Raw genomic sequence first — 288,358 nt, forward strand, 5'->3', positions numbered from 1 at the left:
ATGGAGACTTTGCTTTGCCCTGGGACCCAGTGCATGTGGAAGTCCATGTGTGCCTTTTAAGAATGGGGCCTCTGTTTCCCCCAGTCCCGCAGAGCTCCTGTGCACAAGCCCCACTGGCCTTCAATGCCAGATGTTCCAGGGGCTCTTTCTCCCAGTGCCAGATCCCCACACGTGGGAGTCAGATGTGGGGCTCAGAACTCTCACTCCTGTAGGTGAGTCTCTGTGAACCAGTTAGTTTTCAGTCTGTGGGGCTTCCCACCCAGGAGGTATGGGGTTGTTTATATAATGAAATTGCCCCTCCTGCCTCTTGATGTATCCTCCTCTTTTTCTTCTGGAGTAGGATATCTTTTTTAAGGTTTCCGGTCCATTTGGGTGAAGAAAGCTCAGTCTTTAGTTGTGAATTTTTTTGTTTTTAGAAGAGAAGTTGAGCTCCAGTCCTTCTATTCCACCGTCTTAATTGACAAGAATTTCTGATGGACCGGATATGAGAGGTAAGGGAGAGAGAGTAACTGAGAATTATGGGAGATGGGGAAGGGAGTTAGTTTAAGGAAGCCGTGAGAAATTTCATTTGAGGTATATTATTTGTGTCAGATCTCTCATACACTCCACTAGAGATTCAAGTAGTCACTTGTACACATAAATCTGGAGCACAGTGAAGGAGTTTGGACTAAGTAAGTACAAATTTGGAATTCATCATATACATGGCCCTAAAAATGGAAGATGGGGAATATAGTTAGAGAAATGGACCCAGAAGGAGTCTGAGGGACTGCTCCACCTAGAGATTGAAAAATGAAGAAGGCAGCCATGAGCTGAGGTGTATGTAGGTCACAGATGTGCTTCTGATCTGGCGTTGCTGTGGCTCTGGCGTAGGCTGGCGGCTACAGCTCTGATTAGACCCCTACCCCTAGCTCTAAAGCAGCCTTCAGTGACAAGTAATCCTGATTGGAACTAGAGGATGGAGAACCTTAGAAGTTCCTAGGAAAAATGACAGCATCCAGAGAGTTGATGAAATTCCTAGATTTAAGGTGGATGAATGACCTAAAGAATGAAATAAATGCTGACAGTACAAGAAGCAAAGGCAATAAGACACTCCATGATAAATAAAAAAGGTACACCAGATAGTTACGCTGCATTAACTCAATTGGAAATAAATGACTGACGTTGTTAAACCATGAAGTTTGTTTCATTGACTTATAACTTCTAGAATTAACTTATAGACATAAAATTTAGTTATAAACTACCCAAATGTAAAGCTTACCAAGCTTGATTCTCCTCAAGTTCAAGTTTATTTATTTATTATTTATTTATTTATTTTGTCTTTTTGCTATTTCTTGGGCTGCTCCCGCGCATATGGAGGTTCCCAGGCTAGGGGTCCAATCGGAGCTGTAGCCACTGGCCTATGCCAGAGCCACAGCAACGCAGTATCCGAGCCGCGTCTGCGACCTACACCACAGCTCACGGCAACGGCGGATCGTTAACCCACTGAACAAGGGCAGAGACCGAACCCGCAACCTCATGGTTCCTAGTCGGATTCGTTAACCACTGCGCCATGACGGGAACTCCTATTTATTTATTTTTTGTCATCTTTTTTTTGTTAGGGCCACACCCACAGCATATAGAGGTTCCCAGGCTAGGGGACCAACTGGAGCTGGAGCTGCTGGCCTACACCACAGCCACAGCAACACCAGATCAGAACCGCATCTGCGACCTACATACACCACAGCTCATGGCAATGTTCATGGTTCCTAGTTGGACTCATTTCCACTGCGCCAATAACGGGAACTCCAAGTTTAAGTTTAGATTACAATGGTGGGTTCGGTGAGTAGAGGGTGGCACCGTCAGCAGATGGAAAGCACTCGGGTATCAGCATCCTCCTATTACAAAATGAGGAGTGAAGAAAACATCATCTCTAGTTGCCAGCGTTCGTCAAGGCTGTCCCATGCAGGCAATGGAAGGTGACGCTGACTTTACTAAGCAGAAAAAAATATGACTGCAATTATATTGGGAAGCTAACAATAAGAGTCTAGCTTTAAGAGAACTGAAAAAAAAAAAGAAACCCATAAAACAGGCTCAGGGCTCGTTCTAAAAGTAACACGCAACAGCATGTTGCAAAGCAGCTCTGATGATAAAACCCTTGATGCTCCTACTGAACATTGGAAGAAACTACCTCTGTCCCCAACTACATTTCTGTCCCAGAACTCAGTGAACCCTGGGACATTTCTCTCTCTGTTTCTTGATCTCTCTCTCACACACACGCACACGCACACGCGCGCACACACACGCACGCACGCGCACACACACCAGACGGAGCTCAGAAGAACCTGTTCCTTTTCCCTCCTGTGGTTCACCTGCAACCCGGACTTGGAATAAGAGCATCTGATTGGCTGAAACCAGGTCACGTGATTCTGCCACAAGGGAGACGGCCCTTGGATTTTAACTCAGTGTGGAGAGGAAGGAATCGCAACATTGGTTTTCCCCCAATATGGTACTTTAAATGTTGCTGGAGGCGATGACAGATGTCTACTACACGATGAAACAGCACATAAAAGTATAACTAGGTTAACGCATGAGAATCATTTAAAGAGAGACTAAAATTATCGCATTATCATGCATTCATATTTTTTTTTCCCTGACAGCCTGAATCCAATTTATTAGGGAATGCTGTTGGCTCTCCTTTCAAGATATGCGCTGAAAACGACTCCTTCCTAATGCCTTGCCTGCTCCCCTCTCCATCCCAGCCCGCGCAGTCTCTGCCCTAAATTACTAAAATAGCTTCTCAGCTGGTTTCCCTGCTCCATTCTTTGTCCCTTTACAGGATATTCAAATTCCTGCAGCCAGGAGATTTCCTTTTAAGATGGAAGGAAGGTCCTGTTGTGTCTCTGCCCAAAGCTGTGCAGAGACTTTGAAGATGACTCAAAGTAATGTCCCAGGCCCTTGAGGGTGGGCTGCTCTCCCGCACCCGGCTGTGACCGCGTTGTCTCCTACTCCTGCCATCACTCACCGGTTTTTTGTCTTCCATCCAACAGGAGCCACCAGCCTTGGCTCTGAGCCCTGGCTGGCACCTCTGCCTGCAGCTCTCTTCCCCCAGGGTCTATGCAACCAACTCTGTCCCACCTTCGAGACCAGTCTGCCCTCAGAACTCCCAGTCTCACCCTGTCTGCTTTTTCCTATAGCTGTGATCACCTTCCAACATACTCTGTATAACTTAATTACGGTGCTTATTTTCTGTCTCAAGAAAGGCAGTTATTTTGTCTCTCTTATTAGCTGATGTATTCAGGCACTTAAAAAAGCTCCCTGGGAAAGGAAAAGAATTAGCAATTGTGGCGTGAAGGAATGGCTGGATGAATATGTCATTGGCATACAACTCTGTAGGAAGGAGTTGGGAGGGGGCGGTTAATGGACCTAAATTCTTGTTTGTCAGTGCAGAAAGTTGATTGATAGATGCTGAAACTGATCAATCAAGAAATATCAGCATGTATTGTTTAGAATTATGGTAGTCACTACCTGAAGAGCTAAAAGTAGAAACATTTAAAAATTGGTTGTGTCTGCAGAACAGGATGGGGGGAAGAAAGAAGTGGGGCAGAGCTCTTTTTAAAATTTTATTTTATTTTATTTTTACAGCCATGCCTGCAGCACATGGAAGTTCCGGGCTAGGGGTCAAGTTGGAGCTGCAGCTGCCAGCCTATGCCACAGCCACAGCAGCATCAGATCTGAGCCACATCTGCAAGCCTATGCTGCAGCTCATGGCAATACTCCTTAAACCACTGAGTATGGTCAGGGATCGAACCTGCATCCTCATGGATACTATGTCAATTTCTTAACCTGCTGAGTCACATTGGGAATGCTTGTGTCTCTTTATTTTAAAATAAAATATTTTAAAATAAAACTTAAGAATTCTTTGATTTTTAAAAAATCATGTGCATGTAACACTTTGACAAAAACTTAGGTGTTTTAGTATCGTCAAGTAAAAGGAAAATATAATGGAGCATTAAAATGTTTAAAGATGTATGAAAAATTCATTGTATTTTCCTTTTTAGCAGAAGATGGAGTTTACAATGAGAAGTTGCTATGGGCTGAAAGCTTGTGTGCCCTCAACACTCACATGCTGAAGCCTCACCCCCAGTGGGACGGTGTTTAGAGGCGGGGTCTTTGGGAGGTAGTGAGTTTGGAGGGGTTCCTGGGACAATGGCCATGATGAGCTTGGTACCCTTCTAACAGGATGAAGACCCCAGCATCTCTCTTTCTAGTTGATGGGAGGATACAAACACAAAGTTGTCTGTCTGCCACCTGGAAGAGGGGTCTCACCAGAACCTGACCAGGCTGGCACCCTGATCTGACTCTAAGCCTCCAGAACTGTGAGTAGAAATTTCTGTGATTTATAAGGTACCCAGCCTATGGTACTTTGTTATAGCACCCAGAACTGCCAAACACAGAAGTAACAATCCTAGCTAAGAAAAATAGTGAAGTAACTTTTTTTTTTTCTTTTTAGGGTACCTGCAGCATATGCAAGTTCCTAGGCTAGGGGTCAAATTGGAGCTACAGCTGCCAGCCTACACCACAGCCAAAGCCTCAGAGGTCTAAGCCTCATCTGCGACTTACACCACAGCTCACGGCAGCGCCAGATCCTTAACCCACTGAGCAAGGCCAAGGATTGAACCTGCATCTTCATGGATACTATTTGGGTTCGTAACCCGTTGAGCCACAATAGGAACTCCTTAACTTCAATATCCTTTTGGTCAAAATACCTTCCTCAAATTTTTATTTTTATTATGACAGGTTTTAAGCAAAGAATGAACATGCAGGTGCCCACCTCTTAGCTGTGTCACATTTTAACATTGCACTTATTTTTATGTTCTATTCTTTGATTTGCCCAATGTGCTTCCCAAATATAGGTACAGGTGATTCATGAGCTCAGAGATTTGCTTACCTTTGAAATTCCCATCGTGGTGCAGCAGAAACGAATCTGACTAGGAACCACGAGGTTGCGGGTTCAATCCCTTTGAAATATTGACAGGCTGCTCTTGCAGGTTCTTCATAGTGAAGGTCAGCACAGATGCTGCTCTAAAGGGAGTGTTATAATTTACTAGTGGAATAATGCTGCTGAATTTGGCGAGGCAAAATAATGGTTCAGAATTGCATGTCTAGATATTTTTATTAGTAGGACATATTGGTCAAATCCTAAAGGTTTTGTTTTGTTTTTTTTTTCTTTTTCCTTAGCAACTCAGGAAAATGCATGGGGGAGTTCTCAGTGTGGCTCAGTGGGATAAGGACCTGATGCTGTCTCTGTGAGGATGCGGGTTTGATCCCTGGCTTTGCTCAGTGGGTTAAGGATCTGGTGTTGCCACAAGCTGAAGCATAGTCAAAGATGCAGCTTAGATCCGGCATGGCTGTGGCTGTGGCTGTGGTGTAGGCCTGCAGCTGCAGCTCTGATTCAACCCCCAGCCCAGGAACTTCCACAGGCTGCAGGTGCAGCTGTAGGAAAAACAAAAAAACAAACAAACAAAAAAAACCAAAAAAAAAATCCTGCTGTGCTGCCTAGTCACTTATGGTGGAGCAGAATAATGTGCGAAAATAGAATGTGTACATGTATGTGTAACTGGGTCACCATGCTGTATAGTCGGAAAAAAAATATATTGGGGAAATAACTATTAAAAAAATAATAAAAAATAACACACACACAAACAAACAAACCCCATGGGATTTATCAGACATTCCTGTAAATGGGAAAGCAAGATCTGAAATTGAGTCTACCAAGATGTGCATAACTGAAACAGTTTATGATTCTAGAAATCTAATTGTTGATTGTCGAGTTCGTCCTTTAAACAATAATAGCAGTTAATTTCCATTGTTTCCATTGAACTTTGCCCCCATCTCCTATTGTTGGGTAGGATGCCTTTTTGATAAGAAATGTGGAAGCATGCCATTCCCGGTATGCAATACTGCTTTGAGTGGCTCTTTTAATGACTTTGTGAGGCAGGTCTTTTCCCTGCTTATACTCTGACACTCAGGGAAGACAGTGGACGTAGGCTGACTGACTTGGGGACAAGGACGCCACATCACTCTCCAGTCTGTCCTGCTTGCCAAATTAATGAGCAGTGTTACCACCTGCCTCGGGGGAGTGTGTGATCAGTCTTTCCACTTCTGATAATGCTGTCATGAGCATGCATGGCTGGGAGAGAGGTTTTGGAGAAAGACACCTAGTTTTAAGTTTAAAAAGAGAAAATAGCAGAGCTTCTTTTAATAAGAGCAAAAGTATTGCTGGCTCTCTTAAATCATTCGGACCTAGTGCAATTCTCGAAACTATTAAAAGGCAGACCTCCCCACGTTAACTCTTTCTACTTGTTTGCAGGTTTTCCTAATGAATGATTCAGAGGGACAGCCTAGGTTTTAAGCCACCTGTCAAATACAGAATTTACACAGAGAAAGTAGTTACTAAGCATAGTATCCTCTGATGAATTCTCAGGAGAAAAAAATACTAATATAAAATCCGTGGGAGTTAAAATATTTGACTCACGACTTTACTACACTCACCAAACATTTGGTTAGAGATATGAGAAAGTGTTTACCTTCTTCTTGTGGAAACCTTAGTGCTAAATAATGATCTTAATGTGACTTTAACATTTTGAAGGACTTCCTTTGTTTTTGCCGATTTTAAAATACAAACTGCACTATTTTAATTCTCGTGTTTGAGATAAAGACTCCACAGATAAGGAGCTCTAAAAATGCGTTTTCTTTTGGATGGAACCTGTGCCACAGCAATGACAGCACCAGATCCTTAACCTGCTGAGCCACAAGGGAACTCCTAAAAATGCTTTTCTTCCACCAGAGTATCTTGTTTTCATGGGGGAAAACCACCCAAACCAATCAGACCATGTGAACTAGGGCATGTTGTGCAAATATAAATCCAGAGAAAGTTATGAAATTAAAAAAAGAGCTATCGGAGTTCACTATAAAATTTAACTAGGCATAGGTAAAAAGGCCAGCTTAGGCTCAGATTTAATGACTACCCTTCAATGCAAATTGGCCATATCTCAAAAAACACTGCACTTGTTAAATGATTTGAGAAAAGCCCATACCACTGCAACTTCCAGAACACTATTGTTTCACAGAGTTTTTACAAAAGGCACTTAGAATAATTATTATGGTCCTGCGAAATTCTATTCCGCATTCTTCTCAGTGAAGAAAGAGATGTTTTTGTAATAACTCTTAAATAACCATGCTTCATTTTGGTTCCTTAAGAAAGAAAACCAAATCTCTCCTATTTTTTTAAGGCTTCCACAACAGACTAAAAAATGATTCAATAATAGTGGATGATCTCAAATAGACCCCCCCCTCCTCCCCCCGACATTCTAAGATGCCACATTAGCTTGCTAGGGCTGCTGAAATAAAATACTACAGACAGGATGAATTAAGTGACAGAAATGCATTTCCAGTTCTGGAGGCTGGAAGTCTAAGACCAAGACGTCGGCAGGATAGGTTTCTTCTGAGGCCTCTCTCTTGGACTGTAGATGGCTGGCTTCTTGCAGTCTCTTCACATGTTCTTTTCTCTCTGTGCCCCCCCCTTCCCCCCACTGTCTCCCTTTGTGTGTCTATGTTTCCTCTTCCATAAATCAGATTGGATTAAGGCTCACCCTCACAGCCTTATTTTAAAAATGCCTTCTTTTTAGGGCTGCACCTGCTGCATATTGGAAGTTCCCAGGCTAGGGGTCGAATAGGACTACGGCTGCCGGTCTGCACCTCAGCCACAGCAATGAAGGATCCAAGTTGCATCTGCAACCTATACCACAGCTTGTAACAATGTTGGATCCGTAACCCACTGAGTGAGACCAGGGATCAAACTTGCATCCTCATGGATACTAGTCGGGTTCTTAACCCACTGAGCCACGTAGGATCACCTCTTTAAAGGGCCCATGTCTAACTACACTTACATGTTTCTCTTCCTCTTCCTCCTCTTCTTCTCCATCTGCCCCACCCCCTCTTTCCTCTCCTCCTCTTCCTCTTCCTTCTCTTTTTTTTCCCCTCTCCCTTCTCCTCCTTTTGCCATCTTCTTGATAATTCAGTAAGTCAAAGTCTAATTAGGGAAGAGTGGAGAACAGAGGACAGAATGTTTAAATTTTATTTTTTTCATGTTCTTCTTCTAAGTCCAGATCTGCTTCATTGAAAGAAATCATAAAAAATTTGGGACTCGGGCAGAACTTCCAGCAAGGAACTTGGTCCTGTTTGAGGGTCTGAATGGCTTCAGTGCCCCCTTGGCATGCCTTGGCAGTAGTGTTGTATTTCCAGTGATGAGGTAAACTATATAATAATTCTTCAGATCATCACTTTAGAATTTTCTGGTATTAAATGCCCATCACTTTTCTCCGGTCCTTGTAGTCTCCTTGTTTAAAAATACTAGTATTTTTCGGTTTAAAAAAAAAAAAAAAAAAAGAGGAGTTCCCACTGTGGCTCAGAAGTAACAAACCCGACCAGTCTCCAGGAGAATGTGGGTTTGATCCCTGGCCTCACTCAGTGGATTAAGGATCTGGTGTTGACATGGCTGTGGTGTAGGTCGAAGATGTGGCTCGGATCCCGTGTTGCTGTGGCTGTGGTGTAGGTCAGCAACTGCAGCTCTGATTTGACCCCTAGTCTGGGAACTTTCATATGCTACAGGTGCAGCCCTAAAAAGCAAAAAAAAAAAAAAAAAAAAAAAAACCTCAAACAACAACAACAAAAAACTAGTAGCACTTTCCCAAGACTGTTTATCCCATGGGATGAGATGAATTCTGAAGTGAAAATTCTCCTTCCTGGCTTCCTAGCCCATCCAGTGGGGTCTGTCTGAAAGATGACGGCAGGCACTCCAGGCACTCGTGTTAGTGAAGAGTAAGCCGCCTTCTGTTCCTCTGCACAGAAGTCATCTTGCTTCTGTCTAAAGCAACTGCTAATTGTCTAGTACATCATGCAGGAAGTTTTCTTGAATTATTGATAAATCTGCATAATTGGGGGAAGTAGACAATGGTAGCATGCTAGAATTAATTGTTGGTCTCCTTTCTTCAGGGATGTGGTATTTTTACAGATGTTGCACAGAAAGAAGCTCTTAGAAGGAAAGGGTTCATTTGGTGAGACATATATTTGTGCAGGGAGACGTAACAGCTCCTTGAAAGGGAAGTCGTGAACCATTCATAACTGTATGCCTTTGGGCACTTTGTACTTTATAGTGAGTTTTTGGGACATATTGGCTGAACAAATAGCTGAATTTACCTGGAAATGAAGCAAATTCAAGCATTTTAAAATCCAGATGGACAAGAACAGTAATTCTCAGCTCTGATGCTATAATTCATGCTATGCTGCAATTGGAGATAAGCAGAGATTTCCAAACTTTCACAGTTCTTGGTGCTCTTAAGTGTGTCCACTTTTTTTTTTTTTTGTCTTTTTAGGGCTGCACTTGCAGCATATGGAGGTTTCCAGGTAGGGATCCAATCGGAGCTGTAGCTGCTTGCCTACACCACAGCCACAGCAATGCCGGATCCTTAACCCACTGAGTGAGGCCAGGGATCAAACCTGTGTCCTCATGGATACTAGTCGGTTTCGTTTCTGATGAGCCATGATGGGAACTCCTGTATCTGTATTTCTTTCCAAGCCCCCTCAAAACCCAAAGGTCTCTCAAACCCCAAAACCCAACAAAAATCAGACACTATCTACCAATTCATTTCCAGAAGTAATTAAATCTTCATGGTTTAGTATTTATGTCCTAACAACCTAGAACCCATTTGAGAAAGATTATACATATCATTTGAAAGAGCATTTCATATTTTTATTTCATTCTTCAGTAGTCGTGCTTACTTACTAATAAGATACATGTCTGTTGGACACTGCACAGCTTCTTAAACTCAGAATCTGACGGGACAACTCCACATTCAGTTTGGTTCTACATTGATTCTTCCCATGATACTTGCTTTTTTTTTGGCTTTTTAGGGCCGCACCTGCGGCGTATGGAGGTTCCCCGGCTAGGGTCCTAATCGGAGCTGTAGCCGCTGGCCACAGCCACAGCCACAGCCACAGCAGCATCAGATCCAAACGGTGCATCTGTGACCAACACCAGAGCCACAGCAACGCTGGATCCTTAACCCACTCAGCGAGGCCAGGGATCGAACCCACAACCTCATGGATTCGTTTCCACTGTGGCACTACGGGAACGCCTGATACTTGCTTTTTAATCTCAGCAATCTCTCTAAACTCAGCTTCACAAAGATAGAATGTCATCAAAAAGAATGGCTCTCAATTTAATATTCAAGCAGTGAACTACCTCTAGGTAGTAGTTCGTAAGGTGTCCGACAAAGGTGGGGTGTTACTGTGCTTCGGGGGAATGAGTAAAATATCCCTAATTATTTCCATGTGAGTTCACTGTAGTGAACACAGTTTGAGCACATAAAGCGTTATCAATGAGTCAGGAGATGGAAGGTACCAAACTAAGAGTGCACTTGTAGTTGTTTTTATAATAATACCACTCATGGGTAAACTTTCTGATACTTTGTTTCTGTAACTGGAGGGAAGCAGGTGCATGGAAGAGCAAGGGATGCGGGGAATTTACGAGACTAGCTCATTTAATCTGTGTCTCTCCCTGACCATGACTGTTACTGAGGTATCGTTGATACAATGGGTGGTAATGATTTAGGCAATGTTTTTGATTTTAGGCAAAATTTATTTCAGTATTTACATACATCGCTTCCCACCCCAACCCCCATGATCATGTTCACTCAGGTGGACAGTATCCCCAGAAGGAAAAAATAGGCTGGTTTACGCAGTGGATTGGAACTTTTCTGTGAATTAGAGTAACTGGGGAGCTGATTAAAAGGCAGATTCTGCTAATATATGGCACAAATGAACCTTTCCACAGAAAAGAAAAATCATGGACATGGATAGCAGACTTGTGGTTGCCAAGAGGGAAGGGGAGGGAGGGGGAGGGACTGGGAATTAGGGGTTAATAGATGCAAACTTTGGAATGGATAAGCAATGAGATCCTACTGTGTAGCACTGGAAACTATGTCTGGTCACTTGTGATGGAGCATGATAATGTGAGAAAAGGGTCACCTTGCTATGCAGTGGAAAATCGACAGAACACTGTAAATCAGCAATAATGGAAAAAATAAAAATCGTTATAAAAAATGCAGATTCCGGAGCTCCCATTGTGGCTCAGTGGACACAAATCTGACTAGTAACCATGAGGATGCAGGTTTGATCCCTGACCTCGCTCAGTGGGTTAAGAATCTGGCTTTGCCTTAAGCTGTGGTGTAGGTTGCAGATGAGGCTTGGAACTGGTGTTGCTGTGGCTGTGGTGTAGGTCAGTGGCTACAGCTCCGATTCAACCCCTAGCCTGGGAACCTCCGCATGCCGTGGGCATGGTCTTAAAAAGACAAAAAAAAAAAAAAGTGCAGATTCCTTTTTTTAGATTCCAGATAGACGTGATAGTGTATGATGTTTGTATCTCAGTGATTGACTGACTTCACTTAGCATGGTAATTTCCAGGCCCATCCATGTTGCTGCAAATGCCATTATTTCATTCCTTTTTATGGCTGAGTAATCTAAGAAAAAGGATACAATGAACTTATTTGCAGAATAGAAACGGACTCAGGGACTTTGAAACACTTAAAATTATCAAAGGAGACAGGTTGGGGGTGCTGGGATGGGCTGGGGGTTTAGGATGAAAAAGCTCTAAAATCAGGTTGTGATGAAGGTTGTACAACTATAAATATAATAAAATTCATCGAATTAAAAAAACGAAGATTCCTGGAGTTCCCGCTGTGGCAAAGTGGCTTAAAAATCTGACTGCAGCGGCTTGGGTCACTGTGGAGGCCTGGGTTCAATCCCTGGCCCCGCACAGTGGGTCAAAGGATCCAGCATTGTGGCTGCTGTCCAGTAGTTCGAAGCTGTGGCTCAGATTCAGTCCCTGGCCCGAGAACATTCATATGCTGTGGGTGTGACCATCAAAAAAAATTTTTTTTTAAATGCAGATTCCTAGAATCCTTAGGCCCACGCTCTGAGGTTCTGCAGTCCTGGGGAAGCTCAGTGATGGTTCTAAAAAGATCTGCAGGTGATTCTAATGCTGACCTCCTTTTGAGAAATGCTGGCCAAGGGTACGGCTTGCATGGCACAAAAAAGCAAATCATGAGACAAATGAGTCTTTTATCTGTATCTTATCGCTGTGACATTTGTGGATGCACTGTGTACCCCGCAAAGGCACACAGACAACCTGCCAATCCCTAGAGATGGTACTACTGATCCGATACCTTTTCCGCAGGCACTGAGCACGATGGAGAGTTTAGGGGGGTTCAAGATCATGGCATTGTGAGTTCTTATTAGACCTTCTTCTTCTTTATAGCTCCCGAGTACTTAACTTTATTTTCCTTAACCCTTCAGAGTACTTAATATGAAGCTTTAGCCATAGTAGGAACTCAAGCATCAGCAATTACTAGTGGTCCTTAACCTAGGCTGACATTAAGATCACTTGGAGCCCGGGAGCTCCTGTGGTGACTCAGTGGTTAACGAATCCTACTAAGAACCATGAGGTTGCAGGTTTGATCCCTGGCCTTGCTCAGTGGGTTAAGGATCCGGCATTGCCATGAACTGTGGTGTGGGTTGCAGACGCAGCTCAGATCCCACATTGCTGTGTTTCTGGTGTAGGCGGGTGGCTATAGCTTCGATTAGACCCCTGGCCTGGGAACCTCCATATCCTATGGCAGCGGCCCTCGAAAAGGCAAAAAGACAAAAAAAAAAAAAAAAAAAAAAAAAGATCACTTGGAGCCCTTTCCCCAGCTGCCCCTAAGGTGCTCCGTCCTTCCAAGGAAGCTAAAGCTGCATTGGGATGAGGCCCTCACTTCATCCGGAGACAAACATAGCGCCCAGCAGCGTCCTCCTAGCCTTCATCCTTGCCATGGCCTCCTTCTGGGAGCTGCCTGCATCTCCTCTGCCCTCCTCCTTCACGTTGAAGTGACAGTGACAGAGGATAAGCTCAACGTGCCCTCATTAAAGCAGCAGGCGTGGATGTTGAGCCTTTCTGGCCAGGCTTATTTGCAAAGGCTCTGGCCAGTGTCCACATTGGGAGCTTCATCTGCAGTGTGGGGCTAGTGGACCTGCCCGAGCAGCAGGTGCTGCACCAGCAGGAGGTCCTGCCCCAGCTGAGAAGAAGAAAGTAGAAGCAAAGAAAGAAGAATCTGAGGAGTCTGATGATGATAAGGGCTTTGGTCTTTTTGACTAAACTTCTATAACATGGTCAATAATAAAAAGCTGAACTCTTTAAAAAAAACAAAAAAACAAAAACAGGAATTCCTTTCACGGCTCTCTCAGCAGAAACTAATCTGACTAGCATCCCTGAGGACTCAGGTTCCATCCCTGGCCTCGCTCAGTGGGTTAAGGATCTGGCGTTACCATGAGCTTTGGCATAGGTTGCAGATTCGGCTCAGATCTGGCATTGTTGTGGCTGTGTCGTTGGCCTGCGGCTACAGCTCTGATTTGACCCCTTAGCCTGGGAACCTCTGTATGACTTGGGTGTGGCCCTAAAATGATGAAAAAAAAAAGGAAAAAGAAAAAAATGACTTGGAAATCTTTTTAAAAATATCCATTATCAAGGACTCTTCTCAAACCAATTGAATGAGAATATCTGCCACTGGAGCTTGGTATTGGCAGGCTTGAGAGCCACTGAGCTGCACGTTTCCCTGGGTCTCTATGGTTACCAGTGTATGTATTTCAAATCCACCTGATTGGGTTTATGAGTGTGTGTGTGTGTTTATGGGGCTTTGCCTAAGACAATAAAATGGCAAATACATAAAGCACTACTTTCTTTTTCTTGAATGCTTAAGGCATTTTGTTCCAAGGTAGCTATTTATTTATGCATTGTTTTTTACGGCCACACTGGTGGCATATGGTGGTTTCCAGGCTAAGAATGGGATCCGAGCTGCTGTTCCGGAGGCCTCCACCACAGCCACAGCAACTTGGGATCCGAGCCTCATCTGTGACCTATGCTGCAGCTTAGGCAATGCTGGATCCTTAATCCACTGAGCTAGGCCAGGCTCCAATGTAGCATCGTCATGGAAACTACGTTGGGTTCTTAACCTGCTGAGCCACAGTGGGACCCATGACTTAGTTTACGGCCCCCCAAATGTCCTTCCTGAAATGGCTTACCTTGAGCATATTGTTTAAGATGAAGTAGTTACCACTGAATTTAAAAATCGAAAAACTAAGATTAGAACTCATGGTTTTAATAACTGATAACTGGATGGGATGAGTTTAATGATAAAACATGATAACTTGAGGAATAAAAAGAAACGTTAAATTAAAAACTCAGCGAAGGATCACTACACAACCATGCAAGTGGCCAAAGATAAAAAGACTGAAAACATCAGGAGTTCCCATCGTGGTGCAGTGGTTAACAAATCCGACTAGGAACCATGAGGTTTCCGGTTCGATCCCTGGCCTCACTCAGTGGGTTTAGGATCCAGCGTTGCCGTGAGCTGTGGTGTAGGTTGCAGACTCGGCTCGGATCCTGCATTGCTGTGGCTCTGGCGTAGGCCGGTGGCTACAGCTCCGATTCAACCCCTAGCCTGGGAACCTCCATATGCCGTGGGAGCAGCCCTAGAAAAGGCAAAGACCAAAAAAAAAAAAAAAAAAAAAAAAAAAGACTGAAAATATCAAATGCTGGTTTGGATGTGGAGCAATTGGAATTCCTACCCATTGCTGTTGAGAGACACAAGAGAAAAATCTAGAACAGGTAACACTAATCTAGGGTGACAGAGATCATCTGAAGTGAGGGGGATTTACTGCAAAGGGACAGGAAATAACCTTCTGGGGTGATGAAAGGTATACTTTGGTTACACAGTGTGTGTATTGGTCAAAAATAATCTAATTGGAGTTCCCGTCACGGCGCAGTGGTTTACGAATCCGACTAGGAACCATGAGGTCGCGGGTTCGATCCCTGGCCTTGCTCATGGGTTAACGATCCGGCGTTGCCGTGAGCTGTGGTGTAGGTTGCAAATGCAGCTGGGATCCCACATTGCTGTGGCTCTGGCGTAGGCCAGTGGCTACAGCTCCAATTAGACCCCTAGCCTGGGAACCTCCATATGCTGCAGGAGTGGCCCAAGAAATGGCAAAAAGACAAAAAAAAAAAAAAAAAGTAATAATCTAATTAATATGTGCACATTTCAATGTCTATTCTCATACTCAAAAAAAGAAATAGTACATACATCAATTCATGACTATTTCACAAAGTTAAAAGTCATACTCCATGATTTTAAAACTGGAGAAGAAGTTCCCACGTGGCTCAGCAGTAACGAGACTGACTGGGATCCATGAGGACACAGGTTCAATCCCTGGCCTTGCTCAGTGGATTAAGGATCCGGCATTGCTGTGAGATGTGGTATAGGTCGAACATGAGGCTTGGATCTGGCGTTGCTGTGGCTGTGGTGTAAGCCAGCAGCTGTAGCTCCCATTCGACCCCTAGCCTGGGAAAGCCCATATGCCATGGGTGAGACCCTACAAAGCAAAAAAGGGAAAAACCCAATATGTGTGTTTTCTCTTTTAGTGTAATAATAATATGAATTGGGCTTTCCCTCTTTCAATACTCTGAAGAGCTATTTGTGTGAAGTACCATTAGGTCTGTTGCAGTGATGAGGAGGCTAAGATTGGGATGACCTTGAATTGGCTACAAGGATTGAGACGTGGATCTCTGACTCCCTTCTTACGGTGTTTAGCAGTGAAGGCAGATGATACACGGAACCTTCAGGGAAGAACCTGAACATGCTGGAATCATTCAGGCACCTTTCCGCTTGGGTCTGCTGACCCGGCCAGATGTCCAGTATCTCTGTAGGGTTGTAGGTTTCTCTACGGCTTCTGGATTTCAGGAGGACTAAACACAGTCTGGAACTCCCCAGGTCCTGTTACCAAAGGCTTAAGTCTTGGAGGTGATTCCAACTCATAGGAATGCACAATTGCTCCTGCAGAAGGATCAGCTCTCCATTCATCCTGAAACTACCTGTTGCCATCAGCACTGACACGGAGGCTCTGAAAGCAGAGATGTGCCGTGAAGACAGAAGGGGCAGGTGGCACAGTCTGCTGCCTGCAGCTCCTCTTTCACTTTCCTCTCTTTTGGGGAAGGAGATTTTCATGACCCAGGTGTCAGTCTTCCCCGGGATGGATTTATGGTGTGATGCAACACTGGTTAGCACTCTTTAGATTACAGAGATAGGAACTTTATTCTGAAAACCAGTGCATGGCCTTGTGCAATGGAGAAATCCACTGGGCTCTGACTTCAGGCGTGGCTGAGTCAAGGGTCAGGAACTTGTCTTCCTCTGCTTCTCTGCTCTGCTTTCCTGCCTATTGACTTCAGGTTCAGGCAGGCTCCCCACTTCCTAGGGCTGGGAAGGCACTTGGGAGCTCTGGGATTCTAGTCTTAGGGTTTGGGCAGAAGTCCTGGGATCCACATTTATTGAGCAAGTTGGAGTCACAAGTATTTGGTACTCTCACCTGTTCTGGGCATTTGCTATTCTTTCTGAATTCCCTATTGGAAACATGGAGGTGATAATTAGCCTCAGTATCCCTATTATGTCTCACCTAGAAGAGTCTGCTTGGCAACTCCTTCCTCCCTCCCTCCCTCCCTCCCTTCCTTCCTTCCTTCGTTTTCCTTCCTGCAATTAACCTACAAAGCCACTTGGTGGTGATGCTTTATTCATAATGGCCAATTACCAGGCACGCTTTCCAAGGTCTGGTTAAAATTATTTATCCATTATTTTCAGCTTTCTAAAACTCCTAAAACAATGGAAATAGCAAGCATTGAGTTGTAAAGTAAATAATTCTGAACAGAACTTGTCAAGGAACCAGTAGAAAGATGTGATTTGGTGCCTTCTTCACTAATCCTTGCATACAGTTTGCTTTTAATTTGCATTTTAGACTCAGAGCTTGATGAAAGTATTTCATGTTTTTGAAAACAGATTCACCGTTCTGCACCTTTGTATCATAGTTCATTGACTCTAAGACACCACTGAAGATGAGATGCATTCCAACCTCATAGATGTTAAATGTTTATAAAAGTGTCTGAAAAGCAATGGAATGCTGTATTTGCAATTTCAGAAGAGTCTTAATTCACGAGGGGCCCTCAGGAAATATATCTGGGGAAGAAACGAAGGATGGCATAAGAAAGAAAGAAAATGACATACCCTTACTAAAGGATGGGCATAACTCTGAGGCTTCCTTGGTGGGAGACTTTCCCAATTTTTCTCTTCACGGATGGAAACGTTCTGTATTTATCAATAGCAATTTGATGCTTCTGAGTAATAAAAATGTCGCCAGATGGAGTTCCCATCGTGGCACCGCGGAAATGAATCTGACTAGGAACCATGAGGCCTCACTCAGTGGGTTGAGGATCTGGCGTTGCATGAGCTGTGGTGTAGGTCGAAGATGTGGCTTGGATCCTGTGTTGCTGTGGCTGTGGTGTAGGCCAGCAGCTACAGGTCTGATTGGACCCCTAGCCTGGGAACCTCCATATGCCTCAGGTGCGGCCCTCAAAAGACAACCCCCCCCAAAAAAAACCCCTAACTAATCATTGACATGACCTGGTTAATTTTCACGTTTTGTTTTCAGTCACCTCTACTTACATTCTGATATTCCTATAAACTTCTTATTTTAAAATAGTAAAACTTACCTATTGAGATTGTAGTCATAGGATATAGACCTGATGGAAATATTAATTTCACATAATTTAGAACATGAAGAAAGAATATATTATTTACTGTCTTCAGAACAAGGTGATCATCTGTACCTTTCAGTTTGATCAAGGAAAAGACAAATAAAAAACAAAACAATTTTTACAATTGCATACTTTAGGGAGAGCTCCCGGTTGTGTCTTAGGGGGTTAAGAATCCAACTAGTATCCATGAAGATGCGGGTTTGCGCCCTGGCCTCGCTCATTGGGTTAAGGGTCTGGGGTTGTCCGTGAGCTGTGGTGCAGATGTGCCTCGGATCTGGTGTTGCCGTGGCTGTGGCATATGTAGGCCAGCAGCTGCAGCTTCAATTTGACCTCTAGCCCAGGAGCTTCCATAAGCTACAGGGGTGGCCCTAAAAGAAAAAAAAAAGTTGCATACTTTAGTAGCCCAAACTATACGTTATGTGTGTGTATATTTATATATTCTTAAATAATATTTAAAAGTTACTTACGCCTAAGTAACTTTAAAAGTAGTTTGTATTTTAAAAATAAATACTAAAAATTATATAAAAGTAGTATCTATTTGATAAATAATTGAAAAGTTCTATAGATTAAATAAACCTATTCATTGAATAGCAGTAAATAATTCTGATGGGCAAATGTAACAAATCGGTCCAATTATGATTGTGTGTAGTTTCCATGGGTGACAGTCTGCTGCTTGTTTTCTCCCACTTTTTCAAAGAATGAATTGTGTCATAAGCCTATAGACAAATATTGGCTAGCCTCTCTGAGGACTTGAATGGCTTATGAATATAAAGTCTCTTGCCCTCAGTTTTAAAGACCAGCATGTCCCCGAGTTTTTAAGCGCATTTCTGATTTTTACCCCAAATTCTCAAGCTTTGGAAATTAAGATTTTATTCTGGGAAAGGATATGCCAGGTACCCCTTACTCTATATAATGCTAACGTCTGCTTGGAAGAGCTGATATGACGGAGTGGTTAAGGAAATAAATGTCTCCATTATTTGAATTTTACCCGACAGTGAATTCAATGGCAGGATTATGGAGGATGTTGAGACTGTTTATGATTAACTAGGCTTGTTGTCATAAAGACAAGGAGAGCCTGCTTTTGGTCTATCTTTGAGTTTGATGTGGCATGATTCCCAACTGGTTTTCCTCACATCCTGCATTTCCAAACAGAGTGAACATTAACTGGGCAATTGAACTGCTGAAGACATCATGACTGAGGTATTTTTAAAATGCATTTCTGTCCTTAACTAGGTCAGCTGCAAACAAAAGATCAAAGCAAGGTATGTTTTAAGCAATAAAGGCTTAAGGCGGAACAAAGAGGGATAGGACAGATGGAAACAGTGCTGGGTTCAACTCTTCATTTGCTAGGGATGGATTTTGCTAGGGATGGGCTTTGCTAGGGATGGGCTTTGCTAGGGATGGGCTTTGCTAGGGATGGATTTTGCTAGGGATGGGCTTTGCTAGGGATGGACTTTCGGATCTTTAGTCTAAGGGCAGCCTCTCAGTTGAACAGGGTGAAATCCTAGCAGTAAGAAGAAAGACCTTAGTTTTTACTTTCTTTCCTCTGTAGGAAAAAGGCAATTGCTTTGACTGCTCTGACATGTGTGAATGTGGTACATCCGAGGACAGAAATGCAGAGCGCCAAAGAGGGAGAGGGTGACCGAAATTGGACAGGACTCTTCAAGCCCTTCCCATTCCTCTTTGGGAAACCGCAGGGTATTTGCAGCATGCTTCTTTCAGGGGTGATCACACGCACACAAACTATTCCAGAGAAACTTGCACGCCTTACAGTTATTTTTAGGATTGGATTGTTCGATGACCAGGGCTGCCAGTTAGCAGAGATCAATGAAATTACCACCCGACGTGGAGTAAAGGGTGTCCTGGGAAATGGCCTCAGTTTGGCTCCGCATCAAGGACAGGGTGTACGAGTGTGAAAAGGGAAATCATTCCTGAGCATATTTCCTTCATTGCTTTGACTCATTGCCCACTGCATATTGACCCTTTGGCTTTTGTCCTTAGGGTCAAAAAGCAGAGACTCAGCTGAATTCTGCTGACCAGATGAAATCATGATATAAATGTAAACTGCGAGTTTTGCTCTTTCTTGTTTTGCAACCAGTATAAAATAGTAGAGTTCCCTGCATTAAAATATCTGAATATATATTGTATTGACATGTTTTAAAAGTACTGTAAAAACAGCCAGGACAAAGCCTCTGCCATATGCTGCTATTTTTAACCACGAACTGTAGTCTCGAACTACAGAACTAGATGACGGGGACATTGCAGAGCTGTCTTTCTGTGATTTTGAATTCTAGGGATTGGATGGGAGGATAATATTAAGGCTGCTTTTATTGTTTGAAAGGAAAGTTCATCTACATGAACCATTACGAATTACCAGCAAGGGGCCAAGAGAGTGAAAAGGTCACTTTCGTATATTTTTCGTGAGGACCTGCACAGCATGAGAGAGATTTATTTTCTGCATTGTACAGTGACCACAGCCAGGCTAGAGGAAAGTAAGCTCCCTGCACTTGTCTGCAGTCTGCACTTTGACCGGCTCCTCTTGGCCCAGGTTAGTCCAGACATTTCAACAGCTTGACTAAGCCTCATCGCCATTCAGCTGTCAAATTTGGTGGCTGCCAGTATCACTAGTAGCTTTTCAAGTACACCTGTTGCCAGTGCTATGTATGAGTCAAGAAGACTGGACCCTTCTGGTCTATCCCACTGGCTAGGATCTCTTTCACAGGACATTTTTTTTTTTTTTGATTTTTTTTTAGGGCTGCACCTGTGGCATAGGAAAGTTCCCGGGCTGGGGGTCAAATCGCAGCTGCAGCTGCTGGCCTACCCCACAGGCACAGCAACGCCAGATTTGAGCTCCATCTGTGACCTACACCATAGCTCATGGCAATGCTCAAATCCTTAACCCACTGAGTGAGGCCAGGGATCGAACCCACATCCTCATGGATACTCTTTGGATTCATTACTGCTGAGCCACAATGGGAATGCCTGAGAATTCCTTTTAATAGGACTTCATTATCCTTCATCAGGAAAACATTTTTTCTTTCTAGCAAGCTTCTCTCCTGACAGAGAAGTTGCACTGACACTGAACTGGGTCTGGGACATCTGGCCTGGATTAATCTACAGTCCAAAAGTGGTTTTGAGTATGAGCACCACCTCTAATTTGTATTTTTAATTGTGTGGGGCCAGCAGAGCTATATGAATAACAAAACATGCTGACTTTTGTAAACTGCAAGTGTCATCGTCAAATACCACTTGCAGCGAAGTTAATCTGATAGTTAATGGTATGTATTGCATGGTAATTAGGTATAAACACCAAGTAGCATGTACAAAAACTATAATTAGTGCATTTCAAGGAGCAAGCCAGCATTTTTGGAGCAAGCTTGGTGGGGAGATGAATAAACAGAAAAGCAGTTAAAGCTGGATTCTTCTCTGACGACCCCTGGACCAGAGGACGCTTTTTGGCCAGAGCACTTGACCCAGGTCAGGAGCCCAGGGCAGGTGGACAACTTTCCCCATCAGCATGGAGGCAAAGAGGAAAAGCCCTAGAGAGACACAATGTTGTAAATCAACTATACTTCAATGAAAAAAATGTCCTAAGAGAAAGTGCATTGGATTTGGACAGCCTTCACGACTTCTGCAATGCTGTGTATGATTTAGCTATAGCTTTGTAATCTTTTTGTCTTTTTGTCTTTTCTAGGGACGCACCTGCAGCATATGGAGGTTGCCAGGCTAGAGGTCGAATGGCAGCTGCAGCTGCCAGCCTAGGCCACAGCCATGGCAATGCCAGATCTGAGCTATCTTCCAACTATATCACAACTCATGGAAACTCCTGATCCTTAATCCACTGAGCAAGGCCAGGTATTGAACCTGTGTCCTCATGGCTGCTAGTCAGATTTGTTTCCACTGAACCATGATAGGAACTCCTGTAATCTTTTAATGTGAAGAAACGGGACACACAGGGATGATTTCAATACTCTGGACATCACATAGCCACTGATAGGGTACTCTGAGGGCTTCCTGCGTGCCTTTTTTTTTTTTTTTGCTTTTTGCTTTTTAGGTTCACACCCTTGGCATATACAAGTTCCCAGGTTAGAGGTCGAATTGGAGCTGCAGTGGCTGGCCTACACCACAGCCACAGCCACAGCCACAGCAATGCAGGATCCCTAACCCAGTGATGAGGCCAGGGATTCAACCCACATCCTTATGGATACTAGTCGGATTTGTTTCCACAATGGGCACTCCCAGAGTGCATTTTGATCCATTTCCCTATCCGTCAGTGTTCATAAGGGATATATGTTTTCCTTCTACCAACGAAATATCTGGTCTGTTTAGAAATCTGTAGTTTATTGAAATAGCACTGTTTTATTGATTGGATCTATATGCATTTCTAAAAGGTGGTACAAAAGTTGGTTAAAAAATTTAACCGGGATGAAATGTCTTTATCCTGGGAATATCTGGTTATTTTTCCTGCCAGGTGTGCCTGTGTAGGACTCAAGTGACATGGTTCTTATTTGACTGCTTTTGATTTGGTGTGACCTGACAGAGCGACCTGGTTCAAATGACAACTTCATTGGTTTCATCCTTGTCTACTTTCTTACCCCCATATTCAATCTATTGGCTGTATCTTAGAAATCTATCTGGCACCTGACCGTTCTTACCACCTCTGCTGTTAGCACCACGGTCGAAATCATCAATATCTTTTACTTGGCTGTTACAATGGTCTTTTAACTGTTTTAGTAGTTCCTACCTTGTGGTCTGTTCTCCACAGCGGAGTTATTCTCCACAAAACCAAGTCGGATTTGGTCACCTCGCCCATGGCTCTCCCTTCATACCCTGCTTTATTTTTGAGTGAATCACCATTTGACATAATATGCCTTCATTGGCTTGTTATCATTATTATTTTCTACAATATGAGGTTCATGAGAGCAGGGACTTTGTATCTTGGTACCTGTTTTATCTTTGTTCCTTAGAACAGTGCCTAGCAAATTTATGAATACTTTATTAGTCACTGAAATCAACAGCTGCTATTGACATCTTGAATTATCGTCTTTCGAAAATAAACCTTTGAAATCTTAATTCCATAGCTTGAATAGTTTAAGCATTTGAGCTATAATCTACTCATTCTTGGCTCCCATCCCTTGGACAGGAGAGCCAAACTAGTGAACTGAACCTAGGACTAACAGCAACTACTCAATAAGCACTTACTTAAGGATGTTGTCCTTAAGCATTTTGCTTTATCTAATTTGATGCTAGCATAGTCTGAGAGACAGGTATTATTACTGTTCTCCTTTTACAGCTAAAGGGACTGAGGCTTGGGAGAGATGAATGTAAAAATAACCCCTAAACTGAGATTAGAATCAAGGTGTGGTTGACTCCATACTACCTCCTAGCCCTGTCCTCTGGTAGCGCGTCTCCGGATATTAAAAGAGTGAAGCATTCCTTTTGCAGGGCGGTGTACTAGAGTTCTGGGATATAATTCCTGCCCCCCTCCCAAGAATCCTATGACCAAACCAGGTAGCTCTCCTTTCAGAATGGCCCTAAAAGCTACTCCTCTAGGCTGCGTCTCTTACTTTAACGCAAGTTTTTCTTAGCACGGACGTAGTTTCACCGCCTAGGAAAAGACGGAATCAAAACGCTGTGATCCAGGAGAAAGCGAGGTTGCCAATTCCGCTCATTGCTTGCAGAAGGGGGCATTTAAACATAGTTTTCAAAAAAGCAACAGACCCCCAGTTGGGAGGGAAGTTGGCCCGAAAGAGGGGAATAGGGCTGGACGCGCCCTGCAAGGCACTGGCCAGACGATAGGAGGGGCTCCCCCAGAGCCGCCTGGGCTCCAGCCGGGAAGCGGGGGGCTCATTCCGCAGAGGCCAGCGGGCAGCGGGAGCGCAGCGGCGGCCAGAGCCGGGCTGGGGGGCGGGGCCCAGGGAAGGGCGTGGCTGGCGCGTGCCCCGCCCCCTCCTCGGGGATGCCGGGATGTTTACACTCCTGACAGCGGCGGCCCGCGGAGGAGGAGCGGGAGTCGTGGGAGGATGGGCCGCCGCTAGGCTCGCGCTCAGGACGCACCTCGCCGTGCGCAGGGTGGGTGCCCGCGCCTGCAGCGTCCGCGGGGGCGGCGCGGCGGGAGGTGGCCAGCGCTCCGGGCCTCGCAGCCACAGCCCCCGGCCCAGCGGGCCTGTCCGCGGCGCCGCCCGGCCGAGCCGCCCGGCCGCCCGGGGTCCCTCGCGGGCGGGAGAACGGAAAGCTCTCCTCTTCCTGGTGAGTCGCTGCTGGGGTCTTGGGCGCGCCGGCCGGGGCCCCGCCCGGTGGGGTCGCCTGCGGGAGCCGGGCGGGGAAGGGAGGTCGGGCCCGCGCACTGCGGCCTGGGGACCCCGCCGGGGTGGAGGAGGGCTCTGCGGGGCGCGCGGCCGAGCCGGTGGGGGCTTCGGTCCGGTCGTGGGCGGCGGCGGGAGCCTCGTGCGCAGTACGGCTCTGGCCGCTGAGGCCGCCACGGTAACTAAGAAACTCCGCGGCCGCGGCGGCGGCGGCGCAACAGGTCTCGGTTTCAGGACCCGAGGAACTTGGCGAAGTCCCGCCTCGCGCCTCCAGGCGCACGCTCATTGGCCGCCTCGGTTACTTATTCGGCGCGGATTGGTTGTGTCCAGATGTCAGGTTTCAGTCGAGCCGGACTGGGCAGAGCCAAGGTCTGGGGAGAAGTGGGTGGTGGGAGCCCTGCAGACAGGGTTTGAGAAGTGCGGGGAGTGTAACCGACCTGTTGGGAGAAGGAGCTTTAGTGGGCCTCTGTTAAGATTAGGAAACGCCAGAGAGAAGGATTTGCAAGGCAATAGTGAACATGGGTGGTGATAGTGGCAATGGAAAAGAAAAAACTTGAACCTTGAGGCCAAAGCCAGGGAGATGAAGGGGAGCGTCAAGAAAAAAGAAAAGTGTGGAGACCATATGGCCTCGGGTCAGCGCCAGGAAGAAAACACGATCTAGAAGAGAGATGCTGCAGTGAGGTCCCAAGAAACCCTGTTACCTCTTTCCTTTACCCTGTAGGCCTTGGGAGATGATGTGTTAAACAGATGAATCTTGTTCCCGCACAGCTGTAGTCTTTGTTAGGGATGGATACTAAAAATATACCTATTTTACGGTAAGCTACGCTTTCTTCCTGAAGCAGTGTTGGTGATGGAACTGAAAGTTAGAAATATATTGCAGAAATGAAATCGTTTTTCCCCATCTTTGAGGCTATTGATCATAAGGATGCAGTTGAAGCAAGCAAATACCCACAGTTGGTAGAGCTCTGTGTTCTTGTCGTAATTACAACCACTGTTTCTAATCCCTCCAAGGAATTTGCAGTTTCAAAAAGTAAGCACACTCTCTGCAGGATACAGCAAAGTGTCTCGCCAGGTCGCATAATAAAGAATACAGAATAAAGTACAGGATGTGCTTGTGTTCAGTCTGTTCCGTTCAGGAGCAAGAGCTGCTGCGGGTGTGGTCAAAGAATGGCATAGTACTTTCACTCAAAAACTTGGTGGTACGTTTGGGACAAGCAAACACGGAAAACGGTGAAGCAAGAGATAACACTTAACTGTAATGCTTTGTGGCAGTTCTTGCCGAATAGATGCCAGGTATTCTTGGCTGTAACACTTGATGAAGGCCAGTGCACCCAAAATGGTTAACATAAAACGTAAGCGATTTCATTTCCAGAGGAAGGAATCCTTTGCTACCCTCGAGAAGATCCAGTCCACAGCTTGCATCGCTCCTTAAAACCGCAGCATCCCCAGTTTGGCCTTGGACCGGGTCGGAGTTTGCTGGAGTGGGGGAGAGATGTTGGAACTTGGAAAAATTTTACCTCTCGGAGGAGTGAAAGGGGCAGAAACTGTATGGGGACGGCGAGAGGAGGGCGCGAAATTAGAAGGCAAAGGCACCCCTAGTGAAGGGCTAGTTGCTTTCCCAGGGTCTGGAGCGGCCTGGGACCCTCTGGGACTCTCGGCTGGAGATACCGCCCTCGAGCGGGAGGCCACGCCCCCGAAGACTGACGGCCTCCACAGCCAGTGGGCGGCGAGGACGGCACGGCTCCTGCTGGGGGGCGGGCACTTCCTCTGGCGCCCCGGGCTCGCGGGAGGGTGCTGAGGTTCTGGAGGTGGAGTGGGCTGGGGTGGGTGAGAGGTGGATGGGCAGAATAAGGAGGGGGTCTTGTGAGATAAACACGCACAGTGAGCGGGGAGCTTGTGAGAGCAACACGTAAAGTGAGGAGTGGGCTTGTGAGATAAGCGGGCAAAGTGAGGGGGGCTTGTGGGATGAACACGCAAAATGAGGGGAGCATGTGAGATAAAATGAGGGGGAGCTTATGGGATAAACACATAAAATGGAGGGGCGGGTCCCTCGGACCCCTCGTGCTCCTCTCCTTTCAAGGTTCAGCCGAACCTCTGTGCTCACTCGATACCTGTGTGGCTGATGGGGGTTTTTCTCTAAAACTATCTGAAAATGAAAACTAAGAAATAGCAGGATCCAAATCGTTAATCGTTTTTACAGTTACTTGAGACTCTTTCACTGTGATTATTATTTTTTTTTTGTAATTAAGAAAGTCAAGACCGTCCCTTGGGTGCAGACCGACTCATTTCATGCTCTTAAGTGCCCCTGCGGGTTTATGTATTTGGATCATACCTGCAGCGCCCTCCACTCCTCTTCCCACTTACACATTTTCCTGGCTGGACAATTTCAAGAGCTCTTTTCCAGCCCAATAAAACAGCACGTACTCCAAGAATGAGGAAAGCACGTCTGGTATGATGGCAGCGGACTAGAGGAGTGGGGGAGGGGAGAGCTGAGGCCCCGGTGTTAACACCCGAATAATAAATCTCAGTATTGTAGTTTGACACGACCAGAGTGCAGTTGCAGTTTGTGGACCGAAGTATTTAACCTCAGACTCCTCTCCCTTCATCTTTCTGATGGTTGCAATTGTCAGTTTGGGTTTATTGCAGACATTTAAATGTTTTCTTCTTGACCTTTGCGCATTTATTGAAGTGTAGATTTCTCTCGTAGATTTCTTTCTTTCTTACTTATTTTTCCACTTAACTACGTGGTTTGAGATGTCATTAGACTTGGACTTCTGCTCTGTTTGGAGGACAGAAAACTGTTTTCCTAGGAACTGTCTGATGTTTTAAAATGTATCTTTCTGGTATTACTAATGTAGCCACCATTCAGGGTATCTGGAGAGAAGAGAATAATGATTACTTAATGCAGTTTTGGAAAAGAAGTTGCTTAATTAGATGTTAAGTGCCAAAGTTCCTTTCAGGTTTTGTTCCCTTTGATTTTTTTTTTTTTAAAGTAGACTTTGGTATTTAAAAAAATGTGCAGTGCAGCTGCACAAAGCAGTTCTCTGTTCACATTCCTGGTTTCATTCAAATTAAAATATTTGTCCCTTCAAATATTTGCCCAAGAGTTCTGTTGAGTAGGCATTTCAGTACATCATATATAAAACGTGGCAGCAAACTTAGTATATAAACTAAAGGTGTTTTGGAAATGACATTTATGATTACTGTTTGCTCTGAATTGCCTTATCAGCAATTTTTCTCAGCCTTTCTATAAATGTATGGCAAAATGTTTTAAAAAGAATTTCTTCATACTTTTGAATGTTTCAATTTAATTCCTTCTGCCTTCATTTTTGTAGGAAACATAATGGCAATCAAATGTATTTATTTGCAGGACATAATGGCTGTTGACATTTTAAAACATACACGGAACTAATGTAGAACCATATTATTCTTAGAGTTAAAAAACTTCTAAACTGCTGATTCCTCTTGGTGATTAATAGTTGGATATCCCTTTGTAGCCTTTGTATTATATATCTTTACAAATTTTTTTTTTTTTTGGTAAGGAAAACAGAGAATGTATTTCATGGTTTTTGGTGAGCAGTGGGAATGAGAAAGATGGTTAGATGGTCTTGAAGCATTCTTTCGCTTTTGTGGCGCAGGATAACCTCTTTATTTAACCTTTGTGAAAATAACACCTCTGTCATACTTTTTATATAATGAGCTTATACAGTGAGCTATGTTGTCATAGCTGTCCAGAGTGTTAATCGGCATAGTTAATCGGCATAATTATACATAAATGAATGGAACTTAATTGGTCTGTCAAGTTTTAGAAATACATGTTTTTTGTTAGTGGAAATAGACTTTTCTATACATCTTGCCACTGATAATAGATTATCTTCTATTGATAGTCAGTGTAAGTAATTAAAGGAAACTTTTTCATTGTAGGTTGCTTTTGTATAGAACAGGGGTTTACAGACTTTCTCTCCAAAGGACCAGAGTATGTATTTCTGGCTTTGGGAACCATATGGTCTCTGTCACAGCTGCCTTGTAGCCATGGATATACCTGAACAGGTGGGTGGTGGGTGTGGCTGTGCTTTAGTAAAACTTTATTTATACAGTCAGGCTGGGGGGCCCATCCTGCTCTGTCTGGAAGGTCCTTCCAAAGATCTGAATATGATTCTAGCATTGCTGTTTGGGTCGATATGGACTTTGCACAGCAGAGTTTTATATAGCCTTTTCTGGTCCTTTGGTCCCTGTGACAATAAGGCCTAGTTATTCATGGCCAAATTTTGTGTTTAGAGACCTTATAAAAATAATAACAGCCTCTTTTAGATTTAGTCACCTTTTCGGGGCTATCATTCTTCGCCTTTTGGGGGTTCCCATGCCCATCCAGTGATGTCGAATGAACAAGCCCCTCTCTCTGGCTTCCTTCTGGTTACTAAACCAAGATGGACTCTGATGTCAGACATTTATCTTTGCTTGACTGACTGATAACACCGGTAGGAATGTGTTTTAAATGTGTTTCTTTAGCAGTTTTTATTCTAAGTCGACCGAAATGACTGCCGTTGTTGCTTTTAGAAAGAATTTCTGGTATGAACAAGAGGGTGCACAGATTTTTTTTTCCTTTTAGAACTGTTGAGTCTTTTATAAAAGACTTTGTTTCCAGTAAAGAGAAAAAAAAATTGTCTAGAAAGGGTGGTGCTTGTGAGGTACCTCACTCTTCTTGACTTTCAGTAGAATGAGCTGACTTGGGTGCAGCTACCGCGAAGCCGAACGATGGAGTGGAAAATGCAACAGTTTTGAGCCAACCCAGTGGGATTTGCCCAGCCCCACCCCGCCCAGGAGTGGGTCCTGGGTGGGCGAAATATTGAGTCCTCAGGGCTCCGGAGCTTCCGGGTTAGTTGTCATCAGCCTTTTCTCTTCATGTGACCTTGTTGCACAAACATGACCATTTTCTTTAGGTCCCATGCCATGAGAAGGACCAGGGCGCAGCTTTCTCTCCTGCTCTGGGACCTGGGTTGAGTTCCTGCATTTGTTTGGACCATGGTTTTCTTAGAAGCTCAGGTCACATTGCTTTGTGGAGTGAATGAAAATATCTTTGGAGAAGTATGGTGGGAGGCTCAGTGAGCGTTAGTTTCATTTCATCTATTTCTCTATTCTTAGGACTGGCGGTGGTGGGAAGCAAATCTCTTCTCAGTTTCTTCTGATGACAGGCCCTGCTGCCCGCCTTCCTCAGCCCAGCTTGGTCTGAGCAGGCTCCTGCCCAGCTCCAGCTCTGCTGTCCTTTCTCCTTTCTCTGCCTTAATTCTCCTTGCCTTTTGCCCTGTGATTTCCATATTCATGGTTTAGTGATTCCCAATCTGTGTTAATATTTGTATTACCTTTTTTTTGGGGGGGGGTGTCAGTAATTCCTGGTTCCTCAGGTAGAAAAAGCCACAAGAGACGTAGGGGTTATATTTTGGACAACCACAGAAGGAGAGAGTTGCAGAAATATTCTCAAATACTGACTCAAAAAATGGAAAAATTTAGAATATTCTTTCTAGTGTGTTTCCAATTCTGTTTTTTTTTTTTTTTAAATTCTCATATTTACCTGGCTGATTACTGTAATTTCTGTTGTGGTTGCAACTGTAACAAAGGCACATATTCTCTATCATATTATAATTGGGAAAATTGAAAAGGTAGACATGTGTTTGAAAAATTGTTAGGCATCTAAAAGGAAAGGAGTTGGAAATCTGCCTTTGCCTTGTTTACCTAACTGCGGGACCTTATGGTAAAATGATGTGATCTGTTTGCATGTGGGCATAAAGACACCAGAACTGGATGATAGGTAGTTTATTTTAAGCAGAGAGCATGTCATTATTTCACATAGTTTACGTCTAGGCATGGTTTACTATTCAACGAATACAGATACATTGAAAGCTATTTATACAAGAAGAATGCTTATTAATGGATTGATTTTATAGCAATAAATTAATATTTCATTCTCATTTCTTGGTAATCTACAAACTCACTTTTTTTTTTTAGAGTCTTTGGTATTAAAACACATTTAGAATAGCATAGTGACAGGTGAGGCATTCAGTGAAAACTGGCTTTTTTTTTTTTTAACATTTTCAGTATGTGAAGTCAAGTTTTAATGAAGTTTTTACATTTAGTTTTTGGTTATTGAATGGCATATTGTTTTCCACTTCACTTTGTCATTTTATGACTAAGTGTTTAACATATCAGCTGTTGGAGTTCCCATTGTGGCTCAGCGGTAATGAACCCAACTAGTATCTAAGATGATGTGGGTTCAATCCCTGGTCTTGCTCAGTGGGTTAAGGATCCATTGTTGCCATCAGCTGTGGTGTAGGTTGCAGACACGGCTCTGATCCTGCATGGCTCTGGCCATGGCCAGCAGCTGTAGCTCTAATTCCACCCCTAGCCTGGGAACTTCCATATGACACACCTGGGGCCCTAAAAAGACCAAAAAAAAAAAAAAAAAAAAAATCAACTGTTGATACTGAGTGGTAGTTTATCAGGCAGTTCTCCCACTACTCTTCTAATCATTCCTTCTCCTTTTTAAGCGGGAAGGACTTTATTCAACTGCATTTAATAGTATTTGATAGTTGGGAGGAAGTCTGAGCTTCTAGCAAAGTGTCCCAGTAGCCAGCCACCAAGGGAGTTGCTGTCTCTTTCGTGATCAGAGAGCCGCCAGCCTGGGACCACACAGCACTGCCCTGACCACAGCACAGCCCATGGAGGAAGATGCTGCTGTTCTGGGTGCCCCAGAACCATACCTGGACTGCTGTGGGCCCAGGTGGTGGGTACTTGGGCTCTGGCACATTACATCTTCTGGATGAGTTTCCTAGGGTTGCCTCAGCAAATCACCATACAGCAGGAGGCTTAAAACAACAGAAGTGTACTCTTTCACAGCATCACGTTGTCCCCAGGGCTGTGCTCTCTGCAGGCTCTAGGGTGAGTGTGCCCTGCCTTCTCCGAGCTTCTGTGTTGGCACCATCCTTGACGTTCCTTGGCTGGCAGACCCATCACTTGGGTCTTTGCTCTGTCACGTGGGTCCCCTTCTTCCTGTGTCTCCTTCACTTCTAAGGACACCTCTTACAGTCAGGGTCACCTGATGACCTCATCGGTACCTCTAATCACTCTCACACTTAAAATTTAACAAGTAAAGCCTATACTCTTCCCCCCCCAGATTCTTTACTGCACAAAAACTTTGATTTTTTAATTCGAGCAGAATATTTCAAGGTCGTGCAGAGATGGTACCTAAGAGACGAAGGCACCCTAGTTAGGCTGTACATCTGTAATCTACCATTCATATTCTACTGCTGCCACCAAACGGCTGTTCCGCATGCAAGTTTTCCATTCACCGTGAGCTTGTGGTTTCCCTTAGGAGACCTTAAATGCGTGATGCGCTACATCAGGTACTTTCAGACCTGGAAGGAAACTTACACATTGTGTAAGGTGGCCTTTTCATTTAATATGAGAATAAACCGAAACCAAGGATGTGAGTTCGCTGGTCCACCTTCCGCTGGATTCTAAACAGCCCGTATTGCCTTGTGTGTTACCTCCACCCCCCCTCTTGGTAGGAGGCATGCTGTTTTGTTTTCACTTCTCCTGAATCAGCAGAACTTGCTGTGTTCGTTGTGTGTGCTCTAAAGACTCGCTGATAGAGTGACATCGCTCCTCCGAGGGCCCATGGCAGGGCCTTGATTCAGGTCAGCAGGTATTGGAGTGGGGAGGCATTTCTCTTGCCTCCAAAATGAGGGATGTTAGGAGTTGCCTTCCTGGCTCAGCGGAAACGAATCTGACTACTATCCATGAGGGCCTGGGTTTGATCCCTGGCTTCACTCAGTGGGTTAAGGATGCGGTGTTGCTGTGAGCTGTGGTGTGGGTCACAGACACAGCTCGGATCTGGCGTTGCTGTGGCTGTGGTGTAGGCCGGCAGCTGCAGCTCTGATTGTACCCCTAGCCTGGGAACCTCCATATGCTGCAGGCGCAGCCTTAAAAATAAAATAAAATTAAAATGAGGGACGTTAGGTGTGTTCCCATGTAGGATGGAAGGAGAAGAAATTCCCCCTGTGACGGCTGGTCCTAGGGAGGAGACCTTAGTTAGACAGTAGGTTGCAAAGGCCAGAAAGCTCATGGGTGATCACAGGGTTGTCTGGTGAGTATTTCATGAACACGTATTTCAGTATATCATGTATTTTATACCTTGATTCATAAGAGCCAGCCTTCATTGTTGTTTGTCATTTTGAGAGTAGCTTATATGCCTGAAATATTTGGCAACTCCACTGACTAGTTTCTCTCTCTAATTTCCTCTCCTCTTGCCCTGATTCAGAGATCACTATTGGCTGTTTTATTTTTTTTTTCCCTCTGCAGCCACGCCTCCCTCTTTAGAAGTTGGTTTTCATTTATTTATTGTGTATGTTCCTTGTTTCAGCAAAAATCCTGTCTTACACAGCAAAATGATTAAAGATTAGGCAAATCAATTCCAAAGGATTTATGTCATGATTCCTTGAAACAGTGATAACTATTTATACATTGAAAATAATTCTTTCGAAACTTGTAGAGCTGTTCAAGAATACACGCTGATCTTTTTGCCATCACCAGGATAAGTTGCATTTTCCAAACATTTTCCCATGACTGTGTTTCACAAACTATGGTCTTCAGAATGCCTGTGTCAGAGATTCTGGTTTGTCATGTACAGGCACTGGTGTTTAAAAACAAGGACTCCAGCTGATTTTTTCCACAGATTTGGGAAGCTGCTAGTCTGTGATGTATTGCAAGAACTATTCCTCAGGCAGCAATAAGAAACGCCACACATCTTTTTAAAAAAGGCTTTTTAATTTAAACAATTATTTATTTGTGGTGGAAGTCCGTTCTGCTGCTACCACCCTTTCTCACTGGGAGTGTGCTGTCCGTACGCTTAATAATCAGACCCTTGTAGCACATGTAACCAGTGCCTCAGCTCACGTGGTGGCTAGGTGTTATGGCAATCAATGTTATACATCAGTTAAGATGAATTTTATATATGTATATTATATATATGAATTTATAAATAATTTAAATTTATATATAATTATATAGAACATATATATGTACATATAGTTATACATAATAATTGAGTAGTAATTGAAGAGAAAAATCCCACTTCAAACAAGTGAAAGAAAATAGTACATCTAAGTGTTAGCTTTAGTTCTGTTCCAACCAAACGGCCTCCTCTGAGCATACTGCCTCTGCTGTGTGCTTGTTCTGACCATTTTTGGCATTTTTAGGGTATTTTTCTCAGCTGGGTGTGAAAGCGTCCCACTTCCCTTGCCCCTGAGATGGTTTGCTATTTGCTTAAGGCAGAAGGCCTTTGCTTTGCAGTGGGGATTTTGCCTCCCGTCCCCACGGCCAAGTTCCACCTGCAGTTCCCTCTTGCCCCCGGCTTGGCCGCACCAGGCTGTTCTGTCTTGCGAATCGGGCCCTGCTGGAAAGTGTTCAGCAGCGTCATGATGACTAACCTGTGCCTTTTTCCATGACTGTCTTATTTCCATTGATAACAAGTGGCTGGTACTCGAGTCTCTTCTCACTTTCCTCCTTGTCATTAGATACAAGCCTTCACATGTAAGAATGTTCTTTGTTTAAGAACGCCTACTTGGCCATTCGAAAACTACTTTCCATCAGTGATTTTTTTTTTTAATAATGATTTTTATTTTTTCTATTATAGTTGGTTTACAGTGTTCTGTCAATTTTCTACTATACAGCAAAGTGACCAGGTCACACACACACACACACACACGCATATATACGCACATTCTTTTTCTCATATTTTCCTCCATCATGCTCCATCACAAGTGACTAGACGTGATTGTTTATTTTTTTACCTTTTTCTTTAATTTGGAACTTATTAATAAGTCCATGCCCCTTTTATTTATAACCATTTCTACCCCCACCTTAATATATATATATATATAAACATATAAAAATATATATGTAAATGTGTAAAATAATGTATGAAGGTGCAGCAGAACCATGAAGGTTTTGCAGTCCTGGATTGAGTCCAGGTTCTTTTTATATATTTTCAAATGCCAAGCACAGGGTCTTATGGGGAACTAAATTAAAGTCCACAGAACTCAGTTTAAGAGTTGAGTGTCTGGCTAAGGAGAGCATTGATGGGGGTGATTAATGGCTCTGTTCATAAAAGGAGCCGGGGCTGTAATGATTACTAAAGGTACCTGGGCACCCTTGTCTCCACGAATGTGGTCCACGTAGGGCGTGCTGCCGTTCCTTTTTGCTCACAAGACGGGTTGTCAACCTCTGAGTGACGATATTTCCAGGGTAAGACTTGGATGCCCATTTTTTCATTGTGACCTTGGTGGGGCATTTGCAGATGCATTTCGAGACCGTTGGAAGGATGATCCAGCGGGTTGCACAGCATTTGGTGTCAAACTTCGTCTCAAGTGGGCTGTCTCCGCATTTGGAAGGCTTACCCGCCTGCAAGCAGAGGGGCAGCCCGGGTGCTCGCTGGAGACCGCGGAAGCTGTAAGGGGGACGATCCGGTGATTCTGCTCACCCTTTGGCCTCCTCTTCCCTTGTTCCTTTATTGTTCTCCTCACCTCCCTGCAGGTTCCTGTGACTTCATGGCCTGAAGAAAGAGGAATTGGAGGGGTCGGCAGGTAGCTGAACACCAGTGGACAGATAATTTAAGGAAAGATCTGTATTTAAGCTTTTAAAGCTCTTTCAGTTTTGATTAATTGCAGAAGGCGGGAGGTGGGGAGGAGCAAATGTATCATCGGCCTGGCTCACCCGTTGTTTTTAATGGCTCTGTACTGGGACTTGTGTTGTCAGCTTGGACCCAGACCTGCCTTTCCAGGTTCACTTCTTTATATTCCGCTAGATGTTAGCCACATCTGACAACTTACTTTTTTTTTTTTTTTTTTTTTTTTTTTTTTTTTTTGATATATTGTGTGCTCTCTCTGGCTTCTCTGCCTTATCTTTATGCTTCTCTCACTGTTCTTAATGCCCATTTTCTGTGCTTCAGCTCTTCGGTCTCCGTGTATAAAAATCATCTTACCCTTGAAAGCTCTACTCACATATCATACAAAAAATACAAGAGAGCTCTTTTCTGCTTCTTTAGGCCTTTAGTACTTAGCGACTCTCCCCGTAGTTGTACTTGTTGTAGCTTCCTTCCTGGAATATAAGCTTCTGGAAGGTGTGAATCATGTCCTGTACATATTTGTGTTTCCCGCAGAGCCTGGGACCATTCTTATTAGAACTGGCCCTTCAGGGGCTGGCAGGTGATGGCATCCCATTGACTGTTTGGGGCAGAGGGTCTGGGCGGATCCCTGAAGCAAGAGGCTGTCCAGGACAGTTGATCAGTTGATTTCAGGGCAGTCTAGGGTGAATGGCAGACACTCGTCCCTGCAAGGGCCACAGGGTGTTAGATGCAGGCCTCCACATGTGAGTTCTGTTCTTTTTTTTTTTTCTTTTTAGGGCCGCACCTGTGGCATGTGGAGGTTCCCAGGCCAAGGGGCGAATAGGAGCTGTAGCTGCCAGCCTTTGCCACAGCCACAGCCACACAGATCCGAGCTGCATCTTCGACCTACACCACAGCTCATGGCAACACCGGATCCTTAACCCAGTGAACGAGGCCAGGGATTGATTCTGCGTCCTCACGGATGCTAGTCAGACTTGTTTCTACTGAATCATGTCAGGAACTCTGAGTTCTTTATTTCAGAAGGATGCGAGCGAGGATTTCCTCTCCGAAATGGGTGAAGGTCTGATCCGTAGGGGGTCACTGTCAGGTGAGAGTCTGGGCTTGGTGTTCGAACTCTGAATTCTAAGTTCCGAAAGATCTCAGAGTGGGGTGAGATGGCGACCAGGAGTGGGAAAAACACGGTGGTGGTGGGAAAGGGTGCAGACTGAGGCAGGGATGAGCTGGCTGCTTAGGTGTAGGTCAGAGGCTTGGGCAGCAAGGAACCAATAATTAGGACATGAGGTTAAAGCAGGACCAGGAGTCAGAATAAACTGATTTGAATCTGATGTAGCAAGATGTCCACTGAGTATCCTTATGTTTCCCTGCCTTAGCCCATTCCAGGTTCAAGGTCAGTGGTCTGGCTTTTCTGTAAAGAGGAAGGAACCTCTCTCTCTCTCTCCTTCTCTCTCTCTCTCTCTCGCCATATAATGTGTTTACTGTACATTTGCCACATTTTGATGTCCTAATAATCCCCTCATGGAGAAAATGTTGAACTAAGTTAATGAAGAAATAACTAGCAAAATACTTGAAACTGTTCCCTTCTTGGGAAGAATTACTAATTTGAATTGATGGAGGATTATTTGATTTTGTGGCCATCAAATGCTGATATAAAGTTGTTTCACTTCAAAATGCTTTTTTTAAAGCATTTTTTTCATTGTTTTCTTTGCTAGAAGTTTAAAAGAACAACCCCAATGTCAATAATTATTTAAAAAAAACATTTAAAGTACTTATAAAAGGTTAAGCCACATGGGCCAAAGATACACTGTCTGTTCATGAAGTCAGGGAAAAAGCACATCGGAAATTAACCTGGGAAGGTACCCAGAGATGGTGTCTTCCAGGGCCTTAAATACTATGCTCAGAGGATTGGTCCTTTGCTCTCCTGTGATACGACTGTAAAGCGGTACTTTGCAACTTTATGCTTTCACATTCTGTTTTTAATAGCAATAAAAGCTCTAGTGCTTTGATACCTGTGTATTAGGTTCTTAATTAATGACAGGTCAGGAACTAGCATCACAATAAAACCAAGGTTATTATAAAGGGGAACGCAGGTATATTTATTCAGTAATGTATTAAGATGCATTTGGTTTATGAGATGTATGAAGAAATTTAGTTTATATTTGCAAATCTAGACTTCAGGGATAGTATACCTTAAAATTACCAAGAAAAAGGACTATTTCTTTTTTTTTTTTTTTTAAAGCCCCCCCCCCCAGTATCTTCTAACTCTTCTCCCCTTTTAAAATTTAGGATTGAGTTAAATTTTTTTGTCTGGATACCTATGGATACGTTTCTTAAAGAAACACCCCCAACACCTTCTCCGTGTTTCTAGGTAGGTTTTCCCTTGTTTGAAATCCTTCAGTTCTCATCTAGGATAAATAACTCAGGCCCCTAGTCTCCTAACAGTGTGCTTTGGGTGTTGGTTTGTGCTCCTGTCTTCCTGCCCTGCTTCGGTGGGGACATCCCCTTTCCCTGAGCTTGCCTGGTCCCACCATTCTTTCAGGCTCACCTCCCATCTTCTTTGCAAGGCCTGGCCTGGGCATCCTTCGCCAGCCTGCCTGGGCATCCTTCGCCAGCTGCCGTGTGTCGGTCAGAAGGACACTTGCTTCCTGACACCGTAAAGTCCCTTTTCTCATGTCTCCCCAGGAATCACTGAGGGATCAGAATTGCCTCAGTCCGTTCTGTATCCCCAGCAGCTGCAGTAAACACATTAGCTTGGCTCAAAAAGTGGCTGAATGAGTTGGAGAGAATAAGAAAGTAAGAGAGCTGGGCATCTCGGATGGCCCCCGCTTTGGCGGGAGTCCGAGTAGGTGATAGCGGCCTTTACCTCTAGTTCTAGAATCTTTCCTCCCTTTCCCTGACCCCCCTTCCCCCCCACCTTTGAGCAGCTGTGGCTCCTTATTGAAAGGAGATGAAATAAAGAAATGGAGACTTAACTTACCTGCAGATCTTAGGACATTTTATCCGTGTCAGTCTGTAGCATGCACTTGCTAAGCATTAAGAGGCATCATCGCTCTGTTTATGGGGACAATTTCTGATTCTTTGGCAGTTTAGACGTCCTCTCTTGTCTTTCATCAGCAGGAAGAGTGTGATCATGGGAGTTAGGAGGAACACAGTTTGTCTCATTTGGTTTTAAATGTCTTCTTGTATTTCTGCACAAAATGTACTTATGGCTGGTCTTACATGTCATTGCGGTGCTAAGATTGTCCTGTAGGTCCTTCCGTGCACAGCGCCTAGAGGTCAAATGAATATTAAAATGGTAAAAATACCTACTGTTGGTTAGAGAAGGGAGAGGCGAAATACTCCAAGATTCAGGAAATACAAGTTTTGCCTTAGTTTGGTTTTGTTTTGTTTTTCCCCACACCTGCAGCATGTAGAAGTTCCCAGGCCAGGGATCAAACCTGAACCCGAGCCACAGCAGGGCCAATGCCTGAGTCTTAACCCACCAAGCCACCGGGGAACTCCGTGCCTTAGTTTCAGATAAAGTTATCGTAGTGCCTAATGCTAAAGAACAAAGAAGAGATATTAACCAGATCAGTTGAGGGTTCACCATCTACTGTTAAGCAGAATAGCTTCCTCTGTTCTCATTAAATCTACACCCATCCAAACCAAGCAGGTTAAGAACAAATGATGGCTTCTTTGTGTGGCCGAGGCGGGGGCTGCCTCTGTCTTGTCACAAGTGCAAGGCATTTGTGGAAGGTACAGTGACACTGCCTATCAGGCCGCTGATTATATGTGGCTGGGACACTGCAGAGAAGTCTGGCCTCGGCTGCAGCTCTGGAGTCTACACTGTGGAAGGGGGCGAGGAGCCTGACTAGGGTGGGGAGGTGTGTCAGGCCTCATTCGCTGTGGCTCACTTAAAAGGGCAGTGTCACCAAAAGGTAAGAAAATACTCAGTGCATCCTGGGAGAAATTAAAAGTTCATTTGTGTGTTGCTGCCTGACTTTAGCTGTAAGTATAGCATACAAGGTCTTTGGGTCTTGTGAAGACCCAAATAATGCTGTTTCCATCCTTAATAAGTCTGTGATTTTAAAGCCTCATATTCTCTGCCATCTTTCTAAGATTCTATCATTTCTTTAGTCAGAGGAATGGATTTTGGTAAAGTCAGAAGGTTTCTGAAAACAAAACTGAAGTGTTATCAATTATGTAATTCCATTTTGAGTCTTTAAGTCTATAATCAGTGTTAGATTCTCAGCTTTTTTTTTTTTTTTTTTTGTATTTTCTAGGAGCACACCCGTGGCATATGGAGGTTCCCAGGCTAGGGGTCTGATCAGAGCTGTAGCCACCAGCCTACACCACAGCCACAGCAACTTGGGATCCGATCCGAGTCTGCGACCTACACCACAGCTCACAGCAATACCAGATCCTTAACCCACTGAGCGAGGCCAGGGACTGAACCTGCAACCTCATGGTTCCTAGTCGGATTCGTTAACCACTGTGCCACGATGGGACCTCCGTAGATTCTCAGCTATTTTCTGAGTCCTTCATATTTAAAGTCTCATCTAAAATCCTAGGCAGCTTCCTCGGCATGACATGTTTGTTATTCCTACTATTGCTTTAAAAGAGTAATCCTTAGTCTTTGGGTAGTGTCCTCAGAATGTCATGGTTTCACATGATACATGTGCCAGAGAAAGTCCATTTGTTTCTAGCGAGTGTAAGCGTTCAGATGGTCTTGTCGTCTGAGCAGAAGGGGAGGAGAGGGCGGCCTGGCGGTGACGGCCCGCCGGGAGGGGACCTGGCAGAGTCTGGTGAGCACGTTTGCTCACCGCACCTGCCTTAGTTACCTTGGCAGAATCTGTTCCAAGACTGGTTCGGTTCTGTGATATCAAGAAGAATGTAACAGAGCCATTGAATTCCGTTTCTTAGAAGGTAAAATGTAAAACATGAAGTATAACCTTGATGGACTTTATAAGTAAGTACATTGAGAAATCTTTTTATTAAAAGCTAGGACAGGAGTTCCCATCATGGCGCAGTGGTTAACGAATCCAACTAGGAACCGTGAGGTTGCGGGTTTGATCCCTGGCCTCGCTCAGTGGGTTAAGGATCTGGTATTGCTGTGAGCTGTGGTGTAGGTTGCAGATGCGGCTCAGATCTGGCGTTTCTGTGGCTGTGGTGTAGGCTGGTGGCTACAGCTCCGATTAGACCCCTAGCCTGGGAAACCTCCATGTGCCATGGGAGTGTCCCTAGAAAAGGCAAAAAGACAAAAAAAAAAAAAAAAAACAACAAAAAAACAAACAAACAAACAAACAAAAAAAAGCTAGGACAGTCCCGTGTAACTGTGAGTCTGTGACTTTCACCTACTCTCTTGTCTCCTGCCGTTCTTAATTTTCTCTTAATTTTCATGTGCACCCAAAGTCTGTGCATAGTAAAAAGGAGATGGAGCCAACCCACAAGTCCAATCCTTCTTCTTTCTTTCTTTCTTTCTTTCTTTCTTTCTTTCTTTCTTTCTTTCTTTCTTTGAGGGGAAGGGTGGATGGGAGCCGGGCAAGGCAGGAGCGTTCATGGAAGCAGAGCGACACGGCCGATGTGTCTTGTTAGGCTGTGATGAGGTCCAACTAACCTAGTTATCCATTCTGTAGACTCTGTTGTGAGGACTGTCCCAGGTCTCAAGAGTGAGGGCCTGGGTGCTGGTCAGTGGGCAGGGTCCCTGGCAGGCAGGTGGGAAGACAGGGCTCCTGGGCTCCTTTCCTTGTCCTGCGTTTCAGAGGATCAAAGGAAGGACGGGATAGGAGATCTTCTAAAACCACTTTCTAGTCTCCCATAAACTGTAGTTGGAAGAGATGAGAGGGTGTTAGAGGTTCAGGAATTCTCAGTGCCTCCCGCAGCGACTGAAGTGAAGTACATGTGCTAAACAAATGCAGAAGCCACAGTTAATAAGCCCTGTAAAAGAAGGATAAAAGGTAAAATCATGTGTTAATTCAGAAAAACCTGTTACATTTTTCCCTTTATTTAGATGATTAGTGTTTTTCATTTTTCCATGTTTTTTTTTCTTTTTTTTTTTTTTTTTTTGGTAAGCGAATACTTGTTAATAGACCAAAGGCTGTTAAAACAAATGACCTTACAATACATAATTCATCCTCATTAAAGTATTTCCAAGTTCTCGCTTGTATTCCGTGGGGGCTTATCAGCTTTGTTATCACAGAATTCACTGCTATGAATTATTTAGTACAAGGAATTCAGTAGACTGTATTTTATAATCAGGTTTGGAAGATGGGTCAGAGCTATTTATCTTCGCGCTCGATGTTTGCCTGTCTTTTGCCGCGGATGGTTGGAGTTTGGTTGCTGTGACTTTTCCGAGGATCCAGCTGAATGGCTGGCCTAGTCCTCATGTCCTTCGGCCAGGCTTTTGTTGTCACTGTGAGTAACTGAATGACGTGGCAGAGCCATAAGGGCAGTTTATACCGTTGGTAACAGCATCCTAGGTCCACAGTGAATCTGAACAGAGAGAAGGTCTGTCAACAGCTTTTTGGACAGACTTCTTTGAAAGGGCTGGGTAGGGACCGCTTGTCTCTCGTATCCTTATCGGGAAATTCTTTGGGAAGATAAGCAGAAGAAAGCATACCCTCTTGTATTTGTGTACCACTTTAACACTTTTGAGATGTGTTACTACCTCATTCTTCTAGGCATCAGTTTACGGTAGAAAGCTCCCTGTATTTGTCGCCCAGGGAGAAGGGTTGGAGGCCCTGCTCTGTCACTGCAGGCTCACCAGCTTTCCTTGAGAGGGAAGCCATGGCTTGTCTTCTGTCATTCCAAAATAGATGCTCCCGGGAATTTGACCTATTTCAGTCCTGACTGTTAGACCTGTGTTTCTAACAACTTCTCCTTTTCTAAACTTGGTTATTTAACAAGTATTTATTGGACTTTAATATGTGCTGGAAGTAAAAAAAAAAAAAAAAAAAAAAATGAGAGACAGATTCGGCCCTTCAGCTAGGAGTTGCTAGTGTAGTTATTGGGTCTAGTATTGGAGGTATCAGCTCTCAGATGCACAGATCTCTGATTCATTAGAATACCCTGGCACAAATTACCTGTTGTATAAAGGTGCACCTGCATATGGAGCAGGGTTGGCCGGGCAGCCCACTGGGAAGGGTATTTCAGCTGAGATGGCACTCTGTATCTGAAGCAGTTGGGCATGAAAGAGCCTGGCATGTGGAAGGGTCAGTGATTAAGGCCAGAGCACATGATTTTTAAGGGGGAGTGTGCCAGCCAGTAAGGAACAAGGCCAAGAAAAGAGCTTCATTCCTTAAAGGGTTTTAAGCAGCAATAGATGTAATTAGATGTTCATTTTTGATTGATCATTATTATTATTATTATTATTATTTTTGTTGTCTTGTTAGGGCTGCACCTGTAGCATATGGAGGTTCCCAGGCTAGGGGTCGAAATTGGAGCTGTAGCTGCCGGCCTACACCACAGCCGGATCTGAGCCGCATCTGCAACCTACACCACAGCTTATGGCCACGCCAGATCCTTAACCCACTGAACAAGGCCAGGGATCCGACCCGCGTCCTCATGCTTGCTAGCTGGGTTCATTAACCACTGAGCCATGGCAGGGAGTCCTGATTGATTATTCTGGTGAATGTATGGAGTAGGCATGATGCTGCCAAAGTCGGGAAGAACAGTTCATAGGTTGTAATAGTAGAGAGGACCTTGAGGGTCTGGGAGAAACAGGGATGTTTGGCAGGTAGAATGAACAGGAGGTGGGGACCTGTGGAGGTGAGGGGCCTGGGAACCATCTGGGATGACTGGGTGGCAGAGCCGTTCACTAAGCGAGGAGACACAGAGCAGGATGGATTTGAGGTGCTCACGATGTTAGACCCTTCTGGTTTGGCTGATCAGGGAGAGAGCTCCATCCAGCAGGTTTGGAAATGAGATCCAGAAGCTACTGGCTCATAAATCATCAGTATGTAAGAGGCAGGTTATGTGCAGCTGAAAACACACGATTATTGACTTAAATAATCAAGGGACTTACCATTAAAGGAAACCTGAGCAAGCAAATCAGCAGAATTGCTCATTGATCATAGAGCAAAAGATATATTTTGTGTGGAAATGAAAAAAGCAGACAAAATCCTTTCCCTTATCATGCCCTTTATGGCGGTGATTCCATTGCCAACCTAATTTATTTCAAGCAGGTACTAGATGAAGCAGTAGTAAATACATATGCAGTTCTCAACCGATAATCGATAAAAGTAAGTCACTGGAACTCGGATCTTCAGCCAAGAAATTGTAAGGGATCAAAGTCTTCTCTTTACTCTCACAAAACATTGGAAGTAACAGACCAGTTACCGCAGAGGACAAAACCAGGTGTTGTGGCTAAAACTTTGCATACCCAGCTAGATTATTGTTCACGTGTGATGGGAATGGAACGATGGCCTTAGACTTTTCAAGGGTCAGAGGAAATGTATTGCACGTGTTCCCCTTAGAAAAAATATTCAGGAAAACGGTCAAAACTAAGAGTTTGGGAATAGGGCATCTTTGTGCAAAAGCAATGGGACTGAGCATTGAAGCAAGTTAGCTGTAAAAGCAAGATGAAACAGGTGTTATTTAAGGTGGGAACTGGTACACATGCCAGGAGTAACTTAGCTAGGCTCTGGTTATAAAACCTGTAATGTAGGGATTCGGGGGAAAGTAAGCACATGATATGTCCTTTGCTAACCTGGTTTGGACTGTATATCCTAAGGTGGATTTCATCTTCCCTTTGATAGTCAGCCAAAAACTGGGTAAAGGGGGGCTTAAAAAAACCTGGAAGTCCCCATTAGTAGAATTGAAAGTAGAAGGGGAATGTATGTTTGTTTTTGAAGTAGCTGGCACGATAAAAGCAAGCAGACATGATCCGTGTGGCAAGAGATGAATAAATGAACAGGAAGGAAACAAAACAAGACTATCAAAGACAGATACCAGTAAAGCAGTTTACATTAGATGGATTTAATGTATGAAATACATTAAACATACTAAGTGTCTCTTTTAAAAGATGGACTCAGCCTGAAAAGTAATCCTCACCTGCTTTCAAAAGAAATATTTATTTAGCAAGCAAGCCAGCAAACTCATTATTACAGGGAAGCAAATAGCTCCCAGGATGGGTGGGAGGGGGAAGAAGATCCCCCCCTACTCCCCGCATTGTCCGTTGGGGGTTTTTTATCCCTTAAAGATGGGGGTGGTTACCAGCGTAGGGTCCAGAAAGATGTGGATCTACTTAGAACAAAGACATCTAGAAAAGGTAAAAGTAAGAAGGTAGGCCAAGGTAGGAAAACACAACAGAAGAGACAGAAGCGTAACAAGAATTCCAAAGGAGAACTGAATGAGGAAAAAAAGCACTAAATACGATAAAGGACAGTTTTTAAAAATTGACTCGTTGTGACAGTTAAGACTAGTAACTATGGAAGAATCGAAGTTATGCAAGTTGCCTTCCCAACAGACTTTGAGGCCCAGTTTTTATATTTTTTCTTCATAAAATGAAGTGAATGAATTAAATGAATTAAATTACATGAATGGGAGTCATTCATTCGAATTCAGGCTCTTGAGTGAGTATATTCTTGATACCAAAAATTGGACCAAAGGAGAACACATACGTAAAATACGGACTGAGCTGTGTTCAGCAGGTTACCAGACTTCTCCCAGGTGTTCATGGAAGTTCAGGGGGAAGAATTTCATTGTTTGTTAATCAGTTTTGGAAAAAGCCACACAGGGTGCTGTTTTGGAGAATCACAGTATTCCTTTGCTGATGGACACCCCCACCCCCCCATGTATTTCGATTATGGAATACCAGTCAACAACTTAAGGGATTCTGGTGTTTTAAAGAACAGAGTTTGGAAAAACCCTTGGGAATATGAGTGTACACTTTGTAGTAAAATTAAGGATGTGGAGCAGTTGAAGAGTCCTTCATTCATCCCAAAAGGTTTATCTGACCAAGGAAGGTTTATTTGAGCCTATAAAGATGATTCAATAGAAGAGATTAGTTATATGACTTATCGCCTCATTTGGTTCAGTAAAAAGGCATTTAGGGTATGCTTACTGGAACAGAAAAGCATTTGCTATCAGTTGATACCTTCCCCCTCTTTTTTAATTAAAAAAAATCTCTTGGAAAATTGGAAATATCATTTGATATGGAATATAGTCAGTATCATAATTTATTGCAATTCCATGGATGTTTGTCCTATCATCTGCTGTATTTTAAGCTCTTTGAGGGGAGGAAATGTTAATTTTTACATTTTTTAAATCACTCATTCTAATGTAAGACCTTGCATTTTATGCATTCAACAGCTTTCTGTTAAGTGAAAACATGAAGTATATCCTTATGTAATTTTTTAGATTAAAATGGATTTTAGAAAAAAACAATGTTTTTCTTTTTTTTTCTCTCTCTTTTTTTTGGTCTTTTTAGGGCTACACCTGTGGCATATGGAGATTCCCAGGCTAGGGGTCCATCGGAGCTGTAGCCATCAGCCTACACCACAACAACAGCTAGGTGGGATCCAAGCCACATCGTGACCTACACCACTGCTCACGGCAACACGGGATCCTTAACCTACTGAGCGAGGCCATGGATCGAACCCGTATCCTCATGGATGCTAGTTGGGTTCGTTAACCCCTGAGCCACAGCAGGAACTCCTGATTTTTTTCTTTATGTAAAATACTTTAAAGTGTGAAACACAAGATTTTTCAAAACTGAAATAGATACTCTTCAAGATGAGCCTTTATGTTTGTTTTATTCCTTTATCCAGAAAGCCCTGAATTCTGAAGAGGAATTTAAATTTTGTCTAACACTTAAGTGACAGGGAATTTATAAAGGTTCCTGAACAGTAATGGGGTATTTTAAATACCATTTTTAAGAAGGAGTATCCTGGCCAGAAGGATTATCCTTGGTGAAAAGCAAGATGCTTGAGGAAGACTCTTCTGAAGGCAGAAGTGATCATTTAGGAAAATGAAGGAACTTGCGGGCCTGAGATTGGCTCTGACCTCTTCTAGGATGTGGTTGGGTTTTGAGCTAATCAATTTCTCTGTGGTCGAGAGGACTGTCTTCCAGCCCATGAAGCCCTAGCTGGGAACTGTGGCTTTACTAATCCGGAAATTATTTCCCCCTCACTCCACTGTGGTGTTTTGAGAAGATACCCGTGGAAACTCTGAAAATTACAAAACCATAAGTGTAAGTTGTCCATAAAGCATATTGGCACCCATTGGAAGAAGACATATAAACATAGAATTTGGAAACCCTAAAAGTCATGGCAATTAGGAAGCATGCAGGTTTTCTTTCTTTCTTTCTTTTTTTTACTTTTTTGGGTTTTCAGTTAAAAATTAAGCATCAGTTTTAGCTAGTGTTTAAAAGCCTTTGTATTACAGAGCAGATATAATGTAGTGTGTAATACTTATAATATATCGTGTAATAATTATTGTGTAACAATTCAGAATCTCTACACTGCTAACATTTTGTTACTTACTGTAATTTATTCACAGAAATAATACACTGAAACCTGTTATTTTAACTGTTTAGCTAGATGGAAATATGCCAGAAGAGGTTCGAATAAGGTTTCTTTTCTTCGGTAGCTGTTTGCTTTCGGAATGAGCAGGCTTTTCCTCACTTGACTGAAGGTAAAGGAATAATGTTCAGAAGGCAAGTAGATTTTCCTAAGCTTGCATTTGGATGGTGCCAGGCAGGTCTAGAATTCATAGTTTTTGTTGTTACCTAGCACTTTTCCCTCCTTTGGGTACACCTTTTTTTTTTTTTTTTTTGTGGAAAATTATGACTTTGATAATTATAATCTTTTAGGAAGAGAGTCTAATGATGTGGGGCTTTTTTGCTTATTGATTTGAAGCATCACAGTAAGCTCACATGGAGTATCTTCCCAAAGGGGATGTGTAATTTTTTGTTTGCAAAAACAAATTCTCAGGCCTCTTAAATTACATTCATATAGTCATTTACTAAAAATGAAAGTGTGAGTATGTAATAGGCTTAGAGCTCACACCTTTTTCAATGTTGATTTGTTATCGGAAAAAACTGTATAAAATACTTCATGGAATGACGCGCCAAAGATGCAGTCATCAAATGATCGTCTTCTTTTCTAATATAAGAGAAATAGCTTTGTGGGAAAGCTTCAAAGGGGATAAGTTAGGGAACTGAGACTGTCGCCTATATTATATGGTTTTCTGTTAACTTTAAACACATGCTAATTCCCATGCTACTTTGATGAGATACATAGTTATAAATTGGAATCTTAGGAGTTCCTGTCATGGCTCAGTGGTTAACCAGCCCGACTAGCATCCATGAGGACATGGGTTTGCTCCCTGGCCTCCTTGCTCAGTGGGTTAAGGATCTGGTGTTGCTGTGGATGTGGTGTAGGCTGGCTGGTGGCTATAGCTCCTATTCGAACCTCTAGCCTAGGAACCTTCATATGTCACGGGTGTGGCCCTGAAAAGACGAAAGACAAAATAAATAAATTGGAATCTTAGAGCATCACGTTATCTTTAAATAGTTCAGAAAACAATAACAAACCCAGCAAACCCAGTAGCATTAACTTGGTGTTTTGTGTGTGTGTGTGTGTGTGTGTGTGTGTGTGTGTGTGTGTGTGTGTGTAGTCACCCATGTACTTGATACATCATTCTAAACAGATCAAAACTTTTTCCTTCTTGGTGTCTTAGATTTCATAGTAATTGATTGTTGACAATAGTTGTTCAATAGTCATTGTTCAGTAGTGTTTTCTTCTGTGAAGACTTGGATTAAGGGATCTCGTAGGAGTGGCTCAGGCATTCCCAGTGAGGCTCTGCCACGGGGCAGCTGATGATCAGTGGCAGCCCAGGGTCCCTTGCTCAGAGATGCTCCACCAGAGTCAAGATGTCAGGAAACTCTGAATGTTCAGAGTGGCATATTTATTTATTTCAGAAGGAATCAGGATTTGGTCAACTTTTGAGACCGGAAGAGACCTTAGCGGTCATGTAACCCAGTACCTTCATTTAATGTTGGAGGTAATTGCGGTTCAGAGGTTTAGTCAGGTATCATCACAAAGAAGGTTCCTGGTAAAAGTGGGTTGACTTGCATCCTCTGTGTCATAGTCAGATGCTTTTCTCCCCTCGTTCGTATTTGTGTTGGTGAGAATCTCCTTAATAACATCACTGAAGAAGTAAACAGTAACAAAGTTCTAAAGCTGTAGGGTGGTGTGACTCTTAGATTTCAGGCTACAGGAGAAGAAGTCATTATTTGAAAAATGTCACCTAGATGGTGGGCCCATCCGAAAATTGAATTTGAAGTATATTTTGTTAACATTTAACAGGATACTGTAAAGCAAATTAGTTTCTTAAAAATGACAAATGCTTAAATTGAAGTAAAGACCTCATTAAACTGGGACAATTAATGAAATCAGGACATTTGATAGGACACTGGATTTTACGTTAAAGTATCTTTGACACTAAACAAAATTGACAGTGAAATCGTGACATTTGATAGGACACTGGGGCTTTGTGTTAAAGTATCTTTGACACACTAAACGAAATATGAGTAGGTCTTCTTCAGGCTTACCTCTCTTGGCTGGGAGTAGAGAGTGAGCTAATCAAAAGATAGGCAACAGGGGAAGTCTGGGTCAGGGCATCAGAATAGTCCACTTCTGCATAATTGACCATAGCGCACATTTTTGATGGCACAACTGTAGATCCCAGAGAGTTGGAGATGTGCATAATCTCATCGCCACCTTTTTGTTAGAAAGGTTTTCTTGGACACACACTCACAGTGGTTTCTCCAATCTTGATTTTCTCTCTTGGTTAGATGACATGTTAAATAATAAGTCGGCCTTTTGGCCTCCGTGGCCAAGTGGACATGGCCGTTTTAATCTCCTGAGCTTTGAACTGGAGAAAGAGAACAGTTGTGGCTAAGTATGTGGGTGAGAGAGAGAGAGAGAGACAGACAGACAGACAGACAGAGACAGAGAGACAGAGAGAGACAGAGAGACAGAGAGAGAGGAGAGAGGAGAGAGGGAGGGAGAGAGGAGAGAGGGACGGAGGGGGAGAGAGAGATAGAGAGAGAGAGGGGTTGACTTGTGTTTGCCTGTTTTCTCATTACCGCCCTGATTCTACTGGTGGGTTAGGACTTGCGGTTGGTTTTCTGTTGGTGTTCATGCCTCCAGGCCTGCGGCTTTGATTTCTGTATGTATTACAAGTAATTACGTAAATGTGGGAGAGACATGCAAGGATTTTAGGGTTACTTGGTGGGACCGTTACTTCTGTTTTTAGATTTTAGAAACTGTTAGCTTTAATCCCTCTGTTCTTTGTTCCATGCCATCTACGTGGGACTTTCACACACTTCGGTGTTTAAATAAAATCTAACCCAGCTGATAAGCAGCAACATGCACCGTGCTGGCACAGGCGTTTTGTAGCAGCAAGGTGCTGGGCCTGGTGGGGGATTCAGAGGAATCTGCTCCAGCCTCTCCTATCGTGGATCACAGATTTTATCATCCTGACCGATCGGGTCCTTGACAATGTAAGGAAGGCCCTTGGTGCCTGCGTAGAATAAATACCATGGTGTCGGCTGCAGCGGGGCCTCTCTGGTTTGAAGGGACCCCCAAGGTCCCTGGGGAGCAGAGAGGTGTGTGCTGGGCTCTGACTGGAAGCCAGGGCGGGAGGTGAAATTAGGATTTCTAAAGCTCGAAAACGGGCCAGTTTGGCGAAAATAGTGGGACATGAGGCTCTGATTCATTCTCTTGAGAGCTGCCAAAGTGGTATTTGTAAAATGGAAAACCAACTCTGACTTCCTGTCTGAGACCAACCAGTCTTCAGAGGCTGTGCTGAGTGGCCTGAAACCTGAGCTGTGCCTTCTTGCTTTCCCTCGGCTGGCCGCGTGTCTCAGCAGATGCTTCTGAAGCTCCTTCTCCGGATGTGAGCTCTGTAAGGGTGTCCTTTTTATCGCCAGTACCTGCCTGCTTCAAAGAAGAATTCAGGGTTTCTGCCGAATAAACAGAGGCTGCAGTTCCATGCTAAGGAATTTGGACTTTATTCTCAAAGTGATGGCAGACAATTGGGAACCTTTAAACAAAAGATTAATACAGGGAAGGTATTCTAGAATGGTTAATTTAATTGATTATGATGCATGTCAGCCTTTTAAACATTATACTCTGAAATGCTTCTGACTTACACTAGATAAACATTTATCGTCCTAAACATTTGTAGTAGTTAATTGATGGGATCAATCCCTGCTGCTTTTCTTTTTTTAACTCTGAATTAGCATTTAGAGTCAGTTGTAACTCCAGTTTTAAGTTCCCTAAGGCAGGATTTGGTGGCTTTATTTTTTCATTCATGCGGCAGATACCTGAGTACCTGCTTTGCGCACACCGGGCTCTAGGCGTTGGGGACACAGTGATAAGACACAGAGCGTGTGACTCCAGGGAGCCCTCTTAGTGGTTTAATGACATTGAGATGTCTAGAGCATTCAGGAATCATGTGAAGAAAATGGAAGATATCTCTGTCCCATATTTTTCTAAGGAACATCCCAAGTGGAAATGGAAGTCTGGGCGTGCAAGGCCCCCTCTGGGCTTCCTCGCACGTGGTGTGTGTTGGTGGTACCTGCATCATCCAGCAGGTAATGCCTGCCAATAACTTTCCTTAAAATGATGTGCTAGTGAGATATGCACATGCCAGATCTTAGGTTTTAGGAAATGTATCAATGTCATTGGTGTTTTTTACTCACTGACTCTTCAGTTTACTAGGTGTTCTGGCAGAATGCAAGGTTTTGACTTTTCTTCACCAGGCAGTTTTCACAGATGGTAAATACATTATAAATAAATGTGCCTACTGTTTCACCTGGGTGTTGGGAAAGTACTTAGTCTCTGGCCTTGACTAGGTGCCCCTCTTTGAAGGAGTAGATGAATAAGTCTTGTATGGTTCCGAACGTTATTTCTTCCACTGATAAGCTTGACCTACTTCTTGTCTGCCTGTATGACTGGGGGACCATTTTTTACATGGCTTTGTTGGAAAAATCAGAATATATTTTTGATTTGAAATAGTCACACTGCTTTTATGTTCGTAGAACTCTTTCATTATTTTTCTAGATCATTCGAACATCTATAAGATTTGTGACTAATGGTTGACCTAAGGATTCTTAAATGAAATTTGAGGGTTTAAAGTAGGTTTACCAACTTTAAAACACATATACACACAGCAGAACACAGTGGCAACGGTAGTAACAGGATTATCCTCATCGCCACTAGTGAAATGACAGGATATTCTAAGCCAAAATAGAACATTATTGGTGCTTCTGAAAAAGCCCAGTCACAATACACTTTTGAGAGGTGCTAGGAAAATTTGTAGTAAAAACCATTCTGTTTCCGTGGAGTTCCCGTCCATGGCTCAGTGGTTAACGAATCTGACTAGGAACCATGAGGTTGCAGGTTTGATCCCTGGCCCTATTCAGTGGGTTAAGGATCTGGATTGCTGTGAGCTGTGGTGTAGGTCACAGATGCAGCTTGGATCTGGTGTTGCTGTGGCTCTGGTGTAGGCTGACGGCTACAGATCTGATTGTACCCTAGCCTGGGAACCTCCATATGCCTCAGATGCTGCCCTAGAAAAGACAAAAAGACAAAAAACAAAAACAAAACAAAACACCGTTCTGTTTCCAACATGCAAACACGCACGCCTGTGAAGAACAGGGAGCATCAGTGTGGATGTCCATTTTTCTCTCTGAGGTTCTTTTACTTAGCAGTTACTGTCCATGTTGTATATTTTTTCTTTTCTCAACAGAGAAGCTTTTTGCCTAGTGATTCTGTATTTGACCTTAGTTCTGTCACAAGTGGGAATTATGTCCATCAGTTGAGATAAGCCATGTGGTCTGGCAGATATTTTGTTCTGAGAAAGAATTATGACTGCCTCCTTTTATGTGTAGTTCAGCTTTGTGAAACTGCCTAAGATGTAAAGCTTTCACTTTATACTCTTCCTGGAAGGAGGATATGAATTTCTGATTCAGAATGTTCCTCCATGAAGCTTTCTTTCTTTCTTTCTTTTTTTTCGTCTTTTGTCTTTTTAGGGCCGCACCTGCAGCATATGGGGGGTTTAATCTGAGCTGTAGCTGCTGGCCTACACCACAGGCACAGCAATGCAGGATCTGAGCCCCATCCCCAACCTACTCCACAGTTCACAGCAATGCCAGATCCTTAACCTACTGAGCGAGGCCAGGGATCGAACCCATGTCCTCTTGGACCCTAGTCGGGCTCGTTAACCACTGAGCCACAATGAGAACTCTGAAGCTTTTTTGATAGATCTATGAAAGTCTTGTTCTGACTTTTAAGAATCTCATTTCTTAAATTATAGTACTCTATCAGAAACACAGGAGAAGCTTAAGACAGACTGTGTTTTGGCATATTGACAGTTGCGACCCCCTCTGAGCACCCATGAAGTAGAACTTTCTGTCCGTAAGGAGTGTGAGGAACAGATAGACCCGCCCGTCCAGAGGGCACTGCCTGGATGCCCCTCGCCCACTTCCTACTCCTCCCCTATTCAGTGAACTCCCGCTGATCCCTGAGGCCTCAGCCCCAAGTCACTTCAGTGGGACACCCCCTTCCTCCCAGTGTTCCCCAAACTCCGTTCAGTGCCCCCTTGTCACTGTGCATTTTCCACTGATCAGACTTACCTGTTACTGCCCCTCGCTGTCGCCGTTCTAACGAGATGGCAGGCTCTGCGAGGGCAGAGCCCATGTCAGTTTCGTGCAGAATGTGCGCCTGTTGCCTGGTACAGTCCCCGGCAAATGACAGGCCCTGCATAAGTCATGTTACTATGGTAACGATGGGCATATAAAAATACTCAAAAGTGCTGAAGTTCATCTGCATCAGTGAGGAGATCGGTGTCAGTGAAACTGGGGGAAACAGAAATCAAGTCAGTCTGAAGATAGCAGGAGACAAAGGAGGTGTGATTGTGATTTGCCATCAGGTGAAAAAGACATGTTGTGTTAGCAGGTTAGGTGTGTAGTCGTACTGTCTTGCATCCCATCAGGATTTCAAGGAACCTGAGAATAAATTGATCAGGGTCTTCCTCCTAATCCGTCAGCTGCAACTCCTTTTTTTTTTTTTTTAATTTTTTTTTTTTAAAAATGATTTCTATTTGTTCCATTATAGCTGGTTTACAGTGTTCTATCAATTTTCTACAGTACAGCAAGGTGACCCGGTCACACATACATGTGTACATTCCTTCTCACATTATCCTCCATCACGCTCCATCCTAAGTGACTAGATAGAGTTCCCAGGGCCGTACAGCCGGATCTCATTGCTTGTCCATCCCAAAGGCGATAGTTTGCCACTGCTTTTTATTTCTCTCCATCCTAACCCGGCGGCTTCTGCGTATGCATCCTGGGTGCTGAGCTGACAGCTGCACTCTCTATTCTCTTCCCAGCAGCTCATCTTGGGTTTGTAGCACAGGTGAACTTGGCCCTCCTGATCATTTTCTCCTCAAAACTTTCACATTGTGGCTGATTTCTGTGTTTTCTTCCTCGGAAAACTTCACTCTCCTCTTCCCAGGGCCTCGTGGATTTCGAAACTGTTTTTGGGACTGCTTTCTGCCTTGTGGGTGACCTTTCGGTCTCTCCTGGGGGTGAGGATGGGACTGATGGTATAGATTAGAACAGGAGCATGTTGCAAAGAGGTTTTTTTTTTTTCCTTTGTTTTTAAAATGTTCTTTTTCTTATGCCCAAACTGATTTAACCATGACAAACAGTTATTCTGAATTTTTCTCACACTACTCAGAGTGTTGGGCTAAGTACAGAATATACGTATGAGCAGTGTACTCTGAAGTAGAAGGTAATGTATGTGTGTGATTTTTCTTGTCATCTTAGAAATTGAGACCAATGCATTTATGCTGTTAGTTGTGAAGTGTCACCCAGGGAACCATCCCTAGAAAGCTGTAAATTGTTGAATATGCTAAGGAAACAGATGTCTTCTTCTTCTTCTATTTTTTTTTTTTGTTTGTTTGTTTTTAGGGCTGCATCTGCAAACATACGGAGGTTCCCAGGCTAGGGGTTGAATCAGAGCTGTAGCCACCAGCCTACACCATAGCACAGCAACACCAGATCGAGCTGCATCTGCAACCTACACCACAGCTCATGGCAACCCCAGATCCTTAACCCACTGAGTGAGGCCAGGGATCAAACCTGCATCCTCATGGATGCTAGTCAGATTTGTTTCCGCTGAGCCACGATGGGAACTCCAGAAATCTTCTTCATGTCCTCTGAACTGCAGTTATTTTTCTGCACATTGTATGATAGATGCTTAAGTCTTAACTACAATGGTGAGGGCATAAAACAATGGATGAAAGGGACCAGAGTGGGGAGAAAGGGAGTCTGGTTCTTTGTTTCAGCAGCAACTGTGTTTGCATAAAAATTAGATAGGACTATATAAAGCTGGGGTTTATGAAAAGAAAGGACTTATTCATTTGGGTTGGTGGTTAGTTGCTGGTCTCCTTCCAGATACGTCGTCATTTCTATTTCAATTTCCTGAGCCCGTAGCTTTGGGTGCATACTGAGATATTGAATGTGAAAGTGAAAATCTATAAATCATTTTCTTTGTTAAAACATGTATACAGAATCTTGGCCCTAGAAAATGACCTTATCTCAGAGGAGTTATGCAAGTTCAGGAAAGAGGTAATTTATGCTACGATTCTTTAGCTGGAAGATTTGTCACCAGATCACCTTTCTAATGGTCATTTTATTTAAACCTATGGTAAATATGCTTTGAACAGCAAACTGATTAGTGGAAATTATTTTACATGTGAAAGGATGTCTTTGAAGTTATTTTCGTAGTTATTGCCATATTTTTCTACTTCCTTAATCTTCTGTTTAGTAATGAACTCACATGATGTTAGGTATGTCGGTTGTGCGTTTTGTGAAATAGAATATTAAATCCATTGAAGTAAATATTCTGATTTGTGGAACTTCCCCTAACCTCTGAAGTTTCCTGAAAGGTTTGAAATGACAGGATATTGTGTGAGGAACAGGTGGTTTATTTTGTTTTCAGTATTGTTAGTCACCAGCTATCACACAGGCTGGAAAGGAGTCAGTACTTTTAGAGACTCTAAATGACAAAGCGAGCAAGCTTTGATTGGCTTCACGGCTCCAGAGGTGCAGAGAGGGACAGTGAGACCCAGAGATGAGAGCGGAAGCGCTGGCTAAGCTCAGCCGACAGCAGGGGCACCCACACCGGGTGCAGGGCTTCTGCCTGCAGCCCCCACCGAGCGGTGGGCGGGCTGGATGGCAGGGCGCCTGCGCCCAGGAGCCCAGGTCTGTCATCTGAAATAGACACTGGAAAGTGTGTTGGTTTTGGTTAATTATGATGTAATAAAGCACTGATTGAATAAATCAACACCATAGCACTTGATCAGTTATATTTAACGCACCACTGAGAGGAAAAGATATTTGTGTCTTTCAAGTTAAAAGGACTGAGCATTCCTTTTGGCCCTGAGCAGTTGCAGGACAGGACTGAGCGGGACACGATGGCTGTCAGGGTGCTGGGCATCGGGGACTGAGTGGGACACCGTGGCTGTCAGGGTGCTGGGGTCCTGGATGGCAACTCTGACAGTACTGGGGGCGGGCGTCGGGGACTGAATGGGACACTGTGGCCGTCAGGGTTCTGGGGTCGGGGACTGAGTGGAACATCGTGGCTGTCAGGGTGCTGGGGGTCAAGGACTGAGTGGGACACGGTGGCTCTCAGAATGCCCGAAGCCGGGACCGAGTGGGACACCATAGCGCTAGGCTGGGCCTTGCGTTGTTAGTCCTTGTTTTGGTTTTCATAACCTTGGGTTGGAAATTCTTTCCAGGGACCAATTTGTATATAGATTTTCAGTCTGGGAACAAATAATCTCATGACCCACTTACAGGCCTTGTTAAACATTCAGAGTAATGTTAAAAGACTTTTAAGATGAAGGCAACTTTTACGTTTTAAAATATTTCAAAATATTTATTCTTTTGGGACTAACAACTTCAAATTATTTTATTCATTCCTTTGAGGGGCTGCATTATTTTTAGTATTATACTCAAAATAGCTACGAACTTTGGATGATATACTTTAAAAGATTAGAAAAGGTAACTACCAAGTTAAACAGCATTTAGTTGGTTTTAAGAAGTTGTTAAAATGAACAAGTAATTTGTAGATTAACTGATTTAAAAGTTAAATTTAACTTTGGGTTCCAGTGAGTTAAAACATGAGAGAGAGGGTATTACTCTTTTGTGTTTACTTGAATTATTTGATTTGTATTGCTGTGTAAACCAATATGTTAATTTAAGCATACAGCACTGTAATAGGCAGGGTTCTCTAGAGAAACAGAACCAGTAGGATACCTATCCAAACACTCACACCTATACCTCTCTGTATGTGTGGTTACCTTACCCTGTGCAACTAGCTATATACCTAGCTGTATACGTCCATAACACATACACACACAGTGTACATACATAACACACACAGAGACACATATACAAACATGCACACACACATACACACAGGTACAAGGAGATTTGTTGAAGGAATCTGCTCACGTGATTGTGGAGGTTTGGGAGTCCCTGCATCTGCCATCTACAAAGTGGCGATGCAGAAGAGCTGGTGATGCAGTTCTAGTCTCAGCCCAAAGACCGGGGACCCAGGAGAGCTGGTGGTGTGAGCTTAGTGCACGTGTGAAGGCCCAGGACCCAGGAGAGCTGGTGGTGTAAGCTTAGTGCACGTGTGAAGGCCCAGGACCCAGGAGAGCTGGTGGTGTAAGCTTAGTGCACGTGTGAAGGCCCAGGACCCAGGAGAGCTGGTGGTGTGAGCTTAGTGCACGTGTGAAGGCCCAGGGCCCAGGAGAGCTGGTGGTGTGAGCTTAGTGCACGTGTGAAGGCCCAGGACCCAGGAGAGCTGGTGGTGTGAGTTTAGTGCACGTCTGAAGGCCTGAGAAAACCTGTGTTCCAGCTCAGCAGCCTTAGAGAGAGAGTTCTTCCCTTCTCTGCCTTTCTGTTTTATTCGGGCCTTCACCAGAGTGGATGATGCTGCCCGCATTGGGGAAGGCGATCTCCTTAACTCGGTTCACCAGCTCAAATGCTCTCTCATCTGGAAACACTCTTGCACTCACAGAAATCATGTTTAACCCTGTATCCATGCGCCCCATGAGCCAGTTAACTTGACACATAAAATGCACCAGTCCAAACCCTACAGGGTAATTCTTTCCTATGCTCCTAATCGTATTGTTTCCAAAAGTGCTTGTACTGTATTTGAAACAATGAAACAGGAGAAACTGTTCTGATGAAAATATTACTTTAACATGAAGTTTCCTTTTCCTGAAAAAAATATCCGTGATTCCCCCCACCCCCACCCCCAAGTACTGGCAGAGTTGCCATCCAGGTCCACTGTGAAACCCCATTTTTGGGTAGTCACCTGGGAACATGTCCGTTCTTGATCAGTTGCAACCAAGGGGACAGACTGTTAAGACTCCTCCGAGTTTGAGCTTGCCTCCGTCTTGCTGTCCAAACTCCGATGTTTTCTCACGGGACAAGCAAACCAGTCAGACTGTCAGAGTGGTGGAGTCCATGCCATTAGTTTTCTTTAATGCTTTTTAAGTGACGTTTTCACAAAACGTATTATTTATTGAGTGTGCTCTTTTAGGGAGTGCTAGAATTAAAGTTCAGGTTCTCTAAATTAATAATTATCATTATAGGCGTTCCCATTGTGGCTCAGTGGTTAATGAACCGGACTCACATCCATGAGGAACAGGTTCGATCCCTGGCCTGCTCAGTGGCTTAAGGATCCCACGTTGCTGTGAGCTGTGGTGTAGTTCGCAGATGCGGCTTGGATCCTGAGCCAGAGTCTACAGCTCTGGAAACTGCCACATGGCTGTAGGTGCGGTCCTAAAAAGACCAAAAAAAAAAAAAAAAAAAAAAAAAAATCGTTGTAATTATACATTTAGGAATTTAGGTTTTTTCCCCTAGAAGTATTTTTGTTCTTTATTTTCACCATTTATTAGGAGATTGGCTGAAGAAGAAAGAGAGTGATTACTGTTGTTGTTTTATTTCCAGCAAGTGGAATTTGTTAGAATATTGACTTTTAAAATCAGTAGAAGCTTTTTGCTTTGTTTTCTATTAAATTAACAGTAAGGTATAGTTATAAATTTTATGTAGTATTTTGTTTAGTCTTGTCTGTTACTCTAATGTATCTCTTAGTATCATTTTTATACTTTGAAAGGGTTTAAAAACAAGTAGTAACACAAATGGCGTTTACATACCACTTCTGTTTTAAGTCACTGAGGAGCCCTTAGCTGGAACAGAGGGATCAGAGGGATCCTGGAGGGGAGACAGAAGTGAGGTGCCCTTTCCAGCTCATTGCTGTTATGAACACGATGCCAGGAGTGTCCTTGGGTATCTCTTTTATGCACAGGTGCCAGCTTCTCTGAAATACACACCTAGGAGGGGAATTGGCAGGTCCTGGGGACTTGGGCTTCCAAACATCCGTACTTGCACTATATGGGAGTTCCAGTTGCTCCATATCTTGGTTTTATTTTGCCAGAATTTATAGTTTTTAGCCTCTCTGGTGGGTTATGAAGTAGCATTGCTAGCTTAATTTGCCTAGCCCCGATTTAAAAATGCTGATTGAGTTTTTTTCAAATGCTCTTCTAAAAATTACTTGTTCATGTCCTTTGCCAATTTAAAAAATTGGATTATCTTTTTTTGATGAAGCTCTTCACAAACCCTAGACCCTATTTGCGGGTTGGCTGTACGTGTTATGAGTATTTCTTTCCTGGCATGTGACTTGTCTGTACTTTTCATTTGTCTCCCTTGAAGGACAGTCGTCATTGAACTTGTTGGTGTTTCACAGTCGTATCTTTTATCCTGAACTTTATTTCTCTCTACCCTGAGGTCACGAGATACTTGTCTGTTTTCCTCAAAAGGTTTTTAAAGCTTTATTTTTTCTGTTCAGGTCTCAAAGCCACTGTGTGTGGTGGAAGGTGGTAACCCGTCCTTGATTCTGTACGCCTGGAAGTCTGTGTTTGTAATGACTGGGGAATGGTGATCCCGGCCCACTTCTGCCTGTAGCACCTGTTATATTATAACAGGTATTATAAAGTCTGCATACACGAGTCCTTCTGTGTCTGGGCTCTAGTTCTGCTCTGCTGGTCTTTGTTTTTTCTGTTTCAGCTGCACTTTGAACACGTCTTGATACCTGTTTGGGAAAAGCCCTTTGCCTTGGTGGTGTTTTTCAGAAATTGCTTGCCTATTTTTGGCTTCTTTTTCCTTCATATTTTAGAATGGTTTTGTAGACATACGAATACAGACACATTCCCCCCCCCCCCAGGAAATTATCCATTTCATCTAAGGTTTTAGATTTACTGACAGGAATTATTGGAGTTCCTGTCGTGGCACAGCGGGAATGAATCCGACTAGGAACCATGAGGTTGCGGGTTCGATCCCTGGCCTCGCTCAGTGGGTGAAGGATCCAGTGTTGCCGTGAGCTGTGGTGTAGGTTGCAGATGTGGCTCGGATCTGATGTTGCTGTGTCTGTGGTGTAGGCCGGCAGGTGTAGCTCCAATTCGACCCCTAGCCTGGGAACTTTCTTACGCTGTGGGTGCAGCCCTAAAAAAAAAAAAAAAAAAGAACTGTTACTGTTTTTGTATTCTTTCTTTTCAATTTCCTCCCATGTTTCTTATTCTTCTGGGTGTGTAGTTATTCTTACATTCTTATAATTTTTCTTTCCATTCTCCTTTTTTTCCTCTATCAGTCTTGCTATAGGTTTGTCTGTTTTATTAAATTTTTTTTTTTCAAAGAACCAGCCTTTGGCTTTGTGGAGTATTACTGTCTTTATTTTCTATCTTGTGTTTTAATTTGTTGGTGGGACTTGGCCATTGGTTGGATGCTGGGGAGACAGGGTTGAATGAAAGAAGACTCCACAGTTTCCATTGTCAGGACCAGGTGGATGTAGTGCTTACCAGCTGAGGTGAGAATTGTCGGAGGCAGTTTGTGGCGAAGTCACTGAGTTCACTTTTGGATGTGGAACTGCCAGTGGAGATGCTTCGGGGAGAGGCTGGACTGGAAGTAATGATTTTGGTATTTGCCATTGATAGAGGCAGGGAGAGTAGTGCCAGAAGACAAAGACAAAATGCTCTAGGTTAGTGGGAAACTTTCCTGGCTCAGCAGTACCACTACCACCCTAATTTCCATCTAATTTCAAAACCTCTGATTCATTTAAGTGGTGGGTTACATTGTTGATTTGAGATTTTTCTTCTTTTTTGAGGAATGCCCAACATCACTGATTATTAGAGAAATGCAGATCAAAACTACCGCGAGATACCACCTCACACCAGTCAGAATGGCCATCATTCATAAGTCCACAAATAAATGCTGGATGGGGTGTGGGGAAAAGGGAACCCTCCTGCACTGTTGGTGCGAATGTAAGCTGGTACAACCACTATGGAGAACAGTATGGAGGTACCTTAGAAAACTATACATAGAACTACCATATGACCCAGCAATCCCACTCTTGGGCTATATCCGGACAAAACTTTCCTTGAAAAAGACATATGAACCCACATGTTCATTGCAGCACTCTTCTCAATAGCCAAGACATGGAAACAACCCAAATGTCCATCGACAGATGATTGGTTTAGGAAGATGTGGTATATATATACAATGGAATACTACTCAGCCATAAAAAAGAACAAAATAATGCCCTTTGCAGCAACATGGATGGTACTAGAGACTCTCGTCCTGAGTGAAGTAAGTCAGAAAGAGACAGACAAATACCATGTGATATCACTTATATCTGGAATCTAATATACAGCACAAAGGAACCTTTCCACAGAAAAGAATATCATGGACTTGGAGAATAGACTCGTGGTGGCTAATGGGGAGGGGGAGGGATTGGGATGGATGGGGTGCTTGGGGTTAATAAATGCAGACTATTGCCTTTGGAATGGATGAGCAATGAGATCCTGCTGTGTAGCACTGGGAACTATATCTTGTCACTTATGATGGAGCATGATAATGTGAGAAGAAAGAATATATACATGTATGTGTAACTGGGTCACCATGCTGTACAATAGAAAATTGACAGAACACTGTAAACCAGCTCTAATGGAAAAAATAAAAATCATTATATATATTAAAAAGCTAAATCTCTGTACCTGCAAGCACAGTTGTGCTTGTTGTTATTACATCTGTAGCAACTGACATGTCTTTATGGTTCAGTAGAATAAAAGGACAAGGGATGTTCACCCTCTTCTAGGGCCTGGGCAGTCAAAACCTTGGATGTGTGTTTGGGGACTGAACCCCGCTGACTCTATGAATTTTGTCAGGCCGGTGTGATTTAACTGAAAAGCTCATTCTGGAGTCTGATTCTAGAAAATTATCAGTTTTAACCACTAAAAATATTCCCCCCAGTGCCTTGAACTGATTTTTTTTTTTTTTAATGTGAAGAGAGGGCAAGGATTGGCTTTTTTGAACTAAATTTTAATTTGTTTTTAAAAATGTCACTGGAACATAAGCTCGTAGTTTTCATTCAAAGAAGGCACTTATTGATCTTGCACCATTCAGAAGGAAAGTAATTGTCTTTCAATTATCCGAGGCACTTCCTTTCATGAAAGCTTTTGTATAGAGGCAGCTTCTGTCATGCTTCCATTTCCAGAAGGCATTTATCTGCTCAGATTTAGGTCTTAATGTGACGATTAAAAGTCAGTCATCTGCCAATTAAAAATCATTCAGACTTATATACCCCTATATTTTAGGAAAATTGGGAAAAGTTTAATGTTTTGCTAAAGTTTATGCTTCTGAGCAACTCAAAGGGCCTTCCTTTTCACAGATTGGTGTGTACGAAGCTCTATCTACAGGTCAGGAACTGGTCGTGGCAGGCTTGTTCAGCGCAGCAAGCCAGTGAAAAGTGACAAGAGAGCAGAATTTAAAGGACTTTTCCTGATTTGACTCAAATTTTAGCTGTCTGGCTTTGGAGTAAGCATCTGTATGCGGCAAATGAAGTATTTACAGTTGGAAGTAAACTTTCCAAGAAAAGTTATCCAGTTTGATTTTGGAAATGGACCTAGGTTGGAAACTTGGTTCCCTATTTACTAGCTTCGTGAGGCATCTGTTAGGAAGGAATTTAGCTCCCAGTAACATCAGTGGCACAAACAAAAAAGGGTTTATTTTCATCACATGATGAGAATCTGGAAGTAGATGTGCTGGCTTGGGAGGAGCATCCAGTGATGTCAGGGCTGGCGTCTGTGACTGTTCTGGCCCTTTTCTGATGGAAAAACGTGCCTGCTCCTCGTTGAGGCGTCACATCCACGGGTGGGCAGCACAAAGGCCGAGGGACAGAAGCCGCTTTTAATGAGACAAGACCTCGTGCCCGTGTTGGCAAATCTAGGTCACAGGGTCAGTCCCTGCTGAAAGGCAGGCTGGGAGATGAATCATTTCCTTTTCAGCATCTGGGGTGGAGGCAGGCCAGGGAGAGGCTGAGAACGGACGTGGCGGGCCGGTCAGTCTAGTGTCTGCCTCAGTGGCCATGGGTGCCAGGGACCCCTTGAATAAACAAGCCCGTTTTCCCTCGGGGGTAGTAACAGAAACTGCTAAGGGGACACTTGGACCTTTATGAGCTGCTCAATCCCTACCATCTAGACAACAGTGTCTTACAGATGGAGTTGCTCAGAATTAATACATGAAGATTACTGTGGGAATTCATGAGCAGTGCGTAACCTATCGATGGGATCGACTCTTGTTCTCAGTATATGTAGGAATTAAGTATATTGATTTATTGTGCAGGTGTCTATAGAAGTTTCCACAACTAGATTATATTTGTCCTCTTTTGTGCTTAATCTTGAAGTTTCATTGTTTTCTTGACAATTAACATTTCTAGAAGAATTAGTGTGGTTTCTGTCTTCCTACGTAAATATTGCGACGGAGGTAAATAGGTGTATTTTTTACTGTGTTTACTGAAAGTGTATTGTTACTGTGATTTAATTAAAGTATAGTTAATTTACAATGTTGGGTTAATTTCTGCTGTACAGGAAAGTGACTGATTTTATATATATATATATTTTTTCTTTCCTATTAAGGTTTATCACAGGGTGTTTAATGTAGCTTCCTGTGCTATATGTATAGTAGGACCTTGTTTATCCATGCTATATGTAATAGTTTGCCTCTGCTAATCCCAAACTCCCATCTGTCCCCTCCCCCAGCCCCCCCTGCCGGGCAACCACAAGTCTGTTCTCTATGTCTATGAGTTTTTGTTTCATAGATATGTTGATATGTGTTGTCTTTTAGATTCCATGCATAAGTGATATATTGTGTGGTATTTGTCTTTCTGACTTACTTCACTTAGTATGATAATCTCTAGGTCCATCCATGCTGCTGCAAATGGCATTATTTTATTCTTTTTAACAGCTTTGTAATATTCCATTGTGTGTATATACCATACCTTCTTTACCCATTCATCTGTGGATGGACATTTAGGTTGTTTCCATGTCTTGGCCATTGTGAATAGTGCTGCAGTGAACATAGAGGTGCATGTGTCTTTTCAAATTACAGGTTTGTCTGGATAGATGCCCAGGAATGGAATTGCTGAATCATGTGGTAGTTCTGTTTTTAGTTTTCTTTAAATTTTTTTCTTTTAATTTTTTTGCTTTTTAGGGCTGGGCCTGCGGCATATGGAGGTTCCCAGGCTAGGGGTCGAATCAGAGCTGCAGATGCTGGCCTGCGCCACAGCCACAGCAACATCAGATCACATCAGCAACATCACAGCCTCACTTACAACCTACACCACAGCTCATGGCAACGCCAGATCCTTAACCCACTGAGAGAGGCCAGGAATTGAACCCGCAACCTCATGGTTCCTAGTCGGATTCGTTAACCACTGAGCCACGACGGGAACTCATGTTTTTAGTTTTTTAAGGAACCTCTATACTGTTCTCCCTAGTGGCTGCACCAATTTAGGTTCATCTGTGGGATTTCTTAATACATTACTTTTCTTTGAAAATGTAAGTTAAATATAATTACTTTAAAAAAACTTTTATTGAAGTGCAGCAGACAAAAACACTGTAGTAATTGGAGTGTATATTTAATTTTTACAAAGTGAACACACAGATGGGACTAGTACCCAGGCGAAGATGCAGAACCCAACAAGCACTGTAGGGGCCTTCCTTGTGACTCCCTCCAGTCTCCTTATTGGTCTGATGGCCAAATCCCGATGGGGTTCATGTCCTACAAGGTAGAAGCTTCTGTATTGATTTTAGGTGGGTGCTGGGGGTGGGGGGGCGGAGGGTGGTGAGTCTAGCCTTTAACAGGGAAGACGAGCCTCTTCTGCAGACTGAGGGGTCCGAGGTGATCTGAAGTTTCTTGGTTTCCAGGTATTGACCCAACTGTTCCTACCCTGCATCTCAGAGCCCCAGTTCTTCCAGTTCAGGATCCTGACCTCGGAATAGCAGTCTTGGCAGAGTTGAGTTTTCAGGGTTGAGTATTCGAGCTTTCTTTGATGATCTGCTGCCCCGGTGCTTCGTCCTGGGCCCGACGCTCAGCCCCTTCTGTGCTCTGAGGCAGAAGGTGAAAAAAACCTTCCTTTTCACATCACCTCAAATCACTCTCAGTTTTCAGCACCCCCCTTTGGTTGATGGCCCCAGCGATCGCTGATTCCGTAGTTCTTATAATTACTACTTCTCATCAACCGCTCAGACCTGGGATTATTCACCAGTAAATGTCCTTCAGCAGGTAGTCAGAATTTTAACAGTCGCACTATGACTCAGTGGAGAGACGGTACTGCACCTGTCGCCTGTGATCCAGCTGCGGAATGCCACCTTTGAGTGCGGTTTCCAGGCCACTCCTATTGGCAACTGTCCTTGGCCAAATTCTTCAGCAGACAGACTGAGATCTATATGCACGGTGGTTTTTCGTTTTTGTTTTTGTTTTGTGTAATGATTTTGGGAACAACGCCTGGGAGGAAGTAGAACTGAGCAGAAGAGAAGCCAGATTGCAGTGTGGTTGCAGCAGAGGCTTCAGCCAGTCCCATGGGAGCATCCTGGGGCTAGCCTGGCCCTTCAGGACGGTCCCAGATTGATGGAAGGGTCTGGACCTCTGCACCTGAACCCTGACATCATTGGATGAGGCTGCCTGGAGAGCAGCTTAGGTGTGAGCCCTCAGCAGTCATGGTTCCCCACAGCTCCGGGAAGCAATGCCCCGACTTGGGGGGTGACCTGGGCTGGGATGGGGGTGGGTTTGGGGGAAGGGTGGGTGCCGCAGCATCCACGTAGAGGCTCCACACTGACTTTCAGATTCTCTTCCTTTCCCATGCACACATTTCATCCTATTAATTCGTTAATTGTGTGGTTTAACTCTTTTATGTATGTACTGCCTTTTTTTTTTTTTTTTTTTTATCTGTTCTGTTGGCTGCTGAGATATTTTAAAACCTCCAAATCTTGATTGTAGAATTGTGGTTTTTTTTTTTCTTCTTCTAGTTTTGTTGGTATTTTGCTTCATAGATTCAGCAATGTTACTCAAATGTAGAATTGTGTCCTGTTGAATTATGCCTTCTCATTTTTATGAAATATTCCTCCTTTTAATAATGCTTTTTGTCTTTAAAAGCTACTTTGTCTAATGTAAATAGAGTTCTGCCAGCTTTCTTTTGGCCAGTGTTGCATAGAATTTCTTTTTTATTCTTCTTCTAAAAAAAAATCTGTTTGTGACATATCTGACAAACAGTTCAGAATTTGTAAAGATCTGGTCTGGTCCGTTTTAACTTATAATTGGAGCAGATAGTTCATTTACATTTAATGCCATTACTGAAATATTTGGATTTAAGCCTATCCTCTGGTTATTTACTTTCTGTTGTTCCAGCTGGTCTTTGTTGCTATCTTGCCTCCTTTCTTGCCTGCCTTTGTCAATCATCCCATTGTTTCTGCTACTGTTTCACCCCTGTCCCCTTACCTTGCTAATTATACCCTCTCCCAGTGTTCTGTTAGAGGAAGCTGGCATGCGGATTTCAGTGCATCTTTGACATCTTAGAGGCAGCCTTAAATTAGGACTTTTATTACTTGGTGGGCAGGGCAGTGTTTCTTTTCATAGATTTCAGTATTCTGGATGAAATTCTCCATTATTTCCAGGTAATTTATAGAGCATGCTAATCATCACTTTAAAGTTTGTGGCCGATGATTCTAGAATCTGGTTCACTTTTGGGACTGTTGCTGTTGTCCACTCCTGTCCCCTCCCCCTGCCCCTTTTTTAAGTCGTATATCTGACTTCTTGGCCAGCCTGGTGATTGTACTGCACGGCAGATAACTGTGCATGAAGCGTTTAAGGGTTCCGAATGGTGTCACCTTTTGGTTTTCTTCTGCAGGGCATTCCACCTCTCACCTTGATCAGTGGGGGCCGGTCTGTCGTGGCCTTGACGGCCATCTCAGGCATGTGCCCAGACTTCTGCTCTGAGGTGCGCTCGGCACACCAGCTTTGTCTCCCCAGCGCCAGGTGTCTGTCAAAATCTTTGTTTTGCTTTTCCTTTGGTTTATTGGATTATTTGTGATGTGAAATTTACTGGCTGCCACCCTCAATTTTGTACTTATTCATGTGGATTGTTGTGATCCATAGAATTTTAGATAGTGGTTCTTGTGGTACGTGATGCACAGGGTATTTTCTTTTGTATGTAATTTTGTTACTTTGTGGGCTTTTAAAGGGAGAGGGTTGTTTTGTGTGCATTGTGGTGCGGAGGGAATAGCAGAAGTATATATTAATGAGTCCCACCAGACCCAACCCCATCGGGTGTATCTAAATTGGTAGTGTAGTTAGGACAGCCACAAATAGTTCAGTCTTACTTTAGTACAGATTTATTAGGTCTCTGTCCTGCTCTGCTTCACTGATTCATTTTATTCCATTTGAAAAACTAAGAGTATATGGTGGAATACGTAGCAGTAATGGGCAGGCTCCAAGTTTAGTAGTAAAGGTTTCAGATGAAAAGGGCCAGTGAAATATTTCCCAGGTCCAGATTGTTCACTGGGCCAAAGCGTGACAAGCATTGCTTCAGATCAAGGGTGGGCAGACTATGGCCTGTGGCAACTGTGGCCATGGCCCATTGTTGTCAATAAAGTTTTATGAGAACACAGCCCTCCTCCTTCTCTGTACCGGGTCCCTGGCACCTTGGCCTTTACAGAATTGAGTGGTTGCCATGGACACTATATGGCCCTGAAGCTGAAAGTGTTTACTTACCACCTGGCCCTCTGCCGAACAAGTTTGCTGATCCCTTAGATCATCCAACTTAAGTGACTGGATCCTTTTACAGAATCCATCATTAATGTCCTAAGAAATTGGCTACCCTTGAAAAAAAGGATCTCCTCCCTCTTCTCGTTCCTCCTAGATTTTTAGAATTGCTTTTTCTGCTCCCATTGTCCTCTGTCTGGAGCCTCCCCGTGTTGATAATGTGCTGGGAGAATGTGGGTGACAGAGCCAGGCAGGGTTTCCGCACCAGGACTGTGTGTGTTCCTGCCCAGTGGCCTTAACCGGGAACACCTGAAGGTCACATTGAAGCTTTGTCTCAGAACGTAGCATATGTTGAAACTGGCTGGAGACACAGACTTGGTTCCGCGTCATCAGGATTGGGGAGTCCTTTGTTCACGGGGCTTTTAATGACCTGTGTGGCAGTCACAAAGGGCACTGTGGTTTAGATTTAGCACCAAGCTAAAATGTCACGTCTGAGGACACTTTATTACATTCATCCGTCTCAGGCAGCCAGTCTGCTGACTGTTTTTGGCCGAACCTAAAAAGTCAGAGGTACTTGAGCCACGTCTCTTTCCAACCCAGAAATAACTCAGACGTGGCCTCAGCAGCACTGGAGTTCCACATTCGTTACACTGGCTTAGGAGCAGCTTGTTCACAGGCATCAATCATCCTGCTTGAGACTGAGCACCGGTGGAGGTGTTGTCAGGCAGATGGAAAAATGTGGCCCAGTCTTTGTTCACGCGGAGGGATGGAGAGGCGGCCCGGTGCCCTTGTCACTCTCGCGCTGCCCCGTCCATCACCGGGGAGGTTGTCGAGGTCCAGTGTGGAAACTCTGTGCTTGGGAAGGTGTTATCAGGGGTTTGGAAACAGATGTCTGTCTTCTGGGACCCTCCTCGTGTCCCCCTCCCCCTCCTGTGCACCAGCGCCTCCACCGGGAGCCACGTCCTCCCCAGTGTGACCTATCAGGAGGGGAGTCAAGGAAAATACAATAGACACTGAAGTTGGCTGGGAGAAACCTATTGCTGCCTTGCTGCCACTGCTTTTTTTTTTTTTTTTTTTTTTCCCCCTGTCTTTTTTATGCCATTTCTTGGGCCGCTCCCACTGCATATGGAGGTTCCCAGCTAGGGGTCCAATCAGAGCTGTAGCCACCAGCCTACGCCAGAGCCACAGCAACGTGGGATCTGAGCCACATCTGCGATCTACACCACAGTTCACGGCAACGCCGGATCCTTAACCCACTGAGCAAGGCCAGGGATCGAACCCGCAACCTCATGGTTTCTAGTCGGATTCGTTAACCACTGCACCACCATGGGAACTCCCAGCCACTGCTTTTTTAAGGCTGGAATCGACATGTTTGAATTACAGATGCTTTTAGAATAAAATAATATATTTAATATGAAGTGTCCATGAATTCCCACATGGCGTTTGTAACCATTTCTCTCCCTGACAGTAAGTTCCGAAGTCTGTTTGGAGTCTCCGTGGTTGTTAATTACTGTATAAGGTTGAAGGGGTTGAAATAGATATAGGTGCTCCACTCTCTCGTTCCTCCCGGAGGGCGGATTAGTACAGTTCATGCTCACTCAGGCTGCGCCTCGTAAGCCTGGTCCTTGAAACCAACTTCCTGAGCGGCAGTTACATTTACAGATTTTTTGAGGGGATGGGATGGGGCTGGGGATGTCCTGTAAAAAAGAGAATACAAACGTCTCGTCTTTTACCAGAAACGGTCCACTTGGAATGAATTCTTCACTTGCTGGACTCTCAGGACCAGGCTTCTCCCGGGAGAAGCTGGAGAGCAGCACCTTAGACACTCGTAAGGGCTCAGTTACTGTCCTATCTGGAGGAGCAGGGATGTCTACCTGTGGGGACACTGAGCGGGACGATTCTGTGTGGACTGGGCCATTCTTTCTGGCTTTGGGAGGCTGGAAGCCCTGTTCAAGATGGGGGAGGAAGGGAGAGCCATCAGCTTGTGAAAACACTTCCTAATAAGTCCCTTCTTGGGGCAGGGGTCTAGGTGGCAGAATCAGTAGAAGCATGACTGCCTCCCCACCCACAGCAAGGCTCCAGGGACCAGCGCTCAGAGAAGAGGCGCTGGTCAGCCTATAGTCTGGAGAGCACCTCACTGAACTTATTGGGCCTCCTTTGGTCTCCCTCCCTCCTTCCCGTCTTCCTTTATATAGTTCTTTTCAAAGGTCCTTTTCAGGAAAGCAGCGGTGTTTGTGCCTGGATGCTACATTAGGGCGCCCTGGAGCCCGAGCACTTCTTAGCACATTTGTTGCTGTGCTGCAACCATATTTGGCTTCCGTCATCAAGATGCTTGATTGCTTTAAGGTTCAGTAGCTTAGACTTACATATTTGTTATTTTAAAAATCAAGCTCAGATATTTTACAGATATTGTCTGAAATTATTATCCTAAACATTGTAATTGAGAGAGTAAGTCAGATTGTATATAGTTTTGAAACTAGTGGATGCCTTTAGATCTGTTTTAAACACGGAGGGGGAAGATATTCAGACGAGACTTCTGTGTGTCTGTGCCAAGAGAGGTTTCTGTCTGTCCCTTCTAATATTCCTTTTTTTTGGGGGGGGGCCTTTTTAGGGCTGCACTCATGGCATATGGAAGTTCCAAGGCTAGGGGTCAAACGAGAGCTGTAGCTGCCACAGTCCTCCTCGCTTCAGGACAGAACCCACCACCTGTTAAGCTCTAATGCTGTGTAGTTCTCCAGATGTGTTGTGCTCTGTACCTTTTTATGTCTTTGTTCTTTAATGGAGAGAAGTAGGTACCATTCCAGATCCCCTCAGTCAGCATCGGGGTGGGAATTGGGGTGAGTGGTCCAGGCAGCTGAACAACAACAACCGGGGGTTCTGTTCAAGATGATGTTTTAGGAAGCAGCTCTTTTTCAGGTTTAAGTAACTGTTTGCTATGGGAGAAACATTAATGCCTAAATAAGAAATGAAAAGAGTGGATTTATTCATAATCTACATTGCACACCTTTTGACTTTCATATATCTTTAGACACAATCTTGGGTTTGAGTTAATCCTTTTCCTTACTAAAGGATGGTATATGGAACCTATTGCTTATTAGGTTTGCTAAACTAGGGAAAGAGTAAGAGCAGGTAAAAAACGTAAATAAAAAAGACAGCTTTCCTGTGGCATTTCTTTTTCTTAAGAGACATCCAATTTTTTTCTTTTTAATGTGAAGCCTCTTCTAGTTAGAAGGAAGTGCCACTGCTCTTACATACTGTTTTATAGTGGATTTAGGGGAAAGGAGGAGGGAGGGGAGAGAGCAAAATTTGAGGACTTGGCAAGGGACATGTGTTATTATCTTATTTTACAAGTATAGAATTGTGGATTTGCTAAAACAAACCAGAAAATTACCCTATGTAACTTTTTTAAAGACATCCCCTTTTTGGCATTTTGAGTTCTAAATAACATGATCCACTGGCTTTTGCAGTTAAAGTTGAAAAATGTAACTTTCATCTCAGAATTAAATAATAAGACAGGATCAAAACATCAGGACACAAAGAGTTTGTATTAATTAAATTCATTGGGCAATGAGTTATGGTAAAGCCATAACACTGATTTCAGTGAGTCATTGGGTATGGGAAGTGCTGAGTTGGCTGACATGTACTCATTTAGTTTTTGGGTTGTTGGTCCCTTGATTAGTCTAAGGACTCTGTTTTTGTGTCTGAGATGCTGATATCTTATATATCAATGTATATTAAGGAGGAAGATAAAACTGAACCAGCAGGTGTCAGCAAGAGCCATAATAAAAACATTGGTCTTGATTATATCAGCCTTTGTTTTGTTACTTTTCAGTGATGCTTTAACATAAAATAACCTTAAAATGATATTTTGGTGGACACTTCTCTTCATTCTAATGTAGAATCCTTCTTTCACATATTTTAGAGAACATGTCTAAAGTATAGCAGGGGCTCTAAAAAGATTTAGTTCAAAGAGAGAGATGTTTGCCAAGAGCTGTAAACTTTTCCTCATTTCAAACTCTTGAAAAAAAACTTACACATAAATTATGCCATGTCAAAAAAGTTTTATTTCTCCGGTTATCTGTGTTCTACTTTTTTTCAACTTTCCATTCTTATTGACTAGGCAACACCTATATGCATTTTATTGGAGTAGGAGTAGGAATTTATAAACATCTGTTCTCATAGTGGGCTTAGTTATTCAGTGAAAATATGGCACTTATATTCTTTCAGCAGCCAGTTATCTATTTTTATTTAGACCAGTTCTAGTTCATTGAATAGTCAGGGGACACTAATGTCTGCCTTTCCACAAAATCGAAAGGTTCAATGCATTTCTCAATTTGCCATAGTTTTTATTAGAAATCCTCTCTCTTATTTCCTTCTTCTTCTCAGGATGATTTGACAGAAGTGCAAACCCAGTAGGCACATATGGTATGCAGTCTTTTGTAATGGTCTTGTTAGAGTAAACAAAACGAAAAGAATGAGAAAGGAGAACCTCCCTGAAACCACAGGGAAGATATGTGGGAAGCAGGATGGTAATGAGGTACTTATCATTTTCTTTTTTCTTAGCACACCACATAAAGACCTATTTTACATGCATCCTTGTCTTATTAAGATCTGACATTACCCAAGTGATCCCATTCCTGGATATTTACCTACATAAACTGGAAACTAATGTGTGAACCTGTATGAAAACGCTTTTAGTGGCTTTATTTGTATTTGTCCCAAGCGGGGAACAATGCAGATGTACCTCAGCCGGAGGATGGATAAACAAGCAGTGGTACCTCCATCCAACGGGGTAAAAACGAACAAACTGCTTGAAGCAGCACAGATGAATCTCAGGTGTATCACGCTGCGTGCAAGAAGCCAGACTCAAAAGGCCATAGCTGTGTGACTCCATGTAGATGTTCTCTTAGAGAGGGAAAACTAATGGGATAGAATGCAGGTCACTGCTTGCAAGGAATCAGGAGAGGATCCGACTACAGAGCGATATGAGGCATTGTATGGGCTGACTGAAATGTTCTAATTTTGATTCTGGTGTAGACAAGACTAAATTTGTCAACATTCCAGAAATTGCACAGGAAAAATGGTAGTTTTACTGTATATAAATTATACCGTAATAGAAGTGCAAAAATAACTTTTAGAGAAGATACATAGACTAGAAAAATAAGGGTAATGCTAATCTGTGCTTTTCCTTTTCCCAGACGTTCTAGTAGGAACCTTAAAACACTTTAACTCTTCTGTTTATATATTGGTTTTTCATGTATTCAATTCTAAATTCATTTTAACTTTATGAGCACTTTTATCTACTGATCCAAGCAGATAATACTTATTTTTAAATGTACCCTATTGCCTTTATTTATGACTTCTTCTGGCATTTTCAGGCTTCCATCTGAGAGCATTTTCATTCTCTTCTCTTTGCTGATTTTCGTTCATGCGGTCTTATCTGCTAGAGCTCCTGGTTATTTTTTATTATATGTTGGAGATTACATTTGCAGAATTGTTTGTAGAAATAATTTGAAGCCTAAGATATTATGTTTCTCTGGACTGTATTTTCATCTGTTTCTACCAGCTGCCTGAGATATTAGCTGTCAGAGATCACCTCAATTCAATTTCAGGGTGCAGATGACTTAATGCTGAGGTTTGTCTACCAGGGTTAAGGCTTTCAAGATCCTGTTCAAATTGAGAGGGTATCACCACAGCCCCTTGTTAAACTGAGGACTACAATTCGTTTCTATAGTCCCAAGAAGCTGAAAGTGCTGTACAGCCTCTCGGCCTCAAAACTGCCCCTCCACAGCCAGTGCAACATGCAATGGAAAAAAATGCTTAGATGTTTGACCGACTTCTCGGTTTTATTCATCCCTCAGATACCGGTCCTTGAATTCTTCACTATTTCCACAGCTCTGCGATGCCTTCAAGCAGATTAGAAATATTTGTTTTGTGTAACTAATTGTCCTCACAGGGGAGGGTGGGTCTGAATTATCCTTTTGCCATTATGGAATCAAAGGTTGCCTATACCCATACATGTATACAAATGTGCTTTCCTTCAAAATTGTGTTAAGATAGTTTTATTCTGTTATACAGCTTGCTTTTTTGTGACTTAATGTATTAAGAACTCATATTAGAATCATAGGTGACTATGTGTTTGCTATGTTTAACTTTGTGCCATGCACTGTTGGGATGCAGTGATATATAAAGCCTAATTTCCTGCCCTTATTTGACTGATATTTTGGCAAGTAGTTAGCTTAAACAAATAGCTGCACAATAATCTAATTGATAGTGATAAGAATAGTATCCTTTGAGTACATGTAACATGGAAATTTGTCTCTGATCTTGCTTTTTCACTTCACATTATACTGAATACATCTTTAAATATCATTAAATTTTAAATAAACATTGGTTCAGTCTAGTGTTCCATATTATGTATTTACTGTAATTTATTTAGACTTTTCATATTGTTGGACATTTTGTTATTCCTAGTTTTTTCTATGATAAATGCTTTTTAATATACATTCTTGTATGCAATCCAAAATTCAGTCACTGATTTATTTCTTTAGGATAGAGTTGTGGGATTAAGAGTACTGAGTAAGAGTGTATGAATGATTATTAATGTTTTTTGTCATGTTGCTTTCTAGAAAGGTTATTTATTACATGTATGTGAGCATTGCATGTAATTTTAAAACATGTATCATTTTGAAAGGCTATCAATTTTATATTATTTCATTATTGCCTAAATTTATATTTCTTTGTCAGTAATATTCAGCATGTTTTATGTTCATTTCTCATGTACATTTCTTTGTGCCTATAAGACTATTACCAAAATTAAGACAGAGCACTCAGCTTTATGAATGAAACCTTAGTGCTAGAGTTAAACTGGAACTATGTCTTCTATTTCATCAGCATATATCCTCCTAATATAGGACCACCTAAATATATAAAGCGGATATTAATAGACATAAAAGGAGAAATAGACAGCAATGGGATAACAGTAGAGGATTTAAATACCACATTTACATCTACGGATCCAGAGAGAAAATCAGTAAGGAAATGTTATTAAATGTTATTAAAGTATACATTGGACCAGATGGGTTTACTAGATATCTACAGAACATTCCATCCTAAAACAGCAGACTATACATTCTTTTGAAGTGTACATGGAACTTTCTCCAGCATAGATCTCATGCTAGTGCACAAAACAAAAGTCTCAAAAAATTTAAGTAAATCAAAGTCATGTTAAGCATCTTTTCAACCACAGCAGTATGAAACTAGAAAACTAGATATCAATTATAAGAAGAAACTGGTAAAACACAAACACATGGAGATTAAACAACATGCTACTAAAAAATCCAGCATGTCAATGAAGATATCAGAGGGGAAATAAAAAAAAAGACCTTGAGGGAACTGAAAGTAGAAACACAATGATCCAAAATCTTTGGGATGCAGCAAAAGCAGGTCTAAGAGGGAAGTTTATAGTGATACAGGTCTACCTCAGGAAATAAGAAAAACTTCAAACAATCTAACTTTCCATGTAAAGGAATTGGAAGAAGAAAACAGAGCCCAAAGTCAATGTAAGGAAGGAAATAATAACGATCATAGCATAAATAAATGAAATAGAGACAAAAAACAAAACAAAACAAAAAAGGTCAATGAAACCAAGAACTGTTTTTTAAAAAAAGAAAATCGATAAACTTTTTGCCAGATTAATGAAAAAAGAGAGCCCAAATAAAATTAGAAATAAAAGTTATAACCAATATCACTGAAATACAATCATAAGAGTAAATTAATAAGAATAGCTGTGCACCAAAAAAAATTGACAATCTAACAGAAATGGATAAATTCCTAGAAATATACAATCTTTCATGACTGAGTCAGGAAGAAATAGAAGGTCTGAAAAAGACCAATGACTAGTATTGAAATCAAATCAGTAATCAGTAACCCCTCAACAAAGGTCTGGGACCAAAAAGCTTCACGGGGGAATTTTACCAAACATTTAAAAAGTCAGCACCTATCTTTCTCAGGCTATTCGAAAAAATTGAAGAGGAGGGAATGCTTCCAAAGTCATTCTATGAGGCTGGCATAACCTTGATACCAAAACCAGCCAAGACACTACAAAAAAAGAAAATTACAGACCAATTTCCCTGATGAACACAGATGCAGAAATACTCAGCAGAATGTTAGCGGACTGAATTCAGCAGTACACAGAAAGTATCATACAGCATGATCAAGTGAAGTTTATCCTAGGGATGCCAGGATGCTTCAGTATCTGCAAATCAATCAACATGATACTCCACATTAACAAAATGAAGGATAAAAGTCATGATCATCTAAATAGATGTCAAAAACACATTTGATAAAGTTAAACATCATTCATGGTAAAAGCTTTCAACAACGTTGGTATAGAGGAAACATACCTCAACATAAAAAAGGCCATAATAACAAACCCACAGCTAACATCACACTAACAGTCAAAAGCTGAAAGCGTTCTCTCTAAGTAAAAGATATTGAGCATAGTTCCCTGTACTATCCAGTAGGTCCTTGTTTGTTTACTTTAGTGTATGTTATCTGTTAATCCCCAACTCCCAATTAATTCCTCCTTCCCCACCCCTTTTTCCTTGGGTAGCCATAAGTTTGTTTTCTATGTCTGCGAGTCTACTTCTATTTTGTAAATAAGTTTATTTATATCATGTTTTTGGAATCCACATATAAGTGGTATCATGCAATATTTGTCTTTATCTGACTTATTTACTTAGTGTAATAACCTTGAGGTCCATCCATGTGGCTGCAAATAACATTATTTTATTTTTTATGGCTGACTAATATTCCATTGTGTATATGTATCACATCTTTATCCACTTATCTGTCAGTGGACATTTAGGTTGCTTTCATGTCTTGGCTATTATTAATAATGCTGTTATGAATGTTGCAGTGTATATATCTTTTCAAGTTAGAATTTTCATCTTTTCTGGATAAATGTCTAGGACTGGGATTGCTGGATCCTGTGTTAACTCTGTTTTTAGTTTTTCGAGGAACCTCCATCCTGTTTTCCATAGTGGCTGCACCAGTTTACATTCCCACCAGCAGTGTAGGAGGATTCCCCTTTCTCCACACCCTCTCCAGGATTTATTATTTGTAGACTTTTTGATGATGGCCATTCTGACAGGTGTGAGGTAATACCTCATGGTAGTTTTGATTTGCATTTCTCTAATAATTAGTTATGTTGAGCATCTTTTCATGTACCTCTTGCCGTCTGTAAGTCTTCTTTGGACAAATATCTCTTTAGGTCTTCTGTCTGTTTTTTGACTGTTTTTTTTTTGATGTTGAGCTATATGAGCTGTTGTTTCTTAAAAGCTTTTGCACAGCAGAGGAAACAGTGAACAAATTGAAAGGACAAGCTGTGTAATGAGAGAAGATATTTGCAGTTTTAGTTTCCAATATAATAAATATTGATAGCCATGACTTACATGAAAAAAATCCCTTTGGGGTTCTCAGATAAAGAGGTCCTGGGACCCAAAAGTTTGAGAATGTTGAACTGGACCACAGTGATCCTCTATAAAGAAAGAAGATTAGAGAAGTTAGTTTTTGTTTTTCTTTTTTTCTTGAGGAATGAGAGATGGAATCTTTTATTCAAGGCTTGTGAAGATACCAGGTGGTCATTTGGATATTGGTGTTTGCAGCTCAGTGCTCTGAACAGATTATATAGTAGAGAGAGATTTCAGAGTATTCTTGGGGGGGGGGGAGTCATTAGAGTCGTAGGATTGGATGGGATGACTTGAGAAAATGTAGGCTTGAGAAAAATGAAGATGCAAGTCTTAGAGCACTCCAGCATATATGTTGGATAGAAAAGGAGCTTAGAAAAAGCAGCTGCAGTGGCGGGTGGGGGGAAAGCCAGGAGAAAATGGGTTACAGAGCACTTCAGGACAGTGAGACAGTTGTATCCAAAGTTGGATGAAGTCAAATGGAAGGTGCTTGGTGAGGGCGCTTATCATCTCTTGTCTGGATCCTTGCAGCAGCTTCTTGACTGGTCTTGCTTGTAGCTGTCGGCCTGCCTACTCTGTCACATGGCAAAGATGATCATATTTCCAAAATAGGGAACCTTCTCCCCCTTATCTGCTTGACCCAGCATTAGCTCTCTGATACCAACTGGATAACTGGATAGAGTAAATACCGTAAAAGCTTTCTCATGGACTGATAGCTATGTTGTTAGCCTAACCTTCTGATATTAACTCTCCAGCAGCTATCTCTTACCACTTGCCAACTTTAAATTTAAATTACTTACAAGATGTTGTGCTCTGCTTTGGGGTATTTCAGTGTGTTTTTTCGCTTTTCCCCATTTTCCCTTCTTCCTTGCTCATCTAAACCTCGTGAGCTTCTCTTCCTATTTAAAACCCAAATCAGGCAGCACCTTCTTCAGGTGGCCTTTATTGATTGAAGATTGGTTGCCAAATTTGTTGAATTTGATCATTATTTTACTCATCATTGTCTTTAATCTTATTAAAGTATAGCAGTAATTATTAGATGTTTTTATGACAGAGATGCATCCATCCATTCATTCAGTATACATTCAGCACCCATTTTGTGCCAAGCATTGACCTAAACACTGCAGGTACAGCTGTGGACCACACAGATAGGGCCCTACAATACAGGATTTATAATCTAGAAAACCAAATGCATATTTAATGTACATATACATATATATACACACATATATATATTCAGATGTGTTTGTGTTTTATTTATGAGATTAGTGGAAAGAAATAATATTTAAGTATCTTTGGCCTTTGGAAATATGATAAATAATGATTTTAAATCAGTGTACAAACACGGATATATTCTTATTCTGTAAAAGCATTAAGAATCCAGTAACATATGGAACCATGTTAGATATTGTGCAAAGAAAATTTTGTTGCTTTTTATTCATTGTATTGCTAAGCTTATAAGCAATATAAGAATTGCATACAGACTTTTATTTTCTAAGCAGAATCTTTTTGACCTCTGTCTGGATACTGTAGAAGTGGTTTTCCTGTAATACAATTGTTAGATTAAATCACTTCTAAGGTTTCTTTGATTTTTATGTTTCTTTTTTTTTTAACTTTGGCTTCTTTTCTTCATAATTTTATTTGCTTAGATATTGTCACACATCAGTAGGTATGATGAAACCCCCACTTTGTCATAATCTAGCACAAACTCAGTGTGTGTTCTTAGGATTAGTCAAGCTGTGGGATATTAAAACACGTTACACACAAGAAAGCATTTTATGATGAACTCAATTAAACAGAAGTGCTTTATTTAAAAAAAAAACCAAAAAAACAAAACCTTGCAAGCCTGCTTGGGTCCTTTAGTATGCTAATATTTACTGTGACTCTAAGAGCGATTCATGGAGGAAGTAGTATTTCACAGAGGTCTTTGACCAGGAAGCCCTTTTTTTTTTTTTTTTTTCATGGAGTATCTTATGGAATTATCCATGGGACACTAGATATGAGTCTTGATTTTAATGCTTTAGATTTCACACTGAAAGGTATTCTCATTTGTTACTGGGATTCCCTTTTCTCCTTCCCTCTCCTCCCTCCTTGAATCCAATGATATGTAAATATGATTATACATCATGACTAAGTGGGGTTCATCCAGGAAATGAATACTGGCTTAACAGTCACCAAAATGACTGTTCAAAATTTGAAGAAAAAAGAATCACCAAAGTTCAACATTTTAACGAAGTAAAAAAGTGCATAATCAGCTCAGAACACGGAAGGGGCATTTGACAAAAATCTAACATCTATTCTTTATAGAATCTTTCAGCAAAGTAGTAATAGAAGGGCACTACCTCAGCCTGATAAATTAGGACAGGTATGAAAAATGTGGAGCTCCCTTTGTGGCTCAGTGGTTAATGAACCTGAGATCCATGAGGATGCCGTTTTGATCCCTGGCCTCACTGAGTGGGTTAAGGATCTGGCGTTGCTGTAAGCTGTGGTGTAGGTCACAGACGCAGCTCAGATCCTGTGTTGCTGTGGCTGTGGTGTAGGCTGGCAGGTGTAGCTCCGATTGGACCCCTAGCCTGGGAACCTCCATATGCCGCAGGTGTGGCCCTAAAAAGCGAAAAAAGAAAAATATAATCTGACAGTATATTTAAATGATAAATGAATGACTGCTTTCCTCCTAAGATAGGAACGAGTAAAGGCCATCTCTGTTTCTGTTCACTCTACTGGAGGTTCTAGCCATTGCAGTAAGGCAAGGATCTACAAAAAATCCACTTGAACTAATGAGTAATTTTTGCAGATTTGCAAGAAGATGAGAGGCCAATATACACAAATCGGTCATATTTCTATAAAAGATCAGAAAAATAGAAGTAAAAGATACCTGTCATTTATAATAGTATCAAAAATACAATATACTTAGGAAAGAACCTGGAAAAATATGTGAAAGACCAATACTGAAACTGAAAACCATTACTGAAAGAAATTACACTTCAGATAAATGAGATATCCTGTGTTTATGGGTTTGAAGACCCAATAGTATTAAACTCTCACTTTTCCCCAGTTGATCTATAGAGTTGATATAATCCTATCAAAATCCCAAAAGCCTTAAAAAAAATAGAAACAAACAGGCAGGTTCTAAAATTCATACTAAAATCAGATGTGATGTAAGCATATATCAAGACTTTATAATGAAGTGAGGATATACACAAATGTAGTATATATATATATTTAAGCAGTCATTTGATATGTGACAAGGATGATGTAACAGCACTGCAGTGTGACATGGGGTAAAGGATAATCTTTTCAGTATGTGATTTGAGGTCAGTCGGATAGCCATATGGAAAAACAAACTGAATAATGACTTTACCTTTTATCGTACAAAACTTGAATTCCAGGTCAACTTCAGATTTAAATATGAAAGGCAAACAACAAGGCTTATGTTAGAAGATAATGTATGAGAATTTTAGAGTAAGGAAATAATTCTTAAATAGCATACAAAAGCATTAATCATAAAAGGTTGATTAATTAGACCATATTAAATTTGTGAATTTCTATTCATAAGTTAATTGAAAGATGCATTAGTAAGGTTTTAAAAAGACAAGTCACAGAATGGAAGAAAGTATTTGCAATAACAAATGATCCACGGCTAGAATGTTTTTATTGCTTTTTAAAGAGCGTATGAAGTGAAGATGTGTTGTAGTTTTTCTGTTGATCCTATTTAAATGGATCCTAGTTTTTTAACCCACAAGATTTTAGTTATGAAATTACCCTTGGGAGGACCTAGAGATATTTGTGTGAAATCCGTGCAGAAGTGACTCCTGGACTGGGTGTTGGCTGAGTTTTGATTGTAGTTCTCTTTTTTTTTTTTTTTTTGTCTTTTGTCTTTTTAGGGCCACACCCTCGGCATATGGAGGTTCCCAGGCTGGAGGTCCAATTGGAGCTCTAGCCCCTGGCACACATCGCAGCCACAGCAACGCCAGATCTGAGCCACATCTTCGACCTACACCACAGCCCACGGCAGCACTGGATCCTCAACCCACTGAGCAAGGCCAGGGATCGAACCTGCAACCTCATGGTTCCTAGTCAGATTCATTTCCGCTGCGCCACAACGGGAACTCCCTAGTTCAGTTCTTGAGCCTTTGCAGAACTTCGCATGTGGTCTTCAGCCTGAGTTTATTGAAGTAGTGGATGGCTGTTTTATAATCACAAGCAAAGTGTGCATAAGCAAACAAACACTCTCATCTGAGGATTGGGCTTTAAATTTTTTTAAGTCATTTATTTATTTATTTATTTATTTATTTTCTACTGTACAGCATGGTGACCCAGTTACACATCATGTATACATTCTTTTTTCTCACATCGTCAAGCTCCATCGTAAGTGACTAGACATGGTTCTCAGTGCTACACAGCAGGATCTCATTGCTCATCCATTCCAAAAGCAATAGTTTGCATCTATTAACCCCAAGCTCCCAGTCCATCCCACTCCCTCCCCCTCCCCCTTGGCAACCCCAAGTCTCTTCTCCAAGTCCATGATTTTCTTTTCTGCAGAAAGGTTCCTTTGTGCCTTATGTATTAGATTCCAGATAGAAGTGATATATCATATGGTATTTGTCTTTCTCTTTCTGACTTAACTTCGTTCAGGATGAGAGTCTCCTTTTAAATTTAAACCTAAAAATCACAGTAAGCATTAGAGTTGGACATAAAGAACGAAAGTACTAACAGTTTTAGAAGAGGAAGATGAGGTGCGTTTAAGGAATGTGAACACTGGCTGCGACTGTAGGAAGCCTGCACTGGCTGTGACTGTAGGCTCATCAGACAAGGTGATCCTCTCATACTGGGGAGGGGGAGGGAAGCCTCTTGGATCTCTAAGCCATAATGAAGGAGCAAGAATTGCATCTCACAGAAGAGGATTTTCTAAGCATAAAATGCTACTTCTGAGAAGAACGAGTTGAGGCAGTGAATATTCGTGTTCGCTCAACAGAGCTTGGATTTAGCAAGTGGCAGATAAGAGTGTGGAATGTCTTAATGGACACTCTTGAAGCGTTAGGTAACTCGGGTATGGATTGGTGCTGATGACATTATCTAAATTTCAACTTCACATTTTTTGCAGAATTCTGAAATTCCCATTGCTTCAGACAATGGATGAGCAATCCCAAGGGATGCAAGGGCCACCTGTTCCTCAGTTCCAGCCACAGGTAACGTGTTCCCTAAACTCTGTGTGTGTGTGTGTGTGTGCGTGTGTGTAGTGCAGAAGGAGGAAGTACATTTATGGTTCCGTTAGGAAATAAATAGCCCAAATGCTAACTATAAATTTCCAAGCTTAATCAGAATTGTTTCTATTTTAAAGTATTGTTTTAGAATTCTTCGTTCTCACGTACAAACATGAATAAAGGTTCAGTTTTAGCTTGGAACTTGAATTGAATGACCTGTAGGCTTTGAGAGTTCATGTTAGGCTTAGGAAGGGAAAAAAAGGGGTAAGCAGTGTTTGTGTCTTTTGTGCCTGTCTCTGCTTTGGCTGGCTGGTCCTGCGTTGCCCACAACTGAGTTCCATCACCACCCCTGTCCTCATTCTCTGACTAGTAATGTTTCCCTTGCTATGTATTTGCTTGTTCTTTTAACATAAACGAAGCAAAAGGAATGTTTCAGCCAAGCAGGTACCCACACCGTTGAAAGTAATTAGGAAGCATCCGTTGTTCATGGTGGATGCTTGCCCTGAATAAAGCCTCATCGATGCTGATGGACATAAAGTAACATTCACCCTTGCACAGAGGCAGCACCTCCCTCTTGTTGTTATTCATCAGTGAGTGTTTCTCGGTTTGGTGTTTGAAGCATTCCTTCTACAGAGTCTCAGGCTTCCTCTGCTAGCCTTGTCCCAGTTTGGCTTGATGGTAATTCTGGAAAGGGACACTGATAGATGTTCTTTCAGATGCCTTCTGTGTAGTCAGATAAGTTTGGGAGGCTTGGGTTACACAGCGCTCTGTGATCCTCAGAGCCTTCCCTGTGTCGGTGTACACTGTGGATTTTACAGGATGGGGTCTTGGGCTGTAGTGAGTGCCAAGCTTATTTGATTAGGGCCCCCCCCTTTTTTAAGCAGATTAATCAGCTCCTCTCAGAATCAGTGTCTGTGAAGCACAGTTCAGGAACTCTTCCTGCCTACAAAATAAACTCTTTCTGCCCCTCTGACTTTATTCATTTTGCACCCTCATCTCCATCTCCAATTCTTGAAATCGTGCCCATCCTTCAAGGGCCATTTAAAATGCCATCTGCACAGGGAATCCTTTTCTGATTTTGTGAGTATATCTCTTTTCTGGTATTTCTGAGACCTCAGTGTCATTTTACAAGGACATTTTCCTTATCTTTGCTTCTTGGGTTACACTCTCCTTGAAGGTTTGCCCTGCGTCTTCCTTTCTTTGGATGCCCTGTGATACTGCAGCTCCTCATATGAAGCAGGGATCAGGAAGAATGTGATTGAAACCAGCCAGGGACTCCTTCGGGTGAACGTGTTTAAATTAGCCCGTCACCGAGTTCAATTTTACACTCTTTTCTGTGTTACACCTATCTGAATCCTCTGTACTGTGTTCAGAAAAGAGACCCTTGAGCTTAGAGTAAGGCCAATATTTTATTTTTATTTTTCACTTTTTAGGGCCATACCACAACAAATGGAGGTTCCCAGGCTCAGGGTCAAATTAAAGCTGTAGCCGCTGGCCTATGCCACAGCCACAGCAACTCCGGATCCGAGCTGTGTCTGTGACCGACACCATAGTCATGGCAACACCAGATCCTTAACCCACTGAGCAAGGCCAGGGATTGAACCTGCAACCTTATGCTACAAGTTGGATTTGTTTTCTGCTGCGCCATGACGGGAACTCCAAGGCCAGTATTTTTTTTTTTTTTTTTTGTCTTTTTGCCATTTCTTGGGCCGCTCCTGCGGCATATGGAGTTTCCCAGGCTAGGGATCCAATCGAGCTGTAGTTGCCAGTCTACGCCAGAGCCACAGCAACGCAGGATCCGAGCCGCATCTGCAACCTACACCACAGCTCACGGCAACACTGGATCCTCAACCCACTGAGCAAGGCCAGGGATCGAACCCGCAACCTCATGGTTCCTAGTCAGATTCGTTAACCACTGCACCACGACGGGAACTCCAAGGCCAGTATTTTAATTTCAAGATGATTGTGTGCTTTTTTTTTTTTTTTTTAAATCTTTCTATATTTTATGTTATGGTCATAAGTGATCAAGATTATAGGAGGCAGCTGCTATCTTTGGACATAGGCATAACTTAGTGCCAGTTGTACACACATACATAAGATACTGTTGTTCCATATTATATGTCTAGGGTCTAGCAAAGATAGTAAAAGAAGCACCTCTAAAATTAGGGAGTCTGGGAGTTCCCTTGTGGTGCATTGTGCCACAGATCCAGCATTGTCATTGCAGCTACTTGGGTCACTGCAATGGTGCAGGTTCCATCCCTGGCCCAGGAACTTCCACTTGCTGTAGGCACGGCCATAAAATGAAATAAAATTAGGTAGTCTATGTTATGATTTTGAAACTTTCAGTTTTGAACAGCTTTAAGTTTAAAAGGAAAACAAAACAAAACAAAACCCAAGCACTTAGGTTCTTGCTTCCTACTGACTTCCCCACCAAGAAGGCCAGAGTGGCTGCAGAAGGCAGAAATAAGGCAAGGCTTCCTGGGACCCAGAGTGGCCGCTCAGCCTACATTTCAAAGTTTCGTGCTTGGTCCTGTCTCTGCTTTTCACCATGTTGCCTTGTCCATGCCTCCTGCTGCTGCTCCCTGGGGCTGGACCTTGCACCCCACTGGAAAGAGGCACCTGTCCTCCGGTTCCTGGTGGCTGCGGCAGGTGGAGGACGGAGGGCGGGTTGGTTCTGTCTCTGCGGCCGGACTGATGGTGTGAGATTACCTGACAAGGGTTTATAGGCGCTGTTGCTTATTAAGTCTTTGAAAGATGTTACTGCTTCGCGGGAGCATTATTTTTAAAGGCTGGCAAAGGACAGCCTCTGCTTGGGGTTGACAACCTTCTTTTGTTTTGTTCCACGCCATTGGCCTGAATAACGGGTGATTCGGCAACATATGGTTAGTTGAGTGACTTCCTCCACTCTTGTGATGCTAAGATGCATCTGGACATAAACGGAAGCAGAGGATGGCAGCTCTCTGAGTGTGTAATGACAAGTGATGTATATTCTTGGCATGTCTTTCTTTTTCTTGTTCTGCGATGACGACTCTAACCCTGCAATGTGTAACCCGTGGTCTCATTTTTCGATCAGTGTGAGTTTCCTTTTTTTTTAAGCTTTAGAATATAAGATTCGTGTGTCTTTATTAATTTTTTTTGTATTATTGTCATTCTCTTGAACTTAGGGAAATTTTTTTCCTCTCAGCGTCCCTTTCTTTCCTTTTTCCTTCTGTAATTATTTCTACTGAGCCTTTGAAAGTACTGAAACGATATTTGGACTAGATTTGTCTCCTATGTAATCATATTTTTTTTTGGTCTCTTGTTTGTGGAACAACGGATAGAGCTTAATTTAAAAAAAAAAAGCAGGAGTTCCCGTTGTGGCTCAGTGGTTAACGAACCCGACTAGAATCCATGAGGGCTTGTGTTCAATCCCTGGCTGCGATCGGTGGGTTAAGAATCCAGCGTTGCCGTGAGCTGTGCTGTAGGTCGCAGACACAGCTTGGATCTGGCATTGCTATGCTGTGGTGTAGGTCAGCGGCTACATCTCGATTCGACCCCTAGCCTGGGGACCTCTATGCTGCAGGTGTGGCCCTAAAAATACAAAAGACAGAAGAAAAAAACTGTAAAAGGTGGTGACAGTGGAATAATAAAATATTTACATTTTCGTCTGAGACTAATGTTAAATAATGGAAGTTTACAGCTAACATTTTGTGTTTTGGTTTCCGGTCATTGAGTGAAGAAAGCTAAGTTACATTCATTTTTTAATCATAAAAATAAATATAAAATAATTATATAATCAGAGGACAATTTAATGAATTTCTGGGAGTGATTAGAGGGAGGATTCATTTTAATTGTAATAATCACCAGGACTTGGGTTATCATTATTATTTTTAAATTTGAAGATACCTAGTCTAACACTTTGGCTCCCTGTGAAAGAGAGAACGCATCCCAGATCTACAGGTAGCAAAGCAGATGTTTTTATGGCTGGCAGCTGTGAGCATCTTGTCTGGGAGTCTTCCAGCTCAAGCAGCAAGGAGGACTGACCATTTATTTCTTTAAGCTTCCTGGCAGCCCAAACAGCAGTTCCCTGTGTGCTTTTGCCTCTCTGTGAAGTGGGCACGTAGGGATGAAAAGAAGCTGACGGCGTAGCACGCTCAGGGTAGTAATCCTGGGGCTTCGTGGCTCAGAACAGAGTCCCCACCCTGGACTTGCTGACTGGGATGCATTTTGGACATGGTAACTGCCAGGCCTTCCCTTTAGCTCATCTTACAGAATTACTTTCTTTATGAAATAAAGATCGTCATTTAGTTTGCTTCTTTTGATAAATTGATTTTGCCAAGGCGCAGCATTTGGTGCAGCTTTTTTTTTTTTTTTTTTTTTTTTTTTGCTTTTTAGGGCCATACCTGTGGCATATGGAGGTTCCCAGGTTAGGGGTCAACTCAGAGCTATAGCTATAGCTGCCAGCCTACACCACAGCCACAGCAACGCAGGATCCAAGCCGTGTCTGCAACCTACACCACAGCTCACGGCAATGCCAGATTCTTAACCCACTGAGTGCGGCCAGGGATGGAACCCGCATCCTCATGGATATTAGTTGGGTTCGTTGCCGCTGAGCGGTGACGGGAACTCCCTGGTGCAGCTTTAATTTTTGGAAGTCTCTATAGACATTTTGGTGTCATGTTCTCCTGTTAAGTTTACTTCATCGAGTAACTTTATTGCTGTAGGTACAGGAGAAACAGCAGCAGGTGTTTGGAGGAAAAAAGACTCTTGCAGAGTTTCAGTCCATGCAATAGAATTTACCACCTTACCGCTTTCTATTTCGTTCCTTGTCTTTCTTCTTTCTTTTGTGTTTAAGCTTTATCCCTAGTCCCCAGAGTGCTAGCTAGAGCACATAGTAGGCCTTCAGTAAGTGCTTTGATGCACATCAACCCAGTCTCTTTCTTTTCAAATAGCATCTTTTAAATGAATATTAAAATATATAAATGTCCTCGAATGTCTCTTTCTGGCACAAGTTCAAGCAGTGGCCTACACCTAGGTACCTACACCAGAGATAGGACAGGAAGCGATTCTTGGCAGCGCTTTGTCAGACTGAGATGTGAGAAGCAAGCCCTAACCGAGCAAGGAAGAAAACTTCGAGGAAAAGAAAGACGCTTTCTCCAGGAAGAGTTTCCACCCAGAAGTCAAGTATTGTCTAGATGTCTGAACTCTTTTTAACTTACCATTTTGTTTTTCTTGGGTAACAGTCTATATACAAATATAGATGTATAAATGATTTATTTAAAAAAAAACCCCCAAAACCTTTAGGTGTTTCCATTGTGGCTCAGCAGGTTAAGAACCTGACTAGCATCCATGAGGATGTGAGTTCAATCCCTGGCCTCGCTCAGTGGGTGAAGGATCTGGCGTGGGCGCTGGGAGTTGAGCGGGTCTGTCTGACTTGTTAGTTTCATGGCAAAGGCTCCTCATACTTCCTGGCCAGTTGGATCTTCTTATTCACTGCGCCTCTTGGTGTTTTTATAGGTACCTCAAGCGCCTGGACCTTTGAATAGTGTGGGATGCTCCACTATTGATGGAATTTTATCTTGATGATGAAATTTATCGTATTCTGCCCAGGATTGTCCTTCTGCCTGTGACTGTTCGCACTGTCCATCTAGTTGTCCAGACTACAAACAAGTGACTCTCATACTTTTTATTTAGGCAGTTTTCACGTTCCCTTGATTTTACCTTAAAAAGCTCTTCAGTCGGCGGATTCTCTCCATCCTGACTCGCAGGGGATTGCTGCCTTCTGCCTGGATTGTTGCAGAGGCTCCTGAACTGACCTCTTTACCTCTCCTTTTACCACTTCTAGTTCCTTTTGTACATCGTAGCCGGACACATTGTTCCAAAGCACACATTTTATTGTATCACTTCCTTAAACGCTGGTTTTGACAGCCCTCAGGATCCGCCACATCTCCGTACGGGACGCAGGGAGAGGGTCTCATGTCACCTGGTCTCCTTTTTTGTCTCCAGCTGCGTTTTGTGTCCTTCCCTGTTTGGACCCAGATTCAGTCGCATCTCGCTTAGAATCTGCTCTTTTCCAGCTCCAGGGCTTAGGTGCACAGGCAATGGTCTCCAGTGCTGTTCCTGGAGATTTAGTCCTTGGAGCTGAGCAGGCTCACTGTGTGTCTGTGAACTCCATGATAGAGGCCTTAAGGAAAGGGTTGTCTCAGGGGAAATCTGGAATTTGGAAGATGACAACAAGATTATTCTCAGAAAAATAGTGATCATTGAGGAGTTTCTTCTATCAATTTGCTTCTTTAAAAATGTTTTTTGTTATAGTTTATTTACAGCGTTCTGTCAATTTCTGCAGTACAGCAATGTGACCCAGTCATATATAGTTTTTCTCATATTATCTTTCATCCTGTTTCTGTGCTCTGCAGCAGGACCTCATTGTCTGTCCATTCTTTTTTTTTTTTTTTTTGTCTTTTTGCCTTTTCTAGGGCCGCTTCCCGTGGCATATGGAGGTTCCCAGGTTAGGGGTCGAATCGGAGCTGTAGCTGCCAGCCTACGCCAGAGCCACAGCAACTCGGAACCCGAGTCATGTCTGCGACCTACACCATAGCTCACAGCAACACCAGATCCTTAACCCACTGAGCAAGGCCAGGGATTGAACCCACAGCCTCATGGTTCCTAGTCGGATTCATTGACCACTGAGCCACGACGGGGACTCCATGTCCATTCTAAGTGTAACAGCGTGTGTCCGTTAACCCCAAATTCCCGTTCCCCCACTCCCTCGCCCTCCTCCTTGGCAACCAGCAATCTGCTCTCTATGTGTGAGAGTCTGTTTCTGTTCTGTAGACAGGTCCATTTGTGCCATCTAGCTTGCTTCTAATAAGTAAGAATGCAGTATGCCAAGCGGTGCAGGCTTCACTTCTGTTGATGGTATTTTCTGTCGATGAGTAATGGATGATGGCTACTTAGTATTTGTTGGGTGAATGAATTAATCTCTAAATGAAAGATAACTATTGCTTAATCTAACTGTATTATGTTAATATTTATAGATGTTAGTTATGTGAGCGTTATTTTAGGGAAACACCGTGTGGCCATGTAAAATGATAAGAAATCTGTCAGATGACAGGCAATATCAAAGTATGTAAAGCTTGGTTGAGTCTTGAATTTCGATTGGTTGTTCATGTTTACATATTTAGGGCTAAGTGTTCCTCCATTTTTAAAGGAAATACCTTGAGAAATTTAGATGATTTCTAAAATAGGGTAGGGATAATAAGGATTCTCTCATCTGCTCTCTTGGAAATTTCTGTGGACCAGTCTGTTCAGAGTGATGTGGGCAGAGATGAGGTTGATATTCCTTTAGTTTCCTGACTGTATTTGGTCCTGCGTCCAGAGCCTGAAATACAGTTTAGTAAATACAGTGGTGATAAGTGTTCCATTTTTGAGGGTGAAGTTGATATTGGGAATGTTCACAAATCCTTTGGAGCCACATATGTACTTGGTGAAAAAAGTAGATGATCTTGGTATTCTTCTTTTGATCAAAATGAGTATCTTCTTATATATGAGACCAGTCATTTTCATATGGTTCACAAACTGATTACAGTTTCGGAGGAGGAATTTCAGACATATTTTCAGGAGTAGAAGTCCTCCTAGAGTAAGTCCATAACCTTCACAGTGCCTGTTTGAAGAGCAGCATTGAACGTACAGATTCCAACATGTTCGTTAGAATTCATTTGTATCATTTTACGTTTAGGATGCGTTTATATTTTGTCTCCCTTTATATCTTTACCATGTGACTATTATGACTTTTTATGTGACCATAGATATGTTTCACACAGCTTTCTCACTAAATAGTCATAAAACAGATATTCCCCAAGTTTATTTATTTATTCATTTTTTCTTTAAAAATTTTTTATTATAGTCAATTTACAATGTTCTGTCAAATTTTCTGCTATACAGCAAAGTGACCCAGTTATACATACATATATATATATATACACACATTCATATATATATATATATATATACACACACACATTCTTTTTCTCACATTATCCTCCATCATGTTCCATCACAAGTGACTAGACATAGTTCCCTGTGCTATACAGCAGAATCTCATTGCTTATCCACTCCAAATACAATAGTTTGCATCCACTGATCCCAAACTCCCAGTCCATCCCACGCCCTCCCCCTCCTCCTTGGCAACCATAAGTCAGTTTTCCATGAAGACATACCATTGTTACTGAACAAAATAACTTATTGGCACAAAAAGGTTTAAACTAATGGTAGATGCTTAGTCCCTACAATGGCACTTTGGGATTATCTGTATGAAAGACCACTCAAAGGTAGTATGGGAATAAATGTTAAGCTTTTAGCCTTAGATCTCTGGTCAAAGAAATGTATAATTTTATATCTGGATAAGAGTGTAAAAGGAATCTGCCTCAAGGTCAGCTTATTCCCCAGCCCAGTTAGTCATTTGCAAATAATGCATTTCCTCTCCCTCCCTCTCCCTCTCCCTTCCTCCCTCCCTTTCTCTCTCTCTCTCTACCCCTCTCTCCCTCCCTCCCCCCTCCCTGAATATCTAGCAGTTTTAATTACCAAGTCTACCTTTCTGTCGCATGTCCACTCAATCCTTGACCCGTATTTATTAGTGTATTGGGACGGGAGCCATCATCATCATCTTAGGGAGACATAGTAACATTCAACTAAACTGTATTTCTGGTCTTTCATGCAGACCAGCTAATCTATTAGACTAAAGAAGTGGCTTATGGCCACTTAGGCCATAATGTTAAACAGGCTAAAAATACCATAAGTATCTCTCTTCCACCATGCTGAAATATGACTTCACCAGAATATAGGGAGAATGATGGTGGGAAAATAGAGGCTGCCTCATCCTCTGTACCAGGTATGATTGCTACCTTCCCACTGTTCTGTTACAATTTCACTCTTGAGTCACTAGAGTTGACTTCATCCATCTTAAGCTGTGGTGCCTCTTTAATTACCGCCTTCATTACTCCAGTTCTTTACGCCAAGTCTTCCTTCCTATCCATTGCTGAGCCAACTTACCACACACTTGTCCCATTTGAAAAATCCCTGCTCACAACCTTGGATTTGTATCTTTTATCCGTTCCTTAGCTCAAGTCGCTTTCCCTTATACTTCTAGGTTCTTTTACTAGACGAGCCAGCATTTTCAGAATCTTTTTAAGTGTCCATGATCAGAAGGTCCACCCAGTAAAAGCCATCTACTCCGTAATGATAGAGTCATGGGAGCCAGACATCTAATTTCACTGTGTCTTAGCACTCTGAAACTGTTTTTGAAATTGGTTAGGCCTTATAATTATCTAAATACATTTTAGAAATTTTGATAAGTCCTTTTTTTTTTTCCAGAGACACTTATGTAAATAAATTTAATTATGCGATCTTTTTTTTTTCCCCCCTTTGATTGGCTTGCACTCGGTGTAGGGGAATGAGGGATGGAGGAGGAGGGGTTTCTAGAAGGGTCATGATAGGGTGTCCAGTGGGGGTGAGGAGAGTCCTGGGGATCCCTTTAACTCATCATTGACTCCCAGGACCAGCAATGAGGACCCTGAACTGTGGATGACACAGCCCAGACTGAGCGGAGGGAGCTTGGTGTCCTTTGGGACACCAGCATTTATGGGAGGAGCCGGGGAGCCAGCAGGAAGAGGAGGGCTGTTCACTGTGGTGGTTCAGAGCTCTGAAGTCAGATTCTGGGGTGAATTCTGGGTGTGTGATGAGGGGTGGGTTCTTTAATATCCATGAGCCTCGCTTCTTATCAGTACATCAGAGGAATAATGGTTGGCAGCTTCTGCAGATCTGGAGTGTTTAGTGTGGTGCTTGGCACGAGGAGAGCCCTCCTTAGGTGATGATGAGCATGAGGATGGGTAGCTGTCTTTCCATGGCAAGGAGGATGGTGACGTTGGCACACAGGTTCCTCTACCCATTGCTTGCCTCTGTGTCGTGTTATATCCTTTACTCCATTTTTATTACCAGCCTTCTGCCCACACTGCTGCTTCTCTAGCCTTGTTTATCTCCGGAAAAGGCATCACCATCCATCGAGGTGCTCAAGCCCTACATCTGTGACCTGTCCTTGCCTCCTCTCTGTCCCCACTCCTCATGTTTGGTTCATCAGCAGTGCCTCTGCCTCAAGGTTATATCCTGACTTGTGCTGCTGCTCACATCGCCCTGTGCACCAGGTCTGCTGCCCTCTGTCCAGTCTCCCTGCTTTCCCTCTTTCTGTGCTTAGCCTCCTCCCCACTCCTTCCCCACGCAGCGTCGTGAGTGCTCCTTGTAAGTGTGTGCTCGGTCGCAGTGCAGTGCTCCCCTGCTGGACACCCAGGTTCCTCCCTGTGCCAGGAGGGCGCTGCGTGGTTTGCCAGTGCCTCTTCTCACCTCATTCCTTGCCCATCCCCGTGTCCCCAGATGCCAGCCCGGGTTCCTTCAGCACACAAGCTCATTCTTTCCTTAAGACGTTCCCTCCAGGGGTTCCTTCTGCCGTCTTTGCCTTCCGGTCTTTTAATCTCAGCATAAATGTCACTTCCTCGGCACGGCCATCCCAAAATGACCCAATTTTAAATAACATCTGGTAATTGTCCATTACATCACGCCGTTTTATTTCTCTGCTTAGAATTTAAATACTAGATACTATTATGTATTTGCATATTTTTATTGCTTTTGTATCATGTATTTGTTTAACCCCCCTCCTCTGTTAATAATTGTGGAACAAATGAATACATTGTTGAAAGCCTCTTTTCTTCTCTCTGTCTCTGTTTCTCTCAGGCAGGGGTTTTGCTTGCCAGCCTTAATTTTACCAGGCATAGCTGGTGGTGCCCATGGGGGGATGGAGGTGTCTTTGTTATTATCCTACTCACGATATGCTGGGAAGGGTAATCAGTATTTTTGGTAACATAATTTGGATGTAGTAATTATTATGCTGGGTACTATAACTAATGATGATTAAGTGATTCAAATACCAGGGTCTTATAAATGTTTACCTAGATAATTGGTTATATTTGGTCACTCATTTTTCTTATGCTATAGTGAATTCTCTCCTTTGTTTGATTAAATGTCTGTTATAATGATTAATGGCGTATTGTTCCATCTGATGTAAATCCCCGACACTTAATTTCTTTAGGAAGAGGTTACTTTTGAAATCGTTCAAGAAATTTTACGGAGTTCATTTTTCAAATAGAAGATGCATGACTAATTAGACTCTGCTGGCACATTTTTTTTCATGTGTGTTTTTTTTTTTTGTTTTTTTTTTTTAATTTCCAGTGAGGTTTGTAGAAAATAGGGTTGTGTTCCATATTTTCAAGAGGATCTTTCAGTTTGTGTAGTTTGGAGATGGGTGATGTCTTTTCAGAGATCACGCATGGAATGATAGGTGCTAAAGTGTACAGAGTGTGCTTTAATTGCCAGGTAACATTGAAATACTTTTCAAAATTTCGTTACTTTTAAGTTCTGGGGAAATGTGTTCATATAAAATATCACTTATTAAATTACATAATTGGCAGTATGAAAATCACCGGTAAGAGATGAATTTGCAGTAACAATGAAACCCTTAGTAATGGTGTTAAATATTGTAGTCAAGACTGGCTTGTATATTAGATCATTGATAACAATACCGCTAGGAATTACAGGACATAATTTTCTCTCTAGGGGATCTGTTGAGTCCATGCTGTGACTCTTCTGATTTCCCCAGAGAGAATTATCATCATAACGCTGTCCTCAGTTATCTTATTGCTCATTAAGTGTCCTTGCCTTCAGATTTAAAGAAAATTTAAGAAATTAATTTAGTCCTAGGAAATTAATTGTTTGAGTTTGCACTTGTGAAAATATGAGCCAGTGGCACAGCAGAATGAATTTTATTTTAAATCGAAAGTATTTCTGTGAAGGAGGCAGTTAACACAGACTGACATGTAGAAGTTAATCCCAATTAGTTAGTAAGATCTGGTGGAACGTGACTAAAGTGCATTGAGAGCAGCAAGAGATTCATTAGTGGGAGTGCAGAACATTTGAGGTGTTCTGTAAAGCTTCCTTCACTCCAGGGTTTGATTCATTTTTTTAGTTGTTATATCATTTTGGATATTTATTTTATGTTTCTGAGTTTTTGATAACATCTCCTTTTCAGGGAGGGATTATACTGTCTTTTATAGTATAACTTATTAGTGTAAAGATTCATATATCTCAAGAGGCTAAACATGATTTACCACAAAAATGTAATAAAATGCTTCCACCATCAGATTTTTTTGTGTGTTTTGTTTTTTGTTTTTTGTTTTTGTCTTTTTATGGCTGCAACTGCACCATACAGAAGTTCCCGGGCTAGGGGTTGAATAGGAGCTGCAGCCACAGCAATGTGGGATCTGAGCCGTATCTGCAACCTACGCCACAGCTCACGGCAACACTGGAGGCTGGGGATCGAACCCGTTATCTTCACAGATACTATGTCGGGTTCTTAGCCCACTGAGCCACAACAGGAACTCCCAGTTGTTGTTGTTGTTGTTGTTTCAGTTTAGAATAGTTATTTATTTATTTTCTATTGAAGTATAGTCGATTTACAAATGTTAGGTTACTTTCAGGGTGTGCAACAGTTATTCAGTTGTCTGTATATATAGACCCACCTTTAGGTTCTTCTCCCTTTTAGGTCATTATAAAACATTGACTATAGTCCCCTGTGCTGTGCAGTAGGTCCTTGTTAGTTACCTCTTTCATGTACAGCCATGTGTATGTGTTAATCCCAAACTCCTAATTGGTCCCCCTCCACCCCTTTCCTCTTTGGTAACCCTAAGTTTGTTTTCTGTTAGTGAGTCTGTTTCTGTTTTGTAAATAAGTTCAGTTCAACATCAGGTTTTTTTTTTTTTTGTCTTTTCTAAGGCTGTACCCGCGGCATATGGAGGTTCCCAGGCTAGGGGTCTAATCGGAGCTGTAGCCACTGGCCTATGCCAGAGCCACAGCAATGTGGGATCCGAGCTGCATCTGCAACCTACACCACAGCTCACGGTAGTGTCAAATCCTTAACCCACTGATCGAGGCCAGGGATCAAACCCGCAACCTCATGGTTCCTAGTCGGATTCGTTAACCACTGAGCCACGACAGAAACTCCCGACATCAGTTTTAATCATGCTCTTTATTTGAGTTTTGTCTTATCGATAGTAATTAAGAAATAAAATCACAATAAAAACAAACGGTAAAACAGTAACATTAAAAACAACCTATGTAGGATTACAGTTGTTACTCATGTGAATTTGTTATATTTTGAGACATATTCCAAAAATGAATCTGTTCAAAAATTCTTGGACGGGTATGTAGTCTTTCTTGAGGTATTTTAGAAGGTACCGTGTTCAGCATTCGTCATGCCCTGGATGTTTCTTTGGTCACGACGAGCTTGCAGTTTCAGACTCGCAGGGTTCATGGGCTCTCAAGCAGTTATTCCCTTTAGTTTGCCTGCAACTTTAAATTTTAGTTAAAGCATGTTCCAACCGGATAGCTGAACTGCCTCCAAACACGGTTTAATATAATAGATGCTCCCCGACAATAGCTTGGAGGCCTTTGGGCCGAATCACTGTAGTTAGAAACAGTGCTTGTCACCAAGGAGCCCTGCTCCCAGGGGGCTGGGCATCTCCAGGAGTCGGGAAGACAGTCCACATGGTGACTGGGGTAGAGCCCAGGGCTGGGTGGTACTCAGGGATCCTGGCGAGGGTGCCGCAGGCCTGTGGGAGCTCCAGCGGGCCATGCAGCCAGACCCTGGCTTCGGCGCAGAGAGAGAAGGACCCCAAAGGAAAATTGCGGTAAGAGTAAAGAATCTCAGGCCTGAAAACTCAAGGACCTGGAGAAGGTCCACCCACTCCAGAGCCCTGTCAGGGGCAGGGCTGGTGGCTCTCCTGGCGGAGGGGCGTCCTGGATGATGGGGAGCTTGGCTCTGCCCTAGGTTCTTTGGGGAGCTTGCCCAGCTGGGAAAGATACTGAGCATCAGAACTGGGGGGCGCGCCCGGGCCTTGCTGACTGACTCCAGAACCTGTGCCTTTTCTGTTGGGCTTAGGGGAACTCAGTGGATTGTAAGGTCAGGCCTTAGAGCTCAGCGTTCAGGGCCTCCTGTTTCAGGGACAGTGAATCAGTCCTGAAGAAGTCTCCTTTCCGGGGTGGGGGGGGGAGAATAAAGGGAATTCTGTTTCACCCGTTGGGAAGCTGTTAGAGGCAGAGGCTTTGTAGGTCTGGGGTTTCCCACCACAGGCCGGGGATCCTCTCTGTGGTTCCGGTCACTCAGAATACATTCAGAGCATTAGTTGTGTTCACTTATTTAGTAAATATTTACTGTCCGTTTCATGTCAGGCTGCCTTCATGGCATCTGGATACAAAAGGAAAACTTGGTTCCTGCCTTTGAGAAACTCTGTGTGGAGGGAGAAATACATATGTGTAAACAGATAATTCAGATCCAGAGAGATGCAGAACCTCACTCAGTGGCCGCGTTTGTGCAGCTCTCTGTAGAGAGACTGTGACCCAGAGACAGGAGCCCGCACAGCTGCCCAAGTGAGCTGAGGGCCGGTCCTTAGAAGGGTGGCAGGCCAGGGCTGAGGCTGGCCAGGGGTGGGGAGCACAGACGCTCAGAAGGCCTGCATTGAGCAGATGCCCTGCACTGAGGGCCACAGTGCCTGGTGCACTTGGGGACAAACGGCGTGGCTGGTGGGGAGGCCCAGGGCAGGTGCGAAGGTGGCTGTAAGAGCCCCCTGTGGTAAGTGAGGCGTCCATATGTTATGGAAGACACGGTAGTTTTCTATTTTCGCAGAAATCCTTTAAATGAGTCACGCCAAATCCAAAAGCCATTTTGTGCAGCTCAGAAAAGTAGCCTGGTCATTAAGGGACACAGGGACTGAGACCCCGTTTATCCACCAAAATGAGAACAGGGAAGGGCAATTTTAGTGACTTTCCTTGGCTTATAATTTGTACTGATTGGGAGTTCCCGTTGTGGCGCAGTGGTTAACGAATCCGACTAGGAACCATGAGGTTGCGGGTTCAGTCCCTGCCCTTGCTCAGTGGGTTAACGATCCGGCGTTGCCGTAAGCTGAGGTGTAGGTTGCAGACGCGGCTCGGATCCAGCGTTGCTGTGGCTCTGGCGTAGGCTGGTGGCTGCAGCTCCGATTCAACCCCTAGCCTGGGAACCTCCATATGCCGCGGGAGCAGCCCAAGAAATAAGAAAAAAAAAAAAGGCAAAAAATAATTTATACTGATTGGAATCTTATTATTTTGCTGAGTTATTTTATTCCTAGTATAACTCAAATGCTAAGTTACAAAATATGGGGAATTGGACATCTTCTAAAAAAAGAGAATACTGCTCTTTCCTAAAAATAGTTTTGTACGTGAGCGGCCACTGCTTTGATGGTATCTTTTTTCTCTTAAGCACCTGATGCCTTGCTGCCTCCAGTGGGACATAACTCATCAAAATGAAGCATGGCGTTTGAACGCAGTATCAGAATCGTTCCTGAAGTCTGTGTCATACCTGTCGGCCCATCTCTTAAAGGAGACCTCAGCCCACACAGGCTTATTTTTATACCAGTCGCGGTGTGGCACAGAGACGCATGGGTAGCCAGAGATGTGCAGCTATGCTCCTTCTCATGTCAGCTCTGCACGTCTACCCTGGGTGACAGGACATGGGAGCAGATGAGACAAGCTGTCACTCACCCACACTGCCCTTTGAAGAAAGGCCACGGGGGGAAGAGGTGCCGCAAATGGGCTGTGAAGTTTACATACACTGCCCACTGTTAAACAGATTACGTCTAATGAAGTGTCTAATGCTCAGCCATATCAACCTAATCCTTGGTGGCAGTTCATCCCTCAACTGCCAAAAAACACCGCCCTCTGGCCCTCTCTCGCCACTCTGGCCGCCAAGCACAGGGAGGTGCCCAGTCTTAATAAACCAAGACCGTGTGTGATCTGACATGCAGATGTAGGTCATTGCATATGTAAATGTGTGATTACAAACCCGCATGCCAAGACACATTAGTGAGACTTTGCTCTCAGCATGCGGTTGTCACACTGCCTTAGCAGCTGACGCTAATGTTTGTCAGTGATTGTGCAGACAGAAGATGGAATTCCCGGTCAGGTGTGAGGATGTGGGTTGTGTGATAGCCTTCCTAATGATGGAGCTGCGTCTCCCTGTTGCGATGGACAAGTTTTCATCCTGAGAAGGAGTGGCCTGTACGTTTTTGGGAGAGAGGAGGCAAATCTTTTTCTTTGATGTTCAGACTACCCTAGTGTGTAAATTAGAACATTTGCAAAAGGATTTCTTACAAAAGCATGGACAATTTTAAAAATCTTGGAGTTCCCATCGTGGCTCAGCGGAAAGGAATCTGACTAGCATCCATGAGGACGCAGGTTTGATCCCCGACCTCGCTCAGTGGGTTAAGGTTCTGGCGTTGCCATGAACTGTGGTGTAGGTCACAGACGCGGCTCAGATCTGACATTGCTGTAGCTGTGGTGTAGGCCAGTGGCTATAGCTCCGATTCGACCTCTAGCCTGGGAACCTTCATATGCCATGGGTGTGGCCTTAAAGAGATAAAAATAAATAAATAAATATTAAAAAATAAAAATAAGTAAAAACTTAAAAAATGAAAATAAAAAAATAAAAAATATTCCTAGGCTATGGGTCCAATCAGAGCTGTAGCTGCTGGCCTACACCACAGCCACAGCAAAGCCAGATCCTTAACCCACTGAGCAAGGCCAGGGGTCGAACCTGCAACTTCATGGTTGCTCGTCAGATTCGTTACCACTGAGCCACAGTGGGAACTCCCCAGATCTCTCTCCTTTTTAAATGAAATGTTCATATATATTTAAGAAAACTAAAAACGTTGCTAATATCCATTGCATGTGTCTGAGAAGTGAGACTTTCTAAGTTTCCTCTGTTACATAGGTGTCATAGTGACACTTAGCTATGAATTGATCTCAGAAGCTAAAAAAAGGAAGAAAACTTGTACGTGAACAGCATGGCAAAGTCGTCTCCCTTTATTTTACAATTTTATTTTTCTTTTTAGTTTCATTTTTGACATTGTTCCTTGTCTCGGTTTTGTTTTGTTTTCATCAAAAGACCCGAAATTGAAAATAACCTGTGGATCATCTGTAGGGTCCCATGATGTGTTGCATATTAAAGGCGACCTTGTCCGTAACCATGGCAGAGGAGCAAAGGCTGTCCTTGGGCGTCAGGGCTGGGGGATCGGCTGACAAGAGACTGGGTTCGAGAACCTCCACATGCAGGATTGTCATGAGAATTGCATTAGGTAGTATACAGGACCATCTAATGTAAAAAGTCCAAGTATATAGGACCTGTTAAGTGGTGGGTACCAAGATGCAACCTTATTATTAACAATTATACAATTATTCTGTTCTAACAGTTACTTAGGGGTGTTTATTTATAGAGTGAATTTGTGAAATGTGTTGAATTCTGGTTGTTTTGCAGATCTTAAAGGAAGAGTAATCTTTTTCTTGACAATGGTTTTGGCCTTGCAGAAGAAAGAATATGCACAATAACAAGTTATTACTCCTTTTTTTCCCCCTCTTTTTGAGAAATACTGCATTTGAATGACAATGAAATTTTTGCAGAATTTTAGTTTTTCCAGTGTGATAGATGTAGTGGAATTAACAAGGTAATGTGTATTTGGGGTCAGTATAATACCCAGATGTCAAAAAAGCTTTCTACATCGGTCTTGGGTTCACCAGCCTTAACTAAGTTTTGAGGGACTAGGAGTTTAAGTTGAATTTAGTGTGATGAGGAACCAATGTGCTCTTTGGTCACATTAATGCTCAGTCTTATTAGAGGGCACACAGTCAGGCCCCCCACGAATGTCGGTTTACTCCAAGTTGGCTCAGAGTAGAGAAGGTCCGGAAGGATGTGAGCCGAGTCGTAAAAGACCGAGGAGAGTGTGATGATCAATAATCCAGGAATCTTGAAAAGGCCCATGTGTGTTTGGCCAAAAAAGAGAAGCTATAAGAGCATAAGATAGCTAAACCTGTTTGTTGTATTTTTATAGGTAAAGATGCTGTAGACAGGTTATGAGTGTTTTGAGGAGCTTAAAAGGCAGTATTCCTTGGTGTACATAGTAACCCCAGCAGCAGACAGGCTCGGACCAGTGTGGATGTTGAGTTGATGTTTATCCTCTGACCGCTCAAGTGAATGAGTGAGTCCAAACAGTGAACAGAAGCACGAGGGCAGTGGATAAAACGTATAAGGAGCTGGGTTTTGCCTCACAATGGGAATGGCCATACTGCTTCCTCCCAGCCCCCGTAATTACTGCTCTCTCAGCACAGTCGCAAGCCTCTTCCATGTGCCTGGGTAAGCTCGCTCACAGCCAAAGCAGTTCTGATTCATCTCTGTCTCTCTAGCAGCTAGTACAGTGTCTGGTACATCACAGAAAGTACTAAAAAGTGTTGCTTTAAAGAAAGAAACGACTATCTCCAGGAACAAAAATAAAATATGGTTTAACAACGTAATTACATACTAAGTGAAAGAAGCCCATTTGAAAGGCTACATACTGTACAATTCTTTTTTTGTTTGTTTGTTTGTTTTTGTTTTTTTGCCTGTTCTGGGGCTGCTCCCGTGGCATATGGAGGTTGCCAGGCTAGGGGTCAAATCGGAGCTGTAGCCGCCGGCCTACAGCCAGAGCCACAGCAACTTGGGACCTGAGGCACGTCTGTGACCTACACCACAGCTCACGGCAACGCCGATCCTTAACCCACTGAGCAAGACTGGGGATCGAACCCACAACCTCATGGTTCCTAGTCGGATTTGTTAACCACTGAGCCTCAACGGGAACTCCTGTACGATTCTAACTATGTGACATTCTGGGAAAAGCAAAACCATGGAGATGATAAAAAGATCAGTGGGTTGGTGCCTGGGGTTGGGGGGAGGGGGGCTGAGAAGGCAGAGCCCACGCTGGGGAATGATAACATGTTAGGCAGAAAGGAAAGTCGTCTTTAATCAGAGTGCCGGCAATCCCGGGAAACAGTGGACTCCGTGTCCCCAAAAAATGGCCTCTGAAGATCCTGCTTGGACACGGGGAAGTGATCTCAGTCCATCCCTGAGACTTGAGACGGGGGTCAGAGTGGTCGCCGTGCCCCACCACGTGCAGGCCTGTCTCTCGATTAAAACATTTGAAAGGTGTGCTTGGGCCAGAGATGTGTGAAACGTGGGGGTGCCTGGTTGAAAAGTTAGTGTTCCAGTCTACCTTTGCCAAAGCAACAAGCAAAGCGGCTTCCTGCTGAGGGCAGTGCCCTGCAAAGAGCTGCCTACGAAGTCCCCGCCTGTCAGAACATCGTTCCATTTCTGTGGGATCTGGGGCAAAGGTCTATGTTCTGTAACTTCTTCCTGCTGACATCAGGCGCCCTATTCTCAGAGGGGACGTCCTTGATTGAATTGGGTCTGCAGCATCTCCTTGCTGACAATTGTACTTGCCCGCTTACACATGCGGGCAGAGCAAACTACAATTATTCTTCATGGTGTCCATAAAGATACAGATTATCGTGAGCAATAACGGGTAATCCCCTGCTCTGGAGGCCAGTTCTTGGAATTGTGCTGGCCTTAGACTCCGTGCTGCTCAAGACGGAGCAGTGTATGTCATGGTTGCAGTCTGGTCCTCCTGAAGCCAGCTTTTAACTCTGGCGGCAATTACAGTGCCTGTAAAACAACTCTATTGTCCTAGTCATTAGCTGCTTGGTTCCACACAGGGTGTTTCGGGCGGTGGAAACACACTGTATGCTACTGTATTTGTGGGTGCATGTCGTTACACATCTGTCCAAACCCATGGAGCATACAGCACCAAGAGTGACCCCAGTGTAAACTACGGGCTTGGGGTGGCAATGACGTGTCAGTGTAGGTCCATGACTTGTAACCAGGGTCCCACTCTGGAGGCACGTGTTGATCATGGGAAAGCAGGGCAGCTGTGGAAGCTGGGGCTGGGGGCGGGGGGGCATCTCTGTATCTCTGTACCTTCCCCTTAATTTTGCTGGGCACCTAAAACTGCTATAGAAAAATTAAATACTAAAAAAAAAAAAAAAAAAAAAAAAAAAAGGAATGATGCGGTAAACTCCACGCCACTGGAACTGTTCTTTGTCGAAGTTCAAGAATGGTCAGGAAGTTTAGGAGTTTTTTTCATGCAGTAATTGGCAGGTTGGACTAAATGCATCTATGGAGGCTTGAATAGTTCAGTAAATACTGGTTGGATGAATGGATGTTTGCAAGTTTACCATAAGAATCACCCACTTATGTGAAAGCAATCCATGATTGTGTGTGTATTGTGCGACTGAAAACTTTTTCTGACTTCTTCTAATTACAGAAGGCCTTACGACCGGATATGGGCTATAATACGCTAGCCAACTTTCGAATAGAAAAGAAAATTGGTCGCGGGCAATTTAGTGAAGTTTATAGAGCAGCCTGTCTCTTGGATGGAGTACCAGTAGCTTTAAAAAAAGTGCAGGTAAGACGACTTTCATTATATAAATGGATGTGACATTATCCTCTGCATGATAAATAGAGAAGTGTGTCCTGAATGATTGGGTGATGAGAGTCTGAGGTGGAGAATGATGGGAGAGAATAAAAAACGGTACTTTCAAAGCTTGACTTGAGTGTAGTCCACGATGGAAATCCATTCTTAGTTTTCACGTTACTTTTAAAATCGAGCTGGCTTTACTCACCCCGACTCAGTAATGAGTGGAATGATCTTAGCAAAGCGTTCACACCTCTGGATTTTAAGGGGCAGATGTGCGTTGGCGCCGTGGCTCCTGTCTGGACCTGTGAGTGGATGTTGTGTCCGCAGCTGCAGTTCCTCAGCCGCGGGCATCTCCGTAGGAAGCCAGGCTTAGCGAGTGTATCGCCTGATGTTAACGCACGCACGGTGGTCAAGGTTCTGGGGAGGGCTTGGCATTACATGAAAGAACATTGAAGTGCACTTTCCTTCCTCAAAATTGCAAGAGGAAATAGATAACCTTAGAGGGTCGACATCCTGTTTAGACTCTCCGTGTTGTGTGGGTTTGGTTCCAGCTCAGCCCAGTGGGGCTGAGCCTTTTTGGTGGGCCTCAGGCTCCTGCCTCTGTTCCTGCTCTTCTGACCAACGGCTGCCCCAGCCCCGTGCCCTCAACCCGCTGAGCCAGAGCCCTGGACCTGTCACTGCCCCAGGGGGTCCACCTGCCCGCTCTGGCCTGGAAAGCTCTCACCTCCCTGCCTCAGTGTGCTTGATGTCGTACAGTTTTACTTCCTCTTTTCAGAGAAGGTCGTGCTTGTTCACACCTGCCAGTGGATTTCCTGTTTTACTCTGCAGCCCTGGTATCTTCTCTCTGTGGAGACCTATGAAACCTCAGGAAACTCAGTGTCCTCTGATTTAAAAAAAAATTATTTATTTATTTATTTATTTATTTATTTTGCTTTTTAAGGCTGCACCTGCGTTATACGGACGTTCCCAGGCTAGGGGTCCAATCAGACCTGTAGCTGCTGGCCTACACCGCAGCCACAGCAATGCAGGATCTGAGCCACGTCTGTGACCTACACCACAGCTCATGACAATGCCAGATCCTTAACCCACTTGAGTGAGGCCAGGGATCGAACCCACGTCCTCATGGATCCTAATCGGATTTCTTCCGCTGCACCACAGTGGGAACTCCCTGATTTTTTTTTTTTTTTTAAAGCATTGTGAAGGACCAGTATACTTGCAACAGCCATGGCAGAGATGAGTAGTCTTCACTTACATTTTTAAGGAAATAGTAAATATTTATGAAAGCTTTTATTGGAGCATATAAGTTAGAAAGAAAGCATAGTAGAGATAGCCCTCATGTCCACCCCTCAGCTTAATGAAAAACCATCAAAAATAATTTGACGCATGTTTACCCTCGGAGGTAAACCATGTCCTGAATTTTGGGCTTATCATCCCTTTGCTTTTCTTGAGAGTTTTCTCCACATCTATATATTTCCACATACATCTGTCATTTGCTTTTGCTTTTTTTGAACTTAATATACGTGTTGTCACATGTTGGTGCATGTGGCTGTGCTTTATTCTTTATATATATATATATGTAGTTTTCAGTATGTGTATATGCATGTATATGTCTGGTGTTGTGTGTTATATATGTACCGTATTCAGTTCTTGTTACAGGCTGCTTGTTGTTTAGGTGTTTGCAGTTGTTTGCTCTCACGGACAGCGCTTCTGTGATGTTCACATAAGTGTTTCCTGGTGCACACATGCAAGAATCTCCCTTTCGTGTGTGCCTGGGGATCGAAGTGATGGGCCACAGGGGCGTGTGTGGTTAGTGCTGCAGGTTATACCAAGTTATTTCGCACACGTGTACTCGTGGAGCTTCTCAGCAGTGCGAGAGAGTAGCTGTCTTCTCCTATTTAATATGCTGCTTATAGCAAGAAGATACCATCTCCAGTGCAGATATGAGTGCTTATGACACAGGTGACTTTTGGAATGATGCTTCCCTTACAAAAGAACTTTCTGATGCATTTTTAAAATGTATTGCATTTCTTCTGTGTATCTCTGGGCACTGGGGTGGCGGGGAGAAACTAGTGACTTTATTTCCGCCCTCTGGGGGGAAAAAGAGTCAATCTAGAGCCATTAAACCTTAGCCCCTGTGGCAGCGATTCCTGATTTAACGGAATAGAGGTGTCAGATGTCAGAGAGCCTGGAAACCAGGAAGGGGAATTTGAATAGGAGGGAAGTAGGATTTGCTGTGGGTTCTCTAGGAGGACAATAATCTTCAAAATCGGTTATTTTCAAAATAAAAGCACAAGCTGAACGTACAGGTGGACTAGAGAGAAGACAGCCTCTGCTCTGCCGCAGGATGGAGCGGGGATGATAGATGGAGCGAGAACCCTGCAGGCAGCCAGAGGTCCCTGCCCCATCCCCGCTGTCCGAGTGTGGACGGGACAGCTCTCTCTCTGTAAGGACTGCCTTTTAAACCACCGAAGCCTGTCTCTAGAAATACTTGGGAAGAACCTTAGGAAGGAAAGGAGGGAGCGAGGGAGGGCAGAAGCACCTCCAGGCCTCCTCCTGTACCATCTGTGTGGTCGCTTCTGTCCTGCATTTTTCTTCTCTCGCACTGGGAAATGTGATGGTCACTTCCTCTGCCCAGTGGTTCCCCGTGCAGTGTTGCAAGGGTGCCCTGTTCCAGCTGCCTTGCACCCTACCCTAAAGCTCGGACAGCGGGCTCCACTGTGCCGAGTTCACGGGTGCGACTTGGGGTCCTGCCTCTTCTCCGTGCTTTCTGGTGTTACTGTCAGGATGCCTTCTAGTCTAAACTGAACTCCTGCTACAAGAGAGAAAGGATGTTGTAAAGATAGTCTTGGTTCTTTAATTAGGGAACAGCATCTTAAGCCTTTGTGAGGAGAAAGACATTCTGCATTTCAGACGTGTTATTGATTTCTGTGACGTATTACACTTGTGCTAAACCAGAGGGACCAGGGTCCTTCCTTTCGGAAAAGCATCTCAGCAGCTGAGTATGCAGATGTTTTAAAATATTGTTAACCAGACTCTTTTCCTTTCTGAAGACTCCTAAGCCCTCTTTAAAAAATTTGAAAAGAATCATATGCTGGATTTCCTCACGCAGCTTAGTGACTTTACTTGTCTAAAGGCCTTTGTCCCTGTTCCCAGCTCTCATAGAATCCTTTCTGGGTAACTTGGTCGGGTTCATGTGTGGAAATGTTGCATTTATAATTCCATTCTCTGCTCACCAATCTTTCGTGAGACCCTTCAGAACCAGCAGCCAGGTTCCTCAGCTTCGTTCTGGCACTTCTTTACTTTGTTCCACGTGTCACGTGTCACTTTTCCATGGCCAACTTGCTGTCAGCTCGGGTGACTTTCCTGGAAGTTTGCCTGTTACCCGTGTGTGGAAAGGCAAGTGTGTACTGACTGCATGTTCCTTCTTGGAAATTGCAAAGGGATTGAGCGCCCACAGCGTATGGCACCATGAACCCCATCTTTGCAAGATTCACCCACAGCCCGTCATGATTCATTTGCCAAAATTAAGATGATTCTTAAGTGATGGAACGTTTCGGAAATTCCGTGAGTAAGCTTTGCTTCCCTTCCTGCAGCTCATTCAGGTCATTCCTCAGCATCATTGATCATCTAATGTTCAGTGGTTCATACGGAAGGCTTTGAGGGTATCACAGTATCACAATAAACAAAATAATGGACTCCTGGATTCTGGTGGAAGTGCAGCCAAGGCCCCTCTATAATGATGAGTGTGGGACCACGGCAGGATGAGCCTAGAGGAGCCTGGGGTCGGGGTCGGGTGGGAGTCTTCACGGGACGTGGGCTGGTCTCAGAACCACAGTTCATTGTGTGGGAGGATTGTTTTGATGTGGTACGTGTAATCTCTGTTTTATTATTCTTGGCTCATTTGATTAGAGCTATTTAATTGGAGTTGATTTTTATTTTATCAATTTTAAGACGTGATGTTGTAGTAGTATTACTTTTTGGGTTTTGTGTTTCAGTTCTTTGATCTTTGTCACCCTGACGTTCAAATAGGAGCTGGAGTATTCTGAACCTCAGTTCATTAATGCTTCATTTCTTTTCCCCTCTCTTAAGTCATATGTCCACATACAGCTGTTTAGCTGTGTGATAGCCATTGTCAGTCAGTGATACTTATTAGAGTGGAAAGCACTTTTGGTCCTTAGAAGCTGATGTAAATAGTGGTGATACACAGTCTTTGTTCAGGTTCACTCTTTTGATCCAGATGCTCTCAAAAAACCTTTCTGAAAAGACACATATTTTCTGATAGTGTTTTACTCATATTTATTTATATGCAATCCTTTCTTTAAAGCATTTATCAAGAAAACCACTTTTTAAAGTCTAATTTTTAAAAAATGTATGAGTCTAACTCGCTTTTTTACATGTGTTCATTTTGGAATCTAGATTTTGCATGTTTGCCTGTGATTAAAAATTAGGATTTGCATGCAGTCAGAAATTTGTGGACTACACTGACTTCTTCTGTAATGTGTACTGTAACTTGGATGTATTTGTAACCCTTTGTTGCTGTATATTGTCTCTTTTTCAGGTTGCTCTGATTACTGAATTCATTCTGCAGCTTTTATCTATTTCATTATTTAATCCCTATAGATTACCTTGCAATTTCTGAAAGTTATTTGAGCAAATGAAAATTAGGAAGCTTATGAAAGAATTAATCTATATGTTAATATTTTTTAATTGGAGAATAATTTAGTAATTGATGCTAGTTTACTTGTCAAAGAGGCATAGGCTTTTATCTTAAAAATTAAAGCTCTTAAATTATACTCAGTTGTACTTACAATTTTGTTTTAGGCGTTTTGAGGCATATAAAACATCAAATATTTAGAGACTAGGACATTCTATTTAGCAAAATTTGGGGGTTACAGTGAATTAAGGTATATGCCATAACTAGATTAAACATTAAAATACTTAACTGATACAGTAGACATCAGTGACATAATTTGGTTGTCCTTTGTCCTTTTTTTTTTTTAATGTTTCGCTTTTTTTTTTTTAAGCATCTTATGATACCTTCTGGTTATCATTGCGACGAAAGCAAGTTTTGATTATATTAGTTTATCCTAAAATTTTTAAATGGTAAACTCTTCCAGTGGCCAAGCCCAGTGAGTAAGTATAATTGACGTAACTTTGATTTATGCTGTTGGAGACTCTTCTTCTGCTCATTTAATCTGGATAGAAAATCTCCTGTGTGGCAGACACGGTGCTCTCAGCATTGGGGATACAGCAGTGGAGTCTGACATTTTCGTCGGGCAGACCCACAATATACCGAATGATTATAGCCAAGGAGGAAACGGCCGTAGCGTGGTATCAGAGACAAACCAGGTCCGGAAAGTGAGGCCTCTCTGGATAAAGTGTTCGGCCAAGGGTTCTGTGAGACAGTGACATTCAGGCGGAGGTGGAGGATAAGCTGTCAGTCCTCAGCAGGACGAGGCACAGCAGGTGGAAGGGGCCTGAACAATAGGATGGACTTAGAGTGACCCTCCTGCAAACAGATCCCTGTGTGGCCTCTGTAAATGGTCTTACGTTATTAACTGAAAAATGTTCATCTGTTAAATAAGTCGTATTATTGGCAGTATGAACAACAATTACAAAATAGTGAGAGTGGGCATCCCTGTCTTGTTCCAGGTTTTAGTGGGAAGGCTTTCAGTGTTTCTCCATTGAGTATTATATTTGCTGTGGTTTGTCATAAATGGCTTTAATTATGTTAAGGAATGTTCCGTCCACACCCACTTTGGTGAGAGTTTTTATCGTATATGGATGTTGGACTTGGTCAAATGCCTTTTCTGCATCTATTGAGAGGGTCACGTGGTTTTTGACTTTTCTTTTGTTAATGTGGTGTATGACGTTGATTGATTTGCATATGTTGAACCATCCTTGTGAACCTGGGATGAATCCCACCTGGTCACGGTGTACGGTCTTTTTGATATGTTGTTAGATTCGGGTGGCTAAAATTTTGTTGAGAATTTTTGTGTCTACATTCATCAAAGATATTGGCTGATAGTTTTCTTTTTTGGTGGTATCTTTGTCTGATTTTGGAATTAGGGTGGTAGTGGCGTCATAGAATGTCTTTGGGAGTGTTCCTTCTTCTTCAACCTTTTGAAAGAGTTTAAGGAGAATGGGTATAAGTTTCTCTTTGAATGTTTGGTAGAATCCGCCTGTGAAGCCATCTGGTCCTGGATTTTTATTAGTAGGGACTGTTTTTATGACATACTCAATTTCGTTTCTAGTGATTGGTCTGTTCAGTTGATGTATTTCTTCTTGATTCAGTTTTGGCAGGCTTTAAGTCTCTAGAAAGTTGTCTGTTTCTTCTAGATTGTCAAATTTGTTGGCATGTAATTGTTTACAGTATTCAAGTATGGCTATTCAACATAGTAGTGGAAGTCCTAGCCATAGCAGTCAGACAAACAAAAGAAGTTAAAGGCATCCAAATAGGAAGAGAGGAGGTAAAACTGTCACTGTATGCAGATGACATGATACTATGTATAGAAAACCCTAAGGACTCAACCCAAAAACTACTTGAACTGATTAACAAATTTAGCAGAGTAGCAGGATATAAGATTAACATTCAGAAATCAGTCGCATTTCTGTATACTAACAATGAAATGTTAGAAAAGGAATACAAAAATACAATACCTTTTAAAATTGCACCCCAAAAAATCTAATACCTGGGAATACACCTGACCAAGGAGGTAAAGGACTTATATGCCAAGAACTATAAAGCATTAATCAAGGAAATTAGAGAAGATGTAAAGAAATGGAAAAATATTCCATGCTCCTGGGTTGGAAAAATTAATGTTGTAAAAATGGCCATACTACCCAAAGCAATCTACAGATTCAGTGCAATCCTTATCAAATTACTCATGACATTTTTCACAGAACTAGAACAATCCAAAAATTTATATGGAACTACAAAAGACCCAGAATTGCCAAAGCAATTCTGAGGAACAAAAACCAAGCAGGAGGCATACCTCTCTCCCAGACTTCAGGCAATATTACAATGCCACTGTCGTCAAGACAGTGTGGTATTGGTACCAAAATAGACAGACCAGTGGAACAGAATAGAGAACCCAGAAATAAACCCTGACACCTACGGTCAATTAATCTTTGACAAAGGAGGCAAGAACATAAAATGAGAAAAAGACAGTCTTTTCAGCAAGTATTGCTGGGAAACCTGGACAGCTGCATGCAAATCAGTGAAACTAGAACACACTGTCACACCATGCATGAAAATAAACTCAAAATGGCTTAAAGACTTAAATGTAACACAGGACACCATCAAACTCCTGGAAGAGAACATAGGCAAAACATTCTCTGACATCAACCTTATGAATATTTTCTCAGGTCAGTCTCCCAGAGCAACAGAAATAAGAGCAAAACTAAACCAATGGGACCTAATCAAACTAACAAGCTTTTGCACAGAAAAGGAAACCAAAAAGAAAACAAAAAGACAACTTACAGAATGGGAGAAGATAGTTTCAAATGATGCAACAGACAAGGGCTTAATCTCTAGAATATACAAGCAACTTGTACAACTCAACAGCAAAAAAAAAAAAAAAAAAAAGGCAACAACCCAATGGAAAAATGGGCAAAAGACCTGAATAGACATTTTTCCAAGGAAGATGTACAGATGGCCAATAAGCACATGAAAAAATGTTTCAACATCACTGATTATTAGAGAAATGCAAATCAAAACTGCCACGAGATACCACCTCACACCAGTTAGAATGGCCATCATGAATAAGTCCACAAATAACAAATGCCAGAGGGGGTGTGGAGAAAAGGGATCCCTCCTGCACTGTTGGTGGGAATGTAAGCTGGTACAACCACTATAGAGAACAGTATGGAGGTACCTTAGAAATCTATACATAGAACTACCATATGACCCAGCAGTCCCACTCTTGGGCATATATCTGGACAAAAATTTCCTTGAAAAAGACACATGCACCTGCATGTTCATTGCAGCACTATTCACAATAGCCAAGACATGGAAACAACCCAAATGTCCATTGACAGATGAATGGATTAAGAAGATGTGGTATATGTACACAATGGAATACTACTCAGCCATAAAAAAGAACAAAATAATGCCCTTTACAGCAACATGGATGGTACTAGAGACTCTCATCCTGAGTGAAGTAAGTCAGAAAGAGAAAGACAAATACCATGTGATATCACTTATATCTGGAATCTAATATAAGGCACAAAGGAACCTTTCCACAGAAAAGAATATCATGGACTTGGAGAATAGATTTGTGGTGGCTAATGGGGAGGGGGAGGGATTGGGATGGATGGGGTGCTTGGGGTTAATAAATGCAGACTATTGCCTTTGGAATGGATGAGCAATGAGATCCTGCTGTGTAGCACTGGGAACTATATCTTGTTACTTATGATGGAGCATGATAATGTGAGAAGAAAGAATATATACATGTATGTGTAACTGGGTCACCATGCTGTACAGTAGAAAAAAATCACATTGAATTAATTAAAAAAATTACAAAATACAGGCTTTTTAAAATTTTCTACACATCAGCACTAACAGAATGTATGAAAGCAAATAAGGTGTGAGGGGCAGGGTCTATGAGGCTTTACCAGGCGGTTCGAGTGGCCTCTTTCCATGAGGTGGCAGTTCTTTAGTCGCTGTTCCCCGTGTGCGTCGTACCTCTAGACATCCCTGTGCTCCCGCCGCCCTCCCCGTCGTCAGGTGCATCTCTCCACGGGCTTCCTCCCCGCCCAGCATCATCTTTTCCCTCCGTGCAGCCCGTGCGTCCACCTAAATACTTGTTCCGCCTTTGTCCCTTGCCTGCCAGTCTGCAGCACTTGTTTTTCCCCCTCACATATTGTCGCAGCCCCGTGCTCTCTCATTTTCCTCTTTCTTCCCTGCCCCCACATGGACCCTGCTGAGAGCAGGCGTGGTGTCTGAACATGCCCGCCTCCGGGCCCTGGGTCAGCTCAGCTACCCTCCCGGCTCACCCTGCAGGCGCTTGTTCTGCGGCCGCCCTCGAAACCCCCTCTCCACCTGCGATTCTCACTGGCCTCGCCTCCCCTCTTTCCACCACGACACGGTCTTGGCCTCGTCCGACCATGGCACACAGCCCCGAGTCTCTAGGCCTCTCATTGAAGGTCTGATTTCAGTTGTTTTCTCACCTTCCTTGGGGCTCATCAGCTGCTTGAGCACCGTGGGTGTTTCCCCTTCAGTCTCCCCGTCTTGCCAACGCCCAGTCCTGGTTTGTGTTTTTTTTTTTTTTTTTGTCTTTTTGCCTTTTCTAGGGCTCTTCCCACGGCATCCAGTCCTGGTTTTATCTCCACCGTGTAGCTCTTCATTTCTCTCTTCACATGTCGTCATTCCCTGGCCCACGGCACACACGGGTTCAGGTTGTGTCTTGGAGTTTTGCTTTTCTGTGGAAATGCAGCCTCTTACACTTCCCACCTGAATGTATTTTAACCACAGAGTAAGAAGACCCAGATCAGCAGGTTGATGACTGTAGTGTGGTCAGCAGGAGCTTCAGCCACACCTGTGTGCGTCTGTGCTCCGTGGAAAGCGCCGTCTCCTGTGTGGCGGTGTCATCTCCTCTGCCGCCCTCATCATCTTCCCTCAGCTGCTGTGCTCTGGATGATGTCTTTCTCTTCTGTCTCCTTGGAGACTCTCCACCAGCTGCCCCATTTTTACTTCTCTCCTGCGGTGTCTTCACCGACGTCCTTCCAGACATCACGGCGGAAGCTGTGGCTTCAACACCCACAGCTTCTAAAACTCGCCTCTCCTGTCTTGTGTGGTCACTCCGGCTTGGTTCTTCTGTCTCTCTGGCCGTCCCCCCTGCGGTACCCTTAATGGTGTCTCTTTTCCCCTCCTTGGGTGTGTCTCACAGCCATGCTTGTGGATGTTTAGTCCTGTTGTACTGCTTCTCCCTGACCCCTCCAAGGTGGCTTCTTAACTTCTAGAAGCCCCGACTAAGCTTGCTGAACCTCAGGCTCTCATGAAATACAGAGAAAAGATGACTTTCCTATGGCACATTTAATTTAATTTAATTTGGTTTAATTTAATGGCCACACTCTTGGCATATGGAAGTACACGGGCCAGGGATCACATCTGAGCCATAGCTGCAACCTCTGCCACAGCGGTAGCAATACCAGATCCTTAACCCGCTGTGGAGGGCCAGTGATTGAACCTGTGCCTCTACAGCAACCGAGCCCCTGCAGTCGGATCCTTAACCCACCGCACCACAGCAGGAACACCCCCTATGGTATTTTTTAGAGACTTTTAAATTGTAAAGAGACAGAGCTTACTGATGCTCTGAGCGTTAGATCACTGTATGCTGGCCTGTTGAGTTCAGAGGCATCCCCTTGAAAACAAAGGTTTAAATAATCTTGGATTAATTAGCGACATAAACAGGTATCTAGTTCCATACCATCATTTGCCAGCCCCTCGAGGAAGCCACGAGAAAGAAACTGAGCCTGTCTTTTGATTTGCAGCTCAGCCAGGTCGGTGCATTAGGAGAGGAAGGCTGACAGAAGCTGGATTACCTGGATTACCAGCCGGGGAACTGAAGGGGGCGAGGTTCCTGGCACCAGTGCTGAGCACCTGCACTCACCTGGCCTCTGTTCTGCCCCCTCCCACCCCGACCCCTCGCCCCTGGCAGTGCCTGTGTGTGGAGGCAGGGAGGGGCTGGTGGCAGAGGCTTTAATTACTTGAGGATCATTTTGTTGCGTGCTTGTGTCTTCCATCTGGAGAGACACAGCCCTTCTGCTCTGGATTTTCTGACTCCCTCATCTACCTCCCATCCCTTCAAATAGAGCCTCTGACTACCATTCAGCAAGAGTGAGAGTCAGAAGTTTGCAGGCTGATGGGAAAAATATTGCTTGTGATAGCGGAGAACAGGGCCCCCCCCTCCCCTCACAGCAGGAGCCACGGGGCCTGGGACCAGAGGGCCATGGGCTGAGGGGCAAGAACATCGAGGCGAACGGGGGCTGTCAAGGGTGAGAGCCGGACTGAGGTCCCGCGGAAAACAGGCCAGCTTCGGACCAGCTGCTCATTGCTTTATGCAGGCGCCGTGGAGCTGGTGAGGCCTGGGAGCTGTTTGGTTAAGATGTCCATTTATGTAAGATTTATTTACCAGGTTTGTCAAACTCTCTTAGTAGATATTTTTAAGTACTTTTTGGGCTACATTTTAAGTACTTTTTTCCTTCTAAAAAATGGATAGATGCCTTTTCGAGGATATTTCTGTTAAGTTGCTTGAAGGCCTCTTTCCCCCTCTTAAAGCTCTCTAGGGTTAATCCTTTCAGTTTGAGAATACCAAGAATGTATCCGCTAATACTTGCCTTAACACTGCTAAAAACTTTGCTCTTACCAAGTATAAAATAAGTTAAAAACTCAAACTTTTAGAGTTCCTGTTGTGGCTCAGTGGGTTAAGAACCCAACTAGTATCCATGAGGATGTGGGTTCGATCCCTGGCTTCGCTCAGTGAGTTAAGGATCCAGTGTTGCCATGAGCTGTGGCCGGTGTAGGCTGGTGGCTGTAGCTCCTATTCAACTCCTAGCCTAGGAACTTCCATATGCTGCAGGTGTGGCCCTAAAAAGCAAAAAACAAACAAACAAATCCTCCAACTATGGTAGAGCTGGAAAAATGCCTTCTAAATACAAGCTGTAAATAATTTATGAAAAATGTTTTTAGAAAATCCAGTTTTTTTTTTTTTTTCCATTTGTGTTGCTTTTTCTTGCTCATAGGATCAGACTGCTTTCAATCTATGTCTGGAAATGATTTAATCTAAAGATTCAGTTTTTATTTTTGCCTTATTAACATGGTGGCTAAGAGAAAAGGCAAGGTAAGATACTTATGCATTTCCAGTTAAGTGTATTTGCTTCAGAATTTAGTTTTGTCTTAAATGCACAAGCATTGCTTCTTTCCTCAAAGTTCAAGAAGTGACATTTGATACTGAACATTGAGAATTTTTGTAATTCTCAATTAGTTTAATTGTAAGTTGAATTAAGATTCGCGATTGATTTGTATGTGGCATACTTCTGTCTTGCTATTTTGTCTAGGTTTCCTAAAGCTCTCTCATATACATCTTATTCTCATCTCACTCAAAGTCCTTTGTGCTTTAATTTTTTCCCCCATCATAGAGGCGTTGATTACTGAGAGATTTTTATACATCTCCAAGTTTGTGAAATTTTTTTTTTTTCGTTTTAATCTCTAGACCAGTATGATCCTTTCTCTATTTCCTTAAAAAAAAAAAAATTCTTGAAGAATTCCTTAAAGGCCCCAGACATTTAAAATTTTGTACTTTCCCACATTTTGAATTATCTCAGATCCCCTGGGAGTAGCGGTTCCCTAGGATGGCATCCACAGTCACCATTTGCAAGAACGAGTCATTTCTCTTATGTTGATTTTTAAGCACAAGTGGTCTGTGCGTGTATGCGTGCATGTGCATTTCATGCCGGAAACTAGTATCAAGTTTAAAATTTCCTGTTTATGTTACTGTTGGTTATTGTTGTTAAATTGAAGTATAGTAGCAACACCATTTTTTGTGGTATTTTTGGATGGTTTGTGCTTTCCTATGTGAGATCACTTAATGTGAAGTTTGCTCCGTTAAGTAATGACTTTCCAGAGTTCCCGTCCTGGCTCAGTGGTTAAGGAATCCGACTAGGAACCATGAGGCTGCAGGTTCGATCCCTGGCCCTGCTCAGCGGGTTAAGGATCTGGCATTGCTGTGAGCTGTGGTATATAGGTTGCAGACGCGGCTCGGATCCCCGTGTTGCTGTGGCTGTGGTGTAGGCTGGCGGCTACAGCTCTGATTAGACCCCTAGCCTGGGAACCTCCATATGCCACGGGAGCAGCCCAAGAAATGGCAAAAAGACCAAAAAAAAAAAAAAAAAGTAATAAGTTTTCCACTTGCTTCCATAAGAAATCTGTCTGAGGTGTATTGTACCTTCCTGCGCCTGTAAATCAAGCGCTGGAAACCCCTTGAGGTGCTCACATCACTTTGTCCCGTGGCACTTGCTGGATCGTGTGCAGTGTTGTGTGGTCCTGTCTGAGGTCTGCCTTATTTGTGTCAATAACCCTATTAAGCTGGCATTCAGCACAGTTTTGTGAATGATGGAAAAGCAAGAACACGAACATGTTACCCCCATTTATATTTGGAGTATTGACCTGTGGGGATATTTCCTGCAATAAATAGCATATTGCCTTTGTATTTGTTTATTTATTTATTTATTTATTTATTTATTTATTTTTGTCTTTTTAGGGCCACACCCGTGGCATGTGGAGGTTCCCGGGATAGGGGTTGAATCGATTCCAAGCCGCATCTGTGACCTACACCACAGCTCACGGCCACGCCGGATCCTTAACCTACTGAGTGGGGCCAGGGATCGAACTCACAACCTCATGATTCCTAGTTGATTCATTTCCTCTGCATCTCGACCGGGAACTCCTGCCTTTGTATTTATTGTTAATTTCTCACAAATTTGGAACATTGAGAGACTTCTTTGTTTTCAGAGACACACTAAACAGCCCTTTGATTGTACTAGTTAGTTTTGGGGGCTTTTTTTACATTAGATCAATGTATCTTAACCTTTTCTTTATTACCACCCCTCTAAGGATCCTTTATTTCCTAATTACTCCACCCCATGAAATTTTAATTCCATAGATAATAGTTTTCAGTTTATGTATTGTATGTAGATCTGGGCTTAAAAAGAGTAGGATTTTGTCACCCTTTTCTCCATTTTTCACCTCCTTGGAATGACATCAGCCCTGCTAAGAATGCGAACGTTAGGAGTTCCCATAGTGGCGCAGCGGAAATGAATCCAACTAGGAACCATGAGGTTGCAGTTTCGATCCCTGGCCCCGTTCAGTGAGTTAAGGATCCAGACGCGGCTCAGATCTACGTGGCTGTGGCGTAGGCTGACAGCTACAGCTCTGATTCGACCCCTAGCCTGGGAACTTCCATATGTCAGGGTGCGGCAGTAAAAAGAAAAAAGAATGCGTGCATTAGACCTTTTAGACATGATTCGACCATACAGATTCATGGTTTAGAGCTTAGGTTAGAGTTGGATAATTTGTCGAATGAATTCTGGCTGTTCCTTTAATTAGCTGTGTGAACTTTTAGCTTTCTAAACCTCCTTGCTTCATCTGTAAAGTGGGAATACTAATATTCTTACTCTCCTAAGGATTAAGTGAGAATTAAATGAGGTAGTTCATGCACTATATTTAGCACATGTTGTTCAGTATCTTTATTATTATGTTAATACATCACAGTATCACAGCTTCCATTCTGTTCCATTTGAACTTAAGACTTGAAATATCTGCTGTTCTCTTTTCCCATTTTTAAAACTAACTGCTTTTGGAAGGAAAAATATAGCCTCTGGTGGTAACATGAGATAAAATATCTATAGATCCCCCCATAGCCTCTAAAAGCTAATTGGAAAGAATACTTCTTACTGTGTGTATAATTATGTGTGAAGTACTAGAATGGACTTACATGGTATCTTGAACCATACACGAGTATTTTGTTAAGTAATTCTGGATTCTGTTTTTAGATATTTGATTTAATGGACGCCAAAGCACGTGCCGATTGTATCAAAGAGATCGATCTTCTTAAGGTAACTAACAAATAAACTGTTGACTCTTTTGAACATAACAATATGTGGGTAAAAGTACTTTATTAAAATATCACACTTATAAGCAAAACGATTTTTGAGACCTAACTTTTGGCATACTGATTTCAAATGTCATTATAGAGATTTGAAATCCGTATATTGAAGGATGCAGTTACCTTTTGGATTCATTGTAAAATAATGTAATTGGAACGTTTGGTAGGATTAGCTTTTTTTCCCCCCATTTCAAACTGGGAAATAAATAAAGTAGACACGAAACATGGAAGAAATATTTTCCTGACCATCCCAGTTAGACATTATTCTAAACGTTAAGTAATATAAATGCATATTAACATTATCACAAGATGTGATATATATAGAAGGTGGATTGATCCAAATGGCTCACATTTTAAAATAATATTTCTGTATCTTTTTTCCATATTTATAAAGAGTGATGTAAAGAGTGTGTCAGAATTAGCTTTTCAGTTTCTCATCCACTCAAAGAATATGACTGAACTTTCAGTTATCTTTGCACTGCATTTATTATAGTGAAATTTCCTTTGAGAAAAACTATGGCTTATGTTATATTTTTAACTTTTATTTAAAAATTTTTTTTAACAGCACCCACGGCATGTGGAAATTTCTAGGCCAGGGGTTGAATCTGCGTCACAGCAGTGACAACACCAGATTCTTACCCACTGGGCCACCAGGGAACTCCCTGTATTTAATTTTTATTTTTTATTTTTTGTATTTAACTTTTAGATAAAACTTGGTCTTTTTTTTTTTTTTTAATGCCATCCACCTTTGTGCCTGAAGTGAATCAGATTTATTCAAAAAGATAAGAGTAAGATCTAGATGAACAGTGCTTTCCACTGTTCTTTTAGTTGTAGCTGTTTCCTGGGATATGAAGTGACTGCTTTAGTAAACCTTTGTTACAGAAATAATATATCACCTAGAAAATGTGGGAGGAAAACCTGTAAATAGAAGAAGAAAATCATGTGTATGCTCTCTGGGCTAATTCTTGAATAAGCGTCTTTGAGGAACTGTTTGTCTTACCTGTTCGCTTGCTTCAGGATTAAATGAAAAGATCAAATAAAAGGGTTGTAAATATACATAGACTGATGCACATATTTCTACAAGGTGAAATTTTTCTTAAGATGATTTTAGGAATCAACCCCATAGATAGTTCATAATATTTATATTGTTTGATATAGAAGCAATATTTAGATACAGTACAGTAGATGCCAGATTTTTACCACTGGCTGGAGTTATGCTTGTAACAGACTTAACTTCAAGATAAGATTAAAAGGGATATTTTTTTTTTTTTACCGTGGAGTGCCCTTAAATGACAGTTACCATTTTGAAGGGTGTAGTTTTTAACAATTGTTGATTTAATTCATCATTCATAAATATGCATATACTTATATATTTATCAGACATAGCAATACTTAAAAAAATTTTAACTGCATAGTTTACGCCATTATTTCTCATAGAATACTGAAATAAAATTGTCTAGTTTTACTTTCAATAGTTACAGTACTTGTTTCAAAATTCATAGGTGGAAAAAAAATATAGTCACATTAAGATTTCTGCAACTTGAAAACGAAATGCAGTAATAACTAAGTTTATTTTTAAGTTATGAAACTCTTAAGTGGCTTTTAGGAATTTACAGTAAGAAAACTTTTTGATGCCTGTTTTGTTTTTTTTTCCTCAGCAACTCAACCATCCAAATGTAATTAAATATTATGCATCATTCATTGAAGATAATGAACTAAACATAGTTTTGGAATTAGCAGATGCTGGTGATCTATCCAGAATGATAAAGGTGAGGGTTTTTTTTTAAACTAAAGATTTATTTTTTTTCTAATTGGTTTCATGTTAAACATACAGTCATATCAGATATTTACCTTAATGCAGTGCTTTAACATACGGTCGATAAGTAATAGAGGGTAGGCAGTCATGATGGTTATGATTATGAAGCTGGTTTTTCTTGGTGAAGTTGACACCAGGTCGACTTCGGTGTGTGAACTCTCCAGTACCAACTTGGAAATGGACCGCAGACTTGTCTTCTGTAAGCCGACGTCACAGTTTTGCAGCTTGATTCCCCTGAGCAGATAGATCTCCCTTGATCCTGCATCTCTAGACATCAGGCCAAGGGGGCAGAGGGACATTCTTGAGCAGCCTGACCTCGTCGTCCCTGTTCCCGGGAGGGAGTCATCAGAGAAGTAAGTGGGCCTTGCTTTCAGACTGCGCATCAAGCCCTGATTCAACCATGTAAAAATTGTTTACCTTCCTTTTCTAAAGGCATATGAATTGGGTTTAGGTTTAGCTACAAGTGTAGAAACCCTCAAATAACAGTAGCCTGAAAACTGCTTATCCTTGGTCTTAACTTACTTCTTCCACCTGCCGCATTGTCTCCAAAACAAAGTAGTGATAGAACCTACTTTATCAGGGTTGTTTAAAATTATTAGTTAATATTTACTAAGAATTTAGAAGAATGCCCCACATATATGTAAGGCTGTGTAGATGGAAGCTATCCCTATATTATTGGTTTTACAGATATTTCTCTGTTACATAAAATTCTGGGGCTAATGAAGCAGTTCTGATCTCAGGTGCTCAGAGACCAAACCTATATTCAGCTGAGCAAGCTGTGGGCATGAAAGGAGAAAGGGCACCTGCTGGCTGATCTAAGGCACACCCCAGATGCTGCCATAGCATGTTTGCAGCTTCATCCCCTTGGCCAGCATCTAGTCTTAGGAACGTGTCTAGCTGCAAGGGAGGTGGGCATATATAGTCTTCATTAGGCTGTCCCTGTGCCAGCTAAACTTGTGTCACTCTGGAAGCCGAGTTGAAGGGTGTGGATATAAATGAAGATCAAGGAAATGAGAAAAGCAAGGGCCATTAATCCTGAGCAGCTTGCTCCAGGGAGTCAGCCAGTGTCACCAGTGTGTTGGCGGAGGTTCTCAGGCAGGCGGAGGAGAAGGAGACCCTTGTAGTGGATAAAAAGGGGAGGCTTCCAGTGCGCCCTGATTGGAGGCCACTGGCTAAAAGCAGCTATTGGTGAGCTTGCTAGAAATGGGCCATCTCACAGGATGGCTAGGGTGCCCACTTGGCTTTCTAAGTTGGGAGTTGGGACAACAGTTGGGGAAGCTGTCAGTTCTTACTCAAGTCCTGGCCATTTAAGGCTAGTTGTTGTAGAGGTAGCTGTTCAGCTTATCTCTAGAGGTAGCAGGCTGGCTTCCTGCAGGCCTGACAGAGCAGGCTGGCCCCCCAGCCTGTTTGTTAAAGATGAAAGGTTGCCTTTCTGGTCAGCTTGCTGAGGATTGTGGTTCAGAGTTCTATTTTTATGTGTGGTCTGGCCATTGTCTTTATTTATTCAAGTCTCTCAAACAGATGCTAGAGCACAAGCAGTAATCTCTGCTATATGGAGTTATTTTAAGGGGCTTTTAAAAACAGGGTTAAGTGTTAGGATTCTAGGAGCTAATTTTGACATTTAGAGAGGATAAGGATCATTACTATTAAATAGAACTAAGTTTGTCTGATGCAAAAATCCATGTGTTTTCCTCTAGTGGCCCTTAAAAGATTTTTGTATCATAAAACTCCTTTGGACAATCAGATGAAAACCCTGGATCTTCTCCCATGAATATGTTGATGCATATGCAACTTGTATTCCATTATAATCTTTGCAGATTTTCTAATCAAGATATTTGTGGATTCCCTGGCATTATGAACCCTGCTCTCCAATGTGAATTCAGTATCGACCACTTAAACTCTCTCATGTTACTTAACTTCTCTTAGACTCAGTTTCCTCATCTGTAAGATGAGACGGTTTTGAGATTGCTTTCTAAATTATAAAAACACCTCATAAAAGGAAGGTTTTTTACTATCACAGAAAGCTATCAAGTTGATTTTTGTTTAAAGTCCTGTGATAGTATGACTCACTTCTAATCAGCTCTCCGACTTCTGTTTAGGGACTTCCCATCGCTAGCACGAACAGCTAACCACCAACGAAAGATGTCTTTGCAAATTAATTAACCAAGAAAAGCAGTCTTAATTTTAAAAAGAAATGCAAATACGCAAATGGAAACTTACAAGACAGCTGTCTATCAAGATGACACATACAAACGCAACTATAAATAATCCTTACCAGAGAGGCAACTAACATAAATTAAAATTGCTTCAACCTTTGGGTATAGGAGTTATTTAATTACTCACAGTTGGAAAGAAAGAGGGCAAGTCCTTATTGGGCAAATACCTGCTGAAGGCAGATAAAGAAACAGACAATTTCAGTTCCAAAATCTTGCCCCTGAGACTCAAGCATTTATCTTGGAAGAATGAATATCCCGTCCTTTCACCATTTGAGAAAACTAATGCAAGACCAGAGACCTATAGAACCCTGTTACCTCTGCCTCCTGCAGATTCAGATTTCTTTGACCAGTGAGGAAGGAACATTTGTCAGTGTGATCTTGCATTTATTATGCTGATGAACTTCAACTTCATATATAAACAGACTTGCCATCAGTTGACATTATCAAGACAGTTTTTTGTTTTTTTTGTTTTTTTTTTTTTTTTTTTTTTTTTAAATCAGCTGACCCAGTGAATCTGGTAAGACAGATTCAGAAGCACAGAATTCTCTTGGGTGGTGAGTAAGTAGTAACTCACCATGATAGAATTGGTAGCTACGCCCTTGGGGCTTTATTGGATAAGCCTTGAACAATCCTGCCCTTTGCTAGAGGTGCCGTCGGTTTGCCTAGTCGAGATGGAAGTCATCCTGGGTCTGGTTTTCCAGATCCTCTTGGTGCTCCTCTGAAGGCTGAAAGTCATCCTGCCAAACGTGTAGATCTCACAGTAGTCTTAGCATAATGGCCATCACAGAAAGTTTTACCAATGTCCAGAGTAGAAACTTTGATCAGGCAGTTTCGCATGAGTAGAGGGTCTTCATATCCTGGTTATGCTCCTGTATGTCTTTGAAAGATGATATCTGAGACCTGACCAAGTACCTAGTTGCATCGGGAGGGAATAACGTAATAACTTGAGAGGATGTGACCTGTGAGAGCTCTCCTAGTTGGTCCTTCATCAGACAGAATTAATCTGATTGTGGATTGTTGCATTTTACTAGCATACATGGTTATAGCTTTTCTCTCTGTTTGACTTAGCAATCTCAGTGTTGTTTTGTTTTTTTTAATGTAAAATGTCACTTGTTTTCTCAGTTGGTGTTGATCCTTAACTTTATTCTCCACGTTCCCATCCCCCCAAGATAACCACTGACTTTGTGTACGTAAAACTTTCTAAACTTCGTTTTGTATCTTAACACACACAAATATAAACATTTGTACTGGAGTGCCAGCTGTGGCACAGTGGGTTAAGAATCCAACTGCAGTGGCTTGGGTTGCTGGGAGTGTGTGGGTTCAGTCCCTGGCCCAGTGTACTGGGTTTGAGGATCCAGTGTTGCTGCAGGGATCTGTTCAGTCCCTGGCCCAGGAACTTCCATGTGCTGCAGGTGTGGCCATAAATATATATATATATAAATAATATACATGTATACATAATATATATATATGTACTGATATATGTATTCTTAGACATATCGCAGTGTATCTAATTATTGCTTTAATGATGGACATTTGGACTAATTCCATTGTTTTTAGTTCTCACAGAGAAAGCTCCAGAGTAAAACCCTATGTATTTTTATATAACAATATCATACTCTGTTTAATAGACAGTTTCATAGATTTGTATAAATAATATTGTTGAATAATAGAGTATGTGCATTTTTAATTATAACAGATGTTATGAAATTATCCTCTCAAATAATTATACCAATTTGTAGCCTTTACAAAAAAAAAAAATCACTATTTATGTCCCGTGTGCCGTATGCATGGTTTATGCCTTCTTGGAATATCATTGTCTAATAGGAGAGGCATTTAACTGACACTCAGTGAACAGTGTAACTGGAGTTGTCACGGGCTGTGTGAAGGAGTGGGGTAGGTTGAAGGGTAGTTTGTGACCGGACAGCCAGATCTAGACCGGGAACTTCTGAGGGCCCCAGAGGGACTTTATGCCGTGATGCTGCGTGACCTGGATTTAGCTGCTTAACCTTAATGACTGAGCTAGAGTTTCCTTATCTACGACACTGGGTTAGTAATACCTGCCTTTTAGTGTTCTTATGAGGTCTGGGCGATATATGTGTATGCGTGTATGTATTTTATTTTGATCAGCTTTTATTTAGATATACGCACGTGCATGTGAATTATTTGTGCCTATTTGAACATATGGCATCTGTTTGACAGGTACTGGGGTGTTCTGTATTCCATTCAGACCTCCGATCTCCACTCCCCTCCTCGCATCACACAAATCCTCACTCTTCAGAGATGACATGGTCCCTCCTGTTAGACAGAAAACAGATGTCATCAGTCTGGAATGCCCTTGTGGTCCCAGGGCCTAACCTGCCAGACCAGCCTGCCTGGCCTCTTCCCTCCTCCTCTCCTGTTGCCACCCTCCTTGTTGGACAGAGGGATTGTTGTCTGTCCCCCTGCCTGTGTTCTTAGTCCTTTCTCTGCCCCGATGCTCAGAAACCTTAAGGTTGTCATTATCTGCTCCCCGGCCTGCAGGCATCTTCTGTCCCATTTGTCATCATCTGAACATGCTTGGTTGCTGTTACCTTAGATGCACAGGCACGCACTCGCACACCCCCACCCCCTTCATTCCTCCGTTGCTTTGTCCAAGAATGAGCTTCCAGAGGGGAGACAGAAGGATAGACAAGTGCAGGATGCAGAGTTGTTAGGTACCACGGAGAAAAAAAATGGCATCAAAGAGGGACCAGAAGGAGTTTGGAGGTGGGCTCTTGCTTCTCTAAATAAGGTAATGGAGGCACTACCGATTTCAGTCCCATCACCCCGCCTTGGCCTGGCTTGTCCTTCCGCCGCTGCCCCTGGTGTTCTGTTTGTCTCCACAGTCAGTCACTCACTCCTGCCTCGCTTCAGACCCCCAGGACGTGGCTCCTTAGTGCCCTATGCCAGTAGGCCCAATGGACCTGCCCAGTCTGCTTCTGCTGGATCTCCAGCCACGTTCGCCTCTGCTTTGCCCACCCCCCTCCTTAAAGGACTCCCTTGCTGCTGACTGAGTCCCACAGGGCCCGGTTTTCTTCCTGCCCCCGCCCCTCAAGCTGATTCTTCTTGACTGAGTCATTCATTCTCATTCTCTTGGCCTTTAATGGTGGAGTTTTGAAAGTTTCAGAAGACTTTTTTTGTGTTTTGCCTTCTACTCTTTTCCCAGTGGATCTTGGTATCTGTGGATTCAGTTACTGTCCAGCCTCTTAAAGAGATGCAGGTTCTCATCTTCAGTGCAGAGCTGCTTGAACCCGAGCGCCTCCGACGCCCCGCCCCGTCCCACTTCGAGGCACCGAGGCCTCTCCGCTGCCCGCCCAGACCCTGAGGTGGGGCTGCGGGTACCAGGGCTCTTCCTGGACATCCTGTGTCCCTTTCCTCGTTTTCAGTCTGTCGCGTGTTCTGCTTACTTTCTTTCCACCCAGGCCAGTCCCTTTCTCTCCCTGCAGTGGGAGGGGCTGCCATCTCTTCCCTGGAACCCCCAGAGCTTTTTAACTCACCTCCCAGCTCCCAGGACCTACCCGCAAGTCTGCTTCTGCATCCGTTTCTAAGAGAGAGGAGAAGGGAGAAGGAAAACAAAACAAAACCAAACCCTCTGCTTGCAAACCCTCCTGAGCTTCCTGTTAAGGTAAAGGTGTGTGCAGAGATTTAAGAAAGTGCACGCCCTCGGCCCAGGAGGAGCCCTCGCTTGTGGGTGTCCTCACGTCCCCAGTAATGTCCCCAGTGCCCAGCTGAGCGCTGCACAGAGAGGTGATCCGCGCATGCTCGGGGCCCAGGTCCACCGCCAGAGCTCTGCCCCCCAGCTGGGCTGGGACTCAGCCCTCCCCTCACACATGGCTTTGCTTTCTCAGGACGCCTTTGACCTCAGGCCGCTTTATGCTGTGGGTACCTTTGATGCACTCGTCTGACATCGTGCTGCATAATGGGATTGTGCATTTGTTGGTGGGATTCTTTTCCTGATGTCTGGATTTCCCGTGTGACCCAGAGCCCTGCCGAGTGCAGCCACAGTGCCTTCTTTCCCTCGGGAGGACCTGGCTGATAGTCACTCAGGAAATAAGTGGAGCTGTGTATGTATCAAAGTAACTTTCTTCACCCCTGCCACCCTCCTCTTCCAGGAGGCCCCAGTCGGCGTGGGTGGTGACTTAATGTCACACAGTTCCCACTGTTTCACACTACTGCGCTCCTACCAGGAGTCACTACGGTGACATGACAGGAGAAAGCATCCTGATTCAGGAAGGTTGGGAGGGGGGGTGTTGCCCTAAGAAATTCTAAAAGTGTTTTCTAAACACTCTAATTTTGTTATAAGCCATTCTTTATAGAAGAGGCTACAGGACGAAAAAATCATGGGAACTTGTTTTATGAAGGAACAAGATGGTGACTTAATGCTTTGTAAAGGACAGCAGTAGATCCTTGAGTTGTAAGGAACATGGTTTATTTCTCTATAGTGAGTGATATTATAAATCGCTGTGCATCACAACAGTATGTTTCACTGTCTCAACTCTTCAGCTTAATTGGGGTAGAAGAGGAAATTTAGCTCCTGGTCTGTATTCCAGAAATGAACCTCTGGATAGCATTGCATCAAAGATTTTTACAAGTAAATAATTAATGGATTTAGAGCGGGCTGACAAATACAATTAAGTAATTTATAGTTGAAATATTCAGTATTTCTCTAATTAGTGACAGAGGAATACCTGAGGCTGTGGTCAGATGAAATACTTCCCAGACGAGTTTTAGGATAAAAGGAAATCCAGAATTTTTCATCATATATTTCCTTCTTCCCCAGTAATCAGAATTTTAAAGGAGAAGACTCTTCCAAAACATTGGATTACAGTTTATCAAATTCTGATATATATGCTATATATTCTCTTTACTGTACCAAAAGTGGACCAGGGCATGTTCCATTTTGTAGTGTGCCTGTTTATTTCACTTTTTGTGGCTAAGAAACATATTTGGTGGTTGAGACAGTGCAGAGGCGATAATAGACTAATCTCAGAAATATACAAACAGGAGCTTTGGTTATTTCACTAATGATGCTGAGCTTCTTTTCATGTTCCTGTTGATTATTCATGTATCTTTTTTGGAAAAATGTCTACTCAGGTCTTTTGCCTGTTTATTAATTGGGTTATTTGAGATTTTTTTTTTGTGCTATTAAATTGTATGAGTTCTTTATATACTTTGGATATTAACCCCTCATCAGATATATTATTTATAAACATTATTTTAAAACATTGTGAAGGTTTTTTTTTTTTCTTCATGTTGTTCTTTTGCTATGCAGAAGCTCTTTAGTTTGGTGTAGTCATACTTGTTTAATTTTTATTTTATTGCCTAGCTTTGGGTGTCATATCCAAAAACATCAGTGCCAAGACCCACATCAAGGAGCATTTTCCTATGTTTTCTTCTAGAAGTTTTATATTTGTAGGTCTCTCATTTAAATCTTTAATTTATTTCAAGTTAAATTTGGGGAGTGATGTAAGATAAAGATTTAGTTTTGTTCTTTTATATTGAATGTCTGGTTTTCTCAGCACCATTTATTGAAGAGGCCATCTTTCTCCATTGAGTATTCTTAGCACCCTTGTCAAACATGAGTTGACTGTTAATAATTGGGTTTTTTTCTGGGCTCTTGATTCCATTTCATTGATTTATGTACCATACTGTTTTGATGACTGTTGCTTTACAAGGTAGCTGTGATGCCTCCTGCTTTGTTCTTCTTTCTCAGGATTGCTTTGGCTATTTGGGGTCTCTTGTGGCTCCATATAAATTTTAGCATTTCTTACTGCCCCTCTGGAGACTGATTCTTCTTGACTAAGTCATTCTCTCCTTCCTGGACTTTAATGGCAGAGTTTTAAAAGTTTACTGTGTTTAGGAATGAACTTTGTTTTTTTTTTATTGCTAATTACCACAAACCTAGCAGCTTAAAAGAACACAAACTTAATGCTCTCCCAGTTTTTGAGTTGGTGAGCTCACACTCTGGTAGGGGGTTCTGCTGGAGGTCTTAGAAACTGAACTCAGGGTGCCAGCTGGGGTTTAGGGTTTTCTCCCCTGTTCCCGGTTGTTGGGAGAATTCAGTTCCTTGCGGTTGTGTGACTCAAGTCCCTCCTGTCTTCCTGGTAGTCAACTGGAAGCCACCCGTGGGTCCTTGAGGCCTTGCTGTCCCCTGCCTGTGGCCCTCTCTGTGGCCTGGCAGTTTGCCCTGTTAGGGCCAGCAGGAGAGTCTCTGGCTTTGAATCTCTCTGAGTCTTTGAAGGGTTTAACCTGATTCGGTCAGGCCCACTTAGGATAACCTCCCTGTTGATTAACTCAAAAGCAGCTGATTTAGAACTGTAATTACATCTGCGAAATCCTTCCTGCCACAAAGATAACATAATATGGGGAGAGAGTTCATTGCACTCACAGCCCAGCTCACACTATGGGGAGGGAGTGGTGCCAGGACTTGAGAATGTTGAGGGCTGAGGTTATGTCTCAGGATTCTGCTCACCACAGGCTTTGATAAGTCAGCGAGAACATCAGCAGGGTTTTGGAGATAATGAATACCTTCAAATAGGTTCACTTTCTTGGTAATTTCTTTTTTTTTTTTTTTAAACAACTGCTGCACGCATATTTTTATTTGTACTTACCCAAATTTAGAGGCTCTCTTGGACATAAAATCACTTTGAAATGTCTTTTACTCTCTTGACCTTTGGATCCTTAAAGCAATAACATCTTCCCAGCAGCACCATCTATCTTTGCTGACTCTGATTTATGGTTTACCAGGGTACAGACACTGCATTTCAGCATCTGGCGTCTCCCAAGCCAGGCCACGGGGAGAATTGCCAGTGATTCCAAATGCGGTCTGTCTCCTGCTGACTCTCTTGTATGAGGCAGTCATCTGTCTTCAATATGACTGTAGAATTATTCCGAAGTCTTGAGGTTACCACGTATGGTACTGTGTGGAGATGATACACATAGGTGCCTTCACATGTGTGAAGGCACATACAGATACCATACAGATCTCTGTCCATAAGGTATGTATGTGTAGGTGTGTTAGATACATTTCTTTGTATAAAAACAGTGTTACCAAGTCAATACCACTTGCTCACTAAAATGTTTCATAGTGAAGTAGTATTGAACTTAGGGGTTTGGTTGATTGATTGATTGATTGATTTCTGCACCCGAAGCATGTGGCAGTTACCAGACCAGGGATCAAACCTGTGCCACGGCAGCAACAATAGCAGATCCTTAACCCGCTGCACCACCTGGGAATTCCTGAACTTAGGGATTGTAATACATTGAATATTATGTATCATAATGACCATTGTGTAACTCTCTGAGCATAATGAAAAAGTGGTGTATACATTTTTAACTGCATCGACCTGGGAAAAATTAAGATAATTTCAGGGGACTTTGGGCTGCTTACATCTGAAGGTAATATTGACTGGAAGCTGCCTTTTATAAACCACTTACCACCCCGAGCAGTGGTTCTGGTACCTGTAGGCAGTTAAGTGGAAAGAAGAGGTACAGTTTCCTGTCCCAGTTTTTTCATTCCGATTTCTATGGAGAGATTTTTACTGTCTCATTATTGTTCAGCTGTTTTCCTCGTCCTACAAGAATCTTGAAATATCTTTCTCACTATCTTGTTCTTGTCCGGTTGAACGTAACCAGAAAGAACTCATTAAAGAGGCGAATGTTCCTGTTTATCTCCATGACCTTCTGTCTTCCTGAAGATTGACTTTCTGCTTTGTTGTCTCCCCTTCTCTGTCTCTCATGCAGCAGACAAGACACCCTAAGTATTTCCAGGTATTTTGCCATCGGTTTTAGGAACATGGAAGCTTCTCTTAAGAATTATCCACATGGCAGCAATGCAAGCCTCATTCATTGTAGAAATTCTGATGTATTCATATATTTTCATTGATTTTTAAAAAATCCAGTTTCCTTGATGTTGATGTACCACCATTCAGAAGGCAATTTTTTTTGGGGGGTGGAGAGCATTGTGAGTTTATGGGAGCTTATTTTTCTCGTTTGCTGAATGATGTTTTCTTCCCTCCCCAAGATTAAGTGCTCAGAAAAAAAAAAAAATCTTTATCTATTTCACATTTTCTGTCATAAGAGAAAATATATTGTTCACTTCCATCATTAACCTATACAGTTTTGACTTTGGGGAACAAAGAGATTACATTGATAGTCTATTAAATTGTAATAGAAATAGCTATGTTCTCTTAGCAGCTTTTCCAACATTGCAGGAAAGGGAAAAGACTAGAGAGCTTGGCTGGAAAATATTTCTAGTCCTTTCCTGGCTGCCAGGCCTATCCTATTTACATCTTTCTTTCTTTCTTTTTTTTTTTTTTTTTTTAAGGGCCACACACATGGCATAAGGAAGTTCCCAGGCTAGGGGTTGAATCAGAGCTACAGCTGCCAGCCTATACCACAGCCACTCCAGATCTGAGCCACGTCCTCAACCTACACCACAGCTCATGCCAACTCTGGATCCTCAACCCACTGAGTGAGGCCAGGGATCGAACCCACATCCTCATGGATCCTAGTCAGATTCGTTAACCACTGAGCCATGACAGGAACTCCCTGCTTATATCTTCTAAAGCAACTTAAGATACCTCAAGATTGTTCAAAGTGCCAAGAGTGAAGATCTCACACATTGTAAATTAGTATTACCCAAAGTCGAATTGATACATAACTACTGTGCACATTTATGTAATTCCGGAAATTGTGTCTAGCAAGTACTTGTACAGTTGAGTTTGTTGAGACCTTCTTATACCTTTAGGAGAAAAATGTTTCCATAGAAAGGTTGACAGAGAAGAAAAATCACACTTAGAACTGTCAGTGACACTTTCAGAGGCATCCTGTCTCTTCCATCACCCAATCTCTGTGCATTTGGTTCTTGAAAAAAAAAAAAAAACACTGCAAAATGTAGTCTTATCAAAATGCATGGTAATTATAGAGAGGTTTAGGAAGCTCCTTTCTGATGGTAAGCGTGTGACCTCATTACAAATTTGTGACAAAGAGCTCTACCTACCTGTCATCTCAGATGAAGACCATTTATAGTCTTAACTGGACTGATGGGGGTCTCTGAGGTATTATTATTGTTGTTATTTTTGCTTTGTTTTTGTTAGCTGGAGATTTAAAAGACAGGACATACTGGTAAAATTAAGTATACTGAGGTGTGAAAATGTGCCAACCAGGCATTTATTATTTGTGTTTTATTGGTAACTCTGATTATGAAACCATAGGTTATATATTTTAGAGGGGCAAGGACCACATAGATCATCTCTGACTCTGTTTAATGTGATGGGGAAGCCAAGGCCCAGCAAGGTTAAGTGCCTTGTTCAAGGTCATACAACCATTACTGTCACGCCTCATCATCAGGTCTGTTCCTGAAAGGTGAATATGGACGGTGTGAGAGGCACATTAAACATTTGACAACACTCCTAAGCAGGAAATATTTCCTGATATTGAACATAAATTACTTCCTTCCTCTTGTTAGTTGTTTGGAAGAGATGGAAAACAGCTGGCGCCTGCGATTCCAGTTCTCATATAATTTCATTATTTCTCATTATTTAATTATCATTTCTCTTAATCTTCAAGAATGCCTTGCCTGCCAGGATTGTGTTTGTTGTTTCTGTGGTTTTGCTTCGAACTACAGCAGTACATTTCCAAAGAGTGCTTGATGTATAATTTCCAGGACCAGCTGCATAATCGTGGGTCCCTTGTTAACAAGTGGTTCAGAATTTCTAGGTGGTAGATTCCTGTCGTGGTGCAGTGGAAAAGAATCGGATTAGGAACCATAAGGTTGCGGGTTCAATCCCTGGCCTCGCTCAGTGGGTTAAGGATCTGGCATTGCCATGAGGTGTGATGTAGGTCACAGATGCGACTCAGATTTGGTGTGGCTGTGGCTGTGGTGTAGGCTGGCGGCTACAGCTCCGATTCGACCCCTAGACTGGGAACCTCCATATGCCTCGGGTGTGGCCATAAAAAAGCAAAAAATAAAATAAAATAAAATTTCTGGGTGGCAAAACAGAGCTATATTCCAAGGGCCCTGTGTACAGGTTGCACCCCCATGAAGCTGGCTTTCTGGTTCTCGGTGTTTGGTCTGAAACTTCAGAGATTAACATATCAAAATGTGGGCTTAAATATTTTGGTATACTATGGAGATAAACAAAAAAAATTCATACAAGAAGATAATTTTCTGTTATTTCTCTGTATATGAGTTTATGCTGGGTAATATCATTAAAAATTTCCCCACATTTCCTGAGGAGGAATGCTAGGATTGCAAGACTTAGAAATATGCCACATGTGTGTTCTGCTGGGAGTAGTAATGTCTAGATTCAGGAACCAAGTGACTCATTTGAGTCAAAAAACTGGTACTTGGGAGTTCCTGTTATGGCTCAGTGGAAATGAATCCGACTAGTATCCATGAGGTTTAATCCTTGGCCTTGCTTAGTGGGTCGGGGATCCAGCATTGCCATGAGCTATGGTGTTGGTCGCAGACTGCTGTGGCTATGGCGTCGGCCAACAGCTGTAGCTCCATTTGGACCCCTAGCCTGGCAACTCCCATATGCTTCAGGTGCAGGCAAAACAAACAAAAAAACAACAACAAAAACCCTCTGGTACTTGATATTCAGAATCCACTATATAATTTAGTTTGGGGCACTTAATTTGTAGGAGGATGTTTGACAATTACAAGGAGTTCCCTGGTGGCTCAGTGGGTTAAGGATCTGGCATTGTCACTGCTGTGGCACAGATCAGTGCTGTGGGGCGGATTCATTCCCTGGCTTAGAAACTTATGCATGCCATAGCCATAGCTCCCCTCTCCCTCACCGCCCCCCCCCCCACAAAAAGGAGACCATTTTCCAGAATCTTTGAATGGAAGCAGCTTGCATCAGCTAGCCTCTTCTACATTAAAACACATCACTTCAGTGGCACTGAGCATGTGTTTTACCAGGAGTGCTGAATTTCACCTGAGTGAGTGAGGTGCTCGTAATCCTTTTACACGTAACTGAGAATGTAATATTATCTGATTATATCATATACATATAATCTGTATGCTTTTTAGGCACATTAACTAGCCTCTCGTTACATCTGGTTTTTTGATGTGAATAATGATCAGTGTTTTTTTTAATTGTATTGAAATAATTATGTTGAAAAAATTATGTTGAAAGAAAATATGCTTTTAAGATAAACAATATTTGAAGCTTTACATAGAAAAAAGATGAACCTACTTAAAAAAAAAAATACTAGATAAAAATACTGCTCATGTGATCAGGTATACCTGAGTGCTAGTTTCTGCCTTTTGATGACTTTTTAGATATTTTATTTTCAGATATAAAAAGTTAGAGTTCTCTTCTATAACATAAGTATAGTAAAAATGCCATATCCCATGTTTTTTTACATAAATCTTTGTTGATACTAACCTTTAAAAATTATGTATTGCTTTATTAAAAACTTGACAAATAAATGTACATTTTTTATTTCTGTATGTTGGTATTAGATTTCTTTTTTCCTAATCTAGATCTGAGTATTTATGTGGGGCTGTCTTTTTTTCAGAGAAAAATAGAATTTTTGAACAATAATGCTGTTTGAATAGATAATTAACTTTTAAAAGATATGTATGTAGTAGAATAAGTTAAGAAAAGATTATTCTTTTAGAAACTACTTGGGCATTATGGAAGTTTCTCCTTTATAGTGCTAATATAAATTTTACCAGTAGTAAAAAGAATTCAAATTTTCATTGCCTTTTTTCTGTTCACACTCTTTTTAAGAGGTAGCCAACAGTGCCACCATCAGAACAGACAGGCTGATTTCTCATCATAAGTATTGGTTTTCTCAACAACAACAAAAATTCCTACCTTCAGAAACAGTTGAAAAACTGTATGTTTAAACAGATACATAAAACATACTGGAAGATACCAATGACACAGTGAAACTGCTTTTGATTTATTTTATGATCAAGTCAAAGTCATAAAATTATTCTTCAAAAAACATGTTACTAATTTGGGTACTTAAATTTTGCCAAGTCCTGCTCTCTAGGTAGCATTATATTGATTGATGCCAGAATATTATCTTCAATTTGTTTTGGAAAAAAAAAAAATCCCCAAGAAGAATAAGAAAACATGCAAACAATCAGACCATCTTGGCCTGATCACATCTTCTGTTTGGATAGCGGTTTTTTTCATTGTCCTTTCCTTTGTATGTAATTTTTTTTTTTTAATCATGGGATTTTACAGTAAACTGTCAAGTTACTTATAATTATGATGATTTCAGAATCTATATTAAAGCATAAAATGTTTCTTTCATGGTCTGATACTTACATGATATGGTATATTTATTTTTGAATGAAAAGAAACCTGGTCCCCATCTTCCTGTTGACATCAAACAGTCTTCTGATATGCTAATCCAGCGTCAGGGAGCGCACATAGACAGGCTTCTTTTGGACTCATTCCAAGTCTGAAAGAAAATTATGTGTATAAAGCTGATTTCCCCCATAGAAGGAAAACCGATGCTGACACAGTCTGTAATTACTAAGACTTAATATTGAAACATGAAATGGGAGGTTTTCACGGTTTTGGTAATAACCCACATTTGCTTTTTCATTACTTGGTCATCCAGTTGTTCCTTGATTTTTGCTACTGTTGTAACAGCCATTGAAATTGCTAATAAGTTCATTTCCATAGTATGTGTTACAGTAAAGATTAGCCTGAAGTTACTCACTTTTCCTAAAGATTTGTCCTTTGGTGTATTGAGTGCATATGAAACAGTAGCTGAAATCCTTTGCTGAGTATGAAGTTAGGGATGTCAGCAGATTTCCCTGTATTTTTCCTTTCAGCCTGCCCTCAGCTGGTCACAGGGGTGGAAACTGACAGAGCTAGTTCTCTTGGAATCATCTGGAGAACCATTTATTTCTCCATACTTATATCAAATCGGTTCAACTTTCAAATATGTCAAGCCACCAGATAAAGTGCATTAAAGAACATATTTACATGTCGATAGCTGTTAATAAACATATATCTTAAAAAGTTAAAATTGCAAATTTGTTTAAGGACAGTATTTTTTCACATTGGTCGTTTGTAAATTTTGCTAAGTAGGAAACCAATGACATTTTTGTTTTTGAAAGATAATTTTGTATTGACAATCTTTATAAATCTTATGAAGCTAAGAACTTTGCTCTTGAGCTCATTCAGTGTTCATTTTATGTGTATATTCTTCTAACAAATTCACTATAGAAAAATGGGCATGAGTATATACCTGTGGTCTTGAGCTGTTTTAGTTCCTGCCCCCTTAGGCATGATGGCCAACTCTCTCCAAACTCAGCTTTTTGCCCCCATCTTTCTGTAATGTTTTTCTTGCATGTTTGGTTTCATTTGTTCAAAGCAAAGTACAAGTTTGAATTGAAATATGCAATGGAAATATTCATAAAAACTTTTCACATAAATCCCTTTTATTTATTTAGTTTTTAATAATTTAAGTGATATTTTAAATCATCAAGGGTGGTTAAGTATTTAAAAGGAATTCTGTAGTGAAACCTTCTATCAAGAGAAGAATTGTCTTGGCATGAACATAACTACTTCCATGTCTCTAGACTTTTTTTATTCTGGCTTTTCTTAAAATAAAAGTTGACATCCTCCTTCTTCCCCCTCTAGGATAGGAAATTATTTTCTGTACATGTTAATTTTTTGAAATAGGTGGATATCACAAAGATGTAGCCTGCTGTATGTAGCCTGTACCAACTTTAGATACAACAGGGAGACATTTAAGCTATTATGTCAGGTAAAAATCTTGGAATTGTTTTGCTGTGGAAAAGGGTGTGGTTTCTTTTAAATCTGGTAATAGACATGAGTAGGTGGTTTTCTGACTTAGGGTTTTTGCTGGTCAGAGTCTAGTCTGAAGATAATTTTAGTTTTTTTAAAATCTCATCTTTAATTTTTTCAATAGCACTTTAAGAAACAGAAGAGGCTGATTCCTGAGAGAACTGTTTGGAAGTACTTTGTCCAGCTCTGCAGCGCCTTAGAGCACATGCATTCTCGGCGAGTCATGCACCGAGGTGAGCCAAATCCCGAGGAACTTCTAGGGTTGGTTTAAACGATGCAGGTTCCTAGGCAGCTTAAGAATACATGCCTTCTGGTCATCGCATAGTATCATGCCTTCCCAGGTAATTTATTTCCAAATTGTAATTTTACTAGAATGATAAGCCTTTAAGTAAAGCCATATGTGGTTTTAAATAAGAATTAGAATTAATTATTTTTCTGTTGGACTTTTTTTTTTTAGTTTTTTTTTTTTAACTGATTCTGTTAGTAAAGGGAAAAAATAGATGCAGGAGAGCAGTTGAATATGTATAAGGAAGAGAGGTTTTTTTTTTTTTTTAAATGTACAGTATACATCATAGGTACTTAGATTTTTAATTTTCTGCATCCACTCCTAACACGTTCTTGCTTATCAGTCAGATGGTTGGGCAGAATGGGGGAAGGTTACATCACTAAGGAATTGATTCCTTGATTTTGAGATGTGCACAGTTTCAATACAACTTATTTAAGCAATTAAAATTTCTGAGGTCATCTAAGTAAGTAATTATATGCATAATAGAGTTTTGATTTCTAGTTCAAGTAAGCATATCAATAAATTACTATTTGTAAGCTATTTTATTTAAGATTGATTTAAGACTGGCACACATTTATTTTGTGCTTTGAATTTCATAGACGTTTATTTGAAAACAGCAAACAAAATGCATTCTAAGTGAATATGAATAGCCATCCTCCTGCTCCGTCGATGATTATCTATCAGAGGACTGAGAACTCGGAGGTATTCGGATACATGAAAATTACTCAAAATAAGAGGACAGTTTCAAAATTTAGCCTGACTTTCGTTTTAAAGATGTATTTTAAATTCTACAGTTGAGAAGTGGTTTTCAATCCTTTGACTTTGCCTAACCTGACACCATGTTTCACCGGATGCCTTCATTTATTCACAGATATAAAGCCGGCTAATGTGTTCATCACGGCCACTGGGGTGGTCAAACTTGGAGATCTCGGCCTTGGCCGGTTTTTTAGCTCCAAAACCACAGCTGCACATTCGTTAGGTAAGAGATGGTTTCCTTCAATTATCTACCCACTACCTGCCCACCTTTCTTCCCCCACCCCCGTGGTTAAATGTATAAGGGATCTACCATTTATGTGCCAGCTCTTATAGTCTAAATAACACTTTTTAACATCATCAGATCTGAGCCGATACAGGTTTATCAGGTATAATGTGTCCATTCAGGACAGTCGGATACTTTGTTAATTTGACCTCAGGCAGGCGCTTAGTGAAAGACAGTGCTAATGAACCAATCTGGTTGTATTTCCAAGGATCTTTTCTTTTACATGGAGTAATATAGAGATAACATGAAGAACAAACCATATCTTGAAAGAGGACCTCACCTGACCATTAACAATTATTATGGTAGTTTGTAAATGTTTAATTTATTAAAGTAACATACACGGTTGTGATTACTGCAGAGGGGCAACATACATGATCTGTGGCTAATGGGGAAAATACTTCTCAATTAGAAAGTAGAAAGATATCTGTAAGTTATTCATTCTAGAGCTGGCAACATACCAGTTTCCTTCACACCCAAAAGAGAGCCGAATGTAGTTATTAGTACGACATTATATTAATGGAAAGGAGGTTGTCCAGCTTAGAAACAGTAGAAATAAGTTGGCTAGTGGTGCCGTATCTTTTTCATAATTTCATTGAAAACAAGTGATTTTTTTTTTTGGATAAAATTGTTTTTAAATGCAAAATAGTAAATTTCAAATGGCCCAATGAGGAGTAAATGAGTTGCACTAAATAACAAGTAGTGAGACCAGCGTCTGAGTTAGTTGACCAGACATTTTTAAAGTTTGTCTGGGTTTGTTCTAAGGTTCTGTGTGGCCTTGAACGTGTCATTTAACTCCTCTGTATCTACAACAGGATGTGATGCCTAAGTAGGCACCTCATCAATATTTACTGAATGGCAGAATATTGGATCTCAGATGAAGGAGTTGTGGAAAAATAACACTTTACCCTTCACGCAGAGTTTCACTTTTGTCAAGTACTTTGAGGAAGTAAAATTTCAACTGATGCCAAGTAATACTGTTTTTATTTTTTCTTTCACTCTACATTTATTCTTGCAGAGCATTACAGTTTTTTTTTTCCCAGATAAGAAAATTTGATGTGACATTCCATATGAAATGCTTAAATTGGCAAAGCACTGTAATAAAGTTTTATCTGGACTTTCCAACCCTCACAGTGCAAGTAGGAGAGTATTTCTGTGAAGAAAACATCAGAGTGCTCCAAGCCAGTGCCATTTATCATTAGCAACGATAACATGTTGTCACTCTGTTATTCACCTGAACAGCATGTCCTGATAGCACCCTGTCATCAATCTACTTAAAATGCCAGGGCACAGTTACACACACCCACACACACCCACACACACACACACACACACACACACACACACCCTGCATGTACCCATGATCCTGCCCATGCATGTGTATTGTTTAAGTGCTGCTTTGCAAGCTGTCTCCCTGAGCATGCGTTAGTTAGTTGCCTGACCTTAATGATCCAGCATATTATGTGAAACCCAGATCTCACCAGTTTTGAAAATGGATTTCTTTAGCTTGCCTGCTACCACCTCTTACAGTATCTCTGAATGGGGTTTAAAAATATATACGCATCTCTAGATTTAGGTGATATGTTAGTTCAAATTATGTGATATAGAGAATAAAATTTTAGGAGATCTTATAATTCATTAAGAATTTCTGATGTCAGTTTTTATCTAAATCAGTTCATTTAGGGTCTCTTAGTTTTTTATATGTACACACACACACACACACACACAATAAATGAGGATGCCCCAAATTACCAAACATTCTGAAACACATGCTAAGGAAGTAGCAATGAGACTGTTTCTCCGATAAATGAATCAATAGAAAAATAATTTCCTTCACTCATGTTTTGTTTTCCATATTCTTAAAATAAGAAAGCTTTTTATTCCTGCCTGTCTTCTCTGCAAAGATTTTGATGATTTGAAACTGTAAGTTCACGAAGCAAAGTATGGTGAACGTCAAGAATTAAAGTTTGAACTCTAGCCCTCTTTGGACCCAATAAAAATCCTATGTAGAAGGATCAGGAAAAATTCTTTGCTAGCAAATAGTATGTATAAAATAACAAGGATAGAAATCTTAAGACAGGCTTTTCTTTGTTGACCGGTTGACCCTAATTTTTACTTTTAAAGAGGTACTGCTGTCCTGTGTTACCAAGGCGAGACAGAACGATGCTTGGCGAGAGTGGGGATGTTCCATAGGACCTTGATCAAGCCATTTATTAACTTCTCTGAGAAGGGGCACATATCCCTTTGTTGTCTTTCATTTGTCTGTCAACCTTATAAATGGTCAGATACTATAAAATGTGTTTTATGTATACATAAATATGTCTGTATCTTTAAAATTTATGATGAGAACACACCTCTCTCTTGAATCAAGGTTTTGGCTAGACTAGTTAAGAGGCTTTCAAATTTCTTGACATCGACCCCCCAGCAACACGGTGACCCCACGGGAGCACAGCCATGTATGTCTGAAGCAGAAGTTTCATGTAACAGTGTTTTCTGTTACAACTGCAGTTCATTCTGATGTCGTCTGTTCTGTTTTATTTTATGTTACTATAAATAATGTTATTTGCAACCCACTGAATTGATTTCACAACTCGTTAATGGGTTATAACCCGCAATTTGGAAAGCATTAGTCTGTGTTTGCAGTACCTTCGTGCTGTTCCATTTACTTGAAGACAGACTCCCCATTTCTCTAGCTACTGTCAGCCTTCTCCCGACTGGCTGGCTGGCCAGTTCAGTTGGTCAGACATAAACCAGTCATTTGCAGAGTTTCCTGTGCTGCTGGAGGCGGGCAGCAATGTGCACCAGAGACTATAGTTTCAGCTCCCCGAGGTCCTTACAGTTGTGTGTGAGCTCAGGGTGCAAAGTGTTCCTCTCCTGGAGTCCAGGAGACCAGGGCATGGGGGCACACGGCTGTGCGCCTGGAAAGCAGAGAGCCCCAGCGAAAGCAGGGAGCCCCAGCTGCTGCGTCTGGGTTCACTGTCCCACGTGTACTGTGTTTCATCACTGAATGCACCTTGTGCAGTTTTCCCCACTCTGTCTCTGTTTTTTGGCTTGTTGCTACTTGCTTCCATCTGGAGTTACGTTGTTGTGCTTTGCACATTGTGGAGGAGCTGATAGGAGCTGCCCCTGGTCCTGGACTTAACTGCTTTTGCTGCCCATGTCTCAGAAATAAACAGAAAGTGGGCCTATAGGATATTGAAGTCTTTCTTCAGTAACCATTCTGTCTACCCCCAACTTGGGCAGGTATTTCTAAAGGAGTAGCTTTTCTGGACTGAAAACTAAAACGCCGAGACCTGTGAAATAGGAACATGGCAATCAGGGTGTAATTTTTTTTCATTTCACCTTGGATTATTTCGAAATAATCCAAATATATGATTTTTAATGTCAAACTATCTTGGTTTCCTGTAATAATGACCCGGAGGAAACATCTGCTGCTATTAAATGTCAGCAGCATCAGCAGCAGCGAATATGTGTGTAGCATTTTATTATTTGCAAGCAGTTTTAAAGCAAGTTTTCTCCGCTTTCTTGTTCCGCAGTGTCATGCAGTGGGTCGAGTGGGGCTTGTTGTTCATTCTATTGAATACTGAACCTGACGCCCACTCCCACACCATCCCTAGAATTCCTGATCTTTATCCTAGTCTCATTTTTTCTTTTTTCCCAGCATATTCATCTTTGAATATGCTAGTAAATCCTTATCAGGCTTAGTGCTTTCTGTCTCTCTCCCCCAGCTGTGTATAAGCTTCATGAGGACTGAGATCTCCGTGGTTTAGGTTCCCTGATGTGTCTCACATGCCTAGGAGAGGGCATTGCACAAAACAGATGCTCAGCACATACTGATGAAACAAATGGGCTTGGAGAGAGGCCACACATCAAAGGACGGAGTTAACAAAATGCACCAGTTAGGATAGGTTACGTTATGCTGCAGGAAGAAACAGGAGCAGCAGCTCAGTCACTTGGCACCGAAGCAGACTATCCCTCTGGTCCCCCGGAGCCACTGTGGGCCCATGGGGGGGTCCGAGGCAGCTGCCTTCCCTCCACGTGGTCACTTGGTACTTGGCGCAGCTTCCGTCCTGTGTGATCCGCATATCTGCATGTGCTGTCGTGACCTCCTGAGGGCAGGATCATGAAGCATCCCTCACTGGCTCTTGGTTCAGCGTCTCTGCTCCAGCGTAACACAAATTACCCCACTTACTTTATTGGCTGAAACAGATCTCGTGGCCGTGCCTCCCTTAAGGGAGTGGATAGACTAATTCTCCCACGTGTCCACAAAGAGGAGAACCAGAAATAGGAAGCCTGAGTGAGCGTTGTGAAGAAAATTGCTAATTACCTTTTTGTGTGGTGTGTGTGATAGTTGGTACTCTTTCTCTCTTAATTCCGTGATGTATTTGGAGCTGTTGCACCCAAAGGGTCATTAGCTCCCTTGATGGCGCTGTGGTGCCATGAAGGCAGCGGCAGCCGTGGTAGCCTCGGGAATGTCCAGCTTTCTAAACTGGGAAATCCTGAGCGGAGAGATTATTCTTAAAGCCAGAAGGATTCATGGGGTGTGCTGGCATATTGATCCCTGGCGATTTTTCTCTTGATCAGTAACTGGTAGCTTTCCCTCCTGGACGTACTTGAGATAGGGGCCTTATTTTTGGCCAATTTAAAACATTTATACAAAAAATTATTCCTTGCCAAACTGCAAACAGCAACTGTGGACTCAGTGCCACATAGCACAGGAATTGCTTTCTTTTCTGCGTCTCTAATTCAAGTCTTTAAAGTGGTTATTTATGATGACCTGGTTTAGAGTTCCTATCAGCGAGTAAATGACCAAAGCCCATCATTTTTATTCTTTATTCTTATTATAGTAAATGTATTGGCTTCTCCCTCAACTCTGCCCCCCAAAAGAACCCTTCAAAGAAGTATGTCATCCCTCCCCCGACTATCCAGTGACCTCTTAGAGGTTGAGAGGTGTTAAACCACACGCTTTCGCCTGTTACCCCCACGCCTGGCCTCGTCCTTGGCGGCTCAGCACGTGGAGTTGGACAGTCCACTCCCCCATGGTATGCAAATCACTAGCGCTTTTCTATCGCTTTCCTATTGCCTTAACAAATTCCCACAAATTTAATAGCTTGAAAACAACCTAAATGTATTATTTATGCAGTTTTGTAGGTTGGAATTCCACCCTGGCTCTCCAGGCTAAAATCAAAGCATCTGCAGAGTTGCACTTTTTTTCTGGAACTTGGAGGGGAGACATGCAGGTTGTTGGCAGAGTCCAAGTCTGTGGTTGTAGGACCGAGGCCCCCGTTTCCCTCCTGTGTCAACCTCAGGAGCTTCTCCCCTTCTAGAAGCCGCCCTCATCCACTTGGCTTCTGCCTCCTCCATCTTCATGGCCAGCAGTGGCAGGAGGGGACCCTTTCATACTTCCAGTCTCTCCTGCCCCTACCGTCACATCTGTCACAGACCACCCAGCGTCATCTCCCTACTTTAAGGTCTGTAGACTACATCTGCAGAGTCCCTTCTGGCAGGTGGCAGCGCACACATGGTGTAGCACCAGGGGGCAGAGAGTGAAAGGACCAAACTTCCGCCTGCCTCAGCATTGCCGTCCAGCTGGGGCGGCTTTGGTGTCCTCCTCCAAAGCCTGGTAAGGTGACATGGTTTAAAAATCAGAGGTTTTATTGGAAGTTTGTATTATTGAAATTAAGCACTTTTCTTTTTTAGGTTGATGTTTTGATATTAAAATATCACGTTTTTATGATCGATCTTTGTAGGTGATAGGCATTTATTTTTCAAGGGAGAAAATACCATGCTTGTCATAATTTAAGTTTTGCAAGCAAGTCCTTTTCTATCATTACTGTTAGTTTATTAACAGTTCTACTTAAAAAAATTATTTACAAGACTCATTTAATCCTCAAGGGTGTCTCTCCTTAGTACCAGTCCTACTTCTGAGCAGCTTGCTCCATCATGGACTGGAATATAGGAGGAGATAAAAGGTAATTTTAACAGAACATAATTAGAAGAATTGAACTGCCATAAAATGTAACCACACTGTATACTCCAAAGGTTTATATGTAAGTGATTAGGGCAGTTATATGTTTGCTCTCCAAGCAAATCTTTTTGTACCAAAGTTGCATTTCTTGTATACAATGAAGTGCTTCCTGTCTGACTGCTTGTTCTAGTAAAAAGAAGGGAAAAAAAAAAGTTCACTTAATTGTGTTCTGGTACGGTATTTTACTTGCTCTCATAACATCTCCCAAAAGAGCCAAGTTGGAGAATTTTTTTTTTTTTTTGCATGTACATGAATTTAGTTCTTATATATGCTTGTTGTACATTCTGAGAATGAATAGATTTTTACAAAGAGCTGGAGTGCGCTGATACTGATCCTTGTGCTGGACACATATCTGAAACCCCTCAGGGGGAGTCGTGTTGTTGTTGTTTTCGTTATAAGATTGTTTGAACGCCTTTTTCCCTTATAACGAGACAACGGGTCTCTGATTTTGAGATGCTGCCAGCAGAGTAAATGCACGGCCATCGTTCAGCCAGCATCAGAGTTTTCACACTGGGGTCTCTTGAGTATACCATTCATGTTCCCCACACTATTTCCAAGTGTGACACAGCCTCTGATTGCAACTTGGGAAATTAGTGTTCCTGAACCAGACGTTAAAGCAGTTTCATTTTTGGTGCCAGTGCCACCTGTGGTCACACACTTGTTTTTCCCACACCTCCCCTAGCACCTGGGTTTTTCTCCGGCTTGCACCCCTTCTAGTTCATCATTGTGTGGAGCCGTAAAGGCAGCATATGTTTGGTCGGTATTAAAGGCTCCTTTGACTGATCTATTTTTAACGTTCCTTTCTTGACTTAAATAATCGTGCTGGGAAGAAGCTATTATCTAAATGTAAACTGTGCATGTTTAACCTCTCATCTACTCTTAACGAGTGTTTATTTGAAACGGACTTGCTGCAGAATAGGATAATTTTTGCGTATCGTCCATTGACCCTTGACCCTTACGGCTGGCCTTTCATATGTACATGCTGAGATGTTTAGAAGCGTTCTCTGCTTCTTAAATTGGAAAGATAGTTTTTTTTTTTTTTTTTTCCCAGTTATATTTCACAGTGGTCGCTTTGAATGAAACAGCTGTTTAAATGCAAGGGACAGAACCACTTGGCTTGACTTCTAGGTCCACACCGTACTAGTTTTGTGATCCTTGGCAAATTACCTGACATCCTCGTGCCTCCTCTCCGCAAAAAGATAATAGTAGTAACATCTCACGAAACTACCTCGTTATAGTCCCCGTCTTACCTGCCGGTGAGCCCCAGCAGGACAGGGAGGTACACTGTTGATTTCTGTCTCCCCAGCACCTACAACAGTGTAGGAGGCTTGATGAACACTGTTAAAAGCTCACCAAGAGAATGCATGAGCAGGGTAACAATAATAACAAAAAAAAAAAATGTTCTGGGTTTTTAAATGTTACCAGTTACACCTGACAGGTGAAAATTTTATTTAATGACTATCTTTCATAGAAGAAATACTGATCTACCCTCAGCCACTCTGTACTGACCTCAGATTATATGCTTTACAATTAAGTAAATCTGGCCTCTCTCCGTGAGGTCTGCCAGCATCAGTGCTGGGCTGACTTAAGAGTGTGAAGACTAAGAATGAAAATTAATTCCTATTTCCTGAAGTTGTGTGTGTGTGTGTATTTTAGATCAAATTAAGGTTTACGTGACTTGTGTCCTCCTTTCTGTCTTCCCACAAGGGAGCGTTCAAGGCTTTCTTTCTGCAGTTTGTTCTGAGAGAAAGAAGCAACATTCTAAACAGAATTTGCTCATTTGTACCCTCTGACTTAAAACATTTCATTCAGCTGTCCTAGGCAATAGCTGAAAACAGGAATGTATTCCTTTTTTTTTTTTTTTTTTCCATTTCATTTTCCATATGGGCAGTTGTAGGGTGTTTATGAGTGCTGTCAAATTTTAGAGCAAAGGGAGCTCAGAAACGACCTCATCTTCCTCCTCACTGCATCTTACAGGTGAGGAAAATGAGTAAAAAGAGAAGTGAAGGGGTCCTCGCCAGTCAGTGGCAGAGATAAGATGTGAAACAGATTTCCGGACCCTTGACTGATTTTGCCTTAACTCCCTAACTTAAAAAACAAAACCCAAATAATCAACCCAATCGAAACATATAAAAAGATGCTGCAGGGTTCTATTATATTTTTTTTTCCTTCAAGTCTTTTTAGAAATTGCCGTGCTAAGTGTTTAGCAAAACTATTGAAAAAATTCTGTAGGTGACTTACTCTGATAAAATGATAGTCATTGATTAATTTAGTCATATATTCTGTAACAGCACAGTAACAGAATTTTTGGCTCCCTTAAACATGTTTTAGCACTTGCAAAAATCAGTCTTCATTTTTTGTTCAGGAGAAGTTGTAGAATGTATGTTAACAGAGTATTTCCCATGTAAAGCTTTTCTCGTATAGTTAGAATAAGTCAATTAAAGTAATGACAATTCTTATGTTTGAATGACTGTCCTATTATATTTTGAAGAAAGGTCGGAGAGTACTGTCAGTTGTTAACAGTTTTCCTCTAGTATCAGCCCTTTTGTTTTTTATATCATCATCCACTTCTTACTTTTACCACACCTGGAGGTTGAGATGACATAAGTATCTGCTGTAATAAAATATATGCCCATTTAACCTACAGCCACAAATTCTTGAAAGGTGAGTGGACCCATACATCCTGCAGCCCGAAGCCCCTGAGTGCCCAGGAATTGATGCTCATCTTAATGTCTAATCACGTCACTCCACAGCTCCTCCTCTCCTGGTAGAGCTGTTTGGAAGCCACACCATTCTTGAGGCAGCAGCGGGCATAGACACAGCTGTCAGGAGTTTCAGAGACCCGTTTTTAGGACGTAATTATGTATTCACCAAATTGGAACCCGGGAAAACATAGCGCTGCACTGAAACACATTCCACACTTTGCTGAGCATTTGAACTCTGCGGGGAAGAGGGGTGAAGCTGGGTCCTTTCTGGGCAGGGGTGTTTTCTGGGCAGGGGCCCAATGCTCAGTGGCAGCCAAGACGAGGCCTCCTGCGGGGAGCAGGTTGGGGGTGGCGGGGACCTCCCCCAGACCCCGGGCTCAGCCCTTAACTGTGAGTTGATCCGACCAGTAAGCGTAGGGCAGGAGGCACGGCTCTCCTTTCCTACCCAACACTCTTGGGGACACATGTGGGTCAGCGAGGTGAGTAGCATACCCAGATTTACATTTTAATATCTATCCAAGATGTATGTCATTCTCCTATTAAAACACGCGTGTTTAGTATAAAGACGTTCGTCATGCCCATTAGGAAGGGGAGTCAGTGTGCGTTTAAAGCACTGGTGTTCAGTGGGTGTGGAACTTTGGGCCGTGACCTCCAGCAGCTCCCAGAAGAGGCTGTGGTGTGTTGAGCCTTCCCAGGGAAGTGAGTTTGGTGAGCTCCCCACCCCCCCTTTCTCAGGCCCCTGGCGTGCCGGCCGGCCGTGGGGTCGCTCTGTGTGGCCGTGAAGGTGTGCTGCCGGGGCTAATCTCTGTAAAATGCCAGGCATTTGTTCTTCTGTTTCTCTATCATCAATCTTTCACACTCACATCAAACCCCTAATGCATCAGCAGGCTTCCCAGAGCTCCTGGTTCACATTACCTTTGCTTTGGTAAACCCTGAACCTTCAAGCCTCAGTGTTTTCTGTTGCCCCCTGTGGATGCCGTGCAGCCTCTGTCTGCACATCCGTCACTGCCAGTCACTGGCTTTATGTCCTGAAAGCAGGAGCCTGTGCAGCCCGTCGATTATTCCAGCTCTACCTGCCACCCTCCCTGGAGCGGAGCGCGCGTTAAATATTCCCAGTAATCGGCGTCGCTGGTGAAAAGCGCGCGTGAAAGGGGTCGGGACTCCCAGAGCTGGAGAGCGCGTGTTTCTTTGACTCCGCAACGATCCAGATTCTCCAAACCCATAGCTCTCTCTGAAAGTTTTTGGGGCTTTTCTCACCCTGACAGAAATTGGCAAATTTGCTTGTTTGTCTTCAAAGGAATTGCTGCAATTAAATTCTTTCTTTCTTAAAGTCTGTCTCATTAACACCATATCCAAAGACTTCATACTTTATTTAAATTTCTTTCATCTTCCCGTTTGCATCCTCTCTCTTCACTGCTTCCCTTTCATAAACACCTCCCTTTCATCCGTTCTGGTCAGGACCATCCTTTATGAGGAAAAAAGGTACTCCAGTATAGCTAGGATTTCTGGTGGATAGATGCTTCATGTTTTCACCCTTTTGGCCTGGTACAGTTCACACCACTCACAGCTGTTAGGATATAACGTCATTCTTTTGGAAGGTCGACTCCTGCCTTTGAGGGTGATGCTTTGCTTGTTGGTGGACCTCTTCTTGGTGCCTCGGACTAAACATGCCTGTTCAGCATCCTGAGTTACGCCATCTTTAAGATGTACCATAAACACCCCGGGAGTTCTTGAAAATTAATAGAAAAAGGAGAATGTGTGTTTCTCTCTGAGTGCCAGCACAGTTTAGGCAACAGCTGCCTCGAACAAATAAACTTTCTGAATATTGCTGTCAAACTTTGATTTTTTTTTTTTTTAACTTAGCAAAACTTGAGGCCCACAGTGGTGAAATAATACCCCTGAAGTTTGAAAGTGAAGATACTCACTTTGAAAGTCACTTAAATGTTTTTACCCTACAAAATATAATGTCTATGTCTTATTTTAAGATACTTAATAAATATTAATTTATTAGCCTCTCTTATGTTAGCATTTTCTAAGATGGTCCTAAAGAAAAGAAAAACATAGTCACATATCAAGACAAGCAAAACCAAAATATATATCCAGTGTCTCGTCTCTATAAAGGTCTCAGTAGTAATAGTCTCAGACATTTTTCAGAGATGTCCGTGATCTTTCACACATGTTATCATAAAACCCTTTGATGTCCAAAATACTCTTTTATTCTCAAGTGGGAGTAAGTAAGGTACTAAAGGTTAATGATTTACATCATTTGTAATTTTAATAGTCATAGATGTTCTGAGGGATAGTCCTGTAAAAGTTCATACATTTGATTTATTTATATACATTTTACTCAATTGTTACACCTTACAGTTTCTTTTAAAATAAATTATTACATTATCGTGCTTAATTCTTTGGGATATGCAAGCCATGTTGAAATGAATTATGAAACCAGTGTGAGCCACTTAGAATTTCTTGTTAGAATTCCTTCTTTTTTCCCCATCAGTTATGCTCCCTAGATTCTCCCTACATTGATCAAGAGGAAAGCATGTTTAAGCCACCACACCCTTTGTAATGTGGGATAGATGCAAGTGTGCAGTTGAGGAGTCAGGAAGAAAGAAGCATTTAAAAGTTTTCGGTATTAACCCAAAACAAATTTTCTGATCCTAATGAATTATTTTTAATGACATTTTTCAATCTAGAATTTTGTATGTAAGTTCTTCTCACAGCTGCCTCTGCCTTTTTATACTCCTCTTGTTTTGTTTGGTTTGTTTTTGCAGTGGGTACACCTTATTACATGTCTCCTGAGAGAATACACGAAAATGGGTACAACTTCAAATCTGACATCTGGTCCCTTGGCTGTCTACTGTATGAGGTAGGTGATGCTGATAAATATCATCTATTGAAGTAATTGTATGTACTGGAATATATTTCCCCATCCTTAGAGTATACACTTATTATGCACTTATTTTTTTTTCTGGATTGTGTTTAAGAATTGGCTTTTTAATTATGAAGAGTGAATTCATTGACTTCGTAATTGTTTTTATAGTGCAATTTAGTGTCTATATGTTTCTACACATTTATTTCCTCTATATATTTTTCATTGTTTTCTTTTGTTGGGAGTTTGGTTTTTTTAAATGTGTTTTATGTTAATGTATTCATAATATTATTTATAAAAATATATACATGAATATTTATTTAAAAAAACCTTGCCCATGCAGAGCAGAAGAGGTATAATGGAATGGACTTAAAATATGAAAGCAGAGGAATATATTGGTCAATTTTTTTTTTTTCACTTTTATGTACAGCAGTTCAGCTTTAAGGATAGTTTACAGGCAGATAATTCTTCTAGGTTATCGCTTGGTTTAGTTTTGGTGAGGAACAATTTGTCTTGGTAAAGAAAGCCCTGTGAACTACTTCATCTCACCTGTTCTGCCGGTGATAATTTATTAAAGGCTGATAGAATTATGTAGGTAGGTCCTCTGGCAAATCTGGCACCGTGACCATTTGGATGCGTAGGAGACGGCACAGCACGAGCACATTTTGTACTCATGTTTGAGGAATGGTGTCAAAGAACACTCAAGTCAGTGACTTCGGTAATTTTATTCTTTAATCGAATGGTAATTTTCCTCGGAACGGAGGCTACCAGTCAAAGCTGTTAACTAAACGTTAGCCTACATCTAGGTAACTCTTTCAACAAACTAAAATGACGGAAAATAAATACATAGAATCGTTTTCATATTTTACTATGTACAAAGGAAATCTAAAGAGATAGAAACCAGTGCCTTTCATGCTATTTTGTGTCTCTTGTCTCCTGACTTGAAATATCTGATGAGATCATCTATTTTAATTGCTCCACCTTTATTTGGAAATGGAGCATCAGGGTTTTTTTTTTTTTTTTTAATGTGTATCATAATCTTTAATCATTATTTTACAGACTGCAGGTTCAACTTTCCTAAATTTAAGGAACCTGAGCTTGTTTATTTTGGTTTTCCTACTGAAGTAACTAATGACCACCTGAAAAAAAATATTTTTTAAATGTTCTTAAATAACATTGCTGCGATAATGTTTATTCAAAAGTTATGAGTTATATGACAAAATACGTTTGTATGTACGCATGTGCGATCAAAAGAGATTTATGTTCACTGTATTATATTCTGTTAATTTGGTACACTGTTGAACTGATTTGATACTAAGTTTAAAAGTCACTTTGTACATTTAAAAATATTTTATGCCAGTTTAGGTAACCTTAGACTCCTTCAGGCCAATACTCTAACATTATCAAAGCAGCATTTCCCCCTTAAACACTTAAAAGTGAACGGCAAATTGGTTTCTCCTATCGAGATTAAATTTAGCAATGAAAAAGAAAAAGTTCAGTCGAGAAAATAAGCATGTTTGGGAGAGTTTGCATAATTCTTTGAGGACTAGCAGACTCCCATGTAAAAACTGAAATAATTCTTCACATTCTGAATCCGCCTTTGAGAGGCAGCGTCCTGTTTTTGTGTATATTTAAAACGATGACCACAATAAAAATTAAGTCTTTGGACGTGCCTACAATCATGCATTTTATGTGTTGTGGATGATTTTGAGTTATGGTATTTAACATCTTAACACTAACATTAGGTTTCATCTCAGTGTATTTTCTAAGTTCCTGTGTGCGAGTCATTTGGAAGAGCTAGAATTTTTCTAAGGATTTAATTTACCTTTGTCTTGTATCTCCTTCCGGTTATGCTTTAATAGAACGTTAATAAAAATGCGCAGTAATTTAGCTTTAAAAAATGGGCCATAGCATCACATAGAGATTTTATATTATATCCCACTAAGAATTTACTAGTAACAATGAAGGAGTGGGAAGGCTTTTTTTTGAAAATGTATTTTTAAACTCAGAAAATTAGACTTTCAAATAGTCCTGAAACCTCAGGAAAAAAAAAAAAAAAACTAGCAGTACAGTTTTAATTGATATGCAACAAAGTAGACTTTACTAATTAAAATCAAGATGCTGTGCTTTTGCTACACGGACCTTTACATGGAAAAGTAGGTTTTACACATTTCCTTTATTGTTCACTGCAGCAATTGCATCCTTCCAGGGTTGTAGGTTGGTGGCTTACAGTTCAAAAAAAAAGAGAGCTGCCACCAGCCCTGAAGACAGACAGTGGGCTTTCGTCCCTCCGACACCCCCAGAATACTAATCAGGAAAGTCGGACCCTGGAGGTCAGGGAGCAAGTCAATCATTCTAGCGATCGTCTCAGTGTGGAGGATCAAATTAGCCTGAAAAATTCAGCTGCTGGGAGGAGAGGGCGAGCAGCTGTCAGGGGCGGCATCGAGATGCACTAATGAACCAGATGAATAGTGCAAAAGCTTGAAAATAAAAACAGGACAGTTGACATTTTTCATCTGTCAAAGCAGGAGATGCATGAAAATATACTATTCCTGTTTAACTCCTTAGGGGACATTCAGTTTTTTTTTTTTTTTTAACACTCTGCAGTATTGAGACAAAAGTCCTGTAATGAACTCCCAGCGTATGATAATGAATATACGTATGTTTACTTAGGGTTTCTGCAAACACGGAGAGACCAGAGTTTACACACACAGTCCATTTTTTAAGGTGGCATTGGAAAGGTTCTCTTTTATCATAGAGTGTCCTTGCATTGTAGCAAAAACCGTAATTATGCTTGTAGCGTCTCTTCTGAAATTCCCTCTCCGATGGGGTGTCTTAGAGGTTTGGGGACCATCATCACATTGTCTCTCCCTTCTGTCTCCGTGTGGAGCACCTCTCCCGAAGGTGGTTTGTGTCAGATGTAGCAAGGCTCGGGCCGGCTTCCCTGCCAGCCTCAGGTCCAGGCTGGGAAGGAGTTAAGCTCTGCCTGGAGCAGCCCAGACCGACGAGAGCCATTTTCAGCTTGTCCTGTCCCCGCTGACGCCCACTGAGTAGCACAGCACGGACCAGCGTGTTTCACACACACGCGGCCTGTCTGGGGAATGTACACATTGTCCTTCCAAAATCAAACTTATTAGCACATGTAGAAAAGGGTGACTGGCTCTGGGGCAGCCTCGCACTCCGTGTTGTATTCTCGCTGCCTCGGTTCAAAGATTTAGAAGGTCTGAACAGGAGGCGAACATTTTAAATTGAATTTTTAGTTTGTAACCTTGCTTCCACCATCCTTGCTGGCACTCTAAATGTCAAGCGAGAACCTTGTCTTCAGGTTAAATTCAATAATGTCTTTCTTAAAGTCGTTTATTCTTCTTTTTTTTTTTTTTTTTTTTTTTCTGCATAAAAATCTCATTTGGATGCCTCGAAGTAGCAGCTATGATTCTTAGGGCTTTCGAGTGTATTTAGTGTTTTCGAGATATTTCCCAAAGAAACGTAGTTTCAATTCATTGTGAACTACTCGAGGATCAGTTAGAACGTTCAGATTGAGAAGGCTTTTTTTTTTAATCTCAAAATAACCTTCCCCTACAGAAACTGTCATGCGATGTAAAATGCCGTGCATTCTGTTCCCTAAGCCATTGCTTAGATTATAATTCTGTTTTAGCTTCAGTTTCATTTTTGTCGTAATTCCACCGTTAACATGGCTGATTTGTACCACTGATGTCTGTTGCATCATGAGATATACTAGCTGCTTTAATGGCCTTATATTTGCAAAGCGTTTTAAGTTATTTTATGCTCTTTTCTTAATACTGTTTGATGTTCATATATGTGTGTGTATATATATATATATCAGTGAAGAATTATATGTATACTAACCATTTCTCCCTTTTAGGGAAGTTTAAATATTGAAAATAAGAACCAGAAATTGAAGTAATACTTTCTAAGACTTACTAAATAATTCTCTGAAAAGGATATTCATAAAAATCAGAATGCCTAGATAATGTCATTCAAAGTGTGTGACATTATTTTTCTACCCCAGCGTAGCATACTTGATGCAATCCCCTTTAAAAGTTAACGTGTAACTGTATCAGTCTCATTGGGAGCATTTTGCAGATGGCCGCTTTGCAGAGTCCCTTCTACGGTGACAAGATGAACTTATACTCGCTGTGTAAGAAGATAGAGCAGTGCGACTACCCGCCTCTGCCTTCCGATCACTATTCGGAGGAGGTAAGTCATTTCTCAGTCCCTGTGTTCATCCGTTGTTCATTCTGCTAACGCTTGCATTTTATTAAGAAATCCTCCTTTATCCAGTAACACACATGACGCGTGGAGGTGGCAGAAAGAGCACCTTGGTTCCGTTTTCATTCTCTCGGAGGCGCGGCTGTTTAGAGAGTTGACTCTGCAGATTCGCCACGTGGAGAGGACCACAACCCGGCGCGTGGTGTAAAATCGGCCACTTCCTACCTGCCGCAGGAGCAGTGGCTGGCCTTACAGCCTCCTGAACGTGGCGAAGGGCAGAATGCATGCCCAAGCCCAGGCCATCCTAATCAGCCTGTCCTGGACCCTCCTGATAGGGCACCTCCGCATCCTCACAGTCTCAGCCACACACAAGTACTACCTTCCCTTCTGGCAGAACTGCCCTCCCGCCCGGGTTTTCCCAGAATGGAACCGAACATCTCTCAGCCTCATGTCTCCCAGCCTTACCCTTTCAGCTTTCCCCCCTGCCTCCTTTTCCAAGACCCGTCCTATTACCACCTCCTGGCTGCAGTCAGATTCTGTGGGAAACGTGTGAGGTTATCACTGTAGACACGGTAAAGAGTCTATGGGATGGGACTGAAAATTTGAGAAGACTTTTCCTTATTGGGAGCTGAGCCTGGATCCTTACTCACTTCGGTAACCCACCCCAAACGTGAGTTGTTTGGGCTCCACCCAACGTCCAGTTTTTCATCGAACAAAACATCTCCCATTTTTCCCTAATGCATCATGATTTTACCGCTATTTAAGGAGGAGATATGCAGAAGAGCAGTGTCTTGGGTTAATGCGGTCACGTCACTCTTTTTGGAAAGCTCACTGGGGACCCACCCAGAGAAAATGCTGTATTGAGTTAGGCCGTCTCACCTGCTCTTGAGCAGTAGAGTTCTTGCCCAAGGAAAATGGAAAGGAGCAAGGGGAAAAGACAAAACAACTGGTCATGTTCACCTTTTTGGTGGTCTTGTTGCTCTATTTGAAATGAATGCACTTGGTTTAGGTTTCCTATAAGGGGGATTGAGTCCACATACCTTGCATAAGAAGTATCTCTAAAGAATTTTTACCCTATGTAAAGCATCTGTGGTCCTAGGATGTTAAACGTACCCTTTTTCTAGTAGTTTTGATACTGATAATCAATGACACTTGGCTTTCTGTTTCATAGCACTTGCACTCCGGTAATTAGAATAAACTCCTACAAGGCAGTGATGGTAATTTAGAAGCATTATCTCTATTTGATGTTAATGCTATTATGTTGGCCATTTTTAATTACTATTTTGGGTATAGAATATAAATACGGCATTTCACGAAACCAACTTGAGAACTCCGGGCCTGGAAATACAGTAGGGTATGAACGGTAATGCACAATGATAGCAAGAATGTCAGGGGCCCTTCTTTGTTGTGTCATTCATGCTGTCTTCTCTTTTCCATGAAGCGCATGAATATTTCACATATCTGCATCCTCATCCCCTATTCTTCTTGACTAATTTTCAGACTGTCTGAATTTGCATTTCACATGGTAGCTGATTAGGAGATGCCGAGTGCAGCAGAGGAGCCTCAGCAGGCGGTTGCCATGGTGACCTTCAGCAGGATTTTAATGATGGCACCACTGGCGGTTGGTTGAAGTCGGCCTGCCTGCAGGGCTACTTCACTGCAGCTAAGTGTGAAGTCGGATTTGCGGGTTCTCAGCCAAGGGGCAGACATCAAAGTCTGGCCCAGACAGAAGAAGGTCTTACAGTTGGGAAAGGAAAATAGTTGCTACTTTTTGCTTCACTCTATATAGTTACCAGTTTTGAAAAGAGATATAAAGCAAAACATGTTATCTGATGTACTTTCCAAAAAAAAAAAAAAAAAAATAGTATGGTCCCTCAGATGGGTAAAGTCTGCTGTTACGCCATGATGAAATAATAGAAAGCTGTCATAGGTAGGTAAACAGTGAAACTAATTCTTACTGAGGAAATGAGAGATAAAAAGTATAGACTAGTGATCTTACTTTAATCTCTTCAGTTATGTAGAAAAGTTCTCAGAACAGGAGCTTTGAAATGCAGATGTGCTACTAAATATTTTCTCTCCTGAAGTAGGAATTCAGTTTGTTTGGAAAATAATCATTCAGAATTTATGGTAGCCAAAAAAAACCAAAAAGCAGACACCCTGAGCAGATTCTGTGTTGCCACATCTTAACAGTATCTTAAATATTCCTTTATATAGTAGATTTTTTAGGGCTTTTAAAGTCCAAATTGCCATTTAACTTTTCAGTATGGCAAAATTTGGGAAACAGTGAAAAGTGAAGTGTGAAGTTTTTAAACAGTGAAATTTTCATTCAAAGAGCAATTCTTTGGTGTTAATTTTATAGCTCAAATGGTAACAGATTTTTATATCTATGTGAAAACTAAAGCTTTTAAGCAAGTTAATTTCCCTGCCAAATGTCCATTTGAAAACATACCAATCCATTTAGCTACTGCTAATTTTTAAGGCTACTTCCCAAAAAGAATGCAGAGGCAACATTTCATGAGAATAAAGCCCATGCCTACCAACCAGCCTTGCTGGTAGGAATGCTAAGGACTCTGCAAGAGTTATTTCTAGATATAGTCATTCCATTTAGAAGAACGCAGAGCTTAAAGGTTTGGGATTTTTAAATTTCTTATACTTTAAGACATAGGTCAGTATTAAAAACCCAAACCAAGGAGTTCCCATAGTAGCGCAGTGGTTAATGAATCCGACTAGGAACCATGAGGTTTTGGGTTCGATCCCTGCCCTTGCTCAGTGGGTTAAGGATCCTGCGTTGCCGTGAGCTGTGGTGTAGGTTGCAGACGCGGCTCGGATCCTGCGTTGCTGTGGCTCTGGTGTAGGTTAGACCCCTAGCCTGGGAACCTCCATATGCTGCGGTAAGCGGCCCTAGAAAAGGCAAAAAGACAAAAAAACAAAACAAAACAAAACAAAAACCCAAACCAAGAAACAGTATCCTTTGGAATATAAACCTGTTTGTCAGATCTTTCCTCTTTCCTCTTGAATTATGCCACTGTTGTTATGTACAAATGAGTAGGATTCTGGATCAAAATGCCTTAGCTGCACACAACTGATACTAGGAACATGTATTTTATAGCTTACTAAGTACTTTTATTTATGGCTTTTGGTGCTCAATATTCTTTCCTTTTCTAGTAATGATCTCATCCATGTATCAATAGGGAGTTACTATACTTAACAGTAAAAACATTGGGTTGAAAATAGATATTTTCCATGAGATAGCGCTTAGTTTTAGTTAAACTTGGTGTTGGTGATTAAGACATTAACACCTGTGAAGCAAACACTTATTGAACGTTTACTCTGTATGAGGAGCTATAATTACAGGGCTCCTCACACCCTGGATGGGGCCAGCCTCTCCAGAAGGTGCTGGTCACAGCACGTTCTCCCTTCCCCAACTCTACGAGGCCGGTTCTTCTAAAAGGCCCATGAATCTCCATCTTTTTGCAGATGCCCTTTCCACTTTTATCAGGCAAACAAGTGATGACTTACCTCACTAAGCATAATGCTCCATGTTGCTGCAAATGGCATGGTTTTATTCTTTTTCGTGGCTGAGTAATATTCCGTTGATGGACACTTAGGTTGCCTCTGTGTCTTGACGATGGTAAATGTGCTTCTGTGAACATTGGAATGCATGTATCTTTTCAAATTAGAGTTTTTGTCTGTTCTGGATATATACCCAGGAATGGAATTGCTAGATCTTGGTAACTCTATTTTTAGTGTTTGTTTGTTTATGTCTTATTTTTTTAGGGCCATACCTGCAGCATATGGAGGCTCCCAGGCTAGGGGTTGAATTGGGCTGTAGCTGCCAGCCTACATCACAGCTTATGGCAATGCCGGATCCTTAACCCAGTGAGCAAGTCCAGGGATCGAACCTGCCTCCTCATGAATGCTGATCAGATTTGTTTCCACTGAGCCATGATGGGAACTCCTATTTTCAGTGTTTTTTTTTTTTTTTTTCTTTTAAAGAAAACTCCATACTGTTTTCCATAGTGGCTGCATTGATTTACATTCCCACTAACAATGTAGGAGGGTCCCCTTTTCTCCACACCCTCTTCAACATTTATTATCTGTGAACTTTTTGCTGATGACCTTTCTGACTAGCATGAGGTGACTCCTCATCATGGCATTTTCATTGTTCTCATGAAATTCTTGATTTTTCCAGAGTATTTAAAATGTAAGTATTCAAAAGTTTGCTCCTTTCTATTTTTTGATTATATATTATTATATATATATATTTTGAATAACAAAATAATAATAAATTTGTAGTTGAACTAAACTGACTTCAGATATGTATAGGTTACTCTTGAGTATAATTATATTTACCCGGCTTTAAATGAATTGGAATCTTTACTTTTTTTTCAACTTCTGAAATCACCATTTTCTTTTATCCGTATAAGAACATTCTTGTGGAGTTCCCGTCGTGGTGCAGTGGTTAATGAATCCGACTAGGAACCATGAGGTTGCAGGTTCGATCCCTGGCCTTGCTCAGTGGGTTAAGGATCTGGCGTTGCCGTGAGCTGTGGTGTAGGTCGCAGACTCGGCTCAGATCCTGAGTTGCTGTGGCTCTGGTGTAGGCTGGCAGCTACAGCTCCGATTCGACCCCTAGCCTGGGAACCTCCATATGCCACGGGAGCAGCTCAAGAAAAGGCAAAAAGACCAAAAAAAAAAAAAAAAAAAAAGAACATTCTTGTTAAAGAAAGAAGGTCTGTGGCATTATTTCCATGAGCAGATAGAGGCCTGGAGGTATCCAAGTGAGACAGTACCAACAATGCTGGTCTGTATTGCTCTGTTGAGAGTTATGTTTGTGACCTAATGCTGTGCTGCTGCACAGAGAGCCCTGTTGTCATTACCTGTACGTGACTGAACTTGAGATATAATTGGGTAATTGCCCAACAACAGTGACTGCTGTGATTCTCTTCTTTTGAATATTTTTGGTACCAACCTGTATGCTTTGATATTTCTTTTTTTTAATTCATTGCATTTTATTGCAACTATCATCACAACCTAATTTTAGAATATTTACATCTCAAATCCTCTGCCCATTCCTCTCCACCCCCCCACCCCACCCCTGCTGCTAACCTGGTAATCATAAGATTGTCAAAGTCTGTGAGTCAGTGTCTGTTCTGCACATAAGTTTATTGTATCCTTAAGATTCCACATGTAAGCAATAGCACTTGATGTTTGTGTCTCACTGTCTTAACTTTGCTTGGCATGATAAGTTCTAGGTCCATCCATGTTGCCATTATTTCATTCCTTTTTTATGGCTGAGTAATATTCCATTGTGTATATGTACCGCATCTTCTTTATTCCTCTGTCAATAGACATTTAGGTTGCTTCCATGTCTTGGCTATTGTATATATTGCTGCAGTGAACATTTGGGTACATACATCTTTTTGAGTCATGGTTTTCTCTGAATAATACCCAGGAATGGGATTGCTGGATCATATGGTAATTCTATGTTTAGTTTTTTGAGGAGTCTCCATACTGTTTTCCATAGTGGTTGCATCATTTTACATTCCCACCAACGCCCTAAGAGGGTTCCTTTTTCTCTACACCCTCTCCAGCATTTATTGTTTGTAGACTTTTTAATGACGGTCATTCTGGCTGGTGTAAGTTGTTACCTCATAGTGGTTTTGATTTACATTTCTGTAGTAATTAGTGATGTTGAACATCTTTTCATGTGTTTTTTGGCCATTTTATGTCTTTGGAGAATTGTCTGTTTAGATCTCCTGCCCATTTTTTGATGGGTTTTTTTTGGTATTGAGTTGCAGGAGGTGTTTATATATTTTGGAGATTAATCCCTTGACAGTAGTTTCATTTACAAATATTTTCTCCTATTCTTTGGGTTGTCTTTTCATTTTGTTTAGGGTTCCTTTGCTGTGCAAAAAAACTTTTAAGTTTAATTAGGTCCCATTTGTTTATTTTTGTTTTTGTTGTCATTACTCTAGGAGGTGGATCTGAGAAGATACTGCTCTGGTTTATGTCCAAGAGTGTTGAGCCTATGTTTTCCTCTGAGAGTTTTGTAGTATCTGCTCTTATATTTAATTCTTAATCCATTTCGAATTTATTTTTGTGTAAGGTGTTAGGGGGTGTTCTGATTTCATTCTTTTACATGTAGCTGTCAAGTTTTCCCAGCACCACTTATTGAAGGGACTGTCTTTTCTCCATTGTATTTTTTTGCCTCCTTTGTCATAGATTAGTTCACCATAGATGTGCGGGTTTAATTCTGGGCTTACTATCCTGTTCCACTAATCTATATTTCTGTTTTTGTGCCAGTCCCATGCTGTTTTGATGACTGTAGCTTTGTAGTATAGTCTAAATCAGGGTGCCTGATTCCTCCAGCTGTCTTTCTTTCTCAGGATTGCTTTGGCTCTTCTTGGTCTTTTGTGCTTCCAAATAAACTTTAAAATATTTTGTTCCAGTTCTATGAAAACTGTCATTGGTAATTTCATTGGGATTGCATTGAATCTATAGATTGCCTTGGGTAGTATTGTCATTTTGACAGTATTGATTCTTCCAATCCAAGAGCATGGTATATCTTTCCACCTGTGTCATCTCTGATATTTTTCATCAGCTTCTTATAGTATTCAGAGTACAGGTCTTTTGTCTCTTTAGGTAGGTTTATTCCTAGGATTTGTATTCTTTTTGATGTGATGGTAAACAAGATTGTTTCCCTAATTTCTGTTTCTGATCTTTCATTGTTAGTATATAGAAATACAGTTGATTTCTATATATAAATTTTGTATCTTGCAACTTTTACCAAATTCATTGATGGCTCTAACAGTTTTCTGGTAGTATCTTTAGGATGTTCTAGGTATAGTATCATGTTTGCAAATAGTGGTAGTTTTATTTCTTCCTTTCCAATTTGGATTCGTTTTATTTATTTATTTATTTTTCTTCTCTGATTGTGGTGGCTAAGACTTCAAAAACTATGTTGAAAAGCAATGGTGAGAGGAGACATCCATGTCTCGCTCCTGATCTTAGTGGGAATTCATTCAGCTTTTCACCATTAAGAATGGTTTTAGCTGTGGGATGGTAGTATTTGGCCTTCATTATGTTGAGGTAGGTTCGTTCCCTCTATGCCCACTTTATGGATGGTTTTTATCAGAAATGGGTGTTGTATTTTGTCGAAAGCTTTTTCTACATATATTGAGAGGATCATATGTTTTTTTTGTTTTTATCATTTTTTTTTTTGTTTGTTTGTTTTTTCTTTTCTTTTAGGGCTGCAGGTGTGGCATATGGAGGTTCCCAGACTAGGGGTCGAATCTGAGCTTCAACTGCCGACCTACACCACAGCTCATGGAAACACCATATCCTTAACCCACTGAGTAGGGTCAGGGATTGAACCTGTATCCTTGTAGATACTAGTTGGGTTTGTTTCCACTGAGCAACAATGGGAACTCCAAGAAGATCATATGGTTTTTATTCTTCAGTTTGTTAATGTGCTGTATCATGCTGATTGATTTGTGGATATTGAAAAATCCTTGAATCCCTGGACTAATTCCCACTTGATCATGGTGAGTGATCCTTTTCTTGTATTGCTGGATCTGTTTTGCTAGTATTTTGTTGAGGATTTTTGCATCTATGTTCATCAATGATACTGGCATGTAATTTTCTTTTTTGTAGTATCTTTGGTTTTGGTATCAGGGTGATGGCAGCCTCATAGAATGAGTTTGGGAGTGTTCTGTCCTCTGCAGTTTTTTGGAATAGTTTCAGAAAGATGGGTGTTAACTCTTCTCTAAATTTTTGATAGAATTTGCCTGTGAAGCCATCTGATCCTGGACTTTTGTTTGTTGGAAGTTTTTTAATCACAGTTTCAGTGTCAGTACTTGTGATTGGTCCATTCATCTTTTCTATTTCTACTTGCTTTAGTCTTGAAAGATTGTACTTTTCCAAGAATTTGTCCATTTCTTCTAGGTTTGACATTTTATTGGCATATAGTTGCATATAGTAGTTTCTTATGATCCTTTTTACTTCCAGGATATCCATTGTAACTTATTTTTCATTTCTAATTTTATTGATTTGAGTCCTCCCTTTTTTTTTATTGTTGAATCTGGCTAAAAGTTTATCAATTTTGTTGATCTTTTCAAAGAACCAGGTTTTAGTTTCATTGATCTTTTCCGTGGTTTTCTTCATTTCTATTTCATTTATTTCTGCTCTGATCATTATGGTTTCTTTCCTTCTGTTCTTTCTCTAGTCGCTTAAGGTGTAAAGTTGTTCATTTGAGGTTTCTCTTGTTTTGTGAGGTAGGCTTGCGTTGCTATTAACTTCCCTCTTAGAACTACTTTTGTTGCATCCCATAGGTTTGGATTGTTGTGTCTTTGTTGGCATTTGTCTCTAGGTATTTTTAAATTTCCTCCTTGATTTCTTTAGTGATCCATTGTTTGTTTAGTAGCATTTTGTTTAGGCTCCACATATTTGTGGGTTTATTTATTCATTTATTTATTGTGGTTTTTTCCTTGTTGACTTCTGTGGTCAGAAAAAATGGTTGATAAGATTTCCATTTTCTTAAATTTACTGAGGCTTGATTTGTGGCCCAGAATCTGATCTGTCCTAGAGAATGTTCTGTGTGCACTTGAGAAGAATCTGTAACTGCCGCTATTGGATGGAATGTTCTATAAATATCTAGTAAGTCCATGTGGTCTAATGCATCATTTAAGGTCTGTGTTTCCTTGTTGATTTCCTGTCTGGATGATCTGTCCGTTACTGGAAGTGGGGTGTTAAAGTACCCCGCTATTATTTGTTATTGTCAGTTTCTCCTTTTAAGGTTATTAGCAGTTGCTTTACATATTGAGGTGATCTTATGTTGGGTGCATGTATATTTACAATTGTTATATCTTCTTTTTGGATTGACCTTTTGATCATTATGTAATGTCCTTTGTCTAATATTCTTTATTTTAAGGTCTATTTAATATGAGAATTGCTACTCTATCTCATTAAGGTCTATCTTTATTTTAAGGTCTATCTAATATGAGAATTGCTACTCTAGCTTTCTTTTGATTTCTATTTGCATGGAATATTTTCTTCCATCCCCTCACTTTCAGTTTGTATGTGTCCCTAAAACAAAAGTGGATCTTGAAGACAGCATATATGTGGGTCTTATTTTTGTATCAGTTCAGCCAGTCTGTGTCTTTTGGTTGGGGCATTTAGTCTATTTACATTTAAGGTAATTATTAATATGTGTGTTCTTATTGCTATTACGTTAATTGTTTGGGATTTGTTTTTGTTGGCTGTTTTTCTTCCCTTCCTATTTTGCTCTCATTGTTTGATAACTATTTTCCATGTTGTTTTTGGAGTGCTTTTTATTATTTGTGTGTCTATTGTAGACTTTTGATTTGCAGTTACCATGAAGTTTTCATATAGGAGTCTATATGCATACAACATTGTTTTAAGCTGTTGGCCTCTTAATTGCAAATGCATCTCCTGTATCCTGCATTTGTACCCTCCTCTTCTCATGATTTCTGGTTTTGGTAGCATATTTGTTGATGATTTCCTTTCATTTCTGTACATATGCCTTTACTGGTGAGCCCTGTCATTTGTAGTATTTTTGTTTCTAGTTGTCTTTTCTTTCCCACCTAGAGAAGTTTTTTTAGTGTTTGTCGTAAAGCTGGTTTAGTGGTGCTGAATTCTCTTAGCTTTTGCTCATCTATAAAGCTTTTGATTTCTCCTTCAAATCTGAATAAGAGCCTTGCCATGTCAGGTTTTTCATCACTTTAAGTAATGGCCTGCGGAGTTATTGCTGATAAGTCAGCTGATAACCTTATTAGGGTTCCATTGTGTGTTATTTGTTGCTTTTCCCCAGCTGCTTTCAGTATTTTCTCATTGTCTTTATTTTTGGTCAGTTTGATTAATATGTGTCTCAGGGTGTTCCCCCTTGGGTTTATTTTATATGGTCCTCATTGTGCTTCCTGGATTTGAGTGCGTGATTCCTTTCCTATGTTAGGGAAGTTTTTGGCCATTATTTCTTCAACTATTTTTCTCTGACCCTTTCTCTCTTTCTTCTCCTTCTGGAACCCCTATACTACAGAGGTTGGTGTGTTTGAAGTTGTCCCAGAGTTCTCTTAGACTGTCTTCTTTTTTTTTCATTCTTTTTTCCTGTTTCTGTTCTATGTCAATGATTTCCACCAGTCTGTCTCCCACCTCACTTATTTGTTCTTCTGCCTCCTATATCTGCTTTGGGTTTCTTCTGGTGAATTTTTAAAGTATCAGTTATTGTATTTTGCATCTCTGCTTGCTTAATCTTTAAAACTTCTGTTTCTTTGTTCAGTATTTCCTGTAATTTATCAATCTTTGCCTCCAGTTTATTTCCAAGATCTTGAATCATCTTTACTATCATTATTCTAAAGACTTTTTCATGGAGGTTGGTAATCTCCAGATCACTCAGCTGTTTATCTTTTTTTTTTCCTTATTCCTTTATCTGAGTCATAATTCTCTGCCTTTTCATTTTGGATAGATTTTTAGTGTGGTCTCCTTTTTGCAAACAATGGAGTTGTAAGCCTCTCTTGCTTCTGATATATGCCCCCCTTGTGTCTGAAGTTGGTACAGGAGATTGCTACAGGCTTCCTGATGGGAGTGACCTGCTGACTGGTAGGTGGAGCTGATTCTTATCCCTGTGGTCTGTGGGGCTTTGTTTCTAGGTGTGATTAGAGGTGGCTGTGTGTCTGGGTAGGGGCTCTTTAGATAGCCTGTATTTGCTGACAGGTGGGATTGTGTTCCCACTCAGTTGGTTATTTGGCCTGGGGCTTCTCAGCCCTGATGGGTAGGGCCAGATTTTTCCAAAATGACCACCTCTAGCAGAACACATGCTGATGATTATACCTTTGCCTCCAGTGTCCTTCTCCCACAACGAGCCACAGTCACCCCCTGTTTACCCAGGAGATCCTCCAAGAACCATAGGGAGGTCTGACCCAGATTCCTATGGAGTCTGCTTTGCCCTAGGACCCAGCGTACATGAAAGCCTCTGTGCATGTTTCAAGAATGGAGTCCCCATTTCCCCCGGTCCCATGGAGCTTCTGTATACAAGCCCCACTGGCCCTTAACACTAAATGCTCTGGGGGCTCTTCCTCCCACTGCCAGATCCCTATGTGTAGGAACCTGACAAACTTGGAACGCTCATTCCCATGGGTGAGTCTGTTTTGATATGGTTACTTTCCAGTCTGTGGGCCATCCGGCCTGGTGGTATGGGGTTGCTTATATCACATAATCACCCCTCCTACAGTCTTGATGTGGCCTCCTCTTTATTTTTTGGAGTAGGATATCTTTTTTTGGTAGTTTTCAGTCTATTTGGTTGAAGGTTGTTCAGTATTTGGTTGTAATTTTGTTTTCATGACAGAAGGTGAGCGCCAGTCCTTCTACTCTGCCATCTTAATCCCGTCTCCTGGTATTTCTTTAGAGATATATCGGTCAGAATATATTACCATTTTCTCCATTTTACTGGAAATATTCATTAATTTCCATATGACTTATTTCATAATCCTTTAGAAATGTTATAGAGAGTTCATTTATACTTTATAAATGAAAAAATTATTTTTCTCATTTAAATGTTTCTGTTGCTTTTTAAATTTCCCATAAACATCTGAATTAAACAGTTATTTCCTCTTTGATTTTGTAAAGGCTCTTACATATTCAGACCTTTATTTTTGCCATACTCTTTAACTTATTCTAGAAAACAATTTTTTGAAAAAACGATGGAGTACATGTTTTTACAAACATGTAAAGGAATACAAACTAAACAGTTTTCTCAAGATAGCATAAACCATGAAGTGGCTCCTTACTTATATTTTTATTAATGTAATATCTGCTGATTTTGGAATTATTTCTATAATTTAACAAATGGAAAGCTAATCCCCTTAATTCAAACACAAAAATATTTTTGAGCAAGTGATTGCCTAACAATATTATTAGAAGTTAAAATCTGACATAAAAGAATATATATAAAATTCTTCGGGTTACTATATGAACATGTGTTTTCCTTGAATGTGGTTAATAATGTAGTACTTAGTCATCTTTTTTTTTAATTATTTATTTTGTATTTATTTATTTATTTATTTTTGTCTTTTTGCCATTTCTAGGGCTGCTCCTGTGGCATATGGAGGTTCCCAAGCTAGAGGTCAAATCAGAGCTGAAGCCACCGGCCTACGCCAGAGCCACAGCAATGAGGGATCCGAGCCATGTCTGCAACCTATACCACAGCTCACAGCAACGCTGGACCCTTACCCCACTGAGCAAGGCAATTGAACCTGCAACCTCATGGTTCCTAGTTGGAGTCGTTAACCACTGCATCACGACGGAACTCCCACTTAGAGTCATCTTAAAGTGTTGGATAATTGTTCAGGATTTTTAAAGTAGTCTCTTTTCCCGAGGTTTGCAGGAAAAAGTAAGACTAATATTGAGGAGATCACTGAGATGATTTTTTTTTTTGAATATGTGATGTCTGACTGTGTTTTAGAAAGCTTAGAGACTTTTTTATGATTCTCTGTGTAAATTCATAATCTGGTATAAAAAATTGTCCCAGGTTAAAATTCAAGTACATTTTCTTTGGAGGAGTCACTGTCACTTTAATGACTGAGTCAGATTACAAATAACATGAAAGTGGTCACCCTAGTCAGAATACAAATCTGGAAATTAAGAACTAAGTACGTACCAGCTTTTAGAAAATGTTTTTTTCTCTGCCCTGGCATGGGAAAGAGCCTTGAAACCCCAGAGTTAGCTCATAGAGCAAATGGGACGTCTTCTGATCTGACAGTGTTCAGGAGACTGGATTCCAGCGGTCCACCGGTCCCTTAGGAACAATAACTCCTGCTTCCGAGGAGCTTCTCTATCAGCAGAATGGCTTCTAGATTGTCTGGCAGCTGCAAAAATACATCCAGAATAACCCAGAGAGTCAGCCTGTTGGGTTTAGCTGTTTAACAACTCAAGTTTGGAGACAAGTTAGCAAGGGTAAGAGTTTCTTCTCTTCCTCTAATTAATGACTTTTTAACCCGTTCTCCCATCTGTTGTTATTTTTATATTCAAATGTATAGGTGACAGTTTTATCCTCCTTTGTCAGAAGAACAGGTAACTCCACCATCTAAATGTGATACTGTACTTCTATATATGTTAAAAGAAGGTTGAGAAGTGACCTTACTTAACAGAACTTAAATTGTCTGGTTACTATTCATGGATCGTATGAATTTGGATTATTAATCACATTATTAGTTAAAGACATAAAATTTGGTCCAAGGCTGTTTGTAACATAAAAGCAAGTTATTTGTTAGGATTTTTCTTTCCCAATTATTTTGCCAAAAGACTATTGGAAGTGATTTTCCCTCCACTAGGTTGATATTAATTTAATATTAATATCAATTTAAATGTATTTTCAGAATAATCAATAATTATACATATCAAAGAAAACTACATCAAATTAAGAATATAGGCATATATAAATCTCCCATAACATGTTTCAATCCACCTTTTTCCAAAAAGGATGTGAGATAACTCGTAAGTCATGCCTTTAATGGTAAAGTTATTAAAATAGAAACAGGAGTCAAATTCAGAACCAAGAAGTGAAGGGGAAGTAAATGTATCTTCCTTCCTGGTTAAGAATGCAGCAGTGACTGATCTGTGTTTCTGTCACGACTAAAGGAGGCAGAAAGAAAATCATTTCTGTAAGTAGGAAGTATTGTCACGACTAAGGGAAGCAGAAAGAAAATTGTTTCTGTAAGTAAGAAGTATACCTGCTCCTCAGAGAAGACAAAACTTTCTTCTACTCAAATATGATTGGAATACTTCCTGTAAGGGCCTGTGAGCATAACACCAGTGACTCCAGCTGCATGTTGTCCTCAGTATCCATCCTGGTGTAGAAGCAGGGAAAGCAATTTTCAGGGGAGGTACACTGAAAAGACAAGAGAGTAATTCTTAATGGTGCTGCCAGGAAGTAATTTGAGGGCTGTGCTATGAGGTCTGGACTCATAATGAACATGAATGCAGAAGATGAGGACTGACCAGGAGAGAAGGATTTGGGGACAGTCTCAGTCCAATCAGAGCACATCATCTGGGAGAAGTGTGCAGGAAACACCCACGCTTACATTTCTAATGTGACACTGGGTGTTGTAAGGAGTAGCTATGACCTTGGGAGGCAGAGACTAAGATGGAATGAAAGTGAGGACTGAAATACATTCAATGTGGCAGAGAAGGCCTTAGCTCATATGCTCTCACGAAAACACCAAAATCACAATGAACTGCTGAACAATAATCGACAAAATGACTGGAACCTACCAAAAAAGATATCCTATATATCCAGTACAAAGAAGATGTCACAATCAGATGTTAGAAGAAATACTTTCATGATACTGTCAAATCTGATACCCACCAGGTGGGCTACCTACAAGCTGGAAAATAATTATGTTGTAGAGGACTTTTAACAGGAGTTAGAGTTCTGAGCCTCACATGAGGCTCCCCAGCCAGTGTCTTACATCAGCAAGAGGAGACCCCAGGGCATTTGGCCTTAGTGGCCACTAGGGCTCAGTGTAGGAACTCCAAAGGACTGCAGGAAATGGACATTCCACTCTTGGAAGGACCTACACAATATTTCACATTCACTGGGACACAGCACAAAGCAGTGACTCCAAAGTCGCCTGTGCTGGACCTACCTTTGAGTTTTGCAGTCTCCTAGAGTTGCAGTTGGTCAGCTGTGGCTCAAGTGCAGGCAAGAACACTGGTTATGGAGGCCCCAGGAAATACTGATCTGTGTGAGTTCTCCCAGAGCTCATCAGTTTGGGTACCAAGACCTAGTCCCACTCAACAACCTGCAGTCTCCAGTGCTGGATGCCTCAGGTCAGACGATCAGCAGGGTAGAAACACATTTCACCCATCAGCAGAGAGACTGCCTAAAATTTTACTGAGCTCACAGCCACCTTTAAACACAAACACCCGTTGACAGTGCCTTGCCAACCAGAAGGACAATACCTAGTTCTACCACCATCCCTCCTACACAAGCCCTGGACCAGCCTCACCCACAAGGGGGAAGATACCAGAAGCAAAAGGAATTACGATCCTTGCAGCTTGCAGAACAGAGACTGCCAACACAGAAAATTAGACAAAATGAGATGGCAGAAAAATATGTTCCAGACGAAGGAACAAGGTAAGATACCACAAAAACAATTAAGTAAAATGGAGCTAGGCAATCTATCTGAAAAAGAATTCAGAGTAATGATAGTAAAGATGATACATCTCAGAAAAAGAATGGAGGCACAGACTAAGAAGATACAAGAGATGTTTAACAAAGAGCTAGAAAATATAAAGAACAAACAGATGAACAATAAAATAACTGAAATGAAAAATACACTAGAAGGAATAAATAGCATTGTAAATGAGGTAGAAGAATGAATAAATGAGCTGGAAGACAAAATAATGGAAATCATTGCTGTGGACAGGATAAAGAAAAAAGAATGAAAAGAAAGGAGGACAGTCTCAGAGACCTCTGGGACAACATTAATTTCACCAGCCTTTACATGCTAGGGATCCTAGAAGGAGGAGAGAGAAGGGACCTGAGAAAATATTTTGAAGAGATTAATAGCTGAAAACTTACCTAATATGGGGAAGGAAACAGTCACTCAAGTCCAGGAAGCACAGATTCTCATACAGGATAAACCCAAGGTAGACAATACTGAGACATATATTAAACAAATTGACAAAAATTAAGACAAAGAGAAAATATTAAAAGCAACAAGGGAAAAACAACAAACAATACACAAGGGAATCCCCATAAGGTAATTAGCTGATTTTTTTCAGCAGAAACTGCAGGCCAGAAGGGAGTGGCCTAATATATTGAAAGTAATGAAAGGGAAAAACCTACAATCAAGAATACTCTGCCCTAATGAATCAACTGACAAGGGATTAATCTCCAAAATTTATAAACACCTTCTGCAGCTCCATACCAAAAAAACAAGCAACCCATCCAAAAATGGACAGAAGATCTAAACAGACCATTCTCCAAAGAAGACATACAGATGGCCAAAAAACACATGAAAAGATGTGCAACATCACTCATTATTAGAGAAATGCAAATCAAAACCATGATGAGGTACCACCTTATACCAGCCAGAATGGCCAGCATCAAAAAGTCTCCAAACAATAAATACTGGACAGGGTGTGGAGAAAAAGGAACCCTGTTACACTGTTGATGGGATTGTAAATTGGTGCAACCTCTGTGGAAAACAGTATGGAGATGCCTCAGAAAACTAAACATAGAACTACCATTTGATCCAACAATCCCACTCCTGGGCATCTCTCCAGTGAAGACCATGACTTGCAAAGACACATGTACTCCGATGTTCATTGCAGCCCTCTTTTCAATAGCCAAAACATGGAAACAGCCTCCATGTCCATTGACATAGGAGTGGATCCAGAAGATGTGGTACATATACACAATGGAATATTACTCAGCCATTAAAAGGAACGAAGTACCAGCATTTTAGCAACATGGATGGACCTAGAAATTATCATGCTAAGTGAAGTCAGCCATACAAAGAGACACCAACATCAAATGCGTTCACTGACATGGAATCTGAAGAAAGGACAGACTAAACTTCTTTGCAGAACAGATACTGACTCACAGACATTGACAAACATATGGTCTCTGGAAGAGAGTTTGAGGAGTGGGGGGATGTGCTTGGGTTGTGGGATGGAAATCATATAATATTGGATTGTGATGATCATTGTACAACAACGAATGTAATAAATTCATTGAGCAATAATAAAAAAAAGAATACTCTGCCCAGAACTGTTCTGGTCAGATTTGAAGAAATCAAATGCAAAAATCAAAAGCTTCACAGAAAAGCAAAAGAATTCAGCATCACCAAACCAGCTTTATAACAAATGCTTAAGGAACTTCTCTAGGCAGAACCAGAAAGGCAACAACTAGAAACTAGAAAATTGAGAATGGGGATGCTCACTGGTAAAGGCAAACTGTATAGTACAAGTATGAAATTATCCACACACAAATATATCAAAACCAGCAATTGTGAGAAGAGTACAAATGCAGGATATTAAGAAGTGCATTTGAAATTAAGAGACCAACAACTGAAAACTGTGTGTGTGTGTATGTGTGTGTAGACTGCTATATCACAATTTCATGGACAAAGCATAATACAATAGATACACATAAAAGAAAATGCAACCCAAACACTATATAGTCATCACATGACAAGAGAAGAGAACAAAAAATAGGGAGGAAAAAAGCAAATCAAAACAATAAAATGGCTATAAGAACATACATTTCGATAATTACCTTAAATATAAATTGATTAAATGCTCCATCCAAAAGGCATAGATTGGCTGAATGGATAGAAAACAATACCCATGTATACGCTGTCTACAAGGGACTACTTCAAATCTAAGGATGCAGATGGAATGTGAGAGGATGAAAAAATTATTCCATGCAAAAAGAAATCAAAAGTTGGAGTTGGGTGTTCCCTTCGTGGCTCAGCAGTTAATGATCCCAACTAGGATCCATGAGGAAGAGGGTTTGATCCCTGGCCTTTCTAATTGGGTAAAGATCTGGCAATGCATGAGCTATGGTGTAGGTCACAGATGCGGCTCAGATCCCACATTGCTGTGACTATGGTGTAGGCTGGCAGCTGTAGCTCAGATTCGACCCTTAGTCTGGGAGCTCCTATATGCTGTGTACAGCCCTAAAGAGAAAAAAAATAAAAATGGTGTAGTAATACTCATCTGATCTATACACATCAGATAAAGTAGAGTTTAAAATAAATACTGATACACAGAGACAAAGAAGGACACTACATAATGATCAAGGGATCAATCCAAGATTGTGAATTTTAAATACATATGCACCCAGCATAGGAGCGTCTCAACATATAAGGCAAATCAGAAGAGTCGCAAAAGGAGAAATGGACAGTAACATAGTAATAGTGAGGGATTTTAACACCTACTTACAATGGACAAATCATCCAAACAAAATCAATGAGGAAACACAGCCCTTAAAGGACACATTAGACCAAATGGACCTAAATGACATTTATAGGACACGCTACTTGAAAGCAGCAGAGTACACTTTATTCTCAGGTACACATGGAATATTCTCCAGGATAGATCACATCTTTGGCCACAAATCAAGCCTTGTTAAAGTTAAGAAAATTGAAATCATCTCAAGCATCTTTTCCCACAACAACACTATGAGATTCGAAATAAATAATTAAAAAAACTGTAAAAAAAAAAAAAAAAAAACAGCTATCTGGAGGCTAAACAGTATGTTACTAAACAACCAATGGAGCACCAAAGAGGAAATCAAAAAATACCTAGAGACAAATGAGAAGAAAAACATGACAATCCAAAACTTAGGGGACACAAAAAAAGCAGTTTAAGAGGAAAGCTTATTGCAATACAATCTTACCTCAGGAAACAATAAAAATCTCAAATAAACAACCTAACCTTACACCTAGTGCAACTAGGGAAAGAAGAACAAAACTCAAAGTAGTAGAAGGGAAGAAATCTAAGCAGAAATAAATGAAATAGAGACAAAAGATTGATGAAACTTAAAGCTGATTCTTCAAAAAGATTAACAAAATTAATAAACCTTTAGCCAGATTCATCAAGAAATAAAGAAGTCTCAAGTTAATAAAATTAGACATAAAAGAAATTTGTAACTGACACCACAGTACTACAAAGGATCGTAAGAGACTACTACAAGCAAGTATATGCCAATAAAATGGACAACCTAGAAGAAGTGGACAGGTTCTTAGAAATGTACATTCTTCCAAGACTGAACCAGGAAGAGGTAGAAAATATGAACAGATCTATCACAAGTACTGAAATTGAAACTGCAATTAAAAAACTTCCAACAAATAAAAGTCCAGGACTAGATGGCTTCACAGGAGAACTCTGTTAAACATTTAGAGAAGAGTTAACACCTATCCTTCTGAAACTCTTCCAAAAAAAATTATAGAGGAAGGAACACCCCCAAACTCATTCAGTGTGACCACTCTCATCCTAATACCAAAACCAAAGATACCACACAAAAAGAAAATTATAGGCCACTATCACAGGGGCAGAAATCCTCAACAAAATACTAGCAAACCAAATCCAACAATACATGGAAAGGATCGTATACAATGATCAAGTGAGACTTATCCCAGGGATGCAAGGATTCTATAACACCCGCAAATGAATCAGTGTGGTACACACCACATCAACAAACTGAAGAATAAGACTGGAACAAGACGGCAGAGTATAAGGACTTAAACTCACCCTCTTTCACAAAAACACCAAAATTACAACTAACTGCTAAACAACCATCAAAAAAACAAATAGATTGGAAACTACCAAAAAGATATTCTCTACTCAGTGTCAAAGAAGAAGCCACGTTGAGATGGTAGGAGGGGCACTTTTGCGATATAAGGAATCCCATATCCACCTGGTCGGTGACCTATAGACCAGAAAATAACTGTATCACAGAGGCTCTCCCATGGAAGTGAGAGTTCTGAACCCCATGTCAGGTTCCCCAGCCTTGGGTATGGCATTGGGAGGAGGAGCCCCCAGAACATTTGGTGCTAAAGGCCAGCAGGTCTTGTGTGCAGGAGCTCCACAGGACTGGGGGAAATAGCAAGTCTACTCTTGAAGGGCACACAGAGGATTCTATGTGCACTGGATCACAGGGCAAAGCAAAGACTCCGTAAGAACTGGGTCAGGGCTACCTGTGGCTCTTGGAGGGTCTTCTGGGAAGCAGGGGGTGGCTGTGGCTCATTGTGGGGGCAGGACATTGGAGACAGAGGTGTGAGCTTCCCTGGAGGCTGCCATTTTGGAAAAATCTGGCCCCACTATCAGAGCTGAGAAGCTCCAGGCCAAACAACAAACTGGGTGGAAACACAACCCCTCAGCAAACATGCTGTGTAAAGTTCTCCTAGGCACACTGCTGCCCCTAATCACACCCAGAGACAAAGCCTCACCCACCAGAGGGACACAATTCACTTCCACCTACCAGTGGGCAGGCATCAGTCCCTCCCATCAGGAAGCCTGTAATAAGCCCCTGTACCAATTTTAGCCACAAGGGGGGCAGACACCAGCAGCAAGAGAGGCTACAATCCTGTATCTTACAAAAAGGAGCCAGACGAAGAGCTGTACAGAGTGAAAAGGCAGAGGAATATAAGCCAAATGAGGCAACTAGACAAAAGCCCAGAAAAACAAATAAGTGAGCTTGATATGAGCAGACTCCATGAAAAAGACCTTAGAATAATGATAGTAAAGATGGTCTGGGGAAAAAAAAAACTGGAGGCAAGGGTTGATAAATTAGAGGAACAATTGTACAAAGAAATAGATTTAAAGATTGAACAAGCAGAGATCCAAAATTCAGTAACTGAAATAGAAAACATTCAGTAGAAAGAACAAATAGCAGATTGCAGAAGAATGAGTAAGTGAGGTGGAAGACTGATGAAAATCACTGATACGGAAAAAAATGCTGAAAAGAAATAAGAGTCTAAGGAACAAACTGAAGAATAAAAACCATATATTGATAATCTCAATAAGTGCAGAAAAAGCTTTTGACAAAATTCAACACTCATTGATGATAAAAACTCTCTGGAAAGTGGACATAGAAGGAATATACATCAACATAATAAAAGCTGTATAGGACAAAACCCCAGCTAATATCATTCTCCACAGTGAAAAGCTAAAAGCATTTCCTCTAAGATCATGAACAGGACAAGGATGTCCACTCTCACCACTTTTATTCAACATTTTGGAAGGCCTATCCATGCCAATCAGAGAAGTTAAAGAAACAAAAGGAATCCAAATTGGAAAAGATACCAGAAAACTGTCACTGTTTGAAGATGACATGATACTATACATAGAAAATCCTAAAGATGCTACCAGAAAACTACTAGAGATCATCTGGAATTTGGCAAGGTTGCAGGATACAAAATCAATATGCAGAAATCTCTGGCATTCCTATATGCTCACACCAAAAGATAAGAGAAATTAAGGAAACAGTCTTATTTACCAGCACATCAAAAAGAATAAAATACCTAGGAGTAAAGCTACCTAAGGGATGCAAAAGCCCTGTACTCTGAATACTGTAAGATACTGATGAAAGAAATCAAAAGATGACACTAAAAGATGGAAAGATATACTGTGTTCTTGGCTTGGAAAAATCAGTTTTGTCAAAATGACTGTACTATCCAAGCAGTCTACAAATTCATTGTAATCCCTATCAAATTACCAATGGCATTTTTCACAGATCTAAAACAAAAAATTGTGAATGTTTATGGAAACGCAGAAGACTTCCAATAGCCAAAGCAATCCTGAGAAAGAACAACAGCAGAAGGAATCAAGCTCCCAGATTCAGACTATGCTATAAAACTATAGTAATCAAAACAGCATGGTACTGGCACAAAAACAGAAATATGGATCAATGGAATAAGATAGAAAGCCCAGAAGTAGATGCATGCACTTATGGTCCAGAAATCTATGACAAAGGAGGCAAGAAAATACAATGGCGAAAAGACAGTCTCTTCAGGAAGTGATGGTGGGAAAACTGGACAGTTACATATAAAAGAATGCAATTAGAACATTCTCTAACACCATACACACACACACACCAAAAAAAAAAAAAACCTCAAAATGGATTAAAGACCTAAATGTGAGACCAGATACTATAAAACTAGAGGAAAACATAGGCAGAACACTGTGACATAAATTTTTTTTTTGATCCATCTCCTCAACTAAAGGGCAAAAAAACCCAAAAATAAACAAATGGGACCTAATTAAACTTAAAAGCTTTTGTGCAGAAAAGGAAGCCATAAACAAAAGGCAAAGAGAACCCACAGATTGGGAGCAACTATGTGCAAACAAAGCAACTGATAAGGGATTAATCTCCAAAATATACAAACATCTTATACAGCTCTATTATCCAAAAAAAAAAAAAAAGCCCAAAAATATGGCTGATGATATAAATAGACGTTTCTTCAAAGAAGACATACAGATGGCCAAGAGGTACATGAAAAGATGCTCAACATCACGGATTATTAGAGAAATGCACGTCAAAACTACATTGAGGTATCATCTCACACCAGTCAGAGTGTGAAAGAGTCTACAAACAATAAATGCTGGAAAGGAGAGTGGAGAAAAGGGAACCTTCCTACACTGTTGGTGGGAATGTAAATTGGTATAACCACTATGGAGAAAAAACTGAAAATAGAGCTGCCATATGATCCAGCAGTCCTACCCCTCCCTGGGTGTATATCCAGAGACAAACCATATTCAAAAGATATATGCATCCCTGTGTTCACTGCAGCAGTATTTACAATAGCCGAGACATGGAAGCAACCTAAATGTCCGTCAACAAAGGAATGAATAAGAATGTGGTACATATATACAGTGGAATATTCGCCATAAAAAGAACAAAATAATGCCGTTTATAACTAGAGGTTATCATACTAAGTGAAGTAAATCAGAACAAGACAGATATCATTATATCACCTATGTGTAGTCTAATTTTTTTTAAAAAAAGATACAAACGAACCAATTTACAGAATAGAAGGAGACACAGGATTTTGAAAACAAACGTATGGTTACCAAAGCAGAGACCCGGTAGGGAGTGATAAATTAGGAGTCTGGGATTAACACATACACACTACTATACATGAAATGGATAACCAACTAGGACCTGCTGCATAGCCCAGGAAACTCTGCTCAATATTCTGTAATTACGTATATGGGAAAAGAATCTGAAAAAGAATGGGTATACGTATAACTCAATCACTTTGCTCTACACCCGAAACCAACACAACATTGTAAATCCATTATACTCCAGTAAAATTTTTTTAAATTAAAAATAAAAAAAAAAACAAGGAAAAATGAGGATCGATGCCAGGTGATCAAGAAGCTTTGCATCCGCTAGAGGATCCAAATGGATGTCACAGTGGCCCGAGGTGCTGGTGGCAGTCATTGGAATGGGGGGGAGTCCTGTCTGCTGAGTGTCTTTGACAGTGAGAGGGAACAGCTCTTGAGCTGCGTAGGTGATGGGAAGAGGAAAGTGGTGATCCCTTCCTGGGCAGCTGCTCTGCAGTCTCTTTACCTCCGACTCTCAAGAGATGGCCATCACTTTGCCGTGTACAGTAGAGCGTGTTATGATCCCTTGTCTCACATTGGTTCTGTGTCCACCTGTCCCCACAGTAAATGAAGCTGTGGAAGGGCATATACCACGTCTGTTTCAGGCATTGCTTTATCCTTGCCTCCTAGTAAAGTGGCTGACACAGGAATACTCAATAAGAGTTCAGTGAATGAATGAGTGAATCATGGAGCAGGAAGAGCCAGAAAAGAGCCAAGCGTTGGGCTCCAGGCAGGACAGTGTCTCCTCTCACGTCCTGAGCTGCCTTTGGACACAGGTTTGCCTGAATCGTCCCCTGTCCCCAGCCCAGTGTGGTGTGTCTTGCAGAGTGGATCCTCTGGAAATAGTGGCGTAGCCAGGGAGCGAGAAGCTGCCAAAGCATTTTTTAATTATTTAAGGCTTAATTTTTATAAATTTGTTTATGATAGAGCAAAGAGTTTAGGAACAGATTTATCAACAGATGACTTGATTCATAAACATAATGAGTTGCAAATGTTACGTATCATTTGATTTTTTTTTCTTTTCTTTTTACAGCTGCAGCCACAGCATATGGAGATTCCCAGGCTGGGGGTCCAATTGGAGCTGTGGCTGCCAGCCTATACCAAAATCACAGCAACGCTGGATCCAAGCCATGTCTGTGAACTACACCGCAGCTCATGGCAACGCCATATCCTTGACCCACTGAGCGAGGCAAGGGATCAAACCTGTGTCCTCATGAATGCCAGTCAGATTCATTTCTGCTGAGCCATGACAGGAACTCCTATTATCTGATTTTATACTATGATACTTGTTAATAATTCCTCTGGCAAAGGAAAATCTTTTATGACAAAACCATGTATCTGATACACATTGAACCACGTAAATGTGAAGGAAAAAGCAAACCTTGCAGTCCTGTGGCACCCCCTGCGGTGGGGTTCCTGTTCACCTGTCATCCTTCTGAAGCCCCCGCTCCACCCCCTCTGTTTACCTTGCCCTTGACCTCTTCTTTCGATGACTTGTCTGCCTCTGTCTTCCCCTCGGGGGAGCTGGAGGTCCCTGACTTCTTCAGCTGCATCTGCATCAGTCTCTAACTGCAGAGGCTTTCTCCTCGCGGTGGGAGCAGTTGAGGACCAGGCATTTGCTACAGTGGGTTAGAATGTTCGTCCTATCCCGATGTATTAGGCAGCTTGTATCTTGGTTGACTATCATAAGTTTTCGTGTCAATTATCTTTTGTTGGCATCTTTTCTCCTCCGGTTATCATTTTTATCTCTAAACAAATTCTAGGTGACCTGTTAGAACACATTATCTTTTTAAATATAAGTATCATAAATGCCTTTCCTACTGCTTTCTATGTAAAGATGTTTAATTTTTTTTTTATTTCCCCCGACACGATTTTTTTTCCCACTGTATAGCATGGGGACCCCGTTACACATACATGTAAACATAATTTTTTCTCCCATTGTTGTGCTCTGTTGTAAGTATCTAGACATACCTCTCAGTGCTACACAGGATTTCATTGTTAATCCATTCCAAAAGCAATAGTTTGCCAACCGAATCCAACAACATATCAACAAGATCGTACACCATGACCAGGTGGGATTCATCCCAGGTTCACAAGGATGGTTCAACATACGCAAATCAATGTCATACACCACATTAACAAAAGAAAGGTCAAAAACCACGTGACCCTCTCAATAGATGCAGAAAAAGCATTTGACAAAGTCCAGCATCCGTTTATGATAAAAACTCTCACCAAAGTGGTTATAGAGGGAACATTCCTTAACATAATTAAAGCCATTTATGATAAACCCACAGCAAATATAATACTCAATGGAGAAACACTGAAAGCCTTCCCACTAAAACCTGGAACAAGACAGGGATGCCCACTCTCACCACTGCTATTCAACATAGATGTATTTAATTTGAATGGGGAACATGCCAGCCTCTTTCTGATTGCAGTTTCTCTTAGATCATCATACTAAGTGCCTTGTGTACTGCTACACCCCTTAAGGATTTTGAATGCTATCCTCTGCTCCATTGAAAGAAATAGAAAATGAAATCCTGAGACTCTCTCAGTGGATCTAACATGACTGTCAACGTTGTTGAACTTTCAGATGGGAAGCTAAATCATTAGACTTCATTCTGGTAGAATCATGTAATCTAAGAGATTAGAACTAGAAGAATCCTCATAGGTCATCTCTTCCTTGAGTAGATGAAAACATAAACCTCCAAAGACAGAGTCTCACCTTAGGAAACAGGGCTGCAGGCGCATTGAATGAGCCTGGCTCCATGGCCCCGTCGTCTCTCGGCCCCTCCGTCCATGTACCTTCTTTGCAGGTGACTTTGCTCACTGGTCATGGCCACCTCACCGCACTGTTAACAGATTCAGCCCACAGACTTAACACCAGCTTCTCTTTTCTCCAGATGAAAAATTTTTCGTGGTAGAAGTTGATGAAGGAATTATAGTAGTCTCATAATTGAACTAAGTGCTAATATACTGGTCAGAAAGTTTGTGCAAATTTTCAGAGTATCTGAATTATTTCTGAAAACATACTTAAAGGCTAAACAATCTGGTTCTTCCTCTTGATTATGGCTTATCTTCCATGAAAGACCAGATTTTGAAGACATGAGGTTTCATAAACATACGGCAGTTAGAACTAAGAATGAAACTCCGTATTCTTAAACCTCATCCTTCTCTTCTGTAAAATGGTGACATGAGTACTGCTTGATACAGTTGAAGATTAGAATACTATTCATTACTTAATTTGCTTATTATTGGTCTTAGTTTGGAGGAGTGCTTTTTAATACAGAACTAATAAACACTTTATATTATGTATATACAAATTGGCTCATGATAAATGCATATGATAGCCATTTGTCCTAGTTTCCTTATATAAATTTAGATATATAGTAAACTAATTATGAAAATTTAAACTTAACAAGGGTGTTGTAAGTTCTAGGTCAAATTAATGTGTGGGGAGTTCCCGTCATGGCTCAGTTGGAAACAAATCTGACTAGCATTCATGAGGACGCAGGTTCGATCCCTGGCCCCACTCAGTGGGTTAAGGATCCGGCGTGGCCGTGATGTGTGATGTAGGTCACAAACACAACTGGGATCCCACATTGCTGTGGCTGTGGTGTAGGCCGGCAGCTGTGGCTCTGATTCAACTCCTAGCCTGGGAATCTCCATATGCCACAGATGGGGCCCTTAAAAAAAAAAAAAAAAAAAAAAAGACAAATTAATGTGTAGAGAGCTACAGTTCATTTGGAGACTTCTAGTTTAAAACATGCTGTCTTTTGGGACTGCTGTCTCCTGATGAAACGCCTGTGGAGAATTACAAGGTCACTGAAAAGCCTTCGATTGTGGTGAATGCTCCATCCACATTCACCCTGACCCGTGACGATGCTTCTTAGAACATCAACTAATTGTAGAGTCATCGACCGAGGTCACAAGTACGTATTTCTAGACAAATCTGTAGCAGAAAGTGTACTTTCCCATGAGTCTATCGCCCTCCCAAGTGTGCTCCTGGTTCCCAACTGACCCCTGTCCTGAGGCCCCCTGCACTCGCTTTCTCTGCAGCTACGGCAATTGGTGAACATGTGCATCAACCCAGATCCGGAGAAGCGACCGGACATCACCTACGTGTACGACGTGGCCAAGAGGATGCACACCTGCACCGCCAGCAGCTGAGCACCGTGGCGCGAGGAGCAGACCCAACACATGTTCAAGTATTGTGCAGATCATACCTCCCTGTTTTCGGGTGTTGAGATGAATATTTCAGAGCTAATGTGCTTTGAATCCTTAACCAGTTTTCGTCTAAGTTTCATTTTGTACCAGTTTAGGTCACCTTCTCGCAACCCCAGGCAACTCCGGAATAATCAGATTGCGTGTTAGCAGAGCAAATAGGACACCGTGGTTTTTAACAGCTAAAGATTTTTAAAATTATTTAGAGTTTTGTGCTAATAAGTTGTGTTCAGATAGACTCTCAGTGCCAAACATCAGGGGCTCAGCTTGGCCCCATTAGGACAGACTGGCAGCCTGAGGAAAAGCTGAACACGTGACTTGTGTACTCTATAGTCATTTGTGGACATTTGAGATGAACACAGTTGTGAACTTGTGATTATTTTATTTTTAAAAGTTTGAGGTATGTGTTTTAGGTCTTAGCATTGCAGCTTTCATATAGAAATGTTTAAGGTAAATGTAGACAAATTATTTGAGAAACGTTTAAAATTCTTAGCTTAGACATTCAAAATGCAACTATTAAATGTGAAACGATTGGGGGTCAAAATGTGAGTCAGACACTGAAGAGTTCTCTTGCTTTGTTTTGTTTTACTTATCTTTGATAGTCTCCTTGCATTAAAATGGTATAAATGAATCCAGTTAAAAAGTGGTTAAGGATTTGTTTGACTGGTGTGATAGTAATTTTGAAAGTTGCACACATTACCCAAGGCTTCTTCTAGTGTTTTGACTATTGTTTGTACATTTGAAAAATATTATTTGAATAATCTTGCAGTACTATATTTCAATTCCTTTATAAATTTAAATGCTCTACTCATGATTGTACACTATAGTGTAAGCATGTTTTTATTCATAGATTTTATTGAAGTTCTGATTGATTCCCTTCAGAAATTTTTTTATATTCTTCAGATTATTTTCCTATTTATACTATGTGCATTTTATCCATGAATGTTTCAGATTTTCTGACAACATAATAGCCATAAAAAATAACTGCTATACCAACACTTTTCCTGGATTGAAAACTTTTTTTTTTTTTTTTTTAACTTTTTAACCTTTGGGCCACCCCGTCTGCATGCCCTTTGTCTTGTTAGAGAGGAAGAAGGGGTGTGTGTCATGCCGTACCTGTGAGTGGTGGTACCGTTTCAGTTCATTGGACAAGGTTGTCATCTCAGAAGATGTTTCAAGGAATGAACCCTGGCCATGACCACAGCCAGAACTTTCATGAGAGTAACATTGCTGTTGAGAAGCTCTTAGGCAAAGTGCTGTATTTACACATGAAAATAACACTCGTGCGGTGTAAGGAAGTGGGCCGAGTTTCGCCAATGCTGCTCTGGAGATGTTCTCCCTCAACACCTTTCTTGCTCCCGGTGACCAGTTCCTCACAGAATCGTGAAGCCACAAGGCTGCGTGGCAGTCGCTGGTTAAGGACATCGTGCCACCCTGTCCCCTGGGACCGAAAATCCTGCCCCTGGGAAACCTACCTTTAGCCCGTATCACTGCTGGGTTTGTTTTTCCGTCTAAGTATTTTTCTCAAAATCATTTGCATGCTTACTTTCATTTGTAAACTTTACACATGTTCAGAGGGCAAAAGTATAAGCTCTTTCTTTTCCCCCCAAGTTTGATCAGCTATGGTACCTTAATCCGTTAGGAGGGGAAGGCAGTTTTATCTTAGGATAGGCAAAGGGGGCTAACGGCGCTTCATGTGAGAGCCAGATGCACCGTGTGCCCCGGGTCCTGGTTATGTGTAACGTTAACTGGGCGCCCGCACGCTTGCATCCAGAGTGACGAGTGGAATTGTGTTGATCGTTTTTGTCCTGTTCATTTTTATGTAAAATAATTGACATGAAATGTTCTCTAGTTGGAACAGATATGCTCCTTTTTCTTGCCGTCGGTAAAAATACATGGATTTAAAAGTCATTCATTTAACCCTACCCAGGACTCTTAAGCATAGATGTTTAACTTTGAAGTGAATCTCTCTGCTAGAAGGAAATAGCTGGGAAGACTTTAGTGATCGGGAAAACCCATTAGTATTGTGTGCATGTGGAAACTTTTTGTTTTGATATTGTATCTTTTTTATCTAAATGTTCCTATTTTTGTTGAAGAAACCACTGTGCAAAAATCAAATTTTAATTGTGAACGGGATCATTTCAAAGAATTATGAAGATGATTAGAAGTTTTCATTTTTATCATCACCTATAAACTGTTCTATTTATATTTCCGTTGGTAAGTACATTTTGTACTGATTGGGTAAAACATTTGAATTGATATGAGAAGCAGTAAAATGGAAGGTACATCTGATTCTAAATAGATTTTGGTACCAGTTCCCTAGGGCACAAGGTGAGGTGACTTTGTTTTGTGGGCTGAAGCTGAGGAAGGGTGGATGGAGGGTCATCCCTGTATAAAGAGAGTGGTGCTTGCCAGGGTGCAGTGGTTGTGAGTTCAGCGAGACACGACAGCCACTTCACAAATGCTTACTGTTCCACGTAGTCTCTATTACAAAACACCATTCTTGTATCAATATCCTTCGGGTGTTGCTGTTACCATTTACATGATATTTATTTTAACCAAAACGTTATTCATATTAAATGTTTTTTCTTGAAAATGAATGTATTATGTTTATAACCCACAAATGCATAATTATCCTATGCCTCATATTTCAATAGTACTGTAATATGGACTTCTTTTTGTGAAATACTTTTATTTTGTTATGCTTCAACTACACATACTAAGAAGACTCTGTTGTTAGCTTTGAAAATTGTATAATATCCTAATATAAATAAAAACATAAAATTAAAAAATAAGTACAATAAAAAACTATGTATCTGTGATTTTTTTCCCCCTAAAGTCTACCATTGTTTTTCTTACTCAACACTTAACGTACAGAAACAGTTCTTACACATTTCCATAATTTCACCATTGGGAGAAGCCTAAGAATTAAATGAGGGTGATAATGGAGGTCTGACAGACCCTACACTGTGGGTTTTTAAATATGCATTAAACTAAGGTACATTTTCACAAATCTGTTCTCTTTTGCGCATCCTTTTCTGTCCTTGAATAGGAAAAGTTTCTGGAAATTATTAAAAAGTGTCTACAATTTGGAGTTCCCGTCGTGGCTCAGTGGTTAATGAATCCAACTAGGAACCATGAGGTTGCAGGTTCAACCCCTGGCCTCGCTCAGCAGGTTAGGGCTCCGGCGTTGCCCTGAGCTGTGGTGTAGGTCGCAGACGCAGCTCGCAGCTGTGGCTCTGGTGGAGGCTGGCGACTACAGCTCTGATTGGACCCCTAGCCTGGGAACCTCCATATGCCACAGGTGTGGCCCTAGAAAAAGACCAAAGAAAAGGGGGGACGTCTAAAATTCAAGCAACAGAGTCAGTTCCTATCACTATAATATACTGTTACCAATATTGCAGATAGCTTGAATGTTCTTTTCACATAAAAGTGGAGACTGCCTCTGTTCCTGGAAACTTTGAGTCTGAAAGATCTTAATGGAAAAAACCCACCAGGCTGGTGGTAAAGTGATGGGTGTACCTTACACATCAGGATCACGTTCCAAATAGGTTGTGGTGAAACAGAGTTCATTTTATACCCTGTGATGTGTGTTAAAAAACTTGCAGTCTGATTGCATATGTGTGCACATGTGTGATTGTAAGTAATAGGGAATTTTAGGTCTAAGAGAGCTTGTTAATTTTGAAAATAAGTGTTAATTAGATAAGTCAGTACCTGGCATATATGTTTAAATATTAAATGTCTTATTAGTTGGTGTCACTACAATTACCACCAAGCTGATGCTGTAACTGTTGAAAATCAAAACGATGGCATAGTGACAAAGATCACTTGCAATGAAATATTATCATAAAACATCCATGAAGGGAGTTCCCTTCATGGCTCAGCGGTTAATGAACCCAACTAAGATCCATGAGGATGTGGGTTTTATTCCTGGCCTCACTCAAGGATCTGGCACTGCCATGAGCTGTGATATAGGTCGAGGACTCGGCTTGGATCCTGCGTGGCTGTGGTAGCTACACCTCAGATTCACCCCCTAGCCTGGGACCTTCCATATGCTGCAAGAGCAGCCCTAAAAAGCGAAAAAAAAAAAAAAAAAAAAAAAAAAGAAAAAAAGAAAAAGCAAAAAAAAAAAAAGAAAGAAAACATCATGGAATTAAAATCTGTTTTAATTACATGTGAACTCTTGGTACAATTAATGATGAATTAAAACAGATTTCTTAGATTACTTTTCAGAGAAAGATGCAAACGTTTGTGAACATTATTTTTTGTTGAGAGGTTTATCTGAGTGAATTGCTTTCTGGTGTCCTTATACACCCATTTCCTTGTTCACTTGGGTCTGTAAATCTAATTTTAATCCTTAAGAGAGGAAAATAAAGCGAAAGAACTTGGAAGTTAAGATTTGTAATCAGGTTTTTAAGAAAATTATTTGCACTGTGAGTATTACAATGCATAGAAAATAAATTTTTCCACTACTTTCTAGGAGCATAATCCCATTCATAAATTATTTCTTCTTTTTTTTTTTTTTTTTTTTTTTGTCTTTTTAGGGCCACACTCACAGCATATGGAGGTTCCCAGGCTAGGGGTCTAATCAGAGCTGTAGCCACTGGCCTACACCACAGCAACGCAGGATCCAAGCTGCATCTGTGACCTACACCACAGCTCACAGCAAGGCCGGATCCTTAACCCACTGAGTGAGGCCAGGAATCGAACCCGCAACCTCATGGTTCCTAGTCGGAGTCGTTAACCACTGAGCCACAATGGGAACTCCCATAAATTACTTTTCTAATCCTCACTTTCTTGAGTGTAAAGTGGGGATATAAATTCCTCATTCTACAAGAGAAATTAAAGTCCAGTTCATAAAGGGCTGAGTGCAATACCTAGTACCAAGCAAGTGCTTGTTATAAACATACCTGTTGTTATACCTTATGCATCTTCTCTGCCTCCAGCCCCATCTGCTTTTCCCTAATTCTTTTCCATTCTAGGCCTACAGGACTGGTTTTTTCTAGGGCCTCAAGCTCTTTCTCACTTTAGGGCCATTACAGCTTAAAAAGGTCTTCCCTCTTGGCCAGAAGAAATCCTGTTATCTTCCATGGCTGACATCAAATGCACTTTTTCAGGATCCTCTCAGAGGGCTTCCTACACTTTTCCTTTGATGCTCATCCTGTTGGAGCCAAGTGATTGCTTGTGTGAATTTTGGTTTACTGGTGATCTCCTGCTACACCCTAAACTCCAGAAGACAGGTACCTCCTGTGTTGTTCAGTATGGTGTTCTACTCATAACACAGTCCCCCCCCCCAAGGTAATCACTCACTTTATTGTTTTTGCATTAATAAATAGTACAGTGCTTAATAGTGCCAAAAGTGGAGCATTATTCTCTAGGGGATTGTGCAAAACAGCAGCACTCAGAGAAGGACAGAAGAAAGATGAAGTTAGCAGCTGCCAGAAGTTACAAAGAAATTTAAGATCATAAACATTGAGATTGCGACCCTGGACTTAATGAAGTCACTGTGATGTTCAAAGTGACTGTTTCAGTGGAAGATGAGTGGAAAACAAGTTGGGATAAAAATAAGAATGATGGCATAGGGAGACAAATTAGATGGCAACCATATAGTAGTAGCTCAGTTTTAAAGGTAAAATGATTTGAAGGCTAAGTCGCACGTGAAGAAGGAACTGAAGTATCAGGGAGTGTAGAGATGGTAAAATAGAATGAGGTCACAAAGGAGTTGTCCACTAACCCCACGTGTGTTCACTGAGGATCTCCATGTAGCAGACCCACAGTACTACAAGTGGAAGTACGTCTAGAGAAATAGATAGATGCAAACTGTGATGAGCGCTATGGAGGAAAAGAGACCTGAGGAGGTCACCTTTAAGTCCAGACTTAAAACACAAAAAGGAATCAGTCTGAGAACAGACAACGGGAAAGTCCTGGCTGGCTGAGAAAGAAGAGCTGGAGGGCTTCAGGTGGGAAGTAGCTTGGCTATCTGAGAATGATAGCCAAGATGAGAAGGATGAGCTGAGGTGGAGGAATAGCACGGTGGGTTTGCAGATGTGTAGTTTCTCTATATTTGCAACAAGTTAATAAAAACAGGAGAAAACCTATGATAACTAAGAATTATATCAAAGTACTTAGGAATAATCAGGCAAGAAATGCATAAGACCTATATGAAGGAAATGATAAACTCTTGTTGGAGGACATAAAGCAAATCCTGAAGAAATCTAAGAAAGAAGCCCTGTTCTGAGTGGGAAGATTAACAGAAATATCATGTACTATGTAATGTTGGTATTGCATGTAGATCCAAATCTCACCTGTTTTGGGAACCAGATAAAATGATGTGCAAGTTCATATGGAAAAATATCCCCCCCCCAAAAAAATCACCAAGAACATTTAAAAAAATTAACTGAACTTATTATATATGAAAACCATAAATCTACTTTAATTAAGGCAGTGTGGTATTGGCAGAGGAATAGGTGCAATGAAATAAAAAGGTCATTCAACAAAGTATTGTGGGAACTCAATATATGGAAGAGGATGGCTTCTGTTACCGGAAAAGTATATTCTATTAAATTAAAGGCACTGGCCACAGGATGAAAACAGATTCCTAACTCCATATAGAAAAGTAAATACCAGATAGCTATCCATGGGATGAAAACAGATTTCTAGCTCCATATAGAAAAGTAAATACCAGATAAATTAGTGATCTAAATTAAGGAAGGAAGGGAAGGGGGAAAAAAAAGAATAGAAAAAAGAAAAATTAGAAATTTAGAAGAATGCATAATCATGGAAGTGGGTGAACTATGTAACCTAGATAGAAAACTAAGAATAAAAAATTGCTGGAGTTCCTGTCATGGCTCAGTGGTTAACCAATCTGACTAGGAACCATGAGGTTGCAGGTTTGATCCCCGGTCTCACTCAGTGGGTTAAGGATCTGGCGTTGCTGTGAGCTGTGGTGTAGGTCACAGACATGGGCTCGGATCCCGCGTTGCTGTGGCTGTGGCGAAGGCTGATGGCTACAGCTCCTATTAGACCCCTAGCCTTGGAACCTCCATATGTTGTGGGTACGGCCCTAAAAAGATAAAAAACTGTATTTTTGACCACTTATCCATGGGCAGTGGATATCATATGCTAACATACACAGCAAAGAAAATTGACATGCAAATGATAAACTGGGAATCAAACATAGGTAAATATCCTCAAGTTGATTAGTAAAATTGGTATGTAAAAATGCAAGCAGGAGTTCTCTTGTAATGCAGTAAGTTAAGGAACTGACATCACTGCAGCAACTTGGGTCGCTGCTGTGGCTCAGGTTCAATCCCTGGCCCAGGAACTTTGGCATGGGGGAAAAAAGCAAGAAAATAGGGGGAAAAAAGAATGAGGGATATAAACAATAAATCAATAGCAGAAGAAATTAGAAAACATGAACAGTGGTGACCTCATGTGCTGGGAAGATGCAGAAAATGCGCTTGTTGTTGGCAAGGTGAATTGTGATCAGTTTTTAAAAGTAATCTATGTAGATGACAGAGTAGAAGGACCTCGAACTCAGCTACTCTCACATGCACACCAGAAACCACTATCAAGTGCTGAACAACCACTGATATAAAAGAGCAGAACCCCTAAGACATTCTACATCAAAGACATTAAGAAAGAGCCACAGTGACACTGTAGGAGGGGTGCACCTGCATATAATCAATTCCCATACTCCCCCCAGGCAGGCGACCCCCAGACTGGAGCATAATTATATAGCAGAGGTTCTCCCACAGGAATGAGTTGTGAATCACATGTCAAGCTCCTCAGCTCAAGGGTCTGGCATCAGGAAGAGGATCCCCCAGAGCACTTGGCTTTGAAGGCCAGTGAGGCTTGATTATAGGAGCCCCATAGGACTGGGGAAAACAGAGGTTCTACTCCTAATTTGAAGCGTATCTATATAACATAGGAAAGTTGCAAGGATAAGTTAATCTAAATGAGTAGAAAATGCTGCTATAAATAAAGTGCACAATAAATGCTATTTTAAAAAGTAGCCATCATGAGTTTCATGATCATCATCATTCACTGTGAATAATACATATGCCCTGGCTTATCAGATACCAAATAATTTCCAGCATTTAAAACATGTAAATGTAATTTCCCTTAGAACATTTTTGAGAGAGAGATTTAAGGAGTATCCTGGGCTTTTAGACAGTAAATCGTATAATAGAACTCATATGGGTGATAAGCAGGATAAAGAATGGATTATACTGACAATAAATAATTTCTACATTAACTCTTAGTAATTTGAGCAATTCTTTGAAGGGATGTAATATACCACCAATTTGTTTTTCAGTAAATTTTCTTTTTTCAATTGTAGTAGAGTATTTCAGAAAATTGAACAAATCACAAGTACAATCTAATGAAATTTTACAAGCAGAAAGGCAAATTAAATGAAAGCAATATGAGATATATGGGATAATATAAAGTGTGCCAATATGCATAATAGAGACTCCAGAAGAATAAAAAGAAAGTGGGATTGAAAATATATTTGAAGAAATTATGGCTGAAAATTTTCCAAATCTAATGAAGGAAACAAATATCCAGATACAGGAAGCACAGAGGCCCCCAAAACAAGTTGAACCCAAACAGACCCACACTATAAGACATATTATAATAAAAATGGCAAACATTAAAAGATGGGAGAGGAATATAAAGACAGCAAGAGAAAAAGAGTTAATTATAAGGGAACCCCCCCCCCCAAGGCTATCAGATGATTTCTCTACAGAAACATAACAGGCCAGAAGAGAGTCCCAAGATATATTCAAGTTTCTAAAAGGGGGAAAAATTGCAGCCTAGAATATTCTAACAGCAAGATTATCATTTAAAGTAAAAGGAGGGATTTCTCATCATGACTCAACAAAATGAATCTGACTAGCATCCATGAGGATGCAGCTTTGATCCCTGGCCTCGCTCAGTGGGTTAAGATTCCAGCATTGCCATGAACTGTGGTGTAGGTTGCAGACATGGCTTGGGTCCTGCATTGCTGTGGCTGTGGTGTAGGCCAGCAGCTGTAGCTCTGATTCAACCCCTAGCCTGGGAACTTCCAACTTTTTAGGTGCAGCCCTAAAAAGCAAAAAATAAAACAGAAGGAGAAATAAATTTACCAACAAATGAAAACTAAAATAATACAGCAATACTAAACTTATTCTGGAAGAAATACTGAAAGGTCTTCTCTAAATAGGAAAGAAGTAAGAAGATATGGGTTAGAGGAAATCAAAATTGGAAAGTAATCACTTAAATAAGCCAGTATACAACCTAAAAAAAAACAAAAAACAAAAAACCAAACAAACCCCCAAGCTAAAACTATTGATAAAAGTGACAATAAACACAAGGAACAGCATAAGGCTAAACACAAAGATGCAAAAAAAGGACATCAAAATCATAAAATGTGGGGAAGGAAAGTAAGAAAAGAAAAGCTAGCCTTTTTTTTTTTTTTGAATGTATTTGAGCCTATATGACTATCAGGCTAAAACAGATATAGGAAGCAGATATAGCAAGGCATTAACATATTTGAAAAACAAGGCAAACACAAATCAAAACCAAACAATACATTCACAAAAAAGTAAAAAGAAGAGGACACAAGCATAAAGTAAAAGAAAATCATCCAACGAAAAAAAGAACAAAAGGGAAACACAGAATCAACTGGAAAACAAGGTTTAAAATGGCAATAAATACATGTTTATGAATAATTACCTTAAGTATCAAGGGACTGAATGCTCCAAACAAAAGACAAGGAATGACAGACTGAATTTTTAAAAAAAGAAAGACCCTACAATATGCTGCCTACAAGAGACTCACCTTAGGGCAAAGGACACATATAAATTGAAAGCAAGGGGATGGAAAAAAGTATTTAATGTGAATGGAAATGGCAGGAAAGCAGGAGTTGCAATGCTCCTATCAAGACAAAATAGACATTAAAACAAAGTCCATAAAGAAAGACAAAGGACACTATTTAATGATAAAAGGATCCACTCAAAAGAAGATATCACACTTGTCCATATGTATGTCCCTAATATAGGCACACCCAAATACATACAAGTACTAAGAGATGTAAAAGGAAAAATTTATGTGAATACAATAACAGTAGGAGATTTTGGAGTTCCCTTGTGGTGCCGCAGAAATGAATCCGACTAGGAACCATGAGGTTGCAGGTTCAATCCCTGGTCTCACTCAGTGGGTTAAGGATCAAGCATTACCATGAGCTGTGGTGTAGGTCACAGATGCAGCTCAGATCTGGTGTTGCTGTGGCTCTGGTGTAGGCTGGTGGCAACAGCTCTGATTAGACTCCTAACCTGGGAACCTCCATATGCCACGGGTATGGCCTTCAATAGACAAAAAAAAAAAAAAAAAGACGAAAAATAAAAGGTAGGCGATTTTAACACCCCACTCACATCAATGGACAGACCCTTTAGACAGAAAATCAATACATCAGGAGAGATGCTACATGACACAATAGAACAGTTAGACCTAATTGATATTTTCAGGACATTACATCTCCAAAACTCAGAATATACATTCTTTTCAAGTGCACATAGAACATTCTCAAGGATTGATCACATACTGGGGCAAAAAATTAACTTTAAAGTAACTAAGACTATAGAAATTATTTCAAGCATCTTCTCTGACCACAATGGCATAAAACTAGAAATCAACCACAGGAAAAGAAATGAGAAAAAACTGACTACATGGAGACTAAACAACATGCTACTAAAAAACCAATGGGTCAATGAGGAAATCAAAAGGGAAATTAAAAAATATTTTGAGACAAATGACAATGAAAACACAACCATACAAAATCTATGGGATGCTGCAAAGCACTTCTCAGAGGGAAGTTCATAGCGATATAGGCCTTCCTCAAAAAAGAAGAAAAATCTCAAATCAACAACTTAACCTACCACCTAAAAGAATTAGAAAAAGAAGAACAAGCAAAACCTAAAGTTAGCAGAAAGGAAGGAAATTATAAAGATCAGAAAGGAAGTCAATAAAATAGATATTCAAAAAACAATAGAAAATCAATAAAACCAAGAGCTGGTTCTTTGAAAGTGAAACCAAAATTGACAAACCTCTGGCCAGAAGAAGAGAGAACCCCAATAAACAAAATAAGAAGTGAAAAAGGAGAAATCTCAAAGGATACTTCAGAAATAAAAAAAAAAAAGAGAGAATACTATGAACAATTTTCTGCCAACAAATTTGATAGCCTAGAGGAAATATACAACTTTCCAGGAGCATATAAGCCCACCAAAACTGAATCAAGAAGAACTGAATCATTTGAAGAAACCGATCACTAGAAATGAAATTAAATATATAATAAAAGCACTCTCTATAAATAAAAGTCCAGGATCAAATGACTTCACAGGTGAAACTACCAAACATACAAAGAAAAAGTATGCCCCTCCTTCTTAAACTTTTCCACAAGATTGAAGAGAAGGAACACTCCCAAAAATATTCTATGAAGCCACCATCACTCTAATAACAAAACCAGAAAAAGATACTACAAAAAGAAAATTATAGGCCAATATCTTTGATGAATAGAGATGCAAAAATTCTTGACAAAATTTTAGCCAACTGAATCCAATAACACATAAAAAAACATCATATACCACAAGTTCACAAGATGGTTCAAAATACACATATCCCAAGTTCACAATGATAGTTCAAAATATGCATATCAATCAATGTCATATACCACATTAGCAAAAATAAAGTCAAAAACCACATGATCATCTCAATAGATGTGGAAAATGTATTTGACAAAATCCAAGATTGAATCATGGTAAACACTCTTATCATAGTAGGTATAGAGGGAACATATTTAAACATAATAAAAGCCATTTATGATAAAACCAAAGCCAATATAATATGAAATGGAGAAAATGAAAGCCTTCCCAATAAAATCTGGAACAAGAAAAAAAATGCCTACTCTCACCACTTTTATGCAGAACAGTATTGTAAATCCAAGCCATAGTAGTCAGAAAAACAAAAGAAAAAAAGTATTCAAATTGGAAGAGAAGAGGTAAAATTGTCACTCTACACAGATGACATGATACTATATATAGAAAACCCTAAGGATTCCACACAAAAACTACTGGAACTGATCAAACAATTCAGCAAAGTAGCAGGATACAATATTAACATTCAGAAATCAGTTGCATTTCTGTATAATCACAATGAAATGTTAGAAAGTGAATATAAAAAAATACATTTTAAAATTGAACCCAAGGAGTTCCCATTGTGGCATAGTGGAAACAAAACCAACTAGTAACCATGAGGTTGTGGGTTCAATCCCTGTCCTTGCTCAGTGGGTTAAGGATCTGGAATTGCCATGAGCTGTGGTGTAGGTTACCTCCGTATGTGGCCCTAAAAAGAAAAATAAAATAAATAGCACCCCTCAAAATGAATACCTAGGAATAAACCTGACCAAGGAGGTGAAATATGTTGAGAACTATAAAACATTTTTTAAAAATTAAAGAAAGATTCAAAGAAATGGAAAGATACCCTTGCTCCTGGATTGGAAGAATTAACAATGTTAAAATGGCCATACTACCCAAAGTTAAAATTACATCTACAGATTTAATTCGATCCTATAAAATTGCCCATGGCATTTTTCACAGAACTGGAACAGATAATCCAAAAATTTATATGGCACAACGAAAGACCCAGAATTGCCAAAGCAATCCTGAGAAAAAAAACAAAGCAGGAGGCATAACTCTCCAAGACTTCAGACAATACTACAAAGCTACAGTAGAATAAATCAAGACAATGTAATACTGGTACAATAACAGACATATGGAACAATGGAATAGAATGGAGCACCCAGAGATAAACCCAGACACTTATAGTCAATTAATCTTGACAAAGGAGGCAAGAATATAAAATGGGAAGATGCTGCTTCAGGTAGTGGTGCTGGGAAAACTGGACACATGCATGTAAATCAATTTAACTAGAACACATCCTCACACTGTGCACAAAAATAAACTCAAAATGGCTTCAAGACTTAAACATAATACAGGACACCATAAAACTAGAAGGGAGCATAAGCAAAACATTCTCTGACATCAACTATACAAATGCTTTCTTAGGTCAGTCACCCAGGGCAATAGAAATAAAACAAAAATAAACCAATGGGATCTAATCAAACTGACAAACTTTTGCATAGCAAAGGATACCACAAAAATGAAAAAACAATGTACAGAATGGGAGAAAATTGTTGCAAAGGATGAAACCAACAAGGGCTTAATCTCCAAAATATACAAGACACTCATATAACTCAACAGCAAAAATACAAACAACCTAATTGAAAAATGGGCAGAAAGACCTAGACATTTCTCCAAAGAAGACATATGGATGGCCAATAGGCACATTAAAACATGCTCAACGTCACCAATTAGTGAAATGCAAATAAAAACTACAATGAGATACCACCTCACATTGGTCAGAATGGCTGTTATTAATAAGTCTACAAATGACAAATGCTGGAAAGCATGTGGAGAAAAAGGAACCCTCATACACTATTTATACAACTATGGAAAACAGTATGAAGGTACCTCAGAAAACTAAATATACAACTACCACATGATCTAGCAATCTGATTCCTGGGCATATACCTGGAAAAAAAGTGTAATTCAAAAAGATAAGTAAACTGATATGTTCATTGCAGCACTATTCACAATAGCTAAACATTGGAACAACTTAAATGGCCATCAATAGATGAATGGATTAAGAAGATGTGATACATATAAACAATAAAATACTAAACTATAAAAAGTACAAAATAATGCCATTTGCAGCAACATGGATGCAACTAGACTTTCTCATACTAAGTGAAGTAAGTCATAAATACAAAGATAAATACTATATGATATCCCTTATATGTGGAATCTAAAATATGGCATAAATGAACCTGTCTACAAAAAAGAAACAGACCCACAGAAAAATACAATAGACTGTGGTTGCTGAGGGGGTGGGGGGAGGGCATGGGATGGACTGGGAGTTTGGGGTTAGTAGATGGAAGGTATTACATTTAGAATGGATAAGTAATGAGGTCCTATTACTCATATCCATATTGAAATATATCTAATCCCTTGGGATAGGCCATAATGGTAATAATATAAGAAATGTATGTATGACTAGGTCATTTTTCCATACAGCAGAAATTGGCACATTTTAAATCAACTACATTAATTTGAAAAAAGCTTAGGAGTTCCTGTTGTGGTGCAGCAGAAACTAATATGACTAGGAACCATGAGGTTGTAGGGTCGATCTCTGGCTTTGTTCAGTGGGTTAAGGATCTGGCATTGCCCTGAGCTGTGGTGGAGTTTGCAGATGTGGCTTGGATCTGGCATTGCTATGACTACGGTGTAGGCCAGCAGCTGTATCTCTGATTAGACCCCTAGCCTGGGAACCTCCATATGCCATTGGTGCCAACTGTAAAAAGAAAAAATAAACAAAAGCTTAAAATAAAAAGAAAAAGGAAAAGCAATCCAAACACAGCATACACGATTGCCTTCAAATCAGAAGAGAACAAAAGATAAAAGGAAGAAAAACCATCTACAAAAACAAACCCAAAACAATCAACAAAATGGCAAGAAGAACATACATATCAATAATTGCCTTAAATATAAATGGGTTAAATGCTCCAAACAAAAGAGATAGTCTGGCTGAATGGATACAAAATCAAGATCCGTGTATATTCTGTTTATAAGAGACCCACTTCAGATCTAGGGACACATACAGACTGAGAGTGAGAGGATGGAAAAAGGTATTCCACACAAGTGGTAATCAAAAGAAACTGAGAGCAGCACACTTATATCAAAGTAGACTTTAAAATAAGACTGTTGCAAAAGACAAAGAATGACACTGCATAATGATTAAGAGATTAAGCCAAAAAGATAGAACAACTGTAAATATGAATGCACCCAACATAGGAGCACCTTAATATATATGTTTTAATATATGTTAAAAGACAGAAAAGGAGAAATAGACATTAATACAATAATACAAAATGACATTAATACTCCCCTTACATCAATGGACAATCAAGACAGAAAAATCAATAAAGAAACACAGGCCTTAAATGACACATTAGACAAGATTCACTAAATGGTTTGGCCTCCATATGTTTGTTTTTTTGCAGTTTCTTTCTTATATTTGATTTCTAATCTCATAGTGTTTTTTGTCAGAAAAAATTCTTGATAATTTTAAATTTCTTAAATTTGTCCAGGTTTTATTTGGACTGTGATCTATTCTGGAGAAGTTTCCATGTGCACTTTCAAAGAAAGTGTACTGTATTGCTTTCAGTTTGAATATTCTATAAATATCAATATGCTACTAAAACACTAATGGATTACTGAAGAAATCAAAGAGGAAATTAAAATAAAAATCTAGGGACAAATGAAAATGAAAAAAAAAAAAAAACGTCAATCCAAAACCTATAGGTCACAGCAAAACCAGTTCTAAGAATGAAGTTCAGAGATATACTAGCTTACCTCAGAAAATAAAAAAAATCTCAAACAACCTAAACTTACACCTAAAGCAACTAGAGAAAGATGAACAAACAAAGCTCATAATTAGTAGGAAAAAAAGCTATCACAAAGTTCATAGTAGAAATAAGTGAAGTAGAGGCTAAAAAGAAAACAAAACGGAGGACTTCCCATTGTGGCTCAGAGGGTTAAGAACCTAGCATAGTGTCAAGAACCTAGCCTCCTTCAGTGGGTTAAGTATCTGGCATTGCCACAACCTGTGATGAGGGTTGTAGATGTGGCTTGGGTCTGACATTGCTGTGGCTGTAATGTAGGCCAGAAGCTATAGCTCTAATCTGGGCATATCCATCCATCTGTTGCAGGTACAGCCTTAAAAAAATGAAAATAAACAAAAGAGAAGATCAATGAAACTAAAAACCAATTATTTGAAAAACTAAACAAAATAATCCACCTTTAGCAAGACACATCAAGAAAAAACAAAATAATTACAACTGAAGCCACAGAAATACAAAGGGTTATAAGAGAATAACATAAGAATCTATATGCCAATGAAATGGACAAACTAGAAGAAACAGACAAATTCTTAGGAAGGTATAACTTTCTAATAATGAATCAGGAAGAAACAGAAAATGTTCACTTACCAATCACAAGCACTGAAATTGAAATAGTGATTTAAAAACTTCTAACAAGCAAAGGTCCAGAACCAGATGGCTTAACAGCAAACTCTACCAAACATTTAGAGAATTAACACCAATCCTTCTGAAGCTATTCCCCCAAAATTGCAGATAAAGGAACATTTCTGAAATCATTCTATGAGGCCACCATCATCCTGATATCAAAACCAGACGAAGATATAAGAAAAAGAAAATTTCAGGATAATACTACTGATGAACTTAGATGCAAAATTCCTCAAGAAAATACCAGCAAACTGTATCTAACAACAAATTTAAATGATCATACACTTTGATCAAGTTTGATTTATCCTGGGGCTCAAGTTCTTTTCAATATCTACAAACCAATCATTGTAATACACATTAAGAAATTGAATAAAATGACATAATCATCTCAATAATTGCAGAATTTTTTTGACAAAATTCAACACCTGTTTTTGATTAAAAACTCTCCAGAAAGAAAGTTATCCACACCAATAAATATTAAAACCACACTGGATGCACAGTGATGCTGCCAACTAAAAACAGCCCTTTAGGACTACAGTGGTTGTTTTTCCTAAGCCCATAGAGCAAGAGAGAAATTAGTAAAATAAGGAAGCAAGCATTATCAATTAAATGATAAAGAGAATTCTCCTGAGAACAAACAATGAAAGAGACCTAGTCCTTCTTATTAGACTCCAGGTTCAAAAAGGAGATAATGATAATACTGAAGGAATTAAGAAAAGCTATCAAGAGAAACTATGTATTACTCTATTACTATAAAATGAAATAGAAATTATAAGTAGAAGTCAATTAAAATTGGAAAATTCATTTGCTCAGATAAAAGCTGAGCTAAAGGCAATGAATTGCAGAACGAATAATTCATAAGAATGAATACATGGTCTGGAAAATAGAATAATGGATATCACCCAATCAGAATAACACACAGAAGGCCAAATTGAAAAAGAAAGTAATAGAAGAGACCTATGGTATAACATAAAGCATGTCAATCTATGCATAATAGGGAAGCCAGGAGGAGAAGAAAAAGAAAAGGAGATTGCAAATATATTTGGAAAAAAATATGTCTGAAAACTTCCCAAACCTAAAAAAGGAAACAGATCTCCAGGTGTAGGAAGCACAGAGGGTTCCAAAGAATATAACTTGAAACAGAACTACATGAAGAAATAGTATAATAAAAATGGCAAAACTTAAACACAAAGAGAGAATTCTAAAGGCAGAACGAGAGAAACAAAGAGTTAATTACAAGGGAACCATCATAAGGCTATCAGATGATTTCTCTACAGAAACCCTTCAGTCTAGAAGGGAGTGGTAAGGTATATATTCCATGTCCTAAAGGTGAAAAATATGCTATCTAGAATATTCTCTCCAGCAAGATTATCATTTAGAATAGAAGGAGAGATAATTTCTCAGAGAAGCAAAAACAAAAATACAGCAATAGTAAATTTATCCTAAAGAAAATATTCAAAGTTCTTCTCTACATTAGAAAATAAGACTCTATAGAAAAATGAAAGTTCACAAGCAAATCACTTAAGCCAACACATTTTTTTAAGAAACTCAAAAAAATTCTGTGACTGTAACCACAATGAACAGCAAAAGGATGAACATGAAGGTGTAAAAGAGGAATCAAAATCACAAAATGTGGGGGAGGAGAATAATTAAACATAGATTTTTTCCAGAGTATGTTTGAGCCTATATGACTACCATATAGGTAGATGAAGAAAGATGTTAACATAGTTGAAAAATAGGGCAACCACAAATCAAAAACATACAATAGATTCACAAATACCAAAAAGAGGAGAACATAAACATAATACAGAAAGTCATTAAACCACAAAAGGCAAAACAAAAAGAAAAAGATGAAATATGAAATGGGAAAATGTTTAAAATGTCCATAAGCACATATCAATAATTACCTTAAATATCAATGGACAAAATGCTCCAATCAAGAGACAGAGTGACAGATCAAACTAAAAAACAAGTATACAATATGCTGTATACAAGAGACCCAATTTAGGACCAAGGACACACAGAGATTGAAAGTGAGGGGATCAAAAAAGTTATTTCATGCAAACAGAAATGACAAGAAAGCAGGGGTGGCAATACTCATATTAGACAAAATAGACTTTAAAACAAAGGCAATCAAGAAAGATAAAGAAGGAGTTCCCGTCATGGTGCAGTGGAAATGAATCTGATTAGCATCCATGAGGACACAGGTTTGAGCCCTGCCCTTGCTCAGGGGGTTAAGGATCCAGTGTTGCTGTGAGCTGTGGTGTAGGTTGCAGACGCAGCTCAGATCTGATGTTGCTGTGGCTGTGACACAGGCCAACAGCTGTAGCTCCTATTCCACCCCTAGACTGGGAACTTCCATATGCCAAAGGTGTGGCCCTAAAAAAAAAAAAAAAAAAAGGAAAAAGAAAAAAAAAGAAAGAAAGATAAAGAAGACATTATATAATGATAGAGGTATCAATACAAGAAGAGGATATTGTACTTGTTAACATATAAGCTCTCAATATAGGAGCACCCAAATACATAAAATAAATATATAAAGGAAGAAATTGACAGGAGTGCGATATTAGAAGGCGATTTAAACAGTCTACTCACATCAATGGACAGATTGTCAAGACAAAAAAACAACAAGGAAACAGAGATCCTAGATCAAATAGAACAGGACTTAATTGGTAAATGTAGGATATTACATCCAAAAAAAGCAGAATATACATTCTTTTCAAGTGCACCTGGAACATTCTCTAGGTTTGACCACATATTAGGCTCAAGAAAAGCCTCAATGAATTTAAGAATGTAGAAGTTATTTCAAGCATCTTTTCTGACCACAATGGTATGATACTAGAAATCAACCACAGAAAAAGAAAAGAGTACAAAAAATTACATGGAGATTAAACATCATGCTACTAGAAGCCCAGCGGGTAAACAGTGAAATCTATGGGATACACAAAAAACAGTTCTTAGAAGGAAGTTCATAGCAATAGAGGCTTTCCTCAAGAAACAAGAAAAATGTCAAATAAACAAAAAAACCCACCACCTAAAATAATTAGAAAAATAAAAACAAAACTTAAAGTCAGCAGAAGGAAGAACAATAAAAGTAAGAGAAGAAATAGAGATGAAAAAAACAATGGAAAAAACAATAAAACCAAGATATGGTTCTTTGAAAGGGTAAACAAAATTGACAAACCTCTGGCTAGGCTCACCAACAAGAAAAGAAGACCCAAATAAAATAAGAAATGAAAAAGGAGAAATCACAACTGAAAACATAGAAATACAAAGAGCCAAAAGAGAGAAGTTCCCTGTTGGCTCAATGGGTCGAAGGTCCAATGTTATCACTGCTATGGTTTGGCTTGCAACTGTGTACTGGTTACAATGCCTGGTCTAGGAACTTCTGCATGGTCTGGGCTCTGCCAAACAAAACCAAAACTGAAAACAACCCTTTGAAAATATTGAGGACAACTATATACCAATGAATTTGACAACATAAAACAAATGGGTAACTTTTAGAAGCATACAGCCCACCAAAGCTTAATCAAGGTGATAGGTAACTTGAATTGACCAATCACTAGAAGGGAAATAGAATCTGTAACAATAACTGCTTTTTTTTAAAACCTACAAACAAAAGTCCAGGGCCAGTTGGCTTCACAGGTGAACTCTACCAAATATGCAAAGAAGAACTCATACCAATCCTTCTAAAACTTCTGAAATGAGAAGAAGGAACATTCCCTAAGACATTCTATGAAGCCAGCATCAGCCTGATACCAAAACTGGATGAAGACATTACCAAAAAAGAAAATGAGAAGACACAATCAAGATTGTGGAGGAGTAGAATGTGGAACTCACCTTCTCCCACAAATACATTAAAAATTCTACAAGTGGAAGATTCACACAGAGTACCTACTGAACACTGGCGAAAGACCTCAGACTTCCAAAACTGGCAAGAAGGGCCCCAGAAACCAGGTAGGACAAAAGAAAGAAAGAAAGAAAGAAAGAAAGAAAGAAAGAAAGAAAGAAAGAAAGAAAGAAAGAAAGAAAGAAAGAAAGAAAGAAAAGGAAAGAGAAAGGAATTGGGATGGGGCCTTCACCTCAGGGAGGATGTTGTGAAGGTGAACATGTTCCCACATCCTGGGAAATTTCCTTATTTGTGGGGAAAACAGCGTGGATGGAAAGGGAGATTTGGAGCCTTGGAGGACAATGTAGCAGCTGGTTTTTGGAAAGCCAAACAGAGAGTAAACTGCTCAGAAGCTAGGTTAGCACTGCTGCCCTGCCCTCCCAAAACTGAGACACTCGCCCCTTGGTGCAGGTGGGGGCCTGGTGCTAAAGCTCAGCCTTCAGAGGTCAGACCCAGGGGTGGGACCAGGACTGTCTTCATGGAGACAGCCTGATGAGGCTGGACTGTGAGAACAGAAGTCATACTCTAAAGAAGACTGGGCCTGCCAGAAATGCAAGGCACCACTATTGGGGTGACTGTGAGGAGAGAGGTGGGACCACCATAAGGGATTCTTCTCTGAGTGCCCTCAGGCAACAGAACATAACATACAGGAGCTCCACTGCTGCTATGGTGGGATCCAGATTGGGCCACCACTGTGAGGCTTGCAAGTGGTCACAAAGCACTGCCCCTATTCTTCTGGGAGTTCAGGAGCCCCAGGCATCCCTATAAGATCCATGAACAGGTGACAAGCCCTGGTCCTACTTCTCCAGACAGAGAAGACACAAGAAATGTTTAACAAGGAACTAGAAGACTTCAAGAACGAACAGAGATGAACCATAAAATGACTGACATGAAAAATACACTAGAGGATATAAGTGACAGAATAAATATGGCAGAAGAATGAATAAGCAATCTGGAAGAAAGAGTGGTGGAAGTCACTGCTATGGAACAGAATGAAGGAAAAATAATGAAAAGACATAAGGACAGTCTCAGAGATCTCTGGGACAAAATTTTAAAGCCAACATTCACATTATATGATTCCCTTAAGGAGAAGAGCAAAAGGGTCTCAAAAAATATTTGAAGAAGGTATAGCCAACAACTTCCAAACACAATAGAGGAAATAGTACAATGTCCAGGGAGTGCTGAGAATCCCATACAGAATAAACCCAAGGATTAGTGAAAATTATGAATGCAGCACAGAAAAGAGAAAAAAGATTGAAAACAAATGAAGAGAGTCTCAGAGAACTCTGGGACAATGTTGAATGCACCAACAGCCTTATTATAGGGGTGCCAGAAGGAGAAGAGAGAGAGAAGGGGACAGAAAAAATATTCCATGAGATAATAGCCAAAAACTTCCCTAACATGGGAAAGGAACCACCCACTCAAATCCAGGAAGCACAACGAGTACCATATAAAATTAACCCAAGGAGAAACACCCTGAGACACATACTAATCAAACTGACCAAAATGAAAGACAAAGAGAAAATCTTGAAAGCAGCTAGGGAAAAGAAACAACATACAAGGGAACCCCAATAAATTTATCAGCAGATTTTCCAGCAGAAACTCTGCAGGCCAGAAGGGAGTGGCATGATATACTTAATGTGATGAAAGGAAAAAACCTCTAACCAAGATTGCTTTACCCAGCAAGGCTCTCATTCAAATTTGAAGGAGAAATCAAAGGAGAGATAAGCAAAAGTTGAGAGAATTCAGACACACTAAGCCAGCCTTACAACAAAGACTAAAGGAACTTCTCTAGGCAGGAAAGAAAAGACAGCAACAGGAAACAAAAATACCACAAATGACAAGGCTCACCAGTAAAGGGATATATACAGTAAAGATACGAAATCATCCATGCACAATTATACCACCAAAATCAGACATCATGAGAAGAGGTGGGTACAAATACAGGACACTGGAGATGAACTTGCAATTAAGAGAACAACAACTTAAAACAATCTCATATACATATAGACTCTTATATCAAAACTTCAGAATAACTGCAAACCAAAAATCTCCAACTGATACACAAACAAATAAGAAAAATCAACTCAAATAGAACACTAAAGATAGTCATCAAACCAGAAGAGGTAAGAACAAGAAAAGAAGGGAAGAAAAAAGAGCAACAAATGCAAATCCAAAGCAATTAATAAAATGGCAATAAGAACATCAATAATGACCTTTAATGTTAACAGACTAAGCGCCCCAACCAAAAGACATAGACTGGCTGAATGGACACAAAACCAAGATCCATATATATGCTGTCTTCAGGAGACCCACTTCACTTCTAGGGACACATGCAAATTGAAAGTGAGAGGTTTGAAGAAAATATTTCATGCAAACGGGGATCAAAAGAAAACTGGAGTAGCAATACTCATATCAGACAAAATAGACTTTAAAATGAAGAATATTTTAAGGGACAAAGAAGGTCACTACATAATGATCAAAGTATCAATCCAGGAAGATATAATAATTTTATATATCTAAGCACCCAACATAGGTCCACCACAATATATAAGGCAACTGCTAACAACCTTAAAAGGAAAAATCAACAATAACACAATCATAGTGGGGGACTTTAACACCCCACTTACAGCAATGGACAGAGCATCCAGACAGAAAATCGATAAGGAAACGTAGGCCCTGAATGAAGCTTACACTAGATGGACGTGATAGATATTTATAGGACAGTCCATCCAAAAGCAACAGAATACACATTCTTCTCAAGTTCACATGGAACATTCTCTAAGACTGATCACATCCTGGGCTACAAATCCAACCTCAGTAAATATAAGAAATAATATCATGCGTCTTTTCCAACCACAATGCTATATGACTGGAAATCAATGACAAGGAAAAAAAACTATAAAAAAAAACACAACACGTGTAGACTAAACAACATGCTACTAAACAACCAATGGATCACTGAAGAAATCAAAGAGGAAATTAAAAAATACCTAGAAACAAATGACAACAAAGATACAACACTCCAAAACCTATGGGATGCGGCAAAAGCCGTTCTAAGAGGAAAGTTTATAGCAATACAAGCCCACTTCAGGAAATAAGAAAAAGCTCAAATAAACAAGCTAACTACATCTAAAGCAGCTTGAGAGAGAAGAACAGACAAGACCTAAAGTTAGTAGAAGGAGAGAAATCATCAAGATCAGAGCAGAAATCAATGAAATAGAAACAAAGAAAACCATAGAAAAGGTCAATGAAACGAAAAGCTGGTTCTTTGAAAAGATCAACAAAATTGATAAACCCTTAACCAGACTTATCAAGCAAAAAAGAGAGAGGACTCAATTCAATAAAATTAGAAATGAAAAAGGCGAAGTAACAACAGACATCACAGAAATACAAAGGATCTTAAGAGACCACTATATGCTACTATATGCCAATGAAATGGAAAACCTAGAAGAAATGGACAAATTCTTAGAAAAGTACAATCTTCCGAGACTAAACCAAGAAGAAATAGAAAAGTTGAATGGACCCATCACAAGAACTGACATTGAAGCTGTGATTTAAAAACTTCCAACAAACAAAAGTCCAGCATCAGAAGGCTTCACAGGTGAATTCTATCAAACATGTAGAGAAGAGCTAACACCTCTCCTTCTGAAACTATTTCAAAAACTTGCAGAGGAAGGGATACTCCCAAACTCATTCTAGGAGGCCACCATCACCCTGATACCAAAACCAGACAGAGATACCACCAAAAAAGAAAACTACAGGCCAATTTCTCTGATGAACATTGATGCAAAAATCCTCAACAAAATACTAGCAAACCACATCCACCAATACATGAAAAGGATTGTACCTCATGATCAGGTGGGATTTATCCCAGGGATGCAAGGGTTCATCAATATCCACAAATCCATCAGTGTGATACACCATATTAACAAATGGAAGAATAAAAGCCATATGATCCTCTCAGTAGACACAGAAAAAGCCTTTGACAAAATCCAACACCCATTTCTGATTAAAAAAAAAAAAAAAACCCTTCAGAAAGTGGGCATAGCGGGAACCTACCTCAACATAATAAAGGCCATATATGACAAACCCAGAGCAAACATCATTCTCAATGGTGAAAAGCTGAAAGAATTCCCGCTGAGATCAGGAACAAGACAAGGATGGATGCCTGCTCTTGCCACTACCCTTCAACATAGTTTTGGAAGTCCTAGCCACAGCAATCAGAGAAATAAAAGAGATCAAAAGAATCCAAATTGGAAAGGAAGAAGTACAACTATCACTATTTGCAGATGGCATGATTACTGTACCTAGAGAATCCTAAAGACTCTACCAGAAAACTGTTAGAGCTCATCCGTGAATTTGGCAAAGTCGCAGGATACAAAATTAATACACAGAAATCAAAGGCATTTCTGTACACTAACAATGAAAGAGCAGAAGGCAAAATTATGGAAGCAATCCCATTTACCATCACATCCAAAAGAATAAAATACCTTGGAGTAAACCTACCTAAAGAGACAAAAGACCTGTACTCTGAAAACTATAAGACACTGATGAAAGAAATCAAAGATGACACAAACAGATGGAAAGATATACCATGCTCGTGGATTGGAAGAGTTAATATCAAAATGACTATACTACCTAAGGCAATCTACAGATTCAATGCAATCCCTATCAAATTACCAAGGACATTTTTCACCGAACTTGAACAAAATATTTTAAAGACTGCTTGGAAGCTCAAAAGACCCAGAATAGCCAAAGACATCCTGAAAAAGAAAAATGGAACTGGAGGAATCAGGCTCCCAGACTTCAGACTATACTACCAAGCAGCAATCCTCAAAAATGTATGGCACTGGCACAAAGACAGAAACATAGATCCCTGGAACAGGACAGAAAGCCCAGAATTCAACCCACGCACCTACAGCCAACTCATCTATGACAAAGGAGGCAAGCATATACAATGGAGAAAGGACAGCTTGTTCAGTAAGTGGTGCTGGGAAAACTGGACAGCCACATGGAGAAGAATGAAATGAGAACACTCCCTAACACCATACACAAAAGTAAACTCCAAATGGATTAAAGGCCTAGATATAAGACCAGACACTATAAAACTCTTAGAGGAAAACAGAGGCCAAACACTCTCTGACATAAATGACAGCAACATCTTCTCAGATCCACCTCTTAGAGTATTGACAGTAAAAACAAAAATAAACAAATGGGACCTAATCAAACCGAAAAGTTTCTGCAGAGCAAAGGAACTCTAAACAAAATGAAAAGACAACCCACAGAATGGGAGAACATCTTTGCAAGTGAATCAACTGACAAGGCATTGATCTCCAAAACTTATAAACACCTCCTAAATCTCCATACCAAAAAAACAAACAACCCCATCCAAAAATGGGCAGAAGATCTAAACAGACAGTTCTCCAAAGAACACTTTTCCAACCACATCCAAAGAAGACATACAGATGGCCAAAAAACACATGAAAAGATGTTCAACATCACTCATCACTAGAGAAACACAAATCAAAACCACTCTGAGGTACCACCTTACACCAGCCAGAATGGCCACCATCCAAAAGTCTCCAAACAGTAAGTGCTAGAGAGGGTGTGGAGAAAAAGGAACCCTAGCACACAGTTGGTGGGATTGTAAATTGGTGCAACCACTGTGGAAAACAGTATGGACATGCCTCACAAAACTAAACATAGAACTCCCATTTGATCTAGCAATCCCACTCCTGGGCATCTATCCAGAGAAAACCATGACTCGCAAAGACACATATACTCCGATGTTCGTTGCCGTCCTCTTTTCAATAGCCAAGACATGGAAACAACCTCAATGTCCATCGACAGAGGAGTAGATCTAGAAGATGTGGTACATATACACAATGGAATATTACTCAGCCATTAAAAGGAATGAAGTACCAGCATTTTTAGCAACATGGATGGACCTAGAAATTATCATGCTAAGTGAAGTCAGCCATACAATGAGACACCAACATCCAACACTTTCACTAACATGTGGAATCAGAAAAAAGGACAGACTGAACTTCTTTGCAGAACAGATGCTGACTCAGACATTGAAAAACTTTTGGTCTCCAGAGCAGACAGTTTGGGTGGGTCGGGTGTGTGGTTGGGTTGTGGGAAGGAAATCCTGTGAAATTGGATTGTTATGATCATTATACAACTACAGATGTGATAAATTCATTGAAAGAAATTTAAAAATAAAAACTTCCAAGAAACAAATGTTCAGGACCAGATGGCTTCACAGGTGAATTCTCGCAAATATTTAGAGAAGAGTTAACATAAATCTTTCTGAAACTCTTCCAAAAATTTTCATTTAAGGAACATTTCTGAATTTATTTTATGAGGCCACCATCACTCTGGTACCAAAACTAGAGAAAGAAACCAAAAAGAAAAAAGAAAAGAAAATACAGACCAATATCGTTGATTAACACAGACACAAAAAATTCTCAACAAAGTACTAGCAAACTGAATCCAAGAATACATTAGGAGAAGCACACACCATGATCAAGTGGAATTTACTTCAGTGATGCAAGGATTTTTCAATTTGTGCATATTAATCAATTTACACAGCACATCAGCAAACTAAAGAATAAAACATGTGATCATCTCAATAGGTACAGAAAAAGCTTTTGACAAAGTTCAATATCCATTTATGATAACTCTCTAGAGAGTGGGCAGAGAGAGAAATTAACATAATTAAGTCCATATATGACAAACACACAGCTAACATCATTCTCAACTGTTATAAGCTTAAAGCATTTCCTCTAAGATCATGAACAAGAAAAGGATGTCTACCCTCACCACTTTTATTTAACATATTTTTTTTCAGGTCCTAGCCATGCAAGCAGAGAAGAGAAAAAGACTCCAAATTGGAAAACAAGTAGGAATACTTTCACTGTTTGGAGATAATGTGATACAAAGAATAGTCAAAAGATGCTACCAGAAAACTATTTGAGCTCATCAGTGCATTTAGTAAAGTTTCAGGATATAAAAATAATACACAGAAATACCTTGCATTCATATTCAGTAAAAAGAAAAGATCAGAAAGAGAAATTAGGGAAACAATCTAATTTACCATCACATTGAAATTAACAACACACCTAGTGATAAACTTACCTAAGAAAGGAAAAGACAGGTATTCAAAAAATATAAGATACTGATGAAAGAAATTAAAGATGACACAAATAGAAAGATATACCAGGACTTTGGCTTGGAAGAATAAATATTGTCAAAATGACTATTATAGCCAAGAAAATATACAGATTCACTGTAATCCCTGTCAAATTACCAAAGGCATTTTCACAAAATTAGAACAAGAATAAAATTTTAAATTTGTATGGAAACTAAAAAACCTTGAATATCCAAAGCAATCCTGAGACAGCAAAGTGGAGTAGTAGGAATCACACATCATGACTAAGGCTATACAACACAGCTACAGTCATCAAAACAGTATGGTGCCAGTATAGCTCAATGGAATAGGATACAAAGCCCATAAATAAGTCTACACACCCATGGTCAATTAATCTGTGACAAAGAAGCCAAGAATAGACAAATGCAAAAAAAGAAGAGTCTCTTCAGTGGGTGGTTCTGGGAAAACTGAACAGATCAATGCAGAGGAGTGAAATTGGAACACTCTCCAATACTGTACACAAAAGTAAACTCAAAATGGATTAAAGAACTAAATATAGGTCCCAGTACTATGAAAAACTTGGAGGAAAAAGGCAGACATCCTTTGATATAAACACAGCAATATCTTTTTGGATCCACCTCCTCATGTGATGAAAATAAAAACAAAAACTACACAAAGCAGAATTAATTAATCTTAAAAGCATTTGCACAGCAAAGGAAACCATTAATTAAAGGAGAAGGAAACACACATAATGGGAGAAAATATTGGCAAATGACTTGACTGACAAGGGATTAATTTCCAAAATATAGAAACAGTACATACAACTCCAATAAAAAAAAAACAAATAACTCAATCAAAAAGAAGACCTAAATAGACAATTCTCCAAATAAAACAGACAGATGCCCCAAAAGCACACAAAAAGATGCTCAACATAAAAAAAAATAGTAGAGAAATGCAAATCAAAACTACTATGGGGTATAACCTCACTCCTGACAGAATAGCCAGCATACAAAATTCTACAAACAATAAATGCTGCAGAGGTTGTACAACTATAAATGTAATAAAAGTCACTTAGTAATTTAAAAATAATAAAATTCTGGAGAGAGTGTAGAGGATAGGGAACTCTCCTACACCACTTGTGAAGATGTAAATTGTTACAACCACTATGGAGAACAGCATGGAGCTTCCTTAAAAAACCAAAATTAGAAGTACAACATTACCTAGCAATTCTACTCCTGGGCATATTTCTTGAGAAAACCCTAATTCAAAAATACACATGCACCTCAATGTGAACTGCAGCCCTATTTACAATTTCTAAGACATAGAAGCTACATAAATGTCCATCAACAGAGGACTGGACAAAGAAGATGTGGTACATATATACAATGGAATATTACTCAGCCATTAGAAAGAATAAAACAATGCTCTTTGCAGTAACATGAGTGGATGGAGAGATTATGATAATAAGCAAAGTCAGTCAGACAAAGCAAGATAAATATGATATCACTTATATGCCTACTCTAATTTAAAAATGATACAAATGAACTTATTTACAAAACAGAAACAGACTCACAGACACAGAAAACAAACATATGGTTACCAAAGAGGAAACATTGGGAAGGGTGATAGATTAGGAGTTTGGGACTAACATATACACACTATTACATATAAAATAAATAACCAAAAAGGACATACTGTATAGCACAGGGAACTCTACCCAATAGTTTGTAATGAACTATGTGGGAAGTGAATCTGAAAAAGAATGAATCTATGTCCATATATAATTGAATCACTTTGTGGTACACTTGAAGCTTACATAATATTTTAAATCAACAATACTCCAAGAAAATTTTTAAAAAAGAAAATTATAGGCTGATATCTTTGATGACTAATAGATGCAAAAATTCACCATAAAAAATTAGGAAACCAAATACTATATCAACTAAAAAAGGTCATACATGACAATAAGTTGGATTCATCCCAGGGTCAGAGGGATGCTTCAACATATGCAATCAGTCAATGAGATACACCACATCAATGATAAAAAGACAAAAGCACATGATCATCTCAACAGATGAAGAAAATGCATTCAATAAAATTCAACATCCATTCATGATAAAAACTCTTACTAAAGTAGATGTAGAGGGAATATGTCTCAACATAATAAAACTACTTATGATAAACCCAGAGCCAATACCATACTCAATGGTGAAAGGCTGAAAATCTTCCCCCTAAAATCTGGAACAACACAAGATCTTATCATTTCAACATAATATTGCAAGTCCTTGTCACAACAATCAGACAAGAAAATGAGATAAAATAATTGGTAAAGAGTGAAAATTGTCATATGCAGATGATACGATACTATATATAGAAAGCCTTAAATACTCCACATAAAAATGACTAGAACTGATAAATGAGTTCAGCAAGGTAGCAAGACACAAGATTAGCCTACTACTTTTTATGCTAACAATGAAATATAAGAAAGGGAATGTGAAATCCTTTTTAAAATTAAAAATACTTTGGAAGAAGCCTTACAAAAGAGTTGGAAAACATATGCAGATAACTCAAAACATTAATAAAGGAAATTGAAGTTGATTCAAAGACATGGAAAGATATAACATGCTCTTGGATTGGAAGGATTAGTATTGTTAAAATTGCTATATTGCCCAAAGCAATCTACAGAGTTAATGCAATCCTTATCAAATTAACCATGATATTTTTCACAGGACTAGGAAAAGTAATCCTCAAATTTATATGGAACCACAAAAGACTCAGAATTATCAAACAGTCCTGAGGAAAAAATAAAACAGGAGGCATAACACTCCAAGATTTCAGACAAAGTATTATAACTTTGTAATACTACAAAGTTAGAGTAATCAAAACAGTGTGATATTGGCAAAAAAAAAAAAGACAAATGGATCAATGGAACAGAATAGAGATCCCAGGAATTAGTCCATATACCTATGGACAATTAATCTTCAACAGAGGATGCAAGATTATTGGAGAAATTCAGTCTCTTCAGCTAGTGATGCTGGAAAAGTTGGTCAGCTGCATGTAAAGCAGTGAAGTAACACACCTTGAGCCCATACATAAAAATAAACTCAAAGTGGCTTTAAGGCTTAAATATATGATACCATAAAATTCTTAGAAGAAAGTCAAAATATTCTCTGACATAAATCATACCATTTTTTTCTCTTTTTTTTTTAGGGTTGCACCTGCAGCATATGGAAGTTCCTAAGTAGGGGTCAAATTGGAGCTATAGTTGCCGGGCTACTCCACAGCCACAGCAATGTGGGATCTGACCCATTATCTGTGACCTACATCACAGCTCATGGCAATGCTGGATCCCTGACTTACTGGGCAAGGCCAGGGATCGAACACACATCCTCATGGATACCGGTCAGATTTGTTTCTGTTGTAAACCACAATGGGAACTCACAATACCATTTTTTTTTTTAGGTCAGCCTCCCAAGGCAATAGAAATAAAAGTAAATATAAACACATAAGACTTAATCAAATTTATAAGTTCTGTAAAACAATGGAAATTATAAACAAAAAGAAAAGATAACCTATGGAACAGGAGAAAATGTTTGTGAATGTCTCAACTGACAAATGATTAGTTTCCAAAATATACAAACAGAAATACAACTTAATAACAAAAAAATCTGAACAACTCAAACAATGGGCAGAATATCTAACTAGACACTTCTCCAAAGAAGACATACAGATGGCCAATAGGCACATGAAAAAAACTCTCAACATCACTAAGTATTAAAGAAATGCAAATTGAAACTACTATGAGGTATCACCTCACTCCTGGTAGAAAGGCCATTATCAAAGAGTCTAAAAAGAAAAATGCAGGCGAGGATGTGGAGAAAAAGGAACCCTCCCCTACACTCTTAGTGGGAATGAAATTGTTGTAGTTGTTACGGAGAACAGTATAGAGGTTCTTAAAAAAACTGAAAATAGAGCTACCACATGATCAAGCAATCCCACTCATCGGCATTTATCTGGAGAAAAATATAGTTTGTAAAAATACATGCACTCAATGTTCACTGCAGCACTATTTACAATATCCAGGACATGTAAACAACATAAATGTCCATTGACAGATGAATGGACGAATATCACACACACACACTGGAATATTACTCAGCTATAAAGAAGAATGAAATAATGCCATCTGCAGCAACTTGGATCTACCTAGAGATTATCATTCTAAGTGAAGTAAGTCAGAAGGGGAAAGACAGATATTATAGATCACTTATACATGGATCCAAAAAGTGATAAAAGTAAACTTATTTACAAAACAGAAATAGGCTCACAGACGTGGAAAACAAATTTGTGATTACCAAAGGGGAAGAGGTGGAGAGGAGGATAAATTTGGATTTGGGGATTAACACATTACTATATATAAAATAGATAACTAACAAGAATCTATTGTATAGCACAGGCAACTATACTCAGTGACTTATAATAATCTATAAGGGAAGAGAATCTGAAAAATTACATATGTGCATATATATATATATATACACACACATGATTATATATAATATATATCTCAATCACTTTGCTGTATACCTGAACTAGCACAACATTGCAAATCAACTATAATATAAAAAAAGTAATCTTATATTATGTGGTAAATAAATACACATTCACATCAACACAGCAATTGCAATTTGGAGAATCTTTTCTATAGAAATAAGCAATTTATAAAGATCCTATCATCTATCTCCTTATCATCCTTCTATCTGTCTATCTGTATTTATCATCATCACCTGTATCTTTACACAAAGATGTGTATTATATCATACTATCGTGGTAAAAGAAGTATGAGAGGTGGAACCCTGAACTTTGGAACAGGGCATTGATTAACTTATGTTATACTCATAATAAAATTTAACAAAAGTATGCGTTTGGTTTTATATCTTTTCCCTATATCTATGAGGCTTCCATCCCTTAATAATGTGAGTTCCAAAGCCAGTAGTATAGTGATTCCACTTAAAACAAAGAAACTCTAAGCTTGTGTATGTTTGCATATGCTCCTATTAATATGAAGAAAAGTGAGGAAGGGCACAGTGAGCTGCAAAATGAGGTGCCTTTGGAGGGCAGCCATCAATAGAATTCTTCCTCATAAATCACTGTATTTTTCTTTAGTTCAGTATGAAACCATGGATTATTTTCCTACTTGAGACAACTGTTCTTTTACTTTCTGTTGCATCTACGTCCCTTTTTAAAAATTTTAAGTTGGAAATACAAACTTACAGAAATAGTGCAAGATTTCATCCAACTTTCTAGGATGCCAATATTTTACCACATTTGCTTTCTTACTGGTAAGAAAGAGCCAGTTGAGAGTAAGTTACAACCTGATGCCTGTTGCCAGAGGCCAGCTCCGGTGGCCAGGGAGTGTACACTTTTTCCCAATAGGAGAGGGATGTGGCGTTGGCAAATGTACAATTACGGAGACAGCCTCTCTTTCCCTTCTTTCAGGGCGCTGGACTGCTCAAATTTTATTGGCATAAGTGGTTGATTATATAGACAGCTTTTTGCTACACATTACATCACAGTGTTAAGAGTACATTGGTTAACTATTACATGGTATAGCAGCTATACGTCATGTTTTAAGATCTCTATCTTAACTTAGTAAGTACAATTTAAGGGCAATTAGGTATAATACATTGTGTGGAAAGGAGGAGACGGTACAAATCATCCCATGGCCAGCCAGTCTTTACAATTTGAAGAGTTCACAGACATAAGAATTTGGCATTCGCAAACCTTGTTTGTAGACTGGTGCTTATCTTCAAAGTATTATGGCAGGGAGATAGTGTAAGTAAATATAAACCAACTTAACTAAACTAGCTATCACTTAAAAGCTTTTAAAATCAAAGACAAAACTCACAGCTAGGTTTTTTGGATAATATACGGCTAACTTTTATGAACCTCATTAAGATCCTAACTCTAAAGTTTACTATATAACTAGTTAATAGATAGACACTATGTTTTAACTAAGTTGGATTAAAATAGGGGAGAAGTCCTTCAGGATGAAATTCTTATATTATTGTTGTAACTTTGTTAAATCACAAATCACCACAGGAAAATAAGAATGGAAAATAAGAATAATAAGTAAATAATCAGGAAAGACTGAGGAAAACTGAATAACAAATAAAACAACAGGAAAGACTAGGTCACCCGAGAAACAAGCCATATTCTCCAGTGCAAACATGGAAATTGTTTTCCCAGGAAAGCCCCTATTCTTCCCCATCAACATCAAAGTGAGAGGTGTGTAACCTGAGGCCTGCCCTCAGCTTGTACTGTGCAGGCAGGCTTTCATCCTGACCAGAGGCCCACCCACCTTCGGCATGCACCATTCAGGTGAGCTTTTTTCCTGACCAGAAGCCCACCTTTGGCTTGTACCATTCAGGTGAGCTCCCTTCCTTGGTTAGGAAGCTGCCTTCAGGTTTTTCTTTTTTTTTCTTTTTTTTTTGCCATCGGGCAAGGTCCTTGTTTTGAGTTCCTGCATTTTCTCAGCTCCCTGCAGATGCCTATCACCCCCAAGTATTTAAGTGCATTTTTCCTAAAAGACAAAGACCCTGTCCTACATGACTATAGGACAAACATAATAATCAGAAAATGAAATTGGTTGAATGCTATTATCTAAATTACAGATCACCTTCAAGTATTACCAATTTCTTTCTATAGGAAAAATTATTATTATTATTATTATTTTGGTTTTCATCCAGGAGCTAACCATGAATTACAGCTGCATTTTCTTGTCTCCTTAGCTTCAATCTGGAACAGTTCCTCAGCGTTTATCTTTTGTGACCTTGACATTTTAAAAAGTATAAACCAGTTATTTTATAAAATATCCTTCAATTTTCATTTGTCTGATGATTTCTCTTGGTTAGATTCAGGCAGAAATGTTACTGAAGTGATGCTATGTTGATCTCCATGTGACATGTTGTCAAGAAAGGGTGTTAATTTGCCTGTTACTCTTGATGCAAACTTTGGTCACATGCTATGTTGCTGACTTACCTAGAAAGCTATTGGTTTTCTTATTTATAATTAATAGCATGTGGCAGGTAGACATTTTTAGAATATGCATGTTTGTCCACAAGCTTTTGCTAGTTTAAGCATGCATTAATCATTTTTTCCCTTTTAATCACTACTATGATGGATACCAAGTGGCAACTTCCCAATTCTGTCATTTCTTCTACATTTTATTGCTGGTATGCTACTGTAAGAAATAAATTTCCCCTTTTTTAAAATTACTTTTTATTACTTTTCTGTTTATATCAGTGTGGACACAGATTCCTATGGTATTCGGTGGGTATAATCTGTTATTATCATTTATTTTGATGCATAAATTGTCTCCTACTTGGTTCATCAGAGCCCCTACAAACTGACTCCTGAGTATTTTTGGCAAATCCCATAATTGTTTTTAGTACTTTCTTACCTTATGATACAAAAAGTAATTAAAGGACAGGATCAAGATGTCAGAGGAGTAAGATGTGGGGCTCACCTCCACCCACAAAAGCATTAAAAAAACACATCTACAAATGGAATGATTCACCCAGAAGACCTCAGACTTCTGAAAGTGCAAGAAAATCTCTATAAGATCAGGTAGGACAAGGGAAAAAAATTTAAGAAGAGAGAAGGAGAAAGGAATATGGACAGAGCCTGTGCCCTCAAAGAGGGAGCTGTGAACAAGAAAATATTTCTGCAACCTGGAAGTCCCTTAACCTTTAGGGAGTTTGGACTGAATGGAGAAGGAATTTCAGAGGCTAGAAGAAGGGTGCAGCAACTGGTTTACAGAAGGCAAACAGAGAGTAATCTTCACAGAAGGTCAGCACTGCCACTCTGTGCTCCCTAGCATGAGACACTCATCTGTCAGTGCGGGTGAGGCTGGATGCTGAAATTCAGGCTTTGGAGATCAGACCCAGGGAGAGCACCAATGTTGGCTGCATGGAGACAGCCTGATGATGCTGGACCGTGAGAACAGAGCATGTAATCTGAGGAAGCTTGGGACTGCCAGAGAGGCAAGTCACCACTCTTGGGGTGATTGAGAGAAGGAGAGTACAAAGAGGACAAATGTAGCATATTGAAAATGCATTTGAAATTAAGCGGCCACGTTCCATGGTGGTCTAGGGGTTAGGATTTAGTGCTTTCAGAGATGAAGCCTGGGTCTAATCCCTGGTCTGGGAACTTCTGGGAGCTGGGATACCACATCAAGACACTGTATACCACAGGGGGAAAAAAAGAAAGAAAAGAAAAAGAAATTAACAGGCTGGTAACTTAAAACAATCTTGTAATATATTTAGACTGCTATGCCAAAACCTCATGAGACCCTCAAATCAAAAAAACTACAATGGACACACATAGACACACACAGAAAAAGAAATAAAAAACACAAATGTACTTATCAAATCCCAAGAGAAGAGAAAAAAGAGGAAAAGAAGAAAAAAAAGACCTACAAAATGAATCTAAAATGATTAACAAAATAGCAATAAGAACACATATACTGAAAATTACCTTGAATATAAATAGATTAAATACTCCAATAAAAATACATAGACTGGCTGAATGAATAAAAAAATAAGACCTGTGTATATGCTATCTGCAAGAGACCAACCTCAGATCTAGGGACACAGAGAGGCTGAAAGAGAGGGGATGGAAAAAATATGCCATGTAAGTGGAAATCAAAACAAAGTTGGAGTAGCAGAACTCATGTTAGAAAAAATAGACATTTATGATAAAGGCTGTTATAAGAGACAAAGAAAGACACCTCATAATGATCAAGGGATCAATGAAAGATGATACAATAATTGTAAATATATATGTACCCAATGCACGAACACCTCAATATGTAAGGCAAATGCCAACAGCCACAAAAGGAGGAATGGACAATAACACAATTATTGTGAGGGATATTAACACTTCACTTACAACAATGGAAAGATCATCCACACAGAAATTCAATAAGGAAACACACATTAGACCAGATGGTCTCAGCTGACATTTATATTACCTTCTATTTGAAAGCAATGGAGAAGTTACTAAAGATAGCACAAAAATACAAAGGGCCATAAGAGACTACCACAAGAAACATGCCAATAAAGTTGACAACTTAGAAGAAATGGAAAAATCCTTAGAAAGGTACAATCTTCCAAAAGGAACCAAGAAAAAAATAGAAAATGTGAACAGACCAGTCAAAGAACTGAAATTGAAACAGTGATTAGAAAACCTCCAAGAAACTAAAATTCAGGACCAGATGGCTTCATAAGTGAATTTTATCAAATATTTAGAGAAGCATTAATATATATGCTTCTGAAACTATTCCAAAAATTGTAGAGGAAATAAGACTTCCATGCTCATTCTATGAGGCCAACATAACCCTGATACAACAAACAGGAAAAAATACCACCAAAAGGAAAATTATAGGCCAATATCACTAATAGATACAGATGCAAAAATCCTCAACAAAATGCTAGTGAATCAATTCCAACAATAAATTAAAAGGATCGTACAGCACTATCAAGTGGTATTTATCTCAAGGATGCAAGGATTCTTCAATATTTTCAAATTAATCTGGTGTTATGAAAAAACACCAGATTATGAAATTAATGAAAAAAACCTCTCCAGAAAGTGGACATAGAAGGAACATACCTCAACATAATAAAGGCCATATATGACAAACCCACAGCTAACATCATTTTTAATTGTTAAAACCTGAAAGCATTTCCTCTAAGATCATGAACAAGACAAGGATGCCCACTCTAGCCACTTTTATTTAATATATTTTTGGAAGTTCTAGCCACAGCAAGCAGAGAGGCAAAATAAACAAAAGGAATACAAAGTGGAAAAGATGAAGTAAAACTTTCACTGTATACAGATAACATGATACAATACATAGAAAATCTTTAAGATGCTACCAGAAAACTACTAGAGCTCATTAATGAATTTGGTAAAATTACAGGATACAAGATTAATACACAGAAATCTCTTGCATTCCTATACACTAACAATGAAAGATCAGAAAAAGGAATTAAGGGAACAATCTCATTTACTTCCACATCAAAAAGAATAAAATATTTAGGAATAAACATACATAAGGAGGCAAAAGATCTGTCCTCTGAAAACTATAAGACACTTTTGATAAAAGAAATCAAAGATGACATTAAACAAATGGAAAGGATTAGTGTGTTCTTGGATTGGAAGAATCAATGTTGTTAAAATGATTATGCTACCCAAGGTAGTCTACAGGTCCCAATTAAATTCCTGTTAAATTACCAAGGATATTTGTTGAAGAACTATAACAAAAATTCTTGAAAGTTGTATAGAAAGAGAAAAGAGCAGGCTGAGGGACAGGATGGCAGAGGAGAACTCAAGCTTACCTCCTCTCATGAAAACACCAAAATAACCACCAACTGCTGAACAACCATCAACAAGCAACTACCAAAAATATATCCTACAATCAATGGCAAAGAAGAAGCCACATTGAGATGGTAGGATGGGTTCTTTCATGATATAAGCAATCCCATTCTGGCCAGGTGGGTGACACACGGAACAGAAAATAACTATATTGCAGAGGCTCTCCAACAGGAGTGAGAGATCTGAACCCTGTTGCAGGTTCCCCAGCTTGGGGGTCTGGCACTGGGAGGAGGAGCCCCTAGAGCATTTGGGGTTGATGTCCAGTGGGGCTTGTGTGCAAAAGATCCACAATGCTGGAGGAAACAGAGACTCCACTGGGGAGAAGCAACAAAAAACACACATGGGAACCACAATAATGTTATCAGATAATTTTGCAGCAGATAATCTGCAGGCCGGAAGGGAGTGGCATAATATGCTTAAAGTGATGAAAAGTAAATACCTACAAGCAAGACTATCTTAACAAGCAAGGCTCTTATTCAGATTTGAAGGAGACATCAAAAGCTTTATAGACAAGAAAAAGCTAACAGAACTAAGCAACACTGAATCAACTTTGAAACAGATACTAAAGGAACTTCTCTAGGTAGAAAAGAATAGGCCACAAATAGAAACAACAAAATTACAAATAAGAAGGCTCACTGGTAAAGTCAAATATATAGTAAAGGTAAGAAGTCATACACAGACAAATATGATACCAAAACAAGAAATCATGAGAAAAGGAGGGTACTTCACAGGATACTGGAGATCCTTTGCAATTAAGAGATCAGCAACTTTTGGGAGTTCCCATCATGGCTCATTGGTTACAAACCCACTAGTATACATGAGGATGTGGGTTCAATTCCTGGCGTCACTCAGTGGGTTAAGGATCCAGCATTGCTATGAGCTGTGGTGTAGGTTGCAGATGCAGCTCAGATCCCTTGTTGCTATGGCTGTGGCATAGGCTGGCAGCTGTAGCTCCTATTCTACCCCTAGCCTGGGAACTTCCATATGCCACACCTGTGGCCCTAAAAAGAAAAAAGAGAGTGAGACCAGCAACTTTAAGCAGTCATGTGTGTGTGTGTGTGTGTATTCCTGTATCAAAACTTTGATGTAATCCTATATCAAAACCTCATGGTAACTGCAAACTAAAAATCTATGATAGATACACACAAATAAGAAAAAGCAATCTAACCACAACACTAAAGCTAGTCATAAAACTATAAGAGAACAAAAGAAAAATGGAAGAAAAAAAGACAAACAAAAACAAATCCAAAACAATTAACAAAATGACAGTAAGAACATACATGTTAATAATTACATTAAATGTAAATGGACTACATGTTCCAACCAAAAGACATAGACTGGCTGAATGGATAGAAAAACAAGACCCATATATGCTGTCTACAAGAAACCCACTTCAGTTATAAGAATACATACCAACTGAAAATAAGACTATAGAAGATATTCCATGAAATGGAAATTAAAATAAAGCTAGAGTAGTAACACTCATAGCAGACAAAGTTGACTTGAAAATAAAGACTGTTATATGAGACAAAGAAAGACACCACTAATGTTCAAAGGATCAATCTAAGAAGAAGATATAACAATCATTAATATATATATATGCACCCAACATAGGAGCACCTCAATATATAAGGCAAATAAGAAGTCACAATAAGAGAAATGGACAGTAACACAATAATAGTGGGGGGACTTTAACACCTCACTTTCAGTAATGAATAGATCATCCAGACAGAAAATCAACAAGGAAACATATGCCTTAAATGATGGATTTTACCAAATGGAATTAATAAATATTTATAGAATATTCTGGCTCAAAGGAGCAGAATTCACATTCTTCCCAAGCACACATGGAACATTCTCTATGACAGATCACATTCTGGACCACAAATCAAGCATCAGTAAATATTAGAAAATTGAAATCATATCAAGCATTTTTTTCTGACCACAACACCATAAGACTAGAAATAAATGACAAGAAAAAAAAAACCCACAAAAAAGAACAGACACATGGAAACCAAAAAATGCTGCTAAACAACCAATGGATCACTGAAGAAATCAAAGAGGAAGTAAGAAAATACCTAGAGACAAATGAGAATGAAGACACAATGATCCAAAACTTGTGGGATGCTGCAAAAGCAGTTCTAAGAGGGAAGTTTATAGAAATACCAGACTACCTCTGGAAAGAAGAAAAATATCAAATAAACAACACAATATTACACCTAAAGAAACTAGAGAAGGAAGAACAACTAAAATCCAAAGTGAGTAGAAGGAAAGAAATCATAAAGATCAGAGCAGAAATAAATGAAATAGAAGTGAAAAAATAGTAGATTAATGAAATGAAACACTGGCTCTTTGAAAAGATCAATAAAATTGATAAACCCTTAGCTAGACTCATCAGGAAAAAAAGGAAGAAGTCTCAAATGAAATTAGAAGTGAAAAAGGAGAAGTTATAATGGCCATCACAGAAATAGAAAGAATTATAAGAGACTAGCAGAGGAGTTCTCATTGTGGATTAGCAGATCAAGGACCCAGTGTTGTCTCAGTGAATATGTGGGTTTGATCCATGGCCCTGCTCAGTGGGTTAAGGATCCAGCACTGGCTTAAGCTGTGGCATATTTTGCAGATGCAGCATAGATCCAATGTTGCCATGGCTGTGGCATAGGCATCCACTGCAGCTCCAATTTGAGCCCTAGCCTGGGAACTTCCATATGCTGTAGATGTGGTCATAAAAAAAAAAAAGACTACAACAAGAAATTATGCCAATAAAATGGACAACCTAGAGGAAATGGACCAATTCTTAGAAAGGCACAATCTTCCAAGACTGAACCAGAAAGAAATAGAAAATATGAACAGACCAACCACAAGTACTGAAGTTGAAACTGTTACCAATGAACTTGCAACCAAAAAAATCTGGGACAAGATTGCTTCACAAGCAAATTCTATCAAATATTTAGAGGGTTAACACCTATCCTTCTGAAACACTTTCAAAAAATTGCAGAGGAATTCCCAAACTAATTCTATGAGGCCACCATCTCCTTGACACCAAAACTAGATGGAAAAAAAATGCAAGAAAAGAAAGTTACAGGCCAATATCACTGATGAACATAGACACAAAAATCCCCAACAAAATACTAGCAAACTGAATCCGGCAGTATTTTAAAAAGATCATACACCATGATCAAGTGGTATTTACCCCAGGGATGCAAGAATTTTTCAATATCCAGAAATCAATTAGTATGATACACCATATTAACAAATCAAAGAATAAAAACCATATTATCATCTCAATAGATACATAAAAACCTTTTGAGAAAACCCAACACCTATTTCTGATAAAAACCCTCCAGAAAGTGGGCCTGAAGAGAACCTACCTCAACATAATAATGGCCATATATTACAAACCCACAGCTAATCATTTTCAATGGTGAAAAGTGAAAGATTTCCTGCTAAGATCACTTACAAGACAAGGACATCTACTCTCACCAGTTCATTCAAAATAGTTATGGAAATCCTAGCCATGGCAATCAGAGAAGAAAAAACAATAAAAGGAATCTAAATTGGAAAGGAAGAAGTAAAACTATCACTGTTTGTAGGTGACGTGACACTACACATAGAAAGTCTAGAGACACTAACAGAAAAACTGTTAGAGCTCATAAATGAATTCAGTACATTTGCAGGATATGAAATTAATTAATACATGGAAATTGATTGCATTTGTATATACTAATAATGAAATATCAAAAAGAAAAATTAGGGAAACAATCCCATTTACCATCACATCAAAAAGAATAAAATACCTAGGAATAAACATACCTGAATAGAAAGTGTGCAGAGAAAATGGAACCCTCTTAAACTGTTGGTGGGAATGTAAAATGGTAGAACCACTGTGGAAAAATAGTATGGAAATTCCTAGAAAAGTAAAAATAGACGTGCCATATAATCTTATAATCCCACTCCTCGGTATATCTGCAGAAAACCACAATTTGAAAACCATAATTTGAAACCATAATTTGATTTTTTTTGTCTTTTTAGGGCCACACCTGCAGCAAATGGAGGTTCCCAGGCTAGGGGTCTAATTGGAGCTACAGCTGCCAGCCTGCACCACAGCCACAGCAATGCAGGATATGAGCCATGTCTGTGATTTACACTGCAGGTCACGGCAACTCTGGATCCTTAACCCACTGAGTAAGGCCAGGGATTGAACCCGCAACCCTATTGTTCCTAGATGGATTCTTTTCCACTGTGCCATGATAGGAATCCTGAAACCATAATTTGAAAAGATAATTGTCATTGCAGCACTATTTAAAATAGTCAAGATATGGAATCAATCTAAATGTCCATTGACAGAGGAATAGACAAAGAAGATGTACATATATACAACGAAATATTATTAAGCCATAAAAAGAACAAAATATCATTTGCAGCAACATGGATGGACTTAGAGATTACCATACCAAGTGAAGTTAGTCAGTAAAAGACAAACATCATATCACTTTTATGTGGAATCTAAAAAATGGATACAAAGGAACATATTTGCAAAACAGAAACAGACTTACAGACTTCGAAAACAAACTTAGGGTTAACAAAGGGGTCAGGTGAGGGGTAGAGGGATGGAGTGGATGTTTGGGCTTGGCATATGAACACCCTGGTATATGGAATGACTAATCAGTGGAGACCTGCTGTACAGCATAGAGAATTCTACCCAATATTCAGTGATACTCCATGCAGGAAATGAATCTGAAAGAGAATGGATGTGTTTACATGTATAACTGAATCAATTTGTTGTAGAGCAGAAATTATCACAACATTGTAAATCAACTGGAGTTCAATAAAGCTTTTTTAAAAATGAAAAAAAAACCCATCTCAAATAGCCAAAGCAGTCCTCAGAATAAAAGGCAAAGCTGTAGAAATCAGGCCTGAGTTCAGAATATACTACAAAGCTACAGTCATTAAAAGAGTATGGTATGGCGCATGTGTGCGCGTGTGCGCACACACACACACACACACACACACACACACAACAGAAATATTGATCATTTGAATAGGATAGAAAGCCCAGAATTAAAGCCACATCCTGTGGTCAATTAACCTATGACAAAGGAGGCAAGAATATACAATGGAAAAAAGTCTCTTAAATAAGTGGCGCTGGACAACTAGATGTAGAAGAATGCAATTAGAATATTCTCTATCACCAAACACAAAAATAGACTCCAAGTGGATTAAAGACCTTATTGTAAGGTTGGACACTGTAAAACCCGTGGAGGAAATCATAGGCACAACACATTTTGACACAAATTGCAGCAATATCTTTTTGGATCCACCTCCTAGAGTAATGAAAAGAAAAATAAAATAGAAAATATGATTTAATTAAAATTTTAAAAACTTTTGCACAGGAAGGAAAACCATGAACAAAATGAAAGGACCATTCTCAGAATAGGAGAAAATATTTGAAAATGAAGGGACTAACAAGGGATTAATCTCCAAAATACACAAACAACTCATGCAGCTCAATATCAAAACAACCAAAAAATGAGCAGAAGATATAAATAGACATTTCTCAAAGATGATATATAGATTGCCAAAAAGCACATGAACAGATGCTCAACATCACGAATTATTAGAGAAATGCAAATCAAAACTATAATAAGGTATGTCCTCAAACCAGTCAGAATGGCCATCATCAAAGAAATCTATAAACAATAAATACTAGAGAGGGTGTGGCGAAAAGAGAACACTCCTACAGTGTTTGTGGAAATGAAAATTGGCACAACCAATATGGAGAACAGTACTACCTTACCTTAAAAAACTAAAAATAGAGCTAACAGATGATCTGGCAATCCCACTTCTGGGCATATATCCAGACAAAAACTTAATTAAAAAAGCCACATGGAACACAATATTCATTGAAGTACTATTTACAATAGCCAAGACATGAAACTACCTAAATGTCCACAGAGGAATGGATAAAGAAGTTTTGGGGTGTGTGTGTGTGTGTGTGTGTGTGTGTGTGTATTATAGAATATTACCCAGCCATAAAAAAGAATGAAATAATGCCATTTGCAGCAATATGGATGGACATAGAGATTATCATATAAATGAATTAAAGCAGACAAAGACAAATATTATATGAGATCACTAATACGTGGAATCTTATAAAATAATATGAATGAATGTATTTACAAAATAGAGGCACAGATTTTTAAAAACAAACTTATGATCACCGAAGTGGAAATGTCGGTGGGAGGGAGGGATAAATTAATAGTTTGAGATGAACATATACACACTACTATATGTAAAATAGATAACCAACAATGATCTACTGTACAGCAGGAGAAATCTACTCAATATTCTATAATAACCTATATGGGAAAATAGTTTGAAAAAGATGAAATCACTTTGCTATACAACTGAAACACCACATTTTAAAGCAACTATACTATACTCCAATTAAAAAAGAAATAACATATTCATCTTGTGTTTTCCTTTCTCCAATTCAGTCATTTCCTCAAGGAGAACTAAGTTTTTTAAATTGAAATGGTATTTAAAAGTCAAGATATGGGTTCTAGGTGTATTCATTTCTGTCTGGATGCCTTGCTTCTGATTGTTTTCAATAGACAGAGCTAGGAAATATAGGTATGAGCACATACACACGCACCATGGAGATGTTTCAGGTTTGATTCCAGACCACCACAATAAAAAGACTATTGAAATAAAGTGATTCCTTTGTGGTGCAAAAGCTTGTCATTTAATTAAGATCCCACTGGTTTATTTTTGCGTTTATTTCTGTTGCTTTGGGAGACTGACCTTAGAAAACACTTGTGAGGTTGATGTCAGAGAATGTTTTGCCTATGTTCTCTTCCAGGAGTTTGATGGTGTCCTGTCTTATATTTAAGTCTGTAAGCCATTTTGAATTTATTTTCATGCATTGTGTGAGGGTGTGTTCCAGATTCATTGATTTGCATGTGCTGTCCAGGTTTCCCAGCAATTCTTGCTGAAAAGACTGTCTTTTTCCCATTTTATGTTCTTGCCTCCTTTGTCAACGATTAACTGCCCAGAGATGTCTGGGTTTATTTCTGGGTTCTCTATTCTGTTCCTTGGTCTGTGTGTCTGTTTGGTACCAGTACCACACTGTCTTGATGACTGTGGCTTTGTAATAGTGCCTGAAGTCTGGGAGAGGTATGCCTCCTGCTTGGTTTTTGTTCCTCAGAATTGCTTTGGCAATCCTGGGTCTTTTGTGGTTCCATATAAAATTTTGGATTGTTTGTTCTAGTTCTGTGAAAAATATCCTGGGTAATTTTATAGGGATTTCACTGAATCTGTAGATTGCTTTGGGTAGTATGGCCATTTTTACGATATTAATTTTTCCAACCCAGGAACATGGAATATCTTTCCATTTCTTTACATCTTCTTTAATTTCCTTAATTAATGTTTTATAGTTCTCAGCATACAAGTTTTGCATATCAAAATAAACCAAAAAGAAAAAAAAAAGGACAACTTACAGAATAGGAGAAAATACATTCAAATGATGCAACTGAGGGCTTAATCTCTAAAATATACAAACAACTTATACAACTAACAGCAAAAAAAGCCAACAACCCAACTGACAAATGGGCAAAAGACCTGAATAACATTTTTACAAGGAAGATATACAGATGGCCAACAAGAACATGAAAAAATGCTCAACATCCTGATTATTAGAGGATACAAATCAAAACTACCATGAGATACCACCTCACAACAGTCAGAATGGCCATCATTATTAAGTCCACAAATAACAAATGCTGGAGGGGGTGTGGAGAAAAGGGATCCCTCCTGAACTGTTGGTGGGAATGTAAGCTGGTATAACCACTGTGGAGAACAGTATGGAAGTACCTTAGAAAACTATACATAGAACTACCATATGACCCAGCAATCCCACTCTTGGGCATACATCCGGACAAAACTTTCCTTGGAAAAGAACATGCACCTGCATGTTCATTGCAGCACTATTCACAAGAGCCAAGATATGGAAACAACCCAAATGTCCATTGGCAGATGATTGGATTAGGAAGATGTGGTATATATACACAATGGAATACTACTCAACCATAAAGAAGAACAAAATAATGCCATTTGCAGCCACATGGATGGAACTAGAGACTCTCTTACTGAGTGAAGTCAGAAAAAGAAAGACAAATACCTATGATATCACTTATATCTGGAATATAATATGAGGCAAAAATGAACCTTTTCACAGAGAAGAACATCATGGACTTGGAGAATAGACTTGTGGTTGCCAGTGGGGAGGGGGAGGGAGTGGGATGGATTGGGAGCTTAGGGTTAATAGATGCAAATTATTGCCTTTGGAATGCATTAGCAATGAGATCCTGCTGTATAGCACTGGGAACTATGTCTAGTCACTTATGATGGAGCCTGATAATGTAAGAAAAAAGAATGTATACATGTATGTATAACTGGGTCAACATGCTATATAGTAGAAAAAATAATGTATTGGGGAAATAAAAAAATAAAAAATAAAAGAAATAAAATGATTCACGCATTTTTCCTAGTGCATATAAAAGTTATTTATAATGTAGTTAATTATGCAAAGCATTATGCCTAAAAAGACAATGTACGTATCTTAATTTGAAGACTTTTTTTACTAAAAAAATCAAATCTTCACTTGAGCCTTCAGTGATTCATAATCTTTTAGCTGGTAGAGGGATTAAAACATTTCAATAATTACCAAAATGTGTCACAGAGACACAAATTGAGATGCTGTTGAGAATGGTGCCTATAGACTTGCTGGATGTGAAATTTCCACAAAACTTATTAATAAAAGATGCAGTATCTGGAAAGCACAATAAAGCAAAGTGCAGTAAAACAAAGTCTGTCCATAGTCACACATATCTGTTTCTAGATCTGCCTGTATTTTAAAAAATAGGAGTCAACAACAACTTCTTTCAGTTCTATTCCAACACAACAAGTTTTTTTTTCATTGTTCCAAATTTGAACTCTCATCTGACAGTGAGAAACCAGGGTTGCAATATCAATATTTTGCTTATTCCCACAGTTTTCAACCAGTCCCCTGATCCCACTGTTGACCTTTCTGTCTTAGTCTGCCTCCTCAGTCCCAGGCCTGATGATCCCCACCATCTCCATGTTATAGCTGGGCAGGCATCCTCTGGTACTTGGTTCCTGCAGAGCCCTCCAGTTCCATCTGTATCAATGGCAGGAGAATTAAACTGCATTTTTTTAGAAGACAGAAAAAAAGACCACTGAGGTGGGACAAGATGGCAGAGTAGAAGAACGTTGAGCTCTTCTCTCATGACCACACCAAACTCACAACTAAATGCTGAACAACCATCAATAAAAAAAATCCTACAACCTTCCAAAAAAATGTTATTTACATCCAATGATATAATGAAGAAATTAACATAATAAAACAGGAGAGGCACTCACAAATTAAATTCCAAACTTCCTATGTGGGCAACCTACTAACTGGAGAATAATTATATCACAGAAATTATCTCACAGGAGTGAGAGCTCTGAAACCCACATCAGGAATACCCTAAAGTTAGACACTAGGAGAAGGAGCATCAAGAGAATTTGGTTTGGCTTCTTTTTTGGCTGCCACTGCAGCATGTGGAAAATCCCCAGCCATGGCAGTGACCCAAGCTGCTGCAGTAACAATGCCAGATCCTTAACTGGCTGAGATACAAGGAAACTCAAGGCCAGTATGGCTTGATTGCAGGAGGTCTAGGACTAGTGGAAACAGACTCCACTTAAAAAGGGTGCACACAAGATCCTGCATGTACTGGGACACTAGGAAAAAACAGTGACTTCATAGGCTCCTGGACAAGACTTTCCTGCTGGTCCTGGAGGTTCTCCTGGGAAGACAGAGGGCATCTGTGGCTCTCACTGGGTTCATAAAAGCTGTTGGAAGTCATATTGTTGAGTGTTCATCTATGCAAACTCTTATGGAGGCATATATTTTGCTTGGGTCAAAAGCACCAAACATGGCCCCACCCATCAGCCTGTAGGCTCCAGTGCTGGAACACCTCAGGCCTAACAACCAATAGAATAGGAATGCAATATCACTCATCAGCAGACAAGCTGCCAAAAGTCTTCAGCCCACAGCCCTTCTACACCTATCCCTTGACATGACCCTGCTCAACAGAGGGCCAAGACCCAGCTCTATCCATCAGTGAGGAGGTGCAGCCCCTCCCCATGAAGCATGCAAAAGCCTCTAGACCATCTTCACACACCAGAGAACACACATTAGTAGCAACAAATGCATGATCCCACAGCTGGTGGAACTGAGCCCACACAAATATGTCATAAACTTCCCTGGGAAAAGCTGGTCCCTGGCTCTTGGGTGACAAGAGGGGAGTGTACTCTCGAGATAAATAGGACATCTTCTACAGAGGGCCACTTCTCCAAAATTGAAAAACATAACATACGCAAAATACAATTAGGAAATTAGACAAAATGATGTGGCAGAAGAATATGTTCAAGATGATGAAACAAGATAAAACTGCAGAAGAACAACTAAGTGAAGTGGACATAGGTAATTTACACATGAAAGAGTTTTGAGTCATGATCATAAAAATGATTGAATAATTCAGGAAAAGAATGCATCCACAAAACAAGAGGTTATAGGAAGTTTTTTAACAAAAAATTAGAAAATATAAAGAACAATCAAACAGAATTGAAGAATATAGTAGCTGAAATGAAAAAATAGAAGGAATCAATAGCAGAATAAATGAATAAAGAGAATAAATCAGTAAGCTGGAAGACAGAGTGGTGGAACTCACTGCTGCAGAATAGAATAAAAAAGTAAAGAATGAAAAGAAATGAAAATAGCTTAAGAGACCTCTGGGACAACATCAAATGCATCAACATTTGCATCACAGGGGTCCCAGAAGTAGCAGGGAGAGAGAAAGGGACTGAAAAAATGATTGAAGAGATAACAGCTGAAAACTTCCCTAACTTGGGGAAAGGAAACATTCACCCCAGTCCAAGAAGTACAGAGGGTCCTATACAAGATGAACTCACAGAAGAACACACAGAGACACATAGTAATCAAACTGACAAAAATAAAAACTAAAGAGAAAATACTGAAAGCAACAAGGGAAATGCAACAAATAACATACAAGGCAACTCCCTTAAGGATACAAATTGATTTTTCAGAACAAGTATTGCAGGCCAGAGGGCATGACATGATATATTTAAAGTGATAAAAGGGAAAAACCTAAAACCAAGTATACTCTACCCAGCAAGGTTTTCATTTAGATTTGGTGGAGAAATTGAGTTTTATAGACATGCAAGAATTCACCACCACCAAACCATCTTTACAACAAATGCTAAAGGAACCTCTCTGGGCACAAAAGAAAATGCTACAACTAGAAACAAGAAAACTATGAAATAGGAAAGGTCTTGGGTAAAGGCAAATATACAGTAAAGGTAGGAAATCATCCACATACAAACTGCTGGGGAGGTTAAATACAAAGGTATTAAAATAATCTGTATTTTCAATAAGCACTTAGGGAATACAGAAAACAATAAGATGTAAAATATCAAAATCTGTAATACATATGTAAATATATACATATAGACTGCTATACCAAACCTCATGATATCTGCAAACAAAAAACTATAATAGATGAAATAGAAAAAAAAGGATCCAAACATAACACTGAGGATAATCAGAAAAGAACAAAAGAAGAAAGAAAAATAAATCTCCAAAAATGAACAATTTTGTTCAATATCCTGAGATAAACCATAATGGAAAAGAATGTGAAAAAAGATATTTAAATAAATATTTAAAAAATGGGTCACTTTGCTGTAGAGCAGAAATTTACATAACATTGTAACTCAACTATACTTCAATGATACTAAAAATCAAATCCAAATCAATTAAAAAATGACAAAAATATATACCAATAATGTAAATGTAAATGGATTAAATGCTCCTACCAAAAGATAAAGATTGGCTGAATTGATAAACAAACAAGACCTGTATATGTGCTGTCCACAAGAGACCCACTTCATACCTAGAGACTCACACAGATTGAAAGTGAGGAGATGGAAAAAGTCATTCCATGCAAATGTAAATCAAAAGAGAAGTGTAGTAGCAATATCCACACCAGACCAAATAGACTTTAAAGTAAAGACTGTTATGAGAGACAAAGTAGGAGAGTACATAATAATCAAGGCATCAATCCAAGAAGAAGGTATAACAACTATAAATATATATGCCCCCAATGTAGAGCCAACAGAATATATAAAGCAAGTGTTAACAGACGTAAAGGGAGAAATTGACAGTTACATACTAATTGTGAGGGACTTTAACACCCCACTTATATCAATGGACAGATCATCCACAAAGAAAGTCAATAGGAAACACAGGACTTATATCACACATTAGACCATTGGGACTTAATTGATACTTACAGAACATTCCACCTGGTAACAGCAGAATTCACAATCTTTTCAAGTGCACATGCAACATTCTCCAGGATATATCACATGTTGGGCTACAATGCATGCCTCAGTAAATTTAAGAGAATTGAAAACACATTAATCTTTTTTTCCAATCACATCTCTGTAAGATTAGAAATCAACTACAAGAAAAAAACTGGAAAAACACAAACATGTGAAAACTAAACAATATGCTACTAAACACATGGAGAACTGCAATCAAAGGGTAAATCACAAAATACCTGGAGACAAATGAAAATGAAAACACATTGATCCAAAATCTATGGGATGAAGCAAGACAATTTTAAAGAGAGAAGTTGATAGAAATACAAGATTAACTCAGGAAACAAAAAGTTCAAACAACAATCTCATACCTAGAGCAATTAGACAAAGTAGAACAAAATTAAAAACTCAAAGTTAGTAGAAGGAAAGAAATCACAAAGATCAGAGCAGAAACAAATGAAAAAGAGACAACAAAATAGAAAATACCAATGAAACTAAAAGCTGGTTCTTTGAAAGGATAAATAAAAGTGATAAATCTTTAGCCATACTCATCAAGAAAAAAATACAGAGGGCCCAAATCAACAAAATCGGAAATGAAATATGTTACAACTGACACCACAGAAATACAAAGGTTCATAAGAGACAACCACAAGCAACTATGTGCCAATGAAATGGACAATCTAGACTAAATGGACAAATCCTTAGGCATATACAATCTTCCCCGATTGAACCAGGAAGAAATAGAAAATGTGACTAAACTAATCACAAGTTCTGAAATTGAAACTGTAATTTATAAACTTCCAAAATCCAAAAGTCTAGGACCAGATGGTTTCACAGGTGAATTCAAACAAACATTCAGAAAAGACTTAACACCTAATCTTCTAAAACTCTTTCCAAAATTTTCATATGAAGGAAATTTCTGAATTCAGTCAATGAGACCACCATCACCCTGATACCAAAACTAGACAAAGAAATCACAAAAAAAGAAAATTGTAGGCTAACATCACTGATGAACATATGTGCAAAAATTCTCAACAAAACAGTAGCAAGCAGACTCCAACAATACATTAAAAGAATTATACACTGTGATCAAGTTGGATTTATCTAAGGGATGCAAGGATTTTATTTCAACGGTCATAAATCAGTCAGTATGATACATCATATAAAAAATTAAAGAGTTGGGATTAAGATGGTGGAATAGAAGGACTAGAGCTCAACTTCTCTTCTAAAAACAACAAAATACACAACTAAAGGCTGAGCAATCTTCACCCAAATGGACCAGAAACCTTAAAAAAGATATCCTACTCCGAAGAAAAAGAGGAGGACACATCAAGAGGTAGGAGGGGTGATTACATGATATAAACAATCCCATACCTCCCGGGCGGGAAGCCCCACAGACTGGAAATTAACTGGTTCACAGAGACTCACCTACAGGAGTGAGAGTTCTGAGCCCCACATCAAACTCCCACGTGTGGGGATCTGGCACTGGGAGAAAGAGCCCCTGGAACATCTGGCATTGAAGGCCAGTGGGGCTTGTGCACAGGAGCTCCACAGGACTGGGGGAAACAGAGACCCCATTCTTAAAAGGCACACATGGACTTCCACATGCACTGGGTCCCAGGGCAAAGCAAAGTCTCCATAGGAATCTGGGTCAAACCTGACTGCAGTTCTTGGAGGACATCCTGAGAAAACGGGTTAATGTGGCTTGTTGTGAGGGGAGGACATTGGAAGCAAAGCTCTCAGGAATATTCAGCAACCGTGCCTTTCTCTGGAGGTGGCCATTTTGGGAAAATCTGGCCCCACCCGTTAGTCAGCACTGAGAAGCCCCAGAACAAACAACAATCCAGGTGGGATCACAGCCCCAACCCTCAGTAAATAGGCTGCCTAAAGACCCCTCAGGCACAGAGCCACCTCTAATGCCATCCAGAGACTAAGCCCCACCCACCAGAGGGATTAGACTCCGCTCCACCTACCAGTGGGCAGGCATCAGCCGCTCCCATCAGGAAGCCTACAGCAAGCCCTCCTACCAACTTCAGCCACAAGGGGGGCAGACACCAGAAGTAAGAGAGGCTACAACTCTATTATCTGTAAAAAGATCACCACACCAAAAACCTATAAAAATGAAAAGACAAGAGAAATATAACTCAGATGAGGGATAAAGGAAAATCCCAAGAAAATCAGCTAAGCAATGAGGAGTTTCTCAGCCTCCAGGAAAAACACATTAGACTGTTGATGCTGAAGATGATGCAAGACATTGGAAATAAACTGGAGGCAAAGATGGATAACTCACAGGAAACATTGAGCAAAGAGACACAAGATATAAAACTCAAAAAAGAAGAGATGCAAAATACAGTAACTGAAATAAAAAACTCACTAGAAGCAGCTAACTGCAGAATACAGGAGGCAGAAGAACGAATAAGCAAGGTGGAGGATGGATTAGTAGAAATTACGGATGCAGAACAGAAAAGAGAAAAAAGACTGAAAACAAATGAAGAGAGTCTTAGAGAACTCTGGGACAATGTTGAATGCACCAACATCTGTATTATAGCGGTGTCAGAAGGAGAAGAGAGAAAGAAGGGGACAGAAAACCTATTCCACGAGATAATAGCCAAAAACTTTCCTAACATGGGAAAGGAACCACTAAATCAAATCCAGGAAGCACAACGAGTACCATATAAAATTAACCCAAGGAGAAACACCCTGAGACACATACTAATCAAACTGACCAAAATGAAAGACAAAGAGAAAATCTTGAAAGCAGCTAGGGAAAAGAAACAACATATAAGGGAACCCCAATAAATTTATCAGCAGATTTTTCAGCAGAAACTCTGCAGGCCAGAAGGGAGTGGCATGATATACTTAATGTGATGAAAGGAAAAAACCTCTAACCAAGATTGCTTTACCCAGCAAGGCTCTCATTCAAATTTGAAGGAGAAATCAAAGCCTTCAGAGATAAGCAAAAGTTGAGAGAATTCAGACACACTAAGCCAGCCTTACAACAAAGACTAAAGGAACTTCTCTAGGCAGGAAAGAAAAGACAGCAACAGGAAACAAAAATACCACAAATGACAAGGCTCACCAGTAAAGGGATATATACAGTAAAGATACGAAATCATCCATGCACAATTATACCACCAAAATCAGACATCATGAGAAGAGGTGGGTACAAATACAGGACACTGGAGATGAACTTGCAATTAAGAGAACAACAACTTAAAACAATCTCATATACATATAGACTCTTATATCAAAACTTCAGAATAACTGCAAACCAAAAATCTCCAACTGATACACAAACAAATAAGAAAAATCAACTCAAATAGAACACTAAAGATAGTCATCAAACCAGAAGAGGTGAGAACAAGAAAAGAAGGGAAGAAAAAAGAGCAACAAATGCAAATCCAAAGCAATTAATAAAATGGCAATAAGAACATCAATAATGACCTTTAATGTTAACAGACTAAGCGCCCCAACCAAAAGACATAGACTGGCTGAATGGACACAAAACCAAGATCCATATATATGCTGTCTTCAGGAGACCCACTTCACTTCTAGGGACACATGCAAATTGAAAGTGAGAGGTTTGAAGAAAATATTTCATGCAAATGGGGATCAAAAGAAAACTGGAGTAGCAATACTCAAAACAGACAAAATAGACTTTAAAATGAAGAATATTTTAAGGGACAAAGAAGGTCACTACATAATGATCAAAGTATCAATCCAGGAAGATATAACAATTTTATATATCTAAGCACCCAACATAGGTCCACCACAATATATAAGGCAACTGCTAACAACCTTAAAAGGAAAAATCAACAATAACACAATCATAGTGGAGGACTTTAACACCCCACTTACAGCAATGGACAGATCATCCAGACAGAAAATCGATAAGGAAACGTAGGCCCTGAATGAAGCTTACACTAGATGGACGTGATAGATATTTATAGGACAGTCCATCCAAAAGCAACAGAATACACATTCTTCTCAAGTTCACATGGAACATTCTCTAAGACCGATCACATCCTGGGCTACAAATCCAACCTCAGTAAATATAAGAAATAATATCATGCGTCTTTTCCAACCACAATGCTATATGACTGGAAATCAATGACAAGGAAAAAAAAACTATATAAAAAAACACAACACATGTAGACTAAACAACATGCTACTAAACAACCAATGGATCACTGAAGAAATCAAAGAGGAAATTTAAAAATACCTAGAAACAAATGACAACAAAGATACGACACTCCAAAACCTATGGGATGCAGCAAAAGCCGTTCTAAGAGGAAAGTTTATAGCAATACAAGCCCACCTCAGGAAATAAGAAAAAGCTCAAATAAACAAGCTAACTACATCTAAAGCAGCTTGAGAGAGAAGAACAGACAAGACCTAAAGTTAGTAGAAGGAGAGAAATCATCAAGATCAGAGCAGAAATCAATGAAATAGAAACAAAGAAAACCATAGAAAAGGTCAATGAAACGAAAAGCTGGTTCTTTGAAAAGATCAACAAAATTGATAAACCCTTAACCAGACTTATCAAGCAAAAAAGAGAGAGGACTCAATTCAATAAAATTTGAAATGAAAAAGGCGAAGTAACAACAGACATCACAGAAATACAAAGGATATTAAGAGACTACTATATGCTACCATATGCCAATGAAATGGGAAACCTAGAAGAAATGGACAAATTCTTAGAAAAGTACAATCTTCTGAGACTAAACCAAGAAGAAATAGAAAAGTTGAATGGACCCATCACAAGAACTGACATTGAAGCTGTGATTTAAAAACTTCCAACAAACAAAAGTCCAGCATCAGAAGGCTTCACAGGTGAATTCTATCAAACATGTAGAGAAGAGCTAACACCTCTCCTTCTGAAACTATTTCAAAAACTTGCAGAGGAAGGGATACTCCCAAACTCATTCTAGGAGGCCACCATCACCCTGATACCAAAACCAGACAGAGATACCACCAAAAAAGAAAACTACAGGCCAATTTCTCTGATGAACATCGATGCAAAAATCCTCAACAAAATACTAGCAAACCACATCCACCAATACATGAAAAGGATTGTACCTCATGATCGGGTGGGATTTATCCCAGGGATGCAAGGGTTCATCAATATCCACAAATCCATCAGTGTGATACACCATATTAACAAACAGAAGAATAAAAGCCATATGATCCTCTCAGTAGACACAGAAAAAGCCTTTGACAAAATCCAACACCCATTTCTGATTAAAAAAAAAAAAATACCTTCAGAAAGTGGGCATAGCGGGAACCTACCTCAACATAATAAAGGCCATATATGACAAACCCAGAGCAAACATCATTCTCAATGGTGAAAAGCTGAAAGAATTCCTGCTGAGATCAGGAACAAGACAAGGATGGATGCCTGCTCTTGCCACTACCCTTCAACATAGTTTTGGAAGTCCTAGCCACAGCAATCAGAGAAATGAGAGATCAAAGGAATCCAAATTGGAAAGGAAGAAGTACAACTATCACTATTTGCAGATGGCATGATACTATACCTAGAGAATCCTAAGGACTCTACCAGAAAACTGTTAGAGCTCATCTGTGAATTTGGCAAAGTCACAGGATAGAAAATTAATACACAGAAATCAAAAGCATTTCTGCACACTAACAATGAAAGAGCAGAAAGCGAAATTAGGGAAGCAATCCCGTTTACCATCACATCCAAAAGAATAAAATACCTTGGAGTAAACCTACCTAAAGAGACAAAAGACCTGTACTCTGAAAACTATAAGACACTGATGAAAGAAATCAAAGATGACACAAACAGGTGGAAAGATATACTATGCTCGTGGATTGGAAGAGTTAATACTATCAAAATGACTGTACTACCTAAGGCAATCTACAGATTCAATGCAATCCCTATCAAATTACCAAGGACATTTTTCACCGAACTTGAACAAAATATTTTAAAGACTGCTTGGAAGCTCAAAAGACCCAGAATAGCCAAAGACATCCTGAAAAAGAAAAATGGAACTGGAGGAATCAGGCTCCCAGACTTCAGACTATACTACCAAGCAGCAATCCTCAAAAATGTATGGCACTGGCACAAAGACAGAAACATAGATCCCTGGAACAGGACAGAAAGCCCAGAATTCAACCCACGCACCTACAGCCAACTCATCTATGACAAAGGAGGCAAGCATATACAATGGAGAAAGGACAGCTTGTTCAGTAAGTGGTGCTGGGAAAACTGGACAGCCACATGGAGAAGAATGAAATGAGAACACTCCCTAACACCATACACAAAAGTAAACTCCAAATGGATTAAAGGCCTAGATATAAGACCAGACACTATAAAACTCTTAGAGGAAAACAGAGGCCAAACACTCTCTGACGTAAATGACAGCAACATCTTCTCAGATCCACCTCTTAGAGTATTGATGGTAAAAACAAAAATAAGCAAATGGGACCTAATCAAACCGAAAAGTTTCTGCAGAGCAAAGGAACTCTAAACAAAATGAAAAGACAACCCACAGAATGGGAGAACATCTTTGCAAGTGAATCAACTGACAAGGCATTGATCTCCAAAACTTATAAACACCTCCTAAATCTCCATACCAAAAAAACAAACAACCCCATCCAAAAATGGGCAGAAGATCTAAACAGACAGTTCTCCAAAGAAGACATACAAATGGCCAAAAGACACATGAAAAGATGTTCAACATCACTCATCACTAGAGAAATGCAAATCGAAACCACTCTGAGGCACTACCTTACACCAGCCAGAATGACCACCATCCAAAAGTCTCCAAACATAAGTGCTAGAGAGGGTGTGGAAAAAAAGGAACCCTAGCACACAGTTGGTGGGATTGTAAATTGGTGCAACTACTGTGGAAAACAGTATGGACATGCCTCACAAACTAAACATAGAACTCCCATTTGATCTAGCAATCCCACTCCTGGGCATCTATCCAGAGAAAACCATGTCTCGCAAAGACACATGTACTCCAATGTTCATTGCAGCCCTCTTTTCAATAGCCAAGACATGGAAACAACCTCAATGTCCATCGACAGAGGAGTAGATCTAGAAGATGTGGTACATATACACAATGGAATATTACTCAGCCATTAAAAGGAGTGAAGTACCAGCATTTTTAGCAACATGGATGGACCTAGAAATTATCATGCTAAGTGAAGTCAGCCATACAATGAGACGCCAACATCCAATGCTTTCACTGACATGTGGAATCAGAAAAAAGGATAGATTGAAGTTCTTTGCAGAACAGATGCTGACTCAGACATTGAAAAACTTTTGGTCTCCAGAGCAGACAGTTTGGGTGGGTCGGGTGTGTGGTTGGGTTGTGGGAAGGAAATCCTGTGAAATTGGATTGTTATGATCATTATACAACTACAGATGTTGTAAATTTATTTGAGTAATAAAATATTAAAATTAAAATAAATGTATGGGATGTGGCAGAAGCAGTTCTAGATGGAAATTTATAGCAATACAAGCCTACCTCAGAAAACAAGAAAAATCTCAAATAAGCTACCTAATCTTACACCTACAGCACCTAGACAGTAGACCAAAGAAAACCCAAAGTCAGCAGAATGAATGAACTCGTAAAGACCAGAGTAGAAATAAATGAAATAGTGACTAACAGATAGAAAAGATCAATGAAATTAAAGCTGATTCTTTGAAAGCATAAATAAAATTGATAAACGTTTAGCTAGTCTTTCAAGAAAAAAATGAGAAGTCTCAAATCAATAAAATTATAAAGGAAACAAGTTACAACCGACACCACAGAAATACACAGCATCAGAAGAAACTACTACAAGCCAATAAAATGTATGCGGGTGAAATGTACAACCTAGAAGAAATGGACAGGTGTTAGAAAGGTATAATCTTCCAACAGTGAACTAGGAAGAAACACAGACTCTGAGCAAACCAATCACAATGACTGACATTTAAACTGTGATTTAAAAATTTCTAACAAACAGAAGTCCAGAACAAGATGGCTTCACAGGCAAATTTTATCAAACATTTAGAGTTAACTCTTATCCTTTTGAAACTATTCCAAAATATTGAAGAGGAAAGAACAGTTCTAAATGCATTGTATGAGACCACCTTCACTCTGATACTAAAACCAGACAAATGCATCAGAAAAAAAGAAAATTTCTGGCTAATTTCACTGATCAACATAGACAAAAATCATTAACAAAATACTAGCAACCTGAATCTAACGATACATTAAAAGGATCGTACACATGATCAAGTGGGATTTACCCAGGGATGCAGGGGTTTTTCAGTAGTCACAAATTACTGTCAATAGCTGTGGAAAAACTTTTGATAAAATTTAATATCCATTTATGATAAAACCTCTCCAGAAATTAGGCGTAGAAGGACCCTACCTCAACATAATAAAGACCACATATAGCAAACCCACAGCTAACATCATACTCGATGATGAAAAACTGAAAGCATTTCCTCTATGATTATGAACAAAACAAGGATGTCCACTCTCACCACTTTTATTCAACATAGTCATAGCCACAGCTATGAGAGAAGAAAAAGAAATAAAAAGAATCCAAATTGGAAACGAAGTGGGAAAACTCACCCTTTGCCTATCACATGATACTATACATAAAAAATCCTAAAGATGTTACCAGAAAAAGACTAGAGCTCATCAATAAACTTGGTGAATTTGCAGGGTACAAACTAATACAGAGAAATGTCCTGCATTCCTATACACTAAAATAAAGATCAGAAATAGAAATTAAGGCAACAATAGCATCACAAGAATAAAGTACCTAGGAATAAATAGACCTAGGAGGAAAACACCTGTATTCTGAGAACTATGCTACCTTGATCAATGAAATTGAAGATGACACAAACAGATGCAAAGAAATACCATGTTCTTGGATAGGAAGAATCGCTATCATTTCAATGACCATAACATCCAAGGTAATCTACAGGTCCAATGCAATCCTATTAAATTACCAAGGGCATTTGTTGAATAAATAGAACAAAAAACTCTTGAAACTTATATGGAAACAGAAAAAAAAAAAAAACCCAAAAGCAAAAGAAATCCTGAGAAAGAAGAATGGAGCTGGAGCAATCAAACCTCTGACTTCAGAATATACTACAAGGCTACAGTAATAAAGATAATATTATGTTTACACAAAACAGATATATTGATGAGTGGAACAAAATAGAAATCCCAGAATAAACTCACACACTTACGGTCAACTTATTTATGACAAAGAAGGCAAGAACATACCATGGAGAAAATTCTGGCTCTTCAATAACTTGTGCTGGGAAAATTGGACAGCTACATGTAAAAGAATGAAATTAGAACATTCTCTAATACCATACCTAAAAATAAACTCAAAATGGATTTAAGAACTAAACGTAAGATGGATACTAAAAAAATTCCTAAAGGAAAACATGGGCAGCATACACTTTGATACACATTGCAGCAATATCTTTTAGATCTGTCTTCTAGAGTAATGTAAATAAAAACAAAAATAAAAAAATGGGAGATGGTGGAGGAGTAGGATGTGGAACACATTTTCTGAGACAAATACAGCAAAAATACATCTACATGTAGAATGATTCTCACAGAACATCTACTGAATCTTTTCAAAGATCTCAGATTTCCAAACAGGCAAGAAAACCTCCACATACCTGGGTAGGACAAAAAGAAAGAGAGAGCGGGATGGAGGTGCCCCTGGGAAGGAGCTGTGAAAGAGGAAATACTACCACACACTTGGAAGGCCCATCACTGGCAGAACAAAAAGCCAGCACATAGGGGGAGCTTCAGAACCTTGGAGGAGACTTCAGCAATTGGTTTGCAGAGGGCAACCTGGAGAAGCCCTGCAATGCCCGTTGGTGCCACTGCCCAGGACACCAAGGCCAGAGACACTTGACCAGTGTAATTGGTAGGGGCTGGACAATGAGGCTCAGGATTTGGAGGTCAGATCTAGAGAGGGACTGGGGCTGGCTGAGATGAGACAACCTGAGGGAGCTAGGTGGGCTGCACTGTAACAGAGGAGACTAGGAAGAAGCCTGGGCCCACAAAAGAGGCACAGCACCATTGTTGGAGGGCACAAGAAGGGAGGTGTGGGGCCACTGGAGGTGCTCTTTTCTCCATGTGCAGGCTCTCAAGCTCCAGGGCACCACTTGTATGAGCTCCCAGGGCAGGTGCTAGCCACTGGGGTCATGTCATACTCTAGAGGCAGAACCAGACAGCTTTCTCCACTGAAGGTCACATGAATGGGTGCAGTCACAGCTCCCTCCTTCTTAGGAACACATGAGGCTCATTGCTGCCACTGCCCCCAGATGGCCCATGATTGTGACCTGTGACCAGGCATTAACAATTTCTGCCCCTTTCCATGGAGCACACACAGCTCCACACCTGCAACTGGGTATAAACCACTGCTTCTGGCTCCCTGAGAGTTCATGTGGCTCACTGCAGCCATCCCTATGTGTGTGTGTGGGGGGGGGGTGTCTGTGACTGGGAACTGGCCACTTCCCTGACTCCCTGAGACCTTGCACAGCCTGCTGCCACCACTCCTAGGGGGTCTGTGATGGACCCACTTCCCCTATATCCCTCATAGCTCAAATGACTCACTGCCACCATCCCCAGGGGTTCTGTGACTAAGAACTTGACCACTACCCCTGACTCCCTGAGATCTCACAAGACTTGCTACCATTGCTCCCAGGGGTCCTGCCACCTGGCACTGACCACTGTTCCTGACTCCCTGGGAGCTCTCATGGCTCACTGCCCTGAGTGTCGGGGGTGGGGGAACTGCTGAGGTGACTGCAACTGGACACTGATCACTGCCACTGAACACCCTGGATCTTGCATGGCCCACTACTGACACCAAGGGTTCTGCAACCAGTTGACAACCTCTGCCCTTGCTTCCTTGGGAGTGTGTGTGGCCTGCAGCCACCACCAAAGGGCCTGCAACTGGGTTTTACCACTGGTGGCCACTGCCAGGTGGTGTTTCATAAGCCACTGCCACCTCCCTTGTGGACTATATGTCCCTTGTTGAGGCCCAACACTGGTTGTGAGAGCTGCCACCGCTAATGAGAAGTTCAGGACCAGGCACCATATCTGCACCCCTACTACCAAGGGGGTAACAGCCAATACACTCCAAGGAAAGAGACAATAGGCACCCACACTAAAAACAGCCCTGTGACTAAGGGGGAAGAGCTTAAATATCTCTTTCTAACTGCATGAATTATGGATTTACTCCTCTGCTCCTGGCCTTATATATTCAGTGCTGGTTGAATGTACGAAGGGACAAGTGCTCTTGCACCTAAGATGGGTCTGACTTGAGCAGCTGTGGGCTTTAAGGCACATACAAATGGGGGTTGGACCAGGCCAGAATCTGAGCTGCTTCCATAAATACCATGGTGGGCCCAGAAGCACCAATACTGCAATCCTGAGTTCTGACCTCAGTGGATCTGCACTGGTGACTAGTGAAAACATGACAGAGAGACACAAGAGCCCATTATAGACATACCCATGGTTAAGTTGGGGCTGAGAGCAGCACTGACAACACTGTACTCTGTGAGCCTATACAAGGAGGAAAAGTAACACAACAGAGCACACTCCCAGGTGAACATCTCCAGAAAAGGATACTCAGTGTCTCCTTTCCCAGTGGGAGTGCTGCAAAACCACCTACCTTGTACTGCACATCAGAATCGCAGATCAGAAACAGATCTTGGGGCTTCTAGTACAACTACTAGAGAGCAGACCCTGCTCCTTACAGGGCAGTGACAATCACAGGCAAAGAGGAGGCCCCACTCAATATCCAGCACAGGCCTGGGTTCCCACAACATAAAGCACGCCTGCTATCAAGGGGATAAAGTTCAGCATATGCTGAGGAAAAAGGTGTCAGGCTGCATAAATTATACCAAGACAGTAGCTACCTCCGAACACACCCCTTAACACAGCCTTGACCACCACAGGGAAAAGATCCAGCTCTACCCACCAGTGGGAAGGCACCAGCCCTCCAACCAGGAAGCCTGCACAAGTCCCTGGGCCAACATTATCCATGAGAGGCCAGACACCAGAAAAAAAGGAATGAAAATCCTGCAGCCTGTGGAAAGAGGATCACACGTGTATGAAGTTAGACAAAATGAAATGACAGAGAAATATGCTTCAGACAAAGGAAAAAATAAAAACCCACAAAAACAACTAAATGAAGAGGAAATAGGCAACTTACCAGAAAGAGAATACAAAATAATGATAGTAAGGATGATCCAACATCTCAGTAAATGAATGGGTACAGGGTACACAGACTGAGAAGTTAAAGGAAATGTTTAACAAAGAGCTGCAAGATTTAAAGAACAAGAAAACAAAGATGAATCATACTATATCTGAAATGAGAAGTACACTAGGAGAAATCAACAGCAGAATAACTGAGGCAGAAAAACAAATTAATGAGGTAGAAGACAGAGGAGTGGAAATCACTGGCACAGAAAAGAATAAAGAAAAAGGAATAAAAGGAAACGAGGACAGTCTAAGAGATCTCTGGGACAATGTCAAATCTACCAACATTCCCATGATAAGGGTCCCAGAAGGAGAAGAGAGAAAGAGCTTGAGAAAATATTTTAAGCTTCTTGGATAGAGTCATCTTTCAAATCCACAGGTGTCCTCCACTGCCAAAATGCTGCAACTGCTGTGCTGGGCACTGTCATCACTGGCCTCCATGCCACCGTGCCTTCCCAGCCTCTCTTGCACTGCTGCATCCCGTGTCCCAGCTGTGGCCCTGTCCCTTATGGCTCCTGAGCAAGTGCAGGCTCAGTGCAGCCACCCAACCTCCTGTGGCCTCAGGGCCCTGAGCTTGTGGCTGTGGCAGGCTACATACTGAAGGGGACAAAACTTTTGTTGAATTCCTTAGAGATGAGATTGAGGAGAAGATACAGAAATGTAAGTCTCTTCCCAAGATGTCTGGAGGTTGGGTGCTGGAAGTGAATTGGACAGAAGCCAAATGAGCGTAGAAAGTTTCTGGAGAAAAGGTCACTGTCACCCTCAACATTAATGATAGCATCCCATCCCCCCATGACGGGGAGGAGGAGCCCTCATAAGGGCAAAGTTTGAAGGATAGGAGCCTGAATTGATGTCCACTCCCAATTTTGTGGTTGAAGTTATAAAGAATGGTAGCAAGAAGGCCCTTGTGCTGGACTGTCACTATCTAGAAGATGAGATTGGGCAAGAAGAGGAGGGGCAGAGTGACATTTTCTCTATCAAGGAAGTGAGCTTTCAGTCCACAGACAATTCTGACTGGAAGGACACAAATTACACACTCAACACAGACTCCCTGGATTGGGGCTTATATGACCACTCAATGGATTTCCTGTGGACTGAGGGGTGGACAACACTTTCACTAATGAGTCAGTGGAGCTCAGCACAGCCCTGGAGCATCAGGAGTACATTATTTTTCTGGAGGATCTCAGAGGTTTCATCAAAAGCCAGTAGGCAGGAGTTGCCATCGTGGCGCAGTGGTTAATGAATCTGACTAGGAGCCATGAGGTTGCGGGTTTGATCCCTGCCCTTGCTCAGTGGGTTAAGGATTCGGCATTGCCATGAGCTGTGGTATAGGTTGCAGATGCGGCTCGGATCCCATGTTGCTGTGGCTCTGGCATAGGCCTGCAGCTACAGCTCCAATTCAACCCCTAGTCTGGGAGCTTCCATATGCCACAGGAAGCAGCCCTAGAAAAAAAAGGCAAAAAAAAAAAAAAAAAAAAAAAAGGCCAGTAGGCAGACAAGGCACCAATCACCTCAACTTTGTGGCAGGCTTTGGCTGGTGAACAAAACCTACTCTGAAGCCAGAACCACATACTCTGAAATGGTATTCATTCCACTATCATGGAAAATAATTCAATGTTAATTATTTCTGTTGCTTCATATTTACCATTCATTTATTCTCTATAAACCTGTTATTTCTAGATTTTTGTATAACATAATTATGGACAATAAACTCTCCAAGGTGGTTTCAAAAAAAAAAAGATAATATTTTAAAAGATTATAGCTGAAAACTCCCCTAATAGGAGAAAGGAAGCACTCATTCAGGTAGAGAAAGCACAGAGAGTACCATACAGGATAAACCCAAGGGGAAACACATCAACACATGTTAATCAAACTAACAAGAGTTAAATAAAAAGAAAAAATATTAAATGCCAACAAATAACATATAGGGGAACCCCCCTTAAGGTTATTAACTGATTTCTCAGCAGAAACTCTAAAGGTGAGAAGGGAATGGCAAGATATATTTAAAGTGATGATAGGGAAAAACCTTCAACCAAGAATAACCAGCAAGACTCTCATTCAGATTTGATGGAGAAATCATTGGCTTCATAGACAAGAAAAAGCTAAAGAATTCAGCACAGTCAAACAAACTTTACGACCAATACTAAAGGAACTTCTCTAGGTGGAAAAGAAAAACAAAACAAAACAAAACTGAAGACAAGAAAAGTATAAATGGGAAAACTCACCAGTAAAGGTAAACTAAAATGAATATGGGAAGTTATACACAAATATGATATCAAAACCAGCAATTGAGTGGGAGTTCCCATCATGGTTTAGTGGAAACAAATCTGATTAGCATCCATGAGGATGGAGGTTCAGTCCCTGGCCTTTCTCTGTGGGTTAAGGATCTGGTGTTACCATGAGATGTAGTATAGGTTGCAGACATGGCTCAGATCCCACATTGCTGTGGCTGTGGTGTAGGCCATCAGCTGTAGCTCCAATTCGACCTCTATCATGGGAACCTCCATATGCCACAGGTGCAGCTCTAAAAAGACAAAAACCAAATAAACAAAAAACCTAGCAGTTGTGAAAAGAAGAAAAGATGAATGCAGAATATTGGAAAAGCATTTGAAATAAAAAGATGAGAAGCTTAAAACAACTTTGTTTTAAATACACACACACACACACACACACACACAAACCACACATACACACAATGCTATATCAAAACCTGGTAAAGCACAAATCAAAAAAACTACAGTTGATTCACTCATAAAAAAGAAAAATCAATCAAATACAGCACTGAAGATTGTCATTAAATCACAAGAGTAGAGAACAAAAGAGGAAGTGAAGAAAAAGACCAAAAATAACAAATCCAAAACAATTAAGAAAGTGGAAATAACTGCATACGTATCTCTAATTACTTTGAATATAAGTGCACTAAGTGAACCAACCAAAAGACAGAGACTGGCTAAATGGATATAAAAACAGGACCCATATATATGCTGTCTACAAGAGGCCCCCTTCAGTTCTAGGGACACACACAAACTGAAAATGAGACAGTGGAAGAAGATATTCCATGTACATGGAAATCAAAGGAGAGTGGAGTAGCAATACTTATATCAGACAAAATAGATTTTAAAATAAAGAATGTTACAAGAGACAAAGGACACTGCCTAATTATCAAGAGACCAATCCAAGAAGATATAACAGTTGTAAATATATATGCACCCAATGTAGGAGCACCTCAACTTATAAGGCAACTACTAACAGCCATAAAAGGAGAAAAGACTGTAACACAGTAATGGTGGGGGACTTTAACACCCAAATTACAGATCATCCAGACAGAAAATTAATAAAGAAACACAGGCCTTAAATTACACAATAGACCATAAAAACTTAAGTGACATTTATAGAAATTTCATTCAAATGAAGCAGAATACACTTTCTTCTCAAGTATGCATGGAACCTTCTTCAGGGTAGTTCATATCTTGGGCCACAAATCAAGCCTCCGTGAATTTAAGAAAATTGAAATCATACCAAGCATTTTTTTCTAATCACAACACTGTGAGACTAGAAATCAGCTACAAGAAAAAAATGCAAAAAAAGAGAGATACTTGGAGGTTAAAAAAATGCTGTGAAACAACCAGTGGATCACTGAAGAGATCAAAGAGGCAGAAATAAAAAATTACCTAGCGATAGATGACAATGACGAGACAATGGTCCAAAAACTATGGAATGTAGAAAGGCAGTTCTCAGGGGGAAGTTTATAGCAATACAACCTCATCTCAGGAAACAAGAAAAATATCAAGAAAATAACCTAACCTTACAACTGAAGCAACTAGAGAAAGAAAAACAAACCCCAAAGTTAGTAGAATGAAAATAATCATTAAGATCAGAGCAGGAGTTCCCACTGTGGCTCAGTGGTTAATGATCCAACTAGGAACCATGAGGTTGCGGGTTTGATCCCTGGCCTTGCTCAGTGGGTTAAGGATCTGGTGTTGCCATGAGCTGTGGCTTAGGTTGCAGACACAGCTCGGATCCCGTGTTGCTGTGCTCTGGTGTAGGCCAGTGGCTACAGCTCCAATTCGACCCCTTCCCTGGTAAACTCCATATGCCGCAGGAGCAGCCCAAGAAATGGCAAAAAGACAAAAAAAAAAATAAATAAAGATCAGAGCAGAAATAAATGAGACAGAGACAAAAAAACGATAGAAAAGATCAATGAAACTAAAAGCTGATTCTTTGAAGAGATTAATGAAACTGATAAACCTTTGGCCAGACTCATCAAGATAAAAGGGAAAGGGCTCAAATCAATAAAATTAGAAAATGAAAAGGAGAAACTACAACAAACACCACAGAAATACAGAGGATCGTAAGAGACTACAACAACCAACTATATAGCAATAAAATGGACAATCTAAGACAAGGACAAATTCTTAGAAAGGTACAACCTTCCAAGACTGAACCAGGAAGAAATAGAAAATATGAACAGATCAAAAGTTCTGAAATTGAAACTGATTTAATAATTTCTAACAAACAAGAGTCCAGGACTAGATGGCTTCACATTTATCAAACATTTACAGAAGAGTTAATACCTTCCTTCTGAAACACTTCCAAAAAATTGCAGAGAAGCTCATTCTATGAGGCCACCATCATTCTGACACCAAAACCAAAGACGCAGAAAAGAAAGAGAGGAAGAATGAAAATTACAGGCCAATATCACTGATGAACATATGCAAAAATCCTCCACAAAAGTACTTGCAAACTGAATTCAACAGTACGTTAAAAAGGCTCATATACCATGATTAAGTGGGATATATCCCAGGGATGCAAGGATTCTTCAATATATGTAAATCAATTGATGTGATACACCATATCAAGCAAATGAAGAATAAAAACCATACGATCATCTCAATTCATGCAGAAAAAATTGTGACAAATTTCAGCACCCATTTTTGATAAAAACTCTCCTGTATGTGGGCATGCAGGGAATCTACCTCAACGTAATAAAGGCAGGTATGATAAACCACAGCTAACATCATTCTCAATGGTAAAAAGCTGAAAGCTTTTCTGTTCAGATGAGGAACAAGACAAGAATGTCCACTCTTACAACTTTATTCAACAAAATTTTGGAATCCCTGGCCATGGGAATCAAAAGAAAGAAATAAAAGGAATCCAAACTGAAAAAGAAGTAAAACTGTCATTGTTTGCAGATGACATATACTATACATAGAAAATCCTAAAGATATTACCTGAAAACTACTACAGCTCATCAATGAATTTGGCAAAGTTGCAGGATACAAAATGAATACACAGAAATGTCTTGCATTCTTATATACCAACAATGAAAGATCAGAAATAGAAATTAGTGAAACAATCCCATTTACCATTACATCAAAAAGAATCAATATCTAGGAATACACATACCTAAGGTGATAAACAAAACCTTTACTCTGAAATCATAACGTGGTGATGAAAGAACTCAAAGACAACATGAATATTTGGAAAGTTATACCATGTTCTTTGTTTGTCAAAATGAATGCACTACCAAGGCAATCTACAGATTCAAAGCAATCCCTATCAAATTACCAATGGCATTTTTTACAGAACTAAAACAAAATTTTTAAAAATTTGTATGGAAACACCAAAGGACCCAAATTGCCAAAGCAATCCTGAGAAAGTAAATTGGAGCTGGAGGAATCAGGCTCCCTGTCTTCAGACTATACTACAATGCTACAGTCATCAAAACAATATGGTACTGGCACAAAAACAGAAATATAGACCAGTGGAACAGGATAGGTAGGAAGCCCAGAGATAAACCCATGCACCTGTGCTCAACTAACTACAACCAAGGAAGCAAAAATACACAATGGAGAAAAACAGTCTCTTCAATAAGTGGTGCTGGGAAAGCTGGAGAGTAATATGTAAAAATGGAATTAGAACACTTTCTAACACCATGCCCCAAATAAAATCAGGATGGATTAAAGACCTAAATTTAAGACCAGATCCTATAAAACTCTTAGAGAAAAACATAGGCTGAACACTCCTGACATAAACTGCAGCAATATCTTCTCCATCCCCCCTTCTAGAGTAATGAAAATAAGAACAAAAATAAATGGGACCTAATTAAAAGTTTTTGCACAGCAAAAGAAATCATGAACAAGACAAAATAAAACCCACAGAATGGGAGAAAATCTTTGCAAATGAAGTGACTGACAAGGGATTAATCTCCAAAATATACAAACAACACATGCAGCACAATTGAAAAATGAGCAGAAGATCTAAACAGACCTTTCTTCAAAGAAGACGTACAGATGAACAAAAATGCATGAAATATACTCAACATTGTTAATTATTAGAGAAATGCAAGTAAAACTACTAAAAGGTGTCAGCTTACACCCAGCCAGATGGACATCATCAAAATCTTCAAACAATACATGTTGGAGAGGGTGTGGAAAAAAGGGAACCCTCCTACACTGTTGGTGGGAATGTAAATTGGTATAACCGCTATGGAAAACAGTATTGAGTTTCCTTAATAGACTAATAATAGAGGTGCCATATGATCCAGCAATCCCACTCCTGGGCATATATCTGGAGAAAACCGTAATTCCATAATTCAAAAAGATACACATACCCCATGTTCATTGCAGCACTTTTTACAATATCCAAGACATGGAAACAACATAAATGTCCATCAACAGATTAATGAATGAAGAAGATGTGATAAATGTATACAATACAATACTACTCAGCCATTAAGATAATGAAATAATGCCATTTGGAGCAATATGATGGACCTAGAGATTATCATACTAAGTGAAATTAGTGAAAGAGAAAACATCATATGATATCACTTACACATGGAATCTAAAAAAATAAAGGATATAAATGAATCTACTTGCAGAACAGAAACAGACTCACAGGCTTTGAAAACAAACTTATGGTTACCAAAGTGGGCAGGTGGAGGGGTATGGACTGGGGACTTAAGATTGGTATATGCACACTGTGGTATATGGGATGATTGGCCAATGGGGACCTGCTTTTTATTTATTTTTTATTTTTTTGTCTTTTCTGTCTTTATAGGGCTGCACCCAGGGCACGTGGAGGTTCCAGGCCAGGGGTCTAACTAGAGCTATAGCTGCTGGCCTACGCCAGAGCCAAAGCAACATCAGATTCAAGCTGCATCTGTGGCCTACACCACAGCTCATGGCAACGCCAGATCCTTAACCCATTAAGCGAGGCCAGGGATCGAACCCGCAACCTCGTGATTCCTGGTTGGATTTGTTTCCACTGTGCCATGACGGGAACTCCCGGGACCTGCTTTTTAGCACAGAGAACTCTACCAATATTCTGTAATTATCTATGTGGGAAAAGAATCTAAAATAGAATGGTTGTGTGTACCTGTATAACTAAACCACTTTTTTGTACAGTAGAAATTATCACAACATTGTAAATCAACTGTACATCAATAAAACTTTGAAAATTGAAAAAATTAACAAATGGGGCCTAATCAAACTTAAAAACTTTTACACAGCACAGGAAACCATAAACAAAATGAAAAGAAAACCTACAGAATGGGAGAAAGTATTTTAAACTAGGCAACTGACAAGGAATTAATTTCCAAAATATACAAACAGCTCATATAGCTCAAAATCAAAGAAATAAATAACACAATACAAAAATGGGCAAAAGACATAGGTATTTCTCCAAAGAAGACATAAAGACAGCCGATAGGCATGTGAAAAAAATGCTCAACATTATTAGAGAAATATACTTCAAAACTATGAGGTATCACCTCACACCAGATAGAATGGCCATCATCTACACGTCTACAAACAGCATATATTGCAGAGGGTTCACAGAAAAGGGAATCCTGGGAGTGCCTGTCATGGCTCAGCCATTAACGAGCTCGACTAGTATCCATGAAGACACGGGGTGATCCCTGGCCTTGCTCAGTGGGTTAAGGATCTGGCCTGGCTGTGAGCTGTGGTTTAGGTTCCAGATGCAGCTCAGATCTGGCTTTGCTATGGCTGTGGTATAAGCCAGCAGCTACAGCTCCAATGGTTGCAGCCCTAAAAAGCAAAAAAAAAAGAAAAAAAGAAAAACAAAAAGAAAAAAAAAATAGAAAAGGGAAGCCTCCTATGCTGCTGATGGGAATGTAAATTGATGCAACCACTATGGAGAACAATATGGATGTTCTTTAATAAACTAAAAACAGTTATGATACAATCAGGCAATCGCACTGGATATATATCTGCAAAACCATAATTTGAAAAGATACATGCTCCTGATGTTCACTGTAGCTCTACTTACAATAGCCAAGGTATGGGAGCAACCTAAATCCACTGCCAGATGAATGGATAAATTTGTGGTACACACACACACACACACACACACACACACACACACAATGGAATTATTACTCAGCAATAAGAAAGAATGAAATATTGACATTTGCAGCAATAGGGATTTAGAGATTACCATAAAAAGTGAAGCCAGGCAGAGAGACAAATACCACGTAATATTACTATATGTGGAATCTAAAAAAATGAATTTATTTACAAAATTGAAAGAGACCCACAGACATAGTAAACAAACCTATGTTTAACAAAGAGGAAAGGTGCACCAGATAAATTAGGAGTTTGGGATTAACACATACAAACAAATTTATGTAAAATGGATAGCCTACAGGGATTTAGCATAAAGTAAAAGAAACTGTACCTAGTATTTTACAAGGGTAAGGAATATGAAACAGAATTTACATATATATATATATTCAGGTATATGTAATTGAGTCACTATATGTAACTATATATACATAACTGAATCACTGTGCTATACACCTGAAATTAACATGACAATGTAAATCAACTATGTTTCAACTTAAAAAAGAACTCACACAATGTAAAACATCAAGAGTGAACCCCAAAAGACAGACGGAAAAGGGAAAAAGATATTTTAAAATCAACCTTTAGCAGCAAATATAACAAGGGTGACATCATTAACCAACAATCCATACATACAGCTTAACAAAAATTGGGCAAGCAGAATTATTCATTTAAATTGAAAATGTTTCTTAGAATAGATTCAAGAAATGGCTTTTCATTCAGTAATTTCCTTAAGAGGATGCCAGATGTTACTGCCATCAAATAGTTCCCCTTTATTTCAAAAGTGTCTATTCATTTAGTTATCCATCAACATGCAGCACATATTCCAAGAAAGTTGTTCTTGCCTCTTATATTAGTTATTCTTGATTGCTAGTGTTCTGTTATTTTCTGTTCACCTCTGTGCAAATCTTTATTCATCTAACATTGCATATCAGCTAGATCTTGAAACTCCTGTTGCTGTTTTCTCAAGAAAACACTCCTTTTTCTTTCTCCTACAGACTGGGGTATGGATCTTTACTCTGCTGCTGTGGGCAGAATACCTCCCCTGTGGTCTCTTCACACCAGCGCTGCTCAACAAGATTGGCACATAATGCAAATCAAATTTTCTGAATTTATTCCAATGTAAGAGAACGAATGATTTAGACGCATAGACTATTTCATGAACGATACATCCTTAACTAGGACCCCACAGTCTTTCACAGGGGGGATACCTATAGATTAAGCAATTCCAGAGCAGGGAAAGGACCTTTGTTGTTCCAAGCTAGAAACATACATACTACCACATCCAACCACCAGGGCATCAAATTAAATTCGATATTTAAATGAAAATATTGCTTAGAAGGGAAAGCCTAGACTCCCTCTCCTCTCTGCCACTATACAAGTCTAAACTATGATTCTCCATCACCCCAAATCTTCCCACAGCTCCGCCTGTCCCCCAGTTTTCTAGCAACAGTCAGCGTGAAGTCTTTATCATGTAAATCATCATTTCATGTTCTCTGCTCAAAGTCCTCCATTATCTTCCTATTGCCCTTAGGATAAAACCCAAACTCTATCATGACCTAAAAAGGCATCTGATTCTCCCCCATCTGATTTGCTGCTGCTGCACTGATGTTCTTTTCTGTTACTGGGATGCACCTGTTCAAGGTGTCTCTGGGACCTTGCATTCTCTCTCTTGACTTCTTCCCTTTCAGACTTTTCCTATCCATTCCTTCATAGCACTTAGGTGTCAGTCCAAGGTCTTTCTCCAAGAAGGCTTCAAAGCTCACCCTGTAGCTTATCTGTCACCACACACCCTGCCACGGAGTCCCTCCAGCTCATCCCCATGGGGAATTTGCAGTTCAGTTCTACAGAGACTTTCTGGGCCAGAGAGTACATCCCTGGAATTGCCCATCTGGGGAGTGGGAGAGGGTTTGGTCCCTGCCCAGTGATGTCAGTTCCCTTGTTTCTGAGCCATGTGTGCATAAGGACTAGGCGGATTCTCATGGGCATCCCTCACTCCCACATCCGAGGAGCCCTGGGCAGACAGAGTCAAGTACAGGTTCTGTAGACCTCACCTTGGGGCAGCTGGCTGTCCCAGCAGAGACCAAGGAAAAGGTGGCCACTGAATATGAGTGTCCACCATGGTAGGCTCACCAGAGGATTATCTCCTTGCTAAAAGCTTCACTATCCAGGAAGAAGCTGAAGAATTTGGCTACTATGGGATGGGCTATTTTCCTCTGAAAAGGAATTTGGCAAAATGGAATTCTTCACTGAAGACCGAGTGCAAGGGCTGAGGACAGATTGTGACCCATCCGGAGGAAGTGTGATGGAGCAGGAGAACAGGGAGGGTCTGGGAAGTTCAGGGAGAAAAAAAAAAAACCCTCTCTGCCATTTTGCCTAAAGCTGGGATGAAGATAATTAATAATTTAATGCCTGACATAGAGGCACTTAATACTTTCCTGATAAATGAATGGATGAATGAACTATTGAAAGATTTTGACAATACACCTGCTTAACAATGCCTAAGGATTATATATTATTGGTTGACATTTCTATCTTTTATCATTTACGTGTATGTCCTCAAGAGCCTGAATATGTTTGACTTCCTCAGTCTTGAGAGACACACAGATCTTGGAAATGATGCAAAGAGTGTATGTATTTCACACTGTCAGCTACTTTTTCACAAAGCATTTTTTTTTTTTTGACTTTTTCCCATTTGTAGGGCCACTTCTGTGGCATATGGAGGTTTCCAGGCTAGGGGTCGAATCGGAGCTGTAGCCACCGGCCTACGCCAGAGCCATAGCAACGCGGGATCCGAGCCGCGTCTGCAACCTACACCACAGCTCACGGCAGCGCCAGAACCTTCACCCATTGAGCGAGGCCAGGGATCGAACTCGCAACCTCATGGTTCCTAGTCGGATTCATTAACCACTGAGCCATGATGGGAACTCCTTCACAAAGCATTTTTGATTAGAGATGGAATACACCGAGCCATGATGAGATAGTTCTGTTTTAATGACTGAATGAATCCTAGATCCAAATAAAATTCATTTCCATATAACTTGCATTTATCAGGTATTTACAATGAGGCTAACATTATACTCCTTGTTTTACTCAGCTTTTCCTATCATTCCTAACCATTAAAACAGACTCTTAACACACTGTTTCTTCTACAATACACTTCATTCTTGTAATTAAATATGGTCATTCTTTAATGTCTGTGTTTCATGCAAAGCTACACGCTCTCACATAGCAGAGGCAATGTCTTGAGTGCTGCTATGTTCTCAGTACACAGCAAGTGCCCCAGACATGTTATTGAATGAACTCATTTGTATATATCTGCTCAATAGTCCTTGAGAACGATGGCACTGACCCCATCTAGCAGCTGAGAAAACGAAGGCTCAGATAGGGTAAAGAAGTTTCCTAAAGTCACTGCCATAGTCAAGTTTCATTCTAGATCTGCTGCTCCGAGTCTCATGCCAGGATCTATTGACTGCAGAGGGATCTTCTGAGAAAAGCCAGAATTGCATCGAAGAGCCAAAATGTAGGTAAGCTAAGACATTTATTTTGTTCCTTACTGTCCCTCTCACTGTACTTTGCTGACAGGGACACTCAGCAAAAACAAATGTGAGGACAGTGTGCTCAGCGCGCACTCTGGATGCAGCCCTGCATGAATGAATGACCCAGAGATGGAGAAGAGGGGGCCGTGGCCCTGAGCCAGCAGCACAGGGGGTAGGAGTCAGGAGGTGATAAGAAAGCCCTACTTCAGCATCTGGGCAGATGTCCGTGCATGGTGGTCAAGGAGATACTGACATAATTAAATGTCATGGTATTCATTGGGATCATTCTAAGTTCCAGGCATGATGCTTAGACATATCTCCTATACATATATATATAAAATATATTTTTGTAAATTGCCATAATTACTTCATGACCCAGCTGATAATAGTCTCTCCCTTTTTAACAAGATTAGCCAAATTAATATCAAAATGCCCTTTTTAACAAGATTAGCCAAATTAATATCAAAGTGTTGACTTGCTCAAGGTCACACAGCTTGAAGTCATCCCTGGCCATGGTATATTCAAAACAAGTATCTTGGCAGATGAAAAAAATGTTAGGCAGACAAGACAGAAAGGGACTTGGGAAAGAATATTGAGAAGTGCACACAAGTTCAAGGGAAGGGGTTCATTTAAAAGAATGATGGCTCTAAAGAACCGATTCTGCCTTAAAGTTGAGGCTCACAATTTGGATGATCAGCAATTTGAATTCACACCCTATTCCACTAAGATTGTAGAAACAAGTATAATTCTCTACTGAGTTACTTATTACAACTGTGCCATTTGAAAGCGAATCGAGTCTGTTTTGTGAGTTGTCAGGTATCTAGTGAAGGATTGATTTGTCCTCATGCTTAAAAACTAGCATAAGACATTTTAAAATTGGATACAAAATGGATTATGATGTAGACATCTGAAAATATGCATGAATGCTATAGAGATAATCCCAGTTCCTTAATTTTAGGCTGCATTGTGTTAACATGTCACAGACATTGTGCCTTAATTTTAACTTTGTAATATTTAGAAACACACATTTAAGAGGACACACCTGCCTCATAACTTTACTTGCCAACACAAAGGCAGTTCAAGGCAATTCAAGAAAATTTTAAGTATGACAGGACTATTCTGACTTAGGTCTGTCACTTTTGTTTTCCTCTGAACTCTCATGTGTGTGGCAGATACAGCATTTGGAAGCGGTACCCTGCTGTCTCCCCCATAATAATGAGGCAATAATGAGATAAATTAGGTGTAAACCACATCAGTGGAATTTCCCCTCCTTCTACTGATTTGTCAAAACACTTTATCTTGGAAAAGCACAAAGGAAAACAACTATTTTCTCTCTGTGACTGAGACAGCACGCTTTGGGGTGGGTGTTACAGAGCCCAAGAGTCCCTTGACCAAAAAGCCCTCAGCAATTTTCCTGGAGTTCTATGAGCTGCGCTGCCTCGCCCAATGTCTTTCTATCATGTTTTTCCTCTGTGTTCTGTGCAAGGCTCTCTTCCAGTTAAGGATATAAAGCTCCCTCTTATGTACACAAAAATCAGATTTAGATCTTTGTACCACAAAATGAAGCAATTATTTCGTCTTCCAATAGATTCCGCTTCCTCAGCACTGGCACTGGTGCTACCCACTGTTGTCAGCAAGGCGGTGACACTGACGGAAGGTTCATTAAACAGAGCCCTGCTGATACTGGCCATTGATCCAGCAGCCAGCTCAGGTGCATTTGGCCACAATATCTTCTCCCCCTGCTCTTCACTTCTCTCCAGGGATAACCAATCAGAAGAAACGACCCTCATGCCTGGTGCTTTGAGAGGCAGAAAGCAGTTTGATTTCAATTGCCAACCTGTCCACTAGCTTGGTAAATCAAATTTCAATCTCCTAAGGGCAAAAAGAACATGTAGCCTGCTTTTGTGTGTGTGTGCGTGTGTGTGTGTGCATGTGCGCACACATTGTGCTCTAAGATCCAGCCTTCCCGTGGGTTAAGCCATAGGAATTCACCTGGTAACTTAAAAATGAGGCATTCTGACTCTTTAGAAGTAGGATTAGTATTCTTTACACATACAATTATACCCTGAAATCTGGGATTACACTAATAATGCCAGGTTTAATGCAAACTTAAATTTCATGAGTGTCATTTCAGAAAACTCGGTTCCCTTGTTGGTGTATTTGCTGCAGAAGTGTGGAGAAGGATGATATCTTAAAAAATTTTGTTTTGTGGCTGCACCCCTGGCATATAGAAGTTCCTGGGCCAGGGAATCTGAACTACAGCTGCAACCTGTGGCAACTCTGGGTCTTTTTAACACACTGCATGGGGCCAGAGATTGAACCCGTGCCTCCACTGTGACCTGAGCCACCGCAGTTGGATTCTTAACCCACTGCCACATGGTGGGAACTCCGAGAAAGATGACTTTTTAAAAACCTGTATTTCTGCTAAGTCATCAACTTAGGATGCTGATTTCTTTCAATAAAATTTGATAAATGCCATTTCCCCCAACTTTATGCTGTGAGACTTCAGAAGTGATTAGAATTCTAGAAACTGATGTTACTGTGATACCTTCAGGACACCTTGCTACAAAAATATGCCAGTTTACCTTGGGATTTCTATACTTTATCCTTTTCTTTTAAATACATCATCTGTCAATAAGCCAATGACATTTCCTTGCTAGAGTTTTGCAGGCATAACCAGTTTAATGATGGAAATCTGCCAGCTCCCCTTTTTCTTCAGGTGGATCCTCTAGTATATGTGTATATAGAGACTTGAACTAGTTCCAATTTTATATGATGATACTTTTAATTTTCAGGATATATTATTCTGGCTTTAAAGAATCTGGAGATTCTTTAATAATATTCATTTTAAAACACCAAGCACAAGACACTGTTCAAAGCCCTTGTCTTTATGTGTTGTAAATAAACCTAGAGTCACTCTGGTTACAGAAGGAATAGAAATGATATATAATTCATCAGTTCCTTTAAGGATTCTTTTTCCTCTCTCCACCCCTCCTTGTCCTGTGCCTTCCCTGGGCACTAAGCATTTTGTAAGTAAACTTGTGAAAATAAAAATAGAATTTTGTGTTATCTTTAACATTTTACCTGCCATCACACATCTTGCCTCCCACGTAATTTAGTCATCCACCTATTTCATGACAAGGGATTAAAATTTTTCCCCCAAGTCTCTGCACCAACTCTTTGGTGGTATGTATTTTATGGTCCTACCTGCAGCATATGGAATTTTCTGGGCCAGGGACTGAATTTGAGTCACAGCTGAGACCCATGCCACAGGTGGAAACCCCGGATCCCTAACCCACTGTGCAAGGCAGGGGATAGAAACTGAACCTCTGCAGCAATCGAGCTGTTGTGGTCAGATTCTTAACCCACTGTGCCATAGCAGGAACTCCTTTGATGACTTTCAGAAATCATCTTGATAATATGTATGTACTACTTCTATAATTCCTGGGTTTCTATTAAGATTTTTGTCATATTTTAAGTCATAAATGGCTGTCTTTTGATTTAACTAGAATGATTTGGGAGAGTGGCCAACAGAATATTTTGTTTTTCTAGAAGCTACTAGTATTTATAAAGGTTTATTTTAATTCTGGCTATGAAGATGAAAGAGCTTGACTCTTACAACGAAAGATGAAGTCTGTGTGACATTAATGGTCCATGTTTTACCAGGTTCCTGAGAAAATTCCCCCTTGTCTGGCTAATGGAAGGTGTTTTCACAGCAAGTTAATAACTGGAAGCACAACCACAAACTACAGGGCGACTTCATGCCTCCAAAGATATTGTTTTCTGTGATTTTTAGTTTACATTCATCTCTAGTCATCACTTAGGCTTGTGATTCTTAACACAGAAAATTCTGTACACCCTTACTCCCAGAATAATGGCAATGTCTGGAAATATTTTGATTGTCAAACCTAGGAATAAGGATGACTGGGGAGAAGGCACTACTAGGATTGAGTGGGTGATGGCCAGAGATGCTGCTAAGTGTTACAACGTGCAGGACAGCCCTCAATAACGAAGAGCCATCAAGGCCAGCCCCAATGTTGATAATGTAGAAGTTGAGAAACCCTCAGAAATGCTGGAAAGGCATAGTGGAACAGTGGAAACTGGGAATAAAGTTGTCTTCCTAAGTGAAATTATCAGAGTGATAAAGCTGTTATGATATATGATATATTATATATATATGATATAAAATAGTTGTCCTTGAAAACATATCACATATATCATGTATCATGTCATATATCATAACAGCTCTCATATCATGTATTATGTGATATAGAATAGTTGTCCTCAAAAAAATTTTATTGAAGTCACAGAAAGCTCATTCTCTAAGTCTACCATCTATAAGGACTCTTGCCTCCTTCCCCGTTTTATCTCCATGTAAACTAGGATGCATTTCTACAAGGAGACATGGTACAGTTGAGAATGCAAAAAGTTAAATGAGGAGTTCCCACCATGGTGCAGTGGGTTAAGAACTTGACTGCTGTGGCTCAGGTCATTGCAGAGGTGCAGGTTCAACCCCCAGCCCCTTGCAGTGGGTTAAAGGATCTGGTGTTGCCATAGCTGTGGCATAGGTTTCAGCTGAAGCTCAGATTCAATCTTTGGCCCAGGAACTTCCATATGTGATAGGTGTGGCCATAAAGAAATAATTAGCAGATTTCTGTATTTAATTCCATAGTCACTTGTTTTTATTACCTCTGCCAAGTTAATCGTTGGCTCTTCATCCCCTCTGGCAGTTTTTACTAAATAATGTCATACAATTGTTTACCCATTTTAAAAAATTAGCTTTTGCGTGCTACTCTGCCTTAGTAGTAAGAAGTTACACAAATACACTATATTTTTATGAAGAGAACATTTTGTCATTAGAAAAGCTGAGTCAGCAATCGTCTCTTATGATTCAGAGTCTGGTTGCAGACTTAACACAGTAGAAGGTAAGTGCCTTAACAAGATATTTCCCTCTGTCTTATTTATTCTACAGATTTCAGTGAGTTGAAGACTATAAATACTAGACTAAGCCTCTACTTTGTATACAGCCATAGCTTTCACATTTAGCTCAGTTCTGGCCCAAGGTGAAATTCTATACATATTGATACTCATTTAATGTTGCCACTATAGCAAATTATCTCAAATTTGGCAACTTACACACACATTTGTTACCTCACCCTCCTGTAGGTCAGAAGTCAGTCCCACATGAGTGCTGTTGGTCTAAAATTAAGTCTTGCAGGGTTGTGTTCCCTCTGGAAGCTCCAGGAAAGAATCTGTCTCCTTCCTTCTTCGCTTCCACATACCCCCTCCTCCTCCATCTTTAAAGCCAGCGAAGGTGGGTGGAGCCCTTCCCACAACGCCCTCTCTCTGCAAATAGGAAACACTCTCTGCTTTAAAGACTCACGTGACTAAACTGGGTTCACCTGGATAATCCAGGAAACTCTCCCCATCTCAGGATCCTTGATCTTAATCCCATCTGCTAAGTCTCTTCTGCCAAATAAAGTTATGTCTTCACAGGTTCCAAGGATTAGGATGTGGATATCTTTGGGAACCTACAGCACATTTATTAAATAAAAAAGACCCTGGACAATCACATTGATTTCCAGCTCCAAATCCAGCCAGCTACTTCTTCTTCTTCTTCTTTTTTTTAATTATCGGAGTATAGTTGACTTGCAATGTTGTATTAGTTTCAGGTGTACAGCAAAGTGAATCAGTTATACATATACATATATCCATTCATTTTTTTCTATACAGGTTACTACAGAATATGGAGTTGATTTCTCCAAGCTATAAAGCAGGTCCTTGTTAGTTATCTATTTTATGTACCATCGTTGTGTGTATGTTAATCCTATGCTTAAACCTCCATTGAGTCCCATCACCACTTCAGCTGGGCACAGCCCCTTCCAATGGGCATTTTGGGCATTCTCCCAGAATCCCTGAGTTTGGTGGGCCTGACTCCTTCCTCTGTGTCCCTCTGCCTCTATCCATCTCTCCACTCGGTCACAGGTATCCAGTCGAGGTCACTGTCATCAATGAATGGGGACGAGGGAGGGTCTTCCCAGGTGATCTGTGGTGAAGAGGGAGGAAAGAGAAGGAGAGAATCCCTCTTACTACCTGATTTGAGCTGTACCCAGTAGGAGGCACACTGAAGCAGTGTTGCTGGCAACCACTCCACAGGGTTTCTAGGAAATAGTGTTGCCAATATTTATTTAGGCCCCAAAGAGCCCTGGAATGAATCCTTGGGCCTGGATCAGGGTCAGAAACAAGTTACAGGAATTCCCAATGTTCCTCGGTGGTTAAGGACCTGTGAGGATGCAGGTGTGATCCCTGGCTTTGCTCAGTGGGTTAAAATTGGGTGTTGCCATGAGCTGTGGTGTGGGTCACAGATGCAGCTCAGATCCAGTGCTGCCATGGTTGTGGTGTAGGCCTCAGCTGCAGCTCCAATTTGACCCTTAACCCAGGAGCTCTGGTATGCAGCAGATGTGGCTGTTAAAAGAAAAAGGAAAAGAATCAAGTTAAAAACACAAACAGATGCTGTCAAGCTTAATGAATGGATCAACTTGTGTTTGATTTATCCTTTCCTGGCAGTGGATTTTGTTCCTCCATTTGCTGGACAAATAGATTTTTGCTGGCGTTTGGACATGTCTATATTCAAGCTTAGACTTACATGTGATCTGCCCACATTGGCTCATTTGGTTTTCCTGCCCTTAGAAGATCACAAGCATCAGATTTTGTGGTTTGGAAGCAAGTACAATGGCAAAAGCAAGGACAAGAGTTTATTCATCCTTTCGAAAATGTCGATTGGGTACATGTTAACTTCTAAGTTCTGTTCTAGGTACTGAGGATATGAAAATGACAAGAAACAAAAAGATATTTCCACTAACAGCCTGGCTTATTAAAGAGAAGTAAAATCTACAAAGAGCCAGGAGCAGAACTCCAAGAGCCTAGCCAGCAGACAAGGTCGGCAAGCCAGCAGCTGGAGGCATCTTCTCTGTCTGTTACATTGTTGTGTACTGCAGTCAAGCACATTTGATCACTATTCAATGTGCGGTTTCTCAGTAGTATAAAAGCACATATTATTGAGCAATGCCTTGTTTGCCTGGAGCTGTTCTAGGCACTTTTTTTCCCCACAACAGCACTTTCAGGTTGCTCTTGCTCTTCTCCTCATTTCACATGTTGGGCATTGAGAAGGGTTCACAGAATGGTGAAGCGTCCTGCCTCCCAGTAACAGTCGGGAAGTGGCAGAGGCAGGATTGCAACCCATTCGTTCTGAGATGAAGAGTCTACATCCTAAGCACCACAACCAGGAAATACATGCTATGTTTCAGAAAGTGTTCATGAAGTGGTTAGAATGAAAAGGAGCGCATCACTTTCTGATAATTCCTAGCGCTATACAGACCTAGGATGAGTGTACTTTTCTGCTTATAGTAGGCTTCAATTTTATTTATTTATGCTTTCATTCTGTACATCTACATATATATTATATACATATGTTTGGAAAATGTCAAACTTACAGAAAAGCTGTATGAATAGTTTAATGAACTCATAGACACTTCACTTTGATTCCCTATTTTTAAACATGTGACCAGTTTTTTTATCTCTCTTCTCATATAATTATTTGATTGAACCATTTGCAAATAAGTTGCAGACCTTGTGAGTATTTGCCCCAAATTACTTCAGTGTGCCTCTCCCAGGATGCTTCAATTTTAAAATGATGAATTCATGGGGTCCGAAAGATTACATCTAGATTATTTGTAAATTTTATAGGAAAGCATAGTTTCCTGATGGTGCATTTGGACCATCTTTATTGATGGGACGGGAGTAAGGGAACTTACAAAGGTAGGTTGCTGGTGGGTGTGAGGAAGAGGTGATAGCTTCCAGGGGGAAAGAGACCCTGTATGAGTCATACGTTTTTTTCTTTTTCTTTTTAGGGCAGCACCTGTGGCATACATATGGAAGTTCCCAGGCTAGGGCTTGAATTGGAGCTGCAGCTGCTGGCCTATACCATAGCCACAGCAATGTGGGATCCTTAACCCACTGAGTGAGGCCAAGAGTTGAATCTGCATCCTCATGGACACGGTGCCGGGTTCTTAATCTGCTGAGCCACAGTGGGAGCTCCTGAGTCATGCTTTTTTATTTTCTATGATTCTGATGCTTTGACATTTGGGGCCTTGTAGACCCTGGAGCAACCGCCCCTCCAAGGTTCAGCCAATTCCTAGAGGGAGCAATGACTCACCAGCTGGCAACTCTTTCACATGTAAACTAACTAATCCAGAGCCCACCCCTTCTTCTTCATCAGGCTTTTCCACTCACTGGGGTCAGTGGACCTTGATCCAATCATCCCAAAGTCAAGCATCAGATAACTAGGGGCAATGCCCGCACCCAGAGTCCACTGAAATTATTTAAACCTAATCCAGCTTAGCTGCTTATCATGCCTCTTCTTTTCTTTCCCAAGAAAACAAAACAAACAAAAACCCCAAAAAACCCACAATAAAGGTTCTTGCCCACGAGTCCCTCCTGACTGACCCAGGGGTTCTCTCTGTGGTGTGGGCCGCCCTCTCCTCTTGGGGCCCTTGAGGAACAAATTATCCTTCCAAGGAAAGTCATCTCCTGATCTGGTGGTTTCACCCTAACCTAAATAATGATGAAAGCTACATTTAAAAACACACCCTTTCTCAATATAGCCATCGCATATTTTTCCAATTTGTGATATACTTAAGTAAGTTACTTATAAAACCACATTCAACATTTTTGAAAGGCTCACTCTGGACAAGTTAGTTCTAGATACTACAGACTTTTCAAAAAATGAATAAGGCAGGTCTTTTTTTGGCAAGGACTTTTTTTTTTTCTTTTTCTTTTTTGGCTTAAGAGCATTTTTAATTTAATTTAATTCAATTTAATTTTTTAAATTGTTATTTCCCCAATACAATTTTTTTTCTACTATACAGTGTGGTGACCCAGTTACACATACATGTATACATTCTTTTTTCTCCTGTTATCATGCTCCATCATAAGTGACTAGACATAGTTCTCAATGCTACACAGCAGTATCTCATTGCTAATCCATTCCAAAAGCAATAGTTTGCATCTATTAACCTCAAGCTCCCAATCCATCCCACTCCCTCCCCCTCCCCCTTGGCAACCACAAGTCTCTTCTCCAAGTCCATGATTTCTTTTCTGTGGAAAGTTTCATTTGTGCTGTATATATCTTTTTTCTATCACAGGATATAGTAACATACATTGACAATATACACCAAAAAGAAGAATATGCGTGCTATAAAAGGGATCAAATGAAAGACTTTGGAAGCTTAGAAGGAAAGAACTATTGAAACTTGTTAAGAAAGTCAAGGAAGTCTTTGTGAAGGAGAGATTATCCGAGTTGAGCTTTGCAGGTTATGGAGCATTTTGAGGAAAGAACGTGATTTCAGGCAGAAAAAACGCCATTAATTTTAATTGAACTACACAAAAGTCCAGAGACAGGAGGATAGAAACTCTGACTGAAACAGAGCAGGAACTTTGGGGCTTTCCTCTGAAAGAAACTTGCCCTCATACCCAATGTCCTTGGCCAGTCTTTTTTCTAGAGAAAACTTTAGTCCAAGAAAAAATTTAGGAGCTCCTGTTGTGACTCAGCAGGTTAAGAACCTGACATTGGACGCTGTGGGGATGTGGGTTCGATCCCTGGCCTTGTTCAGTGGGTTAAGGATCTGGCATTGCCTCACGCTATGGCATAGGTTGAGATGCAACTTGGATCTGGCATTGGCTGTGGTGTAGGCTGGTAGCTGCAGCTCTGATTTGACCTCTAGCCAGGGAACATCCACATGCTGCAGGTACAGCCATACAAACAAGAATGAGAAAAAAAAAAAAAGGAAAAGAAAAAAAATTAATCAGAGAATTGAGAAAATGCAGAATCAAAGGAAAGCAATCAAACAAGACAAAATAATAATAGCTGAGTCATTAAAGAAAGTCAAAGACTTGTAGTTTCTCTTAAAAGGCTATAGATAATATCCTGAGACAAATCCTTTGAGCTGTTTCATAGATATTGAAACCCCATAAGGTGGAAAAATTAATGACATGATGACAAGACTGTAGCCGTGACATAAGCTGTCATGATTCTGAGAATGGCCTTAAAGAAATGGGAACAGCGGACCATGGAACTGAAGATTAATTGTCCTCAAAACCATCAAAAGACAGGGATCAGCCAACCATATGGCCAGTCTCAAGATGATGGTGCTGTTTTTGCATGTAGCCCCCTCCTTCACCTATATACCCCTGAAACTCCCCTTTAAAAGCTCTTGCCCACTGACTGTCAGTGGGGAGTGGGCTTTTGGACATGAGTCCGTTCCCTCCCCTGGCTGCTGGCCTCTGGAATAAAGCAAACTTTCCACAAACATTTGCCTCTTGAGTATAGGCTTTTGCGTGGTGAGCAGCTGGATTTGAGTTTCAGTAACATGATTCTTTCCACTGGACAGAAGCACAGGGTCCAATCTTGGGAGAGGAGACAATTCCAGGGATAGAGGATGGAGCTTTGGAAAATCTTTGCTCAGGGATTGAGACTGAGTTCAGGAAAATGTTTGGGTCCTGGTTTAAGCATTAACAGGTTATTGAATTATTGATTATCAGAAAGGGAAGGACAAATACCATATGATATCACTTATATCTAGAATCTAATATATGGCACAAATGCACCTATTTACAGAAAAGAAACAAACTCATGGACATGGAGAAGGGACTTGTGGTTGTCAAGGGGGTGAGGGAAGGAGTGGGAGGGACTGAGAGTTTGGGGTTCGTAGACTAGTTGGAAACTATTTCATTTGGAGTGGTTAAGCAATGAGATCCTGCTGTATAGCACAGGGAACTAGATCTAGTCACTTGTAATGGAACAGGATGGAGGATACTGTGAAGAGAAGATTGTATATAAATGTATAACTTGGTGACTTTGCTTTAGAGCTGAAATTGACTGAACATTGTAAATCAACTATAATAAAATTTTTTAAAAAAGAATTACAGATTATATACAACTCATATGAAATATTGGCAAGTGGAAAGACCTCTTCTGTCTTCCTTCTGCAGTCAGAGATTGGATATGTAGGTCAGCCTCAGGCTCTGCTACTGTACAGAAACTTTGGTTCTGGTGTGTGTCCCTCAGAACCATGACTCAGAGTTGGCTGGAACTTCTAGAAGAGAAATATCTTACCAGGAAGAACCATGAAATCCTGGACCTCCCAGATCCCATCTTCTTAGCCGTGGTCTCACCTGGGACTGCTTCATCTAAGCTTCAACAGACCTGAGAAATAGGAGCTGAATCTTAGAGTCCACAAATGGACACTAGACTCTATGGCTTATTTACAGAATTCAGAGCAGGTCTTGTGTTTTGTAAAGCAGAGTCAAGTCCTTTGGGGGTTTCTAGGGAGTAGTGAAAAAGTCTTCTAAGGGATCTCATCAGTGTTGGGCTGTGTTTAGCACATAGGGTGTCCTTCTTTCTCCCAAGTCTTGGTTTTCGGTCTTGCCATGAAAACATGTGCACAGAACTAGTGGAACAGCTATACTTTCACCAAAATAGTACAAAATTATAATGAATAAGTTCCATTTTTTTCAGAGCAACTGCTGAATTTAATGGGATATTCCATTACACCCCTTCTCTCTTTTTAGAATATCCGATGAGAAGGAAAGGAGCTTGTGCAACATACAAGGCAAGCTGAGGATGTGAACATCCTTCAACACGAGGGGCCACACAGAGGGGCTGTGGTGGATGGGGTGAGAGCAGCAGGGACTTCGGGAGATAAGTGGAAATGCTGGATTTTCACGACAGCCCAGCTTACCCTGACACATGGTGAGGAGCAAGGATTGCATTATTTTAATGAGCACATGTTTGCAAGAACTAAACTATGCAATGGACCGATAAACATCTATATCAACTCTTTCCCCTTTAACAATTGGCAAGGCTGATTTAGATCATCTTTCTCATATTTTCTCTGAAAGGGCAGAGAAAATCCAGTAATTATATGCTGCAAACAAAGCTCTTGAAATATTGGGAAATAGTTGTCATCTTTTCTTGTCCTCTTCTCTTCTCCTAATCAAATTCCCAATCTGAGTCATTGTCGATTTGACCAATTGATACCTTCCTGGTCATTACCATGGTTCTCCTCCAAATCGCACCAGTGTACTCTACAGTCTTTGTCATGGAGTTAAAATTGGTCCACACTGCAGAAAGTAGTAAGAATTAGGACAGCGAGTTATCCATTACACACTTTTAGGCGTGTGCTTGATTTGTAAATGATTGACATATATTACCAGTACCTTTGGACTGTGATTCAGTTTCACTCCAGGCTTTTTTCTTTCCAAATCTTGATAGTCCCATCCTATATTGGTATATAATTGCACCAATTACACATACCAATTTCACTGTATCTTAATGTGATTGCTCTGATTCATCCCTAAGAATTTTATCAGGTATGCTTCTGACTCCTATTCTAACACCTTCAGTCACTGAGAATAATTTTCTTCTTCAACCAGGTCACGCTCTCTCTCTCTCTCTCTCTCTCTCTTTTTAGGCCCACACCCACAGCATATGGAGGTTCCCAGGCTAGGGGTCGAATCTGAGCTGTAGCCACCAGCCTATACCACAGCCACAGCAACACCAGATCCGAGCCTCGCCTGCGACCTACACCACAGCTCACTGCAATGCTGGATCCTTAATGTGCTGAGCGAGGCCAGGGATGGAACCTGCATCCTCATGGATGCTCATCAGATTTGTTTCCTGCTGTTCCACAACGGGAACTCCCAGGTCATGCTCTCTTTGGATTGGCTCTTCTCGGCAGCTAGAATGAGGTCGCTTTCTTTCCATCTTTTCCATCTTTTTTTTTTTTTTTTTTTTGGCTGCACCCACAGCAAGTGGAAGTTCCCAGGCCAGGAACTGAACATGAGCCACAGCAGTGACCTGAGCTGCTAGTCTTGGTAAGGAGCCATGCAGAACACCAGTGCCCAAGTAGAGGTGGTATTTCAGCCCAGAGCAAGAGCAAGAGCAACAGCAGTTTCCTAGAAGGAGCCATGTGTTCTAAAACAATTTTATTTTTCAGTTTTAAAAAGGAAAATACTAAAGACAAAAGCTTGGCTAACTCCTCCTTCAAAGAAGAATGAAATGAAAGGGGAATAAGTATGCATTTAGTTGCTAACCCAAATACAGTAGTTTTTTGTTTGTTTGTTTGTTTGTTTTTTTGCAAGAAGTGCCATGTCTTTGCATCCAAGAATCACATCTGCCTCTTCCTATGGTTTTATGGGTGCAGAGCAGTGGTCTCTCCCCTAGCCTCCATGCTCAGAAAAAAAAAATTAACTTGACGTTAAACTCAAGTATATCTATTTATTTCAAAGAAAGAATTCTTCAGAGGACCAGATGTGACATTGTTTAAGTTAAAATGAGAAGGAAGACTTTGACCTAAAGTATAATCCTAGAGAAGAAAAAGGTTAGTTTTATAAGCAGTTAACCATTGCCCGGCTTTATGTGGAAGCTCCTGAGAGCGACAGGCTGGCAGAGTATACAGCGACGGTCAAAAATGACTGTTTATGTGGTTAAAGACGTTGACCGCATAGGAAAAAAAATTACTGCTAGAAACGCTATCTTCCCGAATCCAGAAGAGTCAAAGGTTTGCCGGCAAGCGAATGCTGTTGTCGCATGCCCTTGCCCGCGTGTGCAGCGATCCCCAGGACCCTGGCCTCGCCTGCATCCCGGGCAGGGATGTCAAAACCCATCACGACATCGCCCTTGCTGCGCGTTGCTGCTAAGTCATCCTGTGCTCAGCCGCAGGGAATAGGGGCCGAGATAATGAAGCTGGGAAGAAAGGAGTGCTTTAGCGCCCATCCGCCCCCCTCTGCTGTTAAGCCGGCATGCAAAGGGGGTTCTGAAGCGACTGCATACCAAATTGCAATAAACAAACAGGAGAAACTTTATTGATTCCTTTATTCTTTGAAGAGCTAAGATGTAGTATAGAAAATTGTGAACAGCACTATTACAGAGCTCGATAAGGCAGCTCTCAGAGCAGAACCAAGCGGATGAGGGAATTTACAGATCACCTGCTGCCCTGAGACCACGGGGCTTTCTGTAGGTATCTCTGAATACAGAAGAGCTGAGCCAGCAGGCATTCATCTTTCGCTTTTCAGGTAAGAGGCTGGAACGGACCTGATTTCTCCTTTGATTCTCTCACCTATTTGTGTCTGAGGTGCCATGCTGGCCACTGGCATTCTGAACAACAGCCTGTGAGCCAAAGTCAACCTCCCCTTATGACTAATCACACTTTTGGGCCTCAGTGTCTCTGAAGAATCCTTTCATTTAGATGAGATTTGCCAAATACGCCACTATAGATGATTCTTTTTTCTAAAGCATAGAGAATTTTACCATAATGGATCTCACTGATGTAAATCTCTTCTGTTCACAAATGTAATCTGTAAACAAGTTTATTTTTGGAGTTCCCATTGTGGCTCAGCAGTAATGAACCTGAGTAGTATCCATGAGGTTGCGGGTTCAATTCCTGTCCCTGCTCAGTGGGTTAAGGATCCTGCATTCCTGTGAGCTGTGGTGTAGATCATAGTCGGGACTTGGATCTGGCTGTGGCATAGGTCAGAGCTGCAGCTCTGATTCGACGCTCACCTGGGAACTTCCATATGCAGGTGCAACCCTTAAAATTAAAAAAAAAAAAAAGGAAACTAAAACAAAACCAAAAAAAGAAGTTTATTTGTATTATTTTTTTAGATTCCACATGTAAGTGCTATCTTAAGATGTTTGTCTTTCTCACAAATGGAATCTGATTGCTTGGGATACCATCATTAGGTGACAGAATCCGAAGCAGCAGAGTTGTCTCCCGAAGACCCAATCACACATTTCATCAAATTGCTACTAAATAGACTAGCCTCTGGAATTGGGGTATCATAAATTGCACTTTGCAGGACTCTCCATAATTGTCTTCAAAGCTACTCTAAAAAAGCCTATAAAGTTGAAATGCAATATATCATTTCTGACAGTCTATGAGGGTGTCCTTGGAGATCCATTATACCTTTAAGATAATTACGTACACCCTCTGATGATTGTGCTATGCTGAGGGTGCTACCCAAAGGTTTGGGTTTTATAAATAGGTTTAAAGGGTAGGTGAGTGTAAAACTTTCATACTTAGGAGTTTCTGGAGAAATAGAGGTAATCAGAAAATGTAAGTAGTTCATTCAAGTGGTTAATACTCCTCTCCAAGTGTCATTGTATATGACTGTTATCGTTTTAATCATCAGTGCAACATTTCTAATAGGACGTAATAGAAAGAGCATGGGTTTTGTACTCAGGACGAGCCTGACTTTTGTTTCTTTCTTTGCCACCTAGAACTATTTGGCTTGGGTCATCTCTCTGAGGCTTAGTTTCTTCATCACTTAGGTAGAAATAAAAAATAGCTATTTCAGGGAACTGTGCTCAATATCTTGCAGTAACCTATAATGGAAAAGAACCTAAAAGGAATATATGTATGTACATATACATATATATGTTATCACTTTGCTGTATACCTGACATAATCAGGTATATATATATATATATGTATATATATATATATATATAATCACTTTGTATATATATAAAATTGATTATACATATACAATTGATCATATTTATATAATATTATATGTTATTTTATATTCATATATTTTATAATATAAAAATATTATAATATAAAATTTATAATGTTATAAAATAAATTATATATTTATATAATATTATATAAACACAATATATTTATATATAATATAATATATAATCAATTATATATAATCACTTTGCTATATGCCTGTATTATATATATAATCGATTATATAATCACTTTGCCGTATACCTGATTATATATATATACAATTACAACTTTGTAAATCAACTATGTTTCAATGAAATTTTAAAGAATTTAAAACAACCTGAAAGCATTTTAAATGATATATTTCTAGTGGTATTAAAAAGGCAAAAATCAAACCAAAAAATGCTATTTCACATCTTGGGTGGGAGGGCCAAATAATCTCCCCTCACATAGCACCTGTTATGTTGCTGGTAAAGCTAGAAACTTGTTTGCTTTCAAGATGCATCTTGCAGAGCACAGCCAACAAACCCCCCACTCCCCTCCTCTTTATTAGGTAAAGGACTCTGTCTGGATGAATTTCCCACATTGGCCTCCAAACTCTCTCAGGGAGCAGTTATTCCGTCCATAGAGGATGTGTGCTGTTCTGCAGTATTTAGGCAGTGGCGAGCGTGTAGATGTGGAACAGATTTTTAGCAGCTGCTGTAATGACTGTATCATTCACTTCTAGGAGGTGACAATGTTAGTGATCCCCAAAGTATAAAACTAACGACTCAGATGTGACTTCAAAATACGCATGTGGAACAGCACCCCTTAGCCCACCTGGCCATTGTTTCAGGGTTAAACAGTCCCCATGTGGCCACTCTGTGCCTAGGTTTGGGGGTCTGCGTAAAGATTAATGAGAGGGAGTGATTGGAGGACTAAGAACTGGAGAAACCTGGAGAAACTGATAAATGAAAATGAGTTGAAATATGAAAGAAACTTATCACCGTATCCAAATGCACACTCATTTATCATACTCCCATACCTGCATCCTACCTTGTATGTCTGTAGCCTTTGAGGATGTCAGCATCTTTTGTAGTCCTCTTATCTAGAAATTCCATCATCCTTAACTCCCTCTCTCACCTTCTACGATATTTCTTTCATGGACCTTACATTTTCTTTCAGAAATATCGCTGCAACCTTTCCAGCTCACTGTGCCATTGCTGTGGGTCAGGATCTACTCATCACTTGCAAAGGCTGCCACTTGGCTTCTTTGCTACCCAGCTTCCCACACCAGCTCATCCTCACTCATTCAACAAATAAATACATAGTTGTTAAATACCAAGCACCAAATTCTGTCCCAGATGTAAAGTCTTCAATGTCGATTAGTAGAGATAGAAAAGGAAAGGTATGTTTACAACTGAATGAGATAGGTACTATACCAAAGATATATAACAAGGTGCTTTGAGCATACAAAAAAAAAAAAAAATGGTCCCTGAGTGTTCTGGGGAAGCAGTTGTCCTGGAAGACTATTCAGAGGTGATGAGTCACTTTAGTTGAGTCATGACGGGTGGGTATGTGAAACAATAAAGGAGAAAGAGAATTATAGGAAGAGGTGTGGGTCTGTTCCAAAGGTGCAGAATGTAGAAAGTCCATAGTAGTTGGCTCAGTGAGGTTATAGTAATGCTGTCTGAGGGAGAATGTAGTGGATGAGGCTGGGATCTGATTAAGAAAGACTTGGTGTGGCAAATTAAAATCTTTCAACTTCCTCCTCCAGGGAAGGGAGCCACTGAATTTTTTAAGCAGATGAATGACTTGACCTGACATGCATTTTGGAAAGATCACTCTTGTAGAAGGCGGAGGATGGAGCCATGGGAAGCTGAAGTTTAGTACCTATGGACCTATCAGAGGCTTTCAAATGAAATTTGTGTGCTGAGATAGATTTGTCACCCTTTACAAAGAGCCAATGATGATCCACTTTCTTGTGACTCCAGGTCAGGTAAAAGAGAATGAAGATAATTAAGAAACAAGAGGGTGGAGGCAGTTGGGGGAAGCTCTCTTGGTGCTCTCTGAAACCACAAGGCACCTGCCAAGTGCTAGGCAGCAATGTGTTTCTTTAAACATTCTTAAAACACTAAGATCTATGAGAAAAACAATCTAAGAAATCCAAAACAAAATTATGATGATTTCATTCCTCTACAACCTGTTTTCCTCCATTATGTCCCCCCCAACCCATAGTCTGGCACGGATAACTTTCTGGTAACACCTCCAAGAATGAAAATATTATTTGCCCATGCTTTTGAAAACCCTTCCCTTTCTTGCAACTCATCTTTGATTAGTTAGGGATCAACTCATTTTTTAGCACAAACTTAAGATAAATAACAAGTAGATAATTTGCTAACCAGTAACTCACCAACACCTCTTGGCATTCCAGAGATCACTTATCTCTAGCTCCCATCCACACTGCTGTGTGATGCTTTTCTATTCTCTCCTTGTGGAGACGTTACCCAGTTTTGGCTTTATTTTTCTCCTTTCACTCTCTCCAAAAGTGTTCTATAAAATTTTCTTTTCTAAGTAAATAACAGATCCCTTGACAACATCCTGGGAAGATTCTGTAATTTTTTGATATCTTTCTTTTACTAAAAGTCTAATCTAGTTTAGTGAAAATTATACTTTCATGTTTGATTCAAAGTTGCATAATTTTCAAAACTCCATCAAGGGTCGTATCTACTCTTTCTATCCCATTCCCACTCCTGCTACTTGGAGAAGAAGTAGGTGAGGACATGGGCTGGTGTGAGGACATATCCTCCTTATCAAAGCCTAACTCTTCTGATGGTGGATGCTGGGAAAAGGAACAGGAGAAAATGCAGATTGCATCCTATTTAACGACCCAGCTTGGTGGTCTTCTCTGTTGATTATCACCTCTTCTCTGACACTGACTGGCCATCAGTGCTTTTCTAGGAAAAGCAAGTGGGAATCCATGTTGATGGAGCCTCAGGCTGAAACCATTTTGCAGAGCTTCTTCAAGGAAAAAGATGCAAAATTAGATAATGCAAAAACTTACTCAACATGGAAAAAGAAATCCCATCAAATTATGGCAAAACACTGATGAGTACCACAAACATGATAGGATTCAGAAAAACAACATATTTTTGTTGCTGAACACACATTTGTAACATTTCCCCCTACATTTTCTTGGCTTCATGATCTTTTTTTGCTGCTCACCATGGCAATGATTTTGTAATTTTACTTTCAATAGGAAACATAGTTTCACTGTTTGAAACTTTACCAGTAGTTTAGACAATCTTTCTTTAGCATCATACCTTTTTTTAGTAATATCAAGTATATCAGAGGTGGTTTCTACTTAAATATCAGCTATACTATTTGGTAGAAGATATCAGAGATATGGCTTCTGCATGTAGCTTTCGGTTCCAAATATTTAAAATTCTGTGTCTCCTTCACTACTTATCGACTTTCTGTGATGGGTACTTAGGCCATATTCAAATCACAGGATGACCTCTGGCTCTGTACTTTCACAGTTGGGTTGGCACACTGAGTGGTAGGGATATTTCTGGAAGTGATTCCTATATAGGCAAGGCCAACAACATCCTACCTGTGAAAGGAAGTGACTGAGATCCACATGAATACATCCCACTCACCCCAAACTAAATCTATTCCCAACTCCCTTTCCTCTCAACTGCATCCCAACACCACCCAGCCTGGGGAGGAAGTGTGACCAAGGGAAAATTGAAGGGAAAGAGAGAAATTCTAAAGAAATTTTAGTTACAACATTTTACTTTCCTAAGGACATCACTGTATTACTCACCCCCCTTCTCATACTTTGGAAGCTTAAACTTCTTTATTGTCTTACTGAAAAATGTGCCACCAGTGATAAAGCTCAAAGTATTGACCCTCGAGGGGCCCCACTGGAGCAATCCCAAAGCCTCATTTTACAGCCTTGGACATCTGATGCCAGCTCCCCTTTCCCCTCTCCCACCACCCCATTCCCTGCCTGGTGTCTGCCTCCTCCTTGTATCTATCTCACAGTCTCCTGCTGATGAACATCCCTCTTGTGTAGGGTTCTTGCAAGTCTTCCTTTTTGTCGACTTGATCATGGAAGACACCTCCCGTAGCTATAGATACACCATCTGCTACACCTCTCCCTTTCCTCCATCACTCTCTGATTCTCCTCTCTTTCCTTGCTTATATAGGTGCAGGAGCAGATTAATGGAGCCATTACAAAGGACATCCAACCAGCACGAAGATGCCGATCTTCTCTTCTCATGGGCTCCCTAAGCTCCACCTGTCATTCATATGTTCTGCTCTTGTTTTCTGGGTGAGAGGGGAACAGAAGCACCCACCAGACTCAGAACCCCACAACTCAGACAATTCTCTCTTCTTCCTTCATCAATAAACCACTTATGAACTCAAGAGCTCAGGGTGGAGCAGGGGAACAGCGGTGACAGTGGTTAGGCTAGTTCTGCATCTTTTTGTACACACTGGAAATGGTGTCTGCCCCCAATTGTTGGTGTTATTCTTAGAACATGTCCTTTACTTGGGGGCCTTAATTTCCAATTTTAGGGTAGTAGAAGAAGAAAACTCAAAAGTCAGAGTCTTTTTTTTCAATCCAATTAGTACATTAATAAGGACTCATGGACCCATCAGTTTCCATTTGTTCCACATTCAGTCCAAGCTACAGATCTCTCCTCTCCTCAGCCCTGCACTTCCTCCTCTTTTCTCTACTCTCTTTCCCTGTGTCTCCTTCCTTTAAGGTAGTTCATACTGCATTTCAAAAAACTCCTCAATTAGGAGTGCCCATTATGGCTCAGTGGTTAACAAATCCAACTAGGAAGCATGAGGTTGCAGGTTCGATCCCTGGCCTTGCTCAGTGGGTTAAGGATCTGGTGTTGCCATGAGCTGTGGTTTAGGTTACAGACACGGCTCAGATCCCGCGTTGCTGTGGCTCTGGTGTAAGCTGGCGGCTACAGCTCCGATTAGACCCCTAGCATGGGAACCTCCATATGCCATGGGTGCAGCCCTAGAAAAGACAAAAAGACACACACACACACAAATTCCTCAGTTAAAACACAAGGAACCTTAGCTATCAAACGTCCATGTGTTTCATGCCATGCGGTAACAGATGGCTCTCCCATCCAGACAGTTATCTTTAAAAGGACCCTCTCCTGATCTGTGGTGTGCAGAACAACCTCTTAATTTCAGCCCTGCCTCATCTGCCTGGAATAAATAGCTCCGCATTAAACCATCCTCCTTCTACGGCAAAGGTTTTTCTAAATATCTTCATTTTCTGCTTTATCCTTGACCCCTCCCTGTCCACTGTCTCACAGGATTGCATTCACGTTTCTAATGTCACTGCTTCTTTGGTTACTGAACATTCAGGAAGTAGGCATTCCTAAGGCACTGTTATATTGGATAACTTCTTATTTCCTGTGGGAGATGAGGCCACACATGCATAGGTAGTAGTCTTTGGAGAAGATGTTTATTTGCAATCACACGCCAGTCTGATTTAGTAAAACCTTACATATGGCTAGAACACTTGTTTCAAATCAAAAACCCAGAGAAAACAAATAAAATAACTTTCCAAAACCCCAGCATGCACACACACACACCCAAACATAAAAGTCCACAACAAAAATTCACACTGTGCATATGTAATGAGACTATAGAGATGGGAGGGGTGGATTATTCAGGAAAAAAAAATAGGTTTTTTTTTTTTTTGATGTTTAAGAATCCCGTGTGGTGCAGAATCACAGAAGAGCAGTGAAAGAGGAGAGAATTCCCCAAAGAAAGTCTGTCTTATTGACTGACAGACTGAATCAATGGCAAATAGATTCTTTAAACTTTTAAAGTTTTTAGTCAAAGATGAAAATTAAGTACAAACAGTCTAATTTGTACCAATCTTAGATTTTTACAGCACAAGGAAAATCACTTAACATGGAGGTGCTCCACCTGTCAAATGTTTTTAATGTGGATTTTAATGCTTCTTAGCTTGAAGTGAGACTTAGGGTTAGTCTAATCTGTCAAGAATTGCAGGCCAGCAGATGCTATACCCAATGTATGGGTATCTTATGCAGCTAAAAAATGGAACAACATTTGTTAATCTTTACTTAAAAGAGTAATACTGCACATCCATATATGGTCTTTTCAGCTAAGGTTAGTGTCTAAGCCTTTATACTATTCATATTTGTTTCCAGCTTTATTGTCAAAACTGCCAGCTATACATAGTATCTTAAATCTCAACCTGTAAGCCATTCCTGCTGTTTGTCAGTGCTGATTTTCTACTCATTTTATCTTACTTCTTTGCTTACAATAATGCCATACAAACATTGATTTTTATAGGACCATCCATTCCTTTTTTAACATGTGAAAATTCTAGGTTTCTAAACCACATATCTGATAACTAAATTTCTATATGTGGAAATATAACCACACATATAATCATATATATATATAAATACATAGATGAAAAGGAAAACTAGACCTTTAAGTAAGATGAATATTAGGTATAAATTGATATCACAGTTAAATAAGATTGTCTTGAATATTTTTAACTTTACTCAGTGAATGTTTTCGTTGAGAATTACCAACCATTAATGTCTAATTGATTAGTTTTTTCCAAGAGTTACAGTAACTTGATCCAGAAAAATACCCCTTCATCAGGGATACAACAAAGTCCTGCCTGAAAACAAAACATGCTGCTTCTAATATGTATCCTCTCTCCTACAAGGTGATTCAAGGTAAGGTAATCTCCAACTCTGAGAAGCCTTACAAGATATCAGACTCATAGAACTAAATATGCACGGAATTTAGGTTAGAATTCTTATAACTGAAACAGTTTGGCAGGATTCTTAGCCCATAGAGTGCATTTGTATAAATCAGACAAAAAAAAAAATCCCTATTCTCAAGGCATTTTATTTTCATTGGTCAGAAATTGTTGTAATATACAAATTGATTTAGAACTAGACTCTTTACTGCCATCTTCTGGGAAAGTATTATAATAAATATGCAAATAAGTAACTAAAAGGCATATAGGCTTGTTTGTGGAGTCCTGAGGTAAAATTGAGAACACAAATATTTTTTAGTTTCAGTTTTAATCAAGTTTAAATTTTATATTTGATAAATGTAACACCATAACATAAGGAACTTAGCAAATGCCAAGACTATTGTTTTTGTTAGTTTCAATGAAAAGTCTGTTGATGGAATGTTGTATTTCTATAATAATTAGAAGTCTTAGACTTGTGTTTACTGTTTCAGGATTAAAAAAGCACAAATGTCATATTAGTATCTAAAGATTGTGTGATTTTAAACATGTGTAAGAAATAAGTTATCAGGAGTTCCTGTCATGGCTCAGTGGTTAATGAATCTGACTAGGAACCATGAGGTTGTGGGTTTGATCCCTGGTCTTGCTCAGTTAAGGATCCAGCATTGTGGTAAGCTGTGGTGTAGGTTGCATGGATCCCATGTTGCTGTGGCTCTGGGTACAGCTCTGATTAGACCCCTAGCCTGGGAACCTCCATATGCTGTGGGTGCGGCCCTAGAAAAGACAAAAAAAAAAAAATAGAATTAAGTCATCAAATTTGGTTTGGTGTAACAAGAACACTCTGTTTTTTTTTGTTTTTTTTTTTTGTTTTTTGTTGTTGTTGTTGTTGTTGCTATTTTGGCCGCTCCGCGCATATGGAGGTTCCAGGCTAGGGTTGAATCAGAGCTGTAGCCACTGCCTACCAGAGCAACGCGGATCGAGCTGCGTCTGCAACCTACACACAGCTCACGCAACGCCGATCGTAACCCACAGCAACCGACCCCAACCTCATGTTCCTATCGGATCGTAACCCCCACACTCCACAAGGACACTCTTTGTATGTTTCACCTACACAAGAATGGCTCTGAGTTTGGGTGGACCTGAAGCTTATATACTTTTAAATAGAAATTCACAAAATTATCAATATAGAGTCAAATACAAAAGTGGATATGTATCCAGAATGAATGAAGAAAATAAAAAAAATTAAAAAAAATTTTAAAAGGGTGACAAATATCATAAGCATCAGAAAACTTAGACAAGTAAAAATTTTTAAAAAATCAATTAGCTGCTTCCATACCCTTGGTTTTCCCCTCCAAATGACAAACATTTTGTTATAATTCTAGTAGAGAAAATAGAAACAAAATGCATTTTTTCCTATGTAGTTGAAAAACATTTATTTATTATCATTAGATGGATTGCATAAAACATGAGATTTCATAGAAAAATACTTGTGCTCTGTGTAATACTTCTATAGATCTATACCCTACAATAAAAGGAATTCTTATTAATTCTATTTATCTGATTCCAATCAAAAAAGAAAAAAATAGTATGGTGCTTTGTAATTGTACATGCTTCATTATCAAATATAAAGAGAATTTCCATTGGACTAAAATTTATGATAGTTAAATCCTCTACTTACAGATATGCATGTGTAATGATTGTAAGAAATTTCCACAGATTAGCTTCTGCCTTTGCAGGTTTTACATTTTGCTTCTTCCTCCCTCACTTTCCACTGTTCACTCACTTCTAGGACCAGTGGCCAACATTCACTTTGTGTGTGGTATCTGTTCATGTGCTTTTGTTTTACAATGTTCAAAGTAGGCACAGTGAGTCTTGAATGTTATTCCTACACAAGAATGGTTGGCCTTGGTCAACTCTATGTGGAAGTGACTGAAAACACATACATATATCTTGCTATCCCATGACACATCACCTGGTCCACTACAATGACAACATTATGCAGACTGGGTTTGATGAGTAGCAGGTAGTAAATGCTCAGTAAAACCCTCAGTAAAACATGCAAACAGGAGGGTAGAACTCCACAAAGACTCAGGGCCCTAGCTCAGATGGCTTCACAGATGAATTCTATCAAACATTTAGAGAAGAGTTAATATCTATCCTTTTTAAACTCCTCCAAGAGAATTGCAGAGGAAGGAACACCGTCAAACTCATTCTTTGAGCTAACATCACTTAGATACCGAAAACAGACAAAGATACTGCACAAAAAGAAAATTCCAGGCCAATATCACTGATGAACATTAATGCAAATCATCCTTAACAAAATACTAGCAAACTGAATCTAATAATACAATAAAGGAATTGTATACAATGGTTAAGTGGTATTTATTCCAGGAATGCAAGGATTTTTCAATAGCCGTAAATCAATCTGTGTGATACACAACATTAACAAACTGAAGAGGATGGGGGAGACAAGATGGCAGAGTAGAAGGACCCTGAGCACTCGTCCTCTCACAAAAATATCAAAATCACAACTAACTGCTGGACAACCATCAACAAAAAAGACTGGATCCTACCAAAAATATATTCTACATCCAGACAAAGAAGCCACAATGAGACAGTAGGAGGGTCACATACACAATATAATAAAATCTCATACTCGCCAGGTGGGTGAGTGACCTACAAACTAGAAAATTATGATATTGCACAGCTTATCCCAAAGGAATGAATGTTCTGAGCTCCACAGCAGGCTTCCCAGGCTGGGGGTCTGTTGTCAGGAGGAGGAGGAGCCCCTGGAGCATTTGACTTTGAAAACCAGTAGGGCTTGAGTGCAGGAGCTCCACAGGGCTGGGAAAAACAGAGAGTCCACTCTTGGAGGGTGCATACAAGTTTTCATGTGCACTGGGACCCAGGGCAAAGCAGTGACTCTGCTCTGTAGGAAACTGACAAGACATAACTGGTGGTCTTGCATGGTCTCCTGAAGAGGTGGGGGAGACTGTAACTCACTGTGGGGACAAGGACACTGGTGGTGGATATCCTAGGGATACTCATCAGCATGGGATCTCATGGAGGTCACCATTTTGGCATGCCCCCAACCAAGAGCCTGTAGCTCCAGTGTGAGATGCCCAGGCCAAACAAATAACAGGGAAGGAACACTGCTCCACTCCTCAGGAGACATGTTGCCAAAAGTATTCCTGGGCTCATAGCTGCCTCTAAACATACCCCTTGACATGGCCTTGTCAATCAGAGGGACAAGACCCAGCCCCACCCACCACTGGGCAGGCTCCAATCCCTCCCACCAGGAAGACAGCATGAGCTTCTAGACCAGTCTCACCCATCAAGGGGCAGACACCAGAAGCAAGAGGATCTACAGTCCTGAAGCCTATGAAAATGAAACTACAAACACAAAAATTTAGACAAAATGAGATGACAGAAGAATATTATCTAGAGGAACAAGATAAAACTCCAGAAGAACAACTAAATAAAGTGAAGCTAGGCAATCTGCCCAAAAAAGAATTTAGAGTAATGATAGGAAACATGATCCAAGATCTCATAAAAAGAATGGAGACACAGACTGAGAAAATACAAGAAATGTTCAACAAAGAGCTAGAAGATTTAAAGAACAGACAGAGAGGAATACATAACCAAAATGAAAAAAAAACTCTAGAAGAAATAAATAGCAGAATAAATGAAAAATAGGTTAGTGAGATGGAAGAAAGAATGGTTGAAATCGCTGCTGTGGGACAGAATAAAAAAAGAATGAAAAGAATGAGGATTGTTTGAGAGACCTCTGGGACAACATTAAAAGCACCAGCGTATGTGTTATAGGGGTCCCAGAGGAGAAGAGAGAAAGAGCCTGGATAAAATATTTGAGGAGATAATAGCCCAAACCTTCCCTAACATGGGAAAGGAATCACTCATTCAAGTCCAGGAATGCTGAGCATTCCATACAGGATAAAGCCAAGGAGGAATATGCTCAGACACATATTTATCAAGTTGACAAGAATTAAGACAAAGAGAAAATATTAAAAGCAATGAGGGAAAAATAATAAATAACATAAAGGGGACTCCTCCAAAGGTTGTGAGCTAATTTTTAGGAGAAAATCTGTAGGCCAGAGGGAGTGGCATGATTTATTTAAAGTGGTGAAAGGGAAAAACTTCAACACCAAGAATACTCCACATAGCAAGGGTCTCTTTAAGATTTGAAGCAATAAAAAGGTTTACAGACAAGCAAAAACTAAAATAATTCAGCTCCACTAAAGAACCTTTATGATAATTATTAAAGGAACTTCTCTAGGTGGAAAAGAAAACACACAACTAGAAGCAAGAAAATTACAAAATGGGAAAGCTAACCAGTAAAGTCAAAAATACAGTAAAGATGGGAAATCATCCACACACAAATATTATATCAAAACTAGCCATCATGAGAAGAGAGTACAAATGCAGAGCATTGGAAGTGCTTGAAAGTAAGAGCCCAGCAACTTCAAACAATCTTGCATATAAATAAACTGCTATGTCAAAACCTTGTGGTAACCAAAAATAAATAATAAATATACACACACACACAAAGAAAAAGGAATCCAGGAGTTCCCGCCGTGGCGCAGTGGTTAACGAATCCGATTAGGAACCATGAGGTTGCGGGTTCGGTTCCTGCCCTTGCTCAGTGGGTTAACGATCCGGCGTTGCTGTGAGCTGTGGTGTAGGTCGCAGACGTGGCTCGGATCCCGCGTTGCTGTGGCTCTGGCGTAGGCCGGTGGCTACAGCTCCGATTCGACCCCTAGCCTGGGAACCCCCATATGCCGCAGGAGCGGCCCAAGAAATAGCAACAACAGCAACAACAACAACAACAGACAAAAAGACAAAAGACAAAAAAAAAAAAAAAAAAAAAAAAAGAAAAAGGAATCCAAACACAACACTAAAGATAGTCATCAAATCACAAGAGAAAAGAACAAAAGAGTAAGGGTAAAAAGACTGAAAAAAACAAATCCTAAAAAGTTAACAAAATGGCAACAATAACACATATTACTTACCTTAAATGTAAACAGATTAAATGCTCCAACAAAAAGATACAGACTAGCTGAATGGATATAAAAACGAGACCCATATATATGCAGTCTACGAAGAGGCTCATTTCAGCTCTGGGGACACAGACCAATACTGAAGGGATGGAAATGGAAATAAAAGGAAATCTGGAGTAGCAATACCCATATAAGACAAAATAGGCTTTAAAACAAAGACTCTTACAAGAGACAAAGAAGGATGCTACATAATGATCAAGGGATCAATGCAAGAAGAAGATATAGGAGATATAACAATTGTAAAAATATTTGCACCCAGCATAAGACTACCTCAATGTATAATGCAAATGCTAACATCCACAAAAAGAAAATTCAACAGTAATACAAATATTGTGGGGGTCTTTAACATTTTGCTTATATCAATGGACAGATTATACAAATAGAAAATCAATAAACACAGGCATTAGACCAGTTAGACTTCATTGTTACTTATAGAGGATTCCATGCAAGAGCCGGAGATTTCACATTTTTTTCAAGTGCACTTGGAACAATCTCCAAGATAGATCACATGCTAGGTCACAAAGTAAGCCTTGAAATCAAATCATACATCTTTTCTGATCATAACACTATGAGATTATAAATCAACTACACACACACACACGCGTGCGCACACACACAGAGACTAAACAATATACTACTAAAAAATCAATGGACCATGGAAAAAGCAAAGAGGAAATAAATGCATAGATACTATTGAAAACAAAAACACATTGATTCAATACCTGTGGGATAGAGAGATCAAGGTAGTGGAAGCATGGGATGTGGAGCTCATCTCCTTCCACAAATATATCAAGGATATATCTACATGTGGAAAGATTCTCACAGAACATCCACTGAACATGGGCAGAAGACCTGGGACTTACGAAAAGGCAAGAAAATCTCCACATAACTGAGTAGACAAAAGAAAAAAGAAAAAGAGAAAGAATTGGGATGTGACTTGCACCCCTGGGAGGAAGCTATGAAAAAGGAAATGTTCCCACAACCCTGGGAAGTCCCCTCATTGGTGAAGAAATTAGCCAGAATGAAGGAGGAACTTCAGGGTCTTGGAGGAGAGTGAAATAACTGGTTTACAGAAGGCAAAATGGAGAAAAACTTGCACAGGTAATTGGTGTCACTATACTGTGCTCCCAAGGCTGGGACTTTCATCCCCAGTGCAGGTGGGAGCTGGGTGCTGAAGATAAGGCCTTGAAGATCAGACCTGGGGAGAGGATTGGGGTTGGCTGCATGTACACACCCTGAAGAAGCTAAATTGTGGCGTGGCTGTAACCAAGTGTATACGTAGAAGAAGCCTGGGCCCACCAGAGAGGCGAGGTGCCACTGTTGAGGGAGTATGTGAGGGGAGGGGCGCAACTCATAGGAGCTTCTGTCTCCCACATGCACATCTCTGAGGCAACGGGATACCACCTACATGCACTCTGGGGCCAGGTGTGAGCCACCACTTCCATCTCAGGCTCCAGAGGTGGGTGTGGGCTATTACAGTCACTGAGAGAACAACAAGCAGGTGCCAGTCACTGCCCCCACCCTCTCAGGCCCTGGGAGCATGCATGGATTGCTGCATCTGCACACCCCCTATCCAGGGGAAAATAGTGAGCACATACTAAGGAAAGAGGTAGATAGCATCAATACTAAAAGCAGCACTCATGCCAAAAATATTAAAACCGCCCAAGCTATGAAGGAATATTCCCACATTAAAAACTACAGTAGATAATAGTTTCTCCTAAACTGAAGGAGTATGAGAAACATAAGTAAAATAAGGAAGCAGAGGAACAACTCCCAGGTGAAAGTCCAAGAGAATTCCTCTGAAGGAACAAACCATGAAACAGACCTCTTCAGTCTAATAAACACCAAGTTAAAAAAGGGGATAATGAAAATGTTGAAAGAATTAATAAAGGCTATTGATAGAAATGCATATTACTGTAAAAGGGAATTGGAAACTATAAAAAAGAAGCCATGAAAAATTAGAAAATTCGTTCACCCAGACAAAAGCTGAGCTAAAGGCAATGAATAGCAGAATGAATAATGCAGAAAAATGAATAAGTGATCTGGGAGATAGAATAATGGAAATCAACCAATGAGAACAAAGGATAGAAAATTAAATTGAAAAGTAAAGGGAGAAGGAGAAGGAGAAAGAGGAGAAGGAAAAAGAGAAGGAGGAGGAGGAGGAGGAGGAGAGAAGAAGAAGAAGAAGAAGAAGAAGAAGAAGAAGAAGAAGAAGAAGAAGAAGAAAGCAATGTGAGAGACCATTGGGATAATATAAAGCATGCTAATCTATGCATAGTAGGGATCCAAGAAGGAAAAGAAAATTTACTTGAGAAATTTGTTTCTGGAAACTTCCCAAACCTAAAGAAGGAAACATATTTGTGCAGGAAGCACAGAGTCCCAAAAATGATGAACCCAAACAGACCTACACCAAGACATATTATAATAAAAATGACAAAAGTTAAAGAAGAATTCTAAAGTCAGCAAGAGAAAGAGTTAAATACAAGGGAAGCCCCATAAATCTGCCAATTTATTTCTCTACAGAAAAGTTTTAGGGCACAAGGGAGTGGCAAGATATATTCCAATTTCTGAAAGGGAAAAATCTGTAACCTAGGATGCTATCTATACCCATCAAGGTTACTATTTAGAAAAGGAGAGAAAGAATTATCAGACAAGCAAAAACCAAAGAATACAACAACACTAAAACAGTTCTAAAGAAAATATTGAAAGGTCATCTCTAAGTAGAAAAGAAGTAAGAATCCATAGGAAAGAGATCACAATTGGAACATAAATCATATAATTGGAATGTAAATAAGGCAGTCACAAGATTAAAAAAATTTAAAAATGTGAAAGCAATGATAGCCACATTGAACAGCAAAAGGATGAAAATTAAGATGTAAAAAAGAGGACATCAAAATCATAAAATATGGGGGAGGAGAGTAAGAAAACGGATTATTTTTTCTAGAATGTGTTTGAGCCTATATGACTACCAGACTAAAGAAAGTAAATACAGAGAGGAGTTAACATACTCAAAAAACAGAGAAACCGCAAATCAACAACATACAATAGATTCACAAAAGCCATTAAAAAAGGAAAACATAAGCATAATAAAAATAAAATCATCAAACTACAAAAGGAAAAACAAAAAGAAAGAAGAAGAAATATAAAGTCAATGGGAAAACAAAGTTTAAAAATGGCAATAAACATATCTATCAATAATTATCTTAAATGTCAGTGGAAGAAATGTTCCAATCAAAAGACACACAATGGAAGATTGGATTAAAAAAAAAGGCCTATGCTACCTGCAAGAGACCCAGTTTAGGATAAAGGACACATATAGATTGAAACTGAGGGAATGGGAAAAATATTTCATGCAGACAGAAATGATAAGAAAGCAGGGGTCACACTACTCATATTATAATAAAATACTTTAAAACAAAGGCTGTAAAGAAAGACAATATATAATGATAAAAATATCAATGCAAGGAGAGGATATTACACTTCAGCATATATGCACCCAATATAGGAGTACCCAATTACAGAAAAGAAATACTAACAGACATAAAGGTAGATATTTACAGGAATACAATAATAGTAGGAGATTTTTAACATCCCACTTACATCAATGGACAGATCTTCTAGACAGAAAACTAAAAAGAGAACAGATATCTTATGATACAATAGAACAGTTAGATTTAATTGATATCTTCGGGATATTACATCCAGAAAAGCAGAATGCACATTATTTTAAAGTGCATATGGAATATTCTCTATAGTTGACCACATATTACGGTGAAAAATAAGCCTCAATAAAATTAAGGATATAGAAATTATTCAAGTGTCATTTCTGACCACAACGGCATGAACTTAGAAATCAACTATAGAAAAAGAAATGAGAAAAAAAATTACATGGAGACTAAACAACACATAACTAAAAGACAAATGGGTCAATGAGGAAATCAAAAAGGAAATTAAAAAATACCTTGAGACAAATGACAATGAAAACACAACCATACAAAATGTACAGGGTGTAGTAAAAGCAATTCTTAGAGGGAAGTTCATATCAATAGAAGCCTTTCAAAAGAAACAAGAAAAATCTCAAATAATCAATCTAAACTAAAACCTAAAATTATTAGAAAAATAAGAACAAAACTCCCCAAAATTCAGCAGAAGGAAGGAAATAATAAAGATCAGAGAGGAAATAAATCAAACAGAGATTAAAAAATTGGAAAAAACCCCAATAAAACCATGACCAGGTTCTTTGAAAGGGTAAACAAAATTAACAAACCTATAGTCAGATTCATTAAGAGAAAAAGGGAGAGGGCTCAAATCAATAACATTGAAATGAAGAAAGTAAAGGTAAAACTGACACCACAGAAATACAAGGGATGATAAGAGACTATTACAAGAAACTATATGCTGATAAAACAGACAACCTAGTAGAAATGGAAAAATTCTTAGAAATGCAGTCTTCTAAGAATTAACTAAGAAAACACAGACAAATTGCAATTATTGAAATTGAAGCTGTGATTTAAAAAATTCCAACAAACAAAAGTCCAAGAGCATTTGACTTCACAGATGAGTTTTTTGTTGTTGTTGTTGTTGCTTTTAACGGCCACACCTATGGCATATGGAGCTTCCCAGACTAGGGATCTAATTGGAGCTACAGCTGCCAGCCTGTGCCACAGCCACAGCAATGCCAGATCTGAGCCTCGTCTGTGACCTACACCACAGCTCATGGCAAAGCCAACTCCTTAACCCACTGAGTGGGCCAGGGATTGAACCTACAACCTCATGGTTCCTAGTTGGATTTGTTTCCACTGCACCATGACAGGAACTCCACAGATGAGTTCTATTAAAGATTTGGAGAAGAGTTAACACCTTTTCTTCTGAAATTCTTCCAAAAAATTGCAGACAAAGGAGCACTCCCAAAATCATTCTATGAGGCCACCTTCACCCTGATACCAAAACCAAATAAAGATATGACAAAAAAGTAATTACAGGCCAATATCACTGATGAATATAGACACAAAAATCCTTAAACAAGATATTAGCAAACTGACTTTAATAATACATTACAAGCATCACTTACTGATCAGGTGGGATTTATCCCAGGGATCCAAAGATCTTTAAATAGCCACAAATCAATCAGTTTGTTCATAAACCACATTAACAAATTGAATAATAAAAAACATATGATCATTTCTGTATAGGCAGAAAAAGCTTTTTTATGTGTCAATAAGCTTTTATTATTATTATTTATTTTTTCATTACTCAATGAATTTATTACCTTTATAGTTGTACAATGATCATCACAATCCAATTTCACAGGATTTCCTTCCCACAACCCAAGCACATCCCCCACCCCCCCAAACTGTCTCCTCGAGAGACCAAAAGTTTTTCAATGTCTATGAGTCAGTATCTGTTCTGCAAAGAAGTTCATTCTGTCCTTTTTTCAAATTCTACATGTCAGTGAAAGCATTGGATGATGGTGCCTCATCGTATGGCTGACTTCACTTAGCATGATAATTTCTAGGTCCATCCATGTTGCTAAAAATGCTAGTACTTCATTCCTTTTAATGGCTGAGTAATATTCCATTGTGTATATGTACCACATCTTCTAGATCCACTCCTCTGTCGATGGACATTGAGGTTGTTTCCATGTCTTGGCTATTGAAAAGAGTGCTGCAATGAACATCAGAGTACATGTGTCTTTGCGAGACATGGTTTTCTCTGGATAGATGCCCAGGAGTGCGATTGCTAGATCAAATGGGAGTTCTATGTTTAGTTTTGTGAGGCATGTCCATACTGTTTTCCACAGTAGTTGCACCAATTTACAATCCCACCAACAGTATACTAGGTTCCTTTTTTTCCACACCCTCTCTAGCACTTATTGTTTGGAGACTTTTGGATGGTGGCCATTCTGGCTGGTGTAAGGTGGTACCTCATCGTGGTTTTGATTTGCATTTCTCTAGTGATGAGTGATGTTGAACATCTTTTCATGTGTCTTTTGGCCATTTGTATGTCTTCTTTGGAAATGGTCTGTTTAGATCTTCTGCCCATTTTTGTATGGGGTTGTTTGTTTTTTTTGCTATGGAGTGGTAGGAGGCGTTTATAGATTCGGGGCATTAATCCCTTGACAGTTGATTCATTTGCAAAGTTTTTCTCCCATTCTGTGGGTTGTCTTTTTGTGTTGTTTGGGGATTCCTTTGCTGTGCAGAAACTTTTAAGTTTGATTAGGTCCCATTTGTTTATTTTTGTTTTTACTGTCAATACTCTAAGAGGTGGATCTGAGAAGATGTTGCTGTCATTTACGTCAGAGAGTGTTTGGCCTCTGTTTTCCTCTAAGAGTTTTATAGTGTCTGGTCTTATATCTAGGCCTTTAATCCATTTGGAGTTTACTTTTGTGTATGGTGTTAGGGAGTGTTCTAATTTCATTCTTCTCCATGTGGCTGTCCAGTTTTCCCAGCACCACTTATTGAACAAGTTGTCCTTTCTCCATTGTTTATCCTTGCCTCCTTTGTCACAGATGAGTTGGCTGTAGGTGTGTGGGTTGAATTCTGGGCTTTCTGTCCTGTTCCAGGGATCTATGTTTCTGTCTTTGTGCCAGCGCCATACAGTTTTGAGGATTGTTGCTTTGTAGTATAGTCTGAAGTCTGGGAGCCTGATTCCTCCAGCTCCATTTTTCTTTTTCAGGATGTCTTTTGCTATTCTGGGTCATTTGTGCTTCCAAACAGTCTTTAAAATATTTTGTTCAAGTTCGGTGAAAAATGTCCTTGGTAATTTGATAGGGATTGCATTGAATCTGTAGATTGCCTTAGGTAGTATAGTCATTTTGATAATATTAACTCTTCCAATCCACAAGCATGGTATATCTTTCCATCTGTTTGTGTCATCTTTGATTTCTTTCATCAGTGTCTTATAGTTTTCAGAGTACAGGTCTTTTGTCTCTTTAGGTAGGTTTACTCTGAGGTATTTTATTCTTTTGGATGTGATGGTAAACGGGATTGCTTCCCTAATTTCTCTTTCTGCTCTTTCATTGTTGGTGTATAGAAATGCTATCAATTTCTGCGTATTAATTTTTTACCCTGTGACTTTTAGGCAGAAAAAGCTTTTGACAAGTTTCAGCAATTTTTATGATAAAAACTTTCCAGAAAGTGGGCATATAAAGAACATATTTCAGAGTTGCTATCATGGCTCTGTGGGAAACAAATCTGACTAGCATCCATGAGGATGTAGGTTTGATCCCTGGAGTTGCTTAGTGGGTTAAGGATCCAGCATTGCCATGAGCTGTGGTGTAGACTGCAGACACATCTCAGATCTGGCATTGCTGTCGCTGTGGCATGGGCCAGTGGCTATAGCTCTGATTCGACCCTTACCCTGGGAACCTCCACATGTCACAGGTGCAGCCATAAAAAGAAAAAAAATCTCAACATTATAAAAGACATATATGACAAAGCCATAGCTAACATCATATTTAACATAGTGAAAAGTTGAAAACATTTCCTATAAGTTCATGAACAAGACAAGGATTCATACTTTTGCCAGTTCTATTCAACATAGTTTTAGAAGTCCTAGTTATAGCAATCAGAGAAGTAAAAGAAATAAAAGTAATCTGAACTGTAAATCAAATTACCAATGGCATTTTTTTTTTCACAGAACTGGAACAAATAATCGTAAAATTTGCATGGAATTGCAAAAGACCCTGAATAGCCAAAGTAATCTTGTAAAAGAAGAATGAAGCTGGGAGCATCAAGTTCCTTGACTTCAGAATATACTACAAAGCTACAGTAATCAAAACAGTATGGTATTGGCACAAAAACAGAAACAGTGATCAATGGAACAGGATAGAAAGCCCAGAAATAAATTCACACACCTATGGTCAATTAATATATGACAAAAGATGCAATAATATACAATGGACAGAGGAAAATCAATTCAGTGAGTGGTGCTGGGAAAAATAAACAGCTACATGTAAAAGCATGAAATTTGAACATTATCTGACACCATATAAAAAATTAACTCAGAATGGATTAAAAATCCAGGGGTAAAACCAAATACTAAAAAAAGCACCTAGAGGACAACACACATAGAATACGCTTTTATATATATCACAATGATATTTTTTTGGCCCCACCTCATAGAGTAATGAAAATAAAAACTAAAATGAACAA

General features: G+C 40.3%; 1 protein-coding gene and 1 pseudogene across 4 annotated transcripts; both read left to right on the forward strand.

Annotated features, from left to right (window-relative positions):
- On the forward strand, positions 23,691-181,314 carry NEK7 (NIMA related kinase 7). Of its 4 annotated transcripts, XM_005667989.3 has the most exons (10): positions 23,691-23,959; positions 81,429-81,513; positions 101,829-101,969; positions 116,535-116,597; positions 118,306-118,416; positions 134,615-134,723; positions 135,648-135,755; positions 147,320-147,414; positions 151,522-151,635; positions 178,342-181,301. In XM_005667989.3, the coding sequence occupies exons 2-10, from the start codon at positions 81,457-81,459 to the stop codon at positions 178,450-178,452; spliced, it is 909 nt and encodes a 302-aa protein (XP_005668046.1). In that variant the 5' UTR covers positions 23,691-23,959; positions 81,429-81,456; the 3' UTR covers positions 178,453-181,301. The 4 variants fall into 4 exon arrangements, with proteins under 4 accessions (XP_005668046.1, XP_020920148.1, XP_020920146.1 ...); XM_021064489.1 differs by lacking the exon at positions 101,829-101,969 and having other exon boundaries at positions 23,868-23,959; XM_021064487.1 differs by lacking the exon at positions 23,691-23,959 and having other exon boundaries at positions 178,342-181,314.
- Positions 226,639-242,102, forward strand: LOC100522457 (annotated as a pseudogene).

Source organism: Sus scrofa, chromosome 10 (genome assembly GCF_000003025.6).
Source record: "Sus scrofa isolate TJ Tabasco breed Duroc chromosome 10, Sscrofa11.1, whole genome shotgun sequence".
Lineage (NCBI taxonomy): Eukaryota > Metazoa > Chordata > Mammalia > Artiodactyla > Suidae > Sus > Sus scrofa.

Excerpts from the sequence above, each read along its gene's own strand:
- NEK7 (XM_005667989.3), top strand. The coding sequence starts at position 81,457 with ATGGATGAGCAATCCCAAGGGATGCAAGGGCCACCTGTTCCTCAGTTC. Across the intron at positions 101,970-116,534 it reads TAGCTTTAAAAAAAGTGCAG|ATATTTGATTTAATGGACGC; the intron begins GTAAGACGACTT and ends TTCTGTTTTTAG. Across the intron at positions 147,415-151,521 it reads TTGGCTGTCTACTGTATGAG|ATGGCCGCTTTGCAGAGTCC; the intron begins GTAGGTGATGCT and ends AGCATTTTGCAG.